Consider the following 247602-nt stretch of genomic DNA (forward strand, 5'->3'; position numbering starts at 1 on the left):
AAAAAAAATTGTTTGCATACCTTATTTTGATGTCTGAATATCAGAACTTCGATTGTGTTTAATTATCCCGATTTGAGTTTTGAAGTGTGAAATTAGGTGAATATGTTAAGTAAAATAATTAATTTAAGTTAAGAAGAAAAAAATTTTTTTTTTAATATTTATACGAAAAAAGCCATTTTAAAATCTTTGATAAATAAATTAACAATTTTTTTAGCGAGCCGAATAATGGATGACCATTATTAAACAGGGCATGCTTTGAAGAATCGATACAAAAAAAAAATTCGATAAATATTGTGCCTTTTGTGTTAAAAATATAATTATTTTTTCGATCCCGCTTGAAAACGTTTGCCGCCTTTCGACTACGGTGGACCAAATGCGCTGAAATAATTTTTTTTTATTCTGCTTTAAATTGCCCCCCCCCATTTTGGTGAGCCTGGCCCCACACACATACAGATTAAAAACCAAACGCATACAAATGGCCACCCATCTGGTACTAGCCAACCTCAGCGTTAATAATACATTGAAATTTTCGTCACTGAAAAATAAGTTTTTTTTGGCCTGTTTGGTTTTCCATAGTTTGCTTTTTATCAAGTACAAACGTAAACATTGTCTAGATCGACGTGGAGTAACTAGTTGCCTATATGAATAAGTGGAATTATTTGAAATCCAGGTACTTATATTATAATATTTTTGAATATTCTCATAGAAAATCACCCTAAATCTTAGTTAGACAACAAATAAATGAATTAATTATTTCAAAAACCTTTTTTTTTTTTAAATATTTATGTACGTTTTTTGTGCAAGAAAAAAATGTCAATCGTTAACTTTTGGAGAAAATTTAACATTTACAATTTAATTAAAAATAGTAGAAAAAGTTTTACATTATTCTGTTTTCTATATGATAAAATTCAGGGTTTTATCTTTCTGGAAAAAAAAGGTACTTAGAAATAATGGATTTTAATAAATGTAATTTCGTTTAAAAAAAAACAACAACTTGATTTTTCGGCCATTTTTGGTGGTGTCTAATTAAAACAGTACAAAAATCTGTTGTAGAATTTAATTAAAAGTGTGATTTGTTTGTTGATTTTTTTACTAATATTGTCATTCTCTTGGCGATGTACAATCATTTTTGAAACTGTTTCGTGCCGTTTTTTTACACTAACACAGCTAAAGAAAAAATCAAATAAGAAACTCTAATAATAATAATAATAATAATAATAATAATAATAATAATAATAATAAAAACACTCAATTTACGATTTGTTTGATAAAGAATTAATATATACGAAGGCAGTTTGGTTTTTAAATATCGTTAATGTAATTTCAAATTTTATTTATAATTAAACTTTTGTAAAAAAAATTACTTTGCTATATTCAGTTAGCAAGAAATTCTCCATGTTGTCTTCTGAGCATCAACAATTGTTCAGAATTCGAAAAACTAAACAAAATACTGATCGAAATTCCTGTGACTCTTACTGACACGTATTGGGTGGATTTTTTATCAGTATTCTGTTTATTTTCTCGAATTTTGAACCATTTTGACGCTCGGAAGAAAACGTGTTTTCGTCAGCCATCTTGATAGCTTGTTTACCTGTTACACAAGTTTTTTTTTTTCGAAACAAATAAATGCTTTAGATTCCATTATTACACACAAAACATATCCAGGTAGGTAGAAGAGTAACTTATCTTGCTTTTGGTAACATTCATTAGTCATATATTAGAATTGTTGGCCCTTTTTGTCATTTGTTGGCGTCTTTGCTAAATACCTGAAAATAATTATTTATTTTCTGTCGGTTTTGTCATCAGACGTTATGTACTTCCGGTTAGTTTTTGGATTTTAGTTCCTCGGTCTTCTTAATATATTAATTAAGAAAGCCAAGCTTCTGCTGTAAGTCGAAATGTAATCTCTCACAAGACAGGGAAGGTATTTTCTCTTTCTCTCTCTGCCAGTTACCAATAACAAATTAGCCGCTTGCTGATTAGCAATTAATCGACTGTGATCGATTACCAGATAATAGGCCGAATAACAGGTTTTCTGATGCCAATTTATCAGCATTTTTTCATAAATAGCACTAATATTGATTTAATGATATTGCAAACGTAGACAAATTAACTCCTTTTTTTGTTTGTCAGTGAAAATTCACTGAAGAGACATGCACTGTCTACACCATATTTTCAAATAACAGGCATGGTGCACTGCTACCATGTTGCCTTTTGTGCCTGGACTGACTTTGAGACAAATAGAGAACATTTTTCTCCTTTCGCTTCTTATTGAATTAACATTGAGAAATTGTACGGTATATTGCGACTATGAGCGATTGGAAAATAAACTATTTTTATTAGTCATACTCCTTTTTATAGATCCGTACTTCATTTCACATATATTTTTATTTATCTGGTTTAAATAATGCATATTTTATTGAGATAAATTACCGAAATATCAAACTATTATAGTATCAATATTTGCCAAGAAAAAATGGGACATTAATGACAACAGATCAGAAGAGATCCATTACCTGATTAGAGAAACGATTGCTTTTGATAATCAACCATGTTCTAACATCAATAGGTTTATTGCAAAACTTTGTCCAAATTACAGTATTCTTTCAAAGTGTATTTTACTGAAAAAATAATTTCAGATATATATACAAAAGTAAAAACAAAACTTCAATGAAATTAGCAGCATTTTTAACTACAGATATTTGGATAGCTACCAGAAATAATGCTCTCTTTTTTAGTTTAACAGGTCATATGCTTTCAAATGACTTTGAACAGTACAGAGGTGTGCTTAGAGTTGTTCCATTCCATGATACACAAGCAGGTGCAAAAATAAATGAAGAATTGCACAATGTTCTGGATAAGTATAAAATATCTAATAATGTTTTTTAGTCTTGTGGGGTTCAGGAGCAAATATGTTTGCCGGTAGTTTAGAGTCACTATAATGCTTCATACATACATTGCAACTCTCAATAAATGATTCATTATTTCCCCAACAGGCTGTTAAAACAATCATTACAACTAACAGAAATATAGTCTATCACTTTAATCTTTCTCCATTAGCAATTAGCAAATTAACTGAAATATAGAATCAGCTTAACTTGGAAAAAAACATAATTCAAAATATTACCACACAGTGGAATTCAACATATATGCTAAAAATGATTTTAGAACAACGAAAACCTCTTGTAATGTAAGCTGTTGGTAATAAGATTTCTATCTTAACAACTTACCAGTGGGGACTTGTTAAAAATTGTCTGGTTACTGAGTCCATTTGAAGAAATCACCAAAGAAGCAAATAACAAAATTTCAACCATACCAATGATAATACATATAATGTTAGCTTTGAGGTTATATCTGTCAAAAACTGTCCAATCTAATTCTGCTATTTCTGACTTTAGTGAAATATTTCTTACCGCTGTTGAACAATTCAGTGATTCAATGGAAACAAGATTTTCATTTACTCTAAATAATAACACTTGTGTATTTCCTAGATCCAAGATTTAAATTTAGATAAAATAAATGACATAGAAGACACCATTAAGAATTGAGTTCTACGTCTTCTACTTTCTACTGCTGATAATGAAACAGAACCAGAACCAACTTTTTCAAGTTCTGGTGAGGACCAAGAAAATCAAAGAGAAAGTAAAACTGTATCTCTTTCAAGGCTTTTTTTTTATAAATTAGCTTCAAATAAGCCTACATTAACAAATCCAAACTTAAAGCAGGTAGATTCTGAGCTAAACGTGGGGACTGCAAGCACAAAAGAAATGCAAAAATTACAATTTTAACTGAAAAGGAGTAACCCCTTATATTTAAGTACACAAAAAGACCTTAACATTATATAGTTTTACCACTACTCGCAAGAAGAGATGAACCATTTCAGAGGTCGAAAACACACAGGAAACCTTATCACTGTTGAGTAAAGAAATATAAAATATTTAAGTGCACCACCTTCATCCGTGGAGAGTGAGTGGCTCTTTAATATAGGTGGTAAGGTGCATGAACCTACAAGGAACAGGCTATGTCCTGAGAAATAAAAGTAATAAACTTTAAATACTGATGAGAGCAGAGAAAGCAAGAAACAAGAATAGAAGAAGAAATAGAGTGACAGCAAGTGCAGAACAGAGGTAACCACCACAGAATGCCCCAGTAGAAGCAAAACTTCAACTTATAGTTATTCACTTAAGAATTGGAAATTGTACTTTGTAGTTTATAATTTCATTACAAAAAATGGCAAAATAGCAGACATGTAACAAATGTAAACTTAAATTGCCAATTACTGTATTAATGTGTCAAAGCTATCTGATGAGTTACTTGGCAGTGATGAAATGGTTTAAATTTAATAGGTAAAAGTAATTAATCAGTCGATTACCGGTGAATTAGCCGATAAGGCTGATTACTGATCACCTGCCAATTAATCGGCGCACCCATAGTCAGGAGTAAATTCAAATTATTCTCTACTGTATTCCTACTGTATTAACATGAGTTATTTTACTTTCATTTTACTTTTTTGTAACATCTTATTATCAAGACTATGCGTCAGTTTACATTCCTTTGCTCGTTAGTGAAAGAGTTAAACGTCCTATTTAAATGTCATTTCACAACTTATTTAAAACGAACGGTTTATTTCGCTCTATATCGCTTCCGCCTTCACGTGAATTAATCATTAGTATAACAGCGTAATAAAGGACAAATATGATGGACGAGAAATAGATGTAAGGTTTGTGTTTAGTTTGTTAGGACAGACTTTATTGTCTCGTCTACGCGTTAGAAGCAAAAATAGAAATGTATCATTCACAAACATTTTACTGAAAACACACTTAGGTCGATCGAAGAAGAAAAAAAGAATCACTTTCTTTTTTGAACACAATGAAATAAAAACGCAATATAAACAAGAAACGCACTATCGAACGAACGCGATGTTCAGCCGCTAATTTTGCGTCGACAACAATCATTGACGGAAAACAAAAGAGACGATTTTTTTTAGCCGGTCGGATGTAGTCACGTGACGCTTAAAATGTAAAGCGATAACAAAAAAAAAAAAAAAGGATAGGAAATATAAAAATGGGCAACAAGAGGAAAAGAACGAACCAAACCAAACAAAAAACAAAAAATATAAATAAAACTAATGAGATGTAGCAGTAAATACTAGCAGCGAAACAATGGTGTCCGTTGATGTGCGTTTTAAATATATCCTTATTTACTTGCTTCCTCGCGTGGACAATTTTAGACACAAAATCAGATTTTTATGTGGAGGTAATCCAGCTCTCCAGAAAGCGACACTGGATTAAAATAAATGCTTTAGTCTATAATACTTACTACTCCCCTGACAGAAAACAGACAGATACTACACTTTGATCCTGGTTGTCAAGTTAAGAACCAAATGTAAACAAAACGAAGTAGTGCTCACATCTCTCTATGATTGTGCAGTTCCATGCTCTCCTTATTTTCATCACTAGCAGTGCACGCTTTTCCATTCTGAATTCCATATGGATGTTCTTGCTAAATAGTCTGGTCGTCGTGTTTATCAGCTTTTCTAGTTTCATTTTGCTTTTAGTAAATAGATTCATGTCGTCCATATACATGAGGTGGTTTATTATTTGTTCTGTGCTTGTAAACTTGCATCCGACATCACATTTCCTAAGTATGCAGTTGAGAGGAATTATGACCATGATAAAAAGTAGTGGTGATAGAGAGTCTCCCACAAATATGCCTCTCTGTATTCTTATCTGTCAGTTTCAATCTCCATGTTTGAATTGCTTTCTTACTAAGATGAATGATCTTGTTGAATATGTTGCACATGGCTATATTAAGTTTTTTTTACCTTTAAATTTAATGTGAACAATAATCTTGCAGAGAGAGAGAAAGAGAGAGAGAGAGGGGGGAGAGAGAGCAATCATCTTGCTGTCCACTTTCCCGCTTATCTTTCCTCCTATAAATTCGGCTTCTATCACAGTAGTCTCTTATTATGCAGTGGCAATATCATTGCTTGGGGTGAATAAAGGTAAGAGATAAAGCATGTGAATACATTTATTTGCAAAGGGAGAATTTTTTGCCTCTCATCCAAAATAAATCAATCATAGCTCTTCACTTTTATGGCTTTTTTTATGTAATTACATACAAACCTGTCGAGTAATATTTGCTTTCATAGATGCATTTATTTCGCGTGGAGATAGGATTGGCCTTTGCTGCACTTAAAAATAAATCAGAAGGGAGATGAATTTATTGGCTATCGTATGAAGCTTTCACCTCCAGGAGTTAATGGCGACGGGAATATGAAAGCCCCTTTGTTTCAATTCAAACTACTCATATTTGAGGAGCTAGACTTTTCCCACATAAAAAAGAAATCGGTTTTGTACAACTTTCTCTTTCCCTCCCTCTGTCATATCCACTCTTGCTATGCTTTAATATCATCAAAAGAAGAAAAAAGAAACATATCAGACGGTAACATTTTATCTAATTACTATGTAAAAACAAATACATATTAGGTTATATGTTTTTTATGACCTATTATTATATAGTGATTTCACACTAATCGGAGATATCTGAATTTATAAATAGAATGTGCTATAATTTGATGCTTAAGCGTCTCTACCTTCTATGGCGTCCCCAAATTTTGGGAGCAAAATGAAAAATTTGAAAAAATTCCATGCAAATCGGAAATATCTGAATTTGTAAGGTGCGTTATATTATCTTTATATCATTCTAAAATCATCAACATAATGCCAGTGCGATGCTGGTTATGTTGAGCGAACATCCTTGCATCTTTTGACTCGTATAAACCAGCATGTTCCATCGAAGATCAGACAAGGGAGGATGGGGTCTGGTAGTCTCCCTCCTTCTGCAGCCCATATCATAGCGTTCGTTAAAAACTAAGCGTAAAAATAAATAATACAGATAGAAAGGATAAAAGAATCAATAAGGAAAATAAACCTTTCCAATAGCGGAATGTAAAAAATTGTAAGAAAAAAGTTGGCATGGAGAAAATATCTAGGAAAAATAGAAGCGTCAGCTTATTTGGTTTAATGCGCTATTCTTGAAAAATGCTCAGATTGACATCTGTTGACGATTCTTTAAAATTATTGAAACAACGCTATACAATTAAATCCTCTTAACCATACAAAACGTCGATCAACGTAGGATTTAATACAAATATAATTTATAAAGCCCAGAAAATTAATAACTTCCTTTTGCATTAGGTGTCGTTGCTTTAACAGAAACTCTTATTCCTTACAAAATAACAATATTTAAAATAATGTATACGAATAAATAAGTATTGTATTAACTTGAAAAATCAGAACAATAGTATCGCAACCAATAACAACAGCAGTGACAACGATTTTAGAATAATATAGATTGTGACAGTGATATAAGCTTAATAAACCTAATGTTTATTATAAAAACACATGATTAAAAAGCTATTTTATAAAATATCGATAGATTTTGCAGATCATGCTCGGAATTAATAAGTAAGCATTCTGGTAAATCATTAAACTAAATGGATAAAATACTCTTTGATTGCATACGTATAGGTGCACGTGTAGGTACACGTGTAGGTGCACGTGTAGGTACATACTTGCGCTTTCCATTATAATATATTCAATATATCCAAAGAATACAATAGTAATTTAGAATTTGATATTTGATTGTACTTTTAAACGTGGTGTTTTAATCTAACTTTCATATCTAACCTGTTTAAATGGTAATAATTTTCACGTTAACAGATACTATTGACATAAATAAATACAATTACATTAAATTAGGAATTAATATATAATTGTAGGGACCATGCTATATATATATATATATATATATATATATATATATATATATATAATTTGAAAAGCATATAAATGTTTATATATTTTCACTATTTATTTTATATACTTTTATTCCAACATGATTTCTATACAGACTATTTATTTAAAAGGAAAAAACGTTCAAGAGGTTATCTCATTTGCATATTGCATTAAAGAAAACCTGTTTTAATAATTAGCTCTTAATTGTAAATGGAAATTAGTGATAGAATTGTTTTAAGTATTCTATTTAGAAATATTATATAAAGTTGATTTATATTATTTATTTTTAATTTAATTTACCTTTAATTTAATTTTTTCTAATTATTAGTATAACCAACATCAACCGCTTTTAAAAATGGAAGTTTTAATTTAACCTATGAGTTATTTTCCTTTAAGCTATTATATTTTATTTCCAGGTTTTAATTTCATTGATTAAGATGACTATAATTTATGCTTCCAAAAACTCAAATATGGTCAACTTTCAGGAAAGTCATAACAACTTAGGATATTTGTGTACCTTAAATAATAGTATGGAACTAAACCATCTGTTCGGCAATATGTTTTTACATAGCAATGTCTAGTATGTAAAGCTAGTATATATATATATATATCTATATATATAAAAATGTAAAGTTGGTTCGTTCTAAACAAATAAAACCATGTTTATACGTTACCAATTTATTTGAAATTTTCAGACAACCCATTTTTAGAGTCGAGGTATGTTTTTATGTTATTAAAATAAATTTACCTAATTAAAATTAAAATATTAAATAAAATAAATATATTTATTTAATCGTTTCTGCGAATCTGTTCTGTTGATAAAACTGAACTTCCGGTTCGATTCATTTCACAGCCACGAATTGACGAAAGGTTTCATTTTCTGTTAACTCGATAAGTAAAAAAAAGCAAAAAAAAACAAAACATATTTCATTTGTTTATCTTCCAAATTTTTTAATTTACACATCTTTTCTTTATTATATAAGGCCAAAAACAAAAAAAAAGTTTGTTGCTTGCTTTTGAGTTTTTTTTTTGTTTTTCTATATAAGATTACTCATGCAGAGAGTGATCTGTGCTGAAATAATGTTATTATTTAAAAAGTCATTCTTAACATGGGGAGGTAAGGATGTTTTGTACCTATTCTGTACTTTAACCTTACAATTGAATAAATAATAAAAAAACATATCGTAAAACGTTATTTAAACGTGGAAATATGATTTAAAAAATAGCGCGGATCGCTCTCTGCATTACCACCATTTTTATTTATTGCGGACTATTATTCTCATCTTTATTAGTTGTTGTTTCACAAATTTTCGGCCAACTATTCCTCTGGCCTTCATGAAAAGAAGTCCTTTTATAAATGTTCAGTAACTTTTTCCTTTTATTATTCTTAAAGAGTAAAACTTTTCTTATTCATGAAGGAGTTAAGCCTACGTAAATAAATAAATGTTTGTACACGTGACAAATTATCAATAAATGGTTTAGTTACTTTTTTTTTTAAAATGTTTGTAAAAGTGCGAAAGGCGACGTTGTTGTACAACCATTACTCCCATGCTTAATTTCTATACTTATAGGTTTTTGGAATTTTTTTTCACTGAATTATTATTGATTGGACACTAATTAAACAGATTATTAAAAAAAAATGTAAAAAAGAAATCATTATTTCGACATTTAAAAGTGGTGCTCACTTTTTAGTTACAACGTTCTGATAAATCAGTCACCCATTTTGTAAGCAATAAAAACGCGGTATATCAAAACCATAGAAAGTAAAAATAATGAGTCTCTACCGCATTTGTAAGTCAGAAATATATTTGTTTCTCAAAGAAAAAAAAATAGAGAGAACAGGACTTTTTTTTATTGTTTTCATGAAAATAAAGTTTCGAGATTTTTAATTATTTTTTTTTTACTTATTTAGTCAGTTTGTGTTTTTTTTTTAAATTGTTTTTGTGAAAGGTGAGTTTTTTTTTCAAAACTTTTGTTTTGTTTCTTTTTAATTTTTTTTAAAGTATTATAAATTTCACTAGCATGCTGGAGAAATGTTTAATAATTTGGTATTTTTTTAGATTAGGTCCACCTCCACAATTTTACTTTCAATGACGACATTTATAGGTTTCCGAGTATGCTGAACACGCAAATTGCATTGAAATTTTGCGGAAATAAATAGTTGTATTATGCATTGTATTCTTCGGCGGCCATCTTTTTACGTGCACACGCGCCATAAACAAATACACACACGTAAAAAAGATGGCCGCCAAAGATTACAATGCATAATACAACTTTTTATATCTTGATAACTACTTATTTCTGCAAAATTTCGATGCGATTTTCGTATTCAGCATAGTCGAAAACCATTTCAAGTCGTCATTTAAAAGAAAATTGAGGTGGACCTAATCTAAAAATTTACCAATAATTTTTAATCCCGTACGCCTCCCGATACATTGCTTCGTCAACATGCGACCATTTTATATCTCCCGAAGACACTTCCGTATTTAGAAAAAAATAAATAAATAAATAAATAAAAAGTGACCGATTTACCAGAACGTGGTAACTAAAAAGTGAGTATCCCTTTCAAATGTTGAAATGATATTTTTTTTCAATTTTTTTACATAATCTGGTTAGTGTTCAATCAACAATAATCCAGTGAAAAAATTTCAAAAAACCTATCAGTATAGAAACTCCACCACGTAAGTAAATAAATAAAAAATGTTACGTGCGCATGCGTTAGCCTTGACTAGGGGGGTACTAAGGGAACGACCATTAAATAATTCTGCGGGTCGCCATGGAACTCAACGCCCAAGGAGTATAAAAAAAAAAGAATTTTTTTTTCCGAAAAGTGGGTAATCACTTTTCCCTCTAAATTTAACTTAAAATGAGCACCCACTTTCTGGCCACCTGAGGAAGGGGCATTTATTTTCGTGTTTATTGGCTTAAAGGTTTTTTTGACAAGGCAGTTTGGTACGCGAATGCATATTTAACAGTTTTCGTTTATGCTCACGCATAGCATAAACAAAGGCTACGTCTGTGAAATGGAAAATAGTCCCAGAGTTCAGGGGTTAATACCATGCAAAAGAAATCAAACAAAAAGACTTTTTAGCCAAGAAACACACAGAAAGAAAAAAAAAATAGCATCCATTTTTTTCTATCGAATTCATTTGCTGTTTTTATTGAAAACTATTTTCCCCCGGATTTTTGATAAAATTTTCCATTAAGGGCGGTGCGTCTCACGTTCATAAATAACAAATTTTTTTTTGTAGATTTTGGTGTGCTAAAAACGAATCTGCAAACCGTTTCCGTCGCAAAAAAATAGTTTTTATGATATGAAGAAATTACTTTTTCGAAAAAGTGGCGATCACTTTTCCATGTAAATTTAACTTAAAATGAGCACCCACTTTCTAGCCACCTGAGAGAGGGGGGATTTTTTCCCATGTTTATTGGCTAAACAGCTTTCGTTTATGCTTACGCATAGCGTAAACGAAGGCTACGGCTGTTAAATGGAAAATAGTCCTAGAGTTCAGGGGTTATTACCATGCAAAAGAAATCAAACAAAAAACTTTTTAGCCAAGAAACAGAAAAATGCCCCTATCTCAGGTGGCCAGAAAGTGGGTGCTCATTCTAAGTTAAATTTACATTGAAAAGTGATCACCCACTTTTCGAAAAAATAATTTCATGAATGTCATGAAAACTTTCTTTTTGCTACGTAAACGGTTTGCAGATTCGTTTTTAGCACACCAAAATCTACAATAAAATATTTCGTTATATATGAACGTGAAACGAGCCTTAAAGTAAAATAATACCGGATTTTTTTGAGCAGATTTGCCGTTTAGTTGTACAAATATCCTCAAACCAGGTAATCACTAAAAGGGATTTTTAAAAGTCGTCACCTGTATCGAGCAAAAGTTTAAAACCACCGATTATATGCCAGCCTACATCATGGTAACATATATTGAGTGAGTTCCTAACAGTATTTTTAGTTTAAACTCATTTTCCCAAAATTTCCCCAAACTTAACGTGTTCGATACAGTCTGCCGCCATTTGTATTTTTCAGATATACCGATAAACATTGAATGTTTTTGAACCGATTATACATTACATAAAAACACTACAATCTTATCCAGTTAGGTAGAACACTTACTTTTCTTGCCTTTGATAACATTTATTTGTTATATATTTATTTTTTGACAACTTCTTTGTATCTGTGTTTAGTAATATAAACCCTTTTCATTTAATGTAACGTTTAGTCGGCTCGAAAAAACAGTGTTTATTGGTGTATTTGAAAGCTACAAATGGTGGTGGACACTGTTGATTACTTTAAGTTAGAGAAAGTGAGTTAAAACTAAAAAAAAACTATACAAAATACTGTCAAAAACCTATCCATTATGCTAGCCTATGTCATGGTAACATATGTTCGGTGAGTTTCAGACACTGTTTTGTATAGTTTTTAGTTTTCAACTTACTTTCCTAAACTTAACGTATTCAACAGAATTCGCGACCATTTCTGTTTTTTGAGCCAATTAAACATTTTACATTACATAAAAACACTAAACAATTATCCAATTAGGTAGAAACGTAAATTACCTTACCTTTGCTTTCATTTATTTGTTTTTGGACGACTTTTTCGAATCTGTGTATAGTAACCCCCCTCCCCCACCATCAACCAAATATTAATTACTAAATCACATTTTTTAAAACAACAAAAAAAAAGCATTTAGCGTTTCAACATTTTTGGTACGTTCGGCTTCATCCACTGATTGTTGGTCAAGTCCAAAACATGAATGATTGACAGAAACTCTCGAGGATCCAGATCAAATTCTGCAAGAGTACCATTTTTTTCATTTTCGCCTTCTTTTTCACTTTTTGCAGTGGATTGCTGTACTAATATAAGAAACATGCATTTTCTCTTTTTATTAAATTTTTCCATTACACCAAATTGAGCCACTGCAATGCGTGGCAGGGTACAGCTAGTATATATATATATATATATATATATATATATATATATATATATATATATATATATATATAGAGAGAGAGAGAGAGAGAGAGAGAGAGAGATTCAGCCACTCTGATGAGTCGTAGACAACGAAACACGTATCATAAATAAAAATACTAATAACGAACAAGATAAATGCAATTGTAGATACCGCACACTTTGCCCAGTCCAAAATAAATGTCTAACAAAAAGCGTAGTTTATCAAGCAACAATATTTGCGAAAGAAACCCCGAATAACAAGAAATATTACATAGGCATGACTTCCTTAGATTTCAAAACCCGATACTATGACCACAAAAGCACATTCAAAAATAAAAAAACACCGTATAAAAACAACACTAGCGAATAAATACTGGGAACTCAAAGAAAGCGGACATTCGCCGATAGTCGAATGGAAAATAATGAGACAAGCTACCACATGCAGACATTTAGACGACCCATGTAAATTATGCCTCCATGAAAAATTTTCTATCCTGTACTTTAAAGAACCTCAAAATCTATTAAACTGTAGGCGGGAAATAGTAAACAACTGTGTTCACAAAATAAAACTTACTCTAGGATAGCGATACAAAATAGCTTTAAAACTAACAAAAGCAATAGAAAACAAACAAATAAATAAATTAAATAAACATGAATATACATAAACGATCACACACATATATGTATATATATATATATATATATATATATATGTATATATATATATATGTGCATGTATGTGTGTACACATAGGTATATTTATATGTATAAAAAAGAAAAAAAAGGAGAACGTCTACCTAAAACCACTAACCTAGTTCTAAAACAGATCCTTTGTTTGATAAAATGCATGCCCATTGGCTGATAGGAAGGGGCGCGGTGGATACTAGAAAGCTGATTGGCCAACTAGAAATCCTCAACATATATAAAAACAAGAAACAACCACAGAATTCGCGCATAAGCCTGACGAATCCTATAATTGGATGAAACGCAGAATATTCAGTGTAGCTTAATCGCCATATATATTTTATAAATTACTATATATATATATATATATATATATATATATATATATATATATATATATATATATATATATAAACAGAGAAAGAGAGAGAAAGTCCACTGTTTTTTAAGTATTGCGGTGTTGAAATTAAAGCATGACAGGAAAAAGTTCAGAAAAGTTCATCTTTTAATAAATAAACACATTTACAAGGTGCCTTCAGTAAGTTTCCTGACACTTTTTGTACATGCATTTAAAATTATCGTAAACTCTTAAAAATTCAGTATATTATTGCTGCACATCTTATGAGATAGCTGACCAATTTTTATGATTTCAGAGTTAAATGAACAGCTATAACATGAATTGGAATACACCTTACTAAAGCCTAGTAGTAGCTGGTGAATTTTTCAAACACGCAATCTGGATGCAAGGGCACTTTAAAAGAACGATATGCAATAAAATTCTGTTTTAAACTTGGAATATGCCACAGAGACGTATGGAATGCTTTAGACAGCTTTTGGACCATCTTGCATGAATCGAGCATACTATTTTGAGTAGCATAAAAGATTCAAGGAAGACAGGGAGTCTATCAGGGACGATAAGAGGTGTGTGAGGAGTAAGGAAGTCAGAACATCAGATTTGATTGGCCAAATAAAGAATTTTATGAATAAGGACCGTCATCTGTCTACAGAGACAATAAGTGTACAGTTTGATGTCAGTGATGGAACTGAACACAATTATTCGCGAAAAACTGAAGATGCAGAAAATTTGCACGAAGTTTGTCCTAAGAGTGTTCAGAGAAGATCAGAAAGAAAAACGTTGTCATGACATCAGGGAGATGGTAGAGCTGATCAATTCAGATCCCGTAATGCTTGGTGCTCTGGTGATCTGCGATGAAAGCTGGATCTACTGCTATGACCAAGAGACCAAGAGACAGAGTTCTCAGTGGAAACATGCTGGCTTTTCCAGACCCAAAAAAGCAAGAGAGAGCAAATCCACCCGGAAACGTATGTTGACCCCTTTTTTGACACCACGAGCATGATCTACATGATATGGGTTCCCACTGGACATACAGTCAACAAGGCATATCATATTGAGGTTTTAAGGGAGTTCCGGAAGAGATTCCGTCAGAAGAGACCAGCACTCTTCAAATCGGATCAGTGACATTTCCACCAGGACAATGCGCCAGTCCACAACTCCATCCTTGTCACAGACTATTTGACCAAGATGAGCATCAAGACAGTTCCTCACCCTCACTATAGTCCAGACATTGTTCCTTGTAACTTTTGATTATTTCTTAAGATCAAGGAAAACCTTAGATGCTGTCGTTATGAGATAATTGAAGAGATGAAAGAGGCTGTGACGAGGGTCATTGGCACGCTCAAACAATACGACTTAAATCGGGCCTTCCAGAAATTATTGGAACGGTACAAGTGCATTACAGCCGAAGGAGATTACCTCGAAAGGGACTAAAATTTCATATGCGTACTATCAATAAAAGTAGCCATACGGAAAAAGTCTGAAAACTTATTTAAGGCACTTCATATTTATTTATAAATTCAAATTTTCAACTAAAAAGTGTCTTCATCGGGGAAATATTTTTTTCTTAGCGATGATGATATTTGGCTCAATTTTTAGTTGTTGTCGGAGATGGCGATTTTAATGTCCAATTAAGTGTATAGGCGCCGGTCCAGTGTACGTGTGCTAAAATAATAGATAATTTACAATTTGATCGACCAATTATTAATATTATTAAAAATTGAAAACATTGAGGAACGTTCTTCGCTATACCTTTACGCGAGCAAATACTCAGATCGATACAAAATGCTTTAGGTGGAATTGAATTTGCCAAAGAAGAGGATAAGGTCCATAAGTTTGGAAAATTTCAGCCTGTGAAAATGGAGCTAGAATGTCCGGTTTCTAGCGAAGTTACTTCTTTTGATGCCGAACCTTTATTAAAAAGATTCGAGGTTTGTACTTCATCTTTGAATGATGAAGCTGTTAATTATTTATTTTCAAATTTAAACTTCAAAAACGTTTGAACTCATTTCTAAACTTGACGTTTTCTTGGATAATTATGGATTTGAACTTGTTAAAGAAAAATATTTTATAGATATCAAGTCTGTTAATCTCATCGAACTTGATTGGGTCGCAAAAATCCTTTATTTTGCTGCCTTGTTTACAGACAGTTTTAATGTAAAATTTGAGATATCTCATTTTGATGAAGTCGTCAATAATATTAAAAGGGCGGGATTTTTCTTTAATACTGGATACGAGAAGATAAATAGCATGACTTTGAATGGTCTAATAGTTTTAGACTTAATTTAACGTTTGGATAGATTCTAACTTATTGAATGCCTCAATGGTTCAGGTTGGCAGATTCCTAATGGAATCATACCATTCAGAGATGTAAGCTGTTCTTTTGAAATCAAATGTGAAAGCTAAAAGATATCTTCATAAATATCCTTCCTTTGCACTATACGGATATTTCCCCCATGTTATAATCACCTTATTTAAGCTATCCTGATCCCTTGGGTCTCCTTTTTGAAGATTCGTCAGTAGAACGCGGCATAGAAATTTTCCTTTTTCTGGAATCTGTCGGCATCGATTGTGATGCTGACTTTAAAAAATACCATCATGAAAAATGGTAAATATTACGTTGATTTATTATGGGACGAGGAGAAATTATCTCGTGTTGATTCAAATTATATGCTATCTTTGAAAATTATGCAAAGAGCGACTGATTCCTTAGTTAAAAATGTCTTTATGATTAATATTTACAAGTTTTCCAGGAATATCAGGAATTAGGTATTTTTTTATTGCATTTTCACAAAGCACAATGCCACTTTGACGTAGGGGGTTACTATCTGGGACAAAATTTGTAGAGAGACTATGTAGAGAGTTGAGCAGCAAGATGTCTGTTTACACTTTATGTTAGTACAGTCAGGGAATAAGGAAGCCGGAAGAGAATCCCAAATCTAGCAGTTCCAGGGAAGAAATTATTAGAGTTAGGTATTATTGAACCTGTTCGAGTTCCTCTGGAAGAATTTGAGAGTTATTGTTGGGTTCTCCTTAGACCAGTCATTAAAGAAGCTACGAATATTACGATTAAGATTCGTCCAATTTTTTATTGTTCTTTTAAACGACGGCGAAAGGGAAGTCACTAAATGATGCCGCTTATTTGATATCAATATAACAGCCAGGTTATTGCATCTATTGTTGATCTTAAGGAAAATAAACATTATGTGCTCTTGGGAGATCTAAAAAAAAAATATTTTTTTTGCAAGTTCGACTGAGGACTGATAAAGATAAAAATCGTTTTTGTTTTCTTTTTTCTTGAAGGTGGGTGATAATTTACATATTTTCAGGTATAATATTATCATATTCGGCTTTAATGCTAGTCATTTTATTTTGAGTTATATTCTAAAATTCCATGCAGAACAGTACAATTATGATGTATTGTCATCTGTTCTCTGCAATCATTTCTATGTGGACAATATGGCTACATCCAATAACGATGTTAATTTTCTCAATTCGATTCATCAAACAGTGTGTGATGGATTAAATGAGGCTGGTTTTTACCTACACTCATGCAACTCTTAACTGTTGTGACTTGCAAGGAATGATGATCGAGGATGGGTCCGCTTCCTCCTCCCTTCCTACATATGAGAAGGTGTCGGAATATTATTGTACTTACAGTGATTGAACCTAATGTCTGTACTAAGCGTGGCATACTATCGCTAAGATCGTTCAATATATGTGAAATTCTTGCCCAAAATATTATCTGTGGGAAAGATTGTTTTAATTAATACACGAAAAAAAAGAACACAAAAAAAAACACAAAACAAAAAAGGTGGACCTTTTGGAGTCTCGAAAAGGTGATTTAGCTTATTCACAGGAATAATGGCAAGTGTCATTCAGCTTGTGTATTTAAGGATAGGACCAAATAATCCTATTCCGTAAAACATTTATTCCATTTGAAAATTAGGGATTCTTCTGTCACAACTTCTGCAGAATTTGAGGAAGAGAATGGATTTTTTTATGTCCAACTTGCTTTGTTATGAATAGTTGCTCTTCTCCGATGATATGTTGCAATATGTGCACTGGTATCATTTGATTGCGTTCGAAGAGGATACAATCGGAGATTGCGTTCGAGTTGTTCCGAGGTTATTTCATGCTAGTTTACTCTTTGATTGTAACACTAAAAGTTGTATTGTCTATTGACTTAAGTTTTATGATTATTATTGTTTAAAAAATCAATATAATATCCATGCTGTTTGTTTATATACGTGTTGTGGGGGAATCACCCTCCAAATGGACTGTTCTGTCAATTATATAAACCCTTTTGATCCCAGGTGTGGATTAAACACCAGAGCGACTCTCGCCTGCTCGGTGACGTTTACTATTCTTTTCAGTTGTAACCTTTTTACATTGTGTTCCAGTGATACATTGTTTAAACTCTATTCCGTTTTTCTGTTTTATTTGTGCTTATTGCAAGCCATAGCACTGGCGACATTGGGTTTTGAGAACGTACTCACGTTTAAAAACACTGTCCTAAAAAACTAAACACTGACGACATTGGATTCAAGGAGCATACTAAAATCGAAACCAGTAACGACATTGAAAAAAATACTCGCGTTGAAATAGTATTCTAAAAATACTAACGACGTTGGACTCAAATGTTATCAAGCCTAAGGAAGTGTCTACATAACACTTGCAACTGAAAGGTTCACGGTAAGTAAAAAAAAAAAAACGCAGTTCATTACGAAAAAAATAAGAGTTGAAAAGAAAAAAAGTTCGTCACGACTTTCAAAAATAGCGCTGTACTTTTGCAAAAAAAAAGTTCGTCACGACTTAGAAAGGTAAATTTTTATACTTTTGGAAAAAGAATTCGTCACTTGTGGTTTTCGCTGCTAAAATCAGCGTTATTTTTTTGTGGAGAAAAATATACACTTGATTTTTTTTTTCTTTAGGCAATGAACTTTTTATATATTTATAGTTTTTTCTGTTCGTTTTATTGTTTGAAGAAGAAATAAGAAAGAATAAAACGGTTTGTAAAATTCAGCGAACGTTTTGAAATTGCTAATGCTGACAAAGCAAAATGTACGAATTGAAAGTAGCGTTGGGACATTTGATCAAGTTGCATATCGATGCCGCAAACGTCAGGCACGATTCGAGGAACAGCAAAAGGAATTGCAAAAACAATTAGCGGAATGTCAAATACGAACCGAGGAACAGCAAAAGGAAGTTCAAAAACAGTTAGCCGAACGTCAATTAAAAGTTCAAAAACATTTAGCCGAACGTCAATTACGAACAGAGGAATTGCTTATAGAAATCGTTAAGAATAATGCGAACGCGGAAAGCAATTCAGCATTTTCTCAGAATACAATATGGACCGCGATAGACAATTTTAAATACGAGGAAGAGGAAAAATCATTCGCTACGAATTTTCGGTGTTATGAATATTTTTTAATATTAACTGCAGCAACTGGTCAGATCAAAAGAAAACCAGACTTCTACTACGAAAATTGGAAACGGCTGAGCATGATAAATTCGTGGATTACATCTTGCCTCGGAAAACAGCAGATTTATCATTCAATGAGACAGTAAATTTGTTAACAGAACTTTTCTCGCCGAAAACATCTATTTCCATAAGCGTTGGAGATGTTTGAATGTGGTAAAAGACGATAACGACGATTTTGCCACCTACGCAGCTTTAGTGAACAAACACTGTGATGACTTTAAGTTGTCTGAACTAACAGCATACCTTTTTAAATATCTTGTGTTTGCGCAAGGATTAACCTCGGGAAAAGATGCGGAAATCAGGCGCAGAGTCCTTACAAAATTAGAAAATGAACCGAACTTAACACTTCAAAAATTGATTGAGGATTGTCAAAAAGTAGAAATTATAAAAAAAGATGCAAGAAATATCGAAGCAGGCATCGCGAATATAAAAAAGTAACTAAGAAAAAACCGTCGAATAGGCACACAGATACTAACCACCGAAACTCAGAAAAACTAAAAGCACCGAGCGCTTGTTTCAGATGTGGTGGAATACATTGGGTAAGGGATTACCCATTTTTAACAAAAAGATGCCATTTATGCAATAAGATCAGTCATAAAAGTTCGCACTGTAGGAAAACTCAGAATAGAAGCCGTATACGTCAAACCAGAACTAAGGACGTCGTAGATGAAAATCTACGCAAATATGTAACGGTTAACATTTTCGGCAAGGCTATTAAAGTCTAATTAGACAGTGGATCGGATCTTTCAATAATAAATCTCAAAACGTGGAAAATATTACGAAAGCCGACTAAACTAACAGAACAGCGACGGCCGTTAATGGTACAAAAATTCATTTTGAAGGTAAATTAATTACAAACGTCACTTTACGGGGAGAAACAAAAAAAGAAAAAAACTAAGACTGTATGTGCTAAAAGATAGTGAGAACCTGTTCGGTTCTGACAGCATGGAGGAGTTTCGTCTCTGGGATCTTCTTATATCCACATTCTGCAAGAAAATAAATACCCGCCCAGCAGAAACGGAGAAACTTATAACTTGTTTTAAAAAAGAATTCACAAACGTATTTACTCCTGGCTTGGGGAGATGTACAAAAATGGCCGCAGATTTTAAGTTGAAACCTGGCACACAACCGGTGTTTAAAAAGAAACGTAATGTCCCGTTCGCTTCCTCGAACAAAATAAATCAGGAACTAGACAGATTAGAAAGCATCGGTGTACTGGCTAAAGTTGAATATAGTGAGTGGGCTGCTCCAGCAGTTTACGTAAAGAAAAGGTTCGGGGAAATTCGCGTATGCGCCGACTTCGCGACCGGACTCAACGGGCCCTTAGAAGATTTTCATTATCCATTATCTAATCCAGAAGAAGTGTTCACAATATTAAATGGCGGCAAGTCTTTTTCAAAGATCGACCTAAGCGACGCTTACCTACAGATTCCGGTAAACGACAAAAGCGCTAACCTCCTCTGTATTAACACTCATCAGGGTTTGTACAGATACGAAAGCGAGCGAAAGCAAGGAGGAACATGGAAAACATATCAGACAAGTATTCAGCCGAATACAGGATTATGGATTTAAGAGCAAAGCAGATAAATACGAGTTCTTTTTACAAACAATTAAATACCTGGGTCAAATAATCGATAAAGATGGCAGACGCCCAGATCCAGATAGGGCAACCGCTATTGAAAAAATACCGGCACCAGTAAACATAACTCAATTGCAGAGTTTTTTTTTTTAGGTTTGGGAAATTATTACCAAGGGTTCGTCCTAAATATGCACAAATTGCACGCACCACTTAATGAATTGTTGAAAAAGGATAAGGCTTGGGAGTGGACAGAAGATTGCCAAACATCATTCCAAGAAATAAAAGGAATCCTGACTTCAAAACTATTCCTAGCGCATTTCAACCCACAGTTGGACATAATAGTATCTAGCGACGCTAGTCAACATGGCGTCGGGGCGTGCATGCTACATCGGATGCAGGATGGCTCGAAACAGCCTATTGCTTTCGCATCACGGACTCTCTTGCCAGCGGAAAAGAATTATTCTCAGATCGAGAAAGAGGCCCTAGGAATTATATTTGCAGTTTCAAAATTCCACCGGTTCTTGTACGGAAGAAATTTTTTTCTACAAACCGACCATAAGCCGTTGATATCCATTTTTGGATCAAAAAATAACTTCCAACATTCACTGCGAACCGACTATTAAGATGTGGAACTATTCTGCTGAACTATAATTTTACAATTCAATTTCTCCACTCAAAACAACTAGCCCATGCAGACAGTCTATCGAGACTGATTCCGGCCCAAATAGAACCTCTTGAAGATTCAGTAATCACAGCACTACGTATTGATAGTGATGTAAAAACCATGATAAACAATATTATTCGCGAACTGCCGGTCACACTTCAGGAAATTAAGTCAGAATCCCTAAATGACAATTTACTACCTGATAGTAGTTGACTCTTACTTTAAATGGCCAGAGGTACTAAGATGCAAAAAAGAAAAAAGAAAAAAAAACAAAAAAAAAAAACAGAAAAAAAAACGATCACAGCAACAACGACAAATTTTTTATTGGAATTGTTTGCTCAGTTTGGGGTTGTAGACTGTTTGGTTAGCGACAACGCTACACAGTTCACCTCGACAGAGTTCAGAAAATTCTGCGAAATGTATCAAGCATATTACGACACCCCAGTACCACGCTTCGTCGATACGCTTAAAAGGGCATTAAAAAAGGCGTCCGGTACACCGACAGAAAAGGCCCTTCAGCAATTTCTGCAGGTGTGCAGAATCACGAGAAATCCGAACAAACCAGATGCGGGATCCCCAGCAGAAATCATGTTTGGACGGAAAATAAAATCCGTATTTGATAAACTGCTACCCAAACACAACAGAACCTCTGCAATGCCAACGAAACGGTTTAAGAGCGAAGATAACGTGTATTTTAGACATTTTAGAAATAACGTTTCTTTTTGGGAACAGAGCACGAGCTTACGAAGAATCGGCCATGTTACATACATCATTCAGGGCCCAAAGTTCCAACATAAGAGGCACCTGAACCAAATCAGGAAACGCTTCTACGATGATCAAGAACAACCACCGCAGGACAGCAATGAGGCGATTGAAACTGTGTATGACTGTTTTGACATAGACCCTCCAAAAGGGATGTCAGAACCGAGACGTTCCGGCAGAAAGAGGAAGCGCACAGACCCCTTGGAAGGAAGAAATACTGATTTTCACAACCGCGGAAATCAGCTTGGGAGGGGGTATTGTGGGGAGAATCACCCTCTAAATAGACTGTTCTATCCATTATATAAACCATAGACCGTTTCATCCCAGAGCGACCCTCGCCTGCTCGGTGACGTTTACTACTCTTTTCAGTTGTAACCTTTGTTCCAGTAATACATTGTTTAAACTCTATTCCGCTGTTCTGTTTTCTTTGTGGCTTATTGCAAGCCATAACAATAAGTGAAATTAGCTTTGTTACGTATTAACTTGTATTATATCACACTTGACACAGACACATATTCTTAATATTCTACAAAAAGTAAAAATTAAAAAAATCTAATAAATTTCGGCATTAATTTTTTTAGCTTCTCTTGGGACTGTATCAAAATTGTACCGTGAAGGTTACTGACACTTATACATTCTTTACTCCCACTCTTCAATGTTTGAAGAACTAATTAGGCGGATAATTTTACCACCATTATTTTATTACAGCTTTAGTTGTCGCTTGTACGTCGGATTGTCGACCTGATTAAACGTTGCTCACTATTGTTTTTATTGAAGGGGTCTTCCCTAAAATATAATTTCCCTTCCTATTGGGAAATATGAACTTCATATTATTGAACTCCATTTGTTGAACTGAAATATTATTTTACTATGTTATATAAACAATTTTACTATGTTATATAAACAATTTTACTATGTTATATAAACAGTTGTGAAAATAATCAAACACCAGGTTACAGCCACCAGTATTTTTGCTGTTTCTTTCACCGACGTTTCAGAAGAATTCCACACAAGTGTTTATCATTATTTGCGGTTCATTTCTGACACGTCAGCCCTAAACGGATTATGCGCTATTTCTCATAAATGGTATTTGGATCTATCTTTACCTGTTGCCGGAGATCGATATTTTAATGTCTGATTTATGCTAATGAATTATTTGTCGTGCTGAAATTCAAAACATGACGGTTAAATGACCAGACAAGTGCACAATAAAAAATAATAACACAGTTATTTATTTAAAAATACGAAGTTTCGACTCGTAAAAGTGTCTTCATCAAAAATATTTTTCCCCTTTTGTTCACTCTTTTGTTGTTTTCAGAGATCGAGATTTTAATATCCGATTCAGTGTATAGGAGCGTGTCTAATGCACGTATGTTAAAATAATAGAGAATTCACTGTTTATGAAGCACTGTGGTATTGAACTTAAAAAAAAACATGACGGTTAAAAGACTATATATATATATTGTTCTCGAGCGCTTTCTATCGGTGCATAGCGATCGTTGTTAACAAACCCTAAACCAAGAACTCCAAACAATCAAATTACAACTGAAAGAAAACACAACTGCAACCAAGTTTCAAACCATCATCAACACAATGACCAAATTCAACGCAAAATATAACTACAACAAAAACTGAACCGACTATACAAATGACACATCTACTTACCCAACACTAAAGAAAAATACTTACATCTATCCAACACTCCCCTTAGCGAACAACAAAAACAATTCCTTTATCTTGGCCTCCAACTGCCACCTCTTTAGTAATTACGACCAAAACATTAAATTATGTGAAATCGAAATATACTGTTCAGAACTTTATGTGCATATGTATATGTATATATTAAAAAGTTTGAATCATGTCCAGGTAACCTACATCTACAATTTGAAGTGTTTACATCCAAAATTGGTGGAGGAGTTTGGTAGAGTCTGTAAAGATCAACTCGTTTAACTATGACCTCTTGGCAGCCAACCTTCGCTCAAAAACTAATGAGAAAGCGTACTGAATGTCTGAATACCCTTTATGCAAAATTTCAAATGTTTAGACCCCAAATTGGCTGAATAGTTTACTAGAAACCGAAAGGATCAAATCTTTTAAAACAAACAAAATGCCGGCAACTAACGATAAAAAAAAATGCCGGAAATTATTCTCTAGAGTAGATAAACTTAGGACTTTATTTAAGTAGTATACTTAATATATACTATTACTGCAAGCTTGCCTGTATTGAAAATACTTTCTTCTTGTTTTCGAATCCTACCTTATATAGTTAGCCTTATGTTCAAGTACATTCGAAATATAATACAGTGCAAAGAAAGTCACTCATGAAAACGGACCTCCTAAATTAAAACCTTGAATAATTATTTAAACTCTAATGTAAATTAATATTAAGCAGTCTTTACAAATTGATAATAGTTAATTATTGGATTTTAATTAATTATAAGATGAAACTTTAATGATTCAAACTAGATAGATAACGACAAACTTCCACCCATTAATATGGGAGGGGAGATTATCACCGAAAGTGTCATGAATTATTAAGTTCGCACCGGACTTACTACTTAGATATAAGTCACTTGTACCCATTCCCCTTTCTCCTCCCCCCCTTTTTTTTAAATGGAGAGTAGATAATACAGTGGATGTGTTATCGGCAGCTCCAGTAACTCTCGCTTCTCCTATTTTGTCATTCAGTCCTCATTCAATGAGTGATGTTTCTGACAAAGGGTGAAGAAAAAGCTGCTTAAAGGTCGGTACTACTTGGTGACCAGTAGTCTGAGATGTCGGATATTTTTCTGTCTTTGTCTGTCCTTATTGCCATGTCACTAGTAAGGGTGCTGGAGGTAAACGTTTTGTCTGGGCTGACGTTATCCGCCTGATAGTCAGGGACCCGAACCTTGGATTAACCACTAAGGAGGCTGTCCTATCAGCAGGCGCAAAGTACTGGGACTGCTGTATTGCCATTTGGTGAGTGGATCTGGACCATGCAGTAGTCTCTGGTGGGGCCTCTCGATGCCATACTAGTGGGTAATTGTTACGGCTTTACCTTTTCGTGTGCTACAAATAAACAAAATTTTTCCTGTCTTTTTCTCTCTTACTTTCCCTCTCTGTACTGCTCTAACCAAGTATGCCGACCTATTCCACAAATCCCAAAACCTCAACATGAAATATCTCCAGAATAAAAACTCGATTAAACCTAGAACCCCATCTTCCAGCGTAGACCCCTACTACCAGGTCTCCTTCTCCAATATCAGGGGTCTACGTTCCAACCTTCCAGAGGTTGAAACCCAATTACAGGAGACGAAACCGGACATATTATTTCTATGTGAAACTGGAATAGGGCCGACCACTTCCCTAGATGAGTTCATAATTAATGGATACTCCAATTTAACAGCTAAATCTGACTCCCAAGATCGCCATGGGCATGGAATATGTGCCTACATTAAGGATGGCTTCCCATGTGGCAGGGATATCTCTAGAGAAGATCCTAATTTACCCTATATGTGCTTCAGGGTTGAACTTGCTAACACCACTGCATTTATATTTGCCCTCTATAGGCCCCACAACAGCGGAGTTACTATCTTTAAGAGCATATCTGAGAAAATAGACCACATACTGTCTTCACATCCCTCGGCTAACATCCACATCTGTGGTGACTTCAACGTCCATAACGTGGAATGGCTGACCCATTCAAATAAGACAGATGATGAGGGGAGGTTTTGTCATGATTTTGCCATTGCTTATGACCTCACTCAGATTGTTCGCGAACCCACCCGTGTGCCCGATACACCCAATCAATATGCAAGCCTCTTAGACCTTTTTCTTTCAACTTCCCCTGAGCTATGTTCATGTACCGTTCATTCTCCTTTAGGATCCTCCGACCACTCCGTCGTATCAGTTAAGATAAAAACAAAATGTAAGGAGCCATCAGACGTACCCCTCCACCGTACTGTATACCGATACTCTATGGCTGACTGGGATAGCTTCCGTACATTCATATCTGATTTACCTCTGCACTCCATGTTTAAAAAGGAAGTGTCCTCTATAGTATCAGATCTGACCGAATGGTTAATTGTAGGCATAGACCAATTCATACCATCTAAAAAATTCCAACAAAAACCTAACAGCCAGCCATGGTTCTCCCCAGAATGTGCTGCTGCTATCGCGCACAGAAATAACTTTTTCCATAACTACCAACGTAATAGATGCACTGAGACTAAAGCTGCTTTCAGGACTGCCAGCAACCACTGTAAAAGAGTAATAAAAAATGCAAGAGGGCTATATGCCCAGTCTGTTAAATCCAAGGTAGCTGATCAGCGGCTTGGTTCCCACCAGTTTTGGCAAATAACAAATAGGATCCTGAACAGAAGTGTGCGTTCTATCCCAACCATTATCAATGGACCAGAGGTTATCTCGTCAGCGTCAGACAAGGCCAAACTATTTGCAAAGAACTTTGCAGCTAATTCTACCCTATGCGACGAAGGCCATCAACTCCCCATATTTCCTCCTATAACACAGAACAAGCTAGGTAACATACAAATATCCATGCATGAAGTCGCCAAGCTAATAAAAAACCTAGATTCCAGTAAAGCAACTGGCCCTGATGGCATTCCAATTCTAGTGTTAAAAAAGCTTCAACCAGAACTTGCTCCCATACTTACGAAACTATTTAAGCGCTGCCTTAAGGAGAAGTGCTTTCCGACCCCCTGGAAGACCTCATCAGTTTGCCCTGTATTTAAAAATTCAGGTGATAAGTCATCTCCCTCTCAATACAGACCAATAAGTCTTCTCTGTGTTATGAGTAAGTTACTGGAATCAATATTAAATAGAGAAATAGTCAACCACCTCAGCAGAAACAACCTTCTTAGTGACACACAATATGGTTTCCGCTCTGCAAGATCTACCGCAGATGTGCTGACGGTTATATCCCACAGGATTAGTGAATCTCTTGACAAAGGCTTCCTTTCTAGGGCAATTGCTCTTGACATATCAAAGGCCTTTGACAAAGTATGGCATAAGGGTCTACTTCACAAGATTTCCAGCTACGGTATAACTGGAAATGTTTTCTCAATCATTAAATCATTTCTCTCCGATAGGCTCATAAGAGTAGTGGTAGATGGACAAAAATCGGAGGCCTGCAATATAAATGCTGGAGTCCCTCAGGGGTCAATCCTGGGCCCAACTCTCTTCCTGATCTACATCAATGACCTCCCTAAACACATACTTAAATCATTCGTTGACATCTATGCTGATGACACGACCATCTACGGCAACACATCAAAGGCTGTAAATGACGAAGTTCTCTCGGATTCTCTCTCCTCTGATCTCGAGTGCGTGGTTCAGTGGGGGAAGATGTGGCTAGTTACCTTTAATGCATCCAAAACCAAACTCCTATCCTTACATCATCAACGCTCTGATCCCCATCTGGCATCAATTGTGATGGATGGCTCTCGTCTGGGTGAGGCCCCGTGTTTTGACAAGCTTCTGGGTTTGACCTTTACTCCTGATCTGAAATGAAACACGTACATCAAGTCTGTTGCCAAGGTCGCAGGAAAGATGGTGGGATCCTTCTACCGCTCCAGAAGATATCTCACTACTGATGCAATTCTCTATCTATATAAAAGCCAAGTACGTCCAAGGATGGAATACTGTTGCCATATCTGGGCAGGAGCTGCCAAAAACAGCCTATCATGCCTTGACAGAGTACAAAATAGACTTCGTGGTTTAGTGGGGGATGCCCTTTTCTCTACCCTGCAACCCCTCTCTCACAGAAGAGACGTTGCGAGCCTATCCTTGTTTTATCGTTATTTTCATGGCAGGTGCTCGTCTGAACTCCAATCCCTGGTCCCCCCTCGCCAATCTTTCACGAAAAACACCCGTCTAGCTGAATCCACTGTGAAAAATTTCCCCCACTTTATATCTGTGCCTAAATCAAAACGCGGATTTCATGAGCAAAGCTTCTTTCTTAGAACTGCACGCCTGTGGAACTCTGTTCCGTCTGCCTGCTTCCCTCCGGACTACAACTTGGATGTCTTCAAGTCTAATGTTAACAAATTCCTAATGAACCGCCCCCCCATAATTAAACACTTCATAAAATCTCCTCACTAACGTGTGTAAAAAAAAAAAAAAAATCCTTTTAACTTTGACACCTTCGCATCCAAAATTTCGGTCTAATACAGATGAAAAAACTTGCCCTATGTCTGAATACATTTTATGCAAAATTTCAAATGTTTAGACCAAAAATTGGCTGAGTAATTTCGTAGAGACCGCAGAGATAAAATGTTTTTTTTTAACTTTGACCCCAATTTGAATCCCTTTACATTATTGTTTTGGGATCAAATCAAATTAAAAGTTTGATCTATGTCCAAGCACCTACATCTAAAATTTCAAGTCTTTAGAACGAAAATTGGTGGAGGATTTGGTAGAGTTATCAAAGATAAAATCGTTGAACTTCAAAGATCAAACCTTGAGATTGTAACGTTGTTGCATGCGCCGGGGAGTACCAACTCACTTTCCTTATTGGCTAAGTGTTAGGTGGAATGTTGATACTTGGCCAAAGATGTCCCGTATGCCTAGAGGGATGATAGGATATGTTTTTATTGTGATAATGTAGAAAAATGTAATTTCTTAACGAAGTGGACATTTGGCATCATGGAGACCGGCTTGATATGTTTTGAGATGTTGCGATACACAATGTGGCTTGTATCAAGCAATACAATCACCTCCCAAGGAATGTTTGTTGTGATAATGAAATATCTTTAGAACAAAAGATTAAGGGAAAGAGAGAGAGAGAGAGAGAGAAAGAGAGAAAGAGAAAGAGAGAGAGAGAGAGAGAAGAATTTTGGAGACAAGAAAAACAAAGGAAAAAGAGAATTAAAGATAGATATGGATTAAGAGAAAGAGAACAAAGAGAGAAATGGTAATACTGCATAGAGAGAAAAGGACACCATAAATTGATAAAACTTTGTTTTTGGAAAAATACGGAGTTGCTCGCTGGTCGCTGAACCGAACGCATTAGTTTTATATCTCCCGCCCAAGGTTGAAAAATCTCCCCAATAGAGCTAAGTTGAAAAGCTCTGACTGAGAAGCTGTCTGAACGAATCTAAGTTAAAGCGATTCTGCATATTGAAACTGTTAAGAACCTGAAGAATGAAATTTCCTTGTACCTTGTAATATCTTATGAATAATTATTCTCATTTATAAGAAAAAACTATGATTATTGTATTGCTTTGATTAAAAAATACACATATTTACAGCGCCGACACCACAATCAGCTCATATTGCATGGAAAGAAGCGATATACCGATTGTTCAACAAAGCACTACGAGAAGAACTCAACCACAATATCTGACGAAGAACGGTTAACTCATAAGTTAAAAGTGTTGCCATCCAGACTGAAGACGGCTTTGTGACATTAATTGGTTCCGTGAAGGAGGATTGCGACAAAACACCCCCAACCGAGTTATAGGATACCCTCACATTAATATAATGTTGCCATCGAGAACAACTTGGATCTTTCTTTTCGCTAGGAAGGGCCTAATTATATTAAAAATAGAAACATACCGTGATATTTGAAAATCCAATAAATATATAGTATAGTCCCTAAATTGCCAAATCAAAAAGAGAACACCCCCATTTATCTTTTAATGTACACACGTAAATATATATTGGTATTTTTGTGGTTTACGGATCGTGCTATTTTTTGGATGGGATTTCCAAGCTAAATTCAATTTTTACGGTATCTTTTGCCTATTAAATTCTTAGATTAAAGTACAGAATAGTTAATATATTAAAATTTGGTTTCTCAATAATAGCATTATTATTCTATTACCGTCCTTAAACTTCAGAAGTGTAAAATGTAATTTCGTAAAAAATGTAAAAACACCCATATTTATCTTAAAATGTAAATGCGTAGGCGCTACTTCTACATTTTACTGAAATAATAATCTTAATATTTAGAAACACATTCTCTGCATGTTAACCATTCTGTACTTTTCACCTAACAATTTAATAAACAGAAGATATCGTAAAAAATGTATTTAACTTCAAAACTAGTTGTTTTGCCAAATAGGCACCTAGAGATTTACATGCGTGACACAATCAGTTCCGACTATTGTACAGTTGCTGCGAAAACTTAGAAATAATAATGCTCATCATAACAACATATTAAACGGGATTATTAAAGAAATTTTTTTTAAAATAATAATTAGAAGTAGCCACTATAGTAAAACTAAAACTAAAACTAAAAAAATCAATAATATAATGACTACTAATAGCAATAACTAAAACTTTAATACCAAATAGAAATATCATAAAAAGTTAAAAATGAAGAGATAATCGAGAACGGGTCTGACTTTGTTCTCGTGAGTTGTATCACCGGCAATATGAGAAGCAATTCCGCAAGACACCGTTAAACGTCATGATCGAAGTCGACCTTTTGTTCTTTAGTTTTGTATAATAACAATCGATGTTGTTCTTAAATATTAAGGGTTCCAACGTTCACTTCCACTCAATAGTTCACCTCATTCCATCAAATTTTATGCTGAAGTCCACGACTTAACATTGACTTTTTTTTTATTCGCTTGGTTTAGATGTATGCTTGTAGCACAATCTCCTCCACTGATCTCCACATTACCATTTTTGTCGATAATAACCCAAAACCAGGTGGACAGATAATCTCCATCAACACTGTCGATAATTTTCTTCAGCATAATTACCTCCTTACTCAACAGTTGTCCACATATTTCCAATGTAATAATAGTGCTAATTCCTCTCCATGCAACCTCCTGTCCATCCATTGCTCTTAAAATCACTTGAAAGACCCGATCCAATTAACGTGACTGTAGCCAGTATCGATGAGAAATCTCACTCATGTCATTTACTAACGCTCATAATATCGGTAGTGATTCATTTTGCGTCATTTGATACAAGGCATGAAGCCACTTGATGTGATGTAAGGAGCCAACAAAAACGAAAGTTGATTATTGCAAAGACAGGAGATGCCATTGACCTTAGTCTTGAAAAGACCACGTTGTAATTAGAAGGAAAACAGTGAGCAGGAAGAGAGTTCCATAACTTTGCAGTCCTTGGAAAGAAGCTACTGGAATAGGAAGCTGTATTACAATGAGGTATCAAAACAACGAGTTGATGCGGACCTCTAGACCAATGAGTCAAAGGTGCTGGAATAAAGAAAGCAAGGAATAGATCAGACAATTCTGGTGAACACATGCCGTTATAATATTTATAGAAAAGATGAGATAAGCGACATTACCTCTGTGAGATAGAGGTTGCAGTGAAGAAGAAAGTGTGGGGCCAATCAAATTACATATATGTTTTTGCAATTTATCAAACGCCCTCAAATGGGACAGAGATTCACCAAATATGACAACAATACTCCATACATGGTTTGATGTCAGATGTGTAGAGATAGAGAATAACCTCGGGTTTGAGAAAGTATTATAAGAGAGTGATAGAGAAACCCTACTTTACGAGAAGCAGAAAGAGCAATGAATTTAATGGATGAACTCCAAGGTAGATTTAATGAGAAAGAAAATCCAAGATGTTTTAGAGTCGATTTACTGTCAAGAGAAAAGCCATCGATGAGAATCTCAGGAAAAAAGGGGCACGTTTACGATTGAAAGAAAATAAGTCTTAAGAGGATTAAACAAAACAATCTATTTCTTACTACAATATATAGTTGAACCTATATCAAGTTCTAGATTAACTGCATATTTCAACTTATCTGAGGAAGATGGGCGAGAAGCAATTCTAGAATAGAGGGTGGTCTCATCAGCATAAGTGCTAATTTTCTTAATAATATTCTCTGGAACGTCATGTATATAGAGAAGACACAGTGTTGAATCTAGAGTAGAGACTTGAGTAACTTTGGCACCGATAAGAAAAGAAAATGAAAATACTCCATCAAGAGTTACTTGCAAGCTTCGATTAGAAAAAAATGACTTTTACAATAACCATAACCTCGAAGTTTATGTAGAAGTCACGAGCATGTCATACTCTGTCAAATGCCTTTGAAATGTCAAGTTCACTGACTCTAACCTCGCCTGAATTATCCATAAACCGACATATCAGTTCAGTTAGATCAGTAAATAGAACAACTGCTGAACGAAAACCACGAAAGAGGCCTAGACTTTCCAGAAAATGAACAAGCCTGCTGTGGATCAACCTCTCAAAACCTTTGCTAAAAACAAATGAGAAGATTAACAGAACGATATTTAGTTGGATCAGATCGATCATCATCATTTTTAAAGATAGGGACAAAAGAGGACTATTTATAGCAAGAAGGGAAACAAACAAAAATAAATAAATAAATAAAACTTGTCAATAGAAAAATGAAGTCGCCACCAGAAAAGAAAAAACAACCATAAAAAACTTAGTTAGGAAAGTAGCGACGATAAGAGTATAATATTACTGCAGATTAAAGCGAAGCGTAAGCCAATAAATGACCGCAATTTCTTCCAGAACGTAAACCACGCCCGAATATCTTATAAAACTAATGTGATTTTGACTCCTGTTTCCAAATCAATTCTTTTTTTTTCTCTGATGAGGTGTTATCCTTGAATTGGGGATTCCACTAAAACAGGTATACACAGGTGTAACGAATAATGTATGTATAATAAACAAACTATATATATATATATATATATATATATATATATATATATATATATATATAAATTTATGTGTCTATGTTTGTTTTTCGAATCATGATCGTTCTGAGAGAAAAAAAGCTTTCAGTCTTACAGGCGTAGGTTTTTCGATATAGTTTGGTAACCAATGATTTAAATGTTATCCCCAAATGAAAGCGATGTGTTAAAAAACAACATCCATCATGATTATTATTATGTTTTTATTGTTCAGCAGCTGATGATGCATCTGTTTAACTTCCTATGGTGTTGAAGTTTTTCTAAGTTCTTTCACAACTTTTCTTGCTGAAAACTTAAATCAGTCATTATTTTGTTAATCCTAATTAAGCCCTAAGTTCATATTCAATGCACACACACACACGCACGCGCACACACAGAGACTTATTGATACGCACACATATGAAAACATGCTGACGAACAAAAATCAAAGTATTTTTATGCATGCATTAATATACATAAAGATGAAGACACAAATATAGACTCTCTCACACACACACACACACACACACACACACACACAAAACTAACACTGAATGCACAATTATCACAGACTAAGAAACAAATACAAGCATATTTTGTTGGACTTCTTTCTTTCTTAGAGAGAGAGAGAGAGAGAGAGAGAGAGAGAGAGAGAGAGAGAGAGAGAGAGAGAGACTAAGTATCATTCTAAATGCATAATGAGTAATTGTTAATCAAGCAAGAGTTGCGTAATATAAATCAGCATTGCTTAAAATCAGGCATAAGAGAAAAATCCAAGACGGTTTCTGCAACAGTTCAGCTATACACGCATAGATATACACGAGTATAATTATACACACATAAATACACACGGATATAACTATAAACACCTAAATACACACGAGTACAGCTATACACGCATAAGGTCTCATGTATGATATGAAAAGAAACTGGAATCTTAAAGAGATATCAATCATACCAGTTATTATAGGTGCCACAGGGCTTATGAAGAAGAATCTGAAGTCCTACCTAACTAATATTCCTGGTGAACCAAGTGCAAAAGAGATCCAAACAATTGCACCACGAGGATACTAAAAAGAGCTCTCGGTTGGTTTCAATAAAAAGCAGGGCAATGTTGGCAGCTGGTTTGCCTGCCCCATATCCACCGTTACAATCTTCAAAGGAAGAAAACTAAAAAAAAAAGCATAAATACACACGAGTATAGCTATGCACACATAAATACACACGACGGATACACAAAGGAGGAAGCAGAACAAAAGCACATACTCTCGCTGTTACGATCTACATAAGAATACGCTAAGTCATTTTATGTCCGTGTGTACATTATCATCTTTCACGTCTCAAGAATGAATAATTGCTGATCAAGTTGATCTCGTTGAGGAAAACAATTCCGATCTTAACGATTTTAAAATTAATTATTCCAAAATCAAATTATGTCATCATAAGTACAATTTTAAATACATTTCACAAGATAATTTGAACAGTATACAGACGAGAATTATTTTCTGGTAAGAATACGATTTTATTATTTTACAAATATTTAATCACTTTCCTTTACAAAATACGGATATTATTTATTTATTTAAAGAATATGTTGCTGACAATGACAATTACTTTTACGAAAGAAGAAAGATCTATTTTTTCTTTAAAGTATTGAACCTGATAGGCATTTATAATTTCACTTTCAGGACACGTTTAACGGCGTTAGGGTTAGGGTTAATATAGGTAACTAAAATATTTACCATACTTTTTGAATATTCTTTTTATGAAGTAGTCAGTAGGGGCCTTCATTTTTACGATTTACGTTTTGTCATTATTTTTGTCAAACTCAACTTTAAACTGATATATTGTTCCCACAGATCTAAAAAACAAAAACAAAACCAAAAAACAATGTCGTGAAGGATTGTTAAGCACAAGTATTCAGATGACTACATTGAATTTGGCTTCACTTGTCAAGAAAAAGATTGTATGAAGTTAGCACAATGTGTTATTTGTTATTAAGTTTTAGAAAATGAGTCAATGGAGCCAACTATACTAAAGTGCCACCTCAAAAAGTCTCATCCTAAGTTGCAGCAAAAGAATAAAATTTATTTCGAAGAGAAATTACCATCTCTCAAGCGGTAGCGCCTTGACACATCGGGTAAATTCCATGAAAAGACTACAATGCAGTGCGTGTTTCATATATTGTTGCATACAAAGTCGATTACACACAAAAAAAACCTTATGCAATTTTTGATCAGCTTGTGCTACTCCGTGCAAAAGAAATGGCGAGGCTTGTTGTTGGTGAAGACGCAGCACAGAAGCTAAATGATATATATGTTCTAACAACATTGTATGGAGACAAATAAATGAAATATCACAAAACGTCAGTCACCAAGTAACCAAGCTGTAGATGAATTTGAAATAAAATCTCTATTTTTGCACGACAGTTTGATGAAAAAACTTATGCTCCGTTCTCCTCTCAACTAATATTGTTTGTACAATAAATGGTTAAGAAAACTTTAAAAAAAAGAATTTCTTTTTTGTAAGACTCATGGCACCACCACGGGGGTTCAGGGTGTCTTCGGAATTGTCAACTGTTTCTTTGAAGCAAATGATCTGAATTGGTGAAATTTAGCGTGACTTGCAATGTTAGGATCAAGATTAATCTTCCAAGTATTGGTGAAACAACGTGCTCCATTTGGCAACTAACGTTCACTGCTTCATTCACAGAGAATCATTGGCATCAAAACCATTATCTGATCACCTGGACATCGTTCTGAAAGGTGAAGGCGGTTATTTATAGCAAAACGTCAGCAGTAAACACCAGGCTGTTCATAAAATTATGTCAGGTCATGGTTTCTGACTTTTAGCTGTTACTGTTCTACACTTCTGTATGGTGTTTGTCAGCAGAAAACGTGTTTAGCAGAATATCTGAACTGAGAGAAGAATTGCCTTTATTACTTCAGTCTCAAGGGAAAAAGTATTTTAGAATTACGCTAACACAGTCAAAATTAGAACGTGTATACTTTACTTTTATTTTTGGAATCTTCTGAATTTTCAACTGAAAGGGAAAGGTGCAAATCTGGTCTCTCACCAACGCATCATCAAGGCTTTGAGAAATTCGAACTGCATGACAAGTCGAAGGTAACAATTTGGTTCAGTTTCCCTGTTTGTGTGTCATACTCGGAGAAAAGAACGGCATTCACATCCAAATTCTCAAGAATTTATCAAGAAGTTGCGGATGAATATCAGCGATAATTTTCGAAGGTGAGCATGACATTTCTTTATCAGTAATCCGTTTACTCAAAGGTTCAAATATTCATAGCATTCTAGAAGATCTACCGGATGAATTCTTAGAGCTGAAGAATGATTTGGCATCTCAAGATGTGTACCAGCAGGTTACCATGACAACAAATCTTGGGCAGCTATGCTTGATAATTACCCAAATTTGTCATCACGTGCTGTGAAATGTATTTTACCATTTATCTCAACCCACATGTGCAAAAGTGAAATTTCGTATTTGCTGCACATTAAGTTGAAACAGAGCAATCGGTTTGCAGCATAAATTGATCTTCGTTGTGCATCATTCCTAACATTGAAAAACTTGTCGGTGGGAAGAGAACCCAAAAGACTGGCTGCAAGAGAAATGAATTAGACGAATTGGAAATTAAAAAAAAATATTCGCTATTTTTCTTACATTATTTTATTTTGAAGCATACATAGTAAAATGATGCATAAACTATCATGTAATTACAAAATATTATTTTTGAAAGAATTATATTTCAAATTAAAATATTACATGGAAATTATTTTACATAGATTTTCAAAATTGTGTTTCGAAGAAATATATTTCAAAACAAAATTCTTGTTGCGTTTGGTCCACAATATTCTTTTAATTAAGCTGTTTGGGATGAAATTTAAAAAAATAGTTCCAGAAGATTGTTCTTGTAGAGAGGACATGTTTGTGGCTCCGTTTGTGATTCTGTTCGATTTTACAACGTATTTTCATCTCTCTTTTCAATTTAAAGAGCAAAACGAATAGAAGAAAGAATAAAAGGGCATGAAAACCATTTTATGTTCGCCTAATCAGGAAATTCTATTGACCATTGAGAGAAGTCACTGGCGGTTACAGGAAAATTGAAGTTAAGACACAGAAGCTGAAAGTTTCGAGCGCTCCTTTTCAAGAAAAATCAGGACGAGAAAGACAAACCCGAGGAGTTTAAAAAAACTCCTCGGGTTTGTCTTTCTCGTTCTGAAAAGAAAAGGAAAAAATTATCTTTACAAGAAATAGAAATTTAAAAAAAACAGCTTTTCGTTAAGCGTTCTTGCGAAAACCCAAGGATATTTATGCTTTGAAGTTTCTATATTACTCAAAACATTTTAGTTCGATGTGGCTGATATAAAGGAAAAACTATGTGAGGAAAAAGACTGAAAATAAAGGACTTTTATATTGAATTTTTATTGTCTGCTCTTTATTTTCAGCCTTATTTAAGCGAGAAGATATTGTTTTTATTTCATTAGTTTTTAAGGTGGAAAAACGAGACGAATATTTTTTTCTCTCCATTTTTGTTAGTAATCGGCCAGGGTGAAAATGAATTAAAAAATTGTCTTATATTTACAAAAATCCCTTTTTATGCATTTTTTTTCTGTGTTAATCGCTATTTAGGTGTATTAACCGTGTGTTGAGAAACAAAAGCAGTGGCTTATATTTCTTTAATAAAATTGGGCTTAATAAATTACTTTCTGAGTCTAGTTATTATTTTCTCTCTTATATTGCTCCTGTGTTGTTCCCCTTATTTTCATTTATTGTTACCAGAAGATGGACTTTGATAATGACAACAAAATAACTTACAATTTATAATATCTTTTGGCAAGTAAACAACTAAACAAAACTCTGATAAACAAACACAAACACCAACACACTCAACAAAAAAAAACAAACAAACAAAAAACGCACCAAACCCAATGAAACACACAGTGGCCATTTAATTAATAATTGGATCGAGCTAAAAGAAAAAAAACACACCTATTCCGCCATCACTTGTATAAGGTTTAACTAATGTCTGCAGCGCTTCCGCAAGTGGGCTATTTCTGACAGAGCAATGGAGGTTGAGGTAACGTTCTCGATCGTGTTTTTGGTTTGTATATTTCTTTGTTTTTCTCAAAATCTAGTGGAAAGATGTTACAGGTACGTGAAAAAAGAATCCGTCAAAAATTGGCGCTAATTCGGATAAATGTTTGATTGAAACATTTATTTTATAGTTTGTCAAGCTGTGCATGAGTTTTCGAGTTTATAAACGAGTTGTGGTTATATTTATTCATCGAAGAATTTTTTTGATTAGAGTTGGATTTGGAATTAGATGGATTATTCATCAAATGCTTTCGTTGAAAGTTATCGGTTGGAACTATCTGATCATCCCCAAACCTACCAATTGTCAAATTGCCCATGTGTGATGCGAACGAGTAAATATTTACTCCCTCACTTAGAGATAAAATTGTTTTTACACACACACACACACTTTGGTCGTTGTTGTCGTCATCCTCTTCCTCGTAATTACATTCATTTGCGATTTTAAAGTTAGAATAATTTGACCCCAGATTCTCGAAATAAACGATTTTTAAATAAACTGGGACAGGGCTTTAAGATCACCGAAAACGTCGTGTATTTTATCCAAGAGGCACTTATGTTGATTGCCGTTCAAGTGCTTTACACCTGTTTTCGATAAAGCGAGTAGATACCCATGGATTTAATGACGGCACATACCGAAGGTCTCTTTCTTTCCCTCTCTCTCACTCTAGCACACACACACACACACACACACTCTCTCTCTCTCTCTCTCTCTCTCTCTATATATATATATATATATATATATATATATATATATATATATATATATATATACACATGAACGCAAGTTTCTCTCTTTCTTCGTTTAACCTCTAATTTTTACATCTAACGTAAGGTATGCTACAACGAAATGCTTCCATTCACCCAGTTATATATATATAGTACTAACATTGTTGTAAATTAGTATATTTTATTTACAGAATACGACCAAAAATATGTGTCATTATAAGGTGTCCTGGGTATTTGAACTTGTTCATTAATTGTCAGCGAGATAACTTTACAACATGTATAATTGGTTATGTTCTGCAGAGAGGCTAGATGTGCACACACACATGTATATATAAATATATAAATATATATATATATATATATATATATTATTTAATTTTTTGATACATTTTAAATGAATTCAATTATTTACGAAAGTGCATTTTTACCTAAATGCTAGTTGGGGATAATTTTCCCTTTAACCAATTTGGTACCACCATATGGGGAGCGACATATATATTGTTTTTAAAATATAATTATCCACTGACACGTTCTTCGTCGTTTACGATTTATCAGAGTGGCTGAATCTAGCGAGATTCGAAATCGGGACCCCACGGTAATGAGTCTAAACTCTTAAATCGCTCGTTCATCTCGCACGACTGTTTGGATATATCGCGATTTACTTGGATGTTATTTGTTTTTGTTTTTGCGATATGTTTCAAATGGATTCAATTATTTACGAAAGTGCATTTTTACCTAAATGCGAGTTGGGAATAATTTTTCCTTTAACCAATTTGATACCGAGATGGACAAGCGGTTTAAGAGTTTAGGCTCATTACCGTGGGGTCCCGATTTCGAATCTCTACATAGATTCAGCCACTCTGATGAGTCGTAGACGACGAAACACATGTCAGTGGATAATTATATTTTAAAAACAATATATATATATATATATATCATTCAACCACGGTAGTGGTTGAATATATGCTTAAGTCCGAAATTGAATGAATCGAGACACATTCAAACCCCCACCACTAATTCCGTTCGCAACCAAATTTCAAACAGGTTATATAGTTGGATAGAACACATCATTAGCTACATTTTGAAAAAAAAATTCGAAAATTGGTTCAGTAGAAAAAAAGTTACAACAAAATATGTGGGTTCACAAACAGGAGAGTAAGTACATAAGTGACTAACGCTTTTTTTTTTATTTTGCATAACTTTTTTTGTATATAAATATTTTTTACTGTGATTTTGCCAATATGACATGTTATCGTAACGGTTAGAGTCTCGAGGGTTGGTGGAAAGATTTTAGGTTCAATCCCGTATATCGTTTTTTTTTTATAATTAAAAAACCGAACTTTTTTTTTAATAACTAATTTTTTTTAACTCTCCTTATGATTTTATAGCAAAAAATGGTGAATTTATCGATTAAAAATATTAGTGAATTCTATGATATACTAGCAGTATCAGAATTTTTGTAGGAATTTTTGACACCCCTAACACGAAACTGCGAATACAATATAAAAATCTCGTAATTTCTCTGTTAAAAGTGGGTTATTTATTTTCTTTATGGATTATACTTCCAAAATAAACTATTACAGTTGTTTTAAAAGTAATAAAAATATTTTTTTTTAAAACAGTAATGAATTTTCCGAACTCAATATTTTTCAATTTTTAAACTCAATATTTTTCAATTTTTAAATTTTAAAAATCTATCAAAATTTTTCTATTGATTCTATTTTTACGATATTTTCAGGGTCAATGTGAAATTTTATGTTCTTTCCAATAAACCGAATATAATATTTTAGACAAACGTTTTTTTTTAAATTCACGCCCCCCAAGTGTCACCCATTTTCAACTTTCTCTTAAAAAGTAAATAATTAATTTATGTCGTGGAGTTTTATATATCACAAATTGAAGAGAAAAGGTCAATAAATAATATATTCAAATTTAAAACAAAAAAAATCGCTTTTTTAGAAATTTACCTGTAAAGTCCGAAGTTTAAAACCTTATTTTATAAGAACACATTGTTTCTTTTTGTCTTTTTTTTTTAATGAAACCTTGGTCCTTGCTCCTTTAATTGAAAAAAAAATTAGGGCTTGAATTACATTTTTCGAGGAGTTATAAGCTTAGAAAGATAGGGGGTCGAATAATTCACGCCTCTCATTTTGAAATGTCTATTAAAAAGTAAATAATTAATTTATGTCGTGGAGTTTTATATATCACAAATTGAAGAGAAAAGGTCAATAAATAATATATTCAAATTTAAAACAAAAAAAATATCGCTTTTTTAGAAATTTACCTGTAAAGTCCGAAGTTTAAAACCTTTTTTGAAAAAAAAAACACATTGTTTTGTTTTTTTGTTTTTTTTTTTTAATAAAACCTTGGTCCTTGCTCCTTTAATTGAAAAAAAAAAATTAGGGCTTGAATTACATTTTTCGAGGAGTTATAAGCTTGGAAAGATGGGGTGGAATTATTCACTATTTTCACGAAATTTCTGACACTGCTAATGATATACATATTCTTTGAATGAACTCAAATTTTTCATTATCACATTTGATGAAAAATGTCCCATTTTGGCAATGCGTCTGACCAATGATACTTTTGAACTCGCGACCAGCACTGCGATGTCATCAGCAGCAGCCTGGGCATAAATATTCCTATTTTTAAACTGCTTTAAAAGAGGATTCAGCATACAGTTCCATAGTAAAGGGGATAAACTCCCACTTTGGGGGTTTCATTTAACTACTTCCCTTTTAACAGTTGCCCTCAGTAGTTCTACTTGAACTGTTCTGTGCCTCACCATATACTCAATCCATCGGATGAGTACTGGTGGCACATTGAGTTCTCGTAGCGACTTGAGCATACTACTGAAGGGTATGTTGTCAAAAGCTCCAACGATATCTAAAAAGACACCGAGTGCCATCTTCTTTTTTGTTATTTTACGCTCTATACAGATCACGAATTCATGAACCGCAGTCTCGGTAGAGACCCTGGCTCGGAACTACTGTGATTGAATGATAAATATTGCATAAATGTGTGTTTGAGAGCTAATTTTTTTTGACAATCATTAAGAAATATTATAAATTTATATATTAATACAATAGCAATGCCTGGAAAAATCATGGATTATATGGAAAAATGCGCGCATGAAAAGTAATATTCTTAAGATTTTATTAAACCTGGAAAAGTAAAGGACAAGAAATTCAACCTGGAAAAGTAAAGAACAAGATATTCTAGTAAAGTAAAAAATAAGAATTTTTTAGACTTAAAATATTGCAGTTAAAAATAAAATTTGAATATTGATAAATATTTTATTTATTATTTGCATATGTTGTTGTTTATTGTTGAGTTAGAAAGAATTAAATGATCCTAATTATGATATAATAAAATTATTAATTTTTATGTAAATTATAAAATTATTAATTCCATCTACTAACTAACTAACTAATGAATTAATTTTATTCAAACAATTTTCACTACATAAATATATGCAAATAATAGGGGGGGGAAATAAGTTCAATCCAGCGACTGAAACCCTTTCTAACTCAACAATAAACAACAACATATGCAAATAATAAATAAAATATTTATCAATATTCAAATTTTATTTTTAGCTGCAATATTTTAAGCCTAAAAAATTCTTATTTTTTACTTTACTAGAATATTTTATTCTTTACTTTTCCAGGTTGAATTTCTTGTCCTTTACTTTTCCAGGTTTAATAAAATCTTAAGAATATTACTTTTCATGCGCGCATTTTTCCATATAATATATATATAATCAACGATTCGAAGTAATATTTCTTACTCGACTGCTTGCAAATGGGATCTTTCTACAGACTTGAATTACGCACATTTTTTTTATCACTTAGGGATAGCAGGACTGACATAACGATGTTTCCATCACCAGCTAAAGATTTGTAATGTCGAAGAGATTGATTACAAAGATATAACAGAGGTAAACAAAAAAGGTTGCGGTATATTTCTACGTATTTAAATTATGTATATTTTATGATATTTTTTTAAATTATGATCTGTTAGTCAACATTATAAATCCGACTGCTTCTTATGAGAACATTTATTCATATGATCATTTCACCAGTGGAAATACCTAACCACTCGATATCCTTTCATTTGGATTTTTAATTTTTAATTGACTTTTTTTCATTTTTTTCCCCATTTCATTAACTTTTTACACTAAAACTTTTATTTTCATATATGACTCGTAATGATGCTTCAATTTATACCAGCACTTTCATACCAATTTTATACCGCATAAATCCGCTATAAAATTTGCTAATATCTGTTGAGAAGTACATATTTTTTTGAAATTCCGCTGATTAAGGAAATCTTAATATTTCTCATTTGAGTATTCTGTCGAACAACAAATTCTTGTAAAGTCTTAAAGTGTGTTCTTATATACATACTAGCTGCCACGCGTTGCTTTGGCTCAATTTGGCGAAATGGAAATAAATCCCAAAATGAGAAATGCATTTTTCTTACATGCTTAATCCCCCAGTACTTGTGGATACACAATTTTTTGTTCAATTTTCTGAACATATATAGAGATATTTTCTGGTTTAGCGGCTCTTGAACACGCAACATAAATTTCCATGCGAGAAACAGTCAGTATTAAGATGTAAGATGAAACTGATTGTTTCTCACGTGGACAATAAATGTATAGGTTGTTTTGAACTTTGTTGATAGTGATTACAAACGACAATCGAATTGGGAATTGCAACTGCTAAATTGAAATAGCGTATCCGGAGGAATCATAGGAATGCATGGAATGAGGACATCTTCACCTTTGAAAGGTCCTGTCAAGATTGTTGTTTCTATGACGTTGTTCATTAATTTTTTTTTACTGCAAGCCATGTGCCATTGCAAAGCTTAGGTTTGTTTATAGTTCGCTGCATGACAATTGGTATGCCAGTTTTCAATTGCAGGACATGCGGTGGCATCTCTGGCAAATCTAGTAAATTCAAAAATTCTGTTGGATAATTAACCACTTCTTCTGCTTCCACAACAGCCTCGACGGTTTTAGCGTTAAGTTCATGGATGTTTTTGTTTGAGCTGTAAGATTAACTCGTTCACTCAGCCAACTGGAATTCTTATAATTAATTTGAATATCTGGAAAAACCTTTTTTGCCAACTCTTCTTTTGATGTAACTAAATTACAGAAGTTATGAAGCAACGAAATTTACTCTTAACTCTCATCAGCCGGCACTTTTCAGTTCCCAATTTCCAACAATTGATGCGAAAATTTCTCTGCGGATCGATCATTCTGCAACTGGACACATATATTTTGAGTTAAGTTTAATGCCTTCATATGGCGCCAAAAAGTAGAATATTTGAGGCAAGCATTTATTTCATCTGCTGCTGTTGATTGGGGAATTACAAATAACGTTTGTCTGAAATCTCCGGCAAGCAATATTAATGTATTGCCAAACGGTCTGACATTGCCACGCAAATCATTATCCATCAAGAGCCTCAAGTGATGTTTTGTGCGCCATTGTGCATTCATCCCAAACAATAAGTTTGCATTTTTGCAATATTTTCCTATGCTGGATGTTTTGGATATAATGAACATGGGAATTTTGAAAAACTGAATGTTTAATAGTAATTTTAAAGCAGAATGAGCAGTTCTTCTACCCAGCTATACCGCATGACGCAAGAGATTAGGCTTTCCCATTTTATGATTGAATGGCTGCCAAAATCAATTTAATTAGAAAGGTTTTACCAGTTCTTGATAGTGCTGTTCTAATTAGCAGTAATTTTCTAAATAGCTTTCTATTCTCACTGTAAGTTGCTGAAACAGCATTTATTCATGTTTTACAATGCCTTATTAACCATATGTAATTTAGGTGACTAAAATAGGATTGTTTCACGTTTTGACAACGCCTTATTCATAGTAAGTAAATTAGGTGACGAAAACAGTATCTATCCATGTTTTGACAATGTTTTCATCACTAAGTATTTTAGGTGACTAAAATAGTATTATCCATGTTTTTACAATACCTGGATTCACTGTCAGTAAGTTAGGAGACTAAAATAAAATTTATCCAGGTTTTCACAATGCCTTTTTCACTACACTGTAATTTAGATGACTAAAATAGAATGAGGGATCAGAGAAGGATAGATAGAGAGATGGAGATAGAAAAAGAGAGAGTGAAATAGAGAAAGAGTGGCAAATAGAGAAAGAAAGGGGGATAGAGAGAGATAGAGGGATTGAGAGATAGAGACAGAAAAAGACAGAGGGAGAGAGGGAGCGAGAGTTGGAGATAGAGAGGGAGAGAGACAGGAAGAGAGTGAGAGAGGGAGAGATATAGGGGAAGTGGGAGAGAGAAAGGGGCTCAAAAAGAGATGGAGAGGTGATAAGGAGAGAAATACAGCAAGAGAGGGGGGAGACAGCAAGACAGCAAGAGAGGGAGAGGGAGAGATGGATGGAGAGAGAGATAAAGAGAGAAAGAGAGCAAGACAAAGAGAAACAGAGGGTGAACTACACTTCACCGTTTTTGTTCTCGATCAATGGAGGAGAAATCCTTCTAGACTGAAGCAATTTTATTTTTGTTCCTATCCAGAATACTCCTTTTTGGGGGAGCTGGATTTTTCACATATCAAAAACCGATCTTGTATTTAACTCTGCCCTCGTGGGGATGCAAGTAAATAGAAACAGAATGTGCGTGTGTGAGAAAGAGAGAGAGAGAGGAAAAGAGAAAGAGAGAGTGAGAGTGAGAGAGTGAGAGAGAGAAAACATGAAACTAAAAATACACCAGCAATAACTGCTATTCGTTTATGCTTCTTGTATTGTAGCATTAAAGTGAATTTTTTTAAATATAATTTATTTTTTATGTTGCCATGCTATAGGGAGTATGAACAAATATATTTGTTAATTTAACGTTTTAAAAATATATATGTATACTGACCACGAAAGCAACGAATACGCGATTGGTAAAAAAAAAATGTTCCGTTTTAATAATGAGTATTTGTTTATGCTTCTTACATGGTTGTATTGCAGCAGAAAAAATAAAATTTTAAAATATAATTTATTTTATGTTGTAATGTGATTGTGCAGGAAATATAAATGAATATATTTGTTAGTTTAACGGTTAAAAAATATATATGTGCTGACCATTAAAGCAATGAATATGCGATTGGTAAAAAAGAATTTTCGCAGGTGACTAAGAATCGAGATTTTTCTGTATTTTTCGAGACAGATATTTTTTGTTCTTATTATTATTTGATAGTAAATATAAATAAATCATATTAGTGTAAAGCGAAATAGTAAAACAATAGTTAAGAAAAATGACAGAAAAAACGTGTCGTGTTAAAAATGATTGACGTTTGTCGAAAGGAAACGATTTCGAAAAAAAAAGTTCTTTAATCATAAATATATAAAAAAACACGCCTGGATTAGATAAAAACGCTATCGCAAAATGTCGAGGCAATCGGTTCAATAGTTTTTTCGGTTACAAGCAAACATAAAATTACATTTTTATTTATGTAGATGCCCCTCTCTCTCTCTCTCTCCTTCTCTCTCTCTGTATATATATATATATATATATATATATATATATATATATATATATATATATATACATATATGTATGTATGTATGTATGTATGTATGTATGTATAATGGTTGTATAGATTAGTTTCCTAGATTTAAATCACATGAAACCCGTGTAATTATTAAAGAGTGCTAAACAGACTATATATATATATATATATATATATATATATATATATATATATATATATATTATTTTTAAAATGTAATTATCCACTGACACCTGTTTCGTCGTCTACGACTCATCAGAGTGGCTGAATCTAGCGAGATTCGAAATCGGGACCCAACGGTAAACACAGGCTCCTTCAGTTTTTAACAGACTATGGATACTCACGGAGGAGTGCCTACGCATGAAATTTTTGTGGCAGGAGGTACGCAATCTCCAACCACACCTCCCCTGAGTCGACATTGCTAAATACCAATGGCAAGTGAACAGTATGTACAAGATGACTGGAAACAAATGCAGAGATTAGCGGAGAGCACATACAGCGCCTAGAATTACCAAATGGTCACCCATCTGGTACAAACCAGGCCCAACGTTGCTTAAATTTGGTGATCTGACGAGAACCGATGTCTCAACACGATTATGCCGCATTTATATATATATATATATATATATAAGAGCAAATAGTTAATAAAACATGTTTAAAACACTTTGAAAAAGAGTTAAAAAGATATTTAATCTGAAAAGGAAACACTTGATAAGTGGATAGTCCTTAATCCACGGAGTTTCGAAGAAATACTTTCCTTCTCATCAGAGAGTAGGAATTAGCAAAATGCGGGATCGGATTTTGCATACAAAAGTATTTGATGAAACTGCAAGTAAGTCAAAGATCTTACTTGATAACAAAAAGTGAAGCAGAGGGAATATGGTGAAGACAAAGATGATTTCACGTCAATGGATAGTCTGGTGAAAGGTAAAGTATTCAATGGCGGTAAAATCCAAAAATGTAAATCCAAGAAAGTTAATTAAATTTCCATTCGCACAAGTAAAATCTAAGGAAATCGCGTAATTGGAAGATGGTCCAAAATAATCCAAAAGGCCGAAATCCATGGAATAATTCACAAATATGTACAAGGAAAAGGGGGGGAAATTTCAATAATATTAATAAAAGAAAAATAAGATATACGTTTAACACGGCTGTCGAGACAAAGTGTAATAAGAACAATCAGTGAAGAAGAAGAAGAGAAAAAGTTTAAATGGTGATATAATTAAATATAAAATAGAAAAGCAAATGTCAAAATGATCCAGACAAGTTGACGTTAAAAGAAGCGAAAAATATAGGGCAAAAAAAGAGGTCAACTGAAATGGTTATTTCTTAAGAAAATGTCAGCAAGAGTTATTAAAAGACACTAAATGGAAAAAAAAAATTAATAAATAAATAAATAAAAAATAAATAAAAATAAAAAAAAATATTAAATAAATTTTTTTTTTTAATTTAAGGGGAGAGGATGGCCAATATCTGCAAATTCCGGATAAAGCAAGTAAGTATGTAAGTAAATGCATATAGCAAAATTATAAATAAATATATATACAGGATATGAATGTGTAGGTAGATTGATATATTTGATAGATAGGAATATTTAAAGACTAAAACGGAAATTGCAGAATTAAAATAAAGGATTATCAAGTTATAAAATATAATTGTAACTTTATTTTATATATATATATATATATATATATATATATATATATGCGCACACGTACCCAATTTTAGCACCTTAAGGAAAATTTGACGTAAGCGGGAGCGACGCCGGTGTCTATGCATGCATGCGCACATATATGCATATATTTGCACGCCAGGGCGGAGATGTATGTGTACATGCGAATGTTTCTTTAAGTATATATGTGCGTACTGCGTATGTGTGTGCTCGCGCGCGTGGCCGCTAGCTAACCCTCTCCAAACAATTAACAACAAATAAAATATAAATAAATAAACCGAATCATAGCTCCCCCCCCGCCTCCGAACCTAAGCTAACACCCAACAGGTCAAGACATACTTATCAAGAAATCATCTCACCAACGAGACGCCAAAAACTTTAACATTAAGACTCAAAAATTAACTTCCCAGACCCTCCCCCCACAAGTTTTTTAAATTTCAAAACTAAAACATTACCGACATACCAAGCACCCCCCACTTTTCCCCCTGTTCCCTTCCTCTTTTTTCCCCCGCTCATCTCGCAACCCTCCCCTATTCACTCTTTCATCCCATAACAACGAACATTTCTGTAAGAGTCTGAGGAAGCTACAGATGGCCAAAACAACAGCCGGGTAGCTGAAACAATAATGTACTTAACAGAAAGATACGGTAATAAAAATAAAACGCATATTTGCTCTACAACAGTATTGAGCTCTTTCTTCAGTTTTTATTAATTACCATTTCTACTAAATATATATATATATATATATATATATATATATATATATATATATATATATATATATATATTGGAAGTAAACTAGACAGAAATGTCTGCGTTACATTTCTGAAAAAGCATTAGCTTAATTAAGGATTACAACACGAACGTAAACTATTATTATGCTCTACTCATGTATTGAGCAATGTTTAATGTAGATAACATTTGGGTCAAGATCAAAGTGTAGTATCTGTTCTTCAGATGCTACACTTCAATTTCTTGTTCTCTGTCAGTTGAGGAGAAATCTTTCACGACTGAGACAATTTTTATTTTTGTTCCTTTTCTCCACATTAAAAAACGACCCTGGTGTCTAACTCTGTCCCGTGGGGAGGCATTGTAAATAGGAACATCAAATATATTTTAATAGACACTAATTTACTACCCACATATGCACGAAAACGAAAAGAAACGAAATAAATGTTAAAACTAACAACATACAAATTCGGTCTGAACTATAATGTAAGCATTTTAATATATAAAGTTTTTTTACAGTTGAGAATGATTTCTTTTGTAAATGAAATTAATTATTAGTAATTACAATATAAAAATGCGAGCATGAAAAGTAATATGGTTAAGCTTAAACATGGAAAAGAAAAGGAAATATATTCTAGTAAAAATAGAATAAATTTAAAATATTGCAGCATTAATAATTGATTATATAATGTTAAATTGCATTAAAAGAATTCATAATGCTGCAATATTTTAAGTCATAAATTTATTATATTTTTTACTAGAACATCTTGTCCTTTACTTCTCCATGTTACTTTTCATGCTCGTATTTTTTTATCAATGATTTTCCAGGCTTCCAGTAAATTCACTTGTTCTTTGTTTAATTTCAGTTTTATTTTTTGCCCCCATAAACCTAACATACACATATGTAATAACAATGTATTACACTCGTCTGCTTTCAATAAAATCCCCCCAATTATCTCCCTTCCATTCTTTCATTCTCCCTGTTATACTTGTTACTTCTCTTTTCGCGAGAGCGATGAATTAGTAACAACAGTAGTCGCTGTAGCGACGTGGTTGCTATGGACACCAGTCATAAAAATAACGTCGCCCACCTCCTTACGTTTTTTTTTTACGATTTTGAACACGGTAGTGTTTGAATATATGGTTAAGTGGCAATTTAAGTCATTAAGAACTGCTTTAAAGCTTCACCGCTTATTCATTTTTCAATCTAATTTCAAACAATTATTACAGTTCTCAGCTATATTGTGAACAAAAATTTCAATTTTCGTTCATTAACACAAAAGTTATGATGAATTTACTGGTGTTCAAAATCGTAAAAAAAGGTAAGGAGGTGGGCGACGTTTTTATGACTGGTTTCCATAGCAACCACGTCCCTACAGCGACTACTGTTGCTCCCAATTCATCGCTCACAGTTGAGTTTAAACTATGAGAGTAATTTCCCTTTAAGCTAATGCTTTTAAAGGGAATAGCTCTCATAGTTTACTTGTTTGAAATCCGGAAGTAATGTTTTTTATTTAAACTCTGAGAGTTACAATAAGCTCGACCTTATTAAATGTTAGATTTGTTCTTATTTAGAAATATTCTTCAAAGCTGATTTATTATTTTTATTTTTAAGTTTATTATTTTGCGTTTATAACAGGAGGTAATTTTTTAAATTTTATTTTCAATTATTTTAATTTTTAAGAAACGTTTTTTTTTGTGTGGTGATCCGTTTCTTTCGATATTAAAACGATGTATTTAGTAACTTTATTTTATTAAACAAAGTTAGGTTTTCTTTCTTTAGAACAAAAGGTAAGCATATGTTTGGAGCAAAATAAACTATTTGATTTTAAATGATACGCAAATGTCATTTATTTTCTCATACTTTTTTTACATAAATTCTTAATAAACAGAAATTTACTACGATCATATACTTCTTAAGTTATTTTTTTAAAAACACCCTTCACGAAAAAGTGATTAACAAACTTTGACTTAAACATTTGCAAATAATTTCATGAATAATAAATTTATGACTTCTTCCCCAAAATAAATCATTTTTTTATATATATATATATTTTAAACGCTATTGTGGAGAAAATAATTTTAAATAATGTCTTCATTTCCTTGAATGCTCAGGAGAGCAGAGTTAGTCAGACACAATGTCGGGTTTTAATGTGAGTAAAATCCAGCTTTCCATGAAAAAATTACTATGTGATATCATAAAGTAACCTTCATCTTATATAAAAATGTGTTTGTGATACTAAACAAATTTTAACCATTGTGTTTCTTTGTAATTGTTTCAATTCTTTGTAATTGTTTCAATTCTTTGTGATTGTTTCAATGTGTAACAATATCAGAGTCAACTTTTATATAACCTATTCGCTTTAAAGTTCATGGTTGGATTTCAGTCACTTTAAGGAGTAGTTAAAAATTTTAGTTGCTATTACAACATCCGCTTACTGGAAGGGTGCCCATAAAGTGAGTACTCGAGTGTACAACAAAGTCCCACATGAAGCGCTGGTATCTTTGCCAGTATATTTATAATTAATAATACCTATAGTGTTTCATGCTTACGCAATAATAAATGTAAGAGTTAACAATTCCTGCAGGTCGGGAGATTCGAACCCAGCCACGAGGCCACCTTCAGAGGTTCTATTTACTAAGCCTTTACCTTCGGGCCACCAAACAATTGCCACGAGAATGAAGGCCAAATTTAGGCGAAGACAATCCAGAGTGTCCATGTCGTATGTTTACACACACACACACACACACACACACACACACACACACACACACACACACACACACACACATATATATATATATGTATATATATAATATATTCATCCACATAACTCATTAGTGTGACTAGACAAGCACCCATCCCTAGCCAGGTATTGAACCTACAACCATCTAGTTGATAGTCGGCATTTCTAAACTTCATGCTCTTAAGTAATCTCATCAAATGCCTATTTATATAAACATTTGTCCATTGCTTTTACAATGCTCGACCTGCTTGTTTATTTACAGACCAACAAACAGAAAGCTTCGCATCAACGCTAATAAAGCAGCGGGTGAAATCATTTTACAAAAGCGCTCTGTGTTTATATATATATATATATATATATATATATATATATATATATATATATATATATATATAAGACACATTGTGTGTGTGCCTATCTGTGTATGTCTGTGTGTGTGAGAGAGTTAATTCACCGTGGAATCCGAAACGGCTAGGTCAATTTTTTTTAAATTTTAGACGAATATACTTTACGTTACCGGAAGTGTTCTTATATAGGTTTAGTATTAAAATATCCCCGATAATTATTAAAAATTGATAATCGAAAAAATCTGATTAAAGAAGAAATACGCTTATATAGCATAACATTACAAGTGCATTTGAGAATTTTTATTACCGGACAAGCAAAACGGTCCGGCGTATAAAACCAACAATAGGTTCTTTAATAAGACAAGTGTATGTTTTGTTGTTAGAGCACAACTTCAGCATTCGCATTAACATTTTAAACGTTAATTCAAACCATTATATATATGAAAAAAAGTTTACAAAATCAATAGTAACTTCGTTGAGCAAAACATCAATGTTCAAAACAAAACTATGAATATTAAAAACAAATGAGGCTCAACCAAACCTCTATAAAGTTTACCTCTGAAACACACCAATTACTCAATACCATTTCTAGACATACTTATAAAATCCAATAATGAACTATTCTTCAAAGTATGCCGCAAAACACACACAAAAATGATTGCATACATTTCTACTCACACCATAATAACAAAATAAAATTGGGGATGATAATCGGTTTCTTCTTACGTATATTCAGAATTTGTAATCCAGAATATCTGGACAAAGAATTCAAATACTTCACAAAACTTTTATAAACATTGCACAGCTCCACATATTTTATTTTTAAATGCAAAGAAAAAAGCCACACAAATATTTTCCATCATCAATTAGAAAACATTTATACACCAGATATTTATAAACATGTATCTTATGTTACCCGCTCACGCCAATAATACAATAATTTGCAATACACTGACAAACTAGAAATTCCAATAGTACAAACCACACCACAAATTATAAAACAAACATCAAAAACAAAAAAAAACAAAAAATTTCCAAAACAAACCCATATTAAATACAGGCATATATACTGTCCTATGCTACAATGTCTATCATATATATGTTGGTAAAACTCAACATGGACTAGATAAAGAGTTTTCTTTAAATAGCAATTCACTGAATGCATTATTTTCTCATTCATGATAATGTTTTATACTTCAACAATAGTAAAATTTATTTCAAATAAGTCTCGACGAAGACTTATTAGATCAGCGCTTATCGCAAACTCCAACACAATTAAACAGCGCACAGGTTGCTACAAATTATTGGCTTTAATAAGTACACTTATATTCAAAGAACAGAATATAAATTTAGACACAGATTAACTCACACCATAACACATATTACCTACAATAATTAGTATATATATATATATATATATATATATATATATATATATATATATATATATATATATATATATATACTCGGGGTTTTTTATATTCAAAAGTAATGGACTAATGAATTCAACGAGGTTGTTAGATAGTGCTCAATAAAAAGAGCTGATAATACTTGTTTATTGTTATATAAACATGCTCACATCCCGCTGCTACAAATAGCCACTTGTTTCAATCAAACAACAGATATCATCAGGCAGCGACTTGACTATTCAAAAGTTCAATGAATAACCTTATAAGATTATTCATTGAACTTTTGAATAGTCAAGTCGCTGCCTGATGATATCTGTTGTTTGATTGAAACAAGTGGCTATTTGTAGCAGCGGGATGTGAGCATGTTTATATAACAATAAACAAGTATATATATATATATATATATATATATATATATATATATATATAATCAGTTAATAAATTACAAAACAAAGATAGACTCATTTCATTTCAATTACATATCCACAGCTCCAAAAAAGTACATTGCATCATATCTTTTTAAATATCTAAACTGCCATATAACGTTAAAAACCACACTCGCTCAATAACGCCATATATATTTTGAAATACCAACGACTTTTTCGGTTTGAAATAGAACAAAGACATTCTTTTCACAAGTATATTGTCAAATATTTTACTGGAATTTTATTTTCTCCAATTTGATCATCCTGAGGAAGTCTGAAAGTAAGACGAAACGGTGTGGTGAACCTATGACTTGGTTTGTTCTCTTTTCATTTCTCCATCTTGTCGAAATATTATTTCCTTTGTTGCAATCATATATATATATATATGCCTTGTTCATATTATTAAATATGAACACCTATAGCAGGAATTGGAATGCACCACACAAGCCCGATTGTTTAGACCTGAGGACATTTTAGATAAATAAAATGCAATAAAATTCTGTTTTAAACTTGGAAAATGCCACGAAAACGTATGGAATGCTTTTGGACCAACTTGCATGAATCGGGCATCAGTTTTTGAATGGCAGAAGAAATCCAAGGTAGGTAGGGATGATGAGAGGTATGGCATGAGTAAGGAGGTCACACCCCCACAGTTGATTTGCTAAATCAAGAATTTTATGAATAAGGACCGTCCCGTACCTATAGAGACAATAAGTGTATAGTTTGCTGTGTAAGTGTGGGAACTGTACACACAATTATTCGCGAGGAACTGAAGACGTGGAAGATTCGCGCGAAGTTTCAAACAAGGGTGCTCAGAGAGTATCAGAAAGAAAGACGTTGTCATGGCAGCAAGGAGATTGTCAAGCTGATCAATTAAGATCCTGCAGTTCTTGATGCTCTGGTTACTTGCGATGAAAGCTGGATCTACTGCAATGAGAATACAGAGTTCCTAGTGAAAGCATGCTGCTCTCCCAGAGCCAAGAATGCCAGACAGAGCAAACCCACGCTTTCTTGTTTTAACAGCTGGACATAATCTACATGCACTGGATCCCCACTGGACAAAAAGTCAACAAGGAATACTATGTTGAGGTTTTAAGGGAGCTAAGAAATAGATTCCGTTGAAAGAACCCTGCACTCTTCAAATCAGGTCAGTTGCATTTCCACCAGGACAATTCACCAGTCCACAACTCCATCCTTATCACAGACTATTTGACCATAATGGGCATCAAGACAGTTCCTCACCCTCCCTATAAGTCCATGCCGCGATCCGTGTGACTTTTAGTTAGTCCCTAAGCGCAAGAAAACCTTAGAGGTTGTAGTTATGAGACAATTGAGGAGATGAAAGAGGCTGTCACGAGTGTCATTAACATACTCACTCAAGAGGACTTCCATGAAGTTGTTGGAACGGTACAGCAAGTACATTGCAGTACTAATGTTAGGTTAGTAAAGATTTGTTTTCCAGTAGAAATGTTTCTATATATTTTACTAACACAAAAAATACATGCTAAAATTCAGGGATTGAGTTATGTTTAAATCAAACTCTGTTTTAATTGTTCTAATCAGTAATAATTTATGTTAATTTATAATGTAGGAATTAATTATTACTTGTCTGTATATTTATTTGAATTGCTATTTATTGTTTAACTAGCTGCTATACATAAAATACCTGACCAATAATAAGACATTAAGTAAATTCTGAAGGCCGAGCTTAAAATCATTTCAAAGAAATCCAAAATATACTGCCCCGATGAAAACTGTTTGAAAATAAGTTTTGCTCAGTTGAACTTATAGTCTTATTTTCATCTATTTTGATTATGATTGTGTAAATGAAGAATAATCTGCTGTGATTGGTCAGTTAAAAAGAAATTTAGTGAGACAATTAAGTTAGCAAACAATTTGAAGAATTCGATATTTCTTTCTGGCGATATTAGTTTATAAATTGCAGCTCATCCAATAGATAGCATTTTTGGAGTTATCTAAAGGTTCATTTTGATACACAAATTACATCCGTTTCCCCTCCTTGGATTGCCTCCTTCCACGCTCTACTGATTGAATTGATTGAATAAATCGACTGAGCTATATTGGTTCGACATAGGTTTGCGTCCTTGTTTCTAAGAGTCTCTTGCGGTACTAATTTTCTATTTTGTCTGAAATCTTCATTTCATATTCATTCCCTCACACATATACACGGATATATATATATATATATATATATATATATATATGTGTGTGTGTGTGTGTGTGTGTGTGTGTGTGTGTGTGTGTGTGTGTGTGTGCGTGTGTGTGTGTGCGCGCGTTTTTAAAGTCGACGTAAATGTTTAAGTTAACTATTTTATTAAGATGTTGGCCTTTTTTCGAGTAAATTTTCAATTTTAAGAAATCATTGAATTGTCTTATACGACCGTAAATTTCGTCTGAAAAAATAGGTCAACATAACAACAGTTATCATAAGCGTCCATCGGCAGCAACAGCGATCGTAACGGTATCAATCTCTATTACTAGAAACGTGACAGGTACGACGAATGATTTGGTGTGTGTAAATGGAATCAAAGAAAGTTTTAATAAGATATTCTAGTTTTAAACCATTGCGTGTTTTAAAACTAAATGCATGCCATTGGTTTTTATGTTAATGATCGCTTGTTGAAGAGCGAAACGAAACAATCTCGCGGCGTAGAAAATGCCAAATTGGTGTAATTTTAATAAAGGTAATCATTCATTACGGCTGTGAATCATATGAGAGGAGAGCATGCAAAAAAAAAATCTGTTGTCCTAGGTGTGTCAGAATTTTTTGGGAATTTTTTGACACCCTTAACACAAAACTGCGAATAAATCTCGTAATTTCTCTTTTTTGTCAGAACGGTACTCACCTTCTTGCAGCTTCTGACGGAGATGCTTGAGACTAGGTAGCGAGAGCCTTGCTAGCAATTAATTTTATTTGTAATCAGTGTCACATGGCGTTCGTCTGCCATAAAAGGGGTTGGTGCACACGTTCTCTTCTTTTTTCTCTTCTTCTTCCCTTTGACAGCTACAGCGTTATTTTTTGCATTTCCCTATCAAGATCCTTTCGGATCTACTACTACTACTACTACTACTACTACTACTACTATTATTATTATTATTAGTATTATTATTATTATTATTATTATTATTCCCCGAAACTACCGGACCTTGTTACAGGTTTTTTTTTCGCGAGGTCGCAACAATCGCAACATCGGCAATCTGTTGCAAAAAATTCTTATTTTCTCTTCTCCGTCGGTTGCTTGTTGTTAGGTGAAAGAATTTTTTCTCCTGCTAAGGTCACCCCCTCATTCTTGTGCCGATGCTTCCCATTGGAAATCGGCACATTTTGCAACAGGTTGCCGATGTTTTGATTGGAGACACAGAGAAAGAGGATCAAATATTTTGGAGGCATCAGACAGTATGTGCCTCTTGGTTCCTTTTCCGGGGTCACATTCACGGTGGACAATCTTATGAAAACGAGCAATTCTTCAAGTCAATTAATAACCCTATATTCGCAAGCAGTGGATAGACTCCAGAGGGAAGGGTTTGCACTTCAATCCTGCAACTCAAATATTCCTAGACTACGGAAATTAATGAAGGAAAAGGGCACACTGGTAAAACACGAGTGCCCTACGGAGAAAGTATTAGGTTATCGATGTAACCCCAAAACCGATACCATCAGCATTGCCCACCGTGAATGTGACCCCGGAAAAGGAACCAAGAGGCACATACTGTCTGCTGCTTCCAAAATATTTGACCCTCTTTCTGTGTTTACCAGTCACCATACATTCTCATCAGCAAGTTGTGGAAGATGGGGCTGAGATGAGGTGAGATTATTCCAAAGGAATTTCAGTCTCGGTGGGCATCCCTTCCGAAGGAATTATCAGAACTTGGTTTCATCAATTTTCAAAGACAAACCCTTAATAAAGGTGTGGAGACTAACATTTCTATTTTGTGATGCCTTTAAAGGGCATATGAGTTTGCGGCCTATGCTGCTCAGACGAGCCTTTCTTCTTTAATTTTTTCCAAGGCCAAGGTAGTTCCACTAAAATCAAAAACTTTGCCTACACTTGAGCTATTAGCAGCATTCCTGGCTATTAAATGTCTCCCAACATTACTGAGGGCATATTCTGGGGTAACTTTCAAAAACATGTTTGTTGCTGTGGATGCACAGATAGTTCTGTCTTGGTTATTAACCAAGCAAACTAACAATCAAAATACTTTTGCCAAAAACCGATTAAGAGACGTTTCTCAACTAGAAGCTGAATTAACATCCGAATTTAAAATCTCTATTCACTACAAATACGTGCCTTCAGGAAAGAATCCTGCTGATCTTATAACCATAGGATTGTCTAGCGCCAAATTGAAGAGTAAAACAGAATTTTGGACTTCTGGGCCATCTTGGATAAAAGAAGAACCAACTGCTTGGCCTGCGAATGCATTGAACTGCTTAAGCCCTGCAAACAGGAGGATTGTGTCTTCGTTATATTATATCGCGACGAGTGGTCTGGATGAGTCTATTGCCCCATTTGAAAGGTATTCGGAGTTGTCTAAACTTGTGAAATTACAGCCTATGTGTTTAGCTTTATTAATAATTTAAGGAAGGAAAAAGTGGGTCCTATTACAGCGGCTCGCCTCCACCTAATAAGAGTAATGCAACAGCAGGCCTTCTGTGAAGAATTGGAGTACTTGAGGAGACCTTCTGGAAAGGCAGTACCTGAGAGGGTGGGTAAATTGGATCTGTTTTGGGATAAGGATGGAGTGACTCGTTCGGGAGGAAGAATTGGTAAGGTGTCAGTATATGAATACGAAGTTATCAATCGCATCCTAATAGCTAAGGACCACCGGTTGACCAGCCTCATCATATTGGACTGCCACAAGCGTTGCAAGCACCTTGGCGTTTCCACAACCCTGAATAAGGTGAGGCAAACAGGCTGTTAAAAAGGTCTTATTTGGATGTGACCTCTACCGGAAATTTAACCCCATCCCCTTCACCTACCCAAGGATGACGGATTTACCCAAGCATCGGGTTAATATGATAAAACCGTTCCTACATACCGGAGTAGATTATACGGGCCATCAGTGGGTCCTGAATGGTGGAGAAAGGAGGAAAATGTATATCCTTGTGTTCACTTGTTTGGAGGTGAGGGCAGTACACTTGGAACTGGTTGAAGACATGACGATCCACTCATTTTCGATGGCGTTTATCCGATTTCCTAACATTTATGGCATACTATCACACGTATACAGTGACAATGCCAAATCCTTTGTTGCAGGATGTGATATAATTCACGATGTATTCTCATCCAGTGAATTTAAGGAAAGTTTGAGTGTTTGTGTAATTCAGCACATTAAGATACCTCTACACTCATCCTGGTATGGAAGCGTTTGGGAACGATTAATTGACCTTAAAATCTTGTCTTTATAAATTGATTAGTCGTGTCTGCTATTCTTATTTCAATCTGTTGACCATTCTCTCTGATGTTCAGAATGCTGTCAATGATCGACCATTGACCTATAGGAACTCAGCAGATCCAAGCTTGGAGATCATAACTCCGAATTATTTTTTGCACCCAACGAAAAATCCAAGGATAATATTGAGACTGAACAATTGGAGCATCTACCAAGTCGAACCTCCTTCCAGAAGACAACTACTGGACTCCTTGACTACAAGAGACGAAGCATTGAAAACGTTTAAAAGGATCTGGTACGAAGACTATTTATTGAGCCTAAAGGAACATGCCCAAAAGCAACCAAAGGGAACTGCATCTGGAATCAAGATTGAGAGATTGTAATAATTAAGATACCCAACCATTTTGGGCCTTGGGTAGAGTCACACGTCTTTACCCAGGAGATGATGGATTGGTTAGATCTGCTCAAATCAAGCGAGGAGATGGATCCTTGCAGGTCCATTCTCTGAAACACCTTCCTCCCTTGGAATTGTCGATTGAAGATCCTGTTGAGTGTCCCGGTTTGCTACAAAATCAAGATGACTCAGTCGATTCTGATGACCATTCGTCCTTTCACCCTGATGATCTTCCAGCAGAAGATAGTTGTTACGTTTGTATCTGTCCTGGCTGTAACCAACCAGATGATGGTAGTAACATGGTCTGTTGTGAGCAGTGCGGTAACTGGTATCATTTTTATTGCGTGGGTATATGTCAACCTCCACCAATCGAGGAAGGTTGGTATTGTCAGGATTGCCTGAACCAGAGAGACGACTAATGAGTCAACCCTCTCAAGCCTGATCATGGTGATTAATACATTTTTTTATTCTTTATTTATTATTATTATTATTATTATTATTATTATTTATTTTTTTTAGATTGGAGAGTGTCGGAAAAAGTTACGGTACTCACGTTCTTGCAGCTTCTGACCGAGATGCTTCAGACTAGGTAGCGCGTGCCTTGCTAGCAATTAATTTTATTTGTAATCAGTGTCACATGGCGTTCGTCTGCCATAAAAGGGGTTGGTGCACACGTTCTCTTCTTTTTTCTCTTCTTCCCTTTGACAGCTACAGCGTTATTTTTTGCATTTCCCTATCAAGATCCTTTCGGATCTACTACTACTACTACTACTATTATTATTATTATTATTATTATTATTATTATTATTATTATTATTATTATTATTATTATTCCCCGAAACTACCGGACCTTGTTACAGGTTTTTTTTTTCACGAGGTCGCAACAATCGCAACATCGGCAATCTGTTGCAAAAATTAAGGTAAGGTATTCTCTTCTTATTTTCTCTTCTCCGTCGGTTGCTTGTTGTTAGGTGAAAGAATTTTTTCCCCTGCTAAGGTCACCCCCTCATTCTTGTGCCGATGCTTCCCATTGGAAATCGGCACATTTTGAAGTGGTTTGTTTAATTTCTTTATGGAATATACTTCCAAAATAAACTATTAAAGTTTTTTTGAAAAATAATAGAAATATTATTTTTTAATTTTTAAAACAGTGTTTACAAAGTGCCTGCGCGCGTTTATGAAGCCATATTTTTTATGTAATAAAAATTAATTGAATTTTACGAGTTAAATCTTTTCAATTTTTTCAATTTAAAAATCTATCAAAATTTTTCTATTGTTTCAAGTTTTACAATATTTGCAGGTTTAATGTGAAATTTTATGCTTTTTCCAATAAACCGAATATAATATTCTAGATAAACGAGTTTTTAACCCCCCCCGCCATTTTGAAATGTCTATTAAAATGAAAATAGTTAATTTTCTCACCTCAGATTTATATATCACAAATTGAAGATAAAAGATCAATAAATAAAATAATATAATTTAAAACAAAACAAAAACATAATAGTTTTGTGCAAATTAGCCTGTGAAGTAAAAAGTTTAAAACCTTTTTTTTTTAAACCACGTTGATTTTTTTTTCAAAGTGAAACCTCACATTTTAAAAATTTTTGTCCTGAAAAGATTGAATGCCTACAACAATCTTTTTCTGCTTCATTAAATGTTATTTTTAGATTTAAAAAAAAATTACTCCATAAAGACGAAATAAAATATATTAACTAAAAAACTCATGTATTTCTTTAAGAGAATTAAAAAAAAAATAGAAAATCGGTCGAGTGGAATTTTTTTTAACGGCAAAAACTGATAAGTGAAATATGATCATTTTTCATATACGATGGCCCATATTGACTAACTTTTGTCTACGGCCAGCAATAGAAAGAGAGATCAATTCTGGCGCTTGCAGGCTACCGTAGTTCTTAACTGGAATAAAAGGAAACATTTGTCTCCCTTTATTACACTTCTGAAACATCTCATGTCGCGCTATCTTTTAATCATTGCTTAAAAAAGATATTTTATTTAAAAAGGACATGGAATATAAAATATAAATATGGATAAATTCTTAACAATGAAGAATGGAAGTACTCATTGATTAGTATTTTTTATTGGTAAGTGATTTTTTGGAATTTATATATATAGTAAATTAAAATTCTTTGATTTTCTTGACATTTTTAAAAAAGAAAACCGATTAAAAAAAAAACAAATATTGCATATTTTGCTATTAAACCTGTTATTATTTTAAACTTTGGTCTTTGCTCCGTTTATTGAAAAAAATTAGGGTTTGAATTACATTTTTCAAGTAGTTATAAGCTTGGAAAGATAGTAAGTTTAATTATTTAAGTTTTCATCACTCCTTTTTAATGGCGATTTTCTGACACTGCTAGACTGTTGTCCATGTTGTGCGCATTTAGAGAAGATATGATTGGACTACAATGAACTGATGTATAAAGTGTTTGGTAACTCTAAATGTTGTTAAACCTATATTTCGGAATGTTAAGAACGATAAAGTAAAGCATTTAGATAAAATACTACGGGTTATTTAAACATTTCTATGTTGCAGAGAACTGTAGAGGACGATCCCTAAAAGGGGTGTAGATAAAGATGTTAGGGTTAGAATTTAGATTGAAAATGTAGTTAACAGGCAACAACGAGATAATCAAATAAAGTAACAACGTTTTTTTTTTTTTCCGAAAAAAGACTTCCCGGTAAATATGAAAGGGAATGGCGGTAGGTCGTAGCGTGAGAGTGATAATTCCTCCAATTTAATATACGAATGACCATCTTAGAAGCTGGCAAGTCTGATATTAAAAAAAAAACAATTAAAAAAGACTTAAATGCTTTTTAAAACACGCATCAAGAATTGGCCTATATCGCTGGCAAAGCAAACTTTTAGATAAAAAAGATATAATCGTCAATGAATTACGGAAAAATCATTTACTTTATAATAATAATAATAATAATAATAATAATAATAATAATAATAATAGCAATTACAACAACTAAAATAACAACAAAAACGATAATAATAATAACAACAACTACAATAACAACAACAATAACAATAATAATAATAATAACAACAACAATAACAACAACTACAATAGTAACAACAACAATAATAATAACTACAATAGCAACAATAATAATAGCAAAAACAACAACAAAAACAACATGAATAATAACAACAACAACAACTATAACACCACCACTACCATAACCAACAACAACAACAACAATAATAATAATAACAAGTACAATAACAACAACAATATTAACAACAGCAACAATAATAATAATAATAATAATAATAATAATAACTACAATAGCAACAACAATAATAATAATAACAACAACAACTACAATAACATGGAACTACCCAACCAAACAGAAATGAAAGGGAAAATTGGAAAGGAATACCTCAGGAGAACAAGAAAACTCCTGGAAACGAAATTATATAGCAGAAACCTAATAAAAAGTATAAATACATAGGCAGTATTACTAGTAAGATACTCTGGACCGTTTGTAGGGTGGACAAAAGAAGAATTGAGACAACTCGACCAGAAAACCAGGAAACTCATGACCATGCATAAAGCACTACATCCAAAGGACGATACTGACAGCCTCTACGTGAAAAGGAAAGACGGCGGGAGAGGTCTGATCTGTATAGAAGACTGTGTGAAGTATACAAAAAAGAATTAGAAAAATACATAATGCAAAACACTGAAAGGATAATTATGGCAGCGAGAGACACCGACAAAAAAACAACAAAACAGAAAACAGAGAGATAAACGACAAACGAGCAAAAGAGAAATGGAAAGAGAAACAACTCCACGGAAGATTCATAAGAATGACAAAAGATGAGAATAACGAAAACACCTGGACATGGATGCGAAAAGGATATATAAACCAAGAAACTGAATCTCTGCAGCACAAGATAACTCGATAAGAACCAACCATATCTACGCAAGGATCGATAAAACACAAGAAAACAGCCAATGCAGACTATGTGGACAGAGAGACGAAACGATAAATCATATAGTAAGTGAATGAAGCAAACTGGCCCAAAAGGAATACAAAAACAGGCATGACCAAGTGGGGAGGGCGGTGCACTGGGAATTATGCAAACGACTGCATTTTGAGCGTGTACCATTTATCTAATGGTACAAGCATAAACCCGTAACAGCACTCGAAAACGAAAACCACAAAATCCTATGGGACATGAACATACAGACGGACAAACACATCCAAGCAAGAAGACCAGATGTCGTAATAATTACAAGAAAGAAAAATCCTGTAAAATGTAGACTTTGCTGTCCCAGCTGACCACAGGGTGAGTATGAAAGAAAAGGAGAAACGAAGTAAATACACAGAGCTAGCCAGAGAGTTAAAAGGGATTTGGATGATGAAGAAAATCAAAATAGTACCGATAATAGTAGGAACACTAAAAAAAAAACTTCGAAAAAAGAATGGCAGAAATTGGAATCAGAGGAATAACTGCAAAAATACAATGCCTAACGATAAAGAAAACGGCTGCAATATTAAGGAAAACCTTAGAATGTGGGGAATAACACAAGACAATATAACAAAGAAGCGTTACAGGGAATGAAGAATGCCGAAGCTGCATATCTACAAGTTCTACACCACCATCATGCATCCATTGTCTCATCACCGCCCCCCCCCCCGCTAATAGAAAAGTGATACCAAAGAGCCGAGAAGGGTCAAGGAGGATGGAAAGACCGAGGAGAGAGCGCTGGCCAGACCTCCGCTGGACAAGCGCGAAGAGAACTGGGATCGTGGGGAGGCTTAGTGCCACTCAAATTCCAGTACAAACCAATCACCACTACCAGCGAGAAATCAATGGTATGAGGCTGTTGCGATGACGCAGATTTATTTGCAAATGCTATTGAAAGAGGTGGAGAGAGCCGGACGTCTGAGGAGACTTGTTGTCACTCAGCTTCCAGAGAACACCACAGGTTTCCAAACCGATCGTTTGTTGACTTGTGTGAAAGCTCCATGTGAGTCAATAATAATAATAATAATAATAATAATAATAATAATAATAATAATAATAATAATAAAGTACACTGCTTGAGATAAAGAAGAGGAAACTGAAAACAAACTCAATCGAGATGTAATGAGAGCATTTGGTGAACATATTATAAATTTCGCCGTTCCAGCATTTGTAGTGTGAAGTTTTAAAAAGCAACAACTTTATACTTTATTAAAGAATATATAAATCTATAAAAGTGAGAATGTGTGTATATGAGGACACTTCTCAATTTATATAATTTTTGTTCTAAATACCTGAAATTTGGTATGTAGGGTATTCAGACTGTAGAAAACTTTTCAATCGGTTTTCATCTGACAAAAGGGCTGCTAAAGCATTAAAAATGAAAAATTGGTACTTGGGAGTCATCGGATTTTTATCTATTTGTCATCTGTTTCACGAATGCGCAATCATGGCAGCTTCTTTATGTTATGAATAAGTAGGTTTGAAAACACTTTTTAAAGATCATATCAAGCTTGTCGAATGGTTATCGTACTTGACTCACATTTTTAGGTTTTGATTTCGATCTCAGCTCGAGTATTTTTTTACTTACAAGAAGTGAACTGTTTATAAAACAAACATAATACTTGCATGTATATGTCTCAGGTTCTGTATGAATTAAAATATTTTATTTCTGCGTATTTTATAACCAGGCAACACCGGTCGACCTGCTAGTTACTCGATAAAATCTATGAAATATTTTGTAGATCTATCATTTTTTTTTTCAACTGTTAATTTTTTAAGGTCAACTCTCTAATTATTTGTATTTTTTACAGTTAAGATTTTTATAGAAAAAAAATCATCTTTAACTACTAAAGTATTTTCAATATGTCACTTTTTGGAAACCATGTAAATATTTTTTAGTGGTCGAACACCAGGTTTTGTTGGGTTGTTTTCTTTGGGGGGGGGGTCATTTTAATGCTGAATTCAGTCATTTTGATGTTGAATTCAGTCATTTTGATGCTGAATTCTGTCATTTTGATAAAAGTTTTTATACTCCAAATTCTTACTATCTTCCACTATTTATATAGTCTAATTATTTCTGTGGGCGTATATTTTGTAGCACCCCGGGTCAAAAGGGGTGACTTCACATTCATCAAAGTTCAAAATTGTGACCCTTTTCATCGAATGCAGTTTCACGTAAAAGGTCAGCAATGTGAAATGTTATATCACGTGCAAACTACTCGAAATGTTTTCGACATGTTATTAAAACAATGTTCGCCAGAAATGTTTTTAAGTTTATTTCGGATAAAATCGATGTTTCCGGTCACACGTTAAACACGCCAAATAGAAATACTGTTTTCATCTTAAAATTAGTTTCGCGTACATAATACGCACTCATATATAGCAAGTGTCTATGGAAGAGAAGGGCGCAAAATGGTGTGTGTGTGTGTGTGTGTGTGTGTGTAGGAGAGATAGAAATAGATAGATAGATAGATAGATAGATAGATAGATAGATAGATGGATAGCGAGAGAGAACGAGCGAGCGAGAGAGAGAGAGAGAGAGAGAGAGAGAGAGAGAGAGAGAGAGAGAGAGAGAGAGAGACTAAGAGGACGCATATCCGAAAAATTACGAGCAAGCGATAACAGCTGAACCTGAGATGCAATTGCTACAATTCTTTTTCAATTATACCGAAAAGTTTTCAGCCAATAACAAATCCAGTTCTAATTGGTTACTTCCTGAAATGGACCAATCGGAAGGCATCACTTGTGCTGTCATCCGCGAAAATGGGCGGGTCTATTATGCTTGCGCACACTTAAAATGTCGTGTAATGTTTAAATTCACTCCGTTCACCTTTTGCGGGTGATTTTTTTTACATCAGTGTGCTGAACGCGAAAACTAAATCAAACAGCAACAGACGACACACAAGCTTATTAGTAGAGTCTCTCTCTCTCTTCCTCTCTTTCTTTGGCCGCAGGGAAAAACTTTCAAGGCAAACTGACATGCAATAACTTCAAATCGGGGAAAAAAACATTTGAGTCTTTAAAAGAAGAAAAAGGAATCAAAGATAAAAAGTGAAATAAGAAAAAAGTAAAAAAAAAAAAAAAACCCAATTGTTAATTGAAATATAAAAACACACATATATAAATATCACGTACCTTTGATATTTTGATTTATAAACGTATTTATTGTGTTAGTTTGCACACGGACGTACTACACTCGTAACCTTCTCAACATTAGTTGTGATATATTATTTATACAGTATTACACGCGCGCGCGCACACACACACACACACACACACATCATAATTCCCGTATCTTTTTGTGCGGAGTCGATACTTATTTATTTCTAAATATTTATTTTTAAATAAAACGCGAAAACAAATGAATAAAAAAATAGACTCTTTTTCTATATCAATAGTTCGTCTGTCAATCCGTTTATATAGATTACACAAAGTCATAGACAATACATGCCCAGCTTTTAAAAATTCTGCATTATTGCTATTTTATTTACAAATATCAGAAAAAGCAGGTGCTTCATAATAAAAAAAAAAATCTGTTTAGTATCCAATCGAATAATTTTTTTGCCAACAACGTTATAATTTGTGGTTTTTGTCATTTTAACTATCATCATTGTCTGTAAGGCAAAAATCCTTAGTATCCGTTAACACATTTTCTGCCGCTTCTGAGAAAGAAATTACAAACACTACTACCACGATCACCACCAGATTGAGAAGCAAAGAAAAAAAAAATGAATGGAAATAATTCCTGACTAACTGGGTGACCACCTGGAGAGTAAGTGGGGGCAAACCTGACGCTAATGATCGCTAAACACCAGTCTGTCAGTAACGCGTTTAGTTCATTCATTCATTCATTCATTCAATTCATTCATTCAAACAACATAATCAACTGCGAGACACTCCTACTCACCCACTAACTACTACTACTACTACTACTACTACTACTACGTCGGTTTTGAGATGACCCTGTTCGTACAGGCACAGGTTCTAAAAACAAAATAAAGAAGCAAGTATGTTTACTCCAATACACCTGCGTTGATATTTTCACATTTGTTAAACGGCAAAAACCTGTGGATTTTCAAGCCTACCTTCCTTTAGTTACTACTACTACTACTACTACTACTATAGAATTGTACCAGAAACTATATAATTTAGATAGCATTATCTGTTTGAGAAAATCTATTCGCACTCCCCTCTATCCCTCTTAATCTACTGTCTCTCGCTTTCTACACACACACACACACACACACACACATACACACATACACACACACACATTTCTTAAGCTATCTATTTCAATTTGAGAAACCGTATGTAATTTTGTTAAAACCAGTACATCTATCATTTTGGGAAACTGCAGAGTTACTTTTATACAAATTTTCTGAACAACTCGGAACAATATCAATTAAGTTTTTTTTTTTTTCTAGTACCACTTTTTAAAAAGTATCTACGAAGTTCGAAACTCAAATCACCAAATAATAGAAACATGGATTTATTCGGAATTCGAAATATACAAACAACCCGCATACGTGTAAACTAAGCAGATTACGACCGGCGAAAGGAAATGCTCTATACGCGCTTATAATTATTTTTAAGTGCGCTCTTACGCCAAACTCTCTATTTAATAAGGTGTCTTACGATTGAACATCCTAATAAGCGTAAGGAAGAAGCAAACCCTTGTTTTCTCACTACTACAAACATTAACCTTCAATCAATCGACACTATATAATATAAATAAAAGTGATATCCCTTCGTATACCTGTTCACACCCCCATACACACAAAGACAAAAACACTCATATACAACATACGATGACGAAGGAAATAATCTTAATGTTCTAAATGTGTTTCCACAGCAGGTGACGATTATGATTTGTACCTACACAAGAAAAAGAACGTATACTCACAGACCTTGACCTTGTGCCATAACGACCCTCGGTACGTTCACAACCTTGTATTTCATATGCTATCTAACAAACGAAACACGCTCTAGAAAATAAGAGAACCATAACGGTATACGACAACAACAACCTCACAGGTTATCGAACGAAACAACTATGTCTTTACTCCACTGCATTTCTTTGCTGGTTTTCTTTATCAAATGTACATACGCCATCGTTCTTCCGAAAGACACTCTGTTTTCGGGGACACCGAAAAATGCCCCTACATCATTGGAGAATCGCAACCGGTGGGGAAAGGCTGCCTACAACTACCTCCAGGGTTGGAACTGCTCAGCGGAACCCCATTTCACGAGCACTTCAGAATGCCGACAAGTCGTTCGGGTGCCGAAGTCCCAAATGAACTTTTACCTGGCTGAACCGACAAGTTATGGGAAATACCGTGCATATCTACCCGACCGAGTGCTTGACAAGGGGCGACTCCACGCAGGGGTCGTGGTCCTGGATCCGTACCCGACCGCGAGCTTCGGTCACTTGGTGCTGGTGTTTTTCATTGATCAGGATGTCAGCCAGGCCATCTGCGAGCATTCAAACGGGATTTTCTCAGGTAAGTCTAACGAATTATATTGAATCAAAGGAGTTTTCGTGTATTTTACATTGAACGAAAATTATATAACTCGTCTCCCTCGCCTTAAAAAAAAAACAAACAAAAAACAAACAAAAAAAAAACACTTTCATCTGTTTTTATATTACTCTTATTTATAATATTTATTATTATTATTATTATTATTATTATTATTATTATTATTATTATTATTATTATTATTATTACCATATTTTTTGATAGTAAAACAAAACAAAATAAAAACAACTAAATAAAACAAAATAAAAAACAAGCAAAACAAAATAAAACAAAACAACGACAAAAAATTGGTCTGTTTAAACCTAGTAGTCTACTGTTGCAGGGCCCGTATCCTGAGAAACGAAGGGGCGCAACAGAGTTATATATATTAGTAACTCTGTCCGTCTGAGGAAAGGTCTCTATCAAGCTCCTCTGTCAATTTTTGGCTTACAGACTTAAAACTTGATATATAGGGATTTGGTGCTGTGAAACAAATTCGATTTTGCCTTTAGTCGGTAAAAATAGGTACTAAGAGGTCAAAATGGGGGGAAAATGGCACTTGGCAGATGTAAGTCGTTTTAAAATGCTCTTGTACGCATGCGCAAATATACATTTATAGGTCATATTCAGTTCATTATAAACATCCTTTTTTATCCATCTGACGATAGCTCAAACAGTAACAACTAAGGCTGGAACACTAAATATTTTTGGGTTTAGATTTGGTTTTGAAATCAGTACAAGGAGTACAATATATATATATATATATATATATATATATATATATATATATATATATATATATATATATATATATATTCCATTTTCACCCCAAACAAGGCACAGTGCCACTGATGTAGGGGGCTACTAGTGGGGACATAAGTTGCAGGGACACTATGTAGGGAATTGAGCAGCAAGATGTTTGTTCACATTACACTTGGATTTCAGCGTGTCAGTACAGTTGGGAAAACAGGAACCTGGAAGGGAATTCCAGAGTCTAGCAGTTCTGGGGAAGAAACTATTAGAGTAGAAGACTTTTTTACATCTATAATCTCTACTGTGTAGGGGTATGATTTTGCTGATTGTCAGGTTTGTCGGGTGTATTTACGCCAAAGGGGTACAAGTGCTTGTATTTCGTCAGAGCATCCACCATTAAAATACTTGTAGAACAGGCAGAGGGATGCAACATTTCGTCAATCGGACAGAGGTTGAAGATTGAATGGCAGTTCAGGTACTTTCAGGTTGGTGACACTCTTTTGAATCTTGTCCAGGAGCGAGAGACTAGTAGCAGATGCACCAGCCAAAATGTGATAACAATATTCCATACATGGGCGAATAGTGGCCTTGTAGAGGTACAGGATACTTTCAAGCGTAAGTAACTTTCTAGCACGGTAGTGAGAGCCCATCTTCGTTGGAGCGGCCCTAGCAATGTCCTCAATGTATCTGTTCCAACTCATGGTCCCTATGAACGTTAAGCCGAAGAGTTTGAAAGAGTACTTTCAGGTAATATATATTTAGCCATAGCTATTAGTGGTTGAGAAGGTTTCTTGTAATTATTGAAGGAAACGAGCTCAGTCTTGGCAGCATTGAATGTGACCATTTTTGTCCCCATTCCACTATAGATTGGAGGTCTTTCTCTAGTATTTCTGTCATTTCCTTAGATATGTGTTCATTTGTTTTCCCCTGGTGCCTATTATAGAGCGTGGTGTCATCAGCAAATACACCCATCTTATAGACATTTATAAATATTAGGAATAATAAAGGTCCAATGATAGACCCCTGATATATATATTGAAATCATTACTATATACTAGGCTGTGTACAATACGAAATATGCATGGATTAAAATATAATGTTTAAGCGTATTTACGACCGAGTAAAAACAGTCTGCTAGTAGATATATAAAAGTGATCTTGTCTGTCTGCCTTTATGTAGAAGGGTCTCTAAAAAACTTCTCTGTCAATTTTTAATCTACAAACTTGAAACTTCATCTATAGGAAATTTGGACATGTGGAACAAATTCGATTTAGTTTTTAGCCGATAAAAAAAGTTGGAAAGGGATTAAAATTAAAAACAAATAAAAATTTACACATGCCTAAATATATATTTATTAGTTAAATGATGTTATTCTTTTTTTAAACTTTTTATATGCGATGCATGTAGCTCAGAAGATCGCAAATAAGACTGGAGGGCTATATATGCTGGTCTCGATTTTAGCATGGCAGCCGAATTATAGTTTTTTTTTTAATTTGATTTTGAAATCACTGCTATATATTGACTACAATATAGTAATCAATAAAGCATTGGCTCTATAATTATAAATACGAAATCTGCATTGATTAAAATATTATATTTAAGCTTATTTAACCAGATGGCTACTCCTGGCAGCCGCTACAATATAATAATCAATAGAGACTTCACTCTATAATAAATACGAAATCTGTAGAAATCAAAACATCATATTTTATTGGGCAACACCGGGCGGTTTTCTAATATATATATATAAAAGTGACCTTGTCTGTCTGTCTGTCTGTTTGTCTATCTGTGTGCAGAATGGTCTCTGCCAAACTACTCTGTCAATTTCTTGGTCTACAGATTTGAAACTTGATATATAGAGGATTTGGACCTGTGGAAAAAATTCGATTTAATTTTTAGCCGGAAAAAATAACTGCTAATTGGTCAAAATTAAAAAAAATTGGAACTTGAAAGGCGTAAGTTGATTAAACGTGTTACTTGTACTCGTACTAAAATATACATTTATACGTTAAAGTCGGTTAATTTTTACACTTTTCTTATCTAAACGTTTTTAGTTTAGACGGTAACGAAATAAGTTGGGGTGCTAAAGGTTTTACTTTCTACCATAGCTGATTATGTCAAAGTCATAATTTTTGTAAACTTTTTAAATCATTATAATATATTAGGTACAATATAATAAACAATAGATAATTGGCTATATGATAATAAATACGAGATCTGCATAAATTAAAATATCCTATTAAAATGTATTTTACAACTGGGGAACACCAGGCGGACTGTTAGCTATATTTATATATTAGCAGAAAAAATGTGACTCGTTTGGTTAGTCACTGTGGTACGGTTAGATTGTTTGTATCCGGAAAAGTTAGTTTACAAAACTAGTTAATAAAAAAGACAAAATTCAAAACGAGTTCGCTATGCTAAACTTTCTCTTAACTATTTAGTAATAGATGAATCATTTATTGAATTAATTGCAGATTGTTACTAATAAGAATTAAAATGAAAGTTGTTTTTTGGCGAAACTTAACTGAGGAATATTTCACCACATATTTTGTGCATTATAATATATAGAAATATTTTGTGTATTATAATATATAGAAAAATTTTGTGCATTATAATATATAGAAATATTTTGTGCATTGTAATATATAGAAAAATTGTGTGCATTATAATATATAGAAATATTTTGTGCATTATAATATATAGAAATATTTTGTGCATTATAATATATAGAAATATTTTGTGCATTATAATATATAGAAATATTTTGTGCATTGTAATATATAGAAAAATTTTGTGCATTATAATATATAGAAATATTTTGTGTATTATAATATATAGAAATATTTTGTGTATTATAATATATAGAAATATTTTAGGTATTATAATATATAGAAATATTTTGTGTATTATAATATATAGAAATATTTTGTGTATTATAATATATAGAAATATTTTGTGTATTATAATATATAGAAATATTTTGTGCATTATAATATATAGAAATATTTTGTGTATTATAATATATAGAAATATTTTGTGTATTATACTATATAGAAATATTTTGTGCATTATAATATATAGAAATATTTTGTGTATTATAATATATAGAAATATTTTGTGTATTATAATATATAGAAATATTTTGTGTATTATAATATATAGAAATATTTTGTGTATTATACTATATAGAAAAATTTTGTGCATTATAATACATAGAAATATTTTGTGTATTATAATATATAGAAATATTTTGTGCATTATAATATATAGAAATATTTTGTGCATTATAATATATAGAAATATTTTGTGTATTATAATATATAGAAATATTTTGTGTATTATAATATATAGAAATATTTTGTGTATTATAATATATAGAAATATTTTGTGCATTATAATATATAGAAAAATTTTGTGTATTATAATATATAGAAATATTTTGTGTATTATAATATATAGAAAAATTTTGTGCATTATAATACATAGAAATATTTTGTGTATTATAATATATAGAAAAATTTTGTGTATTATAATATATAGAAATATTTTGTGTATTATAATATATAGAAAAATTTTGTGCATTATAATACATAGAAATATTTTGTGTATTATAATATATAGAAATATTTTGTGCATTATAATATATAGAAATATTTTGTGCATTATAATATATAGAAATATTTTGTGTATTATAATATATAGAAAAATTTTGTGCATTATAATACATAGAAATATTTTGTGTATTATAATATATAGAAATATTTTGTGCATTATAATATATAGAAATATTTTGTGTATTATAATATATAGAAAAAATCTCAGACATTAATTAACGCAACATTAGTATAAGGAGAGCTTGAAGTTGTTTATTAACGATATGTATGTATATATATATATATATATATATATATATATATATATATATATATATATATATATATATAAAAGGTTATGAGGGTTTTCTGAAGCATGAAAAACGATGTTACTTTTGTATTCAATATTTTTATTGTTATTTTTTATATTTCAAGCGGACGTCCACTCTTAGTCCCCAAAAAGTATCGAAAATCAACAAAAAATCACAATAAAAATATTAAATACAAAAAGTAACACCGTTTTTCATGCTTCAAAAAACCCCATAATCTTTAATCACTATCCTAGAAGCATACGCGGACTTTTAACTGATATTTGGGCTTGACAATGAATGCTTTAAAAAAGTCCTTTCTGATTAATGTTTAGTTTAAAAATGCAAACGAAAAAATGATTTACGGTGATTTTAAATGGTACCTCTTATTTTATTGTAAATTTAAATCGTTAAATAAGAAAACAAAATAAAATGTGAGGTATACTCGGGCTTCAACACGGTATCATTCGATACGTAGTTAAATGCTCGACGATTGAGCTATATCTCCAGATGTCAATATAATTTTTTTTAAGGCAAAATTATTGCTAAGATTTTATAATCTCCTTTGCCGGTGTAATGTATAAAAATTCCATTGTAAAAATTCTCCTTTATTTATCTATAAGAAAAAAAGAAAACATTTTTAGAATCCGATTTTCTTCGATTTTCTGTACAGAATACATCCAAGAACACTGCCAAACATATAAATTACCTTTGTGTAAAATTTGCAAAAGATAAGCTCAGCCGTTTACGAACTTATGAGAAGGGACTCGAACACACACACACACACACACACACACACACACACACACACATACACACACACACGAAGTGACTTTTATATAATACACACACACACACACACACATACACACACACGAAGTGACTTTTATATAATATATATATATATATATATATAATGACTTTATATATATATATATGTATGTATGTATGTATGTATATTGTTAATAAATAATTCCAATACCATAAGTATATATATATATATATATATATATATATATATATATATATATATAACATTCATATTTTATTGGCTGCATAGTACACTTTGAATGGTAAATATTGACCAAACAACTTATCAGAGACCTATATAAATCCAAAAGAAAACTACACTTATTTTTCTTTTTGATTGGAAAGGACCAAAGATTGAAAAGTAAATAGATATTTTTCAAAGTCATAAGAGTAAATAAATAAACCCTACTTTTTATAAGTTATTTAGTGATTTTTTTTTGGAAAAAAGCACTTTAAACACTGATGCCACGAAGAAAAAATTAATGTCTTTATGCCGGCATCTTTTTATTAATCCGAACTATATTTTTTTTTTAATTTACGTATTTAATGCTTTAAAAAAGGGTGCGAGAATTCAGTCAATAAACCAAAACTTTATTCTTAAAATATTGATGGTAAGGAAACCTAAGTTGTATCACATTACATTGACAAATAGTATGTCCCAATTAAAAGAAAAATCTGCATCTAAATAAGGCAGCAAAAGTTACCAGTTAGCGGACAAACTTACTGTTAACAAAACTTTATCATTATGAAAATTATCGTTAAATAATATAAAAGTACAAGAATACCTATTTTTTTTCTACTTGTAGCATTGGAATTATTTATTAACAATATATATTCTCTAAAAATGCAAATCTATTTTTATTGAGCTTTAAATAGATGCGGATTTTTTTTTTTAATAACGTTATTAAATATCTACATTAAAAGTAAGGAACTGTGTATATGTGTGCGTCTGTGTCTGTGTGAGTTTTTCCTATGGACTCCGAAAGGGCCGGGTCGATTTTTATGAAATTTCACGCGAATGTACTTGATGCGTCCGAGAGTGTTCTTATACAGGTTTTGTATTAAAATGCGTTTGATGAGTATCGAAAATCGATAATTAAAAAAAAAAAAAAAAAAAAAACACGATTAAAAAAGAAAGTCAGATTTTGATCAACTTTAACACTTTCATACAACCTGATATCAAGAAGAATTTTTAAGAAGTTTCATCATTGCACAAGCAGAAAGGCCTAACATATAAAATCGATTATATTCTTTTATGAGACGGGTTGCGAAATGAATGTTTTGTTTTTGAGCACTATTAAACCATGACACTTGACTTTTGTGGGTCTAACTTTTAATTCAATTGATTTACAGATAATTCAAAAAAAAAAAAAAATTAGTGAAAATGTCTGTCTGTGTGTCTGTCTGTGTATCTGTCTGTGTACATTTCCCTACGCAATAACTGTCAATTTTCACTCTACAGACTCGAAATTTGATATACAGGGTACTGAGATTCGGGAAAATCTTTGTAATCCGTTTTCGGCCAGGAATTTGGCTGTTAAGGGGTAAAAGTTCAATGATTTGATCTTTGAGGACTTTCTGGTCTAAACATTTGAAATTTTACATAAAGGGTATTCAGAGATAGGGCAAGCTTTTTAATCGGTTTGGGTCGAAAATTTGAGCTACCAATATATAAATGTATGTATGCATGTTTGCATGTCTGCCTAAAACTTTCGAAAGAGGCGACGGATTTTCACAAGATCAGTATCGTTTTGAAGCTCGACCCTTCAGACGACAAATACCGAAAAATTGACTAAAAGACCCTTCAGACGACAAATACCTAAAAATTGGCTACAAATATTAATTTCTTCACCCTCAACTGGGCACTTTTCTACAGGGAGGGGTCGCTTTTTTTACCGATATTGTCGAAAGTCATCCCTTCTTTTCGATTGTCTAGCCTTAATTTAAACCTACGTCACTTCCAGGTTGACGGTGGTCATAACAACTAAGACGTCATGTTTTTTCCCATTCATTTCCTCCTTCACGGTACGGGTTCGAGCCTGCCTTCCTACTACCACTTTCGTTTTTTTTTCTTTTCTTTTTTTTTTTTGCTCAACATATACCTCCAAACACCTTGACAATGCCAGGCTGAAATTCTAGTATCGATAAAAGTGAAGGGGTCTATCTGATTGTCTGTCTGTCTGTGTATATGTCTGCCTGTGTACATTTCCCGACGCAATAACTCTGTCAATTTTCAGTCTACAGACTCGAAATTTGATATACAGGGTATTGAGATTTGAGAAAATCTTTGTAATCCGTTTCTAGCCAGAAATTTGGGTGTTAAGGGGTTAAAGTTCAACGATTTGACCTTTCAGAACTCTACCAAACTCCTCTGCCAATTTTGGGTATAAACAATTGAAATTTTAGATATAGATTTTTTGGACATGAATCTAACTTAATAACTTGATTTGAGCCCAAAATAATAAATATTAAGGGGTCATAATAAAGGTCAAAGTTAAAAAAAAATTGACCTCTTCGGTCTCTACCAATTTTTTTTTCTTGCTCAACACACCTCCAAATACCCGGGCAACGCCGAGCACCCATGCTAGTATATATATATATATATATATATATATATATATATATATATATATATATATATATATATATATATATACTTTTTTATATATTTATATATATTTTTCTTTCTTCTATTATTATTTTTTATATGGCGTGGAATGGTTCAGGGTCTCCTTTCGAAGTCTCATTGACTGAAACAGATGACTGTTTGTAGTGACTAAATGTAACTATTTAATCTCGAATAATATATGTATACATACATATATATATATATATATATATATATATATGTGTGTGTGTGTGTGTATTTCTCAGTCGTAAAATACGCTTAAGTATATTTTGATCAATGCAGATTTCGATGTATTATTATATTATATTGGACCAAATCTATGATGATGATTTAAAAAGTTTTTTAAAAAAATGACTCGTACGCCACCATTGAGAATCGAAACTAAAACGTTTAGCTAACGATTTACATTTTTTTTACGTTAATGCCTGAGCTATGGAGACATGTTTGCTGCAAGACTAAAAAATTAAAACATGAATCAATAGCTATTAAGTTACGCATGCATATTCCTAATGCCGCCGTTCGATTTTCAGCTGGCATTTAAAAAATTTTTTTTACACTTTTGCACCGATTTTTTCCGCGTAAAACCCAAATATAAAGTTTCTCATGGGTTCGAATACCCTATGTATTAAGTTTCATGTCTGTAGACCAAAAACTGAGAGAGAAGTTTGGTAGGCAATTTTTTGGACAAATTTACGCGCACATAAATATATACAGAAAAGGTTTGTGTTTACTATAACCATTTTATGCAAATATTACGCAAGTATAAATCATGTAGACTATCTGCACGAATATAATAACACGTAATAGTTAACAAAAGATGATCATCCCATACAAAAACTGAAGAAAAACAACTAATAGGTAATTAATTCAAATGAATGTTTAAAAAATATGCAAATTAGCTAGATTTTTATAATTCCACGACCCATACATATCAGAGTTGTATTGTCTTTTTTAATAAATAGAAAAAAAGGCTTGCTTTTCTTCTGTTGTTCTTGGCTTTCGGGCCAAGATCAAAGTAAAACATGTTTTAAACAATTGCGTTTTAAGTAGGACGTCCTCCAGTACAAATGGGTGAATGCGGTATTATGGTGGAAGAAGATACTAGCTAAGAGAAACTTTTGTTTAGTTCTGGAGTGACAAGGATGACCAACGAACCCCACTTTCCCCCTTTTGAGTTGGCCTTGTGCCTAAGTTTTTTGTTCATGTTGAATTTTTTGGCTGAATAAAAGATTTAATATCTCAAAGTGTAATATCTGTTCCGATGCTACTCCTAAGTTAATTTGTCTCGGTCAATGGAGGGAAAACCCTCTATACTGGAACAATTATCATTTTTGGTCCCTACCTTTTGTAGGGGGGGGGGCTGGTTTTTCCCTACATAAAAACGACCTTGAGTCACATTTTGCTTTCGTGGAGAAGCAAATAAATACTAATAAATAGAACAAAAGGGTTTTAATATGAATATCAACACACACATACACACACACGCATATATATATATATATATTGTCAGGTCATGTCCTATGCTGCTGGTACCATGTAACCCAGTACTACCTGCCTCATGGTCGGGTCACCGGTGACTAAACTGGTACCCCCACCAGACTTGTTTGGTGAGGAGGGTGGCTAGTCTCCCTGAAGGATAAAAACAAAACCTTCCAAAGGGCGAATGACCCTTTTTCGGGGTCAAGGGCCAACTAGCACCATGTGTGTTTGTGTGTATGTATGTGTGTGTTGGGGTGGAGAGGACTCATGTAAGCCGTGATGAAGGCAACCTTTTTTAGGAGAAGCAAATCTCTGATTTAAAAAACCATAAAGCGGGAGACCAGTACCCGAATTAAGCTGGTCTGCAATTTAACTTGTTGCTGGCTATCTTGCTCTTGCTCTTGCTTGTTGCTTGATCTCAACATTTTGAACTGTCGTACGAAGCCAAGACTCTGCAACCTCATCTGTGTATAGATACTCCCTCAGTCATTTGTCTAAAAAGTAGTCCTGTGGCGATGGAAAAGTTGTGACGCATGGAGGCCTGAAATGCTGGAAGCATGTAATAATTCATCTCAATGACCATCTTCAGTGTAATACCTGCTTGAGCGCATGAATTCGCCGGTAGGACTAAAAAAGTCATTTTTGGGCTCATGGATTTTAAGTGCCTGAGGGAGTGGCGCTCGTCTGACAAGACGTTCAATCATCATCATACATATATATATATATATATATATATATATATATATATATATATATATAAAAAGAGTATCTCTATAAGATATCAAGTTCGATTGTGGGCACACATATATCTCAATATTCCCGCTTTATTTTTACACACACACACACACACACACACACACACACACACACACACATATTAAAGAAATATTTTTATTTTAAATTAACAGAGTGGTCAATTAACGACGTAAGAGCGTATTTTATTTATATCTTACATTAAAACGAATTATTTAAACAACAACAACAACAACGACAACGACAGCAACCACAATAAAAAAAAATACCAAAGGGCCGAGAGGGGTCAATAAGGACTGAAAGACCGAGGAGAGAGCGCTGGCTAGACCTCGGCTGGACAAGTGCAAAGAGAACTGGGACCTTGGGGGAGGCTGAGTGCCACTCAAATTCCAGTATAAACCAATGGCCACTACCAGCGAGAAATCAATGGTATGAGGCTGTTGCGATGATGCAAATTAATTTGCAAATGCTATCGAAGGAGGTGGAGAGGGCTGGACGTCTGGGGAGACTTGTTGTCACTCAGCTTCCAGAGAACACCACAGGTTTCCAATCAGATCGTTTGTTGACTTGTGTGAAAGCTCCATGTGAGCCAATAATAATAATAATAATAATAATAAAATAATAATAATAATAATAATCTGTAGTTAGCTACACAAATCTCTACACTCTACTATTATATAAAAAGTCACTCTGTGTGTGAGCTCCTTCCTCATAGATTCCGAAACGATTGAACCTATCTTTTGAAAATTTTACACAAAGATCATTTATGTTTGGCAGTGGTCTTAGATTGTTTTGTACAGAAATTTATCCAAGAAATATCGAAAATCGAAACAATCTGATCTAAAAAATATATATATACGCTTCTCCGTTATAAATAACAACAACAAAAAAAGAATTTTTACAGTCAATATTTTACGTTACATCGACCAAGGGAGATAATAAAATCTCAGCAAATCATTTCTTCTTAAAAAGCAGATTTCTTACAATCTGGAGATATAGCTCAGTGGTAGAGCATTCGACTACAGATCGAATGATCCCCTTTTCAAGGCCGGGTGTATCTCACCATTTTATTTTATTTTTTTTATTATACATGTGTTCAATTTACGATAAAAAGAAAAGTACCATTTAAAAATGCCGCATATTTTTTGTTCGGCTGCATATTTTAAAACTGAACATTAATCAGAAGTGGCTTTTCCAGAGCATTAATCGCCAAGCCCAAATATCAGCTGACGTAATATTGTAAACAAACTTAGACGGAATTTGATGAACGCCATTATCATTATTATTATTATCAGTTTTATTTTTATTTTATTTGCAAATTAGTCCACTGGCCTAATTATTCCTCGTAATACACAATATTCAATGGATGATTGACTCTATAATAATAAATACTCAATTTGCATAAATTAAAATATCATGTTTAAGCGTATTGTAGGACTGGGCAACGCCGGTCGTACAGTTAGCACACACGCGTGCGCGCACACACACACACACACGCACATTATTAATATTATTATTATTATTATTATTATTATTATTATTATTATCAATTTCGACGTATTACGACATAATAAGTTCGTATAAAGTGTTGAACGATAAAATTGTTGCCCTAAAGAAAACAACACTACAGCTTTATTTCAAAACTTTTATTGAAAAAAATCAATTTCGGTAACTTGATTATCTAATAGAGCTGACATTTATTCAATTAGCCGCCTTCATCCTCAAGCACCGCCTTGATACGGGTCCGGAACTGGGAGCATGCCTTCTTCACAAGCGCCGACGAATACTCGGCGAATGACGGCGCTCAAGCTGGCTAGGGTGCTGTGGGAGGCCATGTTGATGCTGTTCTCGAAGTATGACCAAACGAAGTAGTTCAACGGGTTCAGATCAGAGGAAGAGATGGGCCAGGGAGAGAAAGATACAAAGCCGTAGCACTCCTTCTGAAACTAAGCCTGGATCTCTTTGAACATGTTGGCCGGTGCTGAGTACTGCTGCCACACCCATGGTCTGCCAGCAGCCATCTGATTGCATCAGAGGATCACCACACTTTTCATTACATCCAGATACACTTTGGTGTTGAATTTCAAGCCACTTTCGAAGATGTAAGGTGGCATGATGACCAATGACCATAACCGTGACAGGAAACTTTGTTTTTATCACCCTGGGCACGTTCTTGGATCGGTAGAGAGCATGAGTTGCACAACGGCGCATCTCCGATCTCGCTCGTTGAAAACATTGTCACTTTCAGACATAATAAAAGGCTCTTGGGACTTGTACATGACTGGCCAACTAGTAGATGGTCTGCCACCACAAAAACAACAACAACAACAACAACAAAAATCATGTCGTCTTTTCTATGGCGACAATTTTATCGTCTCACCCTATATATCCATTCAACAGTGTTTAATATTAAAACAATTATTATTAGTAGTGCTTACTCATGTTGTTTGAGGAGGTCGAGACGCTGATCATGTTCATGTAAATCAAACAATCCATATAATATATAACATAGGTAATATATATATATATATATATATATATATATATAACATAGGTAATATATATATATATATATATATATATAACATAGGTAATATATATATATATAACATAGGTAATATATATATATATATATATATATATAACATAGGTAATATATATATAACATAGGTAATATATATATATATATATATATATATATATATATATATATATATTATATATATATTATGCTCGATGTTTCACTCGACTTACACCGGCTTTTTCAAGAATGAAAAGCTAAAAATGGTTCATAACAAAAAGATCAATTATTTTAGGAGTATATATGCTAAAGGGGATAGCAGCATATCTAAATTTATGTAAATTAGGAAATTACATAAGTGTTTGATACAATATATTAAACTATTTATGCAATATATTCAAATTTGCAATATATACAAAAAACGCATTATATATATATATAATGTGTGTGCCAGAAGAAAGACCCGCCGTTGCCCGGGATTAGATTATGTCCAACGAATGTTTCACACTCCCATGAAATTGCCAATTTTAAAATCAAATCGATTGCTTATCTGCTCAAGTTCGGGACTCATCGCGGTGCACTAGATGTATCAGAAGCGGCCATTAAAAATAACGTCATAAGAACTTTAATAATTCAGCTTACTATCTTTCGAAGCTTTTAACTACTTGAAAATTATAATTCAAACCCTAATTTTTTTTCAATTAAAGGAGCAAAGACTAAATATTAAAAAAAATAACAGGTTTGATAGCAAATTATGTAATATTTTTTTAAAATCAGTTTTCTTTAAAAAAAGATTTAAAGAAAATCAACGATATTTTACTTACTTCGATTATAAAAAATATATATAAGTTCCAAAAAATCACTTACCTATAAAAATACTATTCAACGAGTACTTCAATTCTTCCTTGTTAAGAATTTATCCATATTTATATTTTATATTCCATGTGTTTTTTAAATAAAATACTTTTTAAAGCAAGTATTAAAAAGAACGCGCGATCAGATGTGTTTAACAGTTGAAATTAAGGGAGACAAATATCTGGGTTTTTTTTCGTGTTGATTCTTCGGTGGCGCTAAGCGTCACAATTAATCTCTCTTTCTATTGCGTGCTGTAAACCAAAATTAGTCCTTTGGGGCCACCGTACTTGAAAAGTGAACATATTCACTTAGTAGTTTTTGCCGTTTAAAAACAAACCCACTCTGCCGATTTTTTTTATTCTCTTAATGAAATACATGATTTTTTAAATAATATATTTTGTTTCTACTTTATCGAGTGAACTTTTTTAACATCTAAAAAAAGAAAACATTGAATGTAATAGAAAAAATTGTCATCAGCATCCGATATTTACTTGTCTATGAGCTTTCACTTAAAAAAATCAACGTGTTTAAAAAAAAATGGTTTTACACTTTGAACTTTACGGGCAAATTTCAAAAAATACTTTTTTTGTTTTAAATTAGAATATTTTATTAATTGATCGTTTATCTTCAATTTGTGATATATAAAACTTTGGTGTGTAAATTAATTATTTACTTTTTAATAGACATTTCAAAATGGGGGTGAATTTTAAAAAGAACGTTTGTCTAAAATATTATATTCGGTTTATTAGAAAGAGTATAAAATTTCACATTGACTCTGAAAATATCGTAAAAAATTAACTAATAGAAAAATTTTGATAGATTTTTCAAGTTTAAAAATTGAAAACAATTAACTGGTAAAATTCAATTGATTTAATTACATAAAATAAATGGCTGCATGAACGCGTACAGGCACTTAGTAAACACCTTTTTTTAAATAAAAAATAATATTTCTATTATTTTTTAAACAATTTTAATAGTTTATTTTGGAAGTATATTCCATAAAGAAAATAAACAACCCATTTTAAAAAGAGAAATTACGAGTTTTTTTATATTTTATTCACAGTTTTGTGTTAGGGTGTCAAAAGTTCCCCCAAAATTCTGATACACATAGCGGTGCACCGGGAGGAACCTACTGTTGATTTTATACGCCGAGCTTTTGGTAATAAAACTTCTCAAATACACTTGTGTTGTTAGGCTGTGTATGATGTTAACTTTGATAAAAATCGCCTGTTTTTTCTTTTATCGAATTATTTTGATTATCAATTATTTACATCTATCTAAGATCACAGTCAGGCACATGAAGTAACTTCGTGTGAAATTTATAAAATAAAACGGCCCAACCATTTTCAAGTCCATAAGAAGGAACTCACACACACGCACACAGACACACAGATACACAATTTTTATATATATATATATATATATATATATATATATATATATATATATATATATATATATGGAAATGTATAAAAAAGAATACGAAAAGTATAAAAGCTTATAACTTTTCTTTATTCGTTTATTCGTTTTCAATTGGTGACGTGCAGGAATACAAAATAATATGAAAAAAGTTTAAAAAAAAACTTTGTTTACAATATACATATATACGTATACAAAGGTACAAATTTAGAATCAACTGGTATCTAAATTATTTTATTAATTAGTTGATAGTTGTGGAAATATATGATAGAGGCCTTTCGTTTGTTTTATTGTATTGTTCGAGTGGGAAATAAGGGCCGATTCAATTAAACGACATGTTGATTTATTGTGTATTTATTTTATAAGGTTTGCATTTTTAAAGTCAAAGTGATGACTATACTCCATAATATGAGAGAAAATGATGTTGAGCGGTTATTTGTTTTTATGTCTTTCTTATATTCATGAAGCCTCCTGTCCAGATTCCGTTAAGTTTTACTAATGTTACCATCAAGGCAGGGAATGAATATAAACCAGTTTTAACTTTAGGATTTATATTATACTAGCGGGGCTATCCGGCTTGCTGGGGACCGTATAAACAATGAAAAAATTTGATTTTTAATATATTTGTTAGTCTTAGGAGAGAGGAATTTTTAATGTCTGAATCATTTGCTATTTCGAGCAAAAGAATATTTTACCAACCTAGGACGGGTATTACACGTATGAAATAATTGTATCTTACCTAGGATAGGTAATTTACAGCATGTATATGAAATAATTTTATCTTTGCAAGGGCGGGTAATATACAACACATATTTAAAATAATTTTACCTACACTAAGACGGGTAATTTAAATGCACATATGAAACAATTTCACATACTTTTTTTTTACCTTAAAACGGACATTGCTCTCTCCAACCCAACCCCCAATAGAAAACGCAAGAGCCCGTTTAAAATTAACATAATCATGCTTCTTTCTACCCACCACTACAACCATCACATCATTCCTGGATAATAACATAAAAAATTCAAAAAAGTATACATTACCCCCTAAAGAAACTGGCCTAGTAAACTTTCATAGAAAACCAACAGTATATATGTATTAATCTAATTTTGAAATCGTAAACTGTTCAAGCCATATCCGGAATCGACTTCACAAATGAAGTAATTTTGAGATAGAAAATTGTTTAAGCCATTTATGGTACAAACTTTATAATCTGCCACCCTCATTTAATCCAGAGCGATGCTGATTATTCTGCTAGTATATATTTGCCCCTATCTCATTCAATCCCGAGCGACGCCAGGAATTTTGCTAATATATATATTTCCATCAATTTCCTTCAATTCCGGGCGACGCCGACGATATTGCTAGTAAATTTTCTCACCTATCTCAATTATGCCTGGTATTCTGCTTCTATATATATTTCCACCTATGTCATTCAATCCGGGGCGATGTAGGGTATTCTGCTCATATATATTTCCACCTATCTCATTCAATCCCAAGCGACGCTGGGAATTTTGCTAGTCTATATTCCGACCTACTTCATTCAATTCCAAGAAATGCCGGGTATTCGGCTAGTATATATCCCAATCAATCTAATTCAATCCAAGGCAACGCCAGGTATTTTGCTAGTATATATTTGCATCTATCTCATTGGATGCCAGGCGCCCGTGTTTTCTACTTGCATACATTTGTATGTATCTTTTTCAATCCCGAGTAACTCCAGGTAGTCCTCTAGTATATATTTTGACATATCTCATTGAATCCCATAATTCTTGGATATGTTATCAATTTCGAAAATCATTTTTCATAATTTAACCCACATTATCGACCCCCCCTTCTTACTAAAATAAAAATTTGATACATTGTCTTGGCTGTTTATTTCATTGTAAACACACCAATCAAATAACTCACATTTCATCATTTTTCATAATTCTTGGACATAATTTCGACAATTATTTTTCACGATTCAACCCACATTATCGCTCCTCTCTTACTAAAATAATAACTTTGATACATTGTCTAGACTGGTTATTTCATTACAAACACACACAATAGCTCACATTTCATCATTTTTCAAAATACTTGGATATGTTACTAATTTCGACAATGATTTTAAATGATTAAACCCACATTATCGACCCACTTTATCAAAATGTCGGATTTATATGTCCTTACAATATCCATAATTGTTGATGAGGTCACTTGAGATATTTTGATGACTATTTTGTTTAATCTCGTATAGATACGGTCGTTATTAATGTTAGTAAGCAAGGCTAAATTTCAGTTAAATGTCAGGTTAATTTAGAAACTGATTGCGTTTGAAGTACATTAGAAAAGCTTATCATCTTGATTTAATATGATATATGAAGGGTACTGGTGTTTTATATTCCTTTTTAAATCATATTAAATATATCTATCTATATATCTATACAAGTGAAAGTGTCTGTCTGTGTAAATTTCCTGCACAATAACTCTGTCAATTTTCAGTCTACAGACTCGAAATTTGATATACAGGGTATGGAGATTTGGGCAAATCTTTATAATTCGTTTTCGGACTGAAATTTGACTGGTAAGGGGTCAAAGTTCAACGATTTGACCTTAGAAAACTCTATCAAACTCCTCCGCCAATTTTGGGTCTAAACACTTGAAATTTTAGATATAGATTGCTTGGACATGGATCTAACTTAATAACTTGATTAGAGATGAAAATTATAAATGTTAATGGATCATAAAAGGGGTCAAGGTTAAAAGAAAAAAGACCTCTGCGGTCTCTACCACATTACTCAGACAATTTCTGGTCTAAACATTTGAATTTTTACATAAAGGGTATTCAGAGATATGACAAGCTTTTTAATTGGTTTGGGCCGAAATTTTGAGCTACCAATATATAAATGTATGTATGTATGTATGTTTGCATGCCCGCCTAAACTTTCGACAGAGACGACGGATTTTCAAAAAAATCAGTATCGTTTTGAAGCTCGACCCTTCAGACGACAAATATCGAAAAATTGGCTAAAAATATTAATTTCTTCACCTTCAACTGGGCACTTTTCTACAGCGAGAGGTCGCTTTTTTCGTTGATATTGTCGAAAGTCATCCCTCTTTTCGATTACCAAGCCTTAATTGAAACCTACGTCACTTCCGGTTTGACGGTGGTCGTAACAACAAAGACGTCACGTTTTTCCCCGTTCTTTTCCTCCTTCGCGGCACGGGTTGTAACCTGCCTTCCTACTACCGTTTTTTTTTTTTTTTTTTGCTCAACACAACGCCGTGCACCCATGCTAGTATATATATATATATATATATATATATATATATATATATATATATATATATATATATATATATATATATATATATAAGGCACTTTGCGCCTCTCTTTGTGTATGAGTTCGGTCCCTATTGACCCTGAAACATCTGGGACAATTTTTATGAGTTGCACACAAATGTAGTTTTTGTATCTGGCAATGTTCTTAGATAGGGTTTGTATCGGAATGTCTTCGATAAGTGTCAATAATCCATAAATGAAAAACTTCGATGAAAGAAGGAACAGGCGATTTTTACTAAAGCTAACACTATATACAGCTAAACATCACAACTGCATTTGAAAAGTTTTCTTACCACAGAAGCAGGAGGTGTGTGACAGAACACGATTGAACCATGATCCTTCAGTTTTGCATTTTTAACTTTTAATAAGCCATTATTTACAGATAATTTTATAAAATCAACAATAAATTCGTTACAATGCAATGTAGACTTACATGTATATGGATTGAATCACTGCGATGGGCATGTGGAGCTTCATCTCGATACACTGCGAGGGGTAGGTACCTAATAGAGCAGACAATTTCGACAATTTTGATGACGATAAAAATAGGGAAGTGTAAAACTTGTTGATCATCATTTAATCCCGGCCAACGTCGGATCGTCCTGCCAGTAATATATTTTTTATTCAAATCGGTGATATATATATATACATATATATATATATATATATATATATATATATATATATATATATACACACACACACACATACTGATATATATATATATATATTTTCATTAATATATATATATTAATTATATTATATTAATATATATATATATATATATATATATATATATATATATATATATATATATAGATAGATACATAGATAGATAGATATTAATTTTAAAATTGTTTTATGAACTGATCATTATGTATTTTGAAATATTTATTCTAGGTAACTCAGTAACATGAGTACATGGGTATTACTATTCTTATAATTATTATTATTATAATTATAATTATTATTATTATTATTATTATTATTATTATTGTTATTCTTATTATTATTGTTGTTATTATTGTTATTATTATTATTGTCATTGTTATTATTATCATTATTATTATTGTTGTTGTTGTTAAATTTGTATTATTATCATTATTATTATTATTATTATTATTATTATTATTAAATTATTATTGGAGATAAGGCGTATACACAGGGTTAAAACACAAATAATCCCGGTTGTAGTTGGTACACTAGGAGTAGTATCAAGTCGTCTGGAAGGACAATTAAAAAAACTACAAATCCCCGATGGCGGCTTTCAAACCTCTGCAATTATAGGTACCACCAACATCCTTAGGAAAACCCTTGATCTTTGAAGCTCCTGGTTTGAAGCCGGAATTTAGGGAAATCATCCGGAAATGAATACCATCCCTTTCCAGAGAGACGTTCATAAACGAAATCAGAATTATTATTATTATTATTATTATTATTATTATTATTATTATTATTATTATTATTATTACTACTACTACTACTACTACTACTACTACTAAATTTTTGCAAAGATTAAAATAAAGATATAATGTCACGAATCCCTGTGTCATGAATCCTTTTTCTAATTTTCATTATAATTTCAATTACATAATTTTGAATATGAATCATGTCTATAATTTAAATATATTTGAGAATATAGAAAATGTCTATAATTTTAATATATTGGAGAATATGGAAATGTCTATAATTTAAATATATTTGAGAATATGGAAAATGTCTATAATTTAAATATATTTGAGAATATAGAAAATGTCTAGAATTTTAATATATTGGAGAATATGGAAATGTCTAGAATTTAAATATATTAGAGAATATAGAAAATGTCTAGAATTAAAATATATTGGAGAATATAGAAAATGTCAAGAATTTTAATATATTGGAGAATATGGAAAATGTCTAGAATTTTAATATATTGGAGAATATGGAAAATGTCTAGAATTTAAATATATTGGAGAATATGGAAAATGTCTAGAATTTTAATGTATTGGAGAATATGGAAAATATCTAAAATTTAAATATATTTGAGAATATGGAAAATGTCTAGAATTTAAATATATTTGAGAATATGGAAAATGGCTAGAATTTTAATATATTTGAGAATATGGAAAATGTTTAGAATTTAAATATATTTGAGAATATGGAAAATGGCTAGAATTTTAATATATTTGAGAATATGGAAAATGTCTAGAATTTAAATATATTTGAGAATATGGAAAATGTCTAGAATTTAAATATATTGGAAAATATGGAAAATGTCTAGAATTTAAATATATTGGAGAATATGGAAAATGTCTAGAATTTTAATATATTGGAAAATATGGAAAATATCTAGAATTTAAATGTATTGGAGAATATGGAAAATGTCTAGAATTTAAATATATTTGAGAATATGGAAAATGGCTAGAATTTTAATATATTTGAGAATATGGAAAATGTCTAGAATTTAAATATATTGGAAAATATGGAAAATGTCTAGAATTTTAATATATTGGAAAATATGGAAAATATCTAGAATTTAAATGTATTGGAGAATATGGAAAATGTCTAGAATTTAAATTTATTTGAAAATATGGAAAATATCTAGAATTTAAATGTATTGGAGAATATGGAAAATGTCTAGAATTTAAATTTATTTGAAAATATGGAAAATATCTAGAATTTAAATGTATTGGAGAATATGGAAAATGTCTAGAATTTAAATTTATTTGAAAATATGGAAAATGTCTAGAATTTTAATATATTGGAGAATATGAAAAATGTCTAAATTTTAATATATTGGAGAATATGGAAAATGTCTAGGATTTTAATATATTGGAGAATATGGAAAATATCTAGAATTTTAATGTATGGGAGAATATGGAAAATGTCTAGAATTTAAATATATTGGAGAATATGGAAAATGTCTAAAATTTAAATTTAAGTTGAGAGGCCTTACAATGAAACTGAGATTCAGACAATATTGCTGAATTATTCTCTAATGATTACGAATGAAGTTTTATATAAATCTGACATATTTTCATGCTTTAATTTTACGTTAAGTTCCTATTATTCTCTCTTTGAAATACTCGAAATAAACTGATATATTTTATAATTGGTGCCTGATATATATTATTAAAATTATAAAAAATCGTATCTGAATTTTTACGAACCCCCCCCCCTTGTCATGTTTGCATGGAAACGAAATTCAACCAAATATAACCCACATTCCATATCCTTACGGTATTTTTCCAAAATTCATAATGATTTCTAATGAATATACACTAGTGATAAGTTTGTCAATCTCTTTATACAACAATGCATCGAATACACAAGTTGATTCTTTTTACACCATTTTGACGTTCATTCAAAAAGATGCTCCCCCCCAATCATGATAATTATATTATTTAAATGTTATTGTGCTTAGCACTACGTTGGGATGCAATATGCATTATTATACTTGATTTATATAGCTATTCTAAACTGTATAAAAATTAATCTTTGTTATTATATTTATATAGTATACTAGCAGGACTGTCGGCATTACCCGGTCGTAAAATAAGATTAAATATGACATTTTGATTAATGCAGATTTCTTATTTATTATATTGGCCCAATATATAGTAATGATTTAAAAGGTTTAAAAAAAATGATTCGTACGCCACCACCGAGAATCGAAACCAAAACGTTTAGCTTACGATTTATTTTTTTCTCTACTGAGCTATGAAGACATGTTTACTACAAGGCTAAAAATTCAAACATGAACCAATAGCTACTACGTTATGCATGTATATTCGTAATGCCGGCGTTTGACCATTACTTGGCAAATTTCATTTTTTTTTTTAATTTTCATACTTTTGTACCGATTTCCACAGACTAAAACCTAAATATAAAGTTTTGCATGGATTCAAATGAAATTTCATGTCTGTAGACCAAAAACTCTGTTTGGTCAGCAATATTTTTTTAAACCAATATATATACGTATACATAAATATTTATGAAAAGTGTTTTGTGTTTACTATAAACATTTTAAGCAAATATAAATAAATCATATATAATATCTGCATGAATATAATTACACGCAATAGTTAACTAAAGATGATCATTCCGTAAGAAAACCGAAAAACTAATAGGGAATTAATTAAAATAAATGTTTAAAAGAATATATAAATTCGCTAGATCTTTTGCGGATAAATGCAATTCCACGAACCATATATAAGAAAGTTGTATTTTCTTTTTAAATACTAATAGAAAAAAAGTGTTTTTAATATGAATATCAGTACACAAAAACACAAATAAGTATAGATTATTTATTTATACTCCGTCTTTTTCTTTTTGATTGTTAAATCGTTGATATAATTATCCATTTAGGACGATGTATTTCTATTACAATACTGACATTTCCGTCAAATCAAATCAGTTCGTTGATTCCTAAGTTTCGTTTTTCCACGTTAAAATCAGCATTCACACCAAAATCAAATCTAAAATATGGCCCTGTGCACTTCTAGAAAGTTCACCTTCACAGGCTTCGCCTTTTCACTCTTTGAAGTATGTATGTATGTATGTATGTATGTATGTATGTATGTATGTATGCCTAAAACTTTTGACAGAGGCGACGGATTTTCACGAGATCGGTATCATTTTGAAGAAGTTAGTTTAGTGATAATCACCTGAGGCTCTCCTATCGAGGAATGCCAACGGGGCTGGCCGGTCTACTTTTGTTCGGCCAAAATACTTATCCACTAGGGCGCTGGATTTTCAAATTCCACTTTCCGACCTTGTGTCACATCTTCCTGTTGTGGAAGGGAGATAAATAAACTATCCTGTAATACATTCGATGAGGAATACATAGAATACAAATATATGTCCATACATACGTTTGGTTGGGGTATCACGATAAGCACAAATATTACATGTATTTCATTTTCCATCATTTCGAAAATTATTTGGTCTTCTCGCAAAAAGCTGCTTGCTGATTGTGAGCTGTTAGCTTTCTCTAGAATTTAAAGGATGATAGACTTCCTCATAATTCCAGTATTTTTCTAGTCCTTCCAGTGGACTTCTCTCTTCACGGCTTTCCTTTCCTCTCAGATAATCCACCGCCATTTTCTGTTGTACTAATCCATGTTGATACTACTGTTGCTTTTTTGTTTTTTTTTGTTTTTTTAAAGTTAGATTATTCTTCGTTTTCGTGTTATACTACGAGGTTACCCAGAGTTGCCCCGTCCGAAAATACGCATGAATATTATATTTTAATTCATGCAGAGGTCAACTGCTTTGTTTTCAATTTTGAACCCGTAGCAGCATTTTTGCCGGCTAACCACCAAATTGAATGTGTACTACAGATCTAAATACCCTATATATCAAATCTAGCCTTGTGTTACATTTTATTCTCGTGGGCAAACAAATAAATACCGAGCGCACACCCGTAGTTTAACCGCTATCAGTGAACACCAGGACTCTTTCACCTTAATATCGTGACCCTAAAGAGGACAATAACAAGTAGGTTTGATCCTCTAACGTCCCTTTTTTTCAATTTTGAATTTTTAGTGGCTATTCTTACCGGCTAGAAACCAGATCGAATTTATTCTACAGAAAAAAATCCACTATATATCAAACTTCAAATTTGCAGACCAAAAAATGAGAGAGGCGTTTGGTAAGGAACGTTCTGCACAAACAAATAAGCACACTTTGAAAAAAATGTTGTTTTATTTCAGTAGTTAGAACCTATTTCATGCACATCTCTCTCTCTCTCTCTCTCTCTCTCTCTCTCTCTCTCTCCATATATATATATATATATATATATATATATATATATATATATATATATGTGTGTGTGTGTGTGTGTGTGTGTGTGTGTGTGTGTGTGTGTGTGTGTGTATCTACGTGTGTGCATGGGTGGGCATATGTATATAGGTATAGCTGTGTCTGAGTTTATATGCATGTACGTGTTTGTATGTGTATATGTGCCTGTACCCGCAATACATTTGATACTGAAGATAAGTTAAGCATAACCACTGCCCAAAGCACCATGTTAGGAGCCCACCGCATATATATATATATATATATATATATATATATATATATATATATATATATATATATGAATTTAACGGAACTACAAGAACCCCTGACTCATTATAACTTAACAACCACTCTCATAATCTTTAACCTTTAAACCTTTATACCCCTCCTTTTTTTTTTTTAAACTTTTTTCGTTTTTAATCTCTCAATCATCTATTAATTTATTCTATCTCGATTCCTATCTTCATCTTACTTTTATCTAGATGCCTAAAAAAAAATTCTATTCACTATAACTTAATCCCTATCTAATAAGCAAAGAAAATCAATACAGACCCCTAAATAATCAATCAACAACATGAATTTTGAACATATTTTTGTTTACACAGTGATCACCACTTATCAAGGTCCGGAAGCCACTAAGGGATAATGGTTATTGCAAGTACATTACGTTAGTGTGGAGATTTGATGAAGCGTTTACTTAAGGGGGCGGTTCATTAGGAATTTGTTAACGTTGGACTTGAAGACTTGAAGTTGTAGTCCGGTGGGAAGCAGGCAGACGGAACAGAGTTCCACAGGCGTACAGTTCTAAGAAAGAAGCTTTGTTTATGGAATCCGCGTTTTGATTTAGGCACAGATATAGAGTGGGGGAAATTTTTCACAGTGGATTCAGCTAGACGGGTGTTTTTCGTGAAAGATTGGCGAGGGGGACCAGAGATTGGAGTTCAGACGAGCACCTGCCATGGAAATAACGATAAAACAAGGATAGGCTCGCAACGTCTCTTCTGTGGGAGAGAGGTTGCAGGGTAGAGAAAAGGGCATCCCCCACTAAGCCACGAAGTCTATTTTGTACTCTGTCAAGGCAGGATAGGCTGTTTTTAGCAGCTCCTGCCCAGATATGGCAACAGTATTCCATCCTTGCACTGCGTCTACCTAACCTCGCATTATTAACTACACCCGTTTATTTATTTATATTTTTATTTATTTATTTATCCTAACTTTATTTATTTAGTATAAATATACACACATATATATGTGTGTGTGTGTGTGTGTGTATGTCTATATATTTCTGTATGTTTATATTTTTTGAATATGTATATTTATATAATTTTATATACGTGTATATGGGTACATGTGTGTGTGTATATATGTATGTATGTATATATATGTACATCTACTTCTTACTGGAGATCTATATCTTCACCTATATGTATATATGTAGGTGTATATATATATATATATATATATATATATATATATATATATGTGTGTGTGTGTGTGTGTGTGTGTGTGTGTGTTTATGTATATGAGTATGTATAGGAGTTGTATGTATTTGAGTGTATGTCTGCATATAGATGCATGTATGTTTGCATATACATTGTTTATATATATATATGTGTATGTGCGTATGTGTCTGTACGTGGATGTGTAGAAATGTACATATGTATGTGTCTGTATGTATGCGCATTTGCATTATCGCAACAGCTTCTTACCGTTGATTTCTCTTTGGTAGCAGCTACTGGTCTTTACTGGGATTTGAGTGGCAATAAGCCTCCCCAACGTCCCAATTCTCTTAGTACTTATCTGGCTGAGGTGTGGTCAGTTCATCGCTTTTTCCTTCCTTCTTAACTCTATTTGGTTATTTGGTCACGCTCTTTTTTTTTGGGGGGGGGCGGTGATATGGCAATGGGGGGTAGAGTTGGGTTAGTGAACTTATAGATATGCGGTTTCAGTATTCTTGGTTCCATGTAGTGTTTCTTGTTTGTCCTTTGCAGCATTTTCTCTGGTCCGCACTTGTTGCTCCTGTGTGTTAGTTTCCACATTCAAGTGGGTTTTTTTTTTTAAATATTTCAGCTGTTTTCATGATTGTTGTTTGTTGTATTTCTCCAGTCATTCCTTTGATTCCAATTTCCCCCATTGTTCTCCAGGTTTTGGGGGATTGTTCCTAGTTCTCCTGCTATTATAAGTATTATTTTGATTTTCTTCATCTTCCATATCCCTTTCAGCTCTCTGGCTAGCTCTGAATTTTCTCCGTTTCTCCTTTTCTTTGATATGCACCCTGTGGTCAGCTGGAATAGCAAAGTCTACGATTTTTCAGGATTTTTATTTCTTGTTAATTATTACATCCTGTCTTCTTGCTTGGATGGGTTTATCAGTTTGTATGACCATGTCCCATAGGACTTTGTGATTCTCGTTTTCAAGTACTGTTGCTGGCTTATGTTTGTACCACTTGTCTGTGCGTTCGAGATGCAGTTGTTTGCATAATTCCCAGTGTACCACCCTTTCCACTTCGTCATGTCTGTTCTTGTATTCCTTTTGGACCACTGTGCTGCATTCACTTATTATAGGATTTATCATCTAATCTCTTTGTCCACATAGTCTGCATTTGCTGTTTTCTTGTGCTTTGTCGATCTTTCGTCAGATTTCTTATATCAAACAAGTTATATGTATTGGCAGAAAAATAAAAATGTCATCCCTAGCAGCGTATTTATCGAGCAAAATTTTCACTGGCGTTGTCTAGTTTAAATTTCCAAATGATTCCAGCAATAAACAATATAAAGTATTTATGACGTTAGCTTATTGAACTATGACTTTTTGTCTAATGCTATCAGTAAAGATAGGTAAAGGATTATCGTAAACTCTGCACATTTAAGTGATACATTGCAACTCAGAATCATCAAAACTTTGTTTTAAAGATTCCGATGAGATCAATCTTACGATTCATGTTTAGATTAAAACGAATTTCCCCAGACATAAGATCTTGAAAAGACAGTTTACGCTAAAATAACGTGATAAAATATCTATTGAGCTTTTGGATAGGATCAAACTCTATTATCTGTTTTGTCCTCGGTCAGAGGAGGAGAACTCCTTTTTAACTGTAACAGTTTTATTTTCGTCATATCCAGAGTGCCTAATTTTGGCATTCTATATATTCTTCGCATAAGACTCGTCTAATTTTACCCTCGAGGGGAAGTAAGTAAATAAAAGTAAAAATAATTTCGGGAAGGGCAGAATCCAACATTTTTCACACGTGAACACACACGCAAAGAAAAAAATAATTTAATCGTGTGCAGCAACGTAAAGAATTCATCGGCATATTCTTATAATCATAAACCGTGTGTATCGTTTTATTGCAGGTCAATATGTTTTTTTTATTTTGAAAATGCTATGAAACACAGAGAAGTGAAATTTGGTACACTGAAAGTGCATAACAAGGTGCCTTATTTCCCTGATTTTTGTGGAATTTGAACAAATATTTTGAAAGTTATACTAATTGTTCTATGTTTTGGTAATTTTACGTGTGTATCCCTTTATTGCAAGTGTCTGAAAATGTATATTTTTTGGTAATAAAACAATATTCTTACTTCATATTTCTATTTATCTATAATATAAATCTCACCTGTCTGTTGAAATGTATGTATGTATGTATGTGTGCTTAAAACTTTCGATAGAGGCGACGGATTTTCACGAGATCGGTATCATTTTGAGGCTTGACCCTTCGGACGACAAATATCGAAAAATTGGTCAAAAACATTAATACATTCACCCTGTATTGGGCACTTTTGTACAGGGACGATGGATTTGAGATTATGTGATTCTATAGAAAACTTCCAAAATCTTCCTCACAAGTTCATCCTTCGACGAAAATTTAACACCTCCTTCATAAACTTTCATCTTTATTTTTAACCAGAGCCGCTCAATTGGGTTTCATCTAGAGAACAAGGTGGCATGGCATTAAATTTTCTCCACTGATGCCTTATGGTAGGATGTCGTAGCCTTGGCTGAGTTGGATGGCGCATTGTTGTGCTTAAAAATCAATTTGTGGTGGCGAGACAATGGAAGGTCATCAAGCCATGGTGACATGCTCATTTAGAAATAAAATATAAGATTGGCTTGTGAGTTTGACACATTTTGGCACTCGAAATGGTCCAATAACTTCATCGCAGATTATTCTAGCCCAAAACTATACACCTGCACCTCCCTGTTGACGACGGAATCGATGAGGGGTAGGGAATCCAAGAGGAGTCCGAACTTTGGTCCAACCACCTGGTCCATCAAGATTGCTCTAGTGAAAAGAACATTTTCAAAGCTAGTTTTCATGTATTTCAACGTTTTTCCTTATGAGTTTGGTTTAAAACAGGTCCTGCTATGGACTTAATGCTTCTTGCAATTTCGTTAAAGACATTGCAGCGTGTCTTTCTGGACAAGGAAGGTATCCAGCCTTGTCAAATATAGCAGCACTTTTGCTGCTCGGCTGCTTGATAAGTTGATGATTTTTTCTAACATCACGAGCAGAAACTGACTTTCTTGTGTTTTTGTCCTTTCTTGGTTCAATGCTTGGATTTTCAACGAATGAAGACAATGTTCTTCGATCTCTTCCAAGCTCCTTGGCTAGATCTACGCGAGATAAACCTTCTGCAAGGCCTGCAACAACACTTCCCCTTTTACTAGCTGTAAATCGACCCTTTCTATGCATTTTGGGAAACCTGCAATGAAGTAATACACACTTAAAATTACCAGAAAATAGAAAAATTAGCATAATTTTCAAAATATTTGGTCAAATTCCACAAAAATCAGGAAAATAAGGCACCTTGTTATGCTCTTCCAGCGTACCAAATTTCACTTCTCTGCATTTCATAGGAATTTCAAAATTAAAAAAATATTGGCCGGCAATAAAGCGATACACAGGATTTAGATACAAAACGTGCTGGAATTGACGTATATAACTACTGGAGCGGAAAATGGATTCTGTTCATGGAATCTTACAACGTTTTCGGCACGAAACTTCTTCAGAAATAAAAGTCGGGGAACAAATACAACGATATAATACGTCAGCATATATTTTGATAATTTCCTCTAACTGAACACACATGAGTACTGTTTTGGTTTTACACGAACACATAAAATTAAAACCGTTTATAGGTAAGCAACAGACAACGTTAGGAAGAATGCCAGATACATTATTTATTATACATAGCTGGCAAAATTTTGATAAATTTTACAAAATGATCTTGTGCAGATTTACAGAATTGATCAAACGAGAATACTCACTTTAAAAGTGTTGGATCAGGCCAGATTGAACCGAGAGATCAAATGGTGTGACTGATATCAGTTAGCAAAGTTCTATCTGTAACCCAGTCAATAAGCTTTTCTGAAAACTTAGACAACTAGACAAATTTGCTGATATCATCTTAAATGCAGAGCATTTCAATAAAACCTTTATTCAATTTAGTAAAGATACGTGAATTTGTTCCATAGTTAACAACTCCTCACGTTTTTGACTTGGAACGCTTACAGGAGTGTCGGCATACAAGTGAGCAACGTCGTTGTTATGTTTAGCTCCACCACATTAACTAGGTGAGTCGGAAGTAGGGATAAGTTGGAACAGCTGAGCAAAGAAATCAACAGAGATAATGGGAAAGAACGAATATTTCAACGGGACGAAGAAGGGTTCACTATTTACTCGTTGCAATTGACAATTTCTGTTCAATTACGATATTCGATTTATGGCTGTTTTGATTGACAATAATAATAATAATAATAATAATAATAATAATAATAATTAATAAATAAATAAATAATAATAATAAAATAAATAAATAAATCCCAAAAAGTAAAAATAAAATGAAAAAAGTTCACCAAGATAAGAAGAATGTAGGGAAAACATTAAATAGGTGTAAATCGAAAGCTCATTTCGACAGCGCATCAAAAAAGTACTTCCCAATCAATTTGCTGATAAAGTAATACATTTTATATAAGTCATCATGCTCTAATGAATGATTTAGACTTTAATGCAAGATTTTATCGATGTAGAAAAAAGCCGATAATACAAGCAGGATTGTAGAAAAACATATACTTGTCTCCATATATGATCTTCGCCCCCATTTTCACTGATTCAGTTTGTTAATTAAACCAGTGTCGCCGTTTCACTTAAACTCATTGAGTCTATTTACATGAGAACCTTATAAAGCATCTCTCTGCACACACAAAGAGTTTCTTTTAAGCTTTAATGTAATTTCCATGTAATGCACCCCTCCATATATATATATATATATATATATATATATATATATATATATATATATATATATATATACTAAACTTTTTGCTCTTTAAAAACGAGCACGAGTTATAGGCCATTGATTTAAAATGAGTTTTTTATGCCAAATAGATGGTTGAAATATGGTAAAAATTGTGCTTATTAAATACTAATCCCTATAAACCACTATGCATTGGACAGATACCATAATACTTAGTTCGCTGGACATAATAAAGATTCATAATAAATTCCAGTCAAATTGGCCTAGTAATTTCCAAGAAAAAGTAGAATGGATAAATTAATGTTGTTTAAGTGCAGATGTTTAAGTGCAGATCGACAGAATTGCTCTAAAGAGAAAATCATCTTCCAAAGCTTTTGATGAGGTCAGATTGAAACAAGAGCATCAGATAAAAACAAACAAAAACTAAAAGAAATTTACTTAACTAAAATAAATATAAAATTGTTCATTAAAAACTATACATTGACGCACTATATTTATAGTTTTTAATCCATTTAAAAATGCCTAATCACAAAAGTATAATTTTTTTATACTACTTTATTTTTGTACGCTTTTTGTACGTTTATTTTTGTACGTTTATTTTTGTACGTTTATGTTACCCCAAACAAAGCACAGTGCCACTTTGACGTAATGGACTACTATTTGCTTTGGAGTTATAATATGAGATAGCTAAAATGGCGGTATTCTTTATTAATATATTTCTGAATTTATTTTTGAGGTGTCGTGTGTTACTTAATGTCGGTAGATGGATCTGCTAGGGGAAGAAAGTCGGCAAGAAATACTAATCCTAGTCATGCCGATATATGAATTGTTTTTCGATACACATTCTCCTATAGAATATTTGGAAACATACACAGCATCGCCAATGTTTAGTAAATTGTCATCGGGCATTTGGTCATTGCATATTAATAAATTAGTCGTTTTGGATTTTTGGTAATACATAATAAGTCGCAGTTTAGAGATTTTTCTTTGGGGGACATGTTTATATACGATATTTATTTTTTTTTTTTGTCGATTTTATAATGAGGAGATATTTGGTGACAGTAGAATAGGTTATTATTAGAATCATTATTTATTTATTTATTTATTTATTATAGTTATTAATGTTGTTGTTATTATTATTATTGTTGCTGTTGTCATTATTGTTATTATTGTTATTGTTATTATTATTTGTAATTATTATCATTATTATTGTTATCGTTATTATTATTATTATTATTGATTTATTATTATTACTATTGTTATCATTATTATTATTATCATTATTTATTTATTTATTATTTATTATTGGTGTTATTATTATTGTTATCATCATTTATTTATTTATTTATTTATTATTGGCGTTATTATTATTGTTGTTATTATCGCTATTATTGTTGTTGTTGTTGTTGTTGTTGTTGTTGGCTCACAACGAGCTTTCACACAGGTCATAAAGGATCTCTCGTTGAAAACAGACTGTGGTTATCCCTGGAAGCTGGTTGACAACAAGTCTCCCCAGTTTTCCAGTACTCTCTACTTGTTTTGATAGCATTTGCAAATGAATTTGCACTATCGCAACAGCCGCTTACCATTGATTTCTCGCTAGCAACGGCCATTGGTCTTGGATTTGAGTGCCAATAAACCTCCCCAAGGTTCCAGTTGTCTTCAAACTTATCCAGCGAAAGCCTGGTCAGTACTCTCTCCTCGGCCTTTCCATACTCTTTGACCCTTCTCGGCTATTTAACACCATTCTTTTTGTTTGGGGCGGTGATTGGGTAATGGGTGGGAAGAGGAGACGGGATAGAGATGCACCTTCAATGTTTTTGGTTAACGCTTCTTTATGCTTTGTCTCTGCAGCTGATCGCCTGTTCCGTGTGGCTTATGTGTATTAGTCTCCGCATTCAAGGGTTTTCCTTGATATTTCTGCCGTTTTCATGATTGTTATACGTTGTATCTTTCCAGCCATTCTTCTGATTCCAAGTTCTCTCATTCTTTTGTCAAAGTTTTTCGGAATTGTTTCCTAGTGCTCCTACTATTATAGGTACTACCTTGATTGTTTTTCATTATCCATATCCTTTTCAGCTCTCTTAGCAAGTTCTGTGTATTTGTTGCGTTTCTTTGATATTGTTAGCTGGAACAGCAAAGTCTACGATTTGACAGGACTTTTCTTTCTTGTTAATTATTACATCCGGTCTTCTTGCTTGGATGGATTTATCAGTTTGTATGCCCCATAGGATTTTGTGATTCTTGTTTTCAATTACTATTGCTGGCTTATGCTTGTACCACTTGTCTGTGTGTTCGAGATGCAGTTTTTTGCACAATTCCCAGTGTACTGCCCTTCCCACTTGGTCGCGCCTGTTCTTGTATTCCTTTTGAACAAGTTTGATACATTCACTTACTATATGGTTTATCGCTTCGTTTCTTTGTCCATAGAGTCTGCATTTGCTGCGTTTTGCCGATTTTGCTTTGATGTGGATGGTTATTATCGAGTTATCTTGTGCTGCCGTTATTATGGTTACGTTATTATACGGTTTATGTGTCCTTTTTGCATCCATTTCTAAGTGTTTTCGTTATTCTCATCTTTTGTTATCCTTGTGAATCTTGCGTGTAGTTGTTTCTCTTCCCATTTTTTCTTGTTTTATTCTTTGTCTGTCTGTTTTTTGTTTTCTTGATATTTTTCTGTGTCTCTCGCTGCCATGATTTCAGTGTTTTATATTATGTATTTTTCTAGTTCTTTTTTGGTGTCATGCACACAGTCTTCTATACAAACCAGTCCCCTCCTGCGGTCTTTCTTTGTCACATAGAGTGGTCAACATCATCCTTCGGGTGTAGTGCGTTGTGCATGATTATGAGTTTCGAGCTGTCTCAGTTCTTCTTTAGTCCACCCTATGGACGGCCCAGAGTATCTTACTAGTGATACTGCCCGTGTATTTAGCTTCCAGAAGTGTTCTTGTTCTCCTGAGGTATGTCTTTCCAATTCTTCTTCCATTTCTGTAAATTATTATTATTATTATTATTATTATTATTATTATTATTACTATTATTATTGTTATTATTATTGTTGTTAATATTTATCTATTTATTTATTTTTTGTAATGGCGAATTAGGTCTGTATAAATTGTTGATCGACGATATAATTTGTGAAGTTGTTTTTAAAAAGGATTTATAAAATATTTTGTTATACACTTTATAAAATATTTTGTTATACACTTTATAAAATATTTTGTTATACACTTTATAAAATATTTTGTTATACACTTTATAAAATATTCTGTTATACACTTTATAAAATATTTTGTTATACACTTTATAAAATATTTTGTTATACACTTTATAAAATATTTTGTTATACACGGTAAACTGTTTAAGTTATAGAAACATTATCATTTTATCATTTAGAATTATTATTTAGTACTAATGCAATATTTCCTGTTTGTATAAGAACATATGAAAAAAAATATGATATATATGTGTGTGTGCATATATATATATATATATATATATATATATATATATAATATTATACTAAAATTTTTACCCGTTTTTAACGGCCAAAACTTATAGGATGTTGATTATAATGAATGCTTTATGCCAAATTGATGGAAACATATAGTCACCAGTTTTATAAACAATAAGAAATTATTGCTAGCTAAGTATGATGATATTTTTTCAATATTTTCCAGGTAAAAAGATACTGAGTGTTCGTTCTTCCTTAGCTAGCTTCTTTCTCAACTTGTTTTATGGCACATATGTTTTCCTGACCTAAGTTTTATTTCAACGTATAACGCCTACGATAAAACGTGATAACTTTCAATGTTTTATATATATTATTCCTTAATTGGAATTCATTTTTTGAGATGAGCATTATATATATTAATTTATTTTTATTTCGGACTATTATTCTCATCTTTATTAGTTGTTGTTTTTTATCTTTTATTGGTTTGTTTATTCACAACGTTTCGGCCAACTATTCCTCTGGCCTTCGTCAGGTGGTAACCGCGACGAATAGGAACTTCGAATCTCCTAACTGCATTCTCAGCAATGTTTTTTTCTAAAAAAGTGTTTAATAATAATAATAATAATAATAATAATAATAATAATAATAATAATAATAACAATACATACATATATACATACATACATACATACATACATGCATAAATACATACATAATAATAATAATAATAATAATAATAATAATAATAATAATAATAAGAAGTTTTTACTCATGTATAGGTAAACCTACATTTAAAATATCTAGTGTTTAGACCAAAAATTGGCGAAGGAGTTTGGTAAAGTTTGGAAAGCTCAAATCGTTGCCCTTTCACGCCTTGACAGATACATTTCTAGCCAAAACTGATTAAAAAGATATTTCCAAATTTCAATAAACCTTTTGTGAAATTTCGAATCTGTAGACTAAAACTTGGCAGAGTAGTTTGCTAAGGAAATGTACACACAGACAATATTAATTTAAAAGATATAATAGATAGATTAATTCACTATTAATCTGAAACCCAAAATTATTTGCTACTAATTTACTATTATTCTTTAATCCAAACCTATTTACTATTAATTCACTAATAATCTCAAACCCAAATAATTTGCTATTAATTTACTATTGTTCTCACCTCCAGACTCATTTACGAATAATTTACTATTAATCTCAAACCCAAAATTATTTGATATTTTTTTTTATTACACTTAAATCCAAACTTATTTACTATTAATTCTCTAACCCAAAATTATTTGCTCTTAATTTACTATTGTTCTCAAGTCCAAACTTATTTACTGATAATTCACTTTTAATCTCAAACCCAAAATTATTTGCTATTAATTTGCTATTACTCTCAACTCAAAACCTATTTACTATTAATTCACTTTTAATCTCTAACCCAAAATTATTTGCTACTAATTTACTATTGATCTCAATTACAAAACTCATTTATTATTAATTCACTATTAATCTCAATCCCAAAATTATTTCCTATTAATTTACTTTAACTCTCAAAACCAACCTTATTTACTATTTGCATTTCTGCCCGGCTTAACATTAAACATTACAAAAATCTTATAGAATTTAATTTAAAGTTTAAGTTGTTCTATTTCTAATTATTTTTTTTACTTCTCTTTTCGACAAAATTGTTTATAGGAAAATTCGAAGAGTTCCATGTAAGTTTTTGTTTCTATTATGTCAATAGTGTGACCCTCATCACAAGAATCAACATGAAAAAAAAAATTGTGATCAGCCTAAACATTCAAATTATTTATTATTTATTATATCATTTGTGTATAACAAAAAACCTCTATTAGTTCCCGAAAATAGCTGTTTAATTCAGCCATTTCTTCAATAGTCTCTCTCCCAGATGTTAAATTTTTGCAACTGCTCCATTTCATTTTTAAACTCTGCATAATTACAATAACTTGCAAAGTATAAAATAACAGGAAATACTTCTTTGCACTGATTAATATCATCCTCCGTTACATCTCTGTTAAATTTATAAACATGTAACTGTTTTTCCGTTGTCATTTCATCCCAGTTAACTCTTGTAAATCTTTCAACTCAATTAAATAGTTTGGTTATTAAATGGTAAGCTTAGTTTCAATACTGACAACATTCTGAGATTTTTTTTCACATTCAAACACTTGACGTATTATTCTGGTCCCCGTTAAGTTGCCGGTACTGGCCAAACCTTGACTAAAGTTGATCTGTTTGAAACTTGTCAGGTAACATATATAGCATGTTCAATTCTTTTATGCAATACTTAGTGAGTTCTACAATTGCATAAGTGGTATAATGTAAAGCAGTGTACGTTTCTTTCGTTAACTTACTAGTTCTTCCAGAAATGCTACCACAAGTTTCTAACTAGCCTCAGAATACTAGAAGAAATCTATAATCGTCATAATTTAATATAGATGCATAGTCATGTTTATTACGAAACCAACCACCTTTAAACGGTGTTTTTATATTCAGTATTGCCCATCAAATATAAAATATTTGTATGTATTCAGCAATTTCTGCATAATTTGGCAAACATTCTTGTTTTCCTAAGTATATTCATTGTAAATTTGAAAAACAAAATTAACATTTTGCCTTTCAAAATTAGTGGGAGAAAGAACGTTTGAAGTCAATTTGTAACAATATTTAAAAAGTGATTGAAATTCTATGGCATAAAGTTTATACAAACTAGAAAATAGAGCACTTTGGATGTTATCTAATTCATGATTTCCTCTAGCGAGACCTGTGGAAATTCCATAGCGGACTATTTCATATATAACATATTAATGTTGGCATTCTATGGATGTTCAGCGTAAATGGAGACGCAGCAAAAGTATTTATCTAAGCTAACAGGCATGCCTGGCATAGTTCTTCTTAATGTTATTATTACAGTGAGCCGTGGTAAAGTTCGCAAAGAAAACGTTGTACGTCGAAGAAAGACAGTCACTGTTGAATTTTTGGTTGCGGCATATAAATATTTTTAGTGAAGCGACTATTTACGCCTGCTTTATGAAAGCAGAAGCAGCAGCGTCAATGGTTGTCGCGATATGACGGAATAGTGTGAAGAGCTAATTGGTGAGGATGTAGTTTCGCATATGTTCAGTACGTTTTCGTTTGACATAAAAAGAAGCGCAATGTCTAAGGCGTTTTAAAAGGGAATGTGTAAAAATAATCTGACACGTGTGTGTTGTTTAAGAGGCAGTGTGCTAAAATAACTGAAAATGTAACAGAATAAAAATGATTGTCATCCAATGCAAGAATGAAGATAGTAGATCTTACAATCGATTTTCGTTCGAAGTGGTTTATTAAAAAAATTTATGTGACGAAATATCAGAGGTCGCTATGTTGGTTAACTGTTCGAAATTAAACGAATCCGATATTCCGATAATCTGATAAATGTATGAGAACAGCCAATCAAGTTGACCAGAATTTGTTGAGGGGACAATCATTATTTACGTAAGAAATGCTTATTAGTTGACTTTAAACAAAACTCAATTAAAAAATGAAATAATAATGATCGCGTGTCATAATTAAACCCTATAAAATATCTGCGATCGGTGTAAATAAAATATATGAATATAGAATTAATTTTTGTTCACTAGAAATATCACATATCGGTGGTATTTATGTTGAGAGGATAGAAGTTTAGTAAGTTGATTGAGAATATTTCATGAAAGTAAAACAAACATAGGGATGCAGCATTATGACAGGAGTTGGAGCTTAATAGACAGTGCGTGTGAGTAATTATTATGTTGGTGCAAAACTAATGTTGTTTTTTGTTTTTTTGTTTTTTTTTGGCGTTCAATATCAAGTCCAAAAACGACATTATTCTTGCACGAATCTAATAGATTAAAAACTCTCTTTTGTACCCGAAGCCCAAGGCGGAGAGACGTGATTGGACATCTGATTTGGCACAATACTTCATCGGCGAATAGAGTTCTTTTTGTAGAACTCTAGTATTATTGGCAGTTTTGTAGCTTACCTTCTTTGCAGCAGACTTGGCGGTATCTTTTATGCATTTATCCCAATTCATAACGTTTGAGAATGATAGACTGAAGAGATTGGAGGTTGGATTCTCTGTAAAGTGCTATTAGCTGTGGAAATCGGTAATTGGAAAGGTTCTTACAGAAAAGTGTTTGTTGCGGATAGATGGGCTCCATCAACCTTCTTATTCTTGATTAAGGATAAAATACGAATTTATTAGCCCCTCTTTTGTCGAAAGTTCCAAGATTGGGATTAACTTTTTTGTCACCCCATAAAACTATCAAGGATTTTTTTTTTTTTTTTTTTTTTTTTTTTTGCGATGACCAGCTAGATTTTATTCTAAATACAAGAAAATCAGACCGATAAACCATAACATACCCAATAGAAACTATATATATATATATATATATATATATATATATATATATATCTTATACCTATAAAAGTGAACGTGTCTGTCTATCTGTCTGTGTGTCTGTCTGTCTGTGTACATTTCCCTACGCAATAACTCTGTCAATTTTTAGTCTATAGACTTGAAATTTAAAATACCGGGTACTGAGATTTGGGAAAATCGATGTGACGGGTGTCAGCCAGAAATTTGGCTGTTAAGGGGTCAAATTTCAACGATTTGACCTTTAAGAACTCTACCAAACTCCTCCGACAATTTTGGGTCTAGACACTTGAAATTTTAGATATAGGTTCCTTGAACATGGATCTAACTTAATAAATTGATTTGAGCCCGAAACAATAAATTTTAAGGGGTCATAATAGGGGTCAAAGTTTTAAAGAATTAACCATTTTTTTTGTTTTTTTGCTTTTTTTGCACAGCATACACCTCCAAACACCCGAGCAACGCCGGGCACCCCTGCTAGTATATATATATATATATACGAAAGTGAACGTGTCTGTGTGTGTGTCTGTGTGTTTGTCTGTGTACATTTCCCTACGAAATAACTCTGTCAAATTTTAGTCTACAGACTCGAAATTTGATATACAGGGTACTGGGATTTGGGAAAATCGATGTTATGGGGTTTTGGCCAGAGATTTGGCGATTAAGGGGTCAAAGTTCAATGATTTGACCTTTGAGAACTCTACCAAACTTCTCCGACAATTTTTGGTCTACGCACTTCAAATTTTAGATATAGGTTCCTTGGACATGGATCTAACTTAATAACTTGATTTGAGCCCAAAACAATAAATTTTAAGGGGTCATAATAGGGGTCAAAGTTTTTAAAAAAATGTACCTCTGCGGTCTTTTCCAAATTACTCAGACAATTTCTCGTCTAAATATTTGAAATTTTACATAAAGGGTATTCAAAGATACGGCAAGTTTTTTCATCAGTTTGGGTCGAAAATTTTTAGTTACCAATATATAAATGTGTGTATGTATGTCTGTTTGCATGTCTGCCTTAAACTTTCAATAGAGGCGACGGATTTTACCAAGATCAGTATCGTTTTAAAGTTCGATCTTTCATACGACAAATATCGAAAAAATTGGCTAAAAACATTAATATCTTCCCCTTCAACTAGGCACTTTTCTACAGGGGAGGGGTAACTTTTTTCGCCGATATTTTTTAAAATTTATCCTCTCCTTTTGATTGTTTAGCCTTTATTTAAAAAATGTCGCTTCCGGTTTGGCGGTGGTCGTAACAGCATAAACGTTAGGTTTTACCTCGTTCTTTTCCTCCTTTGCGGTACGGGTTCGAGCCTGCCTTTCTACTACCACTTTTTTTTTTTTTTTTGCTCAACATACACATCCAAACACCCGGGCAACGCTGAGCTGAAATGCTAGTATATCTATAAAAGTGAACGTGCCTGTGTATCTGTGTGTCTGTCTTTCTGTGTGTGTACATTTCCCTACGCAATAACTTTGTCAATTTTAAGTTTACAGACTCGAAATTTGATATACAGGGTACTGAGATTTGGGAAAATCTATTTGATCCGTTTTCGGCCATAAATTTGTCTGTTAAGGGGTCAACGTTCAACGATTTGACCTTTGAGAACTCTACCAAACTCCTCCGACAATTTTGGGTTTAAACACTTCAAATTTTAGATATAGGTTCGTTGTACATGGTTTTAACTTAATAACTTGATTTGAGCCCAAAACAATAAATTTTAAGGAGTCATAATAGGGGTCAAAGTTTAAAAAAATGACCTCTGCGGTCTCTTCCAAATTACTCAGACAATTTCTGATCTAAACATTTGAAATTTTACATAAAGGATATTCAGAGATAGGGCAAGCTTTTCCATCAGTCTGGGTCGAAAATTTTTAGTTACCAATATATAAATGTATGTATGTATGTCTGTTTGCATGTCTGCCTAAAACTTTCGACAGAGGCGACGGGTTTTACCAAGATTAGTATCATTTTAAAGTTCGACCTTTCATACGACAAATATCGAAAAATTTGCTAAAAACATTCATTTTTTCACCTCTAACTAGGCACTTTTCTACGGGGGGGGGATAACTTTTTTCGCCGACATTTTTTAAAGATATCCTCTCCTTTCGATTGTCTAGCCTCAATTTTAACATAAGTCACTTCAGGTTTGGCCGTGGTTGTAACTGCAAAGACGACAGGTTTTTCCCCGTTCTTTTCCTCCTTAGCGGTACGGGTTCAAGCTTGCCTTCATACTACGACTTTTTTTTTTTTGCTCAACATACACATCCAAACACCCGGAGAATGCCGGGCTGAACTGTTAGTATATCTATAAAAGTAAAAGTGTCTGTCTGTCTGTGTACATTTCCCTACACAATAACTCTGTCAATTTTCAGTCTACTGGCTCGAAATTTTATATACAAGGCATTGGGATTTGAGAAAATCTTTCTAATTGGGTTTCGGCCAGAAATTTGTCCGTTAAAGGGTAACAGTTCAACAATTTTACCTTTGAGAACTCTACCAAACACCTCCGCCAATTTTGGATCTAAACACTTGAAATTTTAGATACAGATTCCTTGAACTTAATAACTTGATTTGAGTTCAAAACAGTAAATGTTAAGGCCTCATAATAGGGGTCAAAGTAAAAAAAAAAGTAATCTCTGCAGTCTCTACCAAATTACTCAGACAATTTCTGATCTAAACATTTGAAACACCCGGGCAACGCCGGGAACCAATGCTAGTATATATATATATATATATATATATATATATATATATATATATATATATATATATATATATTAGCAGGCCCCCTATCATCGACCGGTCGTAAAATACGTATAAACAGTATACTTTAATTCATACAGCAACTGAAACGTGTGTGGAAATCGAGTTTCACATACAAGCTAACACAGGAACACAAACTTGTAATATTAAGGTAAACTTAATTATCGCCCTTTTTCTTTGGCAATATCATTCTTCGTCATAAGGTGGCGTTAACATCTCACATCTACTTTCGCTTGATATTTCTCGCCCCTTTTTTTGAATATTGGATACCAAGGTATGACGACTTGGCACACCATGCTCCTGTATAGCACTCCCGCAAAAGACATTCACACTCCCGCAAAGAGAGTCTCAGAATTACCACGCAAGTTTTTTTTAGTTTATTATTTGTTTTCTTATATCTTTTCCGTATTGAACAGTTTTTATTGCTTTTGTAGCAATTTTTGTAAATAAATGTACATCGGTTGTAAATTATAATCTCGACATATTCGTGCATTCATTTCTTGGTTAAGAGGACCGTGCGATTTTCTCTCCTATCCTCTAACTAACAATAGAGAGTGACTTCGCCCTCCACAAAGTTGGTGACCGTCCGACGCTCGACCTGAATATCGCAACTAAAACTGCTATCTTAGAGATTGATGATCTACCTACATTCGATGTTTAAAAAAAAAAAAAAAAAAAAGAAATGAAAACGTTTTTAATGTTGTGAATGATACACGACGGATTATAACCATAAAAATAAAGAATTTAAAAAAAAAGAAAAGAAAGGGAAATATACTTTACGTCGCATCTCTCTACAAACACCCACCTTCCTAGTTGTCCAATACCACGAGCGGATTTATTCTGCTGTCCGCCATCTTTTTCTTCACTACTAGTTGCGAGAGTTGAAAATAAAAAATAAGTGTTGAGAACAAATAACTTTTTCCGTTTACAGTCCACACATAAAAAGGAAAATTTATACAAGTATTTATTTATATTTACATATATATAAAAAATATAAACATATATTTTTCTTTTTTTTTCACACGTCTGTACGCGCCATGGCCGAAAACAAGTCTGATCTCGCATCTATGGAAGACGAATTTTTTTAGTATGCTTTCTTTTAATGCGCATAAACCGAATATCTGGTTTTCACAACTGAATCCACTTTCGAGAATCAGAAAGTTTCTTCCTCGGTCGCGAAGCACTTCTACATGGTAGAAGCAAGGCCTATGCACGTGATAAGAGCAACCATAACGAACTGATCGTCACACTAGAGCCACAAACGTAACATCCAAGACATACGTCCACCGCAACGCCGGACACCAGTTTCATAATACTCATTGCGCTACTAACACCGCCACCTGCGATTTTCTTGCACCGTCCACCATATTTTTCTTCTTCTCCAAAACCGACAGCACGCAAACGAAAAATACGATACAATGCTACGTGCAAGACTCGTGTTATTTCATGCACGACACATCGTCTTTACATCACCGAGTATTTGACTCTATATCCATGTTTAAAAGTAAGTTAAGCTCAGCAACAACTTACGGCATATCAACCCTTGACAGCAACAAATGCGTTAAGCAAACTTACAAGGACACTCGTCAAGCACTGTAAACGCCTGGAATTCACAACGACCTCGATGACAGACGTTACCCCAGCCAACATGAATAACCTGCAATATGCACACTACGAAACTCATTCCTGGCCGCCCAATAATTCAACCGATCCACTGGTTACACCAATCATTTGAACTTCGGCGCTTTTTTCCTGCACACACTTTCGACTGTACCTGCTAATCTCGACAATGTGTTTACTCAGAACGGAATAATTTCCTCGCAGACTCACTTGCGACTAACTGTGCTGACCATTTGCGAACGTTTCCTAGACTCGACAACACAATGCAGTCTACAACCGCAACAACTCGCACTTACGATCCACAACGTCGTCTTATGACTCTTCCACGCAGTTATACAAGCTTCGAAGTCTCTTTGTCTGATATCCTTCATGTCGCAATCATTTTTTTTATTCTGTATGCACATTAGCCATATGCATCTGCATGTTTTTTTCATTTTCTTTTCTTTCCTTTAGTTTCAGCTATTTGGGGGGGGGACTGTGGAAATCGAGTTCCACATACAAGCGAACACACGAACACAAACTTGCAACATTAAAGTAAACTTAATTATTGCTCTCTGTCTCTGGCAATATCATTATTTGCCGCAAGGCGGCGTTAACATCTCACATCCGCTTTCGCTAGATATTTCTCGCCCTTTTCTTTATTTGGACACCAAGGTATGCAGACGTCTCACACCATTCTCCTGTATAGCACTCCCGCAAAGGACATTCACACTCCCGCAAAGAGAGTCTCAGAATTATCGCGCAAGTAATGATTTCTTATACCTCTTCCATATTGAACTCTTTTTTATCAGTCTTGTAGCAATCTTTGTAAATAAACGTACATCGGTTGTAAATTATAATCTCAACATATTCGCGTATTTATTTTTTGGTTAAGAGGACCATGCGATTTTCTCTCCTATCCTCTAACTAACAATAGAGGGTAACTTCGCCTTCTACATATGCGTGCGAGTATTTTTTTTTCTAAATAGTTCACTTCTTGTAAATAAAAAAAATACTCGATCTGAGATTAAAACCAAAACCTAAGGAGAGAGAGAGAGAGTCAAGTACGATAACCATTAAACCAGTTTGATACTATCTTTAAAAAGGTTTTTCAGACCTACTTATTCCTTACATAATGAATCTCTCATGTGAACCATTCTATGCATGCGAATTCGTGAAACTGTTAGCAAACAGAAAAAATCCTAACCCAAACTCTAACCCTTAACCCAACGACTCCCACATACCGTTTTTTTTTTCAATCTTAAACTTTTAGCATCCCCTTTTTTCGGATGAAAACTGATTAGAAATGTGTCCATATGTCTGAATACCCTATATACGAAATTTCAAATTCTATTGAGTATAAAGTTTTGCATACACATTCACACTTTTATAGATATATAAATATATTAGCTACTGTATAACCTTCGATATAGCTCTTCAATGGGCTTTTTTAGCTAAACGTCATAAGTTAACATATTGATTAAGGTCTAATATTTGAATCGTTTGACCTGTAGAACTATCATTTCACACAATGATGATTTCCAGAAAAAGATGAAAACACAAACAAATTTATTACTCAAATTTGATAATGAATTTTACATTTCATTGAATCAATTTTAAGCCTTTATACCCGAACATTTCAAAGTAATAAAGTTTTCTTCATCATTAATTCACCATGATAAAATAATGTTAATCAATATACCTATAAAGTTGAGTGTTTTTCTGGCTCTGGCATTGATACTAAAATCTTACTTTTTCTATTGAAAAATTATAATAACGACCTTCTTAATATACTCTGTCATGCATATGCGGACGATTACATGAAAGTAACTAATTTGCATATTCGTGTGAAAAACAAGATTTGATTAATTCATTTTTTATTGTTTAATATTAGACGGTTGGTTTCATTTCACGATTACGCGTAATTGTATTTATGCATGGTTTCTACATTCCGCATAATTACATAGAATTTAAAATTAAAACTTTCTAGAACACGGAATTATATATATATATATATATATATATATATATATATATATATATATATATATATATATATATACTTTCTAGAACACGGAATTATATATATATATATATATATATATATATATATATATATATATATATATATATATATATAAGTAGCCTTGCCGTCGGTGTGCGTCCGAAAAATCTCCACTAAACTCCTCTCTGAATATTTGGTCTATAAATTCAATATATAGGGTATTTGGACGTGAAGCACACTTTCGATTTATTTTTAATTGGCAAAAATTGCTGCTAAGTGATCAAAATAGAAAACAAAATTGACTTTGGTATTACTCCTGCTGTTACTTTTGCGCATCCGAAAAATAGTTTAAATTCGTTTAATTTTTAACCTTTTGACTCCTTCCGTTGGTAGCACAGACGGTAACGATGCTAGAAGGTTCCATAACGACTAAGTCTAGAACGCTGAACGTTCTGGTTTCGATTCTATTGGATGGTAGTCAAGGCATATTTTTATAACTTTAAAATTATTACTAGATATTGGATAATAATGCTCTGTAATAATACGTAAGAAATCTGCATGAATCAAAAATATAATATTTATGTATTTTACTACCGGGCAACGCCGGGCAGCCTGCTAGTAACAATCTATTTATATCTATATAAAGTTGACTTTATCGTCACATACTGATATTAAAAGCCTACTTTTTCTATTGAAAAATTATTAAAACCAACTTCTTAAATATTCTCAGTCATAAAAGTTAACTTATTTGCGCAGTCTTTGAAAAACGAACTTTAATTAATTATACATTTTTATGGTTTCTTATAGATGATTGGTTTCATTTAACTATTACGCTCAGTTCTATTTATGCGTATTGGTCTCTCAATTTATCGGAGAGGGACTTATGTTTTCAGCGGCATCCGTGCGGCCCTCCGTCCGTGCGGTCGTGCGTCCGTTATTCTGGATAACCGTCCATTAGTTTTTCCTGAAATTTAGCCACAAATTGTATTTCATTAAATAGATATGCACAGTAATTTTTTTTTTTTTTTTTGCGAAAATCCTGTTGCGTCCCCAGGGGGTCAAAAAAAGGTCAAAAATGCCCCCAACTGGCCCAAAATGACACGTTTTGCCCCATAACTTTTGATTCATTCATTAGATTTTTTCTGAAATTTGGCTAAAATATGGAGCCCATTGTTCTTAATATATGTCCAGTATGGGTGATCCTAGCAAACTTCTGGTTCACGTCCCGGGGACATTTAGTGCATAAACTGTTGCTCTTTTTTCATATTTCTCAACAAAAAATTTGATATGTCTGACTATATAGTGGTTTTTCATGGTGGTCAACTCAAATATACATGTGTTAAGGCCTGAAACTGCACCATTATCCATTTACACTTGAATTCGGCAACCCCAGGGGCTCAAAAGAGAGATAAGAAATGCCCCCCAAATTGCCCAAAATGACACTTTTCGCCCCATAACGTTTGATCCATTAGCTTTTGCTGAAATTTGGCCAACATGTGGTGACTATCATTCTTAATATAAATTCCGTATGGGTGAACCTGACAAAATTCTGGTTCGCATCCCTCTGGGACTTTCAGGCCTAAAAAACATGTCTTTTTGGAGCTCTTTTTTCACATTATTTTTATTATTATTTATTACTTTATATGTATGTCTATATAGTGATTTTTCATGGTGCTGAATTCAAATATACATGTCTTAAGGCATGAAACATCACTGTTTGTCCATTTTCACTGGGATTCGGCGTTCCCAGGAGCTCAAAAGAGTCACAAATCTCCCCAAATTGCAAAAATGACACTTTTTACCACATAACTTTTGCCTGATCCATTAGATATTTTTGAAATTTGGCGAAAATGTGAAGACAACGTTGGCCCTTCACACTTCTCACATTCATCATTTCTTCACTATTTTTTGTGGCATCATCTCACATGCAGGACCAGAGAGGGACCACGGACGCGCGACTTGTTTTTTAAATTGTGGATTATTATGTAGCATTTAGGATAAAAATGTTCTAGCACACAAATGTATATATATATATATATATATATATATATATATATATATAAGTGACATTAGCTTGTGTGCGCAGCAAGTCTCTACCGAACTCTTCTCTGAATTTTTGGTCTACAGACTTGAAATTTGATATATAGGGGATTTAGACTAATGGAACAATTTCAAATTTGTTTTTAGCCGGTAAAAATAGTTACTAAGGAGATAAAATTGAAAAATAAAAATCTCTTAGGGTAAGTCGAATAAAGTGGTTACTCTTGCTGTTACCTTGTGCATGCCAAAAATAAACATTCAAAGCTCAAAGTTTGTGTATGCGAAAATTAAACATTTAAAGCTCCATGTTTAAGCTTTCGTGGGTCGCTCAGACACTAACGACGTTGTAAAGATAAGTTATGACTAAGGGTTGAACGCTAAAGATTTTGTTTCGATTTCAGCAGATGGCACCTAGGGCGTATTCTTTGGTTATAACTTTTGAAATTATTACTATATACTGGTAATATATATATCAATAGAGAATTGGCTCTAGAATAAGAAATCTGCATGAATTAAAATATAAAATTTATGCTTATTATACGACCGGGAAACGCCGAGCGGCCTGCTAGTTTATAGTCTAAAATTGATTAGGTAGGTTGGAAGGAAAAGTAAAATATTTTTTACATATTCTATTATAGATAAGCACGTATTTTAAAATAATATCTAATTACTTTATGTGTTATTATTTGCTTCAACAGTGCTCAGTTAACAAGCAGAGTTTGGTAGTAGTAGTAGTAGTAGTAGTAGTAGTAGTAGTAGTAGTAGTAGTAGTATAAAATATTACTTATAGCAAATAACTTTGTGGGTACTTATTTTGTTTGTTTTAACATCCGGACGAGTAAAACATTTTCACCTTATTTGCAGGGTAACACTTTTTTTAAAAAATGATCCTTTCATTTTTATTTAAGATAACCTTCGCGATTGCATAACTTTATTTACATTATTTATTTCAGTATTTATTGTCTTCCATAGTTGTCGTCACGGTTTACCTCCTGACGAAGGCCAGAGGAATAACTGGACAAAACGTTGTAAAAAAAAAAAACAACTAAAAGAGTCTGCAATATATATATATATATATATATATATATATATATATATATATATATATATATATATAAATTACTCATCTAAAAAAAATTCCCATAACAAAAATTTGTTTACATAATTTTTTTTTTCATAAGATGCATGGGATTTCTGGTAGTTTCTAGTTTCTAGTAATCTCTTCAGTTGTGATGTCTTTAACGGCCAATGTAACCTGGTTAAAATTAAGATTTTTATTAATATTTTACCAGTAAGATTAAGTTGTTATTTGAGTAAATTTATTTGAGTCAATTCTTCATTTTAAGACATAAATACGAAAATTCAGGAAGATTGTTATGTCACGATCAATTCAAATCAATTCAAATATGGCGTTACATATGTATTTAGTCTCCTCGTGCGATATGAATTAAAAACGCATCCTATAATAAGTAAGACCTTTTTCTCTTATTAGTTTTAAAAGTTCCATTTCCTTCTGCAATCATTTACCGTTTTCAATCATCGAAAAAAAAACTATTTTCGAGGTAATTATATGTTTCTGAAGATTTGTTCGGTGAATTTCTACCAAGTATTAAAAAACGTGTAAGACGCGCATAGTCCTGCTATCACGCCAAGGTTCTGCGAGCGGTCACGTGATTGCACCAGGAGATCACCACACGCTTCAGCACATCGAGGTGCAATTTGGTGTTGACTTTCGAGCCGACTTCGAAGATGTGAGGTGACATGATATGACCCTAACTTGAGACCACACTAAAGACCACAATTGTGGCCGAAAACTTTGTTTTTATCACTCTGGACGCGTGTCTATTATTCGTGTCAATCGAGCAATGCATTTTGAGGGTACTGACAATGATCCTGTTGTCATAATTTGGATCGGAAGAGAGCTCTCCGATCTTGCTCGTTGAACATTGTGTCACTTTCAAGCATAAACATGATAGAAGACTCCTATGGCTCTTGAGATTTGTACACTACTGGCCAACTAGTAAATGGTCTGCAACAACAAAAAAAAAACAAAAAAAAACTAGTTTTCATCAAACGAAAATGGAATCATGTTATCTTTTCTAGGGAGATAATATATCGTTCCATCTTGTATTTAGATTAAGAAAAATAGAAGAGTCTTATTTGAAGGCTGAAAAAGAAAAAAAAATAATCAAAATATATTTCTTAAGTCTACTTCGTCCAAACTCTCTTTTCTTCGGCTTTTTTCTTCTTCTGTTATATTTCTCTTCAGACTGTGTTCATTTTTTTTTATATTCTTTAGGTTAAAATTAAAAGTTCATTAGAAAATCACCTCTGTTTTGTAATCCTTTTTATGAAAGAAATACTTTTTAAAGCCTCTTAGAAAATATATTCTTTCATCTAATCTCGTTATGTACTTGTTTTACTAGTACTACAATGGAATATACTCCGACGAACGTTACTGGAAATAAACCAATCAGTGAAATGTCATTTATTGATGCCCAAGAGCCTTGTACTTCTTCTCGTGTCCCCGACTCTACTGACGTGTAGAAATTTAAATGTAATGTGAACGCACACCTCGCTGTATAACTCCTGACTTATAATACCTCTAATCCACAATACCAGCAACATGTTTGGGGTGAATTTAAGAAAAAAAACAAAGGTTGCAGTTATTTTTATTTTTTCGAAGTTTTCTCATCACTAATAAATTACAAATTTTTCTTCAAAAGAAATGAAATATAAAATACACTTGAACATGAAAAGGGAAAGGAGGAAAATAAACTTTACAACAGCAGATTGAGGTTTGGTGTGAGAAAAAAAAATCGAGAAACAAGAATGGCAATGAGTGAAAAGTACTCTTAAAATGATGAAAGTAAGAGAAAAACCCTTAAAATTGTAATTAGAATTTACAATTGCTAAGAATTAAAATTTCAAAGAAAGCTGAAACTTTCATGGCATAGAAAAGAAAACAGGAAAAAAAGAAAAAAAAACAACAAAAAAGTAGATAGAAAAATAGAACGCACAGTTTGTAGTTTTAATTTTCCTGAAAGAAAATCGAAGTTGATAGATACGATACGAACATGTAGTAAGAAACCCTTTGCAGGCGATACTTGAGAACTTGGATTGGACTGACGATCCATCTTTGGATTCACAGAAAACTGCATGATCACGATTATCTTCAAAAGCAACAGACATCGTCAGCATAATAGACGTAGTTGATGATATTCACGTAGTTGACGATATTCACGTAGTTGACGATATTCACGTAGTTGACAATATTCACGTAGTTGATGATATTCACGCAGTTGACGATATTCACGCAGTTGACGATATTCACGCAGTTGATGATATTCACGTAGTTGACGATATTCACGCAGTTCATGATATTCACGTAGTTGATGATATTCCCGTAGTTGACAATATTCACGTAGTTGACAATATTCACATAGTTAACGATATTTATGTAGTTGATGATATTCACGTAGTTGACGATATTCACGCAGTTGATGATATTCACGTAGTTGACGATATTCACGCAGTTGATGATATTCACGTAGTTGACGATATTCACGCAGTTGACGATATTCACGTAGTTGACAATATTCACGTAGTTGACGATATTCACGTAGTTGACAATATTCACACAGTTGATGATATTCACGTAGTTGACGATATTCACGCAGTTGATGATATTCACGTAGTTGACGATATTCACGTAGTTGACGATATTCACGTAGTTGACAATATTCACATAGTTGACGATATTTATGTAGTTGATGATATTCACGTAGTTGATGATATTCACGCAGTTGATGATATTCACGCAGTTGACGATATTCACGTAGTTGACGATATTCACGCAGTTGACAATATTCACGTAGTTGACGATATTCACGCAGTTGATGATATTCACGTAGTTGACGATATTCACGCAGTTGACAATATTCACGTAGTTGACGATATTCACGCAGTTGACGATATTCACGTAGTTGACGATATTCACGTAGTTGACGATATTCACGTAGTTGACGATATTCACGCAGTTGATGATATTCACGTAGTTGACGATATTCACGCAGTTGATGATATTCACGCAGTTGACAATATTCACGTAGTTGACGATATTTATGTAGTTGATGATATTCACGTAGTTGACGATATTCACGTAGTTGACGATATTCACGCAGTTGACAATATTCACGTAGTTGACGATATTTATGTAGTTGATGATATTCACGTAGTTGACGATATTCACGTAGTTGACGATATTCACGCAGTTGACAATATTCACGTAGTTGACGATATTTATGTAGTTGATGATATTCACGTAGTTAACGATATTAACGCAGTTGATGATATTCACGTAGTTGACGATATTCACGTAGTTGACGATATTCACGTAGTTGACAATATTCACGTAGTTGACGATATTCACGTAGTTGACAATATTCACGTAGTTGACGATATTTATGTAGTTGACGATATTTATGTAGTTGATGATATTCACGTAGTTGACGATATTCACGCAGTTGATGATATTCACGTAGTTGACCATATTCATGTAGTTGACGATATTCACGTAGTTGACGATATTCACGTAGTTGATTATATAAAAAATAATTGACTATATAAAAAAGAATGTGATTTTATTTTTATTTATTTTTTGTAACCCTCTGGATTTTCGTTTATTGTGCAGTTTTTGAAAAGAAAACCAATTATTAATCAGATTACTTATTTGGGGTAAAATTATTATGGGATAATCTAAACGAGAAATCTTTAAATCGATATATTTATTATCCGATTTTATTGCTAAATATTTAACATATCTTTTGTGATTAAAGTTTGATTCATTTTAAAATCAAATTTATTTATACAAATTGTATTTCTAATAAATATATATATATATTTGTGTATATGTGTTTGTGTATATATAAAGAGAGAGAGAGAGAGAGAGAGAGAGAGAGAGAGAGAGAGAGAGAGAGAGAGAGAGGCACATTTTGTGAGTAATATTCGAGTGTCTAAAAATTGCAGAACTTACACTATGTCGGTTACGAAAGCAATGCTTATTACACATCAACGCCAAAGCATATGCAAAACGTGAAACTCTAAAACCCTAAAATAAGATTGAAAGCATCCAAATAATTTAATGCCATCAGCAGATGTATCAATGCTGGGAGGATCGGACAAATAAAATCGAAATTTTTCTATCAGCATACTCGGGGGAAACAAAAGATTAAGGCAGAAAATGAGCGAAAGGAACGAAAAAAGAAGGAAGAAACGAATGGATTACAATAATAGAAGAAACAGAAACAGTTTTAAACGACGTATTAGACACAATGGACGCGAAATTTATAAAACATCTCCTATGATAACAGACAAAACTAGAAACATTAGTCACAGAAGAAAAAAAAAACAGAAAATAACAGGAAGCTAAACAATTGGAAAATATAAAATGAAAAAAAAATGTGTCAAACATGTTTATTATAATGACTACGAAACCAACCAGAATTCAAGAAAAGTAATATGGTACACAGACCCACAAGGGAACACCGATAAATCATTCAGAGCAAAATACTTAAAAACACAAGGAGCTATAATAATAAAGAACGAGAAAGGCGCGGATTTAACATATATTTACACTGAAGAAAATATATGTACATTGTCCTTCATAAAAAGTACGCGAAAATACGTAAACTATAGCATTTAAGAAAGTATTAAGAACAGGACAATGAGTTCAAGGAAACGTGAAAGAATAATAGAAAAAATATATGTTTTATATCGCATGCGGTAATTTTCGTAAATGACACACCTAAATAGACAAAACTCACAAATTTTTGGAGAGAAGAAATGGTGGACAAAACAATTTGTCATCATCGATGTCGCTCGCGCATTTTTTTCTTACCGATGCCCTGTTGTAGTCATACTTAAATTTACAAAACGAAATCAGTCTCAGGAACGTTATGACAAATAGCATCCCAAAGGTTATGATGCTATTTGGCATAACATTCCTGGGTCGACCTCTATTTTGTTGTAGTTTCTTGTAAAAGAATTTAAAAAATTAGTTTACAAGTTTCATCAATAATGGGTAAAAATGTTGTAAAGAGTTTCGCGAATTATTTACATTAGAAATGGTGATACTTTTCTTCTTGAAATGGTGATACTTTTCTTCTTGAAATGGTAAAACTTTTCTTCTTGAAATGGTAATAATTTTCTTCTTGAAATGGTGATACTTTTCTTCTTGAAATGGTGATACTTTTCTTCTTGAAACGGTGATACTTTTCTTTTTGAAATAGTGAAACTTTTCCTCTTGAAATGGTGATACTTTTCTTCTTGAAATGGTGGTACTTTTCTTCTTGAAATGTTGATACTTTTCTTCTTGAAATGTTGATACTTTTCTTCTTGAAATGTTGACACTTTTCTTCTTGAAATGGTGATACTTTCTTCTTGAAATGGTGAAACTTTTCTTCTTGAAATAGTGATACTTTTCTTCTTGAAATGGTGATACTTTTCTTCTTGAAATGGTGATACTTGTCTTCTTGAAATGGTGATACATTTCTTCTTGAAATGGTGATACATTTCTTCTTGAAATAGTGAAACTTTTCTTCTTGAAATGTGCTTACTTTTCTTTTTGAAATGGTGATACTTTTCTTCTTGAAATGGTGATACTTTTCTTCTTGAAATAGTGATGCTTTTCTTCTTAAAATCGTGATACTTTTCTTCTTGAAATGGTGATACTTTTCTTCTTGAAATGGTGATTCTTTTCTTCTTGAAATGGTGATACTTTTCTTCTTGAAATGGTGATGCTTTTCTTCTTGAAATCGTTATACTTTTCTTCTTGAAATGGTCATACTTTTCTTCTTGAAATGTTGACACTTTTCTTCTTGAAATGGTGATACTTTCTTCTTGAAATGGTGATTCTTTTCTTCTGAAATGGTGATACTTTTCTTCTGAAATGGTGATACTTTTCTTCTGAAATGGTGATACATTTCTTCTTGAAATGTTGATACTTTTCTTCTTGAAATGGTGATACTTTTCTTCTGAAATGGTGATACTTTTCTTCTGAAATGGTGATACTTTTCTTCTGAAATGGTGATACTTTTCTTCTTGAAATGTTGATACTTTTCTTCTTGAAATGTTGATACGTTTCTTCTTGAAATGGTGATACTTTTCTTCTTGAAATGGTGATACTTTTCTTCTGAAATGGTGATACTTTTCTTCTGAAATGGTGATACTTTTCTTCTTGAAATGGTGATTCTTTTCTTCTGAAATGGTGATACTTTTCTTCTGAAATGGTGATACTTTTCTTCTGAAATGGTGATACTTTTCTTCTTGAAATGTTGATACTTTTCTTCTTGAAATGTTGATACGTTTCTTCTTGAAATGGTGATACTTTTCTTCTTTAAATGGTAATACTTTTCTTCTTTAAATGGTGAAACTTTTCTTCTTGAAATAGTGATACTGTTCTTCTTTAAATGGTAATACTTTTCTTCTTGAAATGGTAATACTTTTCTTCTTGAAATGGTAATACTTTTCTTCTCGGTACTCCTGCAGTATTTTACCCACCGATTTCACGATCTTAGCCGAGCGTTGATCGACATACGTCGGAAAACGCTGGAACATGGCGAGCGGTACGATACTCTATCAGCCAATCAGGGCGCTTCAAACGAACGCGCAGCAGACGAATAATTTTCATTGGAATTACACATATAGCGTTTCATTTCAGTTATTTTATTGTTCAAAGTAAAAATACACAACCTTTCATTTCAGCTATTTAATTTAGCGATAAAAAAAAAAACCCGGGAGCTGTTGGAAACATATTTATGCAAATTTATGTAGAGACAAGAATTTGGACACAACCCTTTTGTCTCCATAATAAATAAAATCGCGGAAGGCTACCCGGTTGGGAAGGAGCTTCTTTCCACATCCTCTGAAAACCCTTTGCTCCTTACTTTGCCTCTACAGTCAGTAGAAAATCTTCCAGTCGGAACTAAAGATAAACAGTAATTGTTGTCCCCCCCTACAAACATTACTGAAAAAAAAAAACATTGTTGTTACTGTTTAATAACATTTTGTTAAAAACAAAAAAAAAAAACATTGAAGTGCTTATTACTGTTGCTTACCCCCCCCCCCACCACCACCAAAAAAAAGCTATTGGAAAACAAAATGAACCAAAAAAAAAAGAATATTCAACAAAATAAATTTATTTTACTTTAAAAACACTTACGGTAAGTGTTTGTGATTTATTTTATCCAAATATTTTGTATTAATTTTAATCATTTTGTTGTGTGTGTAATATCTTTTCCTTGTAATGTTGCTGCTATTCACATACTTTAGCGTTCTTGCACCGTAGCTCCGAATTCTCGGCTTTCGTCGGCGTTAACGCCGAAAGCGTTCGACAACGCTCGGCTAAGATCGTGAAATCGGTGGGTAAAATACTGCAGGAGTACCGTTGATACTTTTTTTCTTGAAATATTGATACTTTTCTTCTTTAAATAATAAAACTTTTCTTTTTGAAATAGTGATACTTTTCTTCTTGAAATGTTGATATTTTCTTCTTGAAATGGTGATACTTTTCTTGAAATGATGATGCATTTCTTCTTGAAATGGTAATACGTTTCTTCTTGAAATGGTGATACGTTTCTTCTTGAAATGGTGATACTTTTCTTCTTGAAATGGTAATACTTTTCTTCTTGAAATGGTGATATTTTGTTTTTGAAATAGTGACACTTTTCTTCTTTAAATGTTGATACTTTTCTTCTTGAAATAGTGATACTTTTCTTTTTTAAATGGTGATACTTTTCTTCTTGAAATGGTGATACTTTTCTTCTTAAAATGGTGAAACTTTTCTTCTTGAAATGTTGATATTTTCTTCTTGAAATGGTGATACTTTTCTTGAAATGATGATGCATTTCTTCTTGAAATAGTGATACTTTTCTTCTTGAAATGGTGATACGTTTCTTCTTGAAATGGTGATACTTTTCTTCTTGAAATGGTAATACTTTTCTTGAAATGGTGATACTTTTCTTCTTGAAATGGTAATACTTTCTTCTTGAAATGGTGATACTTTTGTTTTTGAAATAGTGACACTTTTCTTCTTTAAATGTTGATACTTTTCTTCTTGAAATAGTGATACTTTTCTTTTTTAAATGGTGAAACTTTTCTACTTGAAATGGTGATACTTTTCTTCTTAAAATGGTGAAACTTTTCTTCTTTAAATGTTGATACTTTTCTTCTTGAAATAGTGATACTTTTCTTCTTGAAATGGTGAAACTTTTCTTCTTGAAATAGTGATACTTTTCTTCTTGAAATGGTGAAACTTTGCTTCTTGAAATGGTGATACTTTTCTTCCTGAAATTGTTAAACTTTTCTTCTTGAAATGGTGATACTTTTCTTCTTGAAATGTTGATACTTTCTTCTTGAAATGGTGATACTTTTCTTCTTGAAATGGTAATACTTTTCTTCTTGAAATGGTGATACTGTTCTTTTTTAAATGGTGATACTTTTCTTTTTTAAATGGTGATACTTTTCTTTTTTAAATGGTGATACTTTTCTTCTTGAAATGGTAATACTTATCTTCTTGAAATGGTGATACTGTTCTTTTTTAAATGGTGATACTTTTCTTTTTTAAATGGTGATACTTTTCTTCTTAACATGGTGATACTTTTCTTCTTGAAATGGTGATACTGTTCTTTTTTAAATGGTGATACTTTTCTTTTTTAAATGGTGAAACTTTTCTTCTTGAAATGGTGATACTTTTCTTCTTGAAATGGTGATACTTTTCTTCTTGAAATTGTGATACTGTTCTTTTTTAAATGGTGATACTTTTCTTTTTTAAATGGTGATACTTTTCTTCTTGAAATGGTGACACTTTTCTTCTTAAAATGGTGAAACTTTTCTTTTTTAAATGGTTATACTTTTCTTCTTGAAATAGTGATACTTTTCTTCTTGAAATGGTGAAACTTTTCTTCTTGAAATGGTGATACTTTTCTTCTTGAAATGGTGAAACTTTTCCTCTTGAAATGGTGATACTTTTCTTCTTAAAATGGTGAAACTTTTCTTCTTGAAATGGTGAAACTTTTCTTCTTGAAATAGTGATACTTTTCTTCTTTAAATGGTGAAACTTTTCTTCTTAAAATGGTGAAACTTTTCTTCTTAAAATGGTGAAACTTTTCTTCTTAAAATGGTGATACTTTTCTTCTTGAAATGTTGATACTTTCTTCTTGAAATGGTGATACTTTTCTTGAAATGATGATGCATTTCTTCTTGAAATGGTAATACGTTTCTTCTTGAAATGGTGATACGTTTCTTCTTGAAATGGTGATACTTTTCTTCTTTAAATGGTAATACTTTTCTTCTTGAAATGGTGAAACTTTTCCTCTTTGAAATAGTGATACTTTTCTTCTTTAAATGTTGATACTTTTCTTCTTGAAATAGTGATACTTTTCTTCTTAAAATGGTCAAACTTTTCTTCTTGAAATAGTGATACTTGTCTTCTTGAAATGGTGATACTTTTCTTCTTAAAATGGTGAAACTTTTATTCTTTAAATGTTGATACTTTTCTTCTTGAAATAGTGATACTTTTCTTCTTGAAATGGTGAAACTTTTCTTCTTGAAATAGTGATACTTTTCTTCTTGAAATAAGAAACTTTTCTTCTTGAAATGGTGATACTTTTCTTCTTGAAATGGTGATACTTTTCTTCTTTAAATGGTGATACATTTCTTCTTTAAATGGTGATACTTTTCTTCTTGAAATGGTAGTACATTTCTTCTTGAAATGGTGATACTGTTCTTTTTAAAATAGTGATACTTTTCTTCTTTAAATGGTGATACTTTTCTTCTTGAAATGGTGATACTTTTCTTTTTTAAATGTTGATACTTTTCTTCTTGAAATGGTGATACTTTTCTTCTTGAAATGGTGATACTTTTCTTCTTTAAATGTTGATACTTTTCTTCTTGAAATGGTGATACTTTTCTTCTTGAAATGGTGATATTTTTCTTCTTGAAATGATGATGCTTTTCTTCTTGAAATGTTGATACTTTTCTTCTTGAAATGGTGATACTTTTCTTCTTGAAATGGTGATACTGTTCCTCTTTAAATGGTGAAACTTTTCTTCTTTAAATGGTAATACTTTTCTTCTTAAAATGTTGATACTTTTTTCTTGAAATCGTGATACTTTTCCTCTTGAAATGGTGAAACTTTTCTTCTTGAAATGGTGATACTTTTCTTCTTGAAATGTTGATACTGATAAATGCAAGAGAGCTATATGCACAGTCTGTTAAATCCAAGGTAGCTGATCAGCGGCTCGGATCCCACCAGTTTTGGCAAATAACAAATAGGATCCTGAACAGAAGTGTGCGTTCTATCCCAACCATTATCAATGGACCAGAGGTCATCTCGTCAGCGTCAGACAAGGCCAAACTATTTGCAAAGAACTTTGCAGCTAATTCTACCCTATGCGACGAAGGCCATCAACTCCCCATATTTACTCCTATAACACAGAACAAGCTAGGTAACATACAAATATCCGTGCATGAAGTCGCCAAGCTAATAAAGAACCTAGATTCCAGTAAAGCAACTGGCCCTTATGGCATCCCAATTATAGTGTTAAAAAAGCTTCAACCAGAACTTGCTCCCATACTTACGAAACTGGAAGACCTCATCAGTTTGCCCTGTATTTAAGAATTAAGGTGATAAGTCATCTCCCTCTCAATACAGACCAATAAGTCTCCTGTGTGATATGAGTAAGTTGCTGGAATCCATATTAAATAGAGAAATAGTCAACCACCTCAGCAGGAATAACCTTCTTAGTGACACACAATATGGTTTCCGCTCTGCAAGATCTACCGCAGATGTGCTGACAGTTATATCCCACAGGATTAGTGAATCTCTTGACAAAGGCTTCCTTTCTAGGGCAATTGCTCTCGACATATCAAAGGCCTTCGACAAGGTATGGCATAAGGGTCTACTTCACAAGATTTCCAGCTATGGTATAACTGGAAATGTTTTCTCAATCATTAAATCATTTCTCTCCGATAGGCTCATAAGAGTAGTGGTAGATGGACAAAAATCGGAGGCCTGCAATATAAATGCTGGAGTCCCTCAGGGGTCAATCCTGGGCCCAACTCTCTTCCTGATCTACATCAATGACCTCCCTAAACACATACTTAAATCATTCGTTGACATCTATGCTGATGACACGACCATCTACGGCAACACATCAAAGGCTGTAAATGACAAAGTTCTCTCTGATTCTCTCTCCTCTGATCTCGAGCGCGTGGTTCAGTGGGGGAAGAGGTGGCTGGTTACCTTTAATGCATCCAAAACCAAACTGCTATCCTTACATCATCAACGCTCTGATCCCCATCTGGCATCAATTGTGATGGATGGCTCTCGTCTGGGTGAGGCCCCGTGTTTTGACAAGCTTCTGGGTTTGACCTTTACTCCTGATCTGAAATGGAACACGTACATCAAGTCTGTTGCCAAGGTCGCTGGAAAGATGGTGGGATCCTTCTACCGCTCCAGAAGATATCTCACTACGGATGCAATTCTCTATCTATATAAAAGCCAAGTACGTCCAAGGATGGAATACTGTTGCCATATCTGGGCAGGAGCTGCTCAAAACAGCCTATCCTGCCTTGACAGAGTACAAAATAGACTTCGTGGCTTAGTGGGGGATGCCCTTTTCTCTACCCTGCAACCTCTCTTCCACAGAAGAGACGTTGCGAGCCTGTCCTTGTTTGATCGTTATAAATGGTAATACTTTTCTTTTATAAATGGTGATACTTTTCTTCTTGAAATGGTGATACTTTTCTTCTTGAAACGGTGATACATTTCTTCTGGAAATGGTGATACTTTTCTCCTTGAAATGGTGATACTTTTCTTCTTTAAATGGTAATACTTTTCTTTTTTAAATGGTGATACATTTCTTTTTTAAATGGTGATACATTTCTTTTTTAAATGGTGATACTTTTCTTTTTTAAATGGTAATACTTTTCGTTTATAAATGGTGATACTTTTCTCCTTGAAATGGTGATACTTTTCTTTTTTAAATGGTGATACTTTTCTTCTCGAAATGGTAATACTTTTCTACTTGAAATGTTGATAATTTTCTTCTTGAAATGGTGATACTTTTCTTCTTGAAATGGTGATACATTTCTTCTTGAAATGGTGATACTTTTCTTTTTTAAATGGTGATACTTGAAATGTTGATAATTTTCTTCTTGAAATGGTGATACTTTTCTTCTTGAAACGGTGATACTTTTCTTCTTTAAATCGTGAAGCTTTTCTGCTTGAAATGTTGATACTTTTCTTCCTGAAATTGTTAAACTTTTCTTCTTGAAATGTTGATACTTTTCTTCTAGAAATTGTTAAACTTTTCTGCTTGAAATGTTGATACTTTTCTTCCTGAAATTGTTAAACTTTTGTGCTTGAAATGTTGATACTTTTCTTCTTGAAATGTTGATACTTTTCTTCTTGAAATGTTGATAATTTTCCTCTTGAAATGGTAATACTTTTCTTCTTGAAATTTTGATCCATTTCTTCTTGAAATGGTAATACTTTTCTTTTATAAATGGTGATACTTTTCTTTTTTAAATGGTGATACTTTTCTTCTTGAAATGGTGATACTTTTCTTCTTGGAACGGTGATACTTTTCTTTTTTAAATGGTACTACTTTTCTTTTTTAAATGGTGATACTTTTCTTTTTTAAATGGTGATACTTTTCTTTTTTAAATGGTAATACTTTTCTTCTTTAAATGGTAATACTTTTCTTTTTTAAATGGGGATACTTTTCTTCTTTTAATAGTGATACTTTTCTTTTTTAAATGGTAATACTTTTCTTTTGTAAATGGTGATACTTTTCTTTTTTAAAAGGTAATTATTTTCTTTTTTATATGGGGATACTTTTCCTCTTTAAATGGTCATACTTTTCTTTTTAAAATGGTAATACTTTTCTTTTTTAAATGGTGATACTTTTCTTCTTTAAATGGTGATACTTTTCTTCTTGAAAGTGTGATACATTTCTTCTTGAAATGGTGATACTTTTCTTTTTTAAATGGTGATACTTTTCTTCTTGAAATGGTGATACTTTTCTTTTTTAAATGGTAATACTGTTTTTCTTGAAATGGTGATACTTTTCTTTTTTAAATAGTGATACTTTTCTTTTTTAAATAGTAATACTTTTTTTTTTAAATGGTGATACTTATCTTTTTTAAATGGTGATACTTTTCTTCTTGAAACGGTGATACTTTTCTTTTTTAAATGGTAATACTTTTTTTTTTAAATGGTGATACTTTTCTTTTTTAAATGGTGATACTTTTCTTTTTTAAATGGTAATACTGTTTTTCTTGAAATGGTGATACTTTTCTTCTTTAAATAGTGATACTTTTCTTTTTTAAATGGTAATACTTTTCTTTTTTAAATGGTGATACTTTTCTTCTTTAAATGGTGATACTTTTCTTCTTGGAACGGTGATACTTTTCTTTTTTAAATGGTACTACTTTTCTTTTTTAAATGGTGATACTTTTCTTTTTTAAATGGTGATACTTTTCTTTTTTAAATGGTAATACTTTTCTTCTTTAAATGGTAATACTTTTCTTTTTTAAATGGGGATACTTTTCTTCTTTTAATAGTGATACTTTTCTTTTTTAAATGGTAATACTTTTCTTTTGTAAATGGTGATACTTTTCTTTTTTAAAAGGTAATTATTTTCTTTTTTATATGGGGATACTTTTCCTCTTTAAATGGTCATACTTTTCTTTTTAAAATGGTAATACTTTTCTTTTTTAAATGGTGATACTTTTCTTCTTTAAATGGTGATACTTTTCTTCTTGAAAGTGTGATACATTTCTTCTTGAAATGGTGATACTTTTCTTTTTTAAATGGTGATACTTTTCTTCTTGAAATGGTGATACTTTTCTTTTTTAAATGGTAATACTGTTTTTCTTGAAATGGTGATACTTTTCTTTTTTAAATAGTGATACTTTTCTTTTTTAAATAGTAATACTTTTTTTTTTAAATGGTGATACTTATCTTTTTTAAATGGTGATACTTTTCTTCTTGAAACGGTGATACTTTTCTTTTTTAAATGGTAATACTTTTTTTTTTAAATGGTGATACTTTTCTTTTTTAAATGGTGATACTTTTCTTTTTTAAATGGTAATACTTTTCTTCTTGAAATGGTGATACTTTTCTTTTTTAAATGGTGATACTTTTCTTTTTTAAATGGTAATACTTTTCTTTTTTAAATGGGGATACTTTTCTTCTTTTAATGGTGATACTTTTTTTTTTAAATGGTAATACTTTTCTTTTTTAAATGGGGATACTTTTCCTATTTAAATGGTCATACTTTTCTTTTTTAAATGGTAATACTTTTCTTTTTTAAATGGTGATACTTTTCTTCTTTAAATGGTGATACTTTTCTTCTTGAAAGTGTGATACATTTCTTCTTGAAATGGTGATACTTTTCTTTTTTAAATGGTGATACTTTTCTATTTTAAATGGTGATACATTTCTTTTTTAAATGGTGATACTTTTCTTCTTTAAATTGTAATACTTTTCTTTTTTAAATGGTAATACTTTTCTTTTTTAAATGGTGATACATTTCTTTTTTATATGATGATACTTTTCTTTTTTAAATGGTAAGACTTTTCTATTTTAAATGGTGATAATGTTCTTCTTTAAATGGTAATACTTTTCTTTTTTAAATGGTGATACTTTTCTTCTTGAAATGGAGATACTTTTCTTCTTGAAATGGTAATACTTTTCTTCTTGAAATGGTGATACTTTTCTTTTTTAGATGGTGATACTTTTTTCCTCGAAATGGTAATACTTTTCTTCTTTAAATGGTGATAATTTTCTTCTTGAAATGGTGATACTTTTCTTCTTGAAATTGTTATACATTTCTTCTTGAAATGGTGATACTTTTCTTTTTTAAATGGTGATACTTTCTTTTTTAAATGGTGATACTTTTCTTCTTAAAATGGTGATACATTTCTTCTTGAAATTTTGATACTTTTCTTCTTGAAATGGTTATACTTTTCTTCTTGAAATGTTGATACTTTTCTTCTTTAAATCGTGAAGCTTTTCTGCTTGAAATGTTGATACTTTTCTTCTTAAAATTGTTAAACTTTTCTTCTTGAAATGTTGATACTTTTCTTCCTGAAATTGTTAAACTTTTGTGCTTGAAATGTTGATTCTTTTCTTCTTGAAATGGTGATACCTTTCTTCTTGAAACGGTGATACTTTTCTTCTTTAAATCGTGAAGCTTTTCTGCTTGAAATGTTGATACTTTTCTTCTTGAAATTGTTAAACTTTTCTGCTTGAAATGTTGATACTTTTCTTCCTGAAATTGTTAAACTTTTGTGCTTGAAATGTTGATTCTTTTCTTCTTGAAATGGTAATACTTTTCTTCTTGAAATTTTGATCCATTTCTTCTTGAAATGATAATACTTTTCTTTTATAAATGGTGATACTTTTCTTTTTTAAATGGTGATACTTTTCTTCTTTAAATGGATATACTTTTCTTTTTTAAATAATGATACATTTCTTCTTTAAATTGTAATACTTTTTTAAATGGTTATACTTTTCTTTTTTAAATTGTAATACTTTTCACCTTAAATGATGATACTTTTCTTTTTCAAATGGTGATACTTTTCTTCTTTAAATGGTGATACTTTTCTTTTTTAAATGGTGATACTTTTCTTCTTGAAATGGTAATACTTTTCTTTTTTAAATGGTGATACTTTTCTTTTTGAAATGGTGATACTTTTCTTCTTTAAATGGTGATACTTTTCTTTTTTAAATGGTGATAGTTTTCTTCTTTAGATGGTGATACTTTTCTTCTTTAAATGGTGATGCTTTTTTTTTAAATGGTGATACTTTTCTTTTTTAAATGGTAATACTTTTCTTTTTTAAATGGTGATACTTTTCTTTTTTAAATGGTGATACTTTTCTTCTTTAAATGGTAATACTTTTCTTTTTTAAATGTTGATACTTTTCTTCTTGAAATGGTGATACTTTTCTTCTTTTAATGGTGATACATTTCTCCTTTAAATGGTAATACTTTTCTTTTTTAAATGATGATACTTTTCTTCTTGAAATGGTGATACTTTTCTTCTTGAAATTTGTGATACATTTCTTCTTGAAATGGTGAGACTTTTCTTCATGAAATGTAGATACTTTTCTTCTTTAAATGGTGATACTTTTTTTTTTAAATGGTGATACTGTTCTTCTTGAAATGTTGATACTTTTCTTCTTGAAATGTTGATAATTTTCTTCTTGAAATGGTGATACTTTTCTTTTTTAAATGGTAATACTGTTTTTCTTGAAATGCTGATACTTTTCTTTTTTATATGGTGATACTTTTCTTTTTTAAATGGTAATACTTTTCTTTTTTAAATGGTGATACTTTTCTTCTTTAAATGGTGATACTTTTCTTCTTGAAACGGTGATACTTTCCTTTTTTAAATGGTAATACTTTTCTTTTTTAAATGGTGATACTTTTCTTTTTTAAATGGTAATACTTTTCTTTTTTAAATGGTGATACTTTTCTTCTTTAAATGGTGATACTTTTCTTCTTGAAACGGTGATACTTTTCTTTTTTACATGGTAATACTTTTCTTTTTTAAATGGTGATACTATTCTTTTTTAAATGGTGATACTTTTCTTTTTTAAATGGTAATACTTTTCTTCTTTAAATGGTGATACTTTTCTTTTTTAAATGGTTATACTTTTCTTTTTTAAATGGTTAGACTTTTCTTTTTTTAATGGTAATACTTTTCTTTTTTAAATGGGGATACTTTTCTTCTTTTAATGGTGATTCTTTTCCTTTTTAAATTGTAATAATTTTCTTTTGTAAATGGTGATACTTTTCTTTTTTAAATGGTAATAATTTTTTTTTTTAAATGGGGATACTTTTCCTCTTTAAGTTGTCATACTTTTCTTTTTTAAATGGTAATACTTTTCTTTTTTAAATGGTGATACTTTTCTTCTTTAAATGGTGATACTTTTCTTCTTGAAAGTGTGATACATTTCTACTTGAAATGGTGATACTTTTTTTTTTTAATGGTGATACTTTTCTTCTTTAAATTGTAATACTTTTCTTTTTTAAATGGTAATACTTTTCTTTTTTAAATGGTGATACATTTCTTTTTTAAATGGTGATACTTTTCTTTTTTAAATGGTAATACTTTTCTATTTTAAATGGTGATAATTTTCTTCTTTAAATGGTAACACTTTTCTTTTTTAAATGGTGATACTTTTCTTCTTTAAATGGTGATACTTTTCTTCTTGAAACGGTGATACTTTTCTTTTTTACATGGTAATACTTTTCTTTTTTAAATGGTGATACTATTCTTTTTTAAATGGTGATACTTTTCTTTTTTAAATGGTAATACTTTTCTTCTTTAAATGGTGATACTTTTCTTTTTTAAATGGTGATACTTTTCTTTTTTAAATGGTAATACTTTTCTTCTTGAAATGGTGATACTTTTTTTTTAAATGGTTATACTTTTCTTTTTTAAATGGTAATACTTTTCTTTTTTAAATGGGGATACTTTTCTTCTTTTAATGGTGATACTTTTCTTTTTTAAATTGTAATAATTTTCTTTTGTAAATGGTGATACTTTCCTTTTTTAAATGGTAATAATTTTCTTTTTTAAATGGGGATACTTTTCCTCTTTAAGTGGTCATCCTTTTCTTTTTTAAATGGTAATACTTTTCTTTTTTAAATGGTGATACATTTCTTCTTTAAATGGTGATACTTTTCTTTTTTAAATGGTGATACTTTTCTTCTTTAAATTGTAATACTTTTCTTTTTTAAATGGTAATACTTTTCTTTTTTAAATGGTGATACATTTCTTTTTTAAATGGTGATACTTTTCTTTTTTAAATGGTAATACTTTTCTATTTTAAATGGTGATAATTTTCTTCTTTAAATGGTAATACTTTTCTTTTTTAAATAGTGATACTTTTCTTCTTGAAATGGAGATACTTTTCTTCTTGAAATGGTAATACTTTTCTTCTTGAAATGGTAATACTTTTCTTTTAAAGATGTTGATACTTTTCTCCTCGAAATGGTAATACTTTTCTTCTTGATATGTTGATAATTTTCTTCTTGAAATGGTGATACTTTTCTTCTTGAAATGGTTATACATTTCTTCTTGAAATGGTGATACTTTTCTTTTTTAAATGGTGAGACTTTTCTTTTTTAAATGGTGATACTTTTCTTCTTAAAATGGTGATACATTTCTTCTTGAAACGGTGATACTTTTCTTTTTCAAATGGTAATACTTTTTTTTTAAATGGTGATACTTTTCTTTTTTAAATGGTGATACTTTTATTTTTTTAAATGGTAATACTTTTCTTCTTGAAATGGTGATACTATTCGTTTTTAAATGGTGATACTTTTCTTTTTTAAATGGTAATACTTTTCTTTTTTAAATGGGGATACTTTTCCTCTTTAAATGGTCATACTTTTCTTTTTTAAATGGTAATACTTTTCTTTTTTAAATAGTGATACTTTTCTTCTTTAAATGGTGATACTTTTCTTCTTGAAAGTGTGATACATTTCTTCTTGAAATGGTGATACTTTTCTTTTTTAAATGGTTATACTTTTCTATTTTAAATGGTGATACATTTCTTTTTTAAATGGTGATACTTTTCTTTTTTAAATGGTAATACTTTTCTTTTTTAAATGGTAATACTTTTCTTTTTTAAATGGTGATACATTTCTTTTTTATATGATGATACTTTTCTTTTTTAAATGGTAATACTTTTCTATTTTAAATGGTGATAATTTTCTTCTTTAAATAATAATACTTTTCTTTTTTAAATGGTGATACTTTTCTTCTTGAAATGGAGATACTTTTTTTTTTGAAATGGTAATACTTTTCTTCTTGAAATGGTGATACTTTTCTTTTTTAGATGGTGATACTTTTCTCCTCGAAATGGTAATACTGTTCTTCTTTGAATGGTGATAATTTTCTTCTTGAAATGGTGATACTTTTCTTCTTGAAATGGTTATACATTTCTTCTGTAAATGGTGATACTTTTCTTTTTTAAATGGTGATACTTTTCTTTTTTAAATGGTGATACTTTTCTTCTTAAAATGGTGATACATTTCTTCTTGAAATTGTGATACTTTTCTTCTTGAAATGGTGATACTTTTCTTCTTGAAATGTTTATACTTTTCTTCTTTAAATCGTGAAGCTTTTCTGCTTGAAATGTTGATACTTTTCTTCTTAAAATTGTTAAACTTTTCTTCTTGAAATGTTGATACTTTTCTTCCTGAAATTGTTAAACTTTTGTGCTTGAAATGTTGATTCTTTTCTTCTTGAAATGGTGATACCTTTCTTCTTGAAACGGTGATACTTTTCTTCTTTAAATCGTGAAGCTTTTCTGCTTTAAATGTTGATACTTTTCTTCTTGAAATTGTTAAACTTTTCTGCTTGAAATGTTGATACTTTTCTTCCTGAAATTGTTAAACTTTTGTGCTTGAAATGTTGATTCTTTTCTTCTTGAAATGGTAATACTTTTCTTCTTGAAATTTTGATCCATTTCTTCTTGAAATGATAATACTTTTCTTCTTGAAATGGTGATACTTTTCTTCTTTAAATGGTAATACTTTTCTTTTTTAAATGGTGATACATTTCTTCTTTAAATTGTAATAATTTTTAAATGGTTATACTTTTCTTTTTTAAATTGTAATACTTTTCACCTTAAATGATGATACTTTTCTTTTTCAAATGGTGATACTTTTCTTCTTTAAATGGTAATACTTTTCTTTTTTAAATGGTGATACTTTTCTTCTTGAAATGGTAATACTTTTCTTTTTTAAATGGTGATACTTTTCTTTTTGAAATGTTGATACTTTTCTTCTTTAAATGGTGATACTTTTTTTTTTTAAATGGTGATAGTTTTCTTCTTTAGATGGTGATACTTTTCTTCTTTAAATGGTGATGCTTTTTTTTAAAATGGTGATACTTTTTTTCTTTAAATGGTAATACTTTTCTTTTTTAAATGGTGATACTTTTCTTTTTTAAATGGTGATACTTTTCTTCTTTAAATGGTAATACTTTTCTTTTTTACATGTTGATACTTTTCTTCTTGAAATGGTGATACTTTTCTTCTTTAAATGGTGATACCTTTCTCCTTTAAATGGTAATACTTTTCTTTTTTAAATGATGATACTTTTCTTCTTGAAATGGTGATACTATTCTTCTTGAAATTTGTGATACATTTCTTCTTGAAATGGTGAGACTTTTCTTCATGAAATGTAGATACTTTTCTTCTTTAAATGTATATCCTGTTCTTCTTGAAATGTTGATAATTTTCTTCTTGAAATGGTAATACTTTTCTTCTTGAAATTTTGATCCATTTCTTCTTGAAATGGTAATACTTTTCTTTTATAAATGGTGATACATTCCTTTTTTAAATGGTGATACTTTTCTTCTTGAAATGGTGATACTTTTCTTTTTTAAATGGTAATACTGTTTTTCTTGAAATGCTGATACTTTTCTTTTTTAAATGGTGATACTTTTCTTTTTTAAATGGTAATACTTTTCTTTTTTAAATGGTGATACTTTTCTTCTTTAAATGGTGATACTTTTCTTCTTGAAACGGTGATACTTTTCTTTTTTACATGGTAATACTTTTCTTTTTTAAATGGTGATACTATTCTTTTTTAAATGGTGATACTTTTCTTTTTTAAATGGTAATACTTTTCTTCTTTAAATGGTGATACTTTTCTTTTTTAAATGGTTATACTTTTCTTTTTTAAATGGTTAGACTTTTCTTTTTTTAATTGTAATACTTTTCTTTTTTAAATGGGGATACTTTTCTTCTTTTAATGGTGATTCTTTTCCTTTTTAAATTGTAATAATTTTCTTTTGTAAATGGTGATACTTTTCTTTTTTAAATGGTAATAATTTTCTTTTTTAAATGGGGATACTTTTCCTCTTTAAGTTGTCATACTTTTCTTTTTTAAATGGTAATACTTTTCTATTTTAAATGGTGATACTTTTCTTCTTTAAATGGTGATACTTTTCTTCTTGAAAGTGTGATACATTTCTACTTGAAATGGTGATACTTTTTTTTTTTAATGGTGATACTTTTCTTCTTTAAATTGTAATACTTTTCTTTTTTAAATGGTAATACTTTTCTTTTTTAAATGGTGATACATTTCTTTTTTAAATGGTGATACTTTTCTTTTTTAAATGGTAATACTTTTCTATTTTAAATGGTGATAATTTTCTTCTTTAAATGGTAACACTTTTCTTTTTTAAATGGTGATACTTTTCTTCTTGAAATGGAGATACTTTTCTTCTTGAAATGGTAATACTTTTCTTCTTGAAATGGTAATACTTTTCTTTTTAAGATGGTGATACTTTTCTCCTCGAAATGGTAATACTTTTCTTCTTGAAATGTTGATAATTTTCTTCTTGAAATGGTAATACTTTTCTTCTTGAAATGGTTATACATTTTTTCTTGAAATGGTAATATTTTTCTTTTTTAAATGGTGATACTTTTCTTTTTTAAATGGTGATACTTTTCTTCTTTAAATGGTGATACATTTCTTCTTGAAATTGTGATACTTTTCTTCTTGAAATGGTGATACGTTTCTTCTTGAAACGGTGATACTTTTCTTCTTTAAATCGTGAAGCTTTTCTGCTTGAAATGTTGATACTTTTCTTCTTAAAATTGTTAAACTTTTCTTCTTGAAATGTTGATACTTTTTTTCTTGAAATTGTTAAACTTTTCTGCTTGAAATGATGATACTTTTCTTCCTGAAATTGTTAAACTTTTGTGCTTGAAATGTTGATTCTTTTCTTCTTGAAATGGTAATACTTTTCTTCTTGAAATTGTGATCCATTTCTTCTTGAAATGATAATACTTTTCTTTTATAAATGGTGATACTTTTCTTTTTTAAATGGTGATACTTTTCTTCTTTAAATGGTAATACTTTTCTTTTTTAAATGGTGATACATTTCTTCTTTAAATTGTAATACTTTTCTTTTTTAAATTGTTATACTTTTCTTTTTTAAATGGTAATACTTTTCTTTTTTAAATGATGATAATTTTCTTTTTTAAATGGTGATACTTTTCTTCTTTAAATGGTAATACTTTTCTTTTTTAAATGGTGATACTTTTCTTCTTTAAATGGTAATACTTTTCTTTTTTAAATGGTGATACTTTTCTTCTTGAAATGGAGATACTTTTCTTCTTGAAATGGTGATACTTTTCTTCTGTAAATGGTAATACTTTTCTTTTTTAAATGGTGATACTTTTCTTCTTTAAATGGCAATACTTTTCTTTTTTAAATGGTAATACTTTTCTTTTTTAAATGGTGATACTTTTCTTCTTTAAATGGTAATAATTTTCATTTTTAAATGGTGATACTTTTCTTCTTTAAATGGTGATACTTTTCTTCTTGAAATGGTGATACATTTCTTCTTGAAATGGTGATACTTTTCTTCTTGAAATGGTGATACTTTTCTTCTTTTAATGGTGATACATTTCTCCTTTAAATGGTAATACTTTTCTTTTTTAAATGATGATACTTTTCTTCTTGAAATGGTGATACTTTTCTTCTTGAAATTTGTGATACATTTCTTCTTGAAATGGTGAGACTTTTCTTAATGAAATGTAGATACTTTTCTTCTTTAAATGGTGATACTTTTTTTTTAAATGGTGATACTGTTCTTCTTGAAATGTTGATACTTTTCTTCTTGAAATGTTGATACTTTTCTTCTTGAAATGGTGATACTTTTCTTTTTTAAATGGTAATACTGTTTTTCTTGAAATGCTGATACATTTCTTTTTTATATGGTGATACTTTTCTTTTTTAAATGGTAATACTTTTCTTTTTTAAATGGTGATACTTTTCTTCTTTAAATGGTGATACTTTTCTTCTTGAAACGGTGATACTTTCCTTTTTTAAATGGTAATACTTTTCTTTTTTAAATGGTGATACTTTTCTTTTTTAAATGGTGATACTTTTCTTTTTTAAATGGTAATACTTTTCTTCTTGAAATGGTGATACTTTTTTTTAAATGGTTATACTTTTCTTTTTTAAATGGTAATACTTTTCTTTTTTAAATGGGGATACTTTTCTTCTTTTAATGGTGATACTTTTCTTTTTTAAATTGTAATAATTTTCTTTTGTAAATGGTGATACTTTTCTTTTTTAAATGGTAATAATTTTCTTTTTTAAATGGGGATACTTTTCCTCTTTAAGTGGTCATCCTTTTCTTTTTTAAATGGTAATACTTTTCTTTTTTAAATGGTGATACTTTTCTTCTTTAAATGGTGATACTTTTCCTCTTGAAAGTGTGATACATTTCTTCTTTAAATTGTGATACTTTTCTTTTTTAAATGGTGATACTTTTCTTCTTTAAATTGTAATACTTTTCTTTTTTAAATGGTAATACTTTTCTTTTTTAAATGGTGATACATTTCTTTTTTAAATGGTGATACTTTTCTTTTTTAAATGGTAATACTTTTCTATTTTAAATGGTGATAATTTTCTTCTTTAAATGGTAATACTTTTCTTTTTTAAATAGTGATACTTTTCTTCTTGAAATGGAGATACTTTTCTTCTTGAAATGGTAATACTTTTCTTCTTGAAATGGTAATACTTTTCTTTTAAAGATGTTGATACTTTTCTCCTCGAAATGGTAATACTTTTCTTCTTGATATGTTGATAATTTTCTTCTTGAAATGGTGATACTTTTCTTCTTGAAATGGTTATACATTTCTTCTTGAAATGGTGATACTTTTCTTTTTTAAATGGTGATACTTTTCTTCTTAAAATGGTGATACATTTCTTCTTTAAACGGTGATACTTTTCTTTTTCAAATGGTAATACTTTTTTTTTAAATGGTGATACTTTTCTTTTTTAAATGGTGATACTTTTATTTTTTTAAATGGTAATACTTTTCTTCTTGAAATGGTGATACTATTCGTTTTTAAATGGTGATACTTTTCTTTTTTAAATGGTAATACTTTTCTTTTTTAAATGGGGATACTTTTCCTCTTTAAATGGTCATACTTTTCTTTTTTAAATGGTAATACTTTTCTTTTTTAAATAGTGATACTTTTCTTCTTTAAATGGTGATACTTTTCTTCTTGAAAGTGTGATACATTTCTTCTTGAAATGGTGATACTTTTCTTTTTTAAATGGTGATACTTTTCTATTTTAAATGGTGATACATTTCTTTTTTAAATGGTGATACTTTTCTTCTTTAAATTGTAATACTTTTCTTTTTTAAATGGTAATACTTTTCTTTTTTAAATGGTGATACATTTCTTTTTTATATGATGATATTTTCCTTTTTTAAATGGTAATACTTTTCTATTTTAAATGGTGATAATTTTCTTCTTTAAATGGTAATACTTTTCTTTTTTAAATGGTGATACTTTTCTTCTTGAAATGGAGATACTTTTTTTTTTGAAATGGTAATACTTTTCTTCTTGAAATGGTGATACTTTTCTTTTTTAGATGGTGATACTTTTCTCCTCGAAATGGTAATACTTTTCTTCTTTGAATGGTGATAATTTTCTTCTTGAAATGGTGATACTTTTCTTCTTGAAATGGTTATACATTTCTTCTGTAAATGGTGATACTTTTCTTTTTTAAATGGTGATACTTTTCTTTTTTAAATGGTGATACTTTTCTTCTTAAAATGGTGATACATTTCTTCTTGAAATTGTGATACTTTTCTTCTTGAAATGGTGATACTCTTCTTCTTGAAATGTTGATACTTTTCTTCTTTAAATCGTGAAGCTTTTCTGCTTGAAATGTTGATACTTTTCTTCTTAAAATTGTTAAACTTTTCTTCTTGAAATGTTGATACTTTTCTTCCTGAAATTGTTAAACTTTTGTGCTTGAAATGTTGATTCTTTTCTTCTTGAAATGGTGATACCTTTCTTCTTGAAACGGTGATACTTTTCTTCTTTAAATCGTGAAGCTTTTCTGCTTTAAATGTTGATACTTTTCTTCTTGAAATTGTTAAACTTTTCTGCTTGAAATGTTGATACTTTTCTTCCTGAAATTGTTAAACTTTTGTGCTTGAAATGTTGATTCTTTTCTTCTTGAAATGGTAATACTTTTCTTCTTGAAATTTTGATCCATTTCTTCTTGAAATGATAATACTTTTCTTCTTGAAATGGTGATACTTTTCTTCTTTAAATGGTAATACTTTTCTTTTTTAAATGGTGATACATTTCTTCTTTAAATTGTAATAATTTTTAAATGGTTATACTTTTCTTTTTTAAATTGTAATACTTTTCACCTTAAATGATGATACTTTTCTTTTTCAAATGGTGATACTTTTCTTCTTTAAATGGTAATACTTTTCTTTTTTAAATGGTGATACTTTTCTTCTTGAAATGGTAATACTTTTCTTTTTTAAATGGTGATACTTTTCTTTTTGAAATGTTGATACTTTTCTTCTTTAAATGGTGATACTTTTTTTTTTTAAATGGTGATAGTTTTCTTCTTTAGATGGTGATACTTTTCTTCTTTAAATGGTGATGCTTTTTTTTAAAATGGTGATACTTTTTTTCTTTAAATGGTAATAGTTTTCTTTTTTAAATGGTGATACTTTTCTTTTTTAAATGGTGATACTTTTCTTCTTTAAATGGTAATACTTTTCTTTTTTAAATGTTGATACTTTTCTTCTTGAAATGGTGATACTTTTCTTCTTTAAATGGTGATACCTTTCTCCTTTAAATGGTAATACTTTTCTTTTTTAAATGATGATACTTTTCTTCTTGAAATAGTGATACTTTTCTTCTTGAAATTTGTGATACATTTCTTCTTGAAATGGTGAGACTTTTCTTCATGAAATGTAGATACTTTTCTTCTTTAAATGTATATCCTGTTCTTCTTGAAATGTTGATAATTTTCTTCTTGAAATGGTAATACTTTTCTTCTTGAAATTTTGATCCATTTCTTCTTGAAATGGTAATACTTTTCTTTTATAAATGGTGATACATTCCTTTTTTAAATGGTGATACTTTTCTTCTTGAAATGGTGATACTTTTCTTTTTTAAATGGTAATACTGTTTTTCTTGAAATGCTGATACTTTTCTTTTTTAAATGGTGATACTTTTCTTTTTTAAATGGTAATACTTTTCTTTTTTAAATGGTGATACTTTTCTTCTTATAATGGTGATACTTTTCTTCTTGAAACGGTGATACTTTTCTTTTTTACATGGTAATACTTTTCTTTTTTAAATGGTGATACTATTCTTTTTTAAATGGTGACACTTTTCTTTTTTAAATGGTAATACTTTTCTTCTTTAAATGGTGATACTTTTCTTTTTTAAATGGTTATACTTTTCTTTTTTAAATGGTTATACTTTTCTTTTTTTAATGGTAATACTTTTCTTTTTTAAATGGGGATACTTTTCTTCTTTTAATGGTGATTCTTTTCCTTTTTAAATTGTAATAATTTTCTTTTGTAAATGGTGATACTTTTCTTTTTTAAATGGTAATAATTTTCTTTTTTAAATGGGGATACTTTTCCTCTTTAAGTTGTCATACTTTTCTTTTTTAAATGGTAATACTTTTCTTTTTTAAATGGTGATACTTTTCTTCTTTAAATGGTGATACTTTTCTTCTTGAAAGTGTGATACATTTCTTCTTGAAATGGTGATACTTTTTTTTTTTTAATGGTGATACTTTTCTTCTTCAAATTGTAATACTTTTCTTTTTTAAATGGTAATACTTTTCTTTTTTAAATGGTGATACATTTCTTTTTTAAATGGTGATACTTTTCTTTTTTAAATGGTAATACTTTTCTATTTTAAATGGTGATAATTTTCTTCTTTAAATGGTAACACTTTACTTTTTTAAATGGTGATACTTTTCTTCTTGAAATGGAGATACTTTTCTTCTTGAAATGGTAATACTTTTCTTCTTGAAATGGTAATACTTTTCTTTTTAAGATGGTGATACTTTTCTCCTCGAAATGGTAATACTTTTCTTCTTGAAATGTTGATAATTTTCTTCTTGAAATGGTAATACTTTTCTTCTTGAAATGGTTATACATTTTTTCTTGAAATGGTAATATTTTTCTTTTTTAAATGGTGATACTTTTCTTTTTTAAATGGTGATACTTTTCTTCTTTAAATGGTGATACATTTCTTCTTGAAATTGTGATACTTTTCTTCTTGAAATGGTGATACGTTTCTTCTTGAAACGGTGATACTTTTCTTCTTTAAATCGTGAAGCTTTTCTGCTTGAAATGTTGATACTTTTCTTCTTAAAATTGTTAAACTTTTCTTCTTGAAATGTTGATACTTTTTTTCTTGAAATTGTTAAACTTTTCTGCTTGAAATGTTGATACTTTTCTTCCTGAAATTGTTAAACTTTTGTGCTTGAAATGTTGATTCTTTTCTTCTTGAAATGGTGATACTTTTCTTCTTGAAATTGTGATCCATTTCTTCTTGAAATGATAATACTTTTCTTTTATAAATGGTGATACTTTTCTTTTTTAAATGGTGATACTTTTCTTCTTTAAATGGTAATACTTTTCTTTTTTAAATGGTGATACATTTCTTCTTTAAATTGTAATACTTTTCTTTTTTAAATGGTTATACTTTTCTTTTTTAAATGGTAATACTTTTCTTTTTTAAATGATGATAATTTTCTTTTTTAAATGGTGATACTTTTCTTCTTTAAATGGTAATACTTTTCTTTTTTAAATGGTGATACTTTTCTTCTTTAAATGGTAATACTTTTCTTTTTTAAATGGTTATACTTTTCTTCTTGAAATGGAGATACTTTTCTTCTTGAAATGGTAATACTTTTCTTCTGTAAATGGTAATACTTTTCTTTTTTAAATGGTGATACTTTTCTTCTTTAAATGGCAATACTTTTCTTTTTTAAATGGTAATACTTTTCTTTTTTAAATGGTGATACTTTTCTTCTTTAAATGGTAATAATTTTCATTTTTAAATGGTGATACTTTTCTTCTTTAAATGGTGATACTTTTCTTCTTGAAATGGTGATACATTTCTTCTTTAAATGGTGATACTTTTCTTCTTGAAATGGTGATACTTTGCTTCTTTAAATGGTGATACTTTTCTTCTTGAAATGGTTATACTTTTCTTCTTTAAATGGTGATACTTTTCTTCTTGAAATGGTGATACTTTTCTTCTTGAAATTGTGATACTTTTCTTCTTGAAATGTTGATACTTTTCTTCTTGAAATGTTGATATTTTTCTTCTTTAAATGGTGATACTTTTCGTCTTGAAATGGTGATACTGTTTTTTTTAAATGGTGATACTTTTCTTCTTTAAATGGTGATACTTTTCTTCTTGAAATTGTTATAATTTTCTTCTTGAAATGGTGATACTTGTCTTCTTGAAATGCTGATACTTGTCTTCTTGAAATGGTGATACTTTTCTTTTTTAAATGGTAATACTTTTCTTCTTTAAATGGTGATACTTTTCTTCTTTAAATCGTAATACTTTTCTTCTTGAAATGGTGATACTTTTCTTCTTTAAATGGTAATACTTTTCTTTTTTAAATGGTGATACTTTTCTTCTTTAAATGGTAATACTGTTCTTTTTTAAATGGTGATACTTTTCTCCTTGAAATGGTGATACTTTTCTTTTTTAAATGGTAATACTTTTCTTCTTTAAATGGTAATACTTTTCTTTTTTAAATGGTAATACTTTTCTTTTTTGAATGGTAATACTTTTCTTTTTTAAATGGTGATACTTTTCTTCTTTAAATGGTGATACTTTTCTTTTTTAAATTGTAATACTTTTCTTTTTAAAATGGTGATACTTTTCTTTTTTAAATGGTAATACTTTTCTTTTTAAAATGGGGATACTTTTCTTCTTTAAATGGTCATACTTTTTTTTTTTAATGTTAATACTTTTCTTTTTTAAATGGTGATACTTTTCTTCTTTAAATGGTGATACTTTTCTTCTTGAAACGCTGATACTTTTCTTCTTGAAATCGTGATACTTTTCTTTTTTAAATGGTGATACTTTTCTTCTTTAAATGGTACTACTTTTCTTTTTTAAATAGTGATACATTTCTTTTCTAAATGGTGATACTTTTCTTTTTTAAATGGTAATACTTTTCTTTTTTAAATAGTGATAATTTTCTTCTTTAAATGGGTATACTTTTCTTTTTTATATGGTTATACTTTTCTTCTTGAAACGGAGATACTTTTCTTCTTGAAATGGTGATACTTTTCTTCTTGAAATGGTGATACTTTTCTTTTTTAAATGGTGATACTTTTCTTGTTTAAATGGTAATACTTTTCTTTTTTAAATGGTGATACATTTCTTTTCTAAATGGTGATACTTTTCTTTTTTAAATGGTAATACTTTTCTTTTTTAAATAGTGATAATTTTCTTCTTTAAATGGGTATACTTTTCTTTTTTATATGGTGATACTTATCTTCTTGAAATGGAGATACTTTTCTTCTTGAAATGGTGATACTTTTCTTCTTTAAATGGTGATACTTTTCTTTTTTAAATGGTGATACTTTTCTTCTTGAAATGGTAATATTTTTCTTCTTGAAATGGTGATAATTTTCTTCTTGAAATGGTGATACTTTTCTTCTTGAAATGGTGATACATTTCTTCTTGAAATGGTGATACTTTTCTTTTTTAACTGGTGATACTTTTCTTTTTTATATGGTGATACTTTTCTGCTTGAAATGGTGATACATTTCTTCTTGAAATTGTAATACTCTTCTTCTTGAAATGGTGACACTTTTCTTCTTGAAACGGTGATACTTTTCTTCTTTAAATCGTGTAGCTTTTCTGCTTGAAATGTTGATACTTTTCTTCTTGAAATTGTTAAACTTTTCTTCTTGAAATGTTGATACTTTTCTTCTTGAAATTGTTAAACTTTTCTGCTTGAAATGTTTATAAATTTTCTTCCTGAAATTGTTAAACTTTTGTGCTTGAAATGTTGATACTTGTCTTCTTGAAATGTTGATACTTTTCTTCTGAAATGTTGATAATTTTCTTCTTTAAATGGTAATACTTTTCTTCTTGAAATTTTGATCCATTTCTTCTTGAAATGGAAATACTTTTCTTTTATAAATGGTGATACTTTTCTTCTTTAAATGGTAATACTTTTCTTTTGTAAATGGTGATACTTTTCTTCTTTAAATGGTTATATTGTTCTTTTTTAAACGGTGATACTTTTCTTCCTTAAATGGTAATACTTGTCTTTTTTAAATGGTGATACATTTCTTCTTTAAATGGTAATACTTTTCTTTTTTAAATGGTGATACTTTTCTTTTTAAAATGGTAATACTTTTCTTTTTTAAATGATGATACTTTTCTTTTTTAAATGGTGATACTTTTCTTCTTTAAATGGTAATACTTTTCTTTTTTAAATGGTGATACTTTTCTTCTTGAAATGGTAATATTGTTCTTTTTTAAATGGTGATACTTTTCTTCTTGAAATAGTTATACTTTTCTTTTTTAAATGGTGATACTTTTCTTCTTTAAATAGTAATACTTTTCTTTTTTAAACAGTGATACTTTTCTTCTTGAAATGGTGATACTTTTCTTTTTTAAATGGTGATACTTTTCTTTTTTAAATGGTGATACTTTTCTTCTTTACATAATGATACTTTTCTTCTTGAAATGGTGATACTTTTCTTCTTGAAATAGTGATACTTTTCTTCTTGAAATGGTGATACTTTTCTTCTTGAAATGGTGATACTTTTCTTCTTGAAATTGTGATACTGTTCTTCTTGAAATGGTGATACATTTCTTCTTTTAATTGTAATACTTTTCTTTTTTAAATGGTTATACTTTTCTTTTTTAAATGGTAATACTTTTCTTTTTTAAATGGTGATACTTTTCTTCTTTATAGGGTAATACTTTTCTTTTTTAAATGGTGATACTTTTCTTCTTTATATGGTAATACTTTTCTGTTTTAAATGATGATACTTTTTTTCTTGAAATGGTTATACTTTTCTTTTTTAAATGGTGATACTTTTCTTCTTTAAATGGTAATACTTTTCTTTTTAAAATGGTGATACATTTCTTCTTGAAATGGTGATACTTTTCATCTTGAAATGGTGATACTTTTCTTCTTGAAATGGTGATACTTTTCTTCTTGAAGTGGTGATACTTTTTTTCTTGAAATGGTGATACTTTTCTTTTTTAAATGGTGATACTTTTCTTCTTTAAATGGTGATACTTTTCTTCTTGAAATGGTTATACTTTTCTTCTTGAAATGGTGATACTTTTCTTCTTGAAATGGTGATACTTTTCTTCTTGAAAGTGTGATACATTTCTTCTTGAAATGGTGATACTGTTCTTTTTTAAATGGTGATACTTTTCTTCTTGAAATGGTGATACTTTTCTTCTTGAAATGGTGATACTTTTCTTCTTGAAATGGTGATATTTTTCTTTTTTAAATGGTGATACTTTTCTTCTTGAAATGGTTATACATTTCTTCTTGAAATGTTGACAATTTTCTTCTTGAAATGTTGATACTTTTCTTCTTAAAATGGTGATACTTTTCTTCTTGAAACAGTGATACTTTTCTTCTTGAAATGGTGATACTTTTCTTCTTTAAATGGTGATACTTTTCTTCTTTAAATGGTGATACTTTTCTTCTTGAAATGGTGATACTTTTCTTCTTGAAATGGTGATACTTTTCTTCTTGAAATGTTGATACTTTTCTTCTTGAAATGGTGATACTTTTCTTCTTGAATTGTGATACATTTCTTCTTGTAATGGTTATACTGTTCTTTTTTAAATGGTGATACTTTTCTTCTTAAAATTGTTATACATTTCTTCTTGAAATGGTGATACTTTTCTTCTTGAAATGGTGATACTTTTCTTCTTGAAATGGTGATACTTTTCCTCTTGAAATTGGGATACTGTTCTTTTTTAAATGGTGATACTTATCTTCTTAAAATCGTGATACTTTCTTCTTGAAATGGTGATACTTTTCTTCTTGAAATGGTGATACTTTTCTTCTTAAAATGGTGATACTTTTTTTCTTTAAAGGGTGATAATTTTCTTCTTGAAATGGTGATATTTTTCTTCTTGAAATGGTGATACTTTTCTTTTTGAAATAGTGATACTTTTTTTCTTGAAATGGTGATACGTTTCTTCTTGAAATGGTGATACCTTTCTTCTTGAAATGGTGATACTTTTGTTTTTTAAATGGTGATACTTTTCTTCTTGAAATGGTGATATGTTTCTTCTTGAAAATGTGATACTTTTCTTCTTGAAAGGGTGATACTTTTCTTCTTGAAAGTGTGATACATTTCTTCTGGAAATGGTGATACTTTTCTTCTTGAAATGGTGATACTTTTCTTTTTGAAATGTTTATACTTTTCTTCTTGAAATTGTGATACTGTTCTTTTTTAAGTGGTGATACTTTTCCTCTGTAAATGGTGATACTTTTCTTCTTGAAACGGTGATAATTTTCTGTCTTGAAATGGTGATACTTTTCTTCTTGAAATGGTGATACTTTTCTTCTTGAAATGGTGATACTTTTCTTCTTGAAATGGTGATACTTTTCTTCTTGAAATGTTGATACTTGTCTTCTTGAAATGGTGATACTTTTCTTCTTTAAATGGTGATACTTTTCTTCTTGAAATGATGATACATTTTTCTTGAAATGGGTATACTGTTCGTTTTTAAATGGTGATACTTTTCTTGTTTAAATGGTGATACTTTTCTTCTTGAAATGGTGATACTTTTCTTCTTAAATGGTGATACTTTTCTTCTTGAAATAGTGATACTTTTCTTCTTGAAATGGTGATACTTTTCTTCTTGAAATGGTGATACTTTTCTTCTTTAAATGGTGATACTTTTCTTCTTGAAATGGTGATACTGTTCTTTTTTAAATGGTGATACTGTTCTTCTTTAAATAGTGATAATTTTCTTCTTGAAATGGTGATACTTTTCTTCTTGAAATGATGATACTTTTCTTCTTGAAATAGTGATACTTTTTTTCTTGAAATGGTGATACATTTCTTCTTTAAATGGTGATACTTTTCTTCTTGAAATGGTTATACTTTTCTTCTTGAAATGGTGATACTTTTCTTCTTGAAATGGTTATATCTATCTTCTTGAAATGGTGATACTTTTCTTTTTTAAATGGTGATACTTTTCTTCTTTATATGGTAATACATTTCTTTTTTAAATGGTTATACTTTTCTTCTTGAAATGGTGATACTTTTCTGCTTTAAATGGTGATACTTTTCTTCTTGAAATGGTGATACTGTTCTTTTTTAAATGGTTATACTTTTCTTCTTGAAATGGTGATACTTTTCTTTTTGAAATGGTGATACTTTTCTTTTTGAAATGGTGATACTTTTCTTCTTGAAATGGTGATACCTTTTTTTCTTGAAATGGTGATACTGTTCTTTTTTAAATGGTGATACTTTTCTTCTTGAAATGGTGATACTTTTCTTCTTGAAATGTTGATACATTTCTGCTTTAAATGGTGATACTGTTCTTTTTTAAATGGTGATACTTTTCTTTTATAAATGGATATACTTTTCTTTTTTAAATGGTGATACTTTTCTTCTTGAAATGGTGATACTTTTCTTCTTGAAATGTTGATACTTTTCTTCATTAAATGGTGATACTTTTCTTCTTGAAATGGTGATACATTTTTTCTTGAAATAATGATAGTGTTCTTTTTGAAATGGTGATACTGTTCTTCTTAAATGGTGATACTTTTCTTCTTGAAATGGTGATACTTTTCTTCTTGAAATGGTGATACTTTTCTTCTTGAAATGGTGATACTTTTCTTCTTGAAATGGTGATACTTTTCTTCTTTAAATGGTGATACTTTTCTTCTTGAAATGATGATACATTTTTCTTGAAATGGGTATACTGTTCTTTTTTAAATGGTGATACTTTTCTTGTTTAAATGGTGATACTTTTCTTCTTGAAATGGTGATACTTTTCTTCTTAAATGGTGATACTTTTCTTCTTGAAATAGTGATACTTTTCTTCTTGAAATGGTGATACATTTCTTCTTGAAATGGTGATACTTTTCTTCTTGAAATGGTGATACATTTCTTCTTGAAATGGTGATACTGTTCTTTTTGAAATAGTGATACTTTTCTTCTTTAAATGGTGATACTTTTCTTCTTGAAATGGTGATACTTTTCTTCTTGAAATGGTGATACTTTTCTTCTTTAAATGGTGAAACTTTTCTTCTTGAAATGGTGATACTTTTCTTTTTGAAATGTTGATACTTTTCTTCTTTACATGTTGATACTTTTCTTCTTGAAATGTTGATACATTTCTGCTTTAAATGGTGATACTCTTCTTTTTTAAATAGTGATACTTTTCTTCTTTAAATGGATATACTTTTCTTTTTTAAATGGTGATACTTTTCTTCTTGAAATGGTGATACTTTTCTTCTTGAAATGGTGATACTTTTCTTCTTGAAATGGTGATACTTTTCTTTTTGAAATGGTGATACTTTTCTTCTTGAAATGGTGATACTTTTCTTCTTGAAATGGTGATACCTTTTTTTCTTGAAATGGTGATACTGTTCTTTTTTAAATGGTGATACTTTTCTTCTTTAAATGGTGATACTTTTCTTCTTGAAATGGTGATACATTTCTTCTTGAAATGGTGATACTTTTCTTCTTGAAATGGTGATACTTTTCTTCTTGAAAGTGTGAAACATTTCTTCTTGAAATGGTGATACTGTTCTGTTTTAAATGGTGATACTTTTCTTCTTGAAATGGTGATACTTTTCTTCTTAAATGGTGATACTTTTCTTCTTGAAATGGTGATACTTTTCTTCTTGAAATGGTGATACTTTTCTTTTTTAAATGGTGATACTTTTCTTCTTGAAATGGTGATACTTTTCTTCTTTAAATGTTGATAATTTTCTTCTTGAAATGGTGATACTTTTCTTCTTGAAATGGTGATACTTTTCTTCTTAAAACAGTGATACTTTTCTTCTTGAAATGGTGATACTGTTCTTTTTTAAATTGTGATACTTTTCTTCTTTATATGGTGATACCTTTCTTCTTGAAATGGTGATACTTTTCTTCTTGAAATGGTGATACTTTACTTCTTTAAATGTTGATACTTTTCTTCTTGAAATGGTGATACTTTTCTTCTTGAAATAGTGATACATTTCTTCTTGAAATGGTGATACTGTACTTTTTTAAATGGTTATACTTTTTTTCTTAAAATTGTTATACTTTTCTTCTTGAAATGGTGATACTTTTCTTCTTTAAATGGTGATACTTTGCTTCTTGAAATGGTGATACTTTTCCTCTTGAAATTGGGATACTTTTCGTCTAGAAATGGTGATACATTTCTGCTTGAAATGGTAATACTTTTCTTATATAAATGGTGATACTTTTCTTCTTGAAATAGTGATACTTTTCTTCTTGAAATGGTGATACTTTTCTTCTTTAAATGGTGATACTTTTCTTCTTTAAATGGTGATACATTTCTTCTTGAAATGGTGATACTTTTCTTTTTTAAATGGTGATACTTTTCTTCTTTAAATGGTGATACTGTTCTTCTTGAAACCGTAATACTTTTCTTCTTGAAATGGTGATACTTTTCTTTTTGCAATAGTGATACTTTTCTTCTTGAAATGGTGATACTTTTCTTCTTGAAATGGTGATACTTTTCTTCTTGAAATGGTGATACTTTTCTTCTTTAAATGGTGATACTTTTTTTCTTTAAATTGTGATACTTTTCTTCTTGAAACGGTGATACATTTCTTGTTGAAATGGTTATACTGTTCGGTTTTTTATGGTGATATTTTTTTTTTAAATGGTGATAATTTTCTTCTTGAAATGGTGATACTTTTCTGGTTGAATTTGTGATACTTTCTTCTTGAAATGGTGATACTTTTCTTCTTGAAATGGTGATACTTTTCTTCTTGAAATTGTGATATATTTCTTCTTGAAATGGTTATACTGTACTTTTTGAAATAGTGATACTTTTCTTCTTTAAATGGTGATACTTTTCTTCTTGAAATGGTGATACTTTTCTTCTTTAAATGGTGATACTTTTCTTCTTGAAATGGTGATACTTTTCTTCTTTACATGTTGATACTTTTCTTCTTGAAATGGTGATACTCTTCTATTTTAAATGGTGATACTTTTCTTCTTGAAATGGTGATACATTTCTATTTGAAATGGTGATACTTTTCTTCTTGAAATGGTGATACTTTTCTTCTTGAAATGGTGATACTTTTCTTCTTGAAATGTTGATACATTTCTGCTTTAAATGGTGATACTGTTCTTTTTTAAATGGTGATACTTTTCTTCTTTAAATGGATATACTTTTCTTTTTGAAATGGTGATACTTTTCTTCTTGAAATGGTGATACTTTTCTTCTTTAAAATGTGATACTTTTCTTCTTGAAATGGTGAAACTTTTCTTCTTGAAATGGTGATACATTTTTTCTTTAAATGGTGATACTGTTCTTTTTGAAATGGTGATACTTTTCTTCTTTAAATTGTGATATTTTTCTTCTTGAAACGGTGATACTTTTCTTCTTGAAATGGTGATACTTTTCTTCTTGAAATGGTGATAATTTTCTTCTTAAAATACTGATACTTTTGTTCTTTGAAATGTTGATACTTTTCTTCTTGAAATGGTGATACTTTTCTTCTTGAAATGGTGATACTTTTCTTCTGTAAATGGTGATACATTTCTTCTTGAAATTGTGATACTTTTCTTCTTTAAATGGCGATACTTTTCTTCTTTAAATTGTGATACTATTCTTCTTTAAAATGTGATACTTTCTTCTTGAAATTGTGATACTTTTCTTCTTGAAATGGTTATACTTTTCTTCTTGAAATGGTGATACTATTCTTCTTGAAATGGTGATAATATTTTCTTGAAATGGTGATACTTTTCTTCTTGCAATGGTGATACATGTCTTCTTGAAATGGTGATACTGTTCTTTTTTAAATGGTGATACTTTTCTTCTTTAAATCGTGATACTTTCTTCTTGAAATGGTGATACTTTTCTTCTTTAAATGGTGATACTTTTCTTCTTAAAATGGTGATACTTTTTTTCTTTAAAGGGTGATACTTTTCTTGTTGAAATGGTTATATTTTTCTTCTTGAAATGGTGATACTTTTCTTTTTGAAATAGTGATACTTTTGTTCTTGAAATGTTGATACGTTTCTTCTTGAAATAGTTATACTTTTCTTCTTGAAATGGTGATACTTTTGTTTTTTAAATGGTGATACTTTTCTTCTTAAAATGGTGTTACGTTTCTTCTTGAAAATGTGATACTTTTCTTCTTGAAAGGGTGATACTTTTCTTCTTGAAAGTGTGATACATTTCTTCTGGAAATGGTGATACTTTTCTTCGTGAAATGGTGATACTTTCCTTTCGTAAATGGTGATACTTTTCTTCTTGAAATGGTGATAATAGTTTCTTGAAATGGTGATACTTTTCCTCTTGCAATGGTGATACATTTCTTCTTGAAATGTTGATACTGTTCTTTTTTAAATGGTGATACTTTTCTTCTTTAAATCGTGATACTTTCTTCTTGAAATGGTGATACTTTTCTTCTTGAAATGGTGATACTTTTCTTCGTTAAATCGTGATACTTTTCTTTTTGAAATGGGGATACTTTTTTTCTTTAAATGGTGATATTTTTTTTCTTGAAAATGTGATACTTTTGTTCTTGAAATGGTGATACTTTTCTTCTTGAAATGGTGATACATTTCTTCTTGAAATGGTGATACTGTTCTTTTTTAAATAGTGATACTTTTCTTCTTTAAATGGTGATACTTTTCTTCTTGAAATGGTGATACTTTTCTTCTTGAAATGGTGATACTTTTCTTCTTGAAATGGTGATACTTTTCTTCTTGAAATGGTGATACTTTTCTTCTTGAAATGGTGATAGTTTTCTTCGTGAAATGGTGATACATTTCTTCTTGAAATGGTGATACTGTTCTTTTTTAAATGGTGATACTTTTCTTCTTTAAATAGTGATAATTTTCTTCTTGAAATGGTGATACTTTTCTTCTTGAAATGGTGATACTTTTCTTCTTGAAATGGTGATACTTTTTTTCTTGAAATTGTCATACTTTTCTTCTTGAAATGGTGATACTTTTCTTCTTGAAATGGTGATACTTTTCTTCTTGAAATGGTGATACTTTTCTTCTTGAAATGGTGATACCTTTCTTCTTGAAATGGTGATACTTTTCTTTTTTAAATGGTGATACATTTCTTCTTGAAATGGTGATACTTTTCTTCTTTAAATGTTGATAATTTTCTTCTTGAAATGGTGATACTTTTCTTCTTGAAATGGTGATACTTTTCTTCTTGAAATGGTGATACTTTTCTTCTTGAAATGGTGATACTGTTCTTTTTTAAATGGTGATACTTTTCTTTTTTTAATGGTGATACTTTTTTTCTTGAAATGGTGATACTTTTCTTCTTGAAATGGTGATACTTTTCTTCTTGAAATGTTGATACTTTTCTTCTTGAAATGGTGATACTTTTCTTCTTGAAATGGTGATACATTTCTTCTTGAAATGGTGATACTGTTCTTTTTTAAATGGTTATACTTTTCTTCTTTAAATTTTGATACTTTTCTTCTTGAAATGCTGATACTTTTCTTCTTTAAATGGTGATACTTTTCTTCTTGAAATGGTGATACTTTTCTTCTTGAAATTGGGATACTTTTCGTCTTGAAATAGTTATACGTTTCTTCTTGAAATAGTGATACTTTTCTTCTTGAAATGGTTATACTTTTCTTCTTGAAATGGTGATACTTTTCTTCTTGAAATGGTGATACTTTTCTTCTTGAAATGGTGATACATTTCTTCTTGAAATGGTGATACTGTTCTATTTTAAATGGTGATACTTTTCTTCTTTAAATAGTGATACTTTTCTTCTTGAAATGGTGATACTTTTCTTCTTGAAATGGTGATACTGTTCTTCTTAAAATGGTGATACTTTTTTTCTTGAAATGGTGATACTTTTCTTCTTGAAATGTTGATACTTTTCTTCTTGAAATAGTGATACTTTTCTTCTTGAAATGGTGATACTTTTCTTCTTGAAATGGTGATACTTTTCTTCTTGAAATGGTGATTCTTTGCTTTTTTAAAGGGTGATACTTTTCTTCTTGAAATGGTGATACTTTCTTCTTGAAATGTTGATAATTTTCTTCTTGAAATGGTGATACTGTTCTTTTTGAAATGGTGATACTTTTCTTCTTGAAATGGTGATACTTTTCTTCTTGAAATGGTGATACTATTTTTCTTGAAATGGTCATACTTTTCTTCTTGAAATGTTGATACTTTTCTTCTTAAATTGGTGATACTTTTCTTCTTGAAATGGTGATACTTTTCTTCTTGAAATGGTGATACCTTTCTTCTTGAAATGGTGATACTGTTCTTTTTTAAATGGTGATACATTTCTTCTTGAAATGGTGATACTTTTCTTCTTTAAATGTTGATAATTTTCTTCTTGAAATGGTGATACTTTTCTTCTTGAAATGGTGATTCTTTTCTTCTTGAAATGGTGATACTGTTCTTTTTTAAATGGTGATACTTTTCTTTTTTAAATGGTGATACTTTTCTTCTTGAAATGGTGATACTTTTCTTCTTGAAATGTTGATACTCTTCTTTTTTAAATGGTAATACTTTTCTTCTTTAAATTGTGATACTTTTCCCCTTGAAATGGTGATACTTTTCTTCTTGAAATGGTGATACTTTTTTTCTTTCAATGGTGATACTTTTCTTCTTCAAATTGGGATACTTTTCGTCTTGAAATGGTGATACATTTCTGCTTGAAATGGTAATAGTTTTCTTCTATAAAGGGTGATACTTTTCTTCTTGAAATGGTGATACTTTTTTTCTTGAAATGGTGATACTTTTCTTCTTGAAATGCTGATACTTTTCTTCTTGAAATGGTGATACATTTCTTCTTGAAATTGTGATACTGTTCTTTTTTTAATGGTGATACTTTTCTTCTTTAAATGGTGATACTGTTCTTTTTTATAAGGTGATACTTTTCTTCTTATAATGGTGATACTTTTCTTCTTGAAATGGTGATACATTTCTTCTTGAAATGGTGATACTTTTCTTCTTGAAATGGTGATACTTTTCTTCTTGAAATGGTGATACTTTTCTTTTTTAAATGGTGATACTTTTCTTCTTGAAATGGTGACACTTTTCTTCTTGAAATGGTGATACATTTCTTGTTGAAATGGTGATACTGTTCGTTTTTTTATGGTGATTTTTTTGTTTTTAAATGGTGATAATTTGCTTCTTGAAATGGTGATAATAGTTTCTTGAAATGGTGATACTTTTCTTCTTGCAATGGTGATACATTTCTTCTTGAAATGTTGATACTGTTCTTTTTTAAATGGTGATACTTTTCTTCTTTAAATCGTGATACTTTCTTCTTGAAATGGTGATACTTCTCTTCTTGAAATGGTGATACTTTTCTTCGTTAAATCGTGAGTCTTTTCTTTTTGAAATGGGGATACTTTTTTTCTTTAAATGGTGATACTTTTCTTCTTGAAAATGTGATACTTTTCTTCTTGAAATGGTAGCAACTTTTCTTCTTGAAATGGTGATACAATTCTTCTTTAAATGGTGATACTGTTCTTTTTTAAATGGTGATACTTTTCTTCTTTAAATAGTCATAATTTTCTTCTTGAAATGGTTATACTTTTCTTCTTGAAATGGTGATACTTTTCTTCTTGAAATGGTTTTACTTTTTTTCTTTAAATTGTCATACTTTTCTTCTTGAAATGGTGATACTTTTCTTCTTGAAATGGTGATACTTTTCTTCTTGAAATGGTGATACTTTTCTTCTTGAAATGGTGATACCTTTCTTCTTGAAATGGTGATACTTTTCTTTTTTAAATGGTGATACATTTCTTCTTGAAATGGTGATACTTTTCTTCTTTAAATGTTGATAATTGTCTTCTTGAAATGGTGATACTTTTCTTCTTGAAATGGTGATACTTTTCTTCTTGAAATTGTGATACTTTTCTTCTTGAAATGGTGATACTGTTCTTTTTTAAATGGTGATACTTTTCTTTTTTTAATGGTGATACTTTTCTTCTTGAAATGGTGATACCTTTCTTCTTGAAATGGTGATCTATTCTTCTTGAAATGTTGATACTTTTCTTCTTGAAATGGTGATACTTTTCTTCTTGAAATTGTGATACATTTCTTCTTGAAATGGTGATACTGTTCTTTTTTAAATGGTTATACTTTTCTTCTTTAAATTGTGATACTTTTCTTCTTGAAATGGTGATACTTTTACTTCTTGAAATGGTGATACTTTTCTTCTTGAAATGGTGATCCTTTTCTTTTTGAAATGGTGATACTTTTCTTCTTGAAATGGTGATACTTTTCTTCTTTAAAATGTGATACTTTTCTTCTTGAAATGGTGATACTTTTCTTCTTGAAATGGTGATACATTTTTGCTTGAAATGGTGATACTGTTCTTTTTGAAATGGTGATACTTTTCTTCTTTAAATGGTGATACTTTTCTTCTTGAAACGGTGATACTTTTCTTCTTGAAATGGTGATACTTTTCTTCTTGAAATGGTGATACTTTTCTTCTTAAAATGCTGATACTTTTCTTCTTGAAATGTTGATACTTTTCTTCAACATCATGAATTATTTTTTACTATAGACTTAATTTAGGCATTCGTTATATGCTTTGTGATTACATTAACTTTCTTAAATAAGGATATGAATATATAAAAATGAAAATATATGTTAATATTAAAAAATATAAACGTTAGCTTTAACACTTCTTACGAAACATAAAACATTACTTTTAAACAACAACAACAACAACAGCAACAACAACAGCAACAACAAAAAGAACACTTCTTGTATTAGCAAATAATAAAACATATTTTATTTTTTAAAAATTAATTTAGTTTTAACAATTGTTTCACGACGAAACAAAAAATATATTAAAGAAACTTTGTAATGGTTTGTTTTACTGTACACAAAGATTAGAAAAGTTAAAAAAATAAAAAGTAAAAAAAAAAAAAAACAAACAACAAATATGTAACAAATAAATGTTATCGAAGGCGAGATAAGTTGCTTTTCTACCTAACTGAATAAGTTTTTAGTGTTTTTATTTAATGTAAAATGTTCATTAGGTTCGAAAAACGAGTAATGTTGAACGCTGCCAGAGAACAAGAAAAGATGGCCGCGATATCTTTGCAGATTAGATAATCACTTCAAAAAAAGAAATAAAACAAAATGGTGATAGAAACCCGACCAATAAATGTCATGATAACATTATCGAGTCTTCAAAGTTATCGCGGCAATCTTTTCTTGTTTTCCGGCAGTATTCAACATTACTCTTTTTTCAAACCAGATAAACATTTTATATTGAATAAAATACTAAAAACTTATCTTTTAAATATATATAATTTGTATAATTAAATAAAACTTTATAATATATAATTTATATAATTGAATAATTGTTTTTTTGTTTCGTCGTAAAACAATTGTTAAAACTAAATTAATTTTGGAAATAAAATATTTGTTTTACTATCTGATAATACAAGAAGTAATATTTTTGTTTAAAAGTCTTTTTTTTTGTTTCGTGATAACACAGGAAGTGTTAAAACTAAAGTATTTTTAAAAATAAATATATGGTTTCGTTTTTCGTGTCTTTACTCCGTGACTCGTTCCATAATCAACCGTATCCACTTCCAATAGTTTGATTTTTCCAAACACTGATCTTAGACATTACCGAAAATTGAATGCCTAAACACTAGAAATATAAAAATTGTAATTAACTAATAAATAATTTTGTTGCTTGTGCATTTTTACCATCGTGCTATTTTTAAATATTTTTTCCAGGTTTAATTCAAGCTTCACGATATAAAGATTTATTATTATTATTAAATTGTTTGGTGGAAGCACAGATTAATTAGAAAACATCCTCCATCGAAAACTCGTCCATTTTTTGCTAGGTAGGAAAAATCGTCCATTATTGAATAATTATCGATTGAAAACACATTTTATAACCTTTATTGAAGGAGATATTATTTTTAAAAGAGACTATACCCCAATATTAAAAACATTTTTTTACTTGTTTACTGTTGTTTTAAAAAAGATAAAATCGATTTTCTAAGTGTTCGTTTTCTACCTAATTGGCAAAGTTGTTAAGTTCACTTATTTTAAAGCGTTTATTCAATTCAAAAACGAGACTACAGAGCGTATAATATTTTTTAAATATTTATACTTATTTATCGCTGTTTTGAAAGGGCAAATTCGATTTTTCTACCTATCGGTTAAGTTGTTAGTGGTTAAATTTATTTTAAAGCGTTTATTCAATAGAAAAAGAAAAAAAAACAAGTAGCGTCGAATGTTATATGAGAACGAGAAATAATGTTCGATATGAGGGGATCACATCTTAGGGATCTTGATAACCGCTCCAAAATAGAAAATTAAAGAAAATACTGAGGGAAATTTAGTTTTAAAAGAGTCCCCACCCTCCAAAAGAAAATAAATCTTCATATTTTTTAAATATCTTCACGCATCTATTAGTTCGTTAGGTGGAAATCAACATGTCCGTTCATATGAGCTCAACTGACAGAGGAGCGCATATAAAAAATAGTAATCTACATGCTGCTGTTTCGTCGTTTTACGACTCTTCTGTGTGACTAAACATATCGTCTTGAAATCTATTAGAGATATTTAAACGGTAAAAACGAAACATAGCGGCCAGCAATTAAAACATTGAAAGTAAGGTATTCATAGTACAGTGGTCTGTAACTAATGAATTTTTTAAATAATAGAACATTACTAATACTGAATATCCTCGCATCGATGTACGTTCATGGAGATCAGAGATTCGAAGGAAAAATAAATAATAGGTTCAATCTATAAATACTGAAGTGAATTCACTATTTTATATGATTATTTTTTAAAATACATTATTTTTCCTAATTATGATTGTAATTTTCTCTTCTATGCTGAATGTCCTAAAGAAGACAATGAAATATTTATTTTAAAAAAACGGCAACAGTTCGAACTGATCCATCAATTTTTGGTTTACAAGTGAAAACGATAATCTTTAAGCCACGAAGACTGAATAATATTTTAAAAAGCCAAAATAAAATTTATTAAAACCGAGTTAATCAGTCCAAACCGATTATTAATTTTGTTTATTTGTTTAGCTTTTTATTAAACGGATAATGGAAAATATTGTTTATTATTTTGATCGTAATAATAATAATAATAATAATAATAATAATAATAATAATAATAATAATAATAATAATAATAATAGGAACAATCCCGAAAAAACTTGGAACAAAGAATGGGAGAAATTGGAATCAAAGGAATGACTGGAAAAATACAACGAACAACAATAATGAAAACAGCTGAAATATTAAGGAAACCCCTTGAATGTGGAGACTAACACACACAAACCAAAAGTGCAGACCAGACAAACTACTGCAGAGACAAAACATGAAGCGCTACATCGAACCAAGAACATTGAAGCTGCATACCTATAAGTTATCTAACCCCACCTCCATTACCACATCACTGCCCCCTAAAAAAAGAGAGACCGAATAGCCAAGTAGTCAAGGAGGAAGGAAAGACCGAGGAGTGAGCACTGACCAGACCTCCACTGTATAAGTGCGAAGAGAACTGGGACCTTGGCGAGGCTTAGTGCCACTCAAATTCCAGTAAAGGAAATGGTCACTGCCAATGAGAAATCAATGGCAAGCAGCTGTTGCGATAATGCAAATTTGTTTGCAAATGTTATCGAAAGAGGTGGAGAGTACTGGAAAATATGGGGAGAATTGTTGTCACGTAGGCTGTATTCAATGAGATCTTTGATGACCTGTGTGAAAGTTCCTTGTGAGCCAATAATAAGGTGTGTATATGCGTGTAACAAGTTCACTCGGGTTATATTTTGATACGGCTCTCTCTTTTCAAATAATAACAATAATAACAAATAATGAAATAGACGTACCAAAATTGATGACGAAAGGAACAACTACATTAATTCAGAAAGACATTGAGAAAAAAATGATCCCAAGTAACGACAGATCAATAGCCATGAAAATAAAAGTGAACTACTCCTGAGAAACATAAAAGAAGACGGAAAGGAGAAAAGAAAAACGCATGATTTGCTACACTTAGATGAAGTAAAGATCCTGAAAGAGGCAAAAAAAAAAAACGGGGGAAAAAATATATAGCCGTTACACGGATGCATACTTGTATGGATGTACTAAATATTCGATGAGATAACCTTATTAAGAAAGCAATGAAAACATGGATGCTCGAACTGACAACTAGATGACAACACATGGCAGAGATAAGAATACAAAACTTTATATTCCAAAGAGATTAATTATCACTAATGTTAAGAATGGCCTTGATGCTTCTCAACAATATATTAAAAAATTCAATGTCTGATACAAGTTTACAGATACCGAACACAGAATGAACCACTTCGTGTATATGGAAGACCAAACGGCAAAACGTGATTGGAAAAACTTATAAACAATACCTGACTTTTGCACAAGGACGTTCAAATGAAATTCGAAATGGAAAAGTGTGTACTGTAAGAAATGAGAGGAAATCTGGACATATCGGAACGTGATTATAAATATAAATATAATACAAATAAATATTTGGGAGTTCTGGGAGCAAACACTAGAGAAAATTAGAAAAAAAAGTACTTAATACGAACAAGAAAACTATTAGAACATAAGCTACATCGTAGAAATCTAAAAAAAAAAAAAGAATAAACATCTCGGCAGTATCACTAGTAAAATATTCTTGTTCACTCATAGATTAGCAAAAAAAAAAAAGAACTTAGTCATCTTGATCAGAACATTAGGAAGCGAATGACCATACGCTATCCACCTCAGCCAAAGTTTGGATACGGTCCTATTCTACGGGAACAAAAATGAAGAGAAAGAGGACTGGTTAGTAGAGAAGACTGAAACAAAAATGTAGCAGGCAAAAAAAAAAAAAAATAAATAAATGTTCTGTCAGCAACAGTACAACTTCAAAATAGTCAATATCGCCCACCTCCAGAAGAGAGGGAATTCCTGTCCGTGATAACCAATCGCCAGAAACACCCACACACACAGTTTGCAGGACACTGCCGACTCGTCTCTAGCCTCCTGCTTTTATAGTGGCCGGGAATTATCCATTTGCATAATCACATGAGAAAGAAACGTGATTTTCCGAGAGTTGCATGGGGTAAATGCTAATAAAAACCCCCAGACGCCATCTTGGAATTCTCTTTTTCCCCCCAACCGGTGACACAACAGACGTACCTGATGTAAGCTCTTTTTCCCCTCATTTTAGTTATTGCTACTTCTGCTACACTCCCCCCTGATCTCATGATCACAAATGGGGCAGGGAGGCAGTCGTCTCTGTCTGGTACTTCTTCGAAGAACCGGAGGCAGCACTTCCTCCCTGCCATCCTCCTCATCGCCATTATTGCCACCAGTCTGCTCCATAGGCGGTGTTTCACAATCAGGACAGGGGGGCAGTATTCGTTTCTGTCGGGTACTCCTTCGTAGGGGCAAGACGGGTGGTCCTTCCTCCGCTTCTTCAGTATGTACATTATATGGCTCAAAATCCTCTTCGTCGTCCTGCATCATACTCTCTGTCTTTTCAGAAGACATCATACTGTTGAAGAGCAATTGAGATGATGTCAGGGAATCCAGTGACAAAAATTAATTTTGTGAGTCTCTCTGAGCTTTCTCCTGTGAATCCGGCCAATCCAACCAACTGCCTGATTTTGTTGGCGTACACATCCACACGTTCACCAGCCCATCTAACCATAGTTATTGTTCTATATGCTGCAAACGCGTCATCAGTAAATGCCTCCTTTAATCGAGCCTCAATCTGGTCTATTTTCTTTTGATCGTCCTCCTCCATTTCCATGTAGAGGGCCAGCGCATCGCCTTCCAGGTATAAAGGTAGCAGACTCGCTACGTCATCCACCTGCTGAAGTTGTGCGACAAGTCTCACTTTTTTCAGCCACGCTTCAACGTCTCCCTCGCCAGAGAACGGCTTGATAATATCACTGCTTATCCGCACCTTCGCCATATTCGGGCCGAAATAGCTTGAAACAAAAATGTAGTAGGCAAAAAAAAAAAAAATAAATAAATGTTCTGTCAGCAACAGTACAACTTCAAAATAGTCAATATCGCCCACCTCCAGAAGAGAGGGAATTCCTGTCCGTGATAACCAATCGCCAGAAACACCCACACACACAGTTTGCAGGACACTGCCGACTCGTCTCTAGCCTCCTGCTTTTATAGTGGCCGGGAATTATCCATTTGCATAATCACATGAGAAAGAAACGTGATTTTCCGAGAGTTGCATGGGGTAAATGCTAATAAAAACCCCCGGACGCCATCTTGGAATTCTCTTTTTCCCCCCAACCGGTGACACAACAGACGTACCTGAGGTAAGCTCTTTTTCCCCTCATTTTAGTTATTGCTACTTCTGCTACAAAGACATAAACCAGAACAGAAAGAGGCTGATAACCACACATCAAGAGACTCCTTATAAATGAGTAACACATCAAGAGACTCCTTATAAATGAGTAACACATCAAGAGACTCCTTATAAATGAGTAACACATCAAGAGACTCCTTATAAATGAGTAACACATCAAGAGACTCCTTATAAATGAGTAACACATCAAGAGACTCCTTATAAATGAGTGAGTAACACAAGGACTAGTGAAATCAGAAACAACAAGACGAGAAAAGAAAAATGAAAAGAGAAATAGCTGTAATTATTCATAAAAGAATCACGACAACACCAGGGCATGGCTGCGAAAAGGACACTTAAGCAAAGAAAATAGGAATCGCTACTGACCGCAGCATAGAATAATTCGATTAAAACTAAAAACTAAAATAAATAAAACTAAGGAAAACAGCAAATGCAGATTCTGTGAATAAAAAGACGAAATATTTAATGATAAAAATAAATGAATGCAGCAAACAAGCCCAAAAGGAATACAAAAATGAACATGACTGTGTGGAGAAAGCAGTGCATTGTGAGCTCTGCAAACGACTGCAGTTCAAACATACAGACAAACAGTACAGATACAAACAGGAGACAATGCCGGAAAATAAAAATCACAGCCTGGGGTTACAAACAGATAATGTCATCCAACCAAGTAAACTGGTTGTTATAATAGTTAACAAAAAGGAAAAGGCTAACAAATTATAGATTTGGTCGTCTTAGCAGACCACACATTAAAAATCCAGAAGGTGGAAAAAACGAGGCAAATATACGAAATTTGTCAGAACATTGACAGCAATATGAAACATGGAGAAAGTCAGCATGGCAGTAATAATTGCTTAGGAACAGTTCCGAAAAAACTGAAAATAGAGTTGGAGAAATTAGAACCAACGGGAAAACCGAAACTATACAATAAACCAACCTATATAAACAGCGAAAAATAATCAGCTACATAGAAATTGCAACAGAAAACAAATGAAAAGAATAACACTTGAGCCCGTTGAACGGAAACTGAAAAAGATCTTACTCACCCCCCTCCCATAATAAAAAGTAACAATACCAGCTTCGATTGATACCACGTTAAATATTCGTAACGGTTAAGAATTAAAGAAAGACGAAAGAGTGAGAGCATTAGCCAGAACTTTACAGGAAGGGTGCGCAGAGTATTGAGACTTGGGGAGGATTATTATCATCGAAATCTGAGAGTAGATCGATGGTCGTTGTCAGTGAGAAAGCAATGATGCAAATTTATTTGCAATCGTTATAGAAAGAGGTAGAAAGTATTGGATATCTGAGGAAACTTGTTATCACTCGGACTCCAGAGAATTATTATCAGTAGGCAATCACTAATGATGCTTGAGAACTCCTAGTGTGTAGATAATAATAATAATAATAATAATAATAATAATAATAATAATAATAATAATAATAATGTTAACAAACTCCTCCCACATATCCCAACAAACACAATCACATACTTAAACAACCTGATTTACGCAGGCGCCAAAATGGTAAGTATGAATCTCAAATCAGAAAAACAACCGGGGACAAGCGAGCCGACAAAACCTGGATGGGAAATAAGACTAGAAACCCAAATATACAAACATAAAAAAGAAGCCAAAATGATCAACAGGAAGAAAGCAATGTCGAGAAAACGGAATATTGGAAATTTAACTGACAGGGAGAGGCTAAACAAGAAACATGAAGAACTGGACCAAAAAATAAAAGCAAAAGAAGCTAGATTGAGACGATATAGATATAAATCTGAACAATGCAAACAAAACAGAACATTTGAAACTAATGAAAGCTAATTCTACCAAAATGTGAACGGAGGAAAAACAAAAACAGAACAACCAAATCCGACAGAAACAAAACTCTACTGGAGTAAGATATGGGAAGAGCGACGAGATCACAATAGAAATGCCGAGTGGCTGAAAGACATGAAAGAAGAGTTACAACAAATAGAAGAAGGAACAGTGAATGAAATCAGCAAGGAAACCCTAAAGAAAACCATAGAAAAAATGGCAAACTGGAGAGCACCAGGGCACGACGGGATACATGCATACTGGTTTAAAAAAATCCACAACCTTACACGAAAGGCTAGCCCAAAACCTGATAAGATGTATACAGGAAGCAAGCGTACCAGACTGGATGACAAAAGGTAGAACCACACTGCTACAGGACACGGAGAAAGGAACCGTCCCTAGCAACTATAGGCCAATCACGTGCTTACCAACTATGTGGAAGATACTGACAGCACAACTGAGGGAACAAATCTACCACTCCCTGAATAACCGCGGACTCATCCCCGAGGAGCAGAAAGGATGCCAAAAAGGAAAAAGAGGAACACATGACCTGTTATATATAGATCAAAAGATTCTAAAGGAGGTAAAAAGGAGGATAAAGAATTTAGCCATGGCATGGATCGACTACAAAAAAGCGTACGACAGGATCCCCCAAGTTATGGATAATAGAATGCCTAAAGATGTATAAAATACCAAGCAGGATCACCAACGTAATAGAAAATGCAATGAAAACATGGAGACTGGAATTGACAGCTGATGGACAACACATAACAGAAATTAACATACAAAGAGGCATCTTCCAAGGAGACTCGCTATCACCACTACTGTTCATCATAGCTCTGATGCCCTTGAACAGTATTCTGAGAAAGTGCCAAGCCGGATACAAGTTCTCCAATACAGAGGCAAAAATGAACCACTTGATGTACATGGACGATCTGAAACTTTTTGCAAGGACCGAAAAGGAGCTAGAGACACTAATTAACACTACCAGAATCTTCAGGCAAGATATCCAAATGGAATTTGGAATGGAAAAGTGCGCACAACTAGTTATAAGAAAGGAAAAACTAGAAACGACAGAAGGCATGGAACTACCCAACCAAACAGAAATTAGGGCACTAGAAGAACAAGACGACTATAAATACTTGGGAATTCTGGAAGCGGACACCATCAGAGCAACAGAAATGAAAGAGAAAGTTGGAAAGGAATACCTCAGGAGAACAAGAAAACTCCTGGATACTAAATTCTATAGTAGAAACCTAATAAAAGGTATTAATACATGGGCAGTATCACTAGTAAGATACTCTGGATCGTTTATAGGGTGGACAAAAGAGGAACTGAGACAACTCGACCAGAAAACCAGGAAACTCATGACCATGCATAATGCACTACACCCAAAGGACGATATTGACAGACTCTACTTGAAAAGGAAAGACGGTGGGAGGGGACTAATCTCTATAGAAGACTGTGTGAAAGACACGACAAAAGAACTAGAAAAATACATAATGCAAAACACTGAAAGAATAATTATGGCAGCGAGAGACACTGAAAAAAAACAAAACAGAAAACAGAGAGACAAACGATAAGGCGAGAAAAGAGAAGTTGGAAGAGAAACAACTCCACGGAAGATTCATAAGAATGACAAAAGATACGAATAACGAAAACACCTGGACATGGATGCGAAAAGGACATATAAACCGAGAAACTGAATCTCTAATAACTGTAGCACAAGATAACTCGATAAGAACCAACCATATCAAAGCAAGGATCGATAAAACACAAGAAAATAGCAAATGCAGACTCTGTGGACAAAGAGATGTTTTTGTATTCCTTTTGGGCAAGTTTGCTGCATTCGCTTACTATATGTAAGCGAATGCAGCAAACTTGCCCAAAAGGAATACAAAAACAGGCATGACCAAGTGGGGAGGGTGGTACACTGGGAATTGTGTAAACGACTGCATTTTGAGCGGACAGACAAATGGTACAAGCATAAACCTGCAACAGCACTCAAAAACGAGAGCCACAAAATCCTATGGGACATGGACATACAGACGGCAAACCCATCCAAGCAAGAAGAACAGATATCGTAATAATTAACAAGAAAGAAAAATCCTGTCAAATCGTGGACTTTGCAGTCCCAGATGATCATAGGGTGAGTATGAAAGAAAAGGAGAAACGAAGCAAATACACAGAACTAGTCAGAGAGTTAAAAGGGATTTGGATGATGAAGAAAGTCCAAATAGTACCGATAATAATAGGAGCACTAGGAACAATCCCGAAAAACTTCGAAAAAAGAATGTCAGAAATTGGAATCAGAGGAATAACTGCAAATGTACAACGACTAACGATAATGAAAACGACTGAGATATTAAGGAAAACCCTTGAATGCGGAGAATAATACAAGACAATATAACGAACAAGTGTTACAGGGAATGAAGAACACAGAAACTGCATATTTACAAGTTCTACACCCCCATCATGCATTCCCCCCATTGTTTCATCACCGATCCCCCCCCCCAAAAAAAAGATACCAAAGAGCCGAGAAGGGTCAACAAGGACTGAAAGACCGAGGAGCGAGCGCCAACCAGACCTCGGCTGGACAAGCGCAAAGAGAATTGGGACCTTAGGGAGGCTGAGTGCCACTCAAATTCTAGTATAAACCAATGGTCACTGCCAGCGAGAAATCAATGGTAAGCGGCTGTTGCGATGATGCAAATTCATTTGCAAATGTTATCGAAGGAGGTGGAGAGGGCTGGACGTCTGGGGAAACTTGTTGTCAATCAGCTTCCAGAGAACACCACAGGTTTCCAATCAGATCGTTTGTTGACTTGTGTGAAAGCTCCATCTGAGCCAATAATAATAATAATAATAATAATAATAATAATAATAATAATAATTAATAAATAAATAAAATGATACATGTATGTTGCGATGGTCGTACTCAGACGAAACTGAGATTGTAAAAACGAAACTGGTTATCTAATCTATTGTGAGAAGGGAGAAACACTTGGGATGCTGAGGTTAACATTAACCTTAGGAGAATTTGAATCTTACGTTTAAAGCCACATTAGTTTCAGATGGTTACGTGAGGTAACTAGCAACCAGTGGCGTAGCAACGGGGGGGGGGCGGTCCGCCCTGGGCGGCACGTGCCAGGGGCGGCATTTTCAGAGGGGGAAAAATGAATAAAAATAAATGAAAGCTAAGAAAAATTCTGAAATTTCATGCCGAAATGGTTGTAAAACATTGGGACTTTTAGAGATATCAGAATCAGAAAAATGTGCCCCTATTTTATGAGCGGCACGCGCCAGGGCGGCATTTTAAAAGGTTAAAAATAAAAAATAGAAAAAATAAATAAAAGCTGACAAAAAAATCGGAATTTTTACCGAAAAGCTTGTAAAAACATCAGAACCTTTGGTAGTATCGGAATCAGAAAAATGTGTCCGTATTTTATGAGCAGCCCATGTCAGGGGGCGGCATTTTGAGAGAGTAAAAATAGAAAATAGAAAAAAATAAATACATAAAAGCTAACAAAATATCTTAAATTTTATACCGAAAAGTTTTTTAAAAATTGGAATTTTTAGAGGTATCGGTATCGGAAAAATGTGTCTCTATTTTTCGAGCGGCACATGGGAGGCAATTTTATAATTTTTTTGAAATTTTATACCGAAAATGTTATAAAAAATCGGAAGTTTTGGAGGTTTTCATTATTGGTACTAATGATAAATATTCATTGTTTTTAAATTATCACTAAAACTAAAATGATAATAACATCAAAATACGATGTAAATTTATTTTATTTGTAAAACAAAGTTTTAAAAAAGATTGCATAAATTCTCCAGGTAATCTTTCAAAGAAAGCAATTGATTTACATGTTCCAAAAAATGTTGAAAAATTAATCAAAACATTGTTCTCAAAGAAAAATACTTTCAAACATCACTAATAATTAAATGATACAACGGAAAATTAGCAACAGGAAATTACGTAATTTTAATATTGTAGAAACATTAAGTAAGTACGGAATAAAAATCGACTGTAAACAGATATTATGATCGTAATATCTGGGATATAATTTTAAATGGGAACTAGGGGCTGCACATCAAATACTTTTTGAGTGGTTTTCTATTTGATAGTTTAAATACTGCTGAATTTCTCTCAAGTTTCAAACAATCACGGAGTAATTGATTTTTTCAAACTATTAACAAAATTTTATAATCACGAACGTATTTATGATTAAACCGAAATTTATTATGATGAATTAATTCTGGTAATAGGATTTTAATTATTTTTTTTGGGGGGGGTGCTTTAAATACAGAGAGATTCGAAAAAGTAGTAAAAAAAAACAAATAAATGTTACCATTGGCTATAAAAGTTGCTTTGCAACCTACTTTTAAAGTAGTTTTAAACGCTCTTTATTTCACTTTAAATATTAACTTTTTAAAAGTCCTAAGAATTCAAAAAGGCGAAACATGCCCGCCTCTTCGTCTTTGTGAGGTAGGAGCGAAGAGCTTTGTTTTCAGATTTGTTTTCGCGCACATGTTTGAAAACTGAACTGCTCAAAATAGAAAATAAAATACTCAACAGAATGGAAAAGTGGTCAAAAACATATATAACATTTAAAATAGAAAATAAAATGAAAGACTCTTTCTCCGTAAGTTCTTGTTTTAGGGAGGAGTAGTGACGGTCTCTCTCTCTCTCTCTCTCTCTCTTTCTCTCTCTCTCTCTCTCTCTATGCATATATATATATAACTACTTAATCTACTCACATAAAATTAATATACGAAAGTATAGATTTATGCGTAAACTTTAAGTATTTACTTCAAAAGTGCTCAATACGTAGGTCGAGCTAGTTAGTAAGTTATAAAATGTATATGGCGATTAAACTACATTGAATATTCCGCGTTTCATCCACTCTAGGATTCTTCAGGCTTATGCGAGAATTCTGTGGTTGTTTGTCGTTTTTATATGCGCATCTTCTATTGAAATTTTAGTTAGCCAATCAGCTTTCTAGTATCCACCGCGCCCTTCCTATCAGCCAATGAGAATGCATTTATCGGAAAAGGCCTATTTGACCTCTGGTTGACCTGTTCCTTTGTGTGTGCTCTATTTAGCCTGGATATTTAGCTTCTTGATCTGTTTTAAATCTAGGTCAATGTTTTTTTTGTTAATTTTTATTAATGTTAGTTTTTATATAAATATATATATATATGTACACACATATATGCACATATATATACATATATATACATACATATATGTGTGATCGTTTATGTATATCCATGTTTATTTAATTTATTTATTTGTTTATTTTCTATTGTTTTTGTTAGTTTTAAAACTATTTTGTATCGCTATCCTAGAGTAAATTTTATCTTGTGAACACAGTTGTTAGCTATTTCTCTTATACAGTTTAATAGATGTTGGAGTTCTTTAAAGTACAGGATAGCAAATTTTTCATGAAGGCATAATCTACATGGGTCGTCTAGGTCCCTACACGTGGTAGCTTGTCTTATTATTTTCCATTCGACTACCATCGTATGTCTGCTTTCCTTGAGTTCCCAGTATTTATTCGCTAGTGTTGTTTTCATACGGTGTTTTTTTATTGATTCAACAATAAAAAGAAAACACCGTATGAAAACAACACTAGCGAATAAATACTTTTGTGGTCATAGTATCGAGTTTTTACATCTAAGGAAGTCATACCTACGTAATATTACTTGTTATTCGTGTTTTCTTTCGCAAATATTGTGGCCTGGTAAACTACCTGCTTGTTGCTGGATCTCGACATTTTGAACTGAGAGAGAGAGACTTAGCTGTCGTACAAAGCTAAAACTCTGTAACATCATCTTTGTATAGATATTTCCTCAGGCATTTGTCTATAAACATTGTCCGTGGCGATGGAAAAAGTGTCACCCGTGTAGCCCTGAAATGCTGGAAGCATGTAATAATTGATCTGCCATCATTCTATATATGCATATGTGTATGTATGTGTGTATGTATGTATGTTATTATATGTACTAGTGTATGTATGTGCATTTTTTTTCATAGGCATCACCACATTATCAAGGCCCAGAGGCCACTCAAGGATAAGGGTTAAAGAGTGTACAGTAGAAATTGGACAATATAGTAATCATTAGTAATGAAAATTTGGTAAATTTGATAACTTATATGGAACCGCTCATCAAGAACTTATTAACTTTAGACTTGAACACAACCATATTGTAGTCAGCCGGAAAGCAGGAAAACGGAAGACAATTCCACAAGCGTGCAGTTCTAAGAAAGAAGCTTTGCTCATGGAATCTACGATTAGGTTTAGGCACAGATAAAGAGTGGGGGGAATTATTGATAGTGTTTACAGCTAGACGAGTGTTTCTTGTGAAAGTTTGGCGAGGGGGGACCATAGATTAAAGCTCAGTCGAACACTTTCCATGAAAATAACGATACATCAGAGACAAACTCGCAACATCTCTTCTGTGAGATAGAGGTTGCAAGGAAGAGAAAAGGACATCTCCTACGAGGCTACGAAGTCTATTTTGAACTCTATCAAGGCAGGACAAGTCCTTTCTAGCAGCTCCTGCCCAGATATGGCAACAGTATTCCATCCTTGGACGTACCTGGCTCTTATATAGATAGAGAATAACATCAGCAGTGAGATATTTACCGGATCGATAGAAAGATCCCACCATTTTTCCAGCGGCCTTGGCAACAGATTTGATGTACGTGTTCCATTTAAGATCAGGAGTAATTGTCAAGCCCAGAAGCTTGTCAAAACTTGAGGCCTCCTGAAGACGAGAGCCATTCATTTCAATTGATGCCAAATGTGGATTAGAATGTTGATGATGTAAAGAGAGAAGCTTGGTTTTAGATGCATTAAAAGTAACTAGCCACTCCTTTCCCCATTGTACTACGTGCTCAAGATCAGAGGAGAGAGAATTGGAGAGAACTTGGTCGTTTACTGTCTTAGATGTGGTACTATAAATGGTAGTGTCGTCAGCATAAATGTCTACAAATGATGTAAAGATGTGATTTGGAAGATCATTAATGTAGATCAGAAAAAGAGTTGGGCCCAGGATGGACCCCTGAGGGACACCGGCATTAATACTGTGAGCTTCTGATTTTTGCCCCTCAACTACTACTCTTATGAACCTATCAGAAAGAAATGATTTAATAATTGAGAAGACATTTCCAGCTATACCATAGCTAGCGATCTTATGAAGTAAACCTTTATGCCACACCCTATCAAAGGCCTTAGATATGTCAAGAGCAATTGCCCTAGAAAAATTGCCATCGTCGAGAGATTTGCTAATCCAATGCGATATAACTGTAAGCACATCTGCTGTAGATCTAGCAGAACGGAAACCATATTGAGTGTCACTAAGAAGGTTATTTTTGTTGAGATGGTTGATTACTTCTGTATTTAACACAGATTCTAGCAACTTACTCATGACGCACAGGAGACTTATTGGCCTGTACTGAGAGGGGGATGAGCGATCACCTGAATTCTTAAATACAGGGCATACTGATGAGATTTTCCAGGGAGATGGGAAACTATTCTCCTTAAGACAACGTTTAAACAGTTTTGTAAGTATGGGCGCTAGTTCAGGTTGAAGTTTTTTGATTACTATAATTGGAATACCGTCAGGGCCAGTTGCTTTACTGGAATCAAGGTTTTTGATTAGCTTGGCAACATCATGTACAGATATACGTATATCACATAGCGTGTTTTCTGATACAGGAGGAAATATTGGGGGTTGGCGGCCTTGGTCACAAAGGGTAGAATTAGCTGCAAAGTTCTTGACAAAGAGTTTGGCTTTGTCTGATGCTGACGAGATTACCTCAGGTCCATTGATAATAGTTGGGATGGAGCACACGCTTCTGTTCAGGATTCTGTTTGCTATTTGCCAAAACTGGTGGGAACCAAGCCGCTGCTCAGCTACTTTGGACTTAACAGATTGAGCATACAACTCTCTTGCGTTCCTTATTACTTTCTTACAATGGTTGCTGGCAGACCTGAAAACGGCTTTAGTTTCCATACATCTATTACGTTTGAAGCAGTGGAAAAAGTGATTTCTGTGCGCAATGGCAGCAGCACATTCTGGAGAGAATCATGGCTGGCTGTTAGGTTTTTGTTGAAACTTTTTAGAGGGTATGAAATGGTCAATACCTACAATTAACCATTCAGTCAGGTCTAATACTATAGAGGACACCTCTTGTTTAAACATGGAATGCAGAGGTAGATCAGATATAAATGTACGGAAGCTATCCCAGTCAGCCTTAGTGTATCGATATACTGTACGATGGAGAGGTACATCTGGGGACTTATTACATTTCATTTTTATCTTAATTGATACAACAGAGTGGTCGGAAGATCCAAGAGGCGACAGAACAGAAACTGAACATAGTTCAGGGCAAGTTGTGAGAAAAAGGGCTAGTAGGCTCGCATACTGGCCGTCATTGTCGGGCACTCGGGTGGGTTCCTGAACAATCTGAGTGAGATCATAGGCAATGGAGAAATCATGACAGAACCTCCCCTCATCATCGGTCTTGTTTGAGTGGGTCAACCATTCGACGTTGTGAACATTGAAGTCTCCACATACGTGAATGTTAGCTGAAGGATAAGCAGATAGGACTTGGTCAATTTTCTCAGATATGCTTTGAAAGATAGTAACTCCGCTGTTGTGGGGGCGATAGAGAGTAAATATAAATGCAGTAGTGTGAGCTAAAGCAACCCGAAAGCACATATAAGGTAAGTTAGGATCTTCCCTGGAGATGTCCCTCCCACATGGAAAGCTATCTTTAATATAGGCACATATTCCATGCCCATGGCGATCTTGGGGGTCAGATTTAGAAGTTAAGTTAGAGTATCCTGTAATTGCAAACTCTTCTAGGAAAATAGCCTGTCCAATGCCAGTTTCACTTAAAAATAAAAGGTCTGGTTTCTCTCCTGTAATTGGGTTTCAACCTCTGGAAGGTTAGAACGAAGACCCCTGATGTTGGAGAAGGAGACATGGTAGTAGGGGTCTACGTTGGAAGTTGGAGAACCGGGTTTAATCGTGTATTTTTTCTTGAAACTTGTCATGATGGAATTTTGGAATTTGTGGACTAGGTCGTCAGATTTACTTAGAGCAGGACAGAGAGGGGAAACTAAGAGAGAAAAAGAAACGAAGAATTTTTTTTTTGTAGCTAATGATAAGGTAAAGCCGTAACAATTACCCACTAGTATGGCATCGAGAGACCCCACCAGAAGCTACGGCATGGTCCAGATTCCATTCACCAAATGGCAATACATCAGCCCCAGTACTTTGCACCTGCTGATAGGACAGCCTCCTTAGTGGTTAATCCAAGGTTCGGGTCCCTGTATGTATACCTATTTGTATATGTATGTATATATGCATGTGTGTATATATTTTTATTTATTTATTTATTGTGTATACATGTTTATGTGTGTTTGTATGTATATACGTATATATATTTGTTTGTATGTATATGTATATGTATATATGCATATATATGTATGCGTATAGGTGCATATATATGTATGTGTACGTATATGTAGGTAACTTTATGTGTATGTATGTATATGTGCATACATGTGTACGTATATATATGTGAATATGTATGTATACGTGTGTATGTATTTGTATATGATAGTATATATGTGTATGCATATAGATGTATATGTGTGTGCTTGTGTGTATGTATATGTTTGTATGTATGTGTTATATGTATTGTGTATGTATGGATGTATTGATGTGAGCATGTTTATGGGTATGTATGCTGATATGTATGTATGCCAAGGACCGTCTTCAATGTCATGTCTGCTTGAGCGTGTGAATTCGCTGGCAGGACTAAAAAAAAAAAAAGGTTATTTTCGGGATCATGGACTTTCAGTGACTGAGGGAGTGGCACTCGTCTGACAAGACGTTGCAATTATCATATATATATGTGCATATATGTGTGTACACATATATATATATTTATATATAAACTAACATTAATAATAAAAAAAAAACACTAACCTAGATTTAAAACAGATCCAGGCAAAATAGAGCACACACAAAGGAATAGGTGAGACAGAGGTCAAATAGGCCTTTGTCAGATAAGTGCATGTTCATTGGCTGATAGAAAGGGTGCGGTAGATACTAGAAAGCTGATTGGTTAACTAAAATTTCAATAGAAGATGCGCATATAAAAACGACAAACAACCACAGAATTCGCGCATAAGCCTGAAGATTCCTAGAGTGGATGAAACGCGGAATGTTCAGTGTAGCTTAATCGCCATATACATGTTATAACTTACTATATATATATACATATATATATATATATATATATATATATATATATATATATATATATATATATATATATATATATATATATTTAGGGTTAGGTATCTCAGAAAAATGATTTTGTGGGGGTATATCTCACCGTTTGTGGTACTAGTTCGGAACAACACAAGAATGTGCTTATGCAGAGAAATGCTGTGCTATTTTAAAAATTGAATCTGTAATTTTTTTTTTTTAGAATATTTTTTTTTGTATATTTTCAAACAAGGTACCGTAAGAAGAGGATGAAGGAGAGTGGTGTGGCATTCCGTAAAAAGCGAAAAACAAAATAAGAGGAAGCAAAAAAGAATAATGGCCCGCTGTTGAAATTCATGGAAAAGATTTCTGTGACCGAAATGGCCGAAACGAAACTCGAAAATCATGCTGAAACCGAAGATGAAGTTGATATTAGTAACGTTGATACTATTAGTTGATATTAACAGTATTGATACATCAAAAACGCTCAATGATGATGATGCACCTGAAGTTAAAGAATTGGAAAGGCATTCATGGCACGAAAACAGACACTGCAACCGATTTTACAGATGTTGATTTAAGACCAGTTGAGATTTATCGTAAAATTCGCTCTATGTTGCGCAGCACCTTGATCATGTATTCAAGGAAGTAGTCCAAAACGGAACAAAAACGGCGACGTTAGAAAGCTAACTAAAAAATGGTTCTATCAGGAATTGTGCAACGGTGAGAAAATTTGGAAAACATGGATGGTGTATTCTTCTTCCAGACAAGCCTTATTTTTCTTCTGCTGCAGTCTGTTTTCAACTGGATTGCCGAGTTTTTCTGCTGATGTGGGTTTTTCGAATTGGTGGAAATTAAACCCAAAAGTATATAAACATGAAGTTAGCACATCTCATGCTCAAGCGTTTCTCAACTGAAAGGATCTAAAGATCCGACTTGCTGAAGGAAACGTAGCTGACAAAGTAGAGCAACATCTTATTGAGAAGGAAATTAAGAACTGGCGGGAAATTCTAGCTAAATTGCTGAACAACATCAGCTTTCTCGCCAAGCAGAATCTGACTCTACGGGGTCACCGGGAAGACATCCATAATGATGAAAGAGATCAAGAAAACAAAGGGAATTTTTTAGAATTGGTAAATTTATTGGCCAAGTATGACCCTGTGTTCCGTGAAAATTTGGTGAAAGTTAATCTGGGAAATAAAACCGCTACTGGCAAAGCAGGTGAGAAAGAAAATCATCGATCAAATTAAACAAAGCAAATATTTTTGCATAATTTTTTATAGCACTTCTGATGTATCTCACAAGGACCAGATGAATGAAGTGTTGCGCTACGTAAAAATTGATGAAAATAAAGTAACACTGGAGGAGTGGTTTCTCATCTTCATCGAGTAAAAGGTAAAAGCGCGGAGGACATTTCTAAACTGATTTTGAGAGAACTGGAGGACGATGGGATTCACATTGGGGACTGTATTGGCCAGGCATTTGACAATGTTGCTATTTTGGTAGGCCATCGATTGGTTGTGCAGAAACGAATCCCCAAAATCAACCCAAAAGCTCTATTTGTGCCATGCACTAACCATTCATAAAATCTGGCTTGTGTACATGCCGCTTTTGTAGCGGTTCACTCTGTTATATTTTTTTGGCATACTGAACCGGTTATTCTCGTTCTTTTCTGAATCTACACATCGCTGGGACGTCTTGATTCAGTTGACCAGTCTAAGTATCAAGCGGGTTGTGGAAACTAGATGGAGTAGTCGAGCAGATGCTGTAAATGTTGTGGTAAAAAAATTAGAAGTCGTCATTGCCCTAGTGTGTTGTTTACTCCAAAAATATTTGTTATAAATTTCCAGCAAGTAAAATATTTGTTTATTTCCTAATATTACTTTGTGATTTGGTTTCAAGCGCATTTGATGCGTATTTTATTTTATTCAAATTAAATCAACGTTTTTATATGGAACTCACACCCTTAACGCTATTCTCGCGTTACCTACGCACTGTTCCAACATTTCAAAATACAACCGCTCAGATACAACGCGCGGCTCTTTACAAACAGATTTTTCTTTCCCCAACTTTGCAAGGAAGAAGAAGAAGAAGAAGAAGAAGAAGAAAAAGAAAGAAAACAACACACTGAGGATGGAGTATAGCTCCGAAAATATATTTGTTATAAATTTCAAGCAAGTAAAATATTTGTTTATTTCCTAATATTACGTTTTGATTTGGTTTCAAGCGCATTTGATGTGTATTTTATTTTATTCAAATGAAATCAACGTTTCTATACGAGACTCACACCCTTGACGTTAATGTTTACATACTTATTATTCAAATTATTGAAAAGAAATTGTTAAATTAAATTAAAATTAAAAAAAGGGTAACTGTGTAAACATTAATCTTAAGGGAATTGTGTAAAATTTTACGACCGCCCCGGGCGGCAAAAAACCGATGCTACGCCACTGCTATCACCTTATATTATTATTTTATTGAATATATATTTATTTATTTGAATGTGAGTGTATGTACGCGGGCGCGTATGTTTGTGTGCGCGTATGTATATGACAGCTTGAAATATGAATGTGTGTTTTGTGTGAGACTTGAAAAAGGCTCGTACACACGGCTACGCCATTGTATTTATTTATTTATTTTTTTATTGAATTTCAAACTATAAATAAAATATTTGTTTCGAAGTACGTGGATATTCGACAAGTCTATAAGTATTGGGAAACAACATTATTATAATATGACTCCCGGGCAGCGTCAGGTACATAAGTTACTGATAATTAATGTTTGTCATGTTCTTTTTCTGTATTTAAAAAATTCTACTGTAACCTTTTTTATTTATCATTTTACCTTTCTTCGTCTTTTGGGTTTTTTGTTTTGTTTTTGAATCTTACTTGTGTCATACTTATTTGGCTTCTTTGTTTCGTCGGATCCGAACCTCCCTACAATGACGATAATAACAAAGAAAAGAAAGCACTACATCGGTTCTTCCTCTTTAAATGAAAGGGATTTTTTCAATCTTCATCAAATGATGTCGTTCAAGATTTTGATGTCAAAGGAAAAGATGCACACGTTCGTTAGATAGCGGGTTAGGTTGTGGGTATCGGTGAGAGGTGATTGGGGGGGGTGATGATGATGGTGGTGGTGGTAGTTACGCCTTTATGTTTTAGTGTTATAAATGACATGCAAAAAAAAGGCGCGTTTATTAAGAGTTTTCAAAGTTGTTTACTTAGTGTTTACCAAGAAAGAACAGGATCACCAAGCGGCGTGTGCGAACAGCTTCCGTGAATCAAATAATAATGTTGATTCTCTCATAAAAAACACAAAAACTTCAAATAAATACTTTCTTCGGAGCTTGGGCTAGGGGTTGATTAGAGAAAAGAAAAAAAAGGTAAAAGAGAAAAGAAAAAAGAAAAAAAGAATCTATAGTAGTAGTAGTAGTAGTAGTAGTAGTAGTAGTAGTAGTAGTAGAGAAGGGGTGAGGGAAGAGAGATAAAGGGTAGATATAAACAAAACTCGCGGTGTCTTTTGATCTGTCATTTAAAACTCTGTCTATACTTTTATTCCCCCGGAATCAGTTTCGCAAATTATGGGATGCGTGAGTTCAACCAATCAGATTATATTTATTATTGTTTCGCACTTACTAAGGAGATCTCACACACGTTTTTACGAGTCATTTCCCATTCGCATTTACAGACGGGTTTCCCTAGGTTCTGATTGAAAGTAGGTTTTCCAAGATTCTAACATTATCCAATTTGTTCCCTCGCCATTATAACTCACTTGTGTTCTCTTATCGAGGGTATACCAGTAATTTAACGCTGATTCTAATAAAACTTTCTTTGATGGATGGCTCTATTCCTCCTCGCTCTTTCCACCTCTCAGATACTTCAAAGCCACTATCAGATATTGATGTCATTAGAGGGGAGGGACAATATTTTGATCTCATTGGAGGGTTGACAGTATTTTTTATCTATATTTACCAAAGTTGTCTCAACTCTTTCTGGGTTTGTATTAATCTGTCACATTCTAGTTGACCCCAAATGCCATTTTATTTCAGTAAACCTGTAGTTGGCCATTGCTGCATGATTGGTTTCTACACTGAAAGATTTTTCCTTATATATAGGCTTCATTAGTATGGTGTCAATCATCTAATTGGTTACAATTTCTTTTTCATGTTTTTTTGGGGGAAGTGTTCCGAGTGCTCCTGGCATTATTGGTATTACAGCAGTTTTCTTCAAGTCCCATATTCTTTCATCTCTCTGACAAGCTCCGTGTACGAGCTGCCTTCAATAAGTTTCCAGCTTTTTTTTATCGTATAGGCACTTTTATTGAAATTACACGCAATGAAACTCTGGTCCCTCTTCAAAGTAATCTCTTCCGGCTGCAATGCACTTGTTGTATCGTTCCAACAACTTCTGGAAGGTCCCATTGAAATACTCTTGTGTAAGCATGTCAATGACCCTCGTCACATCCTCTTTCATGTCTTCAATTGTCTCATAACGACAGTGTTTAAGGTTTTGGTTGAGATTAATAAATAAATAAAATTCACAAGGAACAAGGTTTGCACTATAGGGAGGGTGAGGAACTGTCTTGATGCCTATCTTGATCAAATAGTATATGACACGGATGGAGTACTCTTGGTAAAACTTCATGCAAATCGTCCGCATCTTCAGACCTTTGCGAGTTCCCACACTGACATCAAACTGTGCATTTTATAGACACACAACGGTCCTTATTTAGAGAATTCTTTATTTAGCCAATCAATGTTCTGATTCCTCACTCTTTCCACACCTCTCATCATCCCTCACAGACCTCCTGCTTTCCTTAAATCTCTTATGCCACTCAAAAACTGATGCTAGATTCATGCAAGATTATCCAAAAGTAGTCTGAAGCATTCCATACGTTTCTGTGGCATTTCTTCCAAGTTTAAAACAAAATTTTATTGCATATAGTTCTTCTAAAGTGCCCTCACGTCCAGATTGCATTTTTGTGTTGTATATTGGTTTATATTGGAGGAGATGATATATTAAAACGTGTCATGTGTTATCTAGTGGATGTGAGATATTGTTCTTTTAAACGTATAAACGTATAAATCATATGTATGTATGTATGAGGACATGATATTGACGTGTAAACTGAATCATGTTGTATCAGACTTATCGCACGGGATATTTTTACAGTTCATATGTAAGAAGAATAATATATGCTTGATACCTTTTGTTTTCTTGAAGAGTTCTTCTATATCTTTCCGCTGCTCCGTGGCGAACCATGAAGCGATCATCCATCCAATTGAGACATCTGTTTTTATTTGTGAAACCATTAAAACAACTCTTTATATTTTTATAATATAAATTTATTACAGTTGGTTTTCACAGGATCTGCAGTTAGTCTACATTTTCTGTTCTTACAGCCCGCTCCTAGCTCTTTGTCCACCGCTGTCTAGACGTCTGTCCGCTCTGGTGGTTAATCCTCAACTCTCTGAATCTCTCCAAAACTAACTACATCACGTGTTCTCTTATGTCACCTAAGTACGTGTCTCAGACCAACCTAATCCACAACTAGTTATTTGTTTATTCAAAACCCCAAAATAATATTTACATATATTTTCTATTTTCACATTCCTTTTGCGATTCACACGTCAATCATTTCTTCCGCTATTTAATTGTTTATTCTTCTAATCATAATAACTGATCCAGCGACCATCCGTCGCTCAAATCAATTAATAAGAATACAATAACAATAATAATAATGTTTTGACCCCGCTTGCCACAGTTAACAGATACTACGCTATGATCACAGCCTAAAGGGTCAGAACATTACATTTGAAATTCATCAGTTGTGACAATCAGGCTTTAGTAGCGTGTATTCCAATTTCTGCTGTAGCTGTTTATTTGAACCTGAAATAATAAAAATTGGTCAGTCAGCTCATAAGATGTATAGCAATAACATACTGAATTTTCAAGAGTCTACGACAATTTTAAATGCCTGTAAAAAAAAGTCTGGAAACTTATTGAAGGCACCGTGTATTTTCTTAGTTTTTTTAATGCCAAATTCTAAAATATCATTTTTGTTGTCTATTATCATTCCTGGTCTTGTTTGTATGCTTTATTTTATTGTCCCAGGGGATTTGACGACTTTCATTTTCAAATACTCTGGTTTGCGTTTCTACTATTTATTATTTCAAATTTTTGCACAGATTCCAGAATATCTTCCTAACCAAGTGATCTTCTTATAGCGTTTTCTGTGAGCTTCCTACATTTATGACATGGTTTACAGTTTCGTCTCCTTATCAACAGAATCTACATTTGCTGCCCTGATTGATCTCGTCTATCGTCTATACAAATTGTTCCATTACTATTGTCGTGTGTAACTGTCGGCAGTGATTTAGTTTCTCTTTTCAAGCAGCCTTGTTTTTATTCCTATGTAATTTCTTGTTACCTAATGTTATCTTTTTTTACTTTACACATTTCTTTTTCTTGTTCCATTGCTTATGGTAATCAGTTTCTACGTATTTTGTATTTCTGTCGTCCTTTAATTGTACTGTACGCCATATTTAGTAGTTATGAGATTCTCTCCCTCTATTTATGGAGTTAATCAACATTATCTTTCTGATTTACTACTTTGCACATAGTAATTTTAGTATCTGGTTCCTAAATTCAGGTTCCAGTGTTCGTCTTTATTCAGTCCCTGAAAGGTCTGAGTATCTTATCAGTGATATTTTTGGCCTTTTGGCCAAGATCAAAGTGTGTATCTGTTCCGACAGATGCTGCAAGCTTTGACTAGCAAAGACCAGATGTGGGGGCAACCCCACATGCCTGACCTTTAACCAGCTCCCATTTCCCACCTCTCGGGAGCTGGTCCCCTTTTCCCCTTCCCCCTCCCTTCACTCCTCACATTAAAAATCGGCCTTGTGCCTAATTTGCTCGGTGGGGGAGCAAATAAATACCATCTTATCAGTGATATTGCTAAAGTGTTTATTCCTTATTGTTACTGCTATATAATTATTATTATTATCATTAGTAGTAGTAGTAGTAGTAGTAGTAGTAGTAGTAGTAGTAGTAGTAGTTATGGTGGTGTTGGATGAACTCACATAGAGCGTTACTAGTTATTTCTCGCTGATAACGACTGATGGCTTCCCCTGGATCCAAGTGACAAAAAATTCCCTCAATAGTTTTAGTATTTTCCTTCCATTCCAATATTCCAGTAAGTTACAACAAATGCAAGAAACTTTAATACAGTGTGGAACAATGAATTTGTCGCCCTAAAGGAAACAACACTACAGCTTTATTTTAAAACTTTTATTGAAAAAAATCAATTCAGGTAACTTGATTATGTGGTAGAACTGGCATCTGTTCAATGTAGCCACTTTCAGCCTCAATCGTCGCCTTGATACAGTTCCGGAAATGGGGGCTTGCCTTTTCTATAAACGCCGCCGAGAGCTCGGTGAATACTCGGCGAATGGCGGCGACCAGGCTGGCTTTGGTGTTATGGGAGGTCATGTTTGTGATGTTCTCGGCGTATGATCAAACAAAGTAGTCCAGCAAGTTCAGGTCGGGGGAGGAGAGGGCAACCAGTGAGAGAAGAATACAAAGTCGTAGAACTTCTTTCGAAGCCAAGCCTGGGTCTCTTTGAACCCGATGGGTCGGCGCCGTCTCGCTGACACATCCAGAGTCTGCCAGCGGCCATCTGATTGCACCAGGGAATCACCACACTCTTCAGAAGATCCAGGTACACTTTGGTGTTGACTTTCAAGCCGACTTCGAAGATGTGAGGCGTTATGATGTGGCCTTCACTTGAAACCATACCAAAAACCAAAACCGTGGCTGGAGATTTAGTTGAGCTGTGTTGTCAAACGTTGAACCGTCCGGATTTGCATTTTGAAGGTGCTGGCAATGGTCCTGATGTCATAACTTGGATCGGTAGAGAGAACAATTTTTACAGCGGCGCATCCTCGATCTCGCTTGTTGAACATGTGTCACTTTCTAACATGATAGAAGGCTCCTATCACTCTTGGAATTTGTACACAACTGACCAACTAGTAAATGGTTTGGTAAAATTGGTAAAATGTATTGGATATAATAGTAGTTGTCTGTTTATTCGGCTAAAGGTTTTTTTGTTCCAGTTAACCGGACACACCGGAATCGAACATTTATTGATTCCGGACAAGATGCGCACACTACAACAACGATCACGAACCTCATCTGATGCCATGGTGACGACACATCCGGTCATATATAGCATCGTGACGGTGCGCTCTACCACTTTTAGTGCCTAAATAATTAGGATCGATGCAATTGCACACTGTAATTACCGCTATATGCAGAAACCCAGAATCACCTGAGAAAGATTAATAGATTTGGCAAATCACCAAAAGGTGGACGTAACCGTGAGACTACAGAACTGTAACAGGTCAGAGATTTATTTCTATTGTCTCGTTTATCTTCTCTTGTTTTTATTGGAGGAATTTCACCGGAATTTTCTGTTTGGGAAAACCCCACTTATTAATTGTTAGATTGCAATTGTTAAACGTTTATAAGTGGGGATAGAAAGGCGATCATGTCCTCATTACCTCGTAATATTTTTGAACAAATAGATGGACTGATTAAAGTCAGTTAGATTTAAGTTTTCAAATTTGAATTTTGTTTACCATTGTAAATTAGATCACTGAATAGATCTGGCAAACGTGATGAATAGGGCTAGGACAACAGCATATTCTTTTCATTGTTTTGACTCGAGTGCATATCCGTTGATATCTTATATGCTTTTATATAGAGTGATGTGGTCTTCGGTTGATTAAGTGTGTCTCATTGTGTCGGGTATATACTCGAGAGTCAAAACAATGGTAAGAATATTCTATTGTCATAGCCTAGTGATGAACAGTGGAAATGGCTTTTCCATTGCCTTAACTTTCAAATTACATGCCAGCCAAAGACGGAGCCTTTTACGGTGGGGATGAGATACGTCAGAGTGGCTTCCACCCAATGCTCAATCCAAGCAAGTTCATCGTATCCGCTCATTGAATACCGAATCCCGCATCTCCTCATCACACACTGACAATGCGTGTACGATTTTTGTTTCTGGATTTAACGTTTTCTTATGATTAATGCAATCTTAATCTTGGAAACGTTCACATCGTGGAATAAAAGAAAAATTATTATTATGAATAATTACATTTCTGTGCAAATAATTTTTTATGGTGGATATGAATTTTTGAGTGTTCGGATGCCATGGTCAAGGAACTTCATGTCACGGATAATGATCGTCTATGTAATCGATTTACTTTGATTTTGAAGGATAAAAAAAATAAGAGCTAGGTATCTCGGTAATTTACTCATTTGAGTGTGTTTGAGAAATTGCGAATTTTCTACATGTTATTTGTTGTCATGGGATATGGCTAAGCCTGATGCACAGTTGGATTTTACTCGGCATTTAACGAAGGCAGTGGACAGTGTCAAATGGAAGCATGATTAAGAATGGCATGTGTGCAGGTATATTATTATCCATTAAATGATTTACATGCAAGTCGGATGATTAGTGAGGTATCATTCACGTATCATACTTAATGGAATTAAAAGAAAGAAAAGAAAAAGAAAGAAATAAAAGACAAATACTTTATTAATAAATTGATTTCATAAATTGAGCTGCTTAGTCTCGCAATAAATGTGTTTAATAAGATTTAAAAAGTGTCTGAACCTTTTTTGGACTAGTTTTACTTGCTCATTGTTGGTCGGGAGTTTATTTACTTGTGTTGACTGATGGCTTTACATTGAGTCCAAATCTCAATCTTTCCCCTCATAAATGACATTCTAAAATGGCAAAATGGATTGACCCATGTGTATCTGCAAAATAAGTCTTTCAAAGATCGACTACAAAGACCTTAGGCCTATTGCTCCGCTATTCTCTAAATTTGTTTGCATAAATGTCTAGATGAGTGATATTGTCAGAACTTAAAAATATGGATCAAATTTTACGCCTAACTGCTTTTTTATGGCTGTGTGACAAAAATATTTTTCCAACTCAATAATATAACTTCCATCCAGTATTTTAATGATGTTCAAGGAACTGCCTCTATTATATGTGGGTAGATGATGATACTAATGTCATACCCTCCTTCATCTTATTTACCGAAAACTAAAAGGGAGTGAGCTTCACTCGGTCATATCTAAATCAAAGAATGTTTGTTTGTGACACTTGCCTCAAACAAGTTGGCGTTTCTCCGTGTTGATATTTGGAACTTTTGTACTTATTGTTGATACGTATATTTACTTTCTTAGATTGTTTAAGACTGCATTACCCTCAGACTCGCGGATAAATATAATGTTAGTAAGCGTATTATTTTTGCAATGATTTTCACTGACCCTATCAGCACTGTTGTTATTGAAAGAATTGATATCAAAACGTTTTTCTCATTTTGTTTGGTGCTATGTTTACAAAATCTTCAGACATTGATCTATACGACTTTCTGAAATGAATACTCTTGAATTGTGAAAATTGTTTTCATGGTACAAACTTACTTATTATGTTCACTTCGTCTCAGTCATATTTTTATACGACTTTCTAAGTATTGTGGTTAATATCGTTGTTTACATATTCACAATATTTTTCTTAATCTGTGTTTCTACGTTCATGATAGGCACGCCAAAAAAGGAGGAGGGAGTAAGCATTTTCTGACGGGCTCTGTTTAAAAATTTACAAAATCAAGTAATTATCCAATCAATACGAAATTTTCACCGATTATTAAGTGAAGAATGAACTTTATAACCGTGTGCATTTTTTCCCAATTGATAATTATATATATATATATATATATATATATATATATATATATATATATATATATATATATTGTGACCTAATCTTTAAATTGGATTATGTATTTAAATCAAAATGTGCAATTTTAGACTGACGAGATATATTGTTTTTTTGTTTGTTTGTTTGTTTGTTTGTTTGTTTTTATATTTTGTCGCCAAGGAAAAATAAAACATGATTCCCACAAGATAGGCTAATACAGTAGTTGTTTTGAACTGAGCGAAAGTCTACTAATGTACCCTCCCTTCAAAACCTGCAGAGACTTTACCGGCTAGAGATTTCGTCAAGTCTATTTTTAGACCGGATTGTGAAGCAGAAAGGAAGAGGGGGCGGAAGTTGTATCACTTCCCCTTTCCCTTTCTAACTGGACACTAGCGGAAGTCGCTCTTTTCAGTTTGGGTCACCAATCTGTTAAGAGGTCTCTCTCTTCGTGAGAGGAGGGGGTGACTTCTTCCATTCATGCGAAAAAGGAGATACAGATATACGACACGTGGACGACGCGACCTTCTTCTCCAGTCATGCGAGAGAATGTGATTAATTTACTGTCTCACGAAAGAGACAATGACTTTTCCCCCATCATGCGAAGGAGATGCGGATGTACTGAACGAGGACGATGTGATCCTTTATCCCTCACGAAAGAGACAGATATATAAAGCGCGAGCAAAAAAAAAGAGAACACGTGAATTTGTTATTCGAACTTTTTCCCCTGCCGAAGGACATATCTTGGATTAACTGCGTCGTTGACGAGTTGTGAAACACACCAGAAAAAGAAACAAAAAAGAGGAAAACAAAAGAGACCTTTAAGTGCAAAGGCTTTGATTACCCCCCCCCCCCCAAAGACTTTCGCTCATTTCGTAGATATACTTCAGATTCCATAACTTTGAACACATTTCTTTTTCTTTCGTTAAACTCTTCCTTTTTTTTATCTTAAATAAATCTATTTTTGTATCATTTGGAAAAGTGTGTTTTCTCGTTATTTCATCGCATTTTTATTGTGTTCGTCCTTGTGTCTCTATCCACTTGTTTTATTTATATATTTTTTGCTTTGTCACATATGCGATAAAGAGAAAAATACTTGAGTTTTAACTTTCCCTTAAATTCTCTTATACCCCCCCATTTTTGCAACGTGTTACAAAGGTAAACTATATTTGTTTTATCATTAAGTTTCCGTTCATACCCCTACGTTCATTTATTACTTAATTCCCCACCTTTTATCGCATATGTAACAATATATATATACAATATATATATATATATATATATATTGCCTAAAACCCCTTTCTTTATTTGTGGTTGAAAATGTGTTTAAAATAATCAACGCAAACTGAACAGAATATATTGTATTGTTGGGAGGGATTGATAAAACACACACACACACACACACAAATACTTGTGGACGTATCGGTTTTTTAGGTAGAAATCCGAATTTTGAATGTGTTAAATTTTTCATCTTTTTGTGTTTTGAAGTGTGAAATTCGTTGAATATTTTAGTTATAATTATTCTTTCAGATTAGCAATATATATATATATATATATATATATATATATTTCATTATTTTTACGAAAAACACTACTTTTAAATTTTATAATAATAAATAAATAAATGATTTTCTTTTAGTAAGCCATATATTACTAATATAACATTAAATAGGAAATGCTTTAAAGAATCGATACCAACAAAGAAAAAACTGATAAATAACTGCGCAATTTGCTACAAAAACATGATAATTTCTTTTGGCAATTAACCTCACCTATGGTAGACCATTAGGCCAACAAACAGTTGCTCGTGTTTAGAAACAGTTGTTATCTCTCTCTTTTCCTTTTTGCTGTGACTTGCACTTAAGTTAGTTTAAAATCTGGGGAACTTCCTCTACCACACTCTCTCGTCCAGAAACATTTTGTACAAGACGACCAAATGTGATATTAGATGTAGGAGTTGTCTCCAAAACATACGGCGCCTATAGCATTCCCAAAATGGTCACCCATCTGTTACTGGCCAGCCTTATCGTTGCTTAACTTCGGGAGTTATATAGGCAACACACACACACACACATATATATATATATATATATATATATATATATATATCGCTTATGAAAAAATTATACCCTTATAAAGTTGATTCTTCACTTAATCGGCAAAACAAAAGTTAAAAATACATGGAAATTTACAGGACAAAATGAACTTCATTTACTCATGTAAATGCTGCCATAGTTTCTTCCAAACTATCATTAACCTTTAGAATTTTTAATTTCGGCACGCGAAATCTGTAGAGCGAGATAAAAGATGGAATTATTTGAAATTCAGGTATATATGTTATAATATTTTTGCATATTCTTATGGCAAATAATTATACATATTATTTAAACTAAAAACTTAATTAATTCAAAAACCTTTAAAACGTACTTAAATGTGTTAGCCACCGAGAAAAAAATTCAATATAACATTATATATAAATTCTTAATGTTGCAATATTTTAATTTATAAATTCATTATTATTATTATTATTATGAAAATATTTTGTCTTTTTCTTTTCCAGTGTAACAACTAGTCCTTTGACTTTTCTAAGCTTAATTTTAACCATAGTACTTTTCATGCTCACATTTTTCTATGTAATTTTTCCATTTTTTTAATAATATTTTCTTTTTTGTGGTAAAAATCATCTTATATTACCAGAAGGAATTGTTACTGTACACTGATAATTTCTTAATCATGAAACACTACTTTATGCAGTTTTAAATTAATAATTATCATATAAATATATATATGTATGTACTAAAAATGAAATAAAAAACGTATATATATATACATATATTACCGGTACACTGATGACTGCGTGAGCATGAAACACTAGTGTATGTAGACTGAATTAACAATTATTATTTAATTATATATATAGTTAAATTAAAAATGTATATATATATATATATATATATATATATATATATATATATATATATATATATATATATATATAAACTAGTTGTACCCTGCCGCACGTTGCAGTGGCTCAATTTGGTGCAATGGAAAAATCTAATAAAAAGAGAAAATGCATATTCTTAGTACAGTAATCCACTCCAAAAAATGAAAAAGAAGGCGAAAATGAAACAGATTGTACTCTTGCGGAATTGGATCTGGATCCTCGGGAGTTTCCGTCAATCATGGCTTGGGCTCGAGCAACAATCAGTGCATTAAGACGAACGTTGCTAAAATGTTGAAACGCTAAATCGAGTTTTTTTGTGTTTGTTTTTTGTATTAAAACATGTGAGTTTTTAATTAATATTTCGTGGGAGGGGGGTTACTATACACAGATCTAAAAAAGTTGTCCAAAAACAAATAAATGAAAGCAAAGTTAAGGTAAGTTAGGTTTCTACCTAACTGGATGTTTTTTTAGTGTTTTTATTTAATGTAAAATGTTTAATCGGCTCGAAAAACACACAGTGTTTATCGATGTATTTGAAAAAGACAAATGGTCGCGGACTCTGTTGAATATGTTAAGTTTGGGAAAATAAGTTAAAAACTAATATATATATATATATATATATATATATATATATATATATATATATATATATATATATACAAAACAGTGTCAGAAACCCATCGAATATATGTTACCGTGCATAGGCTGACATATTCGGTGGGTTTCGGATAGTATTTTGTATAGCTTTTTAGTTTTAACTCATTTCCCAAACTTAACGTAATCAACAGTGTCCGCCACCATTTGTATTTTTTCAAATACACCACTAAACACTATTTTTCGAGCCGACTAAACGTTACATTAAATAAAACGGGTTTGTGTTACTAAACACAGATACGAAAAGTTGTTGAGAAATAACAAATAAATGTAATCAAAGGCAAGATAAGTTACTTTTCTACGTAATTGGATAAGATTGTAGTGTTTTTATTTAATGTAAAATGTTTAATCGGTTCGAAAACATGCAAGGTTTATCGGTATATTTGAAAAATAAAAATGGCGGCAGACTGTGTTGAACACATTAAGTTCGTGAAAATGAGTTAAAACTAAAAAAACTACACAAAATACTGTCAGGAACTCACTCAATGTATGTTACCGTGACATAGGCTGACATATATTTGGTGTTTTTTTAAACAGTATTTTGTATAGTTTTTTTAGTTTTAACTCATTTTCCCAAACTTAACGTGTTTAACACAGTTTGCCACTATTTTTAATTTTCAAATATAGCGGTAAACGTTGTGTTTTTCGAGCCGAATAAACATTTTACATAAAATAAAAACACTATAAAATTATCCAGTTTGGTAGAAAAGTAACTTATCTTGCCTTTGATAGTATTTGTTATACATTTGTTTTTTGACAACTTTTTCGAATCTATGTGTACAAACCCAATAAAAACACTAAAAATTATCCAGTTAGGTAGAAAAGTAACTTATCTTGCCTTTGAAAACATTAAAACTTGTTATATATTTATTTTTGTTGACAACTTTTTCAAACCTTTGTGCGGTTCTGTATTAAAAGTTCGAGGTCTGATATTAATATTAATTTGCTGATTTGTATGAGTTAAATAGTTTGAATTTTTTTCATGGTGTTCAACAAATTGTGGGGCAATGGTTGTATGAGGACTATTTTGGAGAGGATAATGAGTGTTGTTAGTTTTAGGATGGCTGTTAGGAGAAATATTATTATTATTATTATTATTATTATTATTATTATTATTATTATTATTATTATTATTGTTAGTTGTATGATTGTAGATGGAGGTGCTGCTCAAGTGGTATATTGGATTAGTAACTATATCAGGTGGAGGATGGGAAGAAGGATAACTTGAAGACGAAATATTAGTGTCTGTTATGGGAGGATTACGTGGGAGCTCAGTAATTGTGCATGAATATATAACATCTTTATGGATGCAATCATTATTGAGTGGGCAAAGATGTTTGTTATTACAATTATAGTTAGTTTTGGGTTTAATTGGGAAAGGGATTTTTTGGGCTGATTTAATTTTTTTGTTATTAGATGTTAAGATTCTTTGTGTTAAATTAGGCATTGTTGAATAAGAAATCCTGATTGAGTTTTTATTGAAAATAGAACTATATCTGTGTGGGTATTATGAATAGTTTTGAAGTATTATGAAGAGTTTTGTACAATGTTGAAGAATGCCTCATGGTTTATTAGTCTTGACATTTACGCTAAATAGAGGATTAAACCAAATATTTTTCTTTCTCCTGATGCGACTGGGTGGGTTAGATGTATTGCAATTAGTATTTTGGTTTGGATTATATATGTAGACTCGTTCATTGTTATTGATAGCAGCAGATCTTTTTATTTGAACTGGTTTCTTACGAGTCATATTCTATTATAAGCTCTATCTCCTATTTGGTTTTATCTAGCTTTTACATCTGGTTGAGATTACTTTATGAATATTAATTCTTTAATATTTATAATATACTTTAGTTTAACCATCTTGGCTCATTTTGGTAAATTTAATTGTAATTTTTATTTTATAATATATATATATATATATATATATATATATATATATATATATATATATATATATATATATATGTAGCAGAATTAGCAATAACCGAAATGAGGGGAAATAGAGAGCTTACCTCGGATACGTCTGTTGGTGTTTCAGGCTGAGCGGAAAAGAGAGTTCCAAGATGGCGTCCATGGGTTTTTATTAGCGTTGACCCTATGTAATTCTCGTAGAATCGCGTCTGCTCCCATGCGATTATGCAAATATATAATTCCCACCGCTGGAAAGCAGTCAGATAGTGTCCTGCAGATTGTGTGTAGGTGGTTCTGGTGATTAGATTGTTTTTTTGTGAGGAACCACGTGTCTGTGAGAAGTTTTTTTCCTTGTTTGTGTCTCCTTCTTCTTTCTTTACAGATAAGAAATCCCTCTCTTCTAGAGGTGGGCGATACTGACTATTTCCTATCTGTGTTCCTAATTTTTTTTTTCCTACTACATTTTGCTTCAAGCTATTTCGGCCCGACTATGATGAAGGTTCGGATAAGCAGTGATATTATCAAGCCATTCTCTGGCGAGGGAGACATTGTAGCGTGGCTGAAAAAAGTGAGACTTGTCGCACAACTTCAGCAGGTGGATGATGTAGCGAGTCTGCTACCTTTATATCTGGAAGGTGATGCACTGTCACTCTGCATGGAAATGGAGGAGGACGATCAAAAGAAGATAGACCAGATTGAGGCCCGATTAAAGGAGGCATTTATCGATGACGCGTTTGCAGCATACAGAAAAATAACTATGGTTTGATGGGCTGGCGAACGTGTGGATGTTTATGCCAACAAAATCAGTCAGTTTTTAAAGGTCGGTCGGTCTGTCGGTCGGTCGGTCGGTCGGTCTGTCGGTCTGTCTATTTTGAACTCTATCAAGGCAGGACAAGTCCTTTCTAGCAGCTCCTGCCCAGATGTGGCAACAGTATTCCATCCTTGGACGTACCTGGCTCTTATATAGATAGAGAATAGCATCAGCAGTGAGATATCTACCGGATCGATAGAAAGATCCCACCATTTTTCCAGCGGCCTTGGCAACAGATTTGATATACGTGTTCCATTTAAGATCAGGAGTAATGGTCAAGCCCAGAAGCTTGTCAAACCTTGAGGCCTCCTGAAGACGAGAGCCATTCATTTCAATTGATGACAAATGTGGATTAGAATGTTGATGATGTAAAGAGAGAAGCTTGGTTTTAGATGCATTAAAAGTAACCAGCCACTCCTTTCCCCATTGTACTACGTGCTCAAGATCAGAGGAGAGAGAATTGGAGAGAACTTGGTCGTTTACTGTCTTAGATGTGGTACCATAAATGGTAGTGTCGTCAGCATAAATGTCTACAAATGATGTAAGGATATGATTTGGAAGATCATTAATGTAGATCTGGAAAAGAGTTGGGCCCAGGATGGATCCCTGAGGGACACCGGCATTAATACTGTGAGCTTCTGATTTTTGCCCCTCAACTACTACTCTTATGAACCTATCAGAAAGAAATGATTTAATAATTGAGAAGACTTTTCCAGCTATACCATAGCTAGCGATCTTATGAAGTAAACCTTTATGCCATACCCTATCAAAGGCCTTAGATATGTCAAGAGCAATTGCCCTAGAAAGATTGCCACCGTCGAGAGATTTGCTAATCCTATGCGATATAACTGTAAGGACATCTGCTGTAGATCTAGCAGAACGGAAACCATATTGAGTGTCACTAAGAAGGTTATTTTTGTTGAGATGGTTGATTAGGTCTGTTATTAATAGATGCTGTTCTTAGATTTTAAGCTTTTGGCCAAGATCAAAGTGTAGTATATGTTCCGGCAGATATTGCAAGCAAAGATAATATGTGGGAGCAATCCCACATATAAGACCTTGGTCAATGTAGGGGCAACCCTTCATACCAATTGTCACTATCCAGCTCCCCTACTGCCCGGGGAGCTGGTCCCCATTTCCCCTTCACCCTCACATTAAAAATCGGCCTTGTGCCTTATTTGCTCGGTGGGGGAGCAAATAAACACAGCTTTTCTTGGCCTTTTGGCCAGGATCAAAGTGTAGTGTCTGTTCCGGCAGATACTGCAAGCTATGACTAGCTATGACTAGCAAAGAACAGATGTGCCTGACCTTTAACCAGCTCCCATTTCCCACCTCTCGGGAGCTGGTCCCCTTTTCCCCTTCCCCCTCCCTTCACTCCTCACATTAAAAATCGGCCTTGTGCCTAATTTGCTCGGTGGGGGAGCAAATAAATACCATCTGTTCCGGCAGATACTGCAAGCTATGACTAGCTAGGACTAGCTAGGACTAGCAAAGACCAGATGTGGGGGCAACCCCACATGCCTGACCTTTAACCAGCTCCCATTTCCCACCTCTCGGGAGCTGGTCCCCTTTTTCCCTTCCCCCTCCCTTCACTCCTCACATTAAAAATCGGCCTTGTGCCTAATTTGCTCGGTGGGGGAGCAAATAAATACCATCTGTTCCGGCAGATACTGCAAGCAAAGACCATATATGGGGCGACCCCACATATAAGACCTTGGTCAATGTAGGGGCAACCCTTCTTATCAATTGTCACTATCCAGCTCCCCTACTCCCCAGGGAATTGGTCCCCATTTCCCCTTCACTCCTCACGTTAAAAATCGGCCTTGTGCCTAATTTGCTCGGCGGGGGAGCAAATAAACACAGCTTTTCTTGGCCTTTTAGCCAAGATCAAAGTGTAGTATCTGTTCTTACTACATGTTGCACTTATGCTTGTAACTTTGTGATATAAAGTGGGGGATCACTTTTCTGTATTAATTTAATGTAAAATGATGTCCCACTTTACAACCAATCAGTCTCAAAGCCATTCAAGTCATTCTCCAGATCATTCAAGCTGTTTTTGAAGGATTCCAGTTATTTTTTAAGCATTCAAGTCATTCTTAAGGTCATTCAATTCATCCTTAAATTCATTAAAGTTATTCTAAGTCATTTACTTTTTATTTATTTAAGTCATTTCAGCCCATTTTTCGGTCATTTTAGTTTATCTTTAAGAATTTCATGTCAATCCTCAATTCACGCATTCATTCATTACACAAGAGCACGCGACTAATGGGTATCGGACTTGTTTTCAATAAAAGGAGCAAAGACCAAACTTTAAAAAATAAAAGGTTTTATCGAAAAAATATACAATATTTTTTTAAATCAGTTTTGTTTAAAAAAGATTTCACGAAATTCAACGAATTTTAACTTTATCTAAATGTAATAAATATATATAAATTCAAAAAAAATCACTTACCTATATAAAATACTAATCAATGGATGCTTCTATTCTACATTTATGAGAATTTGTCCATATTCATATTTTATATTCCATGTATTTTTTAAATAAAAGAATTTTTTAAACAACTATTTCAAAAGACCACCATTACGTAAGCATTAGCCTGTGTTAGCGAAGCGGTGTTTCTTCCTGTTTTGAAATACGGATGGACAAAAGGACGTAAAATCAACACATACGCGTAATCTGTGAAGCCTTGTGCGTAAAGAAATATGTGTCACAGTATATTAAAAATATTTTATTACCAGTTTTTGCCGTAAAAAAACACTCAACGAATTTTTGATTTTTTTCTTTTCTCAAAGAAATACACGAGTTTTTGATTTAATATATTTCATTACTTCTTTATAGAGTGATTTTTTTTAAATATCTAAAAAAAAAACACATTGAATGAAATAGAAAAAAATTGTCGTAATTCAACGAAATTTTCTGGACAATATAACAAGATTATGAGGTTTCACTTAAAAAACAAAAAAAAATTCGTGGTTTTTAAAAAAGATTTTAAACTTTGGACTTTACAGGTGAATCTGCAAACAACTGTTCTTTTTTTGCTTTAAATTAGCTTATTTTATTTATTGATCTTTTATCTTCAATTTGTGATGTATGAATTTAGGTGAGAAAATTAATAAATTTCATTTGAATAGATATTTCAAGATGGGGGGGGGGTGAATTTAAAAAAAAACGCTTGTTTAGAATATTATATTTGGTTTATTGGAAAAAGAATAAAATTTCACATTGAACCTGAAAATATCGTAAAAATTGAAACATTAGAAAAATTTTGATAGATTTTTCAATTTTAAAAATTGAAAAAATTTAACTCGTAAAATTCAATTGATTTCATTACGCAAAAACATGGCTGCATGAACGCGCGCAGGCACTTTGTAAACACTGTTTTTTTTTAAATAAAAAATAATATTTCTATTATTTTTTAAACAACTTTAATAGTTTATTTTGGAAGTATATTTCAAAAAGAAAAAAAAAACAACTTTAAAAAGAGAAATTACAAGTTTTTTATATTTTATTCGCAGTTTTGTGTTATCGGTGTCAAAAATTCCCAAAAACTTCTGACACAACTAGTACTGTGGTGAGTGAAATGATTCTAACTAAGAGTAAGATGGTGTAAGATAGAAGACGAGTAACGATCTTCACTTTCCCACACTTTTGATGACTTTGTTCTATGTTATATTTTTTTATAATTCACAATGCAATACCTGTTCTCATACTACACTTTATCTTTTCTGTCATCGGTCAGTGAAAAATAAATCCTTCTAGACTGGGATAATTTCTATTTGTCCCCATTTTAGAATGCTCCATTCTGGGAAAGTTAGATTCTGTACATTATAAACTAGGCACAGGCATTAATAGCTGAAAACTGGCAGATGGACATAGTTTTGAAAACCGGTTTATCATAATTTGTTTGTAGGTTTCCGATTACTTTTTTATTGTATTTCAAAGATTTAAGTTAATTTCGAAAAGGAAAAAAGAAAGAAAAAAACAATATTTGTACACGTAAAAAAAAATCTTATGATAAAAATGTTTTCACGACATTTGGAAACTGACATGTTTAGCTAAATTTTGAAGTGAAATAAATTCATTGTAAAAATCCCCTTAATTATAATTTATAATTTATTTATTAATTTTTGGGGTCTATTTCAAAGTTAATTAGTAATGTAATTTCCTAAAATATTGAATTAAATAAAAATAAAACACCTTGTTTGTACAAAAATAGCTTAATTAGCCCCCAAAAGCGAGAGATTCTGGCTTCGCACAAAAGAAGAAACGAAGTCATCTATTTATGGGTTCTACAGAAGCCCAAAATGTCAGAAAGTCAAAAGGCTGTCTGAAAATGACGCCAGGTGTTTGGAGGGAAGTAGGGAGTACAAAACCAAATGTTTTTTCTTTTTCATTCCCAATCGTGCATTAATACATCCTACCGTGAACGGTTGTATAATTTTTACCGTTTTTTTAATTTAATTATTTTCTGTATTTCTGCTTTTAAATTTTTTCTATTAAAAAAAAATAAAGATTATATAAAAATTATGTTACACTGAAGATTACACACTCCTTCAGGCAAAGAAAAATATTAGAATCCTACATATGCTAAAAATGTAATCTAAAAAAAACTAGAAATATTTTTTGTAATTATATTTTTTGTGTGTGAAAATATTAAGTAACAATGATAATATCGGTAGTTCGAGAAATTAATTTTTCTTCAAGTTTTATCGATTTCATTAATACGGATTTTAGAGGCTTTTTCCGTAATGTTCCTGAAAAATTATATTTGTCTATTTTTTATTGTTACAATTTATGATGCTTTGTTTTCATAAAAAAAGCATTCATGCATTTTTTTTTTTACTATTGAAAAGCATAACTTTAGTAAAGGTGTTTTTGTTTAAACAAAATAATACATTTCCACTAAGACCCAAATAAAAATTATGGATGCATTATATTGCGTTATCATATTTTGATAAATACTGAAAATTTCAGTAATATTGGTTAATTTTCTGATTTTTGAGGTGAGTCTTTAAGTAAAGGAAGGGGTCAAAACGTTTATACATTTTGAGCATCGGCTATTCATCTTGCACGTACTTATTATAAACTAATCTTATGTCTAAATCTGCCTCAGTGGGAAGATAAGTAAATAGAATGACATATAATTAATAGCACAAAATCATTTCCTTCCAAAAGATATCTTCTTTTTAGGCGATTATGTGTGAAAAAAAAGAAAAAAACAAAAATAATTATTTGGAATTTGGACTGGGGGATCAGTTGTTTTCTTTCTTTAATTTTTTTACCATTAACCCCTAGTCTGACTGAAATGAGACTCAAAACCACACTCAATCATTTCACATACACAAAAATATTACCCCCCCCCCCCAAATAAAAAATAACGCCCAAAAAACTGCCTTAATATTATGCATTACAATTACTCAGAAAACCAGGTCTTCTCTTACGTTAAAGTTTTATGTAAAACTCTAATGTAGCTTTCCCCTTGAAGAATTATTATTTTTCCAACTCAGAATGACTCCGAATATCCTGTTCAAAGCTATTATTAACTTTTGTACCACAAAAAATCTCTCTCTCTCTCTCTCTCTCTCTCTCTCTCTATATATATATATATATATATATATATATATATATATAAAGGCAAATAAACCCTTTTTCTGGGTCAACGGCCAACTAGCACAGTGTGTGTCTGTGTGCATGTATGTGTGTTTTGGGGTGGAGAGGGCTCCTGTAAGCCGTGGTGAAGGCAACCTTTCTAGGAGAAGCAAATCTCTGATTTAAAAAACCATAAAGCGGGAGACCAGTACCCGCATTAAGCTGGTCTGCAGTTTAACTTGTTGCTAACTATCTTGCTCTTGCTTGTTGCTGGATCTCAACATTTTGAACCGAGAGAGAGACTTTTCCGTCATACAAAGCTAGGACTCTGTAACATCATCTGTGTATAGATACTCCTTCAGGCATTTGTCTATTAAAATGGTCCTGTGGCGATGAAAGTCATTTTTGGGCTCATAGTGTCTGAGGGAGTGTATCTCGTCTGACAAGACGTTGCAATCATATATATATATATATATGTTGGTGCAAAAATAATGTCGTTTTTTAACATGAAATTGAACGTCAAAAACGACATTATTTTTTGCACAAACCTAACATATATATATATATATATATATATATATATATATATATATATGTTAGGTTTGTGCAAAAAATAATGTCGTTTTTGACGTTCAATTTCATGTTAAAAAACGGCATTATTTTTGACAGCCCATTTAAGAAATTCGTTTCTTATCGTTGAGCACTTTCCGTTGAATTAAAAGTCGGTCAATTTAGCTCTTATGCGTAGATCATCGTATAACGATTTGATCACTGTCTGTCTGACGTAATGAACATTTAAATTAAAATGTTTAAAATTCAACGCTATTTCATACGGTTAATAGTAGCCGAACGGATACGGCCTCCGCTAATCGAGCCAGAGATGTCTCGTGTTGCGGGGTTCGAATCGTTCGACTGGTAGTAATCGTGACACCCTGCACTGAAGAATCCCGAAAGGATGAAACACTAGTGTCTGTAGGTATTTAATTATTATAGAAAAAAAATAATTATATATGCATATATGTGTGTGTGTGTGTGTGTGTGTGTGTGTGTGTGTGTGAAAGTGTGTGTGTGTGTGTGTGAAAGTGTGTGTGTGTGAAAGTGTCTGTCTGTGTATCTGCGTATCTGTGTGTTTGTGCGTGTACATTTCCCTAAACAATAACTCTGCTAATTTTAAGTTTACAGACTCGAAATTTGATATACAGGGTACTGAGATTTGGGAAAATCGATGTGATTGGTTTTCGGCCAGAAATTTGACGATTAAGGGATCAAAGTTCAACGAGTTGACCTTTGAGAACTCTACCAAACTCCTCCGACAATTTTGGATCTAAACACTTGAAATTTTATATATAGGTTCATTGGACATGGATCTAACTTAATAACTTGATTTGAGCCCAAAACAATAAATTTTAAGGGGTCATAATAGGGGTGAAAGTTAAAAGAATTGACCACTTTTTATTTTTTTTGTTCAACATACATATCACAATCTCACCCATGCTAGTGTATCAATAAAAGTGAAAGTGTCTGTCTGTCAGTCTGTGTGTGTCTGTGTGTGTACATTTCCCTACTCAATAACTTTGTCGATTTTAAGCCTACAGACTCGAAATTTGATATACAGTGTACTGAGATTTGGGAAAATCGATGTGATCCATTTCCGGGCAGAAACCTTTTCGATTAAGGAGTTAAAGTTAAACGATTTGACCTTTGAGAACTCTACCAAAGTCATCCGACAATTCTCGGTCTAAGCACTTGAAATTTTAGATATAGATTCCTTGGACATGGATCTAACTTAATAACTTGAATTTGAGCCCAAAATAATAAATTTTAAGTGGTCATAATGGAGGTCAGAGTTTAAAAAAAAAATTGACCTCTGCGGTCTCTTCCAAATTTGAAATTTTACATAAAGGGTATTCAGAGATAAGGCAAGCTTTTAATCGGTTTGGGTCGAAAATCTTTAGTTACCAATATATAAATGTGTGTATGTATGCATGTATGTTTGCATGTCTGCCAAGATCTATATCGTTTAAAGTTCGACCTTTCAGACGACAAATATTGAAAAATTGGCTAAAAACATTAATATCTTCCCCTTTAACTAGGCACATTTTAACAGAGGGGGGTCACTTTTTTCGCCGATATTTTTTAAAGTTATACTCTCCTTTAGATTGTTTAGCCTTAATTTTAAAAAATGTCGCTTCCGGTTTGGCGGTGATCGTAATAGCATAGACATTAGGTTCTTACCCTGTTCTTTTCCTCCTTCGCGGTACGGGTTCGAGCCTGTCTTCCTACTGCCACATTTTTGTTTTTTTTGCATTTTCTTTGTTCAACAGACACATCCAAACACCCGGGCAACGCCGGGCTGAAATGCTAGTATATCTATAAAAGTGAAAGTGTTTGTCTGTCTGTGTACATTTCCCTACGAAATAACATACTCGAAATTTGATATACTATGTGTGTTTGGGAAAATCTATGTGATCGGTTTTCGGTCAGAAATTTGCCTGTTAAGAGTCAACGTTCAACGATTTGACCTTTGAGAACTCTACCAAACTCCTCCGACAATTTGGGGTCTAAACACTTGAAATTTTAGCATATTTATAGACATATATGTATGTACTTATTGATTTGTAAATCGCCACTTGTTTCGCCTTCTTCCAACCACAATGATTATATCTCATTCCTCGCATTGTGATAGCCTTCTAATTCTCTTATATATATATATATATATATATATATATATATATATATATATATATATATATATATATATATAGATATATATATATAGATATATAGTAGAGTAAAAATAACAAAACGTGTAACAAAGATGACACAAAAAATGACTCTTGATAACATGCATAACATATATATATTTAAATTCAGTTAAAAATTCGAAAAAGAAATTTCACCGAAATGCTCATTGAGAATAATTTTCCCTTCACTGATATGATGCACCCAGATGAGTCCACGTAAAAAAATTTTACTACTCAATAGCCTAATTGAATCTAGCGAGATTCGAAAACAGGACCATAGAAACTACAGTCTGAAGTGTTACTACTGAGCTAGCCACGTTAGTGCTGGAATGTACTGCGTTTATTGTAGATGTCATTTTGACAACAAAGTGTCCAGCATAGTTTTCATATAGCTGTATCAGTAAGAATCGATCATAAATAGTAACTTTTTATTATTTTACTGCAGTTTCACAGTATTATCGATCATGAAAAGTATATCAAATGATCTCATCTGGCATGACTAAAAAAAAGCGAAGCCTGAAAATGAACAGTTTTTATTAATGTGACGTAAGATTTCGCTGGAAATTTTTATCTTACTGCATGAAATCGATGCTGTTGAGAAAAAACATGATTAAATAAGCTGTATTTTATATTTTTGCATTCTTGTTGTCAACGTGTTTTCATCCGATTTAAATTAAATATGATTTTTGTTCTCATAAACAAATGTTGCCTTTTTTGTTAATTTGTAACAGCAGGAGCAGCGTATACTCGCGGCTTTGGATTTTAAATATATTTGGTTTTATAAGATTTTGAATATATTTGGTTTTATAAGATTTTGAATATATTTGGTTTTATAAGATTTTGAATATATTTGGTTTTATAAGATTTCGAATATATTTGGTTTTATAAGATTTTTTTTTTTTTGAATATATTTGGTTTTATAAGATTTTGAATATATTTGGTTATATAAGATTTTGAATATATTTGGTTTTATAAGATTTTGAATATATTAGGTTTTATAAGATTTTGAATATATTTGGTTTTATAAGATTTTGAATATATTTGGTTTTATAAGATTTTGAATATATTTGGTTTTATAAGATCTTGAATATATTTGGTTTTATAAGATTTTGAATATATTTGGTTTTATAAGATTTCGAATATATTTGGTTTTATAAGATTTTTTTTTTTTGAATATATTTGGTTTTATAAGATTTTGAATATATTTGGTTCTATAAGATTTCGAATATATTTGGTTTTATAAGATTTCGAATATATTTGGTTTTATACGATTTCGAATATATTTGGTTTTATAAGATTTTTTTTTTTTGAATATATTTGGTTCTATAAGATTTCGAATATATTTGGTTTTATAAGATTTTGAATATATTTGGTTTTATAAGATTTTGAATATATTTGGTTTTATAAGATTTTGAATATATTTGGTTCTATAAGATTTTGAATATATTTGGTTTTATAAGATTTTGAATATATTTGGTTTTATAAGATTTTGAATATATTTGGTTTTATAAGATTTTGAATATATTTGGTTCTATAAGATTTGGAATATATTTGGTTTTATAAGATTTTGAATATATTTGGTTTTATAAGATTTTGAATATATTTGGTTTTATAAGATTTCGAATATATTTGGTTTTATAAGATTTTGAATATATTTGGTTTTATAAGATTTCGAATATATTTGGTTTTATAAGATTTTGAATATATTTGGTTTTATAAGATTTTGAATATATTTGGTTCTATAAGATTTGGAATATGTTTGGCTTTATAAGACTTCGAATATATTTGGTTTTATAAGATTTTGAATATATTTGGTTTTATAAGATTTCGAATATATTTGGTTTTATAAGATTTTGAATATATTTGGTTTTATAAGATTTCGAATATATTAGGTTTTATAAGATTTTGAATATATTTGGTTTTATAAGATTTTGAATATATTTGGTTCTATAAGATTTGGAATATGTTTGGCTTTATAAGACTTCGAATATATTTGGTTTTATAAGATTTTGAATATATTTGGTTTTATAAGATTTTGAATATATTTGGTTTTATAAGATTTTGAATATATTTGGTTCTATAAGATTTGGAATATGTTTGGCTTTATAAGACTTCGAATATATTTGGTTTTATAAGATTTCGAATATATTTGGTTTTATAAGATTTTGAATATATTTGGTTTTATAAGATCCTTGCTGATTGATTGTAGCGGTAAACTTCTTTTCTGGCTTGCTCACTCGTAGACCAGCTCGCACGGGAGCTGATCACGTGACAAAGTTCATAAAACGCTTAAATCCACTGCAACTCTTTTTCTCTTGGCTAGGACGCGATACTGACAACAATTTCAATTGGCTCGGACCAACTCTTGGGGCGCAACAGAACCATGGGTTCAACTATAGACGAAGAGACAAATAATCCAACATTGCTAACGCCAGATACAGACTTCAATACGGTACACACATGAACTCTTCTATTTTCTACAGGACTGCCTCTAATCTTTTGTCTACGTGCATACACATAAACTCACGTTTCTACTACTAATCCTTTTCTACAAGCATACTAACGAAGGTAACCAATAAAAGTGTTATTAAATATTAAACTGAGACTCTTGTCTTTTTATTTTACTAAACTTTATTTCAAAGTTATTTTTTTCTTTATGAAATATTAGAAATATAAATAACTTCAACTCCAAATGTTGATTACTAAAATTATTCGATGTTGAATTTAAATATTTTTTTTGTGATTATCGTGTGATCTCTAATTTTGTCCGAGTCAATATTCTCATCGACAATGATTAGATGTGGCCTTTTCCATGCAGTTGGACCCGTTGCTTTTATTCACAGCCGGTGCTTATTAGTTTGTCTCGTGTCAGAGTTGATATGCCGTCATCTTGCTGCCCGCCAAGGAAAAAGAAACAGTAATTCACAATTCGCCGTCCGGTAGGAAGGCGCTCAATGTACAGAAGAAAGAAAAACAAACTCAGCTTCTTCTAGTTTACTGATTAATTTTCAAACAAAAAGATATATTTGGAAAAGAAATTTCCCCGAAATGCTCGGTGAGAATAACTTTCCGTTCACTGATATGATGCACCCAGATGTCCGCGAAAACATGTATATATAGTTCACAAATATTGAGTTCATATAGTGGACATTTAGTCTTTAAGCCTTTCCCCTTCTTTCTTTCTTAATAGTGCGGAGTTAGTGACACGGGGACATGAAGAGAAGGGGTAATCGATCACTCTCAACTGAATCACTGACTGAATGAATGAAAAACAAAATTTTCGATTCTGCACTGGATTAAATAGTGCAGGGCGGGGTAGCGTGGGTGTTTCCCCCAACCAGTCAACGACAACGTCACTTCTCCATGTCTAGATTGGTCCCTTTTTAGAATTCCCACACAAGCCACCAAGAAAGGTTGCCAGTGTTTATCAGCTCTTCTAGGTTACATTCGTGATCCCTAGGTCAGATGAATGTCTTGGAGGTGTAAACATTCATTCTCCAATATATGGATTCGCATTATTTGCACTAGTTCACCGCATGTTTTCGCTCAATCTTTAAGGTGAAATTGTTGTTGACGGATAAACCATAGATGAACATGACACAATCATGAATTATTTTGTGATTTTCTCTCAGCAGGGATTTTTGTTGTCACCTGGGCGCACCATATTTAATAAAGAGTTATGGTTTCCCGTTTTTTATAGTGAATTTTAAGTTTTCGCTTCCTCCCTTGAGGAGCCCAAACGCCCTTCGGGTCGGTCATGTTACAATCGGTGGTCAAAAATGATGATTGAAAGAATCAACAAATACACACGGAACTGACAACTCATTTCATTTCTCATTTAACCAAGCCGACTCACATAAGCTACACGTACTTTTGATCATTTATCTTTATTGATTTTTATTGGTTAAAAAGAAACATTTTTGCCATACTAGTCATTAGAAAAAGAAAGAGAAAAGAAGTTATGCATACAAGTAGCACAAAGAGTTTGTGTAACATTTTTATTAAGTCGCGTAAACCCTGTTTATGACTTGGGACTATCAACAAAACCGGATGTTTGATGTTGAATACTTTCCTCGAGCCGACCACGTGTTGGCACGGATAGGAAATAGAATGTTTAATCCGTGTGACAGTAACCAGCACATTTTCTTTCTTTCTGCGTACATCGTTATTGAAGCCAACCAATCCATTCTCATCAAAACATTGTACTAGCAGCAGCTGGCAATACAGTATATAACAGAAACGTATATACAGTATATACGTGTATATACGTGTATATACTGCATATACAGTATATAGTATATACGTGTGTATGCATTATATGCTGTATATAGTATATACAGTACACACTATATACAGTATATAGTATATACGTGCATATACAGTATATAACAGAAACGTATTTTCACTCAGTTCTCATTCAGAACCTTACACCAGTGGCTTCCACAACGTTTTTTCACTCGTCTTCATTGACATTGCGACGACAACATCCAGTAGCAGTAGCATCTACACTATGGCAACATTCATCATCATCATCATCATCATCATCATCATCATCATCATCATCGTCACAACAACCACAGCAGCTTTAAACCGATCCATACATCATCAACATCTGCAGCTTGTTCTCCCGTTGCTCTTATTCCTGCTGGCGTCCTGCAGCTCCTGCGTCTGGCGACGTTTTGCCTTTCAACTTCTTATCGGTTCACGTACTGTACTTCCTGCAAGATTAAGCTCTTGGATACGTCTATACAGACTGGATCTACCCGAGTTATCTTGTTATACCTCAAATACGTCCACATCAATCTTAGTGTGACGTTATTTTGCCAGTTTTAAAGCAGCTACGTCAAAAGCAACGACTCGCAATGGTAAGACTAAAAAAAAAACATTATCACAATAGATATCAACCGATGAATAAACCAGCACCATCACTCAAAAGACAATCCAGTCATCACCACCACCACCACCACCACCACCATCATCATCATCATCATCATCATCATCATCATCATCCGGTAAGGATCCATCCTTTCCTGTCGACTTACTGAACCATAAACGATCTTTGAAATAAATGTCAACTGTACATTTTGTTGGCCACGGAAATTTGATTATTTTATTTTATTGCTTGTAAACCATTGCCGTATTTTGTCTGTGTCTATTTCTTATTAAGACTGATTGACGGCCAGTTCCTACGACAAACATTAAATGGGTTGGATTGAGATAATAATAATAATTCCTCGAATTATATCAAGATGAATGGTGTTATTTTCATTTCTCTGCTTTTGTTTTATTGCTCTTTCAGACGGTGACTGTCTAACCTTGGTTATTCGTAAAAGATGCCGAAACCATCTGGGCCCGAAATCTGCTCACTCCAATCTAGCACGCAGGTGTGAGATCAGCTTCATCCCGACCGTCATTTGGTTTGTGCTAGACGATCGCCACTCGCATGAAAGCGGCGATAGCAGCAGCCACAGCAAGAAGCAAAATCTCGTCTGCTACTCGGACGTGATTGGCTACGACAAATGCCCGCGCTTCCCATCTGAGGAAGAAACAGCCAAGCTAATATGCAATCCGCTAAAAATAAACACCAAGCGCTGCGATGTCACGCAGGACGAGACGGAAACGCAGTGCCGCCCGATGGAGATCTGTGACCAGGCAGTGCTGATCTCTGGTGGATGGAATAGGTTCACACTCCACCCGCGGCACAAATCAAATTTGCGAAACATGTACCGGATGTTACGACATAACGGATTTCATTCGCGAAACATCGAGATATTTTATGCCAATGGATCCCCGGATGTGATACGTAAGTAAAAATTGAAACTTTTTTTTCAACACAACAAAATATGCCGTCTTTTCAATTATATCACTGTGTTTTTGTTATTCGGCACCACTAAAATTCACCACAGAATTACCCTATGTAACACGATGTAACTTTATTATAAGTTAATATTATCAATATAACTTTTCTACCATTTAAAAGAAGGTATAATAAAAGCTATAATAAGCTAGAAATAATTTTAAAAAATGTTATCGTACGAAAATAATGAAAATGCAAGACGAAAATCGTGTTTACATAATGGCGCCTTAAAATAACGTTCCTATGTAGTAAGCGTTCCGAACGTGAAAACGTACTCGTGTTTAATAAATCTAGCAAAAATCAACTAATCGTCATTTTCGTTAAATTTTCGATACATCCATGTTAGAATGAAATTACATATAAAATGCAGTTTCCGTCAAATATATGAAGGGAAATACTTTTTAGTGCACGCCCCCCCCCCATACAGTTTTCGAAATTTGAACAAAATATATTTAAATCGATGAAAATTTCTATTTATTATGAAACATAATAGTTCAAATAAGTAAAACTATTTATTTTTTAAAAGTTTAAATAAACGTATTGAACAAAAACTTACCTTGAAAGTGCAATTAAAATATTGATATAAATTTAATAGTGTTATGTTTTTAATAAGTTTTTTCTTCGAATCAATATTAGTTGAATTGCCAAGAGAAAGAAACTTCCTGGAAACTCCTCCTACAATTTTGGGTCTAAACACGAGAAATTTTAGATATAGGTTCGTTGGCCATGGATCTAACTTAATAACTTGATTTGAGCCCAAAACAATAAATTTTAAGGGGTCATAATAGGGGTGAAAGTTAAAAAAATTGACCTTTTTTTTTTTTTTTGCTCAGCATGCACCTCAAAACACACGGGCAGCGCCGGGCACCCATGCTAGTATATATATATATATATATATATATATATATATATATATATATATATATATATATATATATATATATATATATATATATATAAAATATTCTGATATATATATATGTATATATATATATATATATATATATATATATATATATATATATAGGTGAATGGAAGATGAGAGGATCCTAAAGGATATTCTGTATAGCGAGCTCAGAACCGGGCACAACCATGCAAGAAGGCTTGTCCTCCGCTGCAAGGATGTCTGCATGCAAAACTGGAAGGCAGGTAGGAGTCTATGACTGAAGACTGCAACTGCTGGAGAAATGCTCTGAAAGCACGCCCCAAGAGGGGAGGTGGAACCAGCATTAGAGAGAGAGAGAGGAGATAGCAGAGACCGTAGAGAGTTGCAACAAAGCGCTAGCAACCAGACACCATCCTGCGGTAACTGCAAGAGAGCCTGCCAATCCATGATACGTTTGCAGTCACAATAGATGCTGCAATTAAGAACTGGAGTAATCTGTGGTGCATAACTCCGAGACAGACGGATGACAACAACAATATCCTCGTAGTGAAAGAAAGAAATATATACATATATATATATATATAAATATATATATATATATATATATATATATAGAGAGAGAGAGAGAGAGAGAGAGAGAGAGAGAGAGAGAGAGAGAGAGAGAGCGGGGGGAAGAGAGAGTGTGTGTGCGTGTGTGTGTGTAAGAGAGAGAGAGAGAGAGAGAGAGAGAAACTGGGTTAATTTTAATTTTTGTTTCAATCAAAAGTGTATATCTGAGAGAGATCGATTTTTCTCATATTAAAAACCGACTATATCTCACTTAGCCGTCGTGCGGCAAGTAAATAGAGGCGATGTACTAACAACACTGTTAGCTATTTCTTATTGCAGCAAATTGTTTTGTGTCATTTAGATTTTTACTATATTCATTTTGTGAATTTTATATTACGATACATTATTCTATTGCTTCAGTTAACTATTTCTCCTTCTAACATTACAATAAGTTCCAGGCATGACATATAGATGGCGCTATTACTAAAAAAATATATATGTGATTTTTATAAAGTACTAAACTTTAATTTGTATTGCTAGTTGTAAATTATAATTATTTAAGTGAAGCTTTTGTTGAAAATTTCGAAACAATGGAAAAAATTGAATTCCGTGTGTTCATAAAGAATTGGTTTTCGATGTGAACAAGGATTGTTGAAGAATTATTTAAACTTTGCTCCGTTGAAAATAATGGTAGCCATCTAATACGGTTCTATATAGATAAATGGTCTGAATGATCAAGTCGCCCAAATTCATCAGCTATGTTAGAAAACAAAAAGGCTACAAATTCGTTCTGGCCGATCATCAATTAAAATTGGGTGAGATAGCAGAGGAACTGAAAACATCAGAATTGTATTCATTATCTTTCAGAAGGAACAACAATTGTCAAGGTGTTCAAAGTGGGTATAGCATTCGTTTACAGTCAATAAAAAAAAATGAGTCGACGATTTAGAGCATTGTTTACAACTGCATCCATGCAATAAAAGGAAGTCAATGTGTCACTTTACCCTGGTGTTAAATTTGCAGCTAGCTGAGTGAACGCTAGCAATTAAAGACACAAACACCAACAGGCAAGGTTTTGTCCTCCGTATTTTGGAATATTTTGTGCATTGATTACCTTGAAAAAGGAAGAACCATCAATGGGGAATATTATTGGTGTATTTGACGGAACAAATTACTCCCAAATAATCACAAATGAAGAAAACGCACCGCATCACAAGTCGATCAAAACGTTGGTAAAACTACATAAATTGCTCTCCATTCGAGAAGGAGACTATGTTAATGAATAAAATTGAACTTTATTTCAAAATTGTTTTATTAGTTACGCCTGGGACTTATTGAGTGATGTGTTAACGGCCACTTGTTTCATGCAAAATGCATGTCGAAAGTGCTCCACATATGTACGTGGTTTAACAAAAAAAAAAAACTTTGAGATGGTAATTCTATGATTTAACCCTCTGTAAGCGATGTTTCTTTATCATATTCGATGGTGTCATGTGAAACGTGTATTCGAACAATACTCCCCGATTAATATCAGTTGAAACAAAATCCTCTCGGGGGACTTCTTGTGTGTATTAATCCGTGTATGTGAGCTATTTCATGGTTTTATGCCCATGGCGAGTAAAACCGTGTAATTTCACGTCATTTTCTTGTTGAATGACGTAAAATGATATGATTTCTTTTTAACGAAGTATCGGTTATCTGCTTTCCTTCTCGAACGTTTTTTACCGCGATGAAAAATATGCCATTAAATGAGTCAATGTCAAGACTTCATTTCTATTTGGAGAAACAATTTTTTTAAATGGCATTTTCTTTCTTGCCAAATAGCTTCTGAATAATTAATTTTTAAAGCGTACTTGATGTAGGGCATAAGTGCTGAACATGAAAAAAAGTAATTTGTTTTACTTAAACCGTAAAACGCTTTTGGGAAAAGAAAAGCTGACTTAATAAATGTTTTGTTTTCAGTTTGCTTTCTCGCATGACAAGATCGCACACGAAATGATGAACAAGTTTTGCGATCAGGACACGTTTGCACGCTTGTATGTATATTGATAAGAACACGTGTGAATCTATATATCTATAAAAGTGAAAGTGTCTGCCTGTATGTCTGTGTACATTTCCTACACAATAACTCTGTCAATTTTCAGTCTACATACTCGAAATTTGATATACATGGCATTTAGATTTGGGAAAATCTTTGTAATCCATTTTCGGCCAAAAATTTGGCTGTTAAGGGGAAAAGTTCAACGATTTGACTTTTGAGAACTCTACCAAACTCCTCCGCCAATTTTGGGTCTAAACACTTGGAATTGGACATGGATCTAACTTAATAATTTGATTTGAGCCCAAAACAATAAATGCTAAGGGGTCATAATAGGGGTAAAAGGTTTAATATATATTTTTTTTAATTTACCTCTGCGGTCTCTTTCAAATTACTCAGACAATTTCTGGTCTAAACATTTGAAATTTTACATAAAGGGTATTCAGAGATGGGGCAAGTTTTTAATCGGTTTGGGTCGAAAATTTGAGCTATCAAAATATAAATGTATGTATGTATGTTTGCGTGTCTGCCTAAAACTTTCGACAGAAGCGATGGATATTCACAGGATTAGTATCGTTTTGAAGCGTGTCCTTTCGGATGACAAATATCGAAAAATTGGCTAAAAACATTTATGCCTTCACCTTCAACTGGGCAATTTTCTACGGCGAGGGGTTGCTTTTTTCACTGATATTTTCGAAAGTGATCCTCTCTTTTCGATTGTCTAGCCTTAATTTAAACCTACGTTACTTCCGTTTTGGCGGTTGTCGTAACAGCAAAGACGTCACGTTCTTTTCCTGTTCTTTTCCTCCTTCGCGGTACGAGTTCGAGCCTGCCTTTTTTTGTGTGCTCAACATACACCTCCAAACACCGGGCCAACGCCGGGCTCCCAGGCTAGTACATATAAAATGTAAGAGAAATAACGTTACATATGTCTACTTTCGTGTTTGCTACATAACCAATAACCAAGAAAAACTAGTCTTTACAGAAAATAATTGCTTTATGTCAGTATTAAAATATAATGGTCATAAAGCCCCTTTAGAAATTAATTTTGAACCGTCTTGAGGGAATTAATAAAAAGCGGTAAACTTTAGCACAAATGCGAAATTCCGACCGTTGACAGTATGCCCGCTTACTCGGCACTTAATTTTCCCCAATTCTTATGTTAGTTACTGCAGGCTTTGAGGTAGAATACTAGCCTATGAAATCAAGGGTGACTTTGTGACTGGGTTCGAGTCTCCCGATAGTGCCCGCAAAAGTTTACAAAACACATTTGAAACTGTCAGTTGTATTTCTAGCTTCCAAATGGTAATGAAACTTTTTTATAAACATAGAAAATGTATTGAAACTAAGCTAGGAACAGTGAGAAAAAATAAAAATAACAATTTAACACAACGCGAAGAGAAAACTTAATAATTAGCACCGCAAAAGTTTACAACACATTTACAAAATAATATTTAGTATTTTGTAGCATAACCATTATTGTTGATTACAGCATGCAGACGTTTTGAGTAATCTCCGACGAACTTCTTGCATGTATCTTTCGTTATGTTCTTCCACACAAATCCTCTCCAATTCTCGCAGATTTGAAGATTCTCTTCTATGAACCCGTAATTTCCATACTCCTCATGCAATAAAACAACCCCAGATCATAATGGATCCTCCTCACAATTTTACTGTTGGAATGGTGTTTTTTGACTGGTATTCAGTACTTTTTTTCTCCAAACTTTCAGTGTTTTTGGAGTGCCAAACAAGTCAATTTTGGTCTCATCTGAGCAAACCATGTTATGCCAAAACTCTAGAGGCTTGCTTGCATACTCATTTGCAAAATCAAGTCGAGAACTTAGCTTAAGAGGGGGAGTTTTCCTTTCTGACCTAGAGATGTCTTTAAGATGGAGAGTTCTATTGATTGTGCCCTTGCTAACTTTAATTTCACTGTTTTCTAAGTCCTTCTGCAGCTCTCCAAGAGTAATTCTAGGCGAATTCATAAACTTCCTTGTTAATAACTTTTCAGTACGTTTGGTTATTTTTCAAGGACGGCCTGATGTGGCCAAAGGAAGAGTTGATTTGTGAGACTTCCTGTGTCGAATTATTGTTCCAACAGAATTCAATGGAACCATCAACTGTTTGAATATTGTTCTATATCCCAATCCACTTTGATGAACACTTACAATTCGTTTTCTAAGCTCTTGACCAATCTGTTTATTTTTTCCCCATGTTGTGGTCCCTTACAATACGGTTATTAAATAAAGAATGACGCAATACTTTTACTAATTGCTTACTTCGATGTCTATTTGTTGTAGGGCTCATTTCGGTCCACAAGACGCGGGAAGACACGTAGTAGGTCGTTTACAAGTGTATTAAGGAAAGTTACAAGGATATAGAGCAAGATAAAGAGAATAGTAGTAGTTGCAGATATCAGTAAGATCTCGCTCCCCGAGGTACAATATCCGTTGAGATCTCACTCCACCGTACCAGCTTTAGGAGCTTATTATATAGGATCTGGACGAGTCCATTATGGGGTGAGATCTGGTCTCACAGCACTATTGCATATTCTGGAACATTCTAGAAACTTCTAAACATTTTACCATGATAAACCATCATAAAATTATTTAGAAATCTAATGAATCTGATATATGCTGTAAACTTTTGCGGTGCTTATTAGGAAGCTAGAAATGCAAAAACTGAGTTTCAAATATGTATTGTAAACTTTTGCGAGGCACTATATATATATATATATATATATATATATATATATATATATATATATATATATATATATATATATATATATATTTGAAATTTTTCCGGGGGGTTACAGAATTTTCTAATGGCTAAATACAGACCAAAAAGCATAATGAATTTAAAAAAATAAAAAATGAAAATAAAGGTTAGCTAACTAGGTTTCGTTCCTCACTTATCAAAGCTAAATCGAGGAAAATACGATTTAAAACAAACAAACAAAAAAAGTCGTGAATATGGTGGGGGTAGAAAAAAAAAACAGAAATAAACGGGGGAAAATTACATTAGAGACTAAATTAAGTCCTAGAAGATTTTCTTTTTGCTTGCAAAGAGAAGGTCTCAAATACTTAATAAAAAGAGTCTCTAAAATTTTCAAATGATTGGGAAAGTGCGACTTACTAAGGATCGTAAACATGTCAGCACTGAAATTCGTGGCACACGCATAGTTATTTATAAGATGGTCGCAAATCGCAGAACCATACGTATTACTCAGAACATCCGAGGGTGAAAAATTTGCATAACGAATCTTTGAAGGCACATGCTGTTTCAAACGAAAATCTAATCTTTACGATGTTCGCCCAACATAGTGTACACCACAACTACATTTAAATAAATAAAAATAGAATTATTATGGTGGGGGGGGGGAACATCTTTGCGAATAGACGGCAACATAGGCCTGGTTGAAAAAACAACTCGCGGATTCGATGCAAAATAACACCGTTGCACAGAAAAAGAAATTTATTTCTTTTTCAACCAGGCCTATGTTGCCGTCTAAGCAAGCAAAAAGAAAATCTTCTAGGACTTAATTTAGCCTCTATGTAATTTTTCCCCCCGTTTATTTCTGTTTTTTTTTTTTTTGTTTTTTTGTTTTTTTCCTATCCCCGCCATATTCATGACGTTTTTCTTTGTTTTAAATCGTATTTTCCTCAATTTAGCTTTGATAAGTGAGGAACGAAACCTGGTTAGCTAACACTTATCACAATATTCTGTGGATCTATATTAAAAAACCTTGTTAAACTTTGTGACATATTTCCATTCTATGGAGGTCAGGCGCGAACGGACACCCCATAATTTTATTATACCATATTTCTTCAAACTGAAACATAATTATCATAGTATACTTACGCAGATAGATATGAAAAGTCATTATTATACCATCCCTATTTAAGTTAAAACATACTTATCAAAGTATTATTATGTACATCTATAGCAAAAACACTTGTAAACGTTTTTTTTTTTTTAATTTTTAAATTTTGTATTTCCATACTTTGTGGACCAGGCGCGAACGCAGACTCCACAATTTTAATGAACCACTGTTCTGACAGATCAAGCATACCCATTCCTGTGTCTCGATACATCTTCTATCATTATGCGTAATTAGTTTTTAAAATAGTCAACCATATAGGAGCTTATTCGTGACCAGACACAGACACACACACATACACACAGACATTCAGCTTTGTATATATATATATATATATATATATATATATATATATATATATATATATATATATATATATATATATATATATTTATTTATTCGATTGGCAAAATTTTAGAATAATTATAAAAAGTGAACCATATCGTAAATTCCATCAACTAAAAAATGGAAACCGGGGTGAGGAAAAGAAAAAAAATATATATATATATAATGGGGCAAGTTATATGTACAATTAAATAAAATAAATAAGTCGATTAAAAAACGATCGTTAAAATATACCCAAAGCGCTTTTCGTTCAGACAAACATTTTCAAGGGTCATAAGTCTGAAAATTATTATTTTTTAGAATATTTGGTAGTGATATGGAATACGAGCGGAGAGGAGGTTAAGAAAAAAAAAAAAAAAACCTGACTACCCAAATAATTCTAACTGAAGCCGGAGGTTTCTCTGCTTGCACAAAGTAGGGGGGTTAGCAATGATGGCAAGTGCTTCGAGGACAGACAGGTGGAACTTTGTGCGTCCTCGGTACAAAACAGAAAAACACTCCGGAGAGAAAACAAGACCGCACTCCTTTTTATCGACCAAGTGTTGGCCGATGGACGATTCTATCAGTTGAGATTTTCTGGTAGTAGGTTGATGATCCCGGATGAAACGGGGAACATGTTGGGCGATTCTGACCTGAAGACGCTGGGTTGTCTTGCCTATATAGACGCCACCACACCGACATTGAAATTTATAAATAATATTACTAGTTTGGAGGATAGACAAGACATCCTTACGAAATGAGGGAAAGGCGGTTTTGTGGAAAAGGCAATACGGAGCGATAGAGCACCAAAATTAGAAGACACCAGAGAGGAAATCTTATCGCAAATAAGTTGACCTTCAAGTCCAATCCAGGGTAACCTAATGTATACCGGAAATCTACATGGACCGTATTTTGGTAGCTCAGAAAAGGATTGAATTTTTTTTATTAATAACTACGTTAACTAATGGCGGTGGATATCCATTAGTAATAAAAATCCTTTTAATATTTTCAATTTCCACATCAATAAAAGGTGGGCAACAAATAGCAAGTGCCCGATGGGTTAAGTTTCTAATAAGATTTAGTTTCCTGGTTGTTATATATATATATAGTAATTTATAAAATATATATGGCGACTAAGCTACACTGAATATTCTGCGTTTCATTCACTGTAGGATTCGTCAGGCTTATGCGCGAATTTTGTGGTTGCTTCTTGTTTTTATATATGTTGAGGATTTCTAGTTAGCCAATCAGCTTTCTAGTATCCACCGCGTCCCCTCCTATCAGCCAATGGGCATGCATTTTATCGAACAAAGGATCTGTTTTAGAACTAGGTTAGTGGTTTAAGGTAGATCTTTTCCCTCTTTTTTTATATATATATATGAATATACCTATGTGTACACACACACATGCACGCACATATATATATATATATATATATATATATATATATACAGATATGTGTGATCGTTTATGTATATTCATGTTTATTTAACTTATTTATTTGTTTGTTTTCTATTGTTATTGTTAGTTTTAAAGCTATTTTGTATCGCTATCCTAGAGTGAGTTTTATTTTGTGAACACAGTTGTTTGCTATTTCTCGTCTACAGTTTAATAGATTTTGAGTTTCTTTAAAGTACAGGATAGCAAATTTTTCATGGAGGCATAATTTACATGGGTCGTCTAAGTGTCTGCATGTGGTAGCTTGTCTCATTATTTTCCATTCGACTACTGGCGAATGTCCGCTTTCTTTGAGTTCCCAGTATTTATTCGCTAGTGTTGTTTTTATACGGTGTTTTTTTATTTTTGAAGGTACTTTTGTGGTCATAGTATCGGGTTTTAAAATCTAAGGAAGTCATGCCTATGTAATATTTCTTGTTATTCGGGTTTTCTTTCGCAAATATTGTTGCTTGATAAACTACACTTTTTGTTAGACATTTATTTTGGACTGGGCAAATTGTGCGGTGTCTACAATTGCATTTATCTTGTTCGTTGTTGTTATTATTATTATTATTTATGGTATGGTTGTTCTTGTCCGGGGTTGGTTTGTTATTATTATTATTATTATTATTATTATTATTATTATTATTATTATTATTATTATTTCTGCTAGTGTTGGTTTTATTTCTGTCATGGTGTCTACTTTTTTATTGTTTATTTTGTTGTTGTTTACATTGTTTTCATTTAGTATTTTGTTATTATGTGCTTTAATTATCATCTCTAAATTTTCGCAACAACTGTAAGATAACTTCAAGGTATTTTTATTGAAGATTTTGTGTAAGGGGTTGGTTGCGGGAAAGTGTTTTTGAATAAGATCTAGAAATTTCTTGCCAAGTTTTGTTTTTAACATTTGATTGTATGGGGCCGTATACCAAATTATTGTTCTTTTTCTTCTTTTTTTACTTTTATTATAGTTGTTGGTGTTTTTTTGCTTATATTTGATATCGATATTTTTGTATCCACTATTTTTAGGGCTGTTTCGTAGATATTGGTTGACCTGTTAAATGCATTTTCATCGCTTGAGTTATTACTGAGTCTACTTACGATCGAGTTAGGAATGTGTTTTATAATTGATAGTGGGTGGTTGGACTTAGGGTTTACGTAAATTGGAGTAGCGTTATCTTTTAAGTATGGTTTATATTTGTTTTTATCTAAGTTTAACGTGACGTCCAGGAAGTTTGTTATTTTTATGTTAGCTGATACGTCCGCTTTTAGGCCTAATTTTTTCATTTCTTTGTGTATGATTTTCTTAAAGTTTTCTCCCTTGACTTTGTTGGAGTTTTTTATTATAGCTAGTCCGTCATCTCTATATAGTCCGATATCCGTAGTATCGAATATGTTTGTGATGAATAATCCCACAAGATCTGATGCCTCTGCAGAGTCTCTGGCACCCATCGCCAAATCGAACGAATTTTTCATTTTAGTTTTTATCCATTGGTTATTGTTATTTATTAGAACTGATTTTCTACATTTTTTAATGATGGTGATTTCTTCTGAGGATATACCAGTGTATGCCTCGGCAAATTCTAGGGCAATGTTAAAAAGTTCTTCAGATATCGAGGGATAAAAGTCTATGATGTCAAACTGTATGAACGTACATTTATCTTTGTTTTCTATATTTTTAAACCAGGTGATTGCTTCGGTAGTATTTGCCCACTCGTTTAGTTCTAGGTCCTGTTTGATTTGTTTGTTTACTCTAGAAAGTATAGTTTTGCTAATTCTACCTATTTCTGGTTTAGTTGGGTTTATCAGGCGGGTGCTGGAATTATTATTAAAGTCCCATTTGTGGTCTTTAAGCAGAATGTATGACTCTCTAGGTTTCAATTTGCCAACTTTATCGCTAATTTTTAGTTTATCGGTAATTTGTTTACTTTCAGTATTTATTATATCTATGTAGTCGCATTCGTTTGTGTCAAGTTTTTTGTAGTTTTTTGTAATGTTTTATGTGATTAGTTTGTTATATTCTTGCTTATCTATTTTGTAAAAGTTTCTGGTTTTATCTGCTTTTACAAAGATTTTATCAGAGTTGTTTATGTTTCTAACGATTTTGTGTAGTTTCCGTTGGAAATTGTTAGGTTGATTGTGGAATTCTAGGTTTTTAATTACGTTTAAAAGGTCATTTTCAAAGTTTATCAAAAGGTCTACTGTTTTCGCATTTTTAAGGGTTTTAAAACCATAGGATCCTTTTTTGTTTTTTAAGGAAGAAATTTGCTCGCCATCGCATTCGGCGTATTAGTTCATCTGATTTTTGGATTAATTTAATAATATAGCTATGCTTGCTGGGTGTGGGGATGTTTTTTAGTGATGTTTCGAAATTAACTCTTTCCATATCTATTTTTAATGTGATGAAATAAATTCTTTTGAGAGTGCTCGACTGTTTTAGGAGCTAAGTATAACTACTTCATTTACTCACATAAATTTAATATACGAAAGTATAGATTTATGCGTAAACTTTAAGTATTTACTTCAAAAGTGCTCAATACGTAGGTAGAGCTAGTTAGTAATTTATAAAATATATATGGCGACTAAGCTACACCGAATATTCTGCGTTTCATCCACTGTAGGATTCGTCAGGCTTATGCGCGAATTTTGTGGTTGCTTCTTGTTTTTATATATGTTGAGGATTTCTAGTTAGCCAATCAGCTTTCCAGTATCCACCGCGCCCCCTCCTATCAGCCAATGGGCATGCATTTTATCGAACAAAGGATCTGTTTTAGAACTAGGTTAGTGGTTTAAGGTAGATCTTTTCACTCTTTCTTTTTTTAATTTTTTATTTTTATTTTATTTTATTTGTTTTTTTTTTGGGGATCAAGTAAAGAATAGATACCCCGTAGCAGACGACGCCGCCTGGCGGTGCCAGGCGCACAATTCAACTAACACCGGTGATTCGACCTTGACATTGGCACAAGCACATGGCGTCGGTTGTTTTTACACACGTCAAATAGCAAACATGCTCGAATATTCACCAGCATTTTTTTTTAAATATATTTACAAAACCTTTGAAGATTTAATAGAAAAAGTATATATTTACAAAACATTTTTTTAAAATAAGTAACAAAACGAACGTGTTTAAATAAAAGATATTTAAATAAACGGGTGTCTCTTTCTGTTTTGGATTTTTGCGACCAAGATTGATTTTTATGTACCGTGTTTTGGGGGGTTCTGTGTGCGTTTTTAAGACAATTCAATATTTATTCTTTAAAACATTAACTTCAGCGACAATTAATATATTTTCAAAATAATATTTTTAAATATTACATATTTGCGAATATTCGCGAGCAAGATTTTTTTAAAAATAAAAGATATTTCAATAAATGGGTGTCTTTCTGAGTGCGTGGTGTTTAATATATTTACAGAACTTTTTAATAACTATTTTATTCTTTTTATCAAACAAAAATAGAACTTTTATAATGACATGGACTGTTTCGAAATTTTAAAATTAAAGTTAGTTTTATTAAAAAAAAAAAAAAAAGACGAGGTGGGTTTTTTCAATTAAATTATAAACTTTATTTGAACTTTCAACAAACTTTTACAGACATAAAAATAGACTTTATAGATATTTTATAATAATTTTTTAAAAATATATTTAACGAAAAGTTTTTTTTTATCATTTCATTGTTGAATAAAATTTCAAAGTAATAAATGGTGAAAAAAATATCTCGAAAAGAAAAAACACCTCGTCTTTTTTTGTTTTGTTTTAAATAAATCTTTAATTTTAAAATTTCGATGTTTGAAAAACAGTCCATAATATGTATTTCATTATAAAAGTTCTATTTTTGTTTGATAAAAAAGAATAAAACAGTTAATAAAAAAAAACAACAACAGTCCATTAAGTTCAAATAAAGACTGTTTGAATAAAACTTATAAAAAAAAGGTTCATTCTATACGGTTTGGGCCATTTCTTTTTTGTGCGTTTTTAATACAATTCAATATTTATTTACACTGCGATGTATGTCGGTGGTCAGTGAAGGAGAAATCCTTTTAGGCCGAGGCAATTTTTTATACATAATAAAATCACAAATATAAACAATCGAGATAAAAAAATATATTATTTTATTCACATATCTTTTTATAACTTTTATTTTTATAAAGATGAAATGTAGTATGGATAGATGGTCTCTAGAAATCAACGGACACACAACATCTTTGAAAATGGCTTTATCCATTTGTTACAGTATTTAAAACAAAATGGTCCAAATATTAATTTCTTTTAATACCTCGTAAAATTTTGGCTTCTTCGACTTTTGGATTTTTTTGTCATTTAATAAATTGATCACGTGATGGTATCATGAGATTAAATCAAAATTCAATATTTAAAAATATTATTAAAAAAATATATTAATTGTCGGTAAAGTTAATGTTTTAAAGAAAGAATAATTAAATAAATACTGAATTGTATTAAAAAACACACAGAAAAAAAAAGAATTATAAAACACTTTACATAAAAATCAATCTTTAGCACAAAAATCCGCGAAACATAATTATTATTCTAAGGTTTATCTTCAAAAGTTTGTAAATATATTTTTTTAAAAATTGCTGGCGAATATTCGAGCATGTTTGCTATTTGACGTGTTTACAAACAACCGACGCCGTGTGCTTGTGCCAATGACAAGGTCGAATCACCGGTGTTAGTTGAATTGTGCGCCTGGCACCGCCAGGCGGCGTCGTCTGTTACGGGGTATCTATTCTTTACTTGATCCTTTATATATATATATATATATATATATATATATATATATATATATATATGAATATACCTAAGTGTACACACACACATGCACACACATATACATATATATATATATATATACATATATGTGTGATCGTTTATGTATATTCATGTTTATTTAATTTATTTATTTGTTTGTTTTCTATTGATATTGTTAGTTTTAAAGCTATTTTGTATCGCTATTCTAGAGTGAGTTCTATTTTGTGAACACAGTTGTTTGCTATTTCTCGTCTACAGTTTAATAGATTTTGAGGTTCTTTAAAGTACAGGATAGCAAATTTTTCATGGAGGCATAATTTACATGGGTCGTCTAAGTAATATATATATATATATATATATATATATATATATATATATATATATATATATATATATATATAAAGGAACAAGTAATATATATATATATATAAAGGAACAAACCGTATCATGTGTTCATCAACGTTTCGTCTTTATTTCGAGACTTCCTCTGGATGAATGAGATTAAGAAACAAAAAATACCAGTACAAAATATTTGAAAATGTTTCAGTGCAAAGTGTGACGCAGTTCTATTTCAGAAAAACGGAAAAAGACGTTGTAAATTCAAAAAGGATGAGGAGGGGGGGGGCTAGCGCTGAATAGAAATGTATGTAATCATTTCTATTCACGCCATAATAATAAAATAAAAACAGGGATAATAATTGGTTTCTTATTACGTGCTTTCAGAATTTGCAGTCCTGAATATCTGGACGAAGAAATCAAATACCTCACAAACATTTTGAAAACCTTGCAATATCCGACATATTTCATATTGAATGCTAAGAGAAAAGTCACACAAATATTTTCCAGATTAAATAATAATAAAAAAATCATATACACCAAACCTTTCTCTCATAAACAGACATCTTTTACCTACACACACCAATAATACAACAATCTGTAACACACTAAACAAACTAGAAATTCCTATCGTACAAACCACATCACTTAAGACATATATTAAAAACTGCGAAACATCTCCAAAACAAACCAGTTTCCAATGGAGGTATATACACTATTCCTTGCTAAAATTGCCATCATAAATACGTTGGTGAAACCCAGCGTAAATTGGAAAAAAGGCTCAGTGAACATAAAAGAGATATAAAAAAAATAGCAATTCTCTAAGTGCATTATTCTCTCATTCATTGCAACATAATCACACTTTTGACTTTAAACAAGCAAAAGTAGTTAAATTTATTTCAAATAAACTGCGCCGGATACTTATTGAAACTGCGCTTATCGCAAATTCAAGCACAATTAAACAGCGTTCAGGTTTCTATAACATAAGTAAACTTTTATTAAAAGAACATAATTTAATTGTAGACACAGGTTAACCTTCTTACACCATTCAAACACTCCCTGTAATAATTAATACATATAATCTCAATCAATAAATTACATAACAAAAAACACTCATTTCATTTCTGTTACAAACCTATATTTGAATTCCAACAGATATATCTTTTTTCCAGTAAGAATATTAACTGCGTTCATATTTTTTTAAATTACATGAACGACTATATGACGTCACTAAAATTTTCCTCTCTTTAACAGCACCAGCTCCCCTCCCCCTCCTTTTCGAATTTCTAACGTCTTTTTCCGTTTTTCTGAAATAGAACTGCGTCACACTTTGCACGTGAAACATTTTCAAATATTTTGTACTGGTATTTTTTGTTTCTTAATCTCATTCATCCAGAGGAAGTCTCGAAATAAAGACGAAACGTTGATGAACACATAATACGGTTTGTTCCTTTTTATTTCTCTATTTTGTCGGAATACTATTTCCATTATTTTCATTATATATATATATATATATATATATATATATATATATATATATATATTTCAGAGGAAACATAATTTAATTTAAATACCAAAAAAAAAAAAAACGGGCAGGTGAAATTATTTGTTTTTATTTATTTTTTTTTCTTTCTCACTGTCTTCCAACTGAAACCAAATTCCCTTCTTTCCTCATTCGTTTCTTAGTTTTTAATTTATCATTCTGACGTTTCCTTTTAGAGGGTCAGACGATAAGGCCTTAGGAAATTTTAATAATTTCACCTGCCCGTTTTTTTTGTTTTTTCGTATTTAAATTAAATTATGTTTCCTCTGAAATTTCTCCTTCCATTTTGCTGTACCAAGAATTTACTTTTTCCGGGAATCATCAGTGTAGGGTGTCGATCATACTATTTGGCTCTTAGTCAACATTTTAACTTCTCTAAAAGCAAGAGAACTAATATTGATTTATATATTTACGAATGAACATGCTTAAAGTCTATCACAGTGTTCAACGGCGCCATCACAAGGTGCACACGCACACACACACACACACACACATATATATATATATATATATATATATATATATATATATATATGTGTGTGTGTGTGTGTGTGTGTGTATATATATATATTGTAACAGAAGTCTTTGTCTAATGCAAAGCAACAAAACATTTTGGCTAAAAAGCAGAGGTTGTTCGCTAGTCACAAGTTCAGTCGTGTAGAGTTCGTTGTTCACAACACGAGATATACGTCGACGTTTTCTATTCACATGTCTTAAACGCTTCTCCCACTCCTCCCAGCGACTTGCCTTTTATAATATTTCAGGCATACCCAATTTGCATATACCATACGAGACTGCTTGAGATCTACGCGTGACCGGAGGCTTTAAAAGACAACAGCCACCATCTTGGCCTCTTTTTTTCTTTATCTGTCTTTCAGTCTGCTGCCGAGACAGATTCTCGCCCATTTCTGAGGTAGGTCCTCTCTATGTCTATCACACATATATATCTACACACACACATATATATCTACACACACATATATATATAGTTGTGAGAGTAAATATTTGTATACAAATATTTACTTTAGTGTATTTCCAAACTTCTGATAGGAAGTCTTTTAACCAAAACAAAACAAAATTTAAAAAAAAAACAACATAATTCAACAGTTGTTAAATTGATTACGTAATCCATTTTTTATGAGAATTTTACAAGCTTAACAGACGATTTCCTTGAAATTGTTTTGGCTACTTGTTAAATTCAGTTCAATGTGACAGTGAACAAAAAATGCCTTATTATTGTTACATAGAAAAGGGTTGCCCCCTTTCCATGTAAATAAGAAGAATATTAAATAAGTGAAAATGAGATTAGGATAAGCCGAGATTCGAACCCTGGAGGGAAAGTTAAGAAACGGAATGTTAGAAATTTAGTCTATTGTTAAATTCTATTAGAATAGTTAAATATTATTTATAGCGGGAAAAAAGGGTTTATTGTTCATTCTTTTAGAAATCGGAATATTAAAAATGTCCGCTAAAAAATGAATAATGCAAATTAAATTATATTGTTTAAAATAGGTTGGATTAGAACTGAGAATTTTTTTGTTGTCAAAAGTGTGTTTATAAACAAAAGTGTGAAATTGGTCACGTTTGAAAAACACACTTCTGGCGTCATAGACAAAAGACATTTCTCCATATTATGGGTTTGGATTTTAGTCAGTTACAAGAGAGCCAGTCAGTTGGTCAGTTCGGAAGCGAAGGGAGAACATTTAGACTATGTGGATCCAAATTTGAATTCCTGACGTCATCGACCGGTCGATCAGATGAATAAAGAAATCATCATTTATGTTGTAACTGTTGTCTTGTGTCATTTTTCATCACGAACGAAAAGCTTTTATCATCAATTATGATGAACATTGTAAACCCTTCCAAATTATGTGTCCCCCACCTCCATCATCATAAGTGAAGTATCTCCTCCTCTCTAATATGTGTTAAAAGAACTGTAATATATATAAATGTCTTCTTCTCTACCTCATCATCGTTATATATGTTCCCATTATCTTTAAATATGAAACCCTTGCTACACAACATTATGAAGGCATGTGCGCATTTCAGCTCTGAAAAACTTCGTCCTTCCGCTATCGCGGTGGACTAAAAAAAAAAAATAACAATATGGCTGTTGTTCAGAGCTAGCTTCTGGATCATCGCGTATTAAAATTCGAACCTATTTTTTAAACTGAAACTACTCCCTTAAAAAATACAGAACAAAAACAAAAAGTAATAAAATTTGTCAAGCCAAGTGTATCAAACAGATTTTCCACAAATCTGAATTTACAATTTTTCAATAAGGATTAATGCAAAAAAATGCACTGTTTTAGAAGTGATGAAAGATTGACTTTTTGAAAAACATGCAAACAACATGATTAACGGTAATCCATATAAAAGTGAAATTTTCTGTGTGTGTGTGTGTGTGTGTGCGTGTGTACATTTTCCTACCAAATTACTCTGTCAGTTTTCAGTCTACACACTCGAGATTTGACATAAAGAGTATTGAGATTTGTGAAATCTTTTTGATCTGTTTTCGTCCAGAAATTGGGCTGTCAAGGGGTCAAAATTCAACGATTTAACCTTTCAAAACTCTACCAAACCTCTCCGCCAATTTTGGGTCAAAACACTTGAAATTTTAGATGTAGATTCCTTGGATCGAACGTTTTAATTTGATTTGAACCCAAAACAATAAATGTTAAGGGGGTCAAAATTTGGGTAAAAGTTACAAAAATTTGTCCTCTCATCCAATTTTTGGTCTAAACATTTGAAATTTTACATAAAGTATATTAAAACATAGGGCAAGCTTTTTAATCGGTTTTTGGCCGAAAATTTATCTGCCAAGATAAATATTTGACCTTTGCAGTCTCTAGCAAACTATTCAGCCAATTTTGGGTCTAAACATTTGAAATTTTACATAAAGGGTATTTAGATAAGCAGCAAGTTTTTTCAGCAGTTTTTGGGCGAAAATTTGGCTGCCAAGAGGTCAAAGTTGAAAGAGTTGATCTTTGCAGACTCTACCAAAATCGTCGGCCAATTTTGGGTCCTTGAAATTTTAGATGTAGGTCACCTGGAGTCAAACACATGCTTATGTATACATATATTAAAAAATATGTATACATAAGCACGAAAAATTATGAATAGAGTCCGAGCAAAGCCGGACTGGCCTGCTAGTTTCACACAAAACAAAATTTAAGTACTGCATTTTTAAGTTTTTACTAAACTTGACTGCAAATAGAATGTAGCGTTTGTTTTTTTTGTTTTTTTATTTTCATTTTTTTACAAAAATAAAACTGAAATAATGAAATAAAATTGTTTAATTTTTAGGTTTACAACAAGGGAATGAGTATACATTCCACGCTGAACATTTTATCGGTATTATTTCTTCCAGCGCAGAAAACAAAGCATGGTCAACTCGTTTATCCAGCCGCCATGAAAATGGCGTTACGGAACCATATCCAAAGTTTATGCAACACGGCAAAATGCGTCGACTCTCTAGTGATATACATGAACAGTCCGATGAAGAACGACGGCTCAATTCTGTTATGGGACATTAATGGAAACGGCTTGGTAAATATCACTTCCATTCATGTTTCTATTTCATAATTTCATTAAATAAAATCAGATGTATTCTTACTTTGATCATTCTTCTGGGAAGGTCACCATTTATCAAGGCCTGGAGACAACTCAAGGATAAGAATTGTTAGGTAAATGGTTAGACAAGATCAGTTACAGTAGAACTTGGCTAGGGCTAGATTATCTAAATAAAAGACTCAATAAGAATTTATTCACATTAGACTGTAAGACGACCATGTTATAATCAGCCGCGAAACAGATAAACGGTATTGTGTGCCACAGACGTCCAGTTCTATGAAACAAACTCTGCTCATTAAATTTTCGTTTTGTCATGGGCACAGATAGGGATGTAGAAAGGTTGTTGGGAGTTGTTTTAGCTAGGCGAGTATTTGTTATGAACATTTTATGAGGGTGGGACCATAAATTGAAGCTCAGTCGAACACCTACCATAAAAGTATCGATAAAGCAGACACAGACTTATGACGTCTTTTGTGAGATCATAGGCAAGAGAGAAATAATAGCAGAAGGCGAAAAGGTTACTGAATTTCGAAGACGGTTTTTTTACACAGTCTCAAGACAGGAAAGTGTGCTCTTTGGGGGGCTCCACTCCAGATGTGGCAATAGTACTCCATGTTAGGCCATATTTGACTCTTGTACAGGTAGATTGCGCCGGGAGTGAAATAATTTCTGGAGCGGTAGAACGATCCCGCCATTGATTTTGACAATGAATTTGATGAAGGCTTTCCATTTTAGATTAGGGATAAAGGTCAGTCTCAGAAGTTTGTTGAGGCCGGGTGCTTCATCCAATCGAGAGCCATTTATTTCAACTGGGGCAAAACGGGCATTTGACCGTTGTGGGAGAAAAGACAGAAGTTTACTTTTGGATGTATTAAAGGTAACTAATCATTTTTTTACTTCAGCATTAATACTGTGATCGTATTTTTTCAATCAACGACCACTTTCACATTGGAAACATCGCGGACAAATATATGGATACATCATACGGTGGAGAGGGACATCCGAGGACTTTTTGCTTTAATCTTAATTGAGACAGCCGAATGATCAGAAAATCCTAGCGGAGAACAGTTCATGACAAAAGTCAGAAAAAGATCCAGAAAGCTTGCAAATTGGTTATTGGCATTGGGAACACGAGTGAGTTCGTCAATAATCTGGGTTAGATCATAGGCAAGAGAGAAATAATAACAGAACCTCCTTTTATAATCTCTCTTATTAGAGTGGATCAACCATTCAACCTTGTGGATGTTGAAGTCACCAGAAACGTGAATGTTGGCTGAGGGATGGGCAGTCAGGATGTGGTCAGTTTGATTTGTAATGCATACTTTAAGCATGTTCGTTTGTAAATATATAGATGGTGACACCGTTGGCAAATAGAAATGTGGTGTTGTGTGTAAGTACATGTAAGGTAATTTTTGGATCTTCTTTGGAAATGTCCCTGCCGCAGAGGAAGCCATCCCTAATGTAGGCACTCATTCCATGTCCATGACAATCATGGGGATAAGGTTTGGAGATTACGTTAGAATAAACTTTGATCGAAAAATCGACTAATTATAGAACTGATTAATAAATATATTTGAAACACAAACAGTCAAGCCGATTAATATATTACTATTTTCTGATTAGTGTGTAAAATATTTTTTTATTTTACCTATTTTTGAAACAGGCTGAAGATAACGAAAGATATAAGTTGGGTGAACTGAAGAAGGATTTGAAACATTGCATGGCCGAAACAGTTTTCCTTATCGTCGATCAGAGTCATGCGGGCCGTATTGCTGATGCATTCAGTGGATCCGAGGACCATGGAAATGTTCAAGTAATAACAAGCTGTCTGGCACACGAATATTCCTTCGGAAGCAACTTCACTGATTTCATATCATCCTACAACCACTCGCATACCTGCCTCTCCAATGTTCTTGAAGTAAGTAGTAAACGTTCGCAATTTTAACATATTATCTATCTGTGTGTGTGTGTGTGTGTGTGTGTGTGTGTGTGTGTGTGTGTGTATGTGTGTGTGTGTGTGAATATTAAAAATGATCTATGTAAATGCATTTACGTTATGTACATCGTTGTGGCCAGAAGATGACAATGAAAACAATTTATCCGGAAGTGCTAGAATTAGAAATTACAGTGAACCACATTCTTCAATCAGCAGCACTTGCCCACACGACTTAATTGTCTGCCTTAAATTCGTGATGATCAAAAACCTGTCACTTTCTTTTCTACCTTCAACTTGACAAACCATCTTGCCCTCTCATGTTGTCTATTTACTTCTTTCTAAACTTCCTCCCCGAAAACACATCAATACAACTATTAATAATGTGTGCATATCTGAGCGAATATATAGATGCATACACACACACATACACACACACGCACACACAAGCGTATATATATATATAAATGTGTGTATCTTATATATTAAAACAATTACACAAGCACACTTATATATTCCAACATACATTCTCACTTACATAGTGTGAGCCACCTGACATCCAGCCATAAGGTTTTGCTGGGGGACGGCTACTATACAACGCAACACAATGGAGTGTGCAAATATCTGTAAAAAATTGAATATCAAATGTAATAAGAAGCGCTTGAAATATATCAGGAATAAAAGTTGGAAATAAGTGTTGCCCCATGCAATATGGCAATGCAATTCCTACAACTACATACCTAGAACACCGAGCTTTATAAATAAATTTATTCAAATACATCTATGACTTGCTATAACCGTATATATTTATATGGATATATATTTTAACAAAAAATCATATAAGATAATATACATATAAATGTTAATAGTTTTCAAAACCTAGGCATAACTTTGCTTTTTTACTTAGCTCTTCTTGTGTAATTTTACTTAACTTTATATTCCTATCATATTAATGATTTTCGGTTGATGTTAGCTGGATGCTTTATTCATTTAATTTATATTGTCTGCATACAATTGAAATTCTGAGAATATTGCTTAATTAGTTTCTAAAGTTTATGACACAAATTCAATGCAAATATGACATATTTAAATTTTAAAATGCCGATTCTTTCCATCTCATGTCCCTCTAAAAACCTCTTTAACATATTCCAAAGGAACTGAAAATTTGAGAATATTTACCTGACTTGGTTTTCAGGAATGTCTTCCAGCACATTTTTTATCTCTTTTCATTCACTTTAATTAAACTAAATATAGCTCACATTACAACTCATTACACATAGCAGCAGTGTTCTGAATTCATAATAATCAGTTTATTAGTTAAGGGACCATACACTCTTTGCATTGCTTGTTAATTTTCCCTTTTTTTTCCTTTATTTTGTTACCCTTAAAAGCGGATTTTGGTGACAACCCCAAAATTCCGTCAGTATTTAGCCATTAATATATATATATAGGACGATTCTAATATTTTTCCCGATTCCAATACAACTACCAATTCCATACTAAATTCTGGATTCTGATACAGTTTCCAAATCCAATCTATAAATATAATAAAAGCGAAAATGTATGTATGTATGTTTGTGTGTCTGCTAAAAACTTTCGACAGACACAACAAAAAGTCACAAACTCGGTATCATATCGAAACTCCATCCTTGGCTCGAAAAATATCGAAAATTTGGCCAAAAACGTTCGTTTTTACCCAGAAATCGACAATTTTGGACAGGGGTGGGGTCAACAAAAACGGCCTCTAGTGACAACGACCGGTTCTACGCATACATCAGATGACGTCAGGACCTGATTTACTTTAAATAGTTGAAAAACTGATTAAATTTCATGTACGTCGTGTTAGCTCAGTTGATTAACGCGTTGGTTCATTATCTTAAGGTTTTGGGTTCGAATCGTGGTGTGAGATGTCTGTCTTTCTTTTTTTTTTCGGTTTTTTAAATTTAAATATTGAACCAGTGTTATTTAAGCTATTTTTCACGTAACGTTCGTTTTTCTGCTTTTTTTTTTTAACTTCGCTTATCCATCCCCGACCACACACCCAAAAACACCCGGGTACCCACCGATTTTTTAACTTTTAATATCGAAACAGGCTTATTTAAGCCATTTTTCACGTGTTCTTTTTCTGTTTTCATCATTCGTTTGCCTTACGTTAGTTTTTTTTGTGTTTTTTTCGATGTTTTGATTACCGCCCCCGCTTAAGTTTTAACGTTGTTTTCTTTTTTTACTTCGCTTATAACAAACAAACCTGGTCATTGACGACGTCGTCGTCGTCGTCGTCGTCGTCGTCGTCGTCGTCGTCGTCGTCGTCGTCGTAACGCTCGACGACTCCATGTGCGCACCTGTCGATTTGGTTCTTACTTAAATAAATTCAAACATCTTTCACTAACTCATTCTGGCTAGCCGATTTTATTTTCAAACTTCGCCTCAGGGCTTCGGGTTCGATCCTACCCCCTTATTTCTTTTTTATTTAACACCACACACACCTACAAACACCCGGGCAACGCCGAGTACCCCCGCTAGTCTATAAATATAAAAGCGAAAATGTATGTATGTTAGTATGTTTGTATGTGTGTTTGTGTGTCCGCTAAAAACTTTCGACAAGCACGACGAAAATTCACAAACTCGGTATCATATTGATATCGCTCCAAAAATATCGAAACATTGGGCAAAAACGTTAATTTTTTCACTCCAAGATCGACAATTTTCGACAGGGGGGGGTCAACAAAAACGGTCCTCTCGTGAAACGACCGGTTCTACGCATGCGCCAGATGACGTCATGACCTGATTTACTTTAAATAGTTGAAAAACTGATTAAATTTCATGTACGTCGTGTTAGCTCAGTTGATTAGCGCGTTGGTTCATTATCTAAACACACACATACATAACTTGATATAGAGATAACATGTTAATTAATATTACTAATTTTTGCGATATTCCCTTTTGTATTAATGGACTATTTCAATTTTCGTTTATTCTTTTCTTTCTTTATTAAATTTGAATAAAAAAGTGGGAAAGTGACAGAAGCGAGAGAGATATTGTATAAAATAAGAGCAAGATTCACTCTTGCTCTTATTTTATACAATATCCCTCTCGCTTCTGTCACTTTCCCACTTTTTTTTCTCTCTCTCTCTCTCTCTCTCTCTCTCTGAAGAGAGCGAAAGAACAAGAGAGAGAAGGAAATAGGATGATTAAATTGAAAGATAGAAACTCCAGTACAAATGGACCATGAGAAGAGTTAATTGGCCAATTAAAACATAATATGAAAGTTGTTTTAATTCAAACAAAAGTTAATTCAAATCTTTGTGTTATGTTTGTAGACACACTTTTAAAAACAAAAAATTAAGAAAATCAAACGTTAATTAACTCATCTTTAATAAAACATTAAACATTTCTGGGAAAATCTTCAGAATAATAGCAAATAATAACATATTTGACTCATTTAAATACGTTAATACAGTTTCATGGTTCATCCATTTTTCGAAATAGTTTTAATATATTAAATACTTACGAGGGGCGTTCAATAATTATTGCCTCTCACCCACTTCCAGGGATCCGATCTTGCTGAAAGTTTACACGTATAATGATTTATATCTCTATGGGTTGTGTAACAAATTACAACCCTGAACTAATTGAGGTTTCTGATTTACAGGTGTTTGAACTGGGGTGTGAAATGAAGGCTGTTGAGTCTCACGCAGTGATCCGGTTTTTGTATTTTAATGGACACGCATCACACAAGACTTTTGATGAAATGAAAGAAACTATGGTAATGATGCTACATCACATAATCTTGTAAAACGCTGGCATTGTGAATTCAAACATAGATTCTATGGAAAAAACGCCCAAACTTGGTTACTCCCCTTCTGCCGATGAAGCATCTGTCAGTCAAGTTCAGGCTACCATTTTGGAAGATCAACTATTTGTTAAATTAAAAGGTCAAGATTAGTACAGGGTCTATGGAAACTATCATTCATGACAATTGACACATGCATAAGATGATGCCAGATAGATTCCCAGGTCGCTGACTCCTTTTCAAAAGTGAGAATGTGTCGAGTGTTCAAGGATGAATTTGGAGATGTGCCAAGCAGAAGAGTCCAAGTTTTTCACAAGACTGATTACACAGGATGAAACCTGAATCTATCATGCTGACAAGGTCATGTTCACAACCGTCTGGGACTACGACAGACTAGTGATAACAGATTTCCTCTCAAAGGCTACCACAATTATAGGATCCTTTCTTTTGAGGAAATTAAAAGGAGATATCAAAATAAAGAAGCGATGCAAGATCAGCAAATGTATCCCTTCCTACAAGACAACACTCCAGATCAAAAACATGGGCGTGTGGCTATGAAAATTTCCCCTCATGCCTGCCACAGAGTATGGTGTCATCAGCAAATATACTCATTTCAGAGACAATTTTATCAGGGAGGTCATTTACGAATATCAGGAATAATAAAAGTCCAAGGATCTATCCCTGGGGTACAACCACATTTATATCATAGTTTTGATAAATAAAAATCAGCAATAGATCTTACATAGATATGTACATATTCTAACATATGAAGAAATATATGTTTAGTCCCGTCCATACCTCCTCACAAATAAGCGCGCTTTTGGTGACTGGCAAAAAATATTCACCCATCTAAACGGAGAAGATAATACCTTCTAAGGTTTATCTGAAATCCACGCTTTCATCCTAACCAAAAAGACTGGTTAAAATGCAATCCTCATTTTAATAATAAATATATGTTTTAATGTTAAAATACCTGATAAAAGGGTACCACTTTACTCCATATCATAACGGTAGTTTTTTCTCTCCAGGTAAAATATAATTAATGGAATAATTTTGTTAATATTGAAGCTAGTTCTGGTTGTAGTTTTAAAGTACGATAAGTGGGGTGTTCTTAGAGCCACTTGTTTTGCTGAGATCAAAGTTCTTGATAACATTGGAGACATCGCGATGGATGTCGCTTATTGTCACTTCTAGGAGGAAATTCAGGAGGTGGGCGGCCATTAAATGCGATGTTCTTAGTGAAGAGGCTTTGTTGGATGCTGATGTAATTACTTCAGAACCGGCGATTATGATTGGGATAGAAGTTACGCATCTTCTCAGAACTCTCTGATGCATCAAAACTTTAGACTTTACAGTTAGGCCGTTTTTGATGAGCTTTCGACAAACCTGAACATCTGTTTGGCTTAAAGCAATTTAAATAGTAATTTCTATGTGCAACTTCAGCAGCACATTTAGGGGTGTACCACGATTGGCTATTTGGTTTAATTTGATGATTTTAGAGAATATATAGCTATCAATGCCAATAGTTAGCCAATCTTTCAAAGCCGGATGCTATAAAATTTTTGAAGAGAGAGCTTAAGGGTATATCCAATATGTATGTACTAAAACGTTCCAGTCGACCATGGAGTAATGATACATCATACGGTGGAGAGGGACATCCGAGGACTTTTTGCTTTAACCTTAATTGAGACAGCCGAATGATCAGAAAATCCTAGCGGAGACATAACAAAGGATGAGAACAGTTCATGACAAAAGTTAGAAAAAGATCCAGAAAGCTTGCAAATTGGCTATTGGCATTGGGAACACGAGTGAGTTCGTCAATAATCTGGGTTAGATCATAGGCAAGAGAGAAATAATAACAGAACCTCCTTTTATAATCTCTCTTATTAGAGTGGATCAACCATTCAACCTTGTGGATGTTGAAGTCACCAGAAACGTGAATGTTGGCTGAGGGATGGGCATTCAGGATGTGGTCAGTTTGATTTGTAATGCATACTTTAAGCATGTTCGTTTGTAAATATATAGATGGTGACACCGTTGGCAAATAGAAATGTGGTGTTGTGTGTAAGTACATGTAAGGTAGTTTTGGGATCTTCTTTGGAAATGTCCCTGCCGCAGAGGAAGCCATCCCTAATGTAGGCACTCATTCCATGTCCATGACAATCATGGGGATAAGGTTTGGAGATTACGTTAGAATAAACTTTGATCGAAAAATCGACTAATTATAGAACTGATTAATAAATATATTTGAAACACAAACAGTCAAGCCGATTAATATATTACTATTTTCTGATTAGTGTGTAAAATATGTTTTTATTTTACCTATTTTTGAAACAGGCTGAAGATAACGAAAGATATAAGTTGAGTGAACTGAAGAAGGATTTGAAAAATATAAAAATATGTTTTGTAAACAAAAATTGATATAATTAACATATTTTATTACAATTTTGATAACATTTCTGATGAGGAATTTTACTTATTTTCCTGATTTTTTTAAAAAATGTCTCATAAATAGTTTGAAATGATAAATTTCCATTTAAGTAATCAAAATAAATTGATTCCGGAACAATTATAAAAACACTTGGCATTGCCGTAAGGACTCTGACAGAAATATGCACGACCTTGGAGTCTATATTCGAAACACTCTCCCGTTGAATAGAAAATGAAAACTAGAATCGGGCGACCAGGCATTCACGTGCTTTATACTCTAATAGCTCATGCTGGTTATGTATGCACTTTTATGTACAGAGCTAAACTCTTCAGAAATCAACTAATTGAAGGTTATTGATCAATGTTTGCTTGGTAAATGTTTGTTTTGCCACTGACGGCGAAATGGCCACACTCCTTTTTAGTGAAGTGCGACCACCCACCAGCATTGTATCTCCGAAACCATCGGGCGTAGGTGGTCATATGACCGTTCAAAATGGCTGGAATTGCCACATTATGGGGGGGGGGTATATAATACATTATGATGTCCTAAAACCAATTATTTTTTAGATATTTGTAACAAACTAATTTCAACATATTTCAAAGCCGTATTTTATGTAATTTACATGGATGTACTATACATGTCATGACATGACTAATCCCGCTATTGCCCTGACTCTGTTTTGAATATGTTTTGCCAGTCACCAAAAGCGCACTTATTTGTGGGGAGGTATGGACGGGACTAAGCATATATTTGTTCATATGTTAGAATATGTACATATCTATGTAAGATCTACTGCTGATTTTTATTTATTTATTTTTATTAGCGATTCTGCGTTATTCAATTGTTACGTTCACCTGAACGGTTTGAGGGAGTTACCTGCCCTTTTATTTATATTCGCGTCGCCTTCTTGTTGTTTTTTATTGTTGCTGTTATCATTATTAATTTTATTTATTAAACATTTTAATACTTTAGTCATATATGTATTAAATATGTTTATGTGCATAAAAGTTAACCATGGTGAACGTAACAATTAAATAATACAGAATCGCTAACAAAAAATTTTTAAAAAAATTAGCAATAGATCTTACATTTAAAAGCGATAAAAATCGTGCATAAAATTTGACGAGGTACCGTGGTCTGGTGGTAAAATACCAGGCTACTTATTGAGGTGTTACGACATCGAACCTTGTTGATATATATTCAATTGCTATAGGATTATCTGCCCCTTTCCAAAACCCTTTTACTGTGGGGATTCTCTCCCCTTTTATTGTAACTCTTCAGTTCTCCATGTTGTAATACACACACATTGTGTGCGTCTTACTATTTCGTCAAACAAAATGTGTTCATAGTATTATTTAAAACCTTTCTGGATGTCGCAGGCTCCAGTGATGAGGTATGTGTCCACACATTTTTATTAAATGACTTCCACTCATTTTAAACATTGGTTATGGGCCCAGTCTACGTGATAACGTCTTGAAAATAATAGTGAAGCAAACACGTGTGGTAATTTTTCGCCATCTTGGATTTTTTTTTTCTTGTCGTCGAAGTTTTGTATTGTTTTTTTTTTTCTTTTAAGTTAAATAACAATGGAAACAAAACTAAGCAACTTGGTTCCACTAAATGGTTCAAACTATAATACCTGGAAGGTCCAATGCAAAATGGCATTAATTAAGGATGGACTATGGAATATAGTTAATGAAACAGAAATTGTTCCGGACAAACGAAATGAGCCAGCATCCCACGTGAAATATTTATCGAGAAGAGACCGGGCTTTAGCGACTATTGTGCTTTCAGTAGAAACCTCACTACTGTATTTAATTGGAGACCCTGACGACCCTGCAGTTGTGTGGAAGAAATTGGCAGACCAATTTCAAAAGAAAACATGGGCAAATAAACTAGCGCTGAGAAGAAAATTATACTCCCTTAGATTAAAAGACGGCGATTCTGTCCATGAACACATAAAGACTATGATGGAATTATTTGACGAATTGGCTGTCATTGGCGCTTTCCATTGACGAGGAGGATAGAGTTGTTCACCTTCTGGCTACTCTCCCAGACGATTATAATATGTTGGTAACAGCACTTGAAGCAAGTCAGGACGTTCCTAAATGGGTGTCAGTGACTGAACGCTTGTTGCATGAAGAAAGAAAAATTAAAGAGAGGGAAATTAACAGTACGGAATTGAAAGCCATGACATCAAAACATCATGTCAACAAACGGGGACCTAAATGTTTTCACTGTGGAAAAAATGGACATATTAAACGTGACTGCCGTTTACTTGAAACAAAGAATGTTAAGTCGAACCCTCCAAGAAAGAAAGTTTTCTTTACTAAGAAAATACAGGACAACTCCAGCGACTCTGGTGAAGGTGAGTGTATTGGACTTTTTACACATCATGCATTATTGTCTAATGGAAAAAGGAGTGACTGGATTGTGGACTCTGGAGCCACATGTCATATGTGTAGTGATATTGAAAAATTTTCTAACTTTCGAAAATTGGATGTAGCTGAGGAAATAACCCTTGGTGATGGATTCTCAGTTGAGGCAATAGGAACAGGAACAATAGAGCTAAAATTGGGTGTACCGGACGGGAAACACCAGAAATGCAGGTTGTATGAGACCTTATATGTTCCTAAATTGTCCTACAATCTTTTGAGTGTGTCCAGAGCCACTAAATCTGGAAAAACCTGTATCTTCAGTGACTCAAATTGTCAATTTTTAGATAACAAGCAAAAGGTGGTGGCTACAGGTTCCAAAATTGGGAACCTTTATTATTTAAACTGTTCTGATATAAATGAATCAACCCATGCAGCAAACTTCTGTTTAGATGGTAACACAAAGGAGGAGATTTGGCATAGACGCTTTGGCCACCTTGGAGAAAAGAACTTGCAAAAACTAGTAAAGGACCAACTAGTTACTGGCCTTGACTACAATATAAGCAAGGAAATTAAGTTTTGTGAGCCTTGCTTGGATGGAAAACATCATCGTTCATCGTTTCCAAAATCTGGAGGAAAGCGAGCAACTCAGCTTCTTGAAATTGTGCATAGCGATGTTTGTGGAAGGATAGAGGCAAAATCGCTTGGTGGTGCCGAATATTTTGTCACGTTCATTGATGACAAATCCAGATTTGTGTGGATATATGTGCTCAAAAACAAACGAGATGTCCCCCAAAAATTCAGTGAATGGAAAACTATGGTGGAAAAGTTCACTGGTAAAAATATAAAGGTTTTACAAACCGACAATGGAGGAGAGTATACTTCAAAAGAATTTGAAAACTACCTGAAGAAGGAGGGGATTAAGCACGAGTATACTGTTCCAAAAATGCCAGAACAAAATGGTGTTGCAGAGAGGATGAACCGAACATTGGTGGAGATGGTTCGATCAATGCTATCGGATTCTAAGCTGCCTAAGAAATTTTGGGCTGAGGCATTATCAACGGCTTCGTATAATAGAAATCGGAGCCCAACAAATGCAGTAGAAGGTATGACACCATATGAAGTGCTGAATGGACGTAAGCCTAATGTGAAACGCCTACGCATTTTTGGATGTGATGCTTTTGTCCATGTACCGAAGGATGAAAGATTCAAAATGGACTCAAAAGCAAAGAAGTGCAAATTCCTTGGTTACAGGATTGGTATAAAAGGGTATCGACTCTTTGATACCAGAAAATCCAGAGTGTTCCATAGCAGAGATGCCATCTTCAATGAATCAGGTTCAATAGCTGAACAGGAGAAAGAAGAAATTGTAAATCCATCTCTGGTAGAAATTGGACACCAAGATAGCTCCGATGATGAAGACAACCCACAAGAGCTAACAGGACCCCGAAGATCATCAAGGCTAAAGAAAACCCCAGATCCGTATGGCGAATGGGTTTACATGGCTCATAACTTAAATGACCCATTGACCATGAAGGAAGCACTTTCTGGTCCTGAAAAGAATGAATGGTTGAAGGCAATGAATAACGAAATTTCTTCCTTACAGTCTAATACAGTATGAGATCTGACAGAATTGCCCAGTGGACGAAAAACTATTGGTAGCAAGTGGGTGTTCAAGCGAAAATACGATGCTGATGGTAATATGGAACACTATAAAGCTCGACTTGTAGCTCAAGGTTTTCTTCAGAAGCAAGGAATCGATTATGACGAGACTTTCTGCCTAGTTGTGAGATTTGAATCGGTGCGAACAGTTATTGCACTAACAGCACAGCATGATCTGAAGCTGCATCAATTGGACATAGCCACTGCTTTCCTGAATGGAGAGCTGAAGGAGGAAATCTACATGAGGCAGCCAGAGGGTTTCAAAGTTAAAGGCAAGGAACATCTTGTCTGTAAATTGAAGCGAAGTATTTATGGCTTGAAGCAGTCCCCAAGATGTTGGAATGATGCACTGCATGGTCAGCTGAAGAAGATGGACTTCAAACAGTTGGAAAGTGATCCTTGCATCTACATAAAATCTTCAGGAGGAGACATTTTCATAACAGCTGTTTATGTTGATGACATCATTGTGGCATGTAAATCCACAAGTCTTATTGAAGATTTCATGAAAGCGATATCAAAGATTTTCAAAATAAAAGATTTGGGAAAACTACACCATTTTTTTGGTGTGAAGATTATTTATCCCGAAGCAGGAAAAATATGGATTGGACAGCCTACATACACAGCAGATGTCTTGAGAAAGTTCCAGATGGAGAATTCCAAACCTGTGTCTACTCCAATTGATCCCGGAACAAAATTGACGAAGGCAACGGAAACAAGTAAACTGGTCAACAAAGAGTTGTATCAGTCTGCAGTTGGGAGCCTATTGTACCTGTTGACAAGGACACGGCCGGATATTGCTCATGCCGTTGGAAATGTTTCGAGATTCTGCTCTCACCCTACAATGGAACACTGGAAGGCCGTGAAACATATCCTCCGGTACTTAAACGGTACACAAGGATATAGTTTACTTTATGACAAGAAGAAAGCCACCAATCTCCTGGGGTACTCCGATGCTGACTGGGCTGGTAATTTGGATGATCGCAGATCAACATCTGGATATGTTTTTAAGCTGAGTGGTGCGGCAGTCAGCTGGAGAAGCAAAAGGCAAACCTGTGTTGCTCTATCAACAGCCGAAGCTGAGTACATGGCATTGGCAAGTACAGCACAGGAGGCTGTTTGGATGCAGAATCTTCAAAGTGCCTTGCTAGGATCTCCAGTAACACCAACCCTTATATATGAGGACAACCAGTCAACCATATGTATGGCAAGGAGTCCACAGTATCATGGAAGGGCCAAACATGTGGACATAAAGTTCCACTATGTTCGAGAACTGGTCGAGCGGGAAACTGTTAAGCTCGAATACTGTCCAAGTAAAGAGATGGTAGCCGACCTGCTAACTAAAGGACTTGGAAGCACACAGTTTGTAAGGCTCAGGGAACTTTTGGGACTCCATAAACTATAATGCAGACTGTCAACAATTGAGGAGGAGTGTTGATATATATTCAATTGCTATAGGATTATCTGCCCCTTTTACTGTGGGGATTCTCTCCCCTTTTATTGTAACTCTTCAGTTCTCCATGTTGTAAATAAAATACACACACATTGTGTGCGTCTTACTATTTCGTCAAACAAAATGTGTTCATAGTCATTTTTAAAACCTTTCTGGATGTCGCAGGCTCCGGTGATGAGGTATGTGTCCACACATTTTTATTAAATGACTTCCACTTATTTTTATTAAATGACTTCCACTCATTTCAAACAAACCTTGTTAAAAGTTTAGTCATGCTGACGACGGGTAAATCCAGAAACATGTGTTCATGGATAACTTTTATGCACAGCAAAAGTATTTAATAGATATTTGAACAAATATATTATAATAGATATTTGAACAAATATATTATAATAGATATTTGAACAAATATATTATAATAGATATTTGAACAAATATCTATTATATTATAATAGATATTTAAATAAACATAGATATTTAAACAAATATCTAATATATTATAATAGATATTTAAACAAATATCTAATATATTATAATAGATATTTGAACAAATATATTATAATAGATATTTGAACAAATGTTTAATAAATAAAATTAATTATGCATATCTATATAGATATTTAAAATATATATTTAGATATTTTCTATTTAGATATTTATGTAGATATTTTCCATGCCTTTTAGTGAAGCTGAAATTTTCCCACATTAAATAAATGTGGGAAAATTTCCCTCATGTGCAACTTTGTTATTTTGAGGAGACATGTACATAGCGGATCTACTGACGACGATGTTTTTTTGTGTTTTCTTTCTTGGCTCAGTTTTTAACTTGAATTTTTGTTTTCTTTTCTGTCTTATCTAGGAAAGTAGGTCGGTGCTAACGAGATCAATGCCGCAGATCAGCGAAGGCCAGGGCTGGCCACACAGAATTCGGAAAAACATCTTCGGGGCCCCGTGTGATTTAGCCATACCCTTCCGATCGTGGGAATTGGATACTTACCGAGGTTGTCGCAGTGTTCCCACATCAGTTTGGCTGAAAATCCTTCGAGAATCTCACCTCTTCGAAAATTGAGCGAAAAACAAACCGTTGGACTCAAGCAAAGTGTGTCTGATTTTTTAGTCCAGAAGTCAGAAATAACAAGTTCATAATATCTTCTCTCAAGAGAATAATCGATTCCTACAGCTACAGCCACCATTGTTGCCAATATATACCATCACCGCCGCCGCCACTGCTGTTGTCACCCAGATATTTCGTAGCTGGCTTAACTTCATTAACATATTACATTTTCTTTTAAAGTAATTTAACGAAAAGTGTTACTTTTCTTGTTAGTTTTTATGTAAGAACACTGATTTCCGTTATATTGCAGGATTTTTGATCTGCGGTTTAATCTAAACAAACACAGTATATATGGATCACATTTTCAGTTTATCAACCTATATAAGAAACAAAGAAAGAGAAAAGAAAAGTGTACACGGAAGATATTTTACCATCTTAAAAAAATTTATTCGTAAAAATATATGTAGATACATTCTTTACTTGACAGTTCGTATGAATCCACCAGTGAGTTGGCTTTCAAAACAATCAACCACCAAAACGATAGTCGACAAAATAACTTTCTATCATCTATGAATTAGACGTTGGACGAACTAATCCATTTCTTTTTGTTTTCAAATGGCTATTTCGTTGGTTGATAAAGTATCCGTGTAATGATCGGTTGTTCACGTGCACATTCATAACAGACGGCGCATGCGCTTGGCGCCATCAAATACTTGCGATAAGCATTGTGTGTCGCGACTCAACGCAACAACAAAAAAAACTTAGAAGAAATGAGTAAACATGTAAACCAAAAACAAAGAAACATTAAATGTAGATGAACAAGCCGAGATTAGCATATTAGACAAGAAAATAAAATTCGATGAAGTAAAAAAAATGAAATGTTGGAAAAAAAGTATCGGGGGAGGGGGGGGGGCTAGGGATTTATTAGTTGATCTTTCAATGTTGAACATTTTAACGAAATATCGAAAATTAAATATCAGAAACTATGAATCAAAAATTAGGACCAAGTAAAGAATAGATACCCTGTAACAGAAGACGACGATTGCCGACGACCGGCGCACATTTCAAGTGACACCGGTGATTCGACCTTGACAATGGCACAAGCACATGACGTTGGTTGTTCATAAACACGTCAAATAGCAGATATGATCGAATATTCGTGAGCAAGATTTTTTTTTTGGAAGATTTAAAAACATTTACAAAACATTGGGTGCGTTTTTAATACATTTACAGAATCTTTTATAAAACTTGGAATAATAATAATTATAATTATAATAAAATAAATAAATAAATTTAAGCCAAACTTATTAATGGCAGAAACAAATGTAAAATAAGTTATTTTATATTTGTTTCTGCCATTAATAAGTTTGGCTAAAATTTATTTATTTATTTTATTATAATTATAATTATTATTATTATTATTATTATTATTATTATTATTATAAGTTTTATAAAAAGTTCTGTAAATGTATTAAAAACGCACTCAGAAAGACACCCATTTATTTAAATATCTTTTATTTAAATACGTTCGTTTTGTTACTTAAAAATGTTCTGTAAATATATATGTTTTCTTTTAAAGCTTCTAAAGTTCTGTAAATATATTTTTAAAAAATCTTGCTCGCGAATATTCGACCATGTTTGCTATTTGACGTGTTTACAAGCAACCAACGCCATATGCTTGTGCCAATGTCAAGGTCGAATCACCGGTGTCACTTGAAATGTGCGCCGGTCGTCGGCAATCGTTGTCTTCTGCTATGGGGTATATATTCTTTACTTGGTCCAAAAAATAAATATAAAAAACTAAATATAAAAAATTAAACATCAAAAACTAGATATCAAAATTAAAATATCAAAATAAAATATCAAAAATTAAATATCAAAATAAAATATCAAAAATGAAATATCAAAATAAAATATCAAAAATTAAATATCAAAATAAAATATCAAAAATTAAATATCAAAATAAAATATCAAAAATTAAATATCAAAATAAATATATCAAAAATTAAATATCAAAATAAAATATCAAAAATTAAATATCAGAAATTAAATATAAAAAATAAATATCAGAAACTAAATATCAAAAATTATATATCCAAAATTACATATCAGAAACTAATTATAAAAAACTAAATATCAGAAACTAAATATCAAAGATTGAATATCAGAAACTAAATATCAAAAATTAAAAATTAAATTTCAGAAAATAAATACCCAAAATTAAAAATCAGAAAATAAATATAAAAAAATAAATATAAAAAACTGAATATCAAAAAATAAATATAAAAAATAAATATATAAAAAAAAATATATAAAAAATTAAATATCAGAAAATAAATATAAAAAATTAAATATCAGAAAATAAATATTAAACATTAAAAATTAAATATCAGAAAATAAATATCAAAAATTAAATTACAAAACTTAAATATCAAAAATCAAATATCAGAAACTATATGAATAAAAACGATATCAATCAGAAAACTGTATGTTTTAGATTGAACTGAAATTCCTTTGCCAGTATTTAAAGTATTTAAATTATTTAAAGAACACATTTTAATATGAACTGCCGGAAAAAAGTAATCAGTACTGATTACAATTCAATGAAATAGACTCCCGAGCCAAGATTAGTTTCTCACAGATTATTCATATATTCAACACACACACACACACACACACACACTGTTTATTATGCAAACACTATATGTGCATACATGTTTCAGTGGAATCCTAATTCAAGGATAACACTTCATCAGACCAAAAAAAATCGATATTGAAACGGGAGTCAAAATTACATTAGCTTTATAAGATATTCGGGCGTGGTTTACGTTCTGGAAGAAAGTGGGCGTGTATACTTTGTGAATGTGAGCAGTAGGGATTTTTGGGAGGAGATGTGATGAAAGAAGGGAGGGAGGAAGGGGAAGTACGATTTCGTGTCCCAGTAAGAGTAAGAGAGCTGTTGGTATTCTTTTAACTTATTTATTGGCCTAGACTTTTGCTTTGATCTGAAGTAATATTATACTCTTATCGTCGCTACTTCTCTATCTTAGATTTTTATGCTTGTATTTTTCCTTTTCTGGTGGCGAATTCATTTTCATATTGACAAGTTTTATTTATTCATTTATCTTTAATTTATGTATTGTTTTTTCTTATTCTATTCTTAGCTTTTTATTCGTTCATTTATTTCTAGTTTTTTAATTCTTTATTTATTGTTTATTTTCTTTTTAAAATAAGATATGTGTCCCTGTAGTCAAATACATAGTTAGTTCAGTAGAAGTGGGCTTATTTATATAATTTAAATAAAGGTGGTATAGTAATTGTCTGTATTTTTGAGATGAGGTGTTTTCATTGATTGAGATTGTTGGACTGACTTCCTCATCTTGGTTGTTATTGTCACAACGTTTCGGCCGTTTTGCCCTCCGGCCTTCATCAGGTATTTTGTATCGAACTGGGGAGTCTCGAACGCAACCCTTTATTATTATTACAGGGGTACCGTGTTCAGACTCCAGCTAGGCTCTGGGACATAGTTGCTGATTCTCTGTTTTGAATGTTACTTTTTACTGCCTTCGTTCAGAATTGAACTCAGCACCTTTGGGTAACAGTAAACTTTGATACAGCGTCTAGGACCACTCGGCCATATGTCACTAGGACAATTCTTAGGTGGTTTTTGTTAATGTTAAACCTATGTTGTTATTCAAGGTTTTCTTTCTCTATCAGAGGTGTCCAAATTGCATTCAGCTCTATGCTTGGTTTGCTCCGAGCATGTGAGCTGTTTCTTTGTTTTCTCACTTTCCAGTGGGTCTCTCTGTTTATTATTTTTACTTCATCCCATAGGGGGCGATGGTCCCTCTCCATCCAGACATGGTTGGCTATACCCGATTTTTCCGTCTCCCCTTTAGTTACTGCTTTTCGGTGTTCTTCCACCCTTACTTTAAGGGGGCGGCCTGTTTCATCCTTGTAAACCTTTCTGCAACTGCATGGGATGCAGTATATGCAGTTTTTGATAATGTTCTCCTCTATGCGGGGCTTCACTCGTACCAGGTGTCATCTGAGTGTTGACTCGCTCTTGAATACCGTCCTGATGTTGTAGGGGGCACATATTCTCTGAATCTTTTCAGAGATGCCTCGTATGTATCGTAGGCAAACCGTTGGAGGTTTTTGGGTTTCATTCTCCTCTCTTATACTATTAACACGTCTGGTGGATAGTATGCTATCGGGGTAGTTGTTACGACGAAGGGTATTCTTCAACCTGACCATTTCTTAGTGGTATGTAATGGTATCGCTACTTATTGTCTCTGATGGATGTTGTAAGCAGCGTACGATTCCATGTTTCATACTGTATGGGTGATGGGAGTTGAAGTTAAGGTATTGTCTGGTGAAGGTAGGCTTGCGATATACGGATGTCTTAAACTAAGAGCGAGTCAACACTCAGATGTTTCACCCTTGTAAACCTTTCTGCAACTGCATGGGATGGAGTATATGCAGTTTTTGGTCATGTTCTCCTCCATGTGAGGCTTCACTCGTACCAGGTGTCGTCTGAGTGTTGACTCGCTCTTGAATACCGTCCTGCAGTAGACCATGTGAACTCAATAAGACCATCGATACAGTTCACAATGGAGAAAGAAAAAGATAACCAACTGGCCTTCCTTGATATACTCATATCACGCACAGAGCATGGGTTTAAGACATCCATATATCGCAAGCCTACCTTCACCAGACAATACCTTAACTTCAACTCCCATCACCCATACAGTATGAAACATAGAATCGTACGCTGCTTACAACATCCATTAATAAGTATCAATACCATTACATACCACTAAGAAATGGTCAGGTTGAAGAATACCCTCCGTCGTAACAACTACCCCGATAGCATACTATCCACCAGACGTGTTAATAGTATAAGAGAGGAGAATGAAACCCAAAAACCTCCAACGGTTTGCCTACCATACATACGAGGCATCTCCGAAAAGATTCAGAGAATATGTGCCCCTTACAACATCAGGACGGTATTCAAGAGCGAGTCAACACTCAGACGACACCTGAAGCTCCGCATAGAGGAGAACATTACCAAAAACTGCATATACTCCATCCCATGCAGTTGCAGAAAGGTTTACAAGGATGAAACAGGCCGCCCCCTTAAAGAACACCGAAAAGCAGTAACTAAAGGGGAGACGGAAAAATCGGGTATAGCCAACCATGTCTGGATGGAGAGGGGAGACCATCGCCCCCTATGGGATGAAGTAAAAATAATAAACAGAGAGACCCACTCGAAAGTGAGAAAACTTAAAGAAACAGCCAACATGCTCGGACATAACAACCTACTGAGCAAACCAAGCATAGAGCTGAATGCAATTTGGACACCTCTGATAGAGAAAGAAAACCTTGAATAACAACATAGGTTTAACATTGACAAAAACCAACTAAGAGTTGTCCTAGTGACATATGGCCGAGTGGTCCTAGATGCTGTATCAAAGTTTACTGTTACCCAAACGTGCTGAGTTCAATTCTGAATGAAGGCAGTAAAAAGTAACATTCAAAACAGAATCAGCAACTATGTCCCAGAGCCTAGCTGGAGTCTGAACACGGTACCTCCGTAATAATAATAAAGGGTTGCGTTCGAGACTCCTACCAAACGGTTCGCCGGTTCGATACAAAACACCTGATGAAGGCTGATAACAACCAAGATGAGGAAGTCAGTCCGACAAACTCAATCAATGAAAGGTGGTATAGCAGCAGTTATATTATATCAGCTTAACCAAAAGAAATCGTATTTCCTCCCACTCCCTCCCGCTACTACACCTCCTTCCTTCACCACACCTTCCTCCAAAAAAACTCCAACTGCTCACATTCATAAAGTATAGACCTCTCTTTTTTCTAGAACGTTAACCACACCCGAATATCTTTATATATATTTTTATGAAATTAATGTAATTTTGATTCCCGTTTCAA

The 247602-nt window shown here is 32.6% G+C and overlaps 2 protein-coding genes and 1 pseudogene across 2 annotated transcripts; all 3 read left to right on the forward strand.

The window, feature by feature from the left end:
- The first annotated feature begins 58646 nt into the window (after positions 1-58646).
- LOC145291067 (uncharacterized) lies at positions 58647-59069 on the forward strand. Its single transcript, XM_080136578.1, has one exon. It carries the CDS (start codon positions 58647-58649, stop codon positions 59067-59069), a length of 423 nt encoding a protein of 140 aa, XP_079992704.1.
- Positions 59070-67385: 8316 nt separating this feature from the next.
- Positions 67386-242304, forward strand: LOC145291328 (uncharacterized). Its single transcript, XM_080137083.1, has 5 exons — positions 67386-68951; positions 207058-207561; positions 226750-226928; positions 228616-228870; positions 241456-242304. Exons 1-5 carry the CDS (start codon positions 68504-68506, stop codon positions 241663-241665), a joined length of 1596 nt encoding a protein of 531 aa, XP_079993209.1. The 5' UTR covers positions 67386-68503; the 3' UTR covers positions 241666-242304.
- LOC145291762 (U2 spliceosomal RNA) lies at positions 195286-195433 on the forward strand (annotated as a pseudogene).
- Positions 242305-247602: the final 5298 nt, after the last annotated feature.

Source organism: Euprymna scolopes, chromosome 12, assembly GCF_053919585.1.
Source record: "Euprymna scolopes isolate OS-2025 chromosome 12, ASM5391958v1, whole genome shotgun sequence".
NCBI classification, from domain to species: Eukaryota; Metazoa; Mollusca; class Cephalopoda; order Sepiida; family Sepiolidae; genus Euprymna; species Euprymna scolopes.

Bases quoted from the DNA above. Each gene is read 5' to 3' on its own strand.
- LOC145291067 (XM_080136578.1), top strand. From the start codon at position 58,647: ATGACGGATTTACCCAAGCATCGGGTTAATATGATAAAACCGTTCCTA.
- LOC145291328 (XM_080137083.1), top strand. From the start codon at position 68,504: ATGTCTTTACTCCACTGCATTTCTTTGCTGGTTTTCTTTATCAAATGT. The intron at 207,562-226,749 runs GTAAGTAAAAAT...TATTTCTTCCAG, and splicing joins TGGATCCCCGGATGTGATAC to CGCAGAAAACAAAGCATGGT. The intron at 226,929-228,615 runs GTAAATATCACT...TTTTTGAAACAG, and splicing joins ACATTAATGGAAACGGCTTG to GCTGAAGATAACGAAAGATA.